Here is a 245,686-nt window from a genome sequence, read left to right on the forward strand (position 1 = left end):
AGAGAAATGGGCTGGTGTCCTGTTGTGTGGTGAAATCCTGTTAATATATATATATATATATATATATATATATATATATATACATATATATATATATATATATATATATATATATATATATATATATATAATGATGATTAAAAATAATAATAATAAAATAACTAAAAAGAACAAAACATTTTTTTTCCTGTGGTGAGGTAAATATGTCTATTTACATATAGCTATCACTGCTAATGTCCCTGCCTCTGAAGAGAACCTTAAAGTAATGGAAAATATGTTAAAGCTAAATGTTGTTTCATAGAATTTAAAAAGAAAACAAAGAAATAAAACCATGGTAGACTATAGATAAGCGGAAGAGGATGGAAGAATGGATATAGCAATAACAAAAGGCCAAAAGATTAGTTAGATTAGAAAAATAGCTGCTATTTACACATGTCAGGGGTAGCAGAGGGTCTAACGGTGCTTTATATAGCAACTTAATGGTTTGAAAATCATTTCCCCCAGGTAAGAGACACCCTCAGACTCCTTTGCGAGTTAAATCTTGCAAACTCCATTTTTGTCGCTTGTAACGAATGATGAAACCACAGCCTCTCTGTCAGAATGAATAACTGAACAGCTCTTAAAGATTCATGAGGCCGAACAAGAATAGATGAACAAATTAGCCTGTTTTTTTTTTTTAACAGTGTCTTTGACAGGGTCTGCAGCCATTTTGGCTCTGGTGGTGTTGAGAACAGGATGTTGCCTTCGTGGATATCTCTTCTCCCTCAGCCCTTCCTTCTGTGTTTCCATCCCCCGGTACTTCTCAGTGCAAACTTAGGTTTAGATGACAGTGAGAATGTGCGTAGCGATTGTGGATGGTGTTATTGTGTAAACATCGATTTCAAATTGTAAGCGTAGATGAAGGTGTGTTTTCATTTTTTGACCTTCTTCTCCTTCTTCCCTCTTTACCGTCCTCGTGGCCCCCTCTCCCGTCCCCCGCCCCCGTCTTCTTTCTTCATCTCCTCGTTGTCCCTGTTCACAGTATTAGGCTGGAATATGGTTGTGCGGTAGTAGACACGTGTTCACTGTGACTGGTGAGTAAGTGTTGTTGTCTTATGATGTGTTGCTCCTCGTGATACCATCAAACACGGAGCAGTGATTAGATCATTGGAGACAAAAGATGAAAGGAAGGGGTGACCCAGGTTCCCTGAAAATCAAAACAAACAAACAAAATAACAAAAAAAAACACTGGTTCTCATTTTTCACACACCCATTCCTTAAAATAAAAATGTCTGGAACTTTTCCCTCTCTGCACAGTGCCACTCTGGGATCTTTCTCTGCATGTGAAACTCTGTGAACTGTACTGTACGTACTTTCTCTTGATGATATCTTGACACAATTTAACTTGCAAATGCAGAAAAGAGGTTGGGTTGTTGCAGAGCCGTGACTAAACGCCTATACGCTCGCTTTCTGCCTACTGAGGTACACTGAGTCATCTTGACAAGGAGGTAGTCCATTCATTAAAAACCTGACACCTCCAGCTGATCGGGGTTGGAACGAAGCACTTGTGTCTATTCAAGCTCCAAAAGCTTGCTTCAAGCTAGATGCTGTTAAAAAAAATGTCCTGCATCTTAAATTTCCTAGCAGAGGTTTGCTTTCAAAGGTTTTATTGGTATGCTAAACTGATTAAAAAAAAGACACTTCTCCAAAAAAAAAATCCTCAGCAGCTCTCCTCAAAAAGGCTGCAGCACACAACACAGCTTTGCAGCTGAGCCGCTGCCTGCCTGACTCTGACTGACAGACTCTCTGTGTTTGTAGATACCAGTGGAGGCGAGCTTGATTCATCTCCTCTGCCACGATTCTTGAGAAAGTAGGCTGAGATATCCCCCGCTCCCTCCGCTGGTTTGTCCTTGCCTGCGGTTGGTACACCGTAGTCTAGACGTCCCATTTACAGCAGGAGCAGAAGCAACCTCACCGTTAGCGTACCTTCCACTGAGGAAACTCTTCAAAGACCCACAACAAAACAAGACGAAAAAAACCCTTTGGACACACACCACAGTCGTGGCGTCAAGCCTGAATTATTCATATTTGGGTTTTTTGGTGTGTGTCCCATTGTTTCCATTCCATTAGCACACTGAGGGAAGCTTTCCTTTAAACGCTTTAAGCGGTTTTCTTACAATTTTGGCCACAACAACATCAAAAGAACCATATTAGTCGTATCTTCAGGACTACATTTCTACATTTTTGTCTCCTGTCATTTCTGATTCCATGTTAGCTCTAAATAAATCCATCTCTTGCTCCGCGTCCTACAGCTGCTGGTTTTGATTGGATTAGACTTGAGATTTATCAGAGCTGAGACGAGCAGTAATAGGATGACAGAGGAGCGAGCCTGGCTTGATTGGGTGATTACTTGGCTTATTAGTCCCATTTCCATAACGGGCCTCTCAGACAGAGTGTCATGCAAATAGACTTTTAGCTGTTTAACAGCATCAGTGTCAGACAGAGATATGACCTGTGATGAGTTTCTCAGGCAAAGAGGCGGTGATGCAAACAATCGCTGTCGCCTGATATAAGTGAGCATGCTGCAGAGCTTTGCTGAAACACTTTAGAGCACCTCAGACAGACAAATGCTTCATCTTAACCTTGACCAGACCCCCACCCACCCCCCAACAGACACACACACACAAACAAAATCACCTCCATTTCCTTCTGTGTGACAATACTGACCCCCAGTGGTCACTGTGAGTATAGGAAACAAATCCTGATGACTGTTGTACCAAAGCAACAGCTCGGGGTCTCAAGCAGGTAAGCGAGAAAATTGACTGTTAGCTTCATAAGTCAGTGCTTCACTGATTTCCTTATAGCCATAGCGTGACCCCTGTCTTGGCACTGGGTGTGTTTCTGCCTGCAGTGGGAGCAGGAGAGGCCTCCATCTCATCAAAAAGCAAACTGCTCTAAGTCTGGAGATTACACACTTAAACCCCCACCACCAGTCTCACCAAACCCTCCCCCCAGAAAACTTCACAGCATTATTCTTTCTCTGTATATGATTAAGTGCTGCTCAGCAAATGATCGGCTACTCTCTAGAGAAGAAAAAAAAAACAAGTTTCTTTCTTGTGGTCTTAGCAGATTAAATCTATGCATGCCTTTTATATACAGTGATTGGTCTTGCCAAACTCTCACCTACACTTGTACAGATAGCCATGGGTGCCATCGTTGCTGGCCATGGGACTGGCTGAAACGACTAACGTGTGTTTTAATCTGGTACAAGTTAAAGCCAGGGGGCAAAGAGTCACCGGCATTCACGAATATATATATAAAGAAGCATTTGTTTACTTGGGATGATTGTACTTTTACACATATCTATCTTCAAACAGATGATCTGCTCTGATGTGTAAGCTGTTGATAAAGCTATTGATATTCCAAGCAGGGTGGTGGGACTGATCAATCATGCTGTGTGGGGACAGGATTGTTAATGGCATACTTTCATTGATCTATCTTGAATCTTGTCACTCTCTCAAAGTCTCTCTGGAGTAGGAGGAGGCATACAGAGCTCTCATAGACCTGGTTGGCACTCATTCCTAGGTTTCTACACCTCTTTTTTGTTGTTGTAATGATTTCCTCTTAAAACGAGATGGTGCCAGCTTTTATGCTTTTTTTTTCCAGGTCTGGGGTAATAAAACGCTCTGTTGCCTCTCCCACTCTTTAGAGGAAGCTTTCATTTGGTATAGCTCTGCATTTCTTGGTGCGCTCTGATTCAATACAAACAGGTAAAATAATACTGATACTTAAGGTATCTATCTATCTATCTATCTATCTATCTATCTATCTATCTATCTATCTATCTATCTATCTATCTATCTATCTATCTATCAGCCTGGCACTGACCTCGTTGAGTATCTCAGAACATTTTCCATCCATCACTCTTTGATATTTGTTCCTCTTTCGCGTGATTGTCGCTGACCGCTGAAACCTAGGAATGGGTGCCGAGAGCTCCAACTAAATGCAGAGCCAACGTAAAAACAGCAGCTTATCAGGTCGAATGGCGTTAAAACGATCAATCATTAATGTCAAAGAGACTGTTATACAATCAATACCAAACCTGGACTCTGATCCTCTCCGGCTTCTTGAGCGTCTGAGTGTACGTGAATATTTCTAGCATGTAAATTTTGTGCCATAGCAAGTGGATCCTTGGAGAAGAAGAACAGGAACTGTACATATTAGATCTATTAGCCATATCATGTCATCCAATCTGTAGACCTCCTTGCCATGTCTGACAGAGGAAAATGACTGTTGAACTGTAAATAGTGTAGGTATAGTAAAATAGGATTTATCGGCTGTTTCTTCTCTCCGGGGATCGCCCATGTTTTGCTCAGTCCCATGGCTGCTTGGTCTCAAAGGGAAGGATAAGACAATAATGTATTTGTCTATAGAACACATATGACTTCTTTTTTAATTTAAATGTATGTTTTATATACCGTCTGTCTTGTAAATGAGCTCCTTTTTCGTCATAAAAGCATGATGTGACTCGACTGAATCCTGTGTGCCTCCCTGTTTTGTGTGTGTCACATTAGAGTCTGAGGCTCGTCAGAGTGATTCTATAGCGAGGGTTAGAATTCATATCAGCCAAAAATGTGAAGAAAACAGTGTTATTTTTACTAAGCAAGCAAGTTATCTCCAAAACACACCCGAGTAGTGTTCAAAATCCTTTAACTGTCAAGCTGAAGCTCTGACAATTTTTGAAATATTTAAATAAAATGAACATTTAATATCTGGTTACAGAGAATCTTAGTCGTAGAAGACGTGAATGACGCATTCATTTTGGAGGTTTTGAAAATATGAAGTTTGGGCTTGATGATGGATTTCTGAGAGCTGATATCAACTGAATTTAGAGGGTTTTATAACATTATATACTATTCCCCCCTCTAGAAATCTACCTTATCAATTTTATTGCAGTTTAGCCAACAGTTATAAGATTGATCACACAAAAATCACAGGTTGTTTTAGGAGAAAAATTAAAGAATAAAGACGTTTTCATTTTCTGTGTTTCTATAAACACGGAGTATGAATGTAATGATTTAAAGGAGCACTTTGCAGTTGTGGATCAGATTGTGCAAATGTCAGCAGGAAGCCACCTCATTAAACCACTGAATCATATCAAAATGAGCCATGTTTCATGAAATAATTGCTTTGTTGATATATTGCTGAAGATAATACAGATGGAACACAAATGCTCCTTTAATCAGGTAGTGAAGTTTACTGTAATTATTCACTCAGTGTAATATAAATGCTGTACCTAGACTATGAACTACAGTTTAGATCAGCTACATTAATCCTTTCTAAAAGTATCCAGTGAATTACTATGAAATTATAATTTTTAAAGGTTTTATAATAGGTGATGTATTATTTTTAATGAAAAACACTAAATGTAGGAATAAAGTATGACAACAGTCATACTATTCCCTGATAACCTGTCAGCTGTGTTCCAGGTAACATGGTTGGCATTTCTTTCATTTTGATCCCTTGTGCTAATTCCTATGTGCTAATGGTCTTAATCAACTCACATTTAAATAAAAAGTCTCTACATTTCTGTCAAACTAACATCTAAAGCAAGTACACAACATGTTGGTGTCACAGTTGATGAGCAGTGAACCCTCTCTCTCTGTGGATGCAGTCACACTGAAGAAATGTCAAAGAAGAGAAGAAGAAACTCAACACACTGTATTTTAAATTTGCTCCACATAAGGGGCTGAAATCATTTGATGCTTATGTGACTTTGAGGCAAACCATTGCTGAGTAATAGACATTACAGAAATTTCTTGGTCACGAAGAAAGTGAATAATCCACATTTTCATTGTTCATATACAATGACAGTAAAAGGCTATTCTATTCTATTCTATTCTATTCTAAAACAATGTTTTCATGTTTTAATGGTTATTTTTGAACAAATAATAATGAAAATAATACACAAAAAACATGCATCTGAATAATAATTATGAGTAGTAAAACATGACATTTAGCAAATTGAACCACGCAAAAAAGCTAATACTAATTCGAGTGTAGTGTATTGTAATGATGGAACCCTTTTTTATTTTTATTTATTTAATTTTTTTATTAAAAGTTGATCATAGCTTGAAATTGATATTTCAAAAAGATATATTGTGGACTCTAATTATAGAATGGCCCAGTAATACACAAGCTTATGTCACCACGTTGAACCAAACATTACACGTTTGTAGATCTTCAGAACTACAATTAAGTCCATATGTTTTTGAACAGTCATTGTTATTTTTACTCTGTACACCACCAGAGAGGATTTCAATTGAAACCAAGATGTGATTGAAGTGCAGACTTTTAGCTTTAATTTAAGAGCTTTACCTAAAGTACCGTAGTAAATGAGTTACAGCCATTTCTATTTTCAGTTCCCAATTTTCAGAAGTTCAAAATTATCTTGACAATTGATGATAGTTAGGCCTGTTATCCTATTATTTCATGATTAATTAAGGCTTTCAAACATCTGGTTTAAAGGGCTCAAAGAGACGTCTGTACAAGTGAAGAAGGCCATCATCAGACTATCAAACCAAAAACCTTTTGGAGAGAAAGCAAAACCTTTAGAAGCAGCCAAATCAACAATGTGATTCATTCTTTAAAAGAAAGAACGCACTGACCAGCTTGGCTCAGAGGATAACTAACATGTATGACGGCATGGTTAAAATCAACTTCACAATATCTAACCAAGTAAAGAGCTCTCTGGAGAAGGTAGTAGTATCTATAGTTAGTCTACAATTAAGAGACACCTTCACAAAAATTTAGAGCGAGGTCCAAACCACTGGTTACACACAAGAACGAGAAGGAGGAAACACAACATCTGGTAATGTCCATGGTTTCAGGACTTCAGTCATTGTAAAAATGTTCATTGGTTTGTCCGGCTACTTTTGAGCAGCTGAAAATAGGAGACTAAACATGAATAGAAATTCCTATAGTTTAATAATAACAATTATAAGTCGTGAAAGCAAAGTTTTGTTAAAGCCTTCGAGTTAAAGCTGAAACTGTGCACTTCAGTCACATCTCGACTGTTTAATTTAAAAACCACTGTATGACACATGGAGGTAAAATTACAAAGCATGTCTGATTGTGCAGTTGTACGTTAGGTTTGTGAGCATTAATGTGACACTCTGACAGCCAAAGGCTTCTCTCAAGATTTAGCACCACAGCTCCAGGAACACTCAAACATAAGGTGTTATTAATTCTGGAGACCTAATGTGTTTTAGATTGAACAAATAAATTACACACACTTAAAAAAGCAATTATGTAAATACCCACAACCAATGAGTAAAATAATAACTTTCCAAAATTAACCAGGTTCATTCTCAGAAATTAAACAATTATCCAGGAGACCTTTTTTTTTTTTAGAAAAAAAGTGTTTATGTTGTACTTTTTTTAAAAGTCTTTGTTGATAAAAGACCGCAGAGCTACTTATTATAATTAGTCTGTACTTACCCTTGTTAACAAAGATCAGTGTTGGGCAAGTTACTTTGAAAAAGTAATTAATTATAGTTACTAGTTACTTCTTCAAAAAAGTAACTGAGTTAGTAACTGAGTTACAAGATTCTAAAAGTAATTAATAACTTGAAAAGTAACTATTGCTTTACTTTTTAAAAAAAAGAAAAGAAAGAAAGAAAGGTTCAACCCTCTGGGGTCCAGGGTATAATTGGCCATTTTTGACTACTTTTGATGTTTCCTCTACATTTCACCTTTAAAAACTATTTACTTTGTTTGGTATCATTCTTTTCAGCACAACCTCACGTGTCAGCTGTTCTGCATTCAATAAGATGCCACACAAATTATTTGTGCCACTCCAAAAAAATTATTTCTATCCACTATAAAGGAGAACATCACAGCCTGATACCTGCAGGTCTGACAGCAGCAGGTGTATCACTCCTGTTTCTACCTGGAGACAGCAGTCGCCTCATTGTTCTGACACAGAACACAAAACTATCCACAACACTACACACTACACTAACTACATAAGACAACACATTCACTACACACCCCAAACACGCTAAACGTCACAAATATCTCACATCTCAAAACTCGCTCTCTCTCTTTCTGCTGTCTTTATCTCTCTCTCTCTCTCTCTCTCTCTCTCTCTCTCTCTCTCTCTCTCTCTCGCTGTCACTCCTAAAACTTCCTCCACTTCCTAAACAACCAAATATCATGTTGCCATATAATTTTTTGATTGGTCAACATGGTGCATTTTTCTACCAAAACGAACAGGCTGTTTTTTGTTTTGTTTCGTTTGTTTTTAATTTTTTGGTCATAAGCAGAGAGCGTTTGCTAGCGCTGTCCTTAGACAGCAAACATGAGGAAACTATTGAGGAAAAACACAATTTAAAAACTGGTATATCTCACCCTTTTGCTTTGTCATCTTAAAGTGGTCGTGTGATTGGCTAACGACGACTACTTTATTCTTCCTCAGTCAAACAGCAGCACTCATGCGATTGCTTTGCCCCCTAGTTCCAGGTGTTGTGCCAAAAAGTGATCTTCAGGCAGAAAGTGATTGCCGTCCGCAGGCGTGAGCAGCTGCTTAAAGCTGTAGCGCCCAGATTACGGTAAACTGAAGACAGCTTCAACCGTCTGTTTGTTAAAAAATAGTAACGCGACCACTATGGGCGCCGTTTGTAAACTGAAACATGCCGAAATTAACAGCAACATTTTTCCACATTTAGCTCTAAATCTTACAAAAACATGTTTTTTCGAGTCATTTTTTACAACATTTAGTAAAATATTTGTAACTTTTCATATTTAAAACAGGATTTTAAATGTTAAATCTAAATGCTAAATGTTAAATCTAAATGTTAAATGTTAAATCTAAATGCTAAATGTTAAATGTAAATATTATATTTAAATGTAAATGTTAAATGTTAAATGTAAATATTATATTTAAATGTATATGTTAAATGTTAAATGTAAATATTATATATAAATCTAAATGTTAAATGTTAAATCTAAATATTATATATAAATCTAAATGTTAAATGTTAAATCTAAATATTATATATAAATCTAAATGTTAAATGTTAAATCTAAATGTTATATATAAATCTAAATGTTAAATGTTAAATCTAAATGTTATATATAAATCTAAATGTTAAATGTTAAATCTAAATATTATATATAAATCTAAATGTTAAATGTTAAATCTAAATGTTATATATAAATCTAAATGTTAAATGTTAAATCTAAATGTTATATATAAATCTAAATGTTAAATGTTAAATCTAAATGTTATATATAAATCTAAATGTTAAATGTTAAATCTAAATGTTATATATAAATCTAAATGTTAAATGTTAAATCTAAATGTTACGGGAAACTAAATATTTAGCTAATATGCAAATTTATTGTACGGGTCAACGGAAATACCAAAATAAAAGCTTCAAGAAAACCTCCCGCGCTAAAGTGTGCAGGTGTTGTGCCAAAGTAGTTACCCCCGTCAAAAATTGTTTCCCCATTCACGGGAGCGCGCAAAGTAGGAGGAGCCACTTGCCCAGCTCCGTTCTGTACGCTACTTGTCACTGATCTGCAGTCGACGCGATAAAGAGTAAAAGCTGGAAAACAGCAGACTCGATGAATTTAATATTAGTTTCGTGATATTGTAATGTGCCGTGTGGAAGACAGTTTACCTTATAATGTACACTGAAATAATAACTTTGTCTAGAAAACGACTTTGATACTATAATACTGTAAAACCAGATGCGATCATGGAAACACGTCGCTCTCCAGTGAATTTACACTCGGTTTACACTTTGTAGCGAAGCTATCACGAATGAGTTTATTTGCAAAATCAATCTCAGTATAACCAATAAGTACAGTAAATTTGGAGAAGATGTCTTATTCACAGCAAAAGTTATGGAGGGATACAGATTTTATCAGGCTGTGTGGCATCGGCTGCCAAAATGTGTGCCCCCCCCCATCTGTAATCCATATTGCCTTTGCCATCACAAAGGGTATATTTGCCAAATAAGTCACAGTATAACCAATAAGTACAGTAACTTTGGAGAAGATGTCTCATTCACAGCAAAAGTTATGGAGGGATACAGATTTTATCAGGCTGTGTGGCATCGGCTGCCAAAATGTGTGCCCCCCCCCCATCTGTAATCCATATTGCCTTTGCCATCACAGAGGGTATATTTGCCAAATAAGTCACAGTATAACCAATAAGTACAGTAACTTTGGAGACCATGTCTCATTCACAGCAAAAGTTATGGAGGGATACAGATTTTATCAGGCTGTTTGGCATCGGCTGCCAAAATGTGTGCCCCCCCCCCCCCCCCCCCAATCTATGATGATGCACATTGGCAGAGTTTTTCTTTGTAAATAAATAAAATTTAAAACAACATTTAAATATATATATTTATCGTCTTTGTAAGTAACAGGGCTTTTCAAAAGTTGGCAAGTTAGTTTTGGCCAACCTTTCGTAGGCCTACTCGACTCCGACATTGTCAAATTTTTCCAAAATCTCCGGTCACGTGGGTTTTCCTAATCAATTATGCAAATTAGCTCACATTGTGCGCACGAACCGAAAACCAGAGTGCCTCTGAGCTAACTAAAAGATTACTTTACAATTTGTTTTCGAAAATAACAAACACCACAAGAGGATGGAACCAGACGAGTACAAGATTTTGGTTGCATATAAACTGAAAGGCGAGTATCCAGCGCTTTTCACGAAGAAAGAGAAATTTCTTCTCCGAAGAAAAGCTGCTATTTACGACATTGAAGGTAATAACTGCAACTTTGTAGCGTTTATAAATGTCATCAATACATATATATTAATACATATACAATGGCATAATGTGTAGTCTTAATTTGCACTAACCGATTTAATTAGCTTGACCTTTCTTTGACCTAGTTAACCCCGGTTAATAGGCACATGTGCGTTTATTAAAGTAAAAGTTTTAAGGTTTGCTATTAAGTAGACAGCGTTAACTAAGAACTGTTTTTGTCCTTTTATAGCTTAACTACAATATATTACGTCGTAATTACTTTTGGAGTGGTATGTGCCACACCCACACAGCAAATCCAGCATGTCCAAATTAACACTGTCGGATTTGATTTCAACACTATTAAAGTGTCTATATGGGTCCACACCAGAGAGTGTTAATTTAACTCTTTTTGGAGAGTTGGTACGTTAACTCTGATTTAGTGTTAAACACCAAATCTGTCTGGAGTTGATAATTTAACACTTGGTGTTAAGAGTTTATATATTAACTCTCAAAGAGTATTTTAGTTTAACTACGTAAGAGTTATCTTCTAATTCATTCTAAAAAGCGGGAATTTTACTGTTCTGAACTTCTAGAAATTTCTTTTGGAAATAAACATTTACTAAAAAGATGCAATGGTTTTTGAAAAACATTTATTCTGAACTGTGCACCACAATTTCAAAACATTTTCTGAAAGATGTAACAGTGTACATGTTCTCACTTTCATTAGAATTTTGTTTATCAAAAGGTCTGACATGGTAAATGCAAATAACAGCATTCTCAACACTTATTTCTTCAATACAATATGCATGTCCTTCATTCATCACTTTGTGGAACTTCAACGCACTTCTGCTCTCCCCCATATTCCATCTTCACAAGCATATCCTGTGCGGAGATCGAATAAAAATTAGTTGACACTAATTAATGGCACAAATAATCCAGTAAACAATTGCAGCACAGTAAAAAAAAAGGAATCCTCTTTGAGCCATTACTTGTGTAAAGTATTTTCCCAAAAGACAAGGACACAGGCACCAGGTAATACTGAACTAAATGTAAAACCTCAACCTTTTTCATTTTTACCTAAACCGTGTGCACAAAACTCTGGAGGGATCTAAATGCTAACGTAGAACCCAGTCAGGACGTCAGCTACTGCTGTTTGCTCGTTTTTTTTTTTTTATGGGCGATCGTTTTCAGGCTTCAAGTAGCACCATTATACCAACATTTCACATTCTACACATTGTTTTAGGTGTATTTGACCAAAGGTTTGACTGAAAATTCACATGCAAGCTTTTTTTCAAGGCTGTGGTATTTGCCCGCAAACAATACCTTTCAGCTAGCTAAAACAGAATGTTATGCTATCACCGAGCAACATGGCTAATGCCTTTCACACAGCTTTGTCTCAACTCCAAAGAGCCACAGAAGTAAAAGCTAATAATAATTGAAACAATCTTTGAAAAAATGACTTACCAAGCATGGCAAACAACTCAAATATGTAGAGCAAAATGTTCTGAAACGGCTTCACTTCAGCTTCGATTGGAGTCGTGCTGGGGGCGGAGTCTGTGAATTTACTCTGTTGGTGTCATAGCCCCTCTAGGAGTTCAGAGTTAAGAGGTCAAGAGTTAATGTTTCCATTTTAACACCTCCAGATTTGACAGAGAAACACTCATTTTTAACACTCGATTTTAACTACTATCATTTTACACCTCAGAGTTACATTAAAAGAATGTGACTCTACTTAGAGTAAAATTAACTCTACTTTTGCAAGGAGACTATTAACACCAAAAAATTTAACACTTTTGAATTTGCTGTGCATTTACGCAGGTGTACCCACTGTTATGTCTTTATGTCTTTAAATTACATATGTGGAAAATTACTGACAGCAGGAAATTTGGAATTAAACTACTTCGAATTGATATTTGTATTAAAAATAAATCCATGATATCTGAAGGCCATTAGTCATAATTACTTTACACACCCATCACTTTTTTTAGTATCAGTAATACAGTCTTGTGTGTGGCATAATCTTTTTGGTTTCTGAAGTAGTCATACTGTCATAAATATAGAGAACCAGTCCAATAGTCACCCCCAAATTATATCACATAAATAATTGATTCATTACATTCAAGATGTATTGTCATGACTTTTACCACATATAGACCTGTCGTGGTTTAAACAGCTATAATAAACTTTTCTATTTTCTTGTTTATGTTTAGGGGAGCAGCTGTTTTACTGGCGCTACAAAGGCACAGACAAAACCATAAAGACAACGGTAGTCTGTGGGGCTGATGAGGCAAACACAATTTTTTCAGATTTTCATGCCAGTCCTACTGGGGCCCATTGCGGGCAAACAAAAACAAGAGAAGCCATTTCAAAGCGGTTCTACTGGCCAGGGATGTCAGTCGACATCAATAATTGGGTGGGTACTCCAAAACAAACTCTATGTAATTCGACTACAGCTAAATTATTTTAAGAGGAACACAGCAATGTTTCTGTATCTCTCAAAATAAGTTATGTAAACCTTGATCATCAACTATTGTGTTTGTTATTGAATTGCTTTTATTTTTGATTAGGTTTCACAGTGCGCACTTTGCCAGGCAAGTGCTGCAACAATTAAAAAACCAGCAGAATACATTCCGATAAAGGTTAGTCATCGACCATAGCAAATAATCACATTTAATCACACAATGTTTTCATTGCTTAGAAACCTACTGATTATATACTTGAAAAAATTATAACAGTAGACTAGCATTCTGTGTAATTTCAGTATTATTAACTTAACTATGATTTTCTTTTTAAGGTCTCTCAGCCATTTGAACTGGTTGGGATGGACCTCATTGGAAAACTTACTGAAACCAACAATGGACATCAATACATATGTGTTTTTATTGATTATTTTACAAAATGGCCACAAGCATACCCTTTAAAGTCAAAATCAGCCGGGGAAGTGACAAACTGTCTCATAAAATTCGTCCACCAGTTCGAAGCCCCGAAAAGGATTCTTACTGACCAAGGCAAAGAATTTGTCAATTCTGTAAGTACTTTAGTCTTTGGCAAAAATATGTGAACTCATATTTGAATAATTTTTTGAAAATGGTTAATTTTCTGGTCTTTATAGATCTGTTGTTGAAATATTAGTATGACAGCTGTTTATTTAAATTCTTATTGTAATGTGCTTATAGCCAGTGTATATAACTTTATTTTGCAGCTCAACAAAAGGGTTTGTGGACTGTTAAAAATTAAAAGAAGCCTCTGCTCCCCCTATCACCCTCAAACGAATGGGCTGGTGGAGAAAATGAATGGCACCATCCAGAGGTAAATTCTTGGAGTACATGTTATACATTTATGGGGGTTCCCTTCAAACAAAACATTAATGCATGACATTAAACTATTAAAAACTGTAAATGATCTTTCATATGAATGTCTTCTATGTGCTTTCATTGTCAGAGCCCTGTGTAAAGTCATTGGCAACCAACCACAAATGTGGGATGAGTACCTGGATGCTGTAATGTTTGGACTCAGAACTAAAAAACAAGTGACCACCAAATACTCGCCTTACTACCTAATGTTCGGCAGAGAGGCTCGCTATCCTTCCGAAATCCCAGAAGAGTTCATGGTATGTCTTTTTGTCTGTGACAAACTACACGGAAATCCCACACAATGAAACTTTTTTAGTTTTTGAGGCGCAGGCAGATCAGTTTCAATGGATGCTATGTCACCGCCATAAAAGGACAACAACACTGAATATTTCTATGGATTGTTCCACCCCTCAATAACAGTTTTCTTCATGTCCAATCAATCCCAGGATACACTGAAGCTTTGCCAGAAATACATTGTGTCTTAAAACCTTACCAAAGACACTTAATGTAAATTTTCACTGTATTTCTCAGTTCTTTTATGTATTATCTGTGTATCTTACACAAATTATAGTAATGATAGACATGTCTTTTGATTCAAAGGTTGATGAGACTGTGGAAGACATTGTGGGGCAGGAGGAGGTGTCGGAAGACATTCAAAAGCATCAAAAACTGTTGGAACTGGTGAAGGACAACGTGGTCAAAGCTCAGGAAAAAACAAAGGGCAAAATAAAAATGATGAAGAGAGATGTCGTCTTCAAAGTTGGTGACAAAGTTTTAAGAGCTAACATAAGAAGCCAGCAGAGGAAAGGGGGGAAACTTGAAGCAAACTTTTTAGGCCCTTACATTATTACAGCAATCCAAGGTAAAAGTGCAGATCTTCAGGATTCCAATGGGACAATCATTCCAAAAGTAAATATTGACCAACTAAAGTTAAGCAAAGACAGCATGCCAAGAGTGCCACACCGGGGTTTAAAGAAAACAGCAGCCACATTACTAACAGCACAACCAGGTCAAGCAGCACCAGCATCTGCTCTAGCTTCACAGGCTACAGCAGCACCAGTGGCGGTAGCACCAGCACCTCCTCCTAGAGCTACACAGGCTACAGCACCAATGGCATCACTTACATCACTACCAGTTCAAACTAAACATCCATTTCCAGTTCCACAAGGTATACCAATAACGGTATCAGAACCAGAGTCAGGAGCAACAGCACAGAAAGACAACGAACCACCAGAACCAGCCACAAGTGCTACAGCACCAGAACACGCTACAGCTCTACAAACCGAATCCAAAACAGCAGCCGACCCAGCCTCAAAGACCATAACAGCAGACCAGGCCTCACAGACCACAACAGCAGACCCAGCCTCACAGGCCACAGCTCCAAATGCTACAACCACACAAGCCTCAGCTCCACAGATTACAGCCCAGCAATCTACAGCACAAACCATAGAACCAACAGTTGCAGAGAAATGTAAATAAATATAATATTTTTTTATTTTTTAAAAAAGGACTTTTGTTCCTATGACAGTGTTTGTTTCATTACTCTGTAGATCATGGCATAGGAAATTTTACACCTTTTAAAAGATTTTGTTAGGTATATTTCCTAACAGAATATTTAAATTTAACAATATGTTAATGCTTTAAAAAAACATTCATGGGGCAAAACATTATAGAAAACTTGTAAAAGGATGTAAGCCACATGTGTAAAATTACACAAATGAAAAAGTGAGTCCTTCAAAACTGTGAATCTTTCTTTTGTTGTTGTGTAACCCAGAATGTTCATGATTGATATTGTACATCTGATGTACACTAAGAGTGAAAAGTTTGGACACACCTTCATTTTAATGTTGCTTCTTAATTTCCTTGTCTATTTTGTAGATTCATTGTTGATTAGAACTCGAGGCATCAAAACTATGAATGGACACATATGGAGCACTAACCCTAACACAAATGATGTAGTAAACCAAAAAGTATGAAAGAATCAAAAATATATTTTATATATTAGATTCTTCAAATTAGCCACCCTTTGCTTTGATCACTGCTTTGCACACTCTAGGCCTTCTGTCAGTGAGCTTCATGGGGTAGTCACCTAAGATGATTGTCACTGCATGAAAAGCATGAACACACAGAAAAACACTGAATGGGAAGGTGTGTCCCAAATTTTGACTAGTAGTGTATGTTCTTCATTTTCTTCTTTTCCAAAATTGCTGTCATATATGCTGCTAGTGACATAGAATGCCCACTACAAGAAGTATATTAATGTTGTGATGATGACTGCCTGCCAGCAACAGTTCGAAAGATCAAATACTCTTTAAGACGCTGCTTTTAACAGCCCAAAAATTGACACTCTATTTTACAGATAATAAAACTAGTTTTGGAGGAGAAAAATAACATTTTTCCAGAAAAGGTTATGTAATAGTAAAGGCCACAGGTGCAAGCCTTGAGCCTGAGTATTTTAAAATATAGTCATGTAGCTGCAACTAAACATAATTTTAAAAAATTGTTGTAATAGGTGTTTTTGCTGGAAAAAGATATGATAGGGGGCAAGAGCATTTCTTTTGCTATGTATTTAAATTTCTTTTCTTTTATTAATATGAATTTATTTAAATTTCTTTGTAGAACATTGTAAGTGTAACTTTACCCCCAAATAAAAGCAAATTTAAGTTCTCCTTTTTTTTTTACAAAATACAATGTTAAACCATGTGCCCATTTTATCAGCGTCTTAAAAGTATTTACCCTGAAACACGTCTTTTGTCAGACAACTACATAAGAAATTATGCATTTGAAATTTTGATTTACATTTAGTCCTGCTGACTTATCTCTTTTTCTCATTACTTTTTGTAGATATAATGGATGCCTGGGCTGGAAAGAGTCCTCACATTCTACTCTCCAGAATTGGTGCTTACAAATTATTCTACTGGGATATCCAACAAATTGGTCCAGACATGGAGTTGGAAAGTGAGGTACATTGATCTTTACTGACAACAATGCAACTATCAGTGTTTTATTCATTGACAACAGTTAACAAATGTTTACATTTTGTATTCGCAGTCTATTAATGCATATCTTGAGATCATGGTGAGACAATGCAATCGTCATAATTCAGCAAAAGCAGCATTCATTGATTCATTTTCAATGACTGCCATTTGGAAGAGAAAAGCTCCAAGACTCAAGGTAGGTATCTCTAGAAAGAATCTTGTGTGTATTGTTTAAGTACCTCTGATCATATCCACATCCAGATTTAGATTGGATAACAGCTTATGCTGAAAGAATAAATTGAGACTGGGGTTAGTAGATGTGGATAGTTTATCAGACTTGACAGTTCTCTTTTGTTCTCTGCTTGTCTGGTTTCCTCCTCTTTTTGTACACACTCCAATCAATGCTTGATTTGAAATTTTCAAACATTTGGGCTAATATCTCTTTTGAAATCATCAACACTGCTTCATCTCTTTAATAGGTACCTTTTTATTATCAAGTGATTCTTACGTCACTGTTAAAGAGGCTTAAGAAAGCATTAAACATTATTCTGCAGATGGTAAAAGGATCGCATTGAAAATGATTGAAAATGAACTCCATGTCCAAAAAAAATCCTTAGAAAGACCTTTATTAGTCTTGGAGGAAGTAATGTGCAAAACCACTTATAAAAAATATAAGATAGTCCAGCTTCTTGCACAGGTTAAAGAAATGAGGGGTGAATCATGGCTTTCGCACAGTACTTTATAAGTGGATGATATATAATATATCATAAATTGCTTTAATAAAAAAGGACTCTAAACAACATGTTATTGCATTTCTTTCTGAAGTGAATATTTTTATTGTTTTGTTTCAATTTAAGATCAAACCCATGGAGCATGAAGTCATTCTGGGAATTGTAAATGAACATCATCACTGGACATTAGTGGTAAAAAAATAATTGCATTTACAATATTCATCAAATCAGTTTTATAAGACAAATGCATGGCATGCAGATAATCTTAACTCTTGAATTATTACATGTAATTCTCCACATAATTTTACTGTAGGTCATTTACCCACAAGAAAAGAAGTCACTGTATCTTGATCCACTTGGAGAAACTAAACAAGGTATCCAAAATTGTTTGGAATCAACAAGGTAAGGATAAATGTTGAAATTTATTTTGACCCTTTATTAAACGCTTTGTTGCTGTTGTTATTTATGTGTTTATTATGACAATTATAAGTATGATGTCAATCAAAAAAAATTGGCACTCAAAATTAAAAAAATAGCAGCAACAGGTTTGAATTTTTGTGTTGGCCTTCTGATATTGTGGTGTTATGGGTTAATTTTGCCTTTAAAGAGAAGTCTCCCCATGTTTCAATGTTTATTTGAGGACCTGATGTCTGTATGAGATGATGTTTTTACATTAGAAAATATAGCATGGGGAGAATAATGTTTAGTAGTTGCATAAAGTGTTGCGGAGGTTTAGCACTAAAACATCAGACAAATGTCTAAAATAATTTCACATAGGTTATACATGTGTGAATTTCATCTTTGCTCCTCCTCCACATCTCTTCAAAGTGTACTGTGTAAGTGATTGATTTCTATATCATGGGCGGAAACGGGAAAAAAAGCAGAAGTAATTGTCCACGGAAATGCGTTGTAGACTTTTAAAAAGTAATGATTTTAACAAAACATGTGGTCAGTTCTTAACTTGATGTTCAACAGACACTTAAGCTCTCCATACTGTTCACCTTCTTGTGTCACCAAAATTTTAAAACATGTTATTTGTTTTTATTGTACTTGTCTTTCAGGGCATTCATGCGAAAAAAAAGGATGCAACGTCTCAAGATGGACTTGTGACACAGTCAAACACCCAAAACAAGTGGACGCTACCTCATGTGGAGTCTTTGCATTGAAAGTACGAGTCTTAACCGTAATACATACATATATACGAGAATATTGGAAATGTTGTGTTGTAATAAATGTTAATGACAGGAAAAGGAATATAAGATAATTACACAATAAAAGAAAGAAATTGATTCACAGGAAACAAATTACTATAAAATAACATTTACGATATTAGCCTATTTAGTCATCTTCGAATCTCTTTTTCAGTTTGCTGAAAAGATCTTGCGAAAAGAGTCAATAGACTTTCTGTCTACAAAAAAGGCCATAAACACACACAGGCTGCAAATTGCCACCACTCTTCTCCTAGAGACAGGTAACTCATTTTCCACCATTCAGTGTTCTCACATCATGAATATTTTCATCATGATGGCTGTAGAAACAAACCATATAGTTGTTTGAATGAAGTAATAAGTGCAGTAGGTAGTATACTCTATGTGCTATTTTTTCACTTTTTAAAACAGATGACTTGACAAACATCTGTCATTTCTGCGGGGAAGAAGAGCATGAAACTGACAACAAATGGGTAATGACATCAAGAAAGACTGCTAAATGTTATGATCAATTCCCATAAATGAAATTTTAACATTGGGATTTGTAATTATTTATTTTTTTACAGATTCAGTGTGAGATGTGTTTGCGGTGGTTCCACCAGCTCTGCGTGAAAAGCCCACCACCAGAAGATGTGTTTATTTGTCTCGCTTGTACATAGTTGACACTAAAGGTCCACAGCTAGTGTTCTTATGGCACACATTGTCGAGAACACATATCTACATATATAGATGTAGATGTTAAATTAAAAAGTCTAAAAAACCAAATGGTCTCCAAAGTTACTGTAGTTATTAGTTATACTGTTATTTATTTTGCAAATAAACTCTTTCGTGATAGCAACGCCAAGGTGCATTATTGATGGGGGGGGCACACATTTTGGCAGCCGATGCCAAACAGCCTGATAAAATCTGTATCCCTCCATAACTTTTGCTGTGAATGAGACATGGTCTCCAAAGTTACTGTACTTATTGGTTATACTGTGACATATTTGGCAAATATACCCTTTGTGATGGCAAAGGCAATATGGATTACAGATGGGGGGGGCACACATTTTGGCAGCCGATGCCACACAGCCTGATAAAATCTGTATCCCTCCATAACTTTTGCTGTGAATGAGACATCTTCTCCAAAGTTACTGTACTTATTGGTTATACTGTGACCTATTTGGCAAATATACCCTCTGTGATGGCAAAGGCAATATGGATTACAGATGGGGGGGGCACACATTTTGGCAGCCGATGCCATACAGCCTGATAAAATCTGTATCCCTCCATAACTTTTGCTGTGAATGAGACATGGTCTCCAAAGTTACTGTACTTATTGGTTATACTGTGACTTATTTGGCAAATATACCCTTTGTGATGGCAAAGGCAATATGGATTACAGATGGGGGGGCACACATTTTGGCAGCCGATGCCACACAGCCTGATAAAATCTGTATCCCTCCATAACTTTTGCTGTGAATAAGACATCTTCTCCAAATTTACTGTACTTATTGGTTATACTGAGATTGATTTTGCAAATAAACTCATTCGTGATAGCTTCGCTACAAAGTGTAAACCGAGTGTAAATTCACTGGAGAGCGACGTGTTTCCATGATCGCATCTGGTTTTACAGTATTATAGTATCAAAGTCGTTTTCTAGACAAAGTATTCCCAGCAGGTTATTTCAGTGTACATTATAAGGTAAACTGTCTTCCACACGGCACATTACAATATCACGAAACTAATATTAAATTCATCGAGTCTGCTGTTTTCCAGCTTTTACTCTTTATCGCGTCGACTGCAGATCAGTGACAAGTAGCGTACAGAACGGAGCTGGGCAAGTGGCTCCTCCTACTTTGCGCGCTCCCGTGAATGGGGAAACAATTTTTGACGGGGGTAACTACTTTGGCACAACACCTGCACACTTTAGCGCGGGAGGTTTTCTTGAAGCTTTTATTTTGGTATTTCCGTTGACCCGTACAATAAATTTGCATATTAGCTAAATATTTAGTTTCCCGTAACATTTAGATTTAACATTTAACATTTAGATTTATATATAACATTTAGATTTAACATTTAACATTTAGATTTATATATAACATTTAGATTTAACATTTAACATTTAGATTTATATATAACATTTAGATTTAACATTTAACATTTAGATTTATATATAACATTTAGATTTAACATTTAACATTTAGATTTATATATAATATTTAGATTTAACATTTAACATTTAGATTTATATATAACATTTAGATTTAACATTTAACATTTAGATTTATATATAACATTTAGATTTAACATTTAACATTTAGATTTATATATAACATTTAGATTTAACATTTAACATTTAGATTTATATATAATATTTAGATTTAACATTTAACATTTAGATTTATATATAATATTTAGATTTAACATTTAACATTTAGATTTATATATAATATTTACATTTAACATTTAACATATACATTTAAATATAATATTTACATTTAACATTTAACATTTACATTTAAATATAATATTTACATTTAACATTTAGCATTTAGATTTAACATTTAACATTTAGATTTAACATTTAGCATTTAGATTTAACATTTAAAATCCTGTTTTAAATATGAAAAGTTACAAATATTTTACTAAATGTTGTAAAAAATGACTCGAAAAAACATGTTTTTGTAAGATTTAGAGCTAAATGTGGAAAAATGTTGCTGTTAATTTCGGCATGTTTCAGTTTACAAACGGCGCCCCATAGACCACACCGCATTTTCTTGTTAGTAACGCCGTTGTAACGATAGGAATAGTAATTAGTTAGATTACTCGTTACTGAAAAAAGTAACGCCATTAGTAACTTGTAACTCAGTTACTTGTAATGCCGTTATTCCCATCATTGACAAAGATTCAGAAAAACATCACCTTCTGTTTTTTTTTTTTTTTTTTATTTATGTACATTTACTTATTTGGATGGGCTCAGTCTAGATTTTCCACAAGAAAAACTCAATTTTGAATCATGTGCAGTGAAGCAAATCTTAGCTTTGATGTGATATCATCATCGGGTAGTTTATTTTAAGGATGGATGACTCAACTTCTGGAGACCTGAAACTGAGCACGGATGGAAACAAACCCTTATTCTATATATGCACTGTTAGCTTTAATTTTTTTTAAATATTTATCTTATAATATTTATCTTGGACTTTATACAAGTTTAAATATTTTAGATGTCAGCATGTTTAAATTAATTTAGAAAATCAATACAACAAAGTCAGGGAGTTCTTCCTCCAGCTGCTGCCTTTAGGGGTCGCCAGAGACAATCATCTTCCTCTAATGTCCTTTTTCACTACATCCATGGACTTCCTCTGAGGACTTCCTCTTGTCCTCCTGCCTAGCAGCTCCACACTGAACATCCTTTGTCCAGTATATCCACTATCCTTCTTCTGCACATGTTCAAACCATCTCAGCCTTGCCTCTAATTTTGTCCCCAAACCTTCTGATATACTCATTTCTAATCTTCTCCATCGCTCCCAACGGCTTTAACTCTGCCATCTCCAGCTCCATCTCCAGTTTTTGTGGGCACTTTTTAAACTTACCTGTTTACATTTAAATCCTTATTTACTATAAGTGTAAAAAATAAATAAACAAAGGGGGTGATGGTTGAACTCTGGAGAATAAGAATTTAGAGATATTTGACCTGAGTAGAGAGAAGCTGTAAATTGAGGACCCTCCTGGTTTCTGATCAAACATTTTCTAACAAACACGACCATTCTTGAGCCACCAGGTGGCAGCAGAGTACCACAGTAGATAGTAAAAAGCATCACACAAAAGTAGAAAATCAGTCATCCAATTGCTTCGTTCTTTATTTGTTTTCGTCAAAACACACAATTTACCAACACTGGTTTTCACCTTGTGTATTATTTGCTCGAGTTATTACTTGATTCTTCCTCCAAAAACTGAAGGCAGACCCACATGACTGACACCACCCTTACTGTATCACTGAGATCAGGATCAGAGGAAAGGCTCTCTGCTTGATGGTCGCATGCATCTGTGCACATGTGTGCAGGCATTTGATCAACATCTTCGATTAGATGTCCACTTAACAAGTCAGATCCCCACCACTAGCTCCCTCATTGCCGGGGGAGGGTCCAAGGTGCCTCGACCCCCACCGTAAAGGTCACTCTGCAGAGGTTAAAGGTGATCATGCACACACACACACACACACAAGGAATGAAAGTATCACTCCCCCTCTGCTCCCATCTCTCTTGTGCAGTCAGTTTCTCTGCCCTCCTCCATCGCTCTCTTTCTCTCTCCCTTCATCTTTCCTCTTTTTTTTGTCTCCGTTCTATTTGAAATTGATTGTCTCTACCATCACAAAGACACTTGGCTCTGATTGATTGATTGGTAAGGGAAGAGGGAGAGAACATCGACACTGGGGCTTCAAGATCTCTAAGGTCTGACTGAAGGAAAAAGCAAATGACGCCATTTTAAAACACTGGAAGGAAGCGTATTTCAGCTGCCTGGCTGTCCATTTGTTTCAGCTTCGACTGTTTCCTAAAGCAGACAAACAGCCAGGGTGATCAAATTTAGATTAAATGCAGAAAAATAAAGCAGAGAAACTCCACACTCACACTCGCGGCTGTGGTATGAAACGAAGATATATAGAGATGGAAGTGCAGGGACTACTGGACACAAAGGGAAAGGTTACAACAACAGGGGGAAACACACAGTAATGAATCTCAAAGACATACAAATATACATATTTTATACAAATACACAAACAGCACATAAAACACACAAGGGTAAAAGAATGTACTTGAAAACCAAAACCCAGCTTTTTTTGTTTGTTTGTCTTTCGTTTGTTTCCCCCCCAGTTTCTCCCCCTTACCTCCACCTGTGGAGGAACAGATCATCCCGCAGGTTATATACACTAATATAGGATCCATGCATAAAAAGAATCGCTCGTCCCACTCCTAAATGACAGAGGTGCTTTGGTTCGTTCTTTTTGTTTTAATATGTGAATCACTTCAACACACATAGGAAACAATTTTCAAACACAAACGAACAAAAAGAAAATGATGCAAAACAGAAATCATTCTGTCTTTGATGTGTTGTTATTTGTTGATTTCTTCTTTTCTTTTGCTGCATGTGTATTGTGTCATTGCCTCTTTATTTATCCCTTATGCACTTTTCTACACCCATGTCATGCCCCTTCTTTCAGTCTAAAAAAAGGACTCGGTTCAAATCTGCACACAATTTAAAAGAAACAAATAAAAAACTGGAAAGCTGTCAAACCAAAAACCAGTTTAAGCTCCACACTTTGTTTCATAGAAATTATAAATAAAACCCCCCAAACAATCATTTTGTTGTGACTTTAATGTCACGCTCATTGCTAAACATTGTCCTTATTGTTTCACTACATTAAATTTTACAGTCAAGATTTGAGGTATATCAAGATGAACTGTCTACACATGCCTGCCTTGTTGTAATGCTACCCTGGAAAGAGGGACCAGCGAAGAGGGGGGAGCGGGGGAGGATCACCAATGTGCATCATGTGTCGACAGCAGATGGAAGGTTTCTTTTATATATATTTTTTTGGTTTCTGTTTTTTTTTTTCTGTTTTCAGACCAGTTAAATTGAAATGGTGGCCATCGAGAGACAGGAAAGAGCAGGAGTGAAGGGCTTTGTAAACAGCTAAATACACACACACACACACACACACACGCCGACTCTCGGATTACAAATGACACAAAAATATCTCTGGGAGGAGTGTGTGTGCGTGTGTGTATCGTGAAAAGAGGACTTGGTGAGATGATACGATCTCGTCGGTGTGTAAAAAAAAAACGGAATGGCAAGCGATGGTTTCCCCTCACCGTGTGAAAAGAAGTGCCGAGAGTCCGAAAAAGTGGCCCTTTAAGATCACAAGGACCCCTCCAGTGCTGCACCCCCTTCACCCAGTGTGTCCCCCCTACTCCCCCTCATTTAAACATGTGTGTGCATATTTGTGTGTGATCAGAGCAGTCCATCCCCTGGTTGAAGGAAAAAGGCACTCAACTCTTCCCACATAACAAACAGGCTGTGTTTGCTATGCAGCACGACTGCTCCGTGGAAGTGCGTGCATCCAAATCTGCATCTGTCTGCAACTCTGCATGTGTGTGTGTGTGTGTGTGTGTGTGTGTGTGTGTGTGTGTGTGTGTGTGTGTGTGTGTGTGTGTGTGTACATCCCAGGTCCAGTGTGAACACAGCAGGTGTGGATTATCTTTGGTATTTACGGCTGGGTCACTGTCTGGTTATTTTCTGTGAGGTAGCCACACACACACATATTTCCCTCACTAACACTCTGCTTTGGGTTTTAACTTTTTTTTTAAAAAAAATGCAGTTTTCCTCCGTCTAGACTCCAAAGTCATTCCCAAATAACAACAACCTGTTTCCGTGCACTACACCTCCCAGTTTATGGGTTTATGGAGGAATGTCCCTTGCTACCTTCCAGTCTCATGACGGGCCTCTGATGCTCCCGCCTCCCCTGCTTCACCCTTCCTCCTCCTGTCTGTGTCTCCTCCCTTATATGATTATCTCCCGCTAGAAGATGCTACACAACAAGTGGCTTTGCCCACACACACACACATACACACACAGAAAAAAATGTTATAAAAAGACACAAAAAAATCTGGCAATTCATATGGTGACAAAAGAAAACAATCAGCAGAGGAATGCCGTGACTGTCCATTTCAAAGAGGTCAAAGTTTAAAGATCAAGGAAGAGGTCCTTCACATCCACGCAGTCCGTTTGTTCCATCAAACAGGTATTCACAAATATGCACAGTTTGTCTCTGTTTGGTATCCCTTCCTCGTCTGTGCATAGGATCAGTCCATGACATGATGATTTGTCTGTTTTGATTCTGTTTCATTTTTTTTTTTAAGTTCTTACATTTTGTCAACAAGGTGCTTCTTTATATATTGTTTCAGCACGACATAGCACAATAGTCACGAGAAAGAAACCATGTGTCTATGGTACTATTATTACCCGCATCAATTAGTTGGGGAGGGGGAAAAGAAAATGAAAGAAAGACACATATCAAGAGAGTAGATCAATTGAGAATAGATAAGACAGAGAGAACGAGAGATGAAATTAAAGATTATTTACAGACATTTCCATTGTGTTTCATGTGGATCACATCAATGTTTTTCTTTTCTTGTCTTTTTTTAATTTTTTTTTCTGAGGTATGAAATAGGCAAACATGCCGTATAGTGCTCACAATTTGTAGGTGTGTAATGACACAGACCAGACACTGCAGGGCACACTGGGGGTGGGGGAGGGGGGACTAAGTGGGCTGCGTCTGTTCTCTGATTATCATAAAGAGGCAAACATCATTGGCACTCAGGATCCTATATTGTGACATTTGACCTCTGTGTTTGGCCGCTAGAACAGAATGCACCCACCTTCCCTCACTCCCTTCACTCGAGGACAACAGCTTTTTTTTTATGTGTGGCATGTCATCCCTGTTTGATTGTTCTTCTTTTTGTAACCTGAAAATAACCTTTCAAGTGACTATGCAGTCTGTGGCCGTGCAGCCACTCAGTGTATATAAAGAAGCAAACATTCAGCATGTGTGTCATTGGATGTTTGGATGAGTGTGTTTGAACCATTTCTCCTCCTGTTTGGTTCTCTGGGTGTTCAATCTGCAGCTGTGTGAGGAGCAACGCCAGCGCGCTGAGAACAGGTTGGCGTGTGGTTAGACTGGGCAGCAGATGGCGCTGTTACTCCGACGTGCAGCGGGCTGAGTGGCTGCAGAGGAATAGTCATAATAATAATCATAATAATAATAATACACCCCCACTGTGGGCGATGTGAACGTTACGCACAGGTAGCGGACGACCTGCGGAGATCGTTTCACATATACGTCACACATAAACGCATCTCTCAATCAGTCTCAGCGTGGCACTGAAACGCGGGTGTAGCTGATCGCAGGCCTACAGATACACCTGCTGCATGATTATTTGTGAAGACCTCTCCAGGCCGGCTGTCTTTAAAGCTACTTGTTTCCTGACGCAAAACCCTCTCTCTCTTTCTCTCTTTTCCATGTTTCCACGCACACCCACAGCGCGGTTAGTATAAATGGATGCTCTTTGGTTTTTCAGGATGATTTTTTTTTCCTGACGGCTACATGTGGTTGTTGGATCTTTGGTTTCAAGAGTCACATTTTGAAAATGCATGTTAGCCCCTAAGAGTGGCATTCGGGTCAAAAGATAACACCGAGAAGGTCTGATCCATCTGCACAGAGTCCTCGGTACTCTGAACAAATGGATCAGTTGAGTGGTCTGAAGCCACAGCGCTCGGTAGCTCTGCAGTGACGGAGAGTCTTAGCGGAAAGGAACCCTCCATTCTCTCTACATCCGTCCTGCAGACGTCAGGCCTTGGAGAAGGAAACAGCAGAGGAGGTACCGGGTTGGATTGGTGAGGCGCCGTTATTGTTGTTGTTGTTGTTGTTGTTGTTGCTGCTGCTGTTTCCGTGGGATGTGTGCACGTGGCCGTGCGCCCCGAGACTGTGATCCTCTGCGTCCCAGCGCTCTGGACATCGGCGGCGTGAGTTCATGAAGAAGTTGGAGACGGTGGAGAGCTCCAGGCCCAGCTGCTGGGAGATGGTGAGCTGCATCTCCTTGGAGGGCCGGCGGTTCTCTCTGAAGATGGCTACCAAGGTGCGACGCTGCAGGTCGGTGAAGACCAGTCGCTGCTTCTTTGGCACCTGGTTCCGCTCCCGTCCTCGGTCCTCCTCCTTGCGTTTACATGCTGGAGAGAAGAAGGAGACGGATAAAGGGAGGAAGGGAGAGAAGAATAACATGTTATATATGTGTCACATATAGTGGAGCACAAAATACATATGATACAGATAATTTATACATTTAACATAATACTCAGGGAACAAAAATTTCCAAAAAAAATAGCAACAAAAAGCAGAGTGTAGAACCAAAAAGTTTAAAAGTGGTTATTTATGATCATGTTTCAGTGTGATGATGAAGTCCTGATGCTTAAGCGGAATGTGTTTAGGCCTGTATCACGATCCCTAATTGGCTATTTGAAAAGGGCACATTATGGGAACAGATTACTCTGTGTGTGTGAAACAGGAGCATGCGCAAGCTACAAAAGAAAGAATGAGAAGCAGGAAGACATAAGGAGAGGAGCAGATCGAATTTAAATGTTTAAAATGTGATTGAGTCTATACTACGGGCTGCCTTCTGAGTGAGAAGATATTAAACTATATTAAAATAATATCTAAACCTCACATGTTTCTGTTTCAGGTGGGGTTATCCTGATATCAATGACAGAGTTTTTGTAGATTTCCAAACTAATGTTCCGCATTTAAAATCCAATATTATTGCTATTTAGGTTGCCAAACACGCTCTAAGTGTTGAGATTGATTTCCGAACAGGTCTAGTTTTGTCCATTTAAATCACAAATTTAGCCAGGGTGAAACTTGTTAACAGCGGCCTTATCTTTAAGCTGTGCCGTGTTTTTCCCTGTTCAAGTCAAATTTGAGACTTGGTTAATTAAGCGGGGTTTTTCTTGCACCATTTATATTAATAACAGGACTGAAAATGAGCACTCAGATCTCTTACTGTTCCTGAATGCTACACTACATATTCTCGTTGGTTACTACCTGCTGCTGCAGCAGAACATAACATGAACAGTAAGACTCAGAGGAGTAAACATCTTGCTCACTGAAGTATCTCTAGACGTTTATTTCAAATGTGTGGTGACATGAGATAAACCGTCAGGCTCCGAGGAGAGGAGGAGAGGAAATATGTCTAAAACCTGTGCAGGCCTGAGTTATAACTCACCTGCATGCGGATTTGAAGTATGTATGTATGTAAACAATTTGGCTTGATTTGTGACTAATCTAGAAATAACGCGGTTATGGTGAATAGAGTAGTGTGATCGTGGATGTGTGTGTGCCTTGCTGAAACTGGTGGAGATGTGAAATGCTGACAAAGAAGCGGTCTGCCGTGCCTGGATGCACCGTCAGTAGGCTCGGCTCTGGCTGTGGAGACTGGAGGGAGTCTGTTCTGTTCTGCTGCCCTAAAAAGCTGCAATGATCGATTTTCCGCGGTTTTCTCCCGAACACGTGGTCCAGTAATCAGGGCTCCCTTCCCCACCCGATCGATCCCTATCGATCCGCGAGAACTCGGTAGTGTGTATGTGCGCACGCGCGTGTGTGTGTGTGTATTGGGGGGACGCGCGCTCGGGCTGGGGATTGTAGCTCGCGAACGCGCCTTGTGACAGACAGATGAGAAGAAATTGTTAATCTTTGGAAGAACAAAGAAAATGTGGCAGTCATCCAGTCTGGGTGCTTTTGAATTGGGGGGGGGGGGGGGGTCTCAGATAGGTCACTGATTACATAGTTTTTAGGCCATATAAAGTGTGTGCGCGTGCACGAGATTGAGTTTGGGGATGTACCTTAAAAAGCGCCAAGGAATGATCACTGATATCTACACCAGTGCCAGTGCTGGATGATTGTCAGTGTGTGTGTGTGTGTGTGTGTGTGTGTGTGTGTGTGTGTGTGTGTGTGTGTGTGTGTGTGTGCAGGGAAAGAATGAGAAGAAGGAAAGGTGGGGGTGGGGGCAGAAGATAAATAAGACTGGCTGCAGTGTGGAGGTGGTGGTGTATGCAAATGATTGATGACTTTACAGCAGGTTTAGACAACAGCAGTAAACAGATTTGACTGTGAGGTGGGGATCAATATAAATGTGCACATGTGTATGCATGCATGCGCGCGTGCACGTGTGCGAATGGTCATTGTTCACGCTTTGTTACTGCAAGCAAAGCACAATTACCAAGATATTTTTCCTCAGCTGAATGTAGGTTATGTGCTCGTCCCTGCATTGTATCCTCCATCCCTCCTCTCGACTTCCTCAACTCTTTTCCTCTTGTTGTTTTTCTCAATTGTTTTAATTTGCCCCCGGATTGATAGCCCCCATATTGATTGATCCGCACTTCAGAACCATTTCATGGAACGTTTATTCAATTGGTTCAGGCCCAGCCATGCCAGAATCTCCTGAAGGCTCTCTAAGTGCTGTCTCAAACCAAACTCAATACTCCCTAATGTAATGACTGAATGCTAGTGCTAATATAGTGATAATTTAATATGTAATGCCTGTTTTCGAACAACTTGTGCTACCGGCCATTTTACAATGCCAACACCACTCTGGGTCTCCTCCATCAGCTCAGATGCTGCTCTGCAGCACAGAGGCCTGTGTGCAGTGCCTGCAAAACACATCTGCCGAGGAGTTAGCACTAGGCCTGGGCCCGCAATGGTCAGTGCATATCTCAGATAATCAATCAATTTCAAATGAGACTCCTTGAACGTCCCTCGCCGCGGTAAGAAACACAGGACCACAGGGAAGGAAAAGTGGGGGCTACTCATTAAAGCGACCTCTCTTGAGACAAGAACCAAACTGTTATTGGTTATCTTTAGTGTGTCTCATTACTAAATGGGCTTTTCTGAAGAGACAAGCAGTCTCAAGTGGCAGTTGCGCATGTCATCTCTTTCATATGTCCCTGGTGTCAGCGGTGCCAAAGGTATCAGGGCAACCGCCACTTTGTTTAATCTCAACCGCTTACTGATCCAGAGATGAACTCGCTGGCCGTTCGGTGTGTTAAGCTGCACTTGTGTCTCGTTTAAGAGCACCTCGGCTTTATGACTGTGGCTGTCGGTGGCTGCTGTCTCTGCTTTCCCTTTCAGTGTGTGTGAATGTGCGCAAGTGGGCAGTAAGTGTGCACACATGCGCGAACCTACACGTTTCAACACTCTGCTTAGAATAACATAAATAAATCGCCAATTATCCGATTAAAATTGATTGGACTGATATACACTCATTCTGTTTTGTTTCTAAACTTTAACTGCTTGACTTTAGAGGTCCCACACCTGTCACGCACACCACTCGTGACTGGCTCCCGTAGTTCCTGATCCTGTGTTAAAATGAGATTTAAGGCATGCATCTGGAAACTTTTTTTGCCAAAAACTCTGCACAGTAAAGGTCAATTGGAAACAACAAGAGGTAAAACACATTTTAGGTAGTCGTGTGTGAAAGCAGTCGATTAGAGATATTTGGTGTTGTTTTGTTTTGTTTTGTTTGTTTGTTTGTTTGTTTGTTTATACCAGGAAACGAATAGAGTTTTCGTGTGAAGACTCTCTAGCTGGTGTGCATTGAAATGTTTAGTGTACAGGAGGAAACATGAGATCCTTCGATCTCATCAGCTTTATGTCCTCAAGCCTCGAGAGATGAAAGCCAATAAGTGGACGTGAGTTACAATTAAAAGATCATCTCTGGCCTGTGTTTCCTTTGATTTGGGAAAATGAAAATGCACAAGGCAACTCGTTTAATGTTACAGGAGAGTATTATGTGTCTTACCTCTGTGTGTGTGTGTGTGTGTGTGTGTGTGTGTGTGTGTGTGTGTGTGTGTGTGTGTGTGTGTGTGTGTGTGTGTGTGTGTGTGTGTGTGCAGGTGGGGCGTGAGGGGCAGACGGTGAACTAACCGCACCGTGCTGCTGCTAGTCGACGCCTGGACGGACGGATGAGATCGGGCTTTGTGTGCGGTGAGACGGGCCCTCTCCCGCCCTGGACGGACTACTGCAGGCGAGAAACAGTTTGGTGTCAATCACTCTCTGTCACACCTCCTCAGATGTACGGTTATTGATTATATTGATCAACCTATAGGCCTATTCATTGCATTGCAGGGAAGTAAAGCGCCCGAATGACCCCTGCTCCCACCACAACACTGCGCAAGGCTGAAACCAAACCGCCTCTTCGTCCTTTAAAACGGGCTACCCTCGATTGATTAGGATTGGCTTATTTGAAAGCTGTCGTTTATTTCTCAACTAAAGCCCGTGTTGTCCTGTTGAGACTAGTGATCGGCAGCTTTACAGAGTATTAGATCCTGTCTCGTAGTCCATAAAAGTCATGTAAGCCCTGTAAACCAAGTTTTGCGCCTCTTCGTTTTTCTAAGATTTGTGTTTTTATTTTAAAAACGTAAAAACTAAACGCAGCATTCTCTCCACGGAGCACAAGCCTCAATCAAATATTTCGACAGTTTTTTGAGACCCTGAACACGGCGAATAAAGGAGAACAAAACGAATAAATCTTTGTAAACTAAGCTACAAAGAAGCCGCTGGGAAATGTTCCCGAAACACTTAGAAAGACTTACAATCAAGCCGTTGTTTAATCTAGTAGAACTTTATTTCTTCGATGATGACTGATTCATTTGTAAACTTTATATTCAAGCTTTAAATATTGGGCCTTCAAAGTGATCTCTCTGTTTCTTTTTTCCTGTGTGTTTTTTTAAGTTATTATCGCGAAAGTTTAATATAATCTCAGCCTTTGATGTAATAAAAACAAAGAAAAAAAACTGCACAACGTGCCTCTGATTTAGTAAGCAGTGTCCCGTCTGTAACAAACATGCAATAATATCGAACACAAACACACAAACACAAACTAACCAAAAAATATTTTTCAAGCACTTAAAAATACCTCGTGTACTGTAACTTATGAATGATATTATTATCTGGTCCCTATAAACAAGGACTATTTCTCTTCCCGGCCGTTTGGCTTAATGAACAAATTTTCTGCTCAGATTAAAGGGAAATTCTAGATAACGATAAAATGAGTTCTGGCTTACACATATCTCCGAGACAAACGCTCTCTGACACACAGAACATCTGCAGGGACTCTAAAGTCAAGTCAGTTTAATTTGTGATAACTTTTAAGAAAGAGCTTAAAAAGATTAAAAGGTCGGAGCTGAAAAGCTGTAATTCAGTCCTGACTAATGCAGTTTTATTGGTTGGGTGTTTGCACCTTTAACACCGAAATGCTGCTGTGAGGGATTAGAAGGAGCTGTCCTTTCAGCACCACCAGGCCTTTTACAAACTGCCATGAGCAACATAAGGTTTAACAAAACAAGGTGCTGCAAATGGATAATTAAGAAACTACTAACAGATGTTTATTTATGTGTTTATTATTTAACACAAGTCCTGATTTCTACTCTAAAGAAGGTAAATTTGATATATTTCAACCACATATCCTCCTTATGGGCATCAGTTCTTAAACAAAATGCATCACCTTCTTATTACCACACATCTTTTTTCTATGTATTCTGCAACCAGCTCATTTTTATTACTTGTATGCGAATTAAAATATTTGGCTAGAGGTTGTTTTAAATGTTTATGAAGCTATATAGAGCTTCTTTTTGTGTTGTACTGTATTGCCAATCTAAGTCGCAGCACATTAAGCTGCAGTCATACAGTGTGTCAAAATATTTGACACCACTGTGCCAGGAATGGCTATTCAAAATGAGTTCCGTCTGTTACAGAGAGAGCAGGGATGAATTAAGGCTGGGAGGCAAAGACTCTGCTCTGCTCTGCTGGTACAGAGCCAGAAGAGAAGGAAGGGGGGAGGCATAGAGGGAAGGAGAGAGAGAGAGAGAGAATATGAGAGAGCCGAAGAGAGCAGAAGAGAGGAAATCAATACCGATTCAGAGCGAGTCAGATAAGCCTGAACAATGTATAGTGCAGACGCACTCTATAACCCAGTCTTACACACACACACGTGTGCATGTGGAAGCATTTGCACAGACATACGCGCATGCATGTGTGCACACGCACTCAATGAAATGTGCTTGCAGGCCTTCCATAAAGATGCATTACAAACCCCATAAAGCATAGCAACCTTTAAAATCAAATGACATCACAACCTTGGATTGCTTTGAGGATTCGCTGACTTAAACAGAAAGCACTTACTCTGTCTCGGCAGGCAGCTGGATGCTCTGGTGCCCTTTGTCTACTGTAAGACCCTCCTAGGCTGTGATCTCTTTGTGTTTGTCTTTAGATATCAGCCTTCAAGCCCTGATTTCACTTGTTACAAATCTACAGTCGTGTTTCTTTTCTAGCTTCATAAATATCTGATTCGAGTTCTCAGCAGTGGGAGTCTACAGCATCCTTGTTGGTGTCAGAACTGTGCTATTGATGTTTCACAGGATGTTTAGGGTGTAAACAGCATTTTTGAAAACCACTTACACACCCTGTGCTGTGGGGTTTAGGCAGGAAGACTGCTGTGTGGTCCTCAGCTGTTAACCACAGATTTGACTTTGCTTACCTAGAAGATGCTGTTACAAGTGCTAACACAACCGCTGTCTGCCTCTCTCTTTCTTCCCCATCTCGCCTCCGTCTCTCTTAAACTTATCAATTATTAAGGTCGGTATTGATCCTTTCACTACCCTGCCTCTATCTGGCTGTTCACACAAAGCCCAAACCTGCCTGCCCTTACTCAATCAATGGCATCTCCCAGCTCCTGCAGCCCTTTTTTCCACATGTCAGTTTTGCTTTTCTTGCTTCTGCACTTAAACCAAGTTGACTGAAGTTTTGTCCATTCCAGTTTTTCCCATTTGGATTCCTCAGAAAATATGAGAAACAGAATACCGACATTAATCTCTCATGGCACGAGTAAGTTTGATGGGCATTAAGAGATGGCTCTGGTAAGAGGTAAGATGATAGAAAATGGCTCAGTGCATTGTTTGACTAGCTCTCATTTATCCTTTCCTCCACTGAGCGTTTTGTTTTTTGTTTTGTTTTGTTCTGTGGCGCCGAGCTCCTCGAGCCAAACAACCTGCCCGTCTGCCTGTTGCCAGGTTAACCACTGAAAGATTAGTGATATTATTGTCATGTGCTGCAGAGAAGAAGAGAGGAGAGAGAGAAACACAGAAGGAGAGCACCAGGGAGTGGGAGAGAAGGGGGTTGGGAAGGGGAAACGGCCTTATTGATCTCCTATGTGCAAAGCCAGGCAAACACTGAAAGGACAGAGCAACACTATTAATGACACTCAAAGCCTCAGCTTCTAATCCTCATCTATCTATCTATCTATCTATCTATCTATCTATCTATCTATCTATCTATCTATCTATCTATCTATCTATCTATCTATCTATCTATCTATCTATCTATCTATCTATCTATCTATTGTGCCCATTTTTCCTTATTGGATTGCATTATCTTGGCATTTCACTGATACAGTGAAATCTTATTGGTTTGGACAGCTATTCCTTTCAGTAGCACCATCTCATAACAAATATGTCATTTTAAAGGGGGGAAAGGGAAACATTTCCTATTTGTTTTGTTAGTTTTTGTGGCTTTCAGCTTCACAAACTCTATATTCTCTACATTTTCTTGTTTGTACTTGTCCACGTTATCAATCCCCGCCCCAGTTTACAATCAATATTTCATCAGAACAGTTTGTGCAGCTCAAGGTTGCTTTGAAATAGATCTGGTGATCACATCTATGGGCTGCAGTAGTATTTTTCACATATTTCATTTTTTAAAATAAATATTTAGGTCTACATGTTTAATTTTCTGAATGGACACCGGGTTGGAGTGTTAGTGATTCAAAGTTTGAAGTTTTAAAACACTGAAAATCACAGTTTCATTTTGCTGTCCTGAGTTAAAAAAATTTTTAAAGCGAACCCTGTATCATACCTGCCCCTGTTCTAAATGTAAAGCTCGTGCTACATGGCACTAAATGAAAAGCGGGAGAGATCTTGCGGTTATTGTGTCTTTCAGCTCCGATACGGGCATCGATCGGTGTGCCACATTTAAAAGGGAGAGTGGGAACTGGCGTATTGATCAGGCAGCCTGGGGTCACCCCGCTATTCTCGCGCGCAACTGGTTGGCCCCACCGAAGCGCGCGCGCGTGCGCACGCACAAACACAAGCTCGTAAAACAGGCGTCTTGGGAGGACAACTATTTCGAGGTTTTATTGTGAATCAATTGCGATTTGCTGTGTGTAGATCAAAAACTACAGGCCTGCAAATTTAGTTTACAACAGCAAGTGTGGTGGACGCAAATGTGCTCCAAGTAGTCGCTATCAGGCGATATAGTGGGATGCAAAGGTTTGGGTAACCTTGTTAATAGTCATTATTTTCCTGTATAAATCGTTGGTTGTTACAATAAAAAATGTCAGTTAAAAATATCATATAGGAGACACACACAGTGATATTTGAGAAGTGAAATGAAGCTTATTGGATTTACAGAAAGTGTGCAATAATTGTTTAAACAAAATCAGGCAGGTGCATAAATTTGGGCACTGTTATCATTTTATTGATTCCAAAACCTTTAGAACTAATTATTGGAACTCAAATTGGCTCGGTAAGCTCAGTGACCCCTGACCTACATACACAGGTGAATCCAATAATGAGAAAGAGTATTTAAGGGGGTCAATTGTAAGTTTCCCTCCTCTTTTAAATTTCTCTGAAGAGTAGCAACATGGGGGTCTCAAAACAACTCTCAAATGACCTGAAGTCAAAGATTGTTCACCATCATTGTTTAGGGGAAGGATACAGAAAGCTGTCTCAGAGATTTAAGCTGTCTGTTTCCACAGTTAGGAACATATTGAGAAAATGGAAGACCACAGGCTCAGTTCAAGTTAAGGCTCGAAGTGGCAGACGAACAAAAATCTCAGACAGACAGAAGCGACGAATGGTGAGAAGAGTCAGAGTCAACCCACAGACCAGCACCAAAGACCTACAACATCATCTTGCAGCAGATGGAGTCACTGTTCAACCATTCGGTGCACTTTACACAAGGAGATGCTGTATGCGAGAGTGATGCAGAGGAAGCCTTTTCTCCGCCCACAGCACAAACAGAGCTGCTTGAGGTTTGCTAAAACACATTTGGACAAGCCAGCTTCATTCTGGAATAAGGTGCTGTGGACTGATGAAACTAAAATTGAGTTATTTGGGCATAACAAGGGGCGTTATGCATGGAGGAAAAAGAACACAGCATTCCAAGAAAAACACCTGCTACCTACAGTAAAATATGGTGGTTCCATCATGCTGTGGGGCTGCGTGGCCAGTGCAGGGACTGGGAATCTTGTCAAAGTTGAGGGACACATGGATTCCACTCAATGTCCAGGAATCAGTGACAAAGCTGAAGCTGCGCCGTGCTGGATCTTTCAACAAGACAACGGCCCGAAACACTGCTCAAAATCCACTAAGGCATTCATGCAGAGGAACAAGTACAACGTTCTGGAACGGCCATCTCAGTCCCCAGACCTGAATATTATTGAAATCTGTGGTGTGAGTTAAAGAGAGCTGTCCATGCTCGGAAGCCATCAAACCTGAATGAACTAGAGATGTTTTGTAAAGAGGAATGGTCCAAAATACCTTCAACCACAATCCAGACTCTCATTGGAACCTACAGGAAGCGTTTAGAGGCTGTAATTTCTGCAAAAGGCGGATCTACTAAATATTGATTTCATTTCTTTTTTTGTGGTGCCGAAATTTATGCACTTGCCTGATTTTATTTAAACAATTATTGCACACTTTCTGTAAATCCAATAAACTTCATTTCACTTCTCAAATATCACTGTGTGTGTCTCCTATATGATATTTTTAACTGACATTTTTTATTGTAACAACCAACGATTTATACAGGAAAATAACGGCGATTAACAAGGTTGCCCAAACTTTTGCATCCCACTGTAACTATTCCTAGAGATCCGAGGGAAACACAAATAGATTTGTTCGCTGTCTTTACACAAATCATATTCGCTTCCGGTTGAAGGAATTGCGGGTATGGCTAATTACGTTGATGAAGCTGCTGTGCCTCTGCGCACCTTTGCTGGCTGAACTGTCCGTGGTGCTGAATCCTTCTATTTTATTTGAGAGGCGACGGTGGAAGACTGAACGCTTTTTATGTGAAGCAATAATGCTGAAGGGATTGTATATTACCTGCTAGCCTGAGAGCAGACATCCGCTGAAACTCGGGCTCCTGCAGCCACTTCCACATCCTTCTGAAGGTCTCCCGTCCTGACTTGAGCTTACTCCAAGGTTTGGGGTTCCGTAGCAGGTCCGAGAGGGTGCCCTGCGACCGGCTTAAGATCCTCTGGGCGAATATGGCCTGCGGGATGGAGTAGCGCTTCAACTCTGCTGTTATTCTCTGTGCCACCTCCTTAGTGTTGATCTCCTCGGCCTGAATGCCTGACCCTGATACTCCTTGGCTGGGTCCATGGCCGTGTCTCTCCCGGTCCCCCAGCATTACTGCACCGTTTGCTTGCGAGTGAAGGTGACCGTGCGGGTGATGATGCATGCCGCTGATGTTGGAGATCATGCCGTGGCCATGTCCCCCTAAACTCCTGGCCAGATGCTCTTGGTCACTTCGGGACAGCATGGATGCGTGGGTCTCGAAGCCTGACACCGGAGAAAGCATCTTGGGGTCGGCGGGGAGGTGCGCGCTGGGCCCGTAGGCTGAGAGCGGCTGCTGGGAGTTGTGCAGAGAGCCCAGCCCGCTGGAAAGCGGGGACAGCGAGCCGTGGCCCATACCGGACACGGACATTTCTTTAGAGTAGTGACTGTACAGATTGCCCATGGAGGTAAGACCACGGTGGTCGTCCCGCATCAGTGTGAAGCTCCCACTCACGTTCCCGGCCGAGAGTCGTTGGTGGGCGGCAGCATGGTGGTGTGAATGCGGGTGGTGAAACTTGTCCGCCACTGTGGATATCGGAGGTAGATGCTGCAGGGGGGTTAGAGTTGTGTATGTGTTGCTAAGGCTCATCCCGGTTTCGCACATGCTGATGGACGGGTGCAGGTGTCCGGACAACGCGGACGGGTCTGTCCGGTAGTCTCCCCCAGACCCCTCCAGAAGCGAGGGCATGCCGGAGACCATGGCCGACCGCGCGCCGGGAGCGTGCGAGACCAGATTCCGGGGAGTAGAGCTGGGGGACGGCGATGGCCGAGCATGCGGAGAGTTCATGAGGTCTCCCGCCTGGGAGTGTGACGAGACGCTGTGAAGGTTCTCCATGGTGAGCTCCATGGCTGAAAGCATATATGTTCCCTTGTCCCACCCTCCCACCGTCTCCCCCTGTCTCTCCCTCTCACCGCTCTCTCACTCTCACTCAAACACACGCACGCTTTCTTACCCTCTAGCCCTACCGGAGCAATAAAAATACCAACCCGTTAGAATGCCAATCCATTGATAACAATTATCCGACCAGTCCGGTGAGGCGAGGACGAGTTCTGTTCTGTCTGAAGCAGACACGGGACCGAGCGCCTCAGCGGCGTCGTGGCGTTCATGTGGCTAGGAGCTCTCCAGGGCTGTATCTCATCTCTGGTCCAACAGCGCTTCCACTAAGAGCAGGCTGAGCCTCGTACCAGAGAGCTGGGAGCGCGCATCTGTGTATTTCAAATATTGGGCGGACACGAGCAGAGTCCTCCTCGCGGTCTACCTGTCCGAGTTTAAAACACAACGAGTCTAAATACAAAAAAATTTGAAAACAAAAAAACAAAATATCCGAGTTTTATCTGAGTCTGCATGATTATAGTTTGCAGAAGATTTAAAAATCCCCCATAGAGCAGAACAACCTTTGTCATTTGATAGCGCGTGCATGTGCGCCTTCACCTGTGTGCGCGTGGCAGACAGTCAGGACAGGTGAGGTCCAGTGACACGAAATTTGTGTAAAATACAGTTGGTATCTGTTTATGGACGCGGGAGTTCCTAACAGATAAACTTTGTTTTCCCACGGACTGTATGGTTTTGCATTTATGCGCTTAGTGATAAACCTGATCGAAGTATTGATTGACAGAGATTAATGACGTGGCACAGGCCGGTTAGGGTGGTGGAGGGGGCGAGTGAAGGAGGTCACAAAGTTAGGATCGCAACGTTGCAGACCAATAAGAGAAGAGCTTGCTCGTTTGTTCACCAAAGTTCAGCAAATTGGGATTTTCACCTCAGTGACGGATGCGCAAAATGATGAGATTATTTTTATTCCCAAATCGTTCGTCAAGATTTTACAAATTAAAAATTAAATAAATAAATAAATGACAGTTTAGGTAAATGACGGGAACATTTTAACAGGTAAATAAATTTACAGAACCGATCAGAGCACAGCTTCTTGACTTTTGATCGCGTCTTAATTTTATATGAAATTAGTGATTTGAAGCAATTGAAAGTGAAGCTGTAATGTCTTTATTGAACATAATAATAAGAATAAGAACAAGAACAAGAACAAGAAGGAGAAGGAGAAGAAGAATTGTACACTCATCTTTGCAGACATATATTTATTATTATTTGTCCCTAATTGGACACTCGGACAGTTTCTCGGTGCCGGTGACTGATGTTTATACCATCCGCTTCATTCAGCTCCGACCGATATGCAGATGCTGCCCGTCTGTGATGCAGATGCTGCCCGTCTGTGTGTGTGTGTGTGTGTGTGTGTGTGTGTGTGTGTGTGTGTGTGTGTGTGTGTGTGTGTGTGTGTGTGTGTGTGTGTAGGATGTTGTAGCTGTATATTCCTGGATTTTTCAGCCAGGTATATTGTATTCAGTGCAGTTTTGATAAACGCAGTGTGGATCTGAGAAAAGTCGCGGTTCCTGTTACATATACAGGGAACCCATTATAACAGAGCAGTAATAAATGTAGCACAACACAGGAAATGATTAGAACCAAATTAAATGTTTCATATGTAGCTTCTGGATGAAAAGAATCTGCTTTCTACAGTTCATCAGCAGAAAAAAAATACATGGTTATAATAATACACAGTGCAGATATTTATCAAAGAAAGACTGACTAGCAAAACCAAAAATTTCAGTTTTAATCTTGTGCCAGATTTGTGTTTATTTATTTATTTATTTATTCATTTATAGTTTTTCGAGGCCAACGTGTTTGTATTATAATATTTTATGTATTTGTTTTGTTTTATTTTAGACAGAGAGAAGTGAAGAAACCACAAACCCACGAAAGAAAGACGTGAGAAAGACATCAGCAGTTTTAGGCCTCATCCATCTGTACTGCGGTTAATTTATTACAGAACATAAAATAGATTTTTTTTAAAGGCAGTGTGAATGAAGTCAGCCAAAGTACCAAATTAGGCAAGATACAGAATTTTAAAAATAAATAAATATTATTATTATTATTATTTTACCTTATAACCATTTCTGAAGACATTTATGATGAAAATTTATATTTTTTGTGACTGCATGCTGAACTTTGCTTGTTTTTCGATTATTTTTTATTCAACGTGGAGCTTTATTTACAGGCCTAAAAATAGGAATTGTGGGCTATATTGTAAATATTTCACACCTTGGAACTGTTCGAAAGTAAAATACTTATATGTGATAAGAAAAGCGGACACACACACACACACACACACTTGTTTTATTAGCAGAGGTGTGCTTTGCCCTCTGTGGCTAAGCTGTTTTTTTGTTTTGTTTTGTTTTGTTTTTTTTTTGTTTTGTTTTTATTTATATTTGCAGATGTATTTTTATCAATCAATAATACTGATTGCTATTGGCAAATAATACTTTTTTAGATATAACTATAATATAGAAGGACTTTTTTTTAATTAAAATTAAATCTTCCATTCCAACGAGTCTTTCTGGATTCACCGTGGTTAAGGCCCCCCCCCCCCCCCCCCCAAGATGATATTGATCTCATCGCTCTATATATCGATCATCGATCATTTCAGCCTCCATCGGTGCTGTTTCCTAAACACTGAGGCATTTGTTTGAGATCGTTTCAGCGGTGACCTGTAGCGTGTGAATGTTTGACAACAGAAAAATGCTGAAAAATAAATGTCAGCTGTTTGTTTTCTGTTCAAGACAACAGCAAAAAATAAATAAAACATAAAACATAAACTCAGCGCGGTTAATAATAATATCCGCCTTGGCCTTTAATTTGGATTCTTGCATTGACGAGGTCCACAAGCAAGAGTTTTTATTCCGTTTTTATTGTTTCATTCGTTGTCGGTATGTGGTACCAAGCCGGAGCTAAACGATCGCAACACATTACACCACACTTTTACGCGCGCGTGTGTGATTGCCAGTGTTGGATGATTGTCAGTGTGTGTGTGTGTGTGTGTGTGTGTGTGTGTGTGTGTGTGTGTGTGTGTGTAGGATGTTGTAGCTGTATATTCCTGGATTTTTCAGCCAGGTATATTGTATTCAGTGCAGTTTTGATAAACGCAGTGTGGATCTGAGAAAAGTCGCGGTTCCTGTTACATGTACAGGGAACCCATTATAACAGAGCAGTAATAAATGTAGCACAACACAGGAAATGATTAGAACCAAATTAAATGTTTCATATGTAGCTTCTGGATGAAAAGAATCTGCTTTCTACAGTTCATCAGCAGAAAAAAATACATGGTTATAATAATACACAGTGCAGATATTTATCAAAGAAAGACTGACTAGCAAAACCAAAAATGTCCTCAGGCGCATCATTGGTTACCCCGCAGCCTATTTATTGGCAAACACAATAATGGCTTCAGAAACTTTGCTGTATGGTTATCAAAACATGTTAAATTAACTGCATTCTGTGCAAATCTATACTTATTGATTGTAATTTTGTTTCTGTGAGATATGCAATCCACAGCCAAAAATCTAAGCCGTCCACGTGAGGCAGAAACACGAAAGTTTACAAAAAAATATACAAATTTGAAACGAGGTTTTCAGCGTTTTTTAGCTGGTGTGTTGTCAGGAACTGGTGAACGTGCAGCATCCTGTTGGATAAATCCAGCACAGACATTTCACACTCACAGTTGGGGAGCAATAAAGTAAAAGAGTGCATGAAAGAGTGTATATAACGAAGGATTAAATGATATATATAAACATTTAAATTTATCATTTAATTCTTTGTTACTTTTTAAGTAAATGCGTTTTAATTTTCAAATATTGAGTCAGTCAGTGTCACAGTATATCTTTTTAAAATTCACATAATGAGAAATGCTTTGATAAATTTTTTTAACTTTCTTTGCTATCAGAAGAAACCTCTCTCAGTTTTTCTTACAACATGTGAGACATTGTGAAATTAGCATGATGTTGAAAACCTTGTTTGGAGTGAGGAAAATAAATGTAATCTCCAGTGCTCTGGTTTAAACCTGATATGAAACACTTTATAGATTCATTAAGCGGCGTCTGGGTTTTGCCTGTAACAGTTATATTGCTGTAGTCTGCATATTTTCTAAAGCCCGCTTCTGTCTATAGATAAATTAATTTAATTCGTCTTTGGGTGAGGGAACAATAAAGCCTAAAGACTGAAACTCTGTAGCCTCACTATAGAAATATGTTGGCCTTTTTTTAAATGCAATACGACAGAGAAAAAAATGGAATCATTTAAATATAAGATCCTCATACTTCTGTAGTGTTTGTAAAACAATTAAAAAAACAAACATAAGACTTAAAGTGCATGTTTGCTTTTGCATGTTTTGGTGCTGTTAAGGACTGTGAAGGATCTTAATGGTTAAAGAAAATTAATTTTAATACTGAAATACAGAATACATATTTTAACTCTATATTTTAAATCAAGGATAAACTCCCTGCTTGAGATCCTGAGACCCCACTTTCTCTTTTATTTCTAACTCTCTTTTTTTCAGAATTTCCCAACACAGTAATGGCGACATTTTCATCAATCACATTTCTTTATCAAGTGAAAATGCACAGGAGTACAACTTCTCTAGCATCCATATCCTCACAGGCACCGGTTGCTAAGTAACAGAAGGAGAGATGTATTGAGATTGAGATAGAATAGTCAATCAATTCTCCTGTGAGGGCTGTGTGTGTGTGTGTGTGTGTGTGTGTGTGTGTGTGTGTGTGTGTGTGTGTGTGTGTGTGTGTGTGTGTGTGTGTGTGTGTGTGTGTGTGTGAGAACGCCTGCTGCTGCAGTTTGTTGCAGCCTTTAAGAAAAACACTGAGAACAAATGTGTGTTTTCACAGCTCAGAAGTGATGCAAAAGTATTTGAAATGTCTCTTTATTGTAAATAATGTAATCTTCCTAATGGATCACAAATGCTAGGAGAGACCACACTTGTCATTTTTAATCCACGAATATAATGAGAGCGACATCTTCAACCGCTTTATATCCAGAGGTCAAAGGTCACCTCAGCTCTCCTCCAGGGATTTGATCAGTTTTTCATCTGCCATTAGAGGCTTTTGGGGAAAAGTCTTATCTTCACCACACAGAAGTGAAGCAACAGCTTGTTAGGCAAACGTGCCACTGGAAAAACCTTGTGGCGCCCAAAAGGGGCGGATTGGACTTCATTTGTTTCTCCCAAATCAAAGAGCTCCACCAAGAAGAGAAATAAATAAAACATTCCTGACCTCGGCAGACTTTGTTTGTCCTGAAACCAATGAAACAGAACAAGACGCAACACATGACATGGAAATCAGGTGTTTGTGTTTTTTTAATTGTGTGTTTGTGGAGCTTTCTACGGATTAGGTGTGCTGATTTTAATACATGGTGAAACAAATAAGGGACTTGATGCTTAGAAAGGAAAATACTTTAAAGGTTCTGCAATCTCTGCAGCCAGAACCTAGTGAGTGCGGTCTGTGCCTGGGAAGATGACATGGAAAATGCACACGATTTTTTTGCCAAAGGCACCAAAAGGATTAACCCAAGAACTTCCTGTTTTATAAATTTGGGCTATAACCAAAACAACAGGAAAGTGAGGATGTAAACCTCTTTTGTGAGCCACCTTCATGCCTGCTTCCCTCAGGTCTCCTCCAGCAGGAGGCGAAGAAATATGCCGGTTTCATACACTCCATCGATTTTCCCCTCGAACAAAGACAGACAGGGAGAAAGAGAGAGAGCGATGGAAGCGGTGAGCGGAGAGCAGAGTGAAAGAAATGAAAGATAGATGAAGAGCGTTTACCTCGATGGTAAATTTTCTTGTTTCGTCTGCCCGGTGGAATATATCTGGCAATTACTGGCAACTAGAGAAGGAGATGTGAGGATGTAGCTCTATTATTGGGCTAAATTCAAGGTTCTGTGTGCGTACTTCTGATGGGAACATACTCATCAAGCCGATGTCGAGCTCCAAACGTTGAAAAAGCACAGTTTAATGTGAGAGTGAGTGTGACACAGGGCAACACAAACACAGAGCAACAGGAAAGACGGCGAAGAGAAGTTGGGGGGTTGGGGGGGGAGTTGGGCTGGTGTTAAGGTGATTAGTCTGGTGGGTTGGCGATAGAGAGAGTTGATCAATAACCTATCGATCGCCCATTGCAAGTGTCAGGGGGGTAGTGGGAAAGAGAAGGAGGGTGAGAGAAAGGATAGGGAGGGAGTCAGCCCTGGCTTGACTTTTAAAAATCCTTTACTCCGCTGATGACAAATAACCCATTAGACTGCAGGAGAGCTGGAAAATGTGAAAATCCCCCCCTGCTGCACATACACACACACATACATACACACACACACACACACGTGCACCTGCTTTGCCCCAATGTTGCAAATATTTCTCGGTTTCAAATAAGCGTGCTACAGACCGTTTTTCAACAAAGCCTGCGTGGAAAGGAAAAATCATTTCTGTAAGTAGTGTGGAGGAACTATTGAGCTCAGTGCAGAAAAGTTACTTAGCAGACCATTACTTCAAAGAATTCCTCAAGGCTGAAATATTCACTGGAGCACGGAGCACTCGATACCCACCCTAAAACCTTTTCAAATGTTCTGCAATAAGTCTGTTAGAAATGGGTGACAAATTTGAATGCGACCGAAAGCAGTGCAGAAACAGAGTGGGCTGTTTGCGCTCAGATTTTTCTTTAAAGTGAGCAGTGAGTTTTGAGTTGCAAAATTATGTAAAAATGAATGTGTGTTTTATCGGTGTGTGTCTTGTTTGTAGCTTTGGGGAGATAAATGAAATGAGGTCTTGTTAAAATAATGAGAGGTGCTGAGAAACGGTCTCTTGGGCGTCCCCTTTGAGCCAAGAACAGCGTTAATTAGTCTTAAAAAATGAACACAGAGAGAAATTTATTTTTCAAAAACTATTAGGACCGGGCTAATGAACCCATTTGACAGTGAAGGATGATACTGCATCCCTGTTTTTTACGCTCAAGTAAATGGACTGGTTCTTCTATATCTTATTTTCTACTCTTTTTAGGCAAAACATGATTTATTCCCTTCCCTCAATTAGATCTAACATTCACATCACTTGGGGTTCAGTATCTTGCCCAAGGATACTTTGGCATGCAGACTGGAGCAGCCAGGGATCGAACCACCAACTACCTCCTGAGCTACAGCCACCGTGTATGTGTCATGTATCATGTATGTGTGTCACCAAGAAAGGGGTCACGGTGTTACAAGGTTTGTTGCTCCCTGGTGTGGTCCAGCCCTACAGGATGGGGTCAGAGGTGAAGAGTCTCTGAGTACTTGGAAAAATCAGAGTATAAAGGACGGCAGCGGAGGACTGAATGGTTATTGAATAAGCCATTATTTTTTATTATCCACCGGAAGTCTTTCATGATGGGTTAAAGGGTCCGAGATTGTTATCAGGATTTGGTGTGTGTGCATGACGTGTGTGCACGGAAAGAAAAAAACAACAGCTCTTTTCTCATCATGGCTCTCAGTTGTAAAACACTTTCTCTTTGCAGAGGCTTGGAGTTCTGATGGCAGACAGACAATGATGGATTCTCCTCGCGCTAGGCCTCAGTTCTCAAACAGCCATTATCATTACGGACCCTGCTGACTGCAGGGCTCATTTGGACAAACGGAGGGAGCTGTTGATATTTGAGGGAAGCCACGTGTAAGAGTGATGAGGAATACATAGCCTCTTTGCCCAGTTCCCTCTTTCTCATGCACACTCTTCTCTCTCTCATCCTTTTTCCAGCTTTCATTTGCCCTATTTTTTCCCGTTTTACTTCCCCTGCCTCTCTTTCTCTTGCTCTCTCCTTCCTGTGTCCTTGTCTCCTCTGTGTACCCCCCCCCCCCCCCCCCACACACACACACACACACACACACAAACGTGTACGCTGCCCTCTAAGACTGCCCTGCCCCCACACAGTGTCTCTCTCAAATTAATGTGAAGATATTGACAAGTGATGGGCTTAGAAGGTATAGATCATCAGGAGGGAGAGGAAAAGAGAGACGAGACCAAGCTGAACTGCTCCTTACTAAATGAGGGCTTTCCCTGTTGCTACCCAGCAGCTTAAGTCTGTAAGTGGTGGCTGCAGAAGTGCAGCAGTTAATCAGGTGTTTCTCATACTCGGTCTTCAAGAAAGCGTGATGGGTGGAGGCGAGAGGTAAAACAATGACTTTTTCAGGCTTACATACACAAAGTATAAAATAAAAGCCAGGCACATAAATATGTGTCACACTTGCACACTACTCTGTGCAAACTGGATAAAGCTGCTAACAATAAGCAGAGGACCACTTGGTCAATATGCCAGTTACCCAGATGAAGGTAAGGAAAGGGCAAATCATAGCCAATCAGTGAAGAGCTTTCACTGTCCTCTAGCAAGAGCTGACCCCCTGACCCTATTTGATGACCCTCAGGCCAAAGGTCAACACTCCAGGGGTCAGAGGGCATCGCCATAGACTGGCCAGAGAGGCACTGTCATGGCAACAGCACTGCCTAAAGAATGGTAAGGTGTGGCCAGCATGTGGATTGGAAGATGGGGATGTGATGGTACCTGATTTGTTACTAACTTAAATTTGAGGGGTTTTCCGTTTTATTGTTGTGTACATAAAATACATTTTATACCTCTGCTCTGGTACCTATGGAAATTTGTTAACCTGGGTTCTTTTCTGATGTCACGGCTCTCATGTCTTTGATTTGTCAGCGGTTTAACCGCTTCACTCATTTCCCTCATTCAAATGTGTGTTTGAAACTCAAGGGGAGTAAATAGACAAATTAATCAAATGTGTACACAAGAACTTCTTTCTTCCCCAATAAGTCATCTAAGTCATCCAAAGTCTGGTAAGATTAACGTTGTGACCCTTTACAAGGAGCCTGAACTTTAGCTTTAGAACAAGTGAATTGCCCCTTGTTACTAAACCCTAAGTAATAAGTGAGGTCAGTTTTTTCAATGCTTAAATCCTTCATATTTTAAATAAATTATTCCAGTTTACATAACTGGTATTTTGTATTGGACACAGCATTTACATACGCAAAAAAAGATTCTTTCCTCATGAAGTAAAAATTTTGAATAAAATGTAACTGGACTATATAGAAATCAATAGGGAAGGAAATATATAAATTAATACAATTCAAGGAAATATTCATGGTGTACCAATCGCATCATTTTCATTATACTAAAATCCATTAAATTCAAATACATTGTTCTTCTGTAACAAAATCACATAGAAAATGTTATATGTAATTAAATTACTATAAGTCAACAATATATATTTTAAGTGCATTTTTGGACTTCTGTGTTTCATATAAAGCCTGTTCTGGATGTTTATTTCATTCTGTTGCTTCTGTTAATCACCTGTTTTAAGAGCCGGTGTACCTTTTGTACCGGAATCCATGCTGGGTTGCACCATCTTGTGGTGGTTGTGCGCACAGCTCCTGTGGTATTGCTGCTTCTATTAAACTTAGCTGCTAGTATATCAAGTACAATTGTGTTAGTCCATTAATTCACTTATGGACTTTTAAGTTGGTTGCCAACATAGAGATGTACTTGTCTGGTTCCAGTGTAATATTAAATGAGCAAATGGTAAACTTATCATTACTCAATAGTCCACGTTTTTGTCTGGGTTCAACCTCACCTCATGGTACAAACAGCATGAAATAGAAAAACTGAGGGGTAAAGTTTTTCTATTGACCTTTCCTGCTCAGCAATACTCAGTTGAGTAAGCCTATTTGTAGGCTGTGTAACTCTGTAGAGGTGTAACATGTGGACTAAAGTGAAAGTAAATTAAAGTGAACAAAGGATATTCAAAAGTCCTGTCCCTAATTGTACACTGTAGCGCTGTCAAAGTAACTGCTGTTTACTGCTAACAGGCATGTTTCCAGTAGCGCAGAGGCATTGAAAAGAGAGAGGTTGGTATGAGAATTTGCCCTGAGAGCACAAGAGCTACAAAACTTTCAAAGAGAAATTGGGCAATGCTATTAGCAGTTACAGGCCTGCTGCAGCCGATCCCTCATCTCCCTACTTGAACCTTCACTCAGGTTATTCAGGTACAGTCAAGAAGGACAGCACATCACCTTGCTCTTTCTTTCCATGTGTGTGTAGGAATATACATTACTGTGTGTACAGCTACATAGGTAATGCATATTCAGTTCAATTAAGTTCTGTTTTATTTATATAGAACCAAATCACAACAAAAGTTGCCTCAAGGTGCTATACACTGTAAGCTACACACCCAACAATAATACAAAGAAAACAGAGAAAAACGCGATGACCAAGCCCTTAGGCGACAGTGGGAACGAAAAAGTCAGTTTTAGCAGAAAGAAACGTGCCACTTGTAATTTCATTGTACCTGTGACAACGACAATAATGACATTCTGATTCTGATTCCAGCAGAACCAGGCTCAGGGAGGGGCGGCCATCTGCTACCACCGGATGGGGGTGAGTAGGATAAAGGAGCCTCTGTGGAAGAGAGCCAGAGATTAATAATAACAAATAATTAAGCAGCCTACTCCTATTGCAGCATAACTAAGGGAGGATTCAGGGTCACCTGATCCAGCCCTAACTATATGCTTTAGAAAAAAAGAAAGTTTTAAACCTAATCTTGAAAGTAGAGATAATGTCTGTCTCCTGAATCCAAAGCTGGTTCCACAGAAGGGGCCAATAAAGAGACGTTAATATACAAGAAATAAGCTCTCTTTTTCTAGTATCTGTCAATATTCTCGCTGCAGCATTTTAGATGAATTCAATTTTCAGGGAGTTTTCAGGACATCTTGATAATAACGAATTACAGTCCAGCCTAGAGGTATTAAATGCATGAACTAGTTTTTTAGCGTCACTCTGAGATAGGATTTTTCTAATTTTACAGATATTGCGCAAATGGTAGTCCTATTTGTTCAATATGTGCATTAAAGGACATATCCTGGTCAAAAATAACTCCAAGATTCCTATCAGTGTTTCTGGAGGCCAGATTAATGCCATCCAGAATGGACATCTGTCTAGAAACCGCATTTCTAAGATTTTTAGGTCTTTATGTCTTTAAGACATTCCTGCAGTTTAACTAACTTGTGTGTGTTATCTGGCTTGATCCACAGATAGTCATATGAGCAACAACAATAACATAAAATGTACATTTAAAAAAAGTTAAATTAACATAAAATAATTAGATTTTTTTTTTAAATAAAAGTTATGGCGCTGTTTATAAAAATTAGTAATTATGTAATTAAATAAAAGGCAGTGACAAACAAAAATAAACAAACAAAAAAAACGTGTTTAGTCTGGATTTATACGAACTGAGATTTGGAGAGCTGGTGTTTGATGCACGGAGCAGGAAAACTGAGAACAGAGTGTTTCTCTGCGTTCACAGTCAGTGTTTATGGTTTCTAACCCTGCGGCAGCATGTGGGAAGAGAAGTTCCTGGCAATCATACATTTTATTCCGACGTTGATGTGAACGCTTGTTATGACTAACTAGGCTTGGTATTAACATTGACAACTAACAGATTCGTTTATAAGACAGCTGTCCGAAATCCCGATTGATCATCGAGCATTCAGCGAGCAGGGAGTTATCAGTATGTGTAAGGGAAAGAAGTAGTCTAGTGGCAGATGGTATCCTTACATAAGCCAAATACGCTTGTGCAAGCGTTAAAAGCTGCCCTTGCAGTTTTACCAGGAAGGAAAAGTGTGCTTTGTGGGATGAAAGGTTCAAAAGCAATTCAATGACTGAAGAGTACAGTTACAGTCTGCAGGTGTCTGCTTTTCTTTTTTCTTTTTCTTTCTTTCTTTCTTTTTCATTTCTAACACGTCTATGCACGGCGTGTCTGGTTTGACATGTTGCATAAGGTATCTTAAAGCAACTCTCTAGAAACAGTTCGCTTGCGCTCCTCCAGGTTTTTTGCGAGCATGTCAAATGGAAATATCAGAGACTTTGACGAAATCACGTCTTTTCTGGGCGACTACGGGCTCTTTCAAATTCTCGTTATGGTTCTGCTCAGTGTAAGTACAATGCCCGCAGGATACATGGGTGTAATTGTGGTTTTTGTTTCGGATACACCCGAACATTATTGCAGAAGCCCAAACAGCTCCTCGCGCAACGGCACAGAGTGGGAACAGGAGAATGGTTTCCATGACCGGGGCAGCTGGATGGGACCGGGCAGCTGCTCTCGATACAAGCTCAATGAAAACTGGACAGAAAAAGCAGCCGGCTTCAATGACACAGAACAGTGTTTGGACGGCTGGGTTTTCAGCACTGACAAATACACCACCACCATCGTTTCTGAGGTTCAGTACTGCCTAAATGATCACTGACAGTCAGCCTGTAGTACACGAATTGTTTCGTATGGCTGTGACATTAAAAGACTTCGAGAGCTAAAACATGTAAAAATTGCTTCATGTATTCGAAATAAACTCACTTTATTCTATTATTTTTGTCTGAACGTAACCCGAATAACCATATTCTCTCCTTTTAACTGAAGTGGGATCTTGTGTGCGACAATGCATGGAAAGTCCCTTTCTCCACCTCTTTCTTCTTTGTGGGGGCACTTATTGGATCTTTTATTAGTGGACATCTATCAGACCGGTAAGTCTGTCATATAAAAATATGTAATCAGCCTTTGTTTAAAAAACGTTAAGATAAGGAGGCTGAAAGATATCGTGGCTTTAACAAGTAGCCTTTGTCTTCTTTTTTTTCACGAGGAAAGGTTAAAAAAGTTTTTTTTTCTTACCTGGGTGAATTGAAAAAAAAAATCATAAAAAGCTTTTGATATATGATTGCTAAAGTGACCTACAAATAAAACTAGTTGCTTTAAAGTTTTAGGAGGAGAGTTAAATTGTTTTCAGAACAGATAAGTCATGTAAAAATATTTAATACTGCAGTCTGAAAGATGGAGGAGTGTGGCTCAAAGAGGCTCCTAAATTTAGGTCTGTGTATTAAATGTGCATGTTCTTTTGTGTGAGTATGTATTTCCTGGCTGAAAACTATCAAGAGTGTATTTAGAACTCTGCAGGTTTGAGGTTGAAGCCTGCAGAGCTGTTTTCATGTCATCTGAGGCTTGTGTTTGTTTCCAGTTTGGATTCTATGATCCGCTTGTCTCAGCAAGTTGTTTGGTAAACGGATCAAAGATCTGGAAGCAGATATTCAGTCTAAATATCCAGGTAGTGGGCAACAGAGCAACATAGTGTACGCACTACTGTGGTAGAAGGGAATCTTTTTCTTAGTTCATAACAAGCAGGCAAAGCTACAAGTAAAGATTGTCTCTTTCACTTTTAGTTATTGGTATTTGGGTTGTTTTTTTTATTTTAAATTTTTTTTTATATATATATATTTACATATGTATTATTTGATGAGCTGAAACCAAACAATTTTTAGCAGTGGTGCTGACAGAAAACAATTAAAACCCATACCATCTGAGAGAATCAAAAAAATAGAGAGAAGTAAAACTGATAACCAGCCCAAACTCACTATGATACTGTTATGTTTTCATGACATTACATCTTTACATCTCTGTATTCCCTATTTCTGCATAACTTTTCTTACAGATTTGGTAGAAAGCCAGTATTTTTTTTCACTATGATCCTACAAACAGTCACCGCTTTGATCCAGGTCACCTCCGTCAGCTGGGTCATGTTCACTATCCTCAACTGTCTAAGAGGACTTGGCCAAATTTCCAATTTCATTGCATCACTCGTACTCGGTAAGGCAGCCCATTTGCTCCTATCACACTTCAAGAAGTCTCGGCATGTATTCTCCAGGGCTGAAACAAAGTGTAGCACAGAGCCATGCTTCTGTTCCTCAGCGTGGCGGTGGTTCAAAACCCATTGAAAGGTTGTGCTGTACCAATTCATTTTGGGTCTTAAAAACCTGGTTGTATTGTGTTGAGGCAGTTTAAAGAAGCATTAATCACTATTTCTTGTCTTTTTGTTAAACATATCACATTTACCTAACACAGAGGAGACACACGTTTCTAGTAGGGTTACATCATCCAGCGTAAAAAAAAAAAAATTGTGCCAAACACGTTGATCCTTCCGCTGTGGTGACATTTTATAAATAAAAGGTCAGCCAATAGAAGCTTTCATGTGAACGAGCAGAATTAAAGTCTACATAAAAGTTTCTTTAACCCCGAGAGGTCTAATCAGCATCTGTGGTGATCCTAACCATAATTTATTATATTATTTAATTTCTTCTGACTATGATTGCCGACTCCTGTTTGTCTGAACAAAGCTGTATTTTTCAGCTCCAGAGGTATCTCCATGAAATCAGATAAAGTGCCTCAAGCATTGAAGGAGCATCCTTTTGATCTAAGGCTGTGCTCCTTGAAAGAAAGGCGTTTTGGCTTTTTGTAGCTTACTTTTCATCTCCAAGGCTCTAGGCTAAAGTAAAATACTCCTTTAAGCCATTGTCTCAGAAAACCAATCCTCTCATGTTTCCTTTCATTAAAGCCCAATCCTTCATCTTTGTCTTGTCCAGGTTCTGAAATGCTGAGTAAGTCTGCCAGGGTGACCTACATTCTGCTGGGACACAGTCTTGGGTTTGGCTTTGGTTATGCCTTATTGCCCCTCTTTGCTTACTTCATACGTGGCTGGAGGATGCTGCTGGTTGCTGCTGCCCTCCCAGGCTTCCTATTTATTCCAGCGTGGTGGTAAATCTAATGGATGATGATTCATGTAACCAGTGCACAGAGAATTTTATTAGGACTTTGTGCACCCCTGCATTTCAGTGCATTAATCCGATATTAGCAATGCAATTTTAGAGAAACATGTCAGTATTCGGGTTTTAGCATTCAGTTAAAGGTTGCGTAAAAAATCTGAATGGGGAAAGATTTTACCATGATATTATTGTAAGTGCTATTGGCTGTTTTTAAAAAAAAAAAAAAAAAAAAAAAAACATAACATAAGAGTCTCTTGGGTTAACTCTAATAAAACATATATAATATTGTGGTCTGATGAAAATGACCAGAGCAGCTGGAGCTGATACAATGACATAGCTAACTCACATAACTGCTGTTTATATTTGTGGTGTTCACGACATGCCCAGCCTTGTCAATAAGTAGCTATAGGTTCCTGTTAAACAAAACTGGAAAACTGAGTCCACAGTTACTTGTTAAACTCAATTTCCATGTGATGCTGCATGTGGATGTCTCATAACAGCAACTTTGCTTCTTGTTATGAAAAGTATAAAACATATTCACATACATTATAGAAATATTTGATCAGCGAGTGGAGACCAACAGACGTGTTACAGCAGGCAACATCAAAATTTGTGCATGTACTATTTGGTTTCACTGTGAAAGTAACTCTGGAACGTTTGATGAATGCAGAGTTAGAACAGAAGTTAGTCAATGCCTGCAAGATAATGTTTTTGTTTAGTCAGATACATTACATGTACATATTCTGTCACTCAGCGTAAGGAATTAGAATATTTTTTATTTATCCTTCAATCTAACCAGCCAAGCTAAACGAATCTATTTTTTTTGGTTTTATTTGTCTTTGTGTTAATATATAACATAAAAAACTGTTCAAGGGCAAGTTGCATCAAAGCAAACCAGAAGATTTCTGAAATAATGCCCTTTAGGCAGGCAAGGCCAAATTAGGGAAATTTGAAAATAACCTATCAGCACAAACATGTCACGCCAACTGTCAGGCACGGTGGTGGAGGGTGGTGATTTGAGTTTGTTTTGCAGCCACAGGATTTGGGCACCTTGCAATCACTAGGCCGACCATGAACACCTCTGTATACCAAAGTATTGTTAAGTCAGATGTGAGGCCAGCTGTCGGACAAATAAAGCTTCATCCAAATTGTGTCATGTAACAGGACAATGATTGAAGCCACAGCAGCAAATCTGCGACAGAATGGCTGAAAAACAAAAGAATCAAGGTGTTGCCATGGCCCAGTCAAAGTCCAGATCTCACCCTGACTGAAATGCTGTGGCAAAACCTTAAAAGAGCAAATAAACGAATGCCCACAAACTGCAATGAACTGAAGCAACATTGTAAAAAAGAGTGGGTCAAAGTTCCTTCACAGCGATATGAGAGACCCATAAAGTCATGCAGAAAACTTTTACTTCAAGTTATTGCTGCTAAAGGTGGTTCTACAAGCTACTGAATCACAGGTTGTACGTAGTTTTCCAAAGGACTGCTTAGAGTCAAAACCAGTGAAAAATATCTTTTTGACAGGAGTGTATATATACTGGAGGAGTGTCCACCACACAGACAGAGAGAGAGAAAACAACAACGGACCCAACCCAGTACAGGATCTAAATAAACAGGAATAATGAAATAAAACAGATTAATGAACTTAATTAATGAACCTCAGAATTGTTCCTCATATATACTCTGACATGTAGATTTAGTTACATCTGGTATCACACAGTATATCAAATCCGTACATTACTGAACTGGCGTTACTGAAAACTGTTATGCTGTCAAATCCACTGAGGGTTTTGCTGAGTGATGCAATAAGTCTTTCGTTTTCTTTTAGAAACCAGAATGGCACACACATAAAACAAAGTCCAGCCTCACTATCCTTTTTACGAGCGCATGAAACTAATTTCTCAAAAGCAAAGTTCACTCACGATCAGTTCAGACAAGATAACACTGTTGTCAGTCAGCCTGGACGACATTTGGGTGACAGTTGTGATAGATAACACGTGTTTTCACTGAATCTGGAAAAATCTTGTTTTGAGGTGCATGTTTTGCTACACGCTTTTCACTGCTCTTGTGTGTGCAGCTTGATTCCTGAGTCGCCTCGTTGGCTTTTGCAGAAAGGTCGAGTGGAGGAGGCTGAGCTTGTCATACGTAAGGCTGCCCAGTGGAACAGAGTCCCCGCCCCTGAGGTCATATTCAGAGCTGGGGATTGCTTGGAGCTCATGGTACCATTTTTTTTTTTTTATTTCCTTGAGCTATGAAAGCCATTGTGCTCCAGTATAAAATATAACTTAAATTGTAGAAATCACACAATACTTTTCCACCATGCAATCTGAAATTATTATATATTCAGTGTGGACAGACGACTTTGCTCTATAATGTTCTGTTTCTTTCTGTGTCTAATTCAGCAAAATAAAGATGAAGAAGAGCAGACATACACTTACATGGACTTGATGCGCACCCATAACATAAGGAACATAACAATTTTAGGTGTTTTCATATGGTAATGGGCTTTCCGGAAACATACAGTAATGCCAGATATTGTGTTGCATGTTTTAGTAGCAATAATTATGCTGTCTAATGTAAAACAAACTTGTATTGCTGAGTCTTGATTATGCTTTTTTTGCAGGATGTCTGTGGCCATGGTCTACTATGGGCTCTCTCTCAATAGCAGCAACCTGCATGGAAACATCTACCTCAACTGCTTCATTTCTGCAGCCATTGACATTGTTGTGTATGTAGCCACCTGGCTTCTGATTGATAGGGCTCCACGGCCCACTTTACTCTTCACCACGCTGATGTTCTGCGGTATCATGCTTCTGGTTATAAAGCTGGTTCCTGAAGGTATGTGTACAATATTAGCAGTGCCAGGAATTAACTAGAACACTCGGTAGATTAGCACTTTGTTTAAACTTTTTCTAATCACTGCCTTTTTCTTTCCAGACATGCCCATCATGGTCCAGGTGTTGGCTTTGGTGGGAAAGACTGGTGTATCTGCTGCTTACTGCTTTATCTACGTGTTTTTCACTGAGCTGATGCCCACTGTGGTCAGAAACATGGGCTTGGGGATCTGCGCCACAGCTGGACGAATAGGAGCTATCATATGTCCTTATTTACTTTACATGGGTAAGTGTGCTTTCTTTTTGTTTTTCGGTCAGAGAGCTTAGGGGAGGTGCATGGGCATCAAAGCTGAAGCAACAATATCCATGTTCGGGGCTAATCTGGCATTTTAGTATTTCAGTTAGTGTTTCACTTTGATAACAGGGGCAGTGGTTAGCATTGCTGGCTCACAGCGAGAAGAGTTATATCCATGTTAGGGCGTTTCTGTGTGGAGTCGGTACATTTTCCTCATGTGTGGGTAGTCTGGCTCCTTCGTACAGTCTATAGACATGTGTGGGGTTAGGCTAACTAGATGTGAAGCATCTATGGTTGTCTGTCTCACCCTATGATAATTAAGTCTCCCAGCAACCCTAAAACGGATAAGCAGAAGAAACTGGATGGATGGACTTTGATTGGACAGCCTAACATTGCATCCTGGTTTGATCATGATTTCTGTAATAGGTTTGCAGTTCATGAGCCTGAGTGAAGGAAGCCGTGACAACAGAATTGACCTTAATGTGTAAAATCAACAGAGGCCACTTTCAAATGACAAAGTCCACTTTAGGATTGACGGTTTAATAAATAACACTATACATGCAGTTATTATCAGAGGCCTCATCCTCATTTCTACTGTGACCTAGAGTTGTCATGTGTGATTTAAGTGGTTTGATTAAGGAAGTCTGTTTTCCACCTCTCTTGAAATTATTTTTAGTTGGTTACAATTTTGTATATTCATTTCCCCAATGGTTTTCTCATCTTCTCTGGACTCTGTATATCTTTTTATTTCTGAAATACATCTTGGTAACCTGACCTCCTTCCATTATTGTGTACAAGAGAATGTGCTAACACCATTTTTCCCTTTTTCCGTTTTGTTTTTTTGTTGCCAGTATATTGCGTTATTGATCTGGTTTTAAATGTATTTGTAAATGTTGTAATATAATTCTTAATGCTTGTGTATTGTGCACATCTTCATGATGTGGAAATCCTTTTAACAGTGAAAAGATCTCTCATCTTTCCATTTTAAATGCCTTTTATTTTTCTTGCAGGTCTATACAGCAAGATCCTTCCCTACATCATTTTTGGCACAGCCAGTATTATGGCTGCTGCCGTTAGCATGTTGTTGCCAGACACCAGAAACAGCAAACTCCCTGACCTTCTCATCCAGACCAAACACATCAGACGGTATGCTGTTGATGGACGTACCGAGTTCAGATTTCCCTTTTATTTTAATGGCGTAATGTTTGTGGATGGGAGTACACTATAACCATGACCTGAAATTAAAGGATCCGGCTTTTGATAATAAGTCTGTTACTAATGTATTTGTATTATGCAGTATATATAAACACACTGGCTCGCATCAGAAAAATTTTAATTAAAAGGAGCAAAAATTCTTCAGAGCCAACTGAATCGCAGCATTTTTTTTGTGTGTGTGTATTTTAGCCATTCTTATTTATCTGTTCATTCTGCCTTCGTTTCTCTTTATATCTTTAAGCTTCTCCTGCTGTTCAAAGGAAGCTCTTTCAACCCGACCTGATGCAACTGAAGGCTTCAAAGAAGTGAACTAGAGTGCCATCTACTGAAAGGAAATCACACAGCAAGTGTGGAAGGACCACATGCATTTGAAGATGAACTACATGTATCGTTAGCTTTAAGATGTGTCTGTAGGACTGTGAGAGGTTAATCTGAAGAAAGTTAACTGAGCTTCTTTGTTCTTGTCATGCAGAATTAGTGATATACTTAAATTCCTGGGTTTACACTTTCTCCATCCAGAGTCTTAAATGGTGCTTTTGTTTTTGGCCTACTTGATTGTTCGTCTGTTTGTTTTTCAGAATGTATTTTTATGCACTCTTGTATTTACAACATTTATTAAAATAAACTGCATCTCACAATGATGTAGACAAAAAATAAATTGTGTAGATGGTTTTGAAATAGATTTTCCTAATTTGATAAGTCTTCATGTCTGTCCAGTTTTTGCTGATTTAGAAAAACACCCCTCATTTCATTATATTGTGCTAGGAAAATCAGATTTATTGAAACGTGTGTAAAAATACATTCGGAATACAAAAATAGTTTGCACAATTCTAAAGAGCCTGAAAGTGGTACCACCCTTATTTTTCAGTATGTCCTGAACTCTTTTAAGCTTTCTTAGGAATAGTTCTCCAGGGTTCTTGAACAATATTCAAGCTCTTCTTTTTTGTTTGTTGGCTGTATTTTGTTCTGTTCCCAGTGCTGTGGTCCAGATTCTGATGAGGAAAATCCATCACTTCCAGTGTTCCACTAAAGACATGATTTTCAGATTGTGTTCATTTGTTTCTTCAATTGTTTTTCTCTGAAGAACACACTGCACACCATGCTGACATGCTGTGTTTGAGCTAATAGCTCTTACAATGTGTAGACACTACACTGGTTTCAAAGTGCTTTTTTTTGCTTCCATAATTCATAGGTCAGTGTTAAATGGCTTAATACCATAAAACAGATACATAGTCTTCTGAAAATGGTCAGGTACAACAACTTGGCCAAACCTGTGTGAAAAATCAACCAATGTCCAAAGAAAAAACAGAGGGTCTTTCGAAAGTCTGGAGAATTATTGCCCATGATAACTTAAAAAAATAACAAAAAATAAATAAATACAAGAAAGGCTGGCAGCGTGGAAGGATGAAATAAAGAAATGAAGGCTGGCTTGAGACCTTCGCACGGTAATGTACATTGGTAATCCGAGAAAGAAGCGCAGTCACAATAGAAAGTCTCAGGCCTCCGTTTTGTGCTTCAGGTGAATGGATGAATTGTTAGCCAATCAAACAGGCAGCTTGGAAGGCTATAGATCCGAAAGACTTTCAAGCAGTACCATCAGCTTCACGATTATTTATTTATATAAATAAATATTTGAAAACCCTGCATTCCGGATAGTGTTCTAAAGAAATAAGTGTTATTAGTGCCTTCAAAGATAGATCCATATGTCTTTGAAGGCAGGTTAACAAATATAATGAACTTTAAATCTTTTGTTTTTTTATTATTTTACAATATTTTTTACAACTTTGTTATTTCCCATTTTACAAAACAAAAGGCCCTCACAGCATGTATTCGCTAAAGTCCTTTGTACAAAAGGTTGCACGTTTTAAAAAATGTAATGTAAATACACAAGTAGAGCGATAAAATAAAATACGTTTTTTAAAAATCGAATTAAATTTAAATGATCAAATAACGAGACTAATTTACGGGTTTTGTTTAATTATTTTTATTTTTCCTTTTTTACTAAAGAGTTTCATTTCATTCGGCCATCTGTTTACGTATGCTTTGGTATCTGTTGGAAGCATTAAGTATCTATATAAGTCAGCGTTCATACCGTCGATGGTTCATACTGCTGCTCGCGCAGCTGTCTAAAATATCGCGAGATTGCTACTCTGGACTACTTAAGGCTCAGTCTTGACTGCACCGCGCCCCCGTGATCGTCCCTGCTGAAGACACTAGACCCCGGTGTCTACAGCAATAACACACCTACCCCGCTGAAAGAAGATATTGGGATAAAACAGCCAGTTAAGCTAATGTTTCTAACTTAAACAAAGGGGGAAGTCACCGGAAGAAAAGTGAACAAACATCCGCTTGCTTTCGACTCGCGTGAAATGTGCGGCTGTCACGCAACAGCTAGCAGATGAAGTTAGTTAGATAGCTAGCTAACGTGTATGTGCTGATAGTTATGGCTTTAGCTTTGAAAATCTTTTTTTTGCCTTTACGTTGTAGCTAGTTAATCCTCGATTAATTGGACATTTACATTTTGGTGCAAGTGCGGTGACCATTATGCTAGTTGTCGTGCTACGTCTACTCATCTAACACTAACCTAGCTAGCTAAGACTGGTGTTATATTACCGTATTTGTATTCATAATTTGATGTGTCGCTCTTGTAGTAAATTAGATTTAAGCTGAGTCACAGGTTAAGCCGGCGTTGATTTGAAGACACAAATTAAGTAAGTTTAGCCAGGTTAACTGTCCTACCTGGTAACAGCTAAACAGAAAACGTCAAGTAGATAGCATCTAGTCTACAAGACAGTGTTTGTCTATTATCTAACCTCCCAAAGTTGCACGTGCTAATCACAGGCCCCTTACCTTGTCAGCAATTTCTAAATCATATAGATTACAGGATCTTATCATCTGTAGCTGTAGAGGAAAGTGTCACTCAGTCCAAGTTCATATTTTACCCTCAAATAAACATGGCTCCTAAAAAGAGACCAGTGCCCTTAAACATTGCTCCTGCTAGTGATGGATTATCCACCTCCATGAATACAGAGATTACATCTGAGTAAGTTGACCTGCTGAGTTAAAATTTTGCAGTTGTTTGAAAATATGTTATTCTAAACTGTCTCTTAATTTTATCAGGGCCAATTTAGAAGCGCTGAAGAAAATACTGGAGGAGCTGGACCTGGATGAACAACAAAAGAAAAGATTAGAAGCTTTCCTTACCCAGAAGGCCAAGGTTGGCGAGCTGAAAGATGATGACTTCCATCGTATCTGTGAGCTGGGTGCAGGCAACGGAGGAGTGGTCAACAAGGAGTGCCACAAACCTTCAGGCATAATCATGGCCAGAAAAGTGAGCTTTTGCAATTATAAAACAAAAAGCTGCTGGGTCTTTTATACTTGAGTTGATCTTTCTGGTATTAGTGTTCACCCTTTGATACCCATTTAATATAACACCTTTCTTCTGTGTTTAGCTCATACATTTAGAAATAAAACCTGCAATAAGAAACCAGATCATCAGAGAGCTTCAGGTACTACACGAGTGTAATTCTCCCTACATTGTGGGTTTCTATGGAGCTTTTTACAGCGATGGAGAAATCAGCATCTGCATGGAACACATGGTAAGAATTAAAAAAAATTGTATTCCAGTAGTGTTTTGATCCCAACAAAGATATCATCTTTTCTCTTATCTGTTGCTGAAGATTTATAGAGAGGACAACTGGATTAAAGTGTTTTTTACCCAAACAATCAAATGATGTTGTCTAAAATCCCTATCCATTTTGCCCAATGTCTTTGTAATTGAATTAATCTGGTGGGTGTGGGTGTGTGTATATGCGTGTATGCATATGCAGCAGTAATTTGTTGGAAGTGGGTTAATGAGGTACACAAACTGTGTTAATTCTTTACAGTATTCACAAAAAGGATAGAATAATCTAGCCAGTCACTGGCTACATTAGTCGCCTTGAGTTCTTCTTTGCACCTGACAGTGCCTTCTTCCTTGTCCCAAGATATACACTCTCCATCTGATATACTTGTTCCTAATCCTGCCAATTCTTGCCAGTCTCAATGTACATCTCAGTTCAATCTTCAATTGAATTCCACCTCATTTTCATCATCAGCCCCTTACAGACGCAGGTCTGTTATTACTTTTGCGTAACTGTTTTTAAGAATCAATCTGTTGGCATTTTCATTTACTTTCTGAATAGGGTCTTTCTGAATAAGGTCTTCAGGCTGCCTTCTGTTATTTTAGCACTCGTATCATAAGTTGCTGTAATCTCTCTGGTGTAGGATGGTGGCTCTCTGGACCAGGTGATGAAAGAAGCAAAGCGGATTCCTGAAGAGATTCTGGGCAAAGTCAGCATTGCTGTAAGTATATTATTTTTTGCTGTCATGTTCTAATGTGGTAGTAAGTGGTAGACATTAATGAAACAATGTAGTGTTTTAATTTAATTAATTGAGGTGTTTAAAAACAAACAAACAACCAAACAATCACGTTCTGTCATAGTTATGTTATGATTTGTATTGAGATTAGGATCAAAATAACCATACTTGCTTTGCACAAGTGCATCTAAACACTTGTCACTCTTAGGCTACGTTCACACTGCAGGCGAAAGTGCATCAAATCCAATTTTTTTTGACCCTATGCGACCCATATCCGATCATGGTATGACAGTGTGAATGGCGCAAATCCGATATTTTCAAATCCGATCTGGGTCACTTTCGTATGTGGTACTGAATCCGATACATATCTGATGTTTTAGAAAGTGACTGCTGTTTGAACGGTCAAGTCGCATTAACTCCGCCTTTTACGTCACCGACACAAGACTGAAGCCAATTATCAGCGCCAGAGAAGACATCGCGAACGCTTCCTGGCCATCCAGTGTAGATGTCAGTGAAACTGTTGGGAAGACAACGTAAACATTTTATTTGTACTGTATAATCTGCAGATTCTGACAGAAATCTGCAACTATCCTTTGAAGCGCCGCTCCTCTCTTAAACAGCAATAAGGATCATTATTAGGTTATTTACATTATTATGTAAATAACAAAATAACTTAAAGCAAAAATTGGGAAACGTGAAGTCCGAAGTCTTTATATTAAGGGCCATCAGTCAAACAATACTGTTGCTCTGGGTCTAAACAGAGCGCGTTGTGTGTGACATCTTCTTTTGCGCATGCGGGCCGCTTTGAGCGTTCACAGTAGAGCGCGTTTGCTGTCGCATTTTATTTGTAGCGTGAACGAGCAGACAAAAAAATTGGATTTGATCAAAAAATCGGAATTGAGCATTAAGACCTGCAGTGTGAACGTAGCCTTAGTTCAGGATGAGTTCTGTCATATTGTTTTCTGTAGCATCAAGCCTGTTTAGCGTCATTGACTTCCTTAATTTTTCTCCGCTTTGAAACAGGTTTTGAGAGGCCTTGCCTACCTAAGAGAAAAACATCAAATCATGCATAGAGGTATCAGCATTTTCATTAAGTTTATGATTGTATCTTGAATAAATGAGTTTCATCTGCAAGTAGGATGTGGAGCAGTTTCTATTCACAGCCTAGTTTGCTCTCAAGTGGGCCAGATTAGTAAAAGAACTGCATAATAACATCTTACTATAACGATCATTGTGTGCGTGTATGTTTGTTCCCAACTCCTTCTAGACCTCGTTCATTATTAAAATAAATTAAACTTGCTATATACATTTTTTGGAACTAAACTATAGGGTTTTACTCTTTTTGACTGAAACAAGTTGTTGGGATAGTAATATTTTCCATACAGATTCATTTGGGTATTAAAACTTTCATCATTTTTCCCAGAAAAGCAGTGTGGCTTGTTGAAAAAAAATGAGGATATTTATGATTTTACTACAACTTTGACACTTTGCAAAGCCATCCAGAGAAGGGCTGGACCATATCATACCATTCACGGTAATACCGGTGTAATGTTGGGCAACGATAAGAAAATGAAATATCGCGATAGAATATGGGTAAAACGCGCATGCGCAGTGCCTTTGTTTTCATACGCACATGGCGGCGATGGAGAATGAGAAGGGCGAAAGCCAATCGTTGAATGAAACGGATGAACCAGAATTGGTTTGTAAAAATGCTGCAACTTCAGTGGTGGAACTGGTTTGGCTTTCGTCCGTCAGATACAGAACAAAACACTATTTTCGGTAGAGCATGCTAGCTTTCCGTCGTTATTACCGTGTTTTTTGGAAAATACGGCACACTTAAAATCAATCCTTTGATTTTTCTGAAAATCGACAGATCCCCTTATAATCCCGTGTGCCTTATGTATGAATTCTGGTTGTTTTTACTGACCTCGAAACGATTTTATGTGGTACACGGCGCTCGAAAATCTATCAAATGTTTTAGTACGACTTTGCTAAGCCACGAACCCGCACCGCTTGATGGATTGTCGGACCATTACGGCTATCGTAGGCAGGCGCCTCGCAGAGTGATACGTACTGTGCTTCAACATAATAGAGATTGACAGACCACGTGACTTTCGCGCATTGCATGCCGGGAACTCGTGGCAAAACAATCCAAGTACCTGCATCAAATGCAAGCATTTGCAGCACCGCAAAACGTTCATTCTTCGGTTCCAATAAATTCTTGCTTTTTCTTTGCCCCCCAAAAAGGTATGTACAAAACGAAGGAGAACAATGCCGGTCCGTACAAAGACAGACTTGATGAAAAGTCAAAGAAAAGATACGAGGAAAAAAATCAAACCAGTGAAAGGGTCAGACCCTTACGAGCACACAGAGGGACAAAATACGTTAGCGTGCTGCCCAACTTTCACCACGCTCATATTTATAATCATACGGTTCTTGGAGTGAGTGCATACACTCATGAAGTTTAGTAACTTCAGGTCACTGCAACAAGCCCAGGTACAGTTTACCGCCGGATGGGTACAGGACCTTGAAATGCACCGTGTAGAACGAAAGACCATCGTACGTATCATAAGTTTACCAGTCTCACAAATCGTCTTCATAAATACACATTCGTTAACCGTTTATTAATAGGACCTTTGAGCTCAATGGTAATTAATTAGTAGTGGAAATAATTTCTGGTAGCATTACAGAAATGTAGCAGTGACAATAATATTGTATGCTGTAATCGTACTGGGCAATTAGTGATACAAAACTGTTTTACCCTGTGAATAAAAGTATATGTTTTTGTCAGTGTACCATGGTAATAACAGAAGCGAAACACAATATTGTGTCAGGACAATTTACTATTTATGCACAATAAACAAAGGAGCATAGCGCGACAATTTCTGTTCAACGCCAGACTTGCTTGTAACCTATATCACCAATTATGTTAAGAAAAATGACGCATTAACTACAACAGCAGACTGACCTTTGTGGAAATGCTTGGAGCAGACTAACCTGTGAGCTGGAGTGTTCTGGGACGTTATATTTTGTCTTTGAATGGCTGCAATCCAGTCGCCTCTTTGTTACTTCGGAAACATGGCTCGAACAATTTCTCTTCAACGATGTAATCTGATAACAACCGATCTCTTTACTCGTCGGCTTCCCGTGGCTGTCATGCGACCGGCTATTGCAGTTAATAACACAACAGCTTCTTGCCATTTTTTGTGTTTCTTTTTATTGCTGTATAACTGATTTCAATTGAAAGCCTGCGTGCGCTAGTACCTCTTGCCACGAGTTCCCAGAATTCTTTGCGATTTTACCCCTGAGTGACGTCACATTTTCAATCTCTATATTACCGTATTGTTTGTGTATAACTTCTTTTTACGTTTTGTGGATATTATACATGGTTATGCTGAGGATATGTCGGCCAATTCCCACTGGAAATGCCTTTTGGTTAAACTGTCAGCAAGGAATTTGCATTTGCACTGTAAAATTTTTATATAACTTTAATGCACTTAAAAAACAGCTGCTTGTTGAAGTGAAAATACATTGATGAGCTTTTTATGCACTAATAAAGTTGTGGAGTTGTAAAGTATTTTGTCTAGTGTCAAATATATCGTGAGTTATATCGTTATCGCAAATTTTCAAATGTATATCATGATGAATATTTTCGGTCATATCGCCCTGCTCTAATCCAGAGGATCTTAGTGCATCCTTTGGTGGGCTGATTCTGGGCCTCAGGCTGTTTGACATCCATAGTATAGAGATTCAGTTGGATAACATTTTCATGTAATTTTATAAGTAATAAAATGTCCTTTTTATCTCAGATGTGAAACCCTCAAACATCCTGGTAAACTCACGCGGGGAGATCAAGCTGTGTGACTTTGGTGTGAGCGGGCAGCTCATAGACTCAATGGCCAATTCCTTTGTTGGAACAAGATCCTACATGTCGGTATGTTTGGGTCTGTTTATGAAACCTGTGGACAAGTTTGTTTCGCATCAATGTTCATGTAATGTGAGAATCTTTTTAACTCATTTTAGGTCGGTAACTTGAATAACAGGATTCTTTTGTGCTAATTTTGATGAAGAGATTTATCCACTGATACATATTTAACTTGAGATTAATGCTTCAGCTGTTTGAACAGTGTTCAACAGTTCCATATTACTATAATAAAGAACTGATGATTGTTTTGTGTGTTGTTTATGTTTGATGTCTAGCCTGAGAGATTGCAGGGGACTCATTACTCTGTGCAGTCTGATGTGTGGAGTATGGGCTTGTCCCTTGTAGAGCTGTCAGTTGGACGCTTTCCCATCCCCCCTCCAGATGCTAAGGAGCTGGAGGCCATATTTGGACGACCGATCTTGGATGATACACAGGGACAGACCCACAGCACATCCCCTAGACCCAAACCTCCGGGTAGACCTGTTAGTGGTAAGCTACACTATCATCTGTGTGTGTTTCAGGTGGCTGGCTGAAAGTGCAGTAGGCAAACCTTGCATGCAGACTGCTCCAAGTTTCCACATGAGAAATCACGTAACTTGCTGATATCAGTGAATTAGACACTCTGATTTATGAACCTGTCAGCTCCGTGATTGCTCGATGCCCCAAAGGAATGTTTGCCATGTTTTTAATTGAAGGTTTTTTTCTGATTGAGTTCTCACTTGTTTTTTTTTAACTGACTTCCCCAGGCCACGGTCCGGTAATGGCTATCTTTGAACTACTAGACTACATTGTCAATGAGGTAAGATTATAAGAAGTTATCCAAAGCAGCATTTATTGTCAACCACGTAAAATCACGAATGAGTCACTTTCTGCTGTTTATACTACAACATTTTCTTTTAACTTTCAGCCACCGCCTAAACTACCCCATGGAGTATTCACCCCTGATTTTCAGGATTTTGTGACCAAGTGGTAGGACATTTTAAAACTCAACATATTGCTCACCTTTCCTCACTTACACATGTTAAGCGTCAAGTAGCATGACAAGTAATAGTGACATAACATTGGATTACATGTTTACTAACTTGATGGATTATCTTGATCTTCTTTGTGTCCAGTCTCATCAAAAATCCAGCAGACAGGGCTGACTTAAAAATGTTAATGGTAAGTGTCAGTTTGACTTTAAGTTCCCTATTTTTTTTAAACAGATTATCACAAAGTGAAATATGTGACAGGCCTAAATCACTGTCATTTTTATAGTAAAAAACTTCTCAACTAAACCGGCAGTGCTGTTTAACTTGATAGCAACTATATATTTAGTCAGCTGAGTTAGTGTGTTGTTAATATTTGTGCTTTTTCAGAACCACACGTTTATCAAGCGGTCTGAAGCAGAGGAGGTGGATTTCGCTGGGTGGCTTTGTAAAACAATGGGACTGAACCAACCCAGCACTCCCACGCGCACTGCAGATTGAGCTATGTATATTCACTCAGACATTATGTAAAAACATGAAGACACTGCTGCTTAAAACTGTACATTCAGATATACTGTATACACCTTGTGTGACACATCCTCCCTCAGGTGGATCCGTAAAAGCTTCATCTTCAAATCAGCTCTATGATATTTTATCACATAATTCACATCCCAGGATAGATATTTAAAAAAAACACACACAAATGATTGTTGGAAGTGTTGACAGCATAGAGTATTAGAGATTTATTCGGTTCAGGATTTTGACTCATTAAGACAGCAGATCGTACATATACTGTATAGAATTGTAAAAGACTTGCTTGAAAAGGTTCATAAAACAGAACAAAAGAAATAACCAATATTTGTAATTTCATCCCCAGCCCCCCTAAATCCAATGCAGTTTTCCAGCTTTCTTGTCTGAAATTTTCTGAAGTGCTCTGAGGCTTACGCTGTTTTCACACATGCACTGGAAAATGTTGAAAGAATCCAGTGTGGATACTGACCCAGTTACTCTGTATGGTCTCCCTTGCATGCGGCTCCACTGGGTAATGTCCAATTAAGGGCTGCAGTGCATGTTTGAAAACAGCATTACAGTACAAGTATGCCAATCCCAGTTATTACAATCATGGCTAGGCTTTGTGTGTCTACAGAAAAATATACTTATGAGTTTCTTTATATGTCTGTTATGCAAATACACTGAGAAATGTAAGGATTAGCTTATTTTACTGAACAGGTTGCGCGCATCTGAGATGTTTCTGAAGTTTCTTGCTTTTCTTAACATGGGAGATTTCTACTAATTTTGAGATGTCTTGAGGTGAAGCACAATGTTTCATGCTTTACAGCATGACCCTCATGTCAAAGCCAAAAATAATAAAAAAGTGTTTTTACAAACGTTAAAAATAGTCTGTTCTCTGTTGCCTCTCCGTTATAGGGTTATGTTTTGTTTTTAAAGTTAAACATCTCTGAATTTTCCTTCTGCAGGTTTCGTATGTTTAGTAAAAGACTTCCTTTGCAAATCCTGGAAATTCAGCCCTGGGCAGATTCTACTTTTAAGAAGGCTGCTTTTATCCCTTGAATGAACTCCATCATGGCTCAATGGGCATTGTCAGCTTAAACAAATTATCATTTTTTTTGTATACCCTCTAATGTAAACAACAGGATGTGGATTGGCCATGTGCATCCTGCGTTAGGGCATTTTGACTTTGTGTCCTGTCACCACCAGTTTAAAAACATAGTTTGGGGTAAATTCTTCAGAAACTTGATAAATCACAATGCTTTGGAGATGAATAAATGGTATGCACTGTGACTTCCAAGCATGATGGCTTCATTTACTGAAATATCACATCTGTCTTACACTTGTTTTACCAGAAGGGGGAAGCATATTGGGTGCATAGAACTGAGGACCTCCTGAACAAATACTAAAAAATAAAGTATAAGATATAGTAGTCTTCATATCTAAATATATCTGGGCTGAGAGATGCATTGTGAGGGCACTTCTGCTACCAAGTTAACGTTTGCATAATTGAATAAAGCTTAAGCTTGATATTGACCTGAGCCACTACCAGGTGAAGAAGGAAAAAAAATCCCCCCTTCCTTCCCTCTTATTTTGCATGGACAATGAAAACCTATCTAGTGTTGATTAAGCGCCTTCTCTTAATTGGGTGTCAACTTGCAGGATTAAAATGTAAGACACTGAGGTGTGGGAACGATACAGTGTTGCAGTATGCGGGGTGGCTAAGTGTTGACGGGAGGGGGACTAATGCAGCATAAAAACAGCAAAATCTGCAGTCATTAATATGCAAATATGCAAATGAGAGGGTAATTAAGCTTGGGCGTTTGTCAGTGGCTCTTTGATTGCTAATGAATTCCAATCTGCAAGAAAGGGGGAGGGGATGATGAGCTAAAAATTAGGAAAAAGAACAGGATGACATTGTGCTCCTCTCTCTTTCTTACAAAAATAAGGAAACGAGTGCAGCATGAAGGCTTACCAAACATTGCAATGTTTTTTTAGCTTGCGTCAGATACTAAAAAGGCCGTTGCAGTTGAAAACATGAAAGATACCTCTCACTAGAAATGCTGGCGCTAAAAATCAGTTTCAGCACGAGCAAACATCTCAGAAAAATGGGGAGGGGAGCGTGTGCCAACGACAATTAACCATTCACGCCGTCGGTGAGCAGTCAGCATGGCAGGCTTGAGCCACCGCAGGAAGGTAGAATGATTTCTGCTCATTAAGAGTGATGGGGCTGACCCCTGTTGAGAGATGCTCAGGTATCTTGGTGGGAGATGTGCACTGCCAGCATGGTGTGTGTCACAAACAGTGTTATTTTGGCAAATGGGGACCTGCAGTTCACACACAAGCGCACACACACATTCACACACACTGCTGTTATTGCTGTTTCAGTGGTCCCCTGACACTTGTACGTCTTCCTCTCTGTGGCATGTGAAATGAGAGGACGTATACGTGAAATAAAAACAAATTAGAAGAGAATAATAGTGTAAGACAGCTGCTCAAAAGGTGTAATTCTTCATCAAAATACTACCACTTTATATATTTCAGTTGGCTACAGCTATGATGCTGTGTCACACAAAAAAATCCCACTAAAAATCTGGATGAATCTTCTGTCAGTGAATCTAATCAGCAGTGTGATGTTCGGTTTTTGTTTTTGTTTTTTTGTGTGTGTGTCTTACTAAATACTTTCCCAAATTCTTGAAACAGGATTACAAGTACAAGAGCTCAAACTAATCTATTTGAAATGGTGTGTTAGCAGCTGATCAGAGTTTTGCTCTGTTTGCTGCATGAAAGACTGTGTTTGTGTGTGTGTTAGGAGAGGGGGGGCTGTATTTTTTACAGGAAACAGGAAACCAGAAGTCATAACAGGATGCCCCAGGTTTTGATACTGTACCTGATGCGTGGGTGGCTGCATGGGGGTAACCCATTTACAAAGCCTTTAGAGCCTGTGACTAGAAGAAGAAGAAAGGGCCCAGGAAAGAGTAGGTGGTAAGGAGGGTATACGCTTTGGGGTTAGGAAAATGGAGTTCCACTCTAAATATAGCCCTTTTTTTCTTTCTTGCACCATACCGTACAACTTTAACGTCGCATTTCCTCAATTCCCTTTGTCCTACTTCTAAAAAGGCAACAGACCAAAGAACGTTTGATGTTTGGCACAGAGCAGCGATACGATCACTTCCATGCGAATACGTGCACCAACTTTCCCCAGGTGTATTGTAGGAGCTTTGCACTGAATCTGTGACATAAAACTGGTTTTGTCACAATGAGGTTGATGTGCTCACACTGACTGAGCGCTCACGCTGCAAAAAAAGCTAGAACTGGGTTTATGCCCTTTCTGCATTTACCCATCTAAGTGCATGTGTCTTTAACAAAGCAGTTCTGAGCGTGGATGGTCATTTCCTTTGGGCAAGTAAACAATTTGGTTGTAATTTTTGGGGGATTTTTTGCAACACTGAAAAGAAATATTAGGTCTACTGAAAACCTCATGTTGCCTTGACTGTGTATTTAAAAGACAGCAACATAACCAGTCCCATGGATAATCACATACAGGTGTGTGCTTGAGTTGCATGCGTGCAGGGCATGGTGTGTGTGTGTGTGTGTGTGTGTGTGTGTGTGTGTGTGAGAGAGAGAGAGACCACAAAGTGGATGGATGAGTTTTCTCGTAAAGGCCAGCACAGATGTTTCTTGGGTTTTTTTTTTTTAATTTCCCCCTCAAACCGGTTGAGGTTTTCTCTAGAAAGTCGCAAAACAAGTTGTGTTTACATACCCACCAAGGTACAACTGATGAAAAACACCAGCCAGGCTATTTTAGTGAGTTAGACACTGGCCCATGCTATCAACTTGTAATTTCTGTTTGACAAAAGGAAGTAGCCATGCCATTCCTTTTCCCCTGCAACTTCTGAACTCGACATGCAGGAACATTTTAGTTAGTTTGTTTTTTTTATATATCACTGAAAATTAAGTAAAACTATCGTACCTTAAAAAAATTTCAATATTCTCATAGGTATCATAAGGTAATCTGTATACAGATTACTGTACATATGCACGTGCTTTTTCTCACTTCCTGCGCTATAACACCTTTACCCAAACTGACGTTGACAATGCTATTTTATATTTAATATTTTCACACATATGTGATAAGTGCAATTAATTAATGGAAAGGTCACCCCGCAGTTTAGCGTCTTAGGCCACGAATTCAAACAGCATGGCCAATTAAGACAAACTTTATTATATTCTCACCCATGTTTACCTTTAGAGAGGATGGACTCCCTCAACTGTTTGACACTTGGGATCATTTTTCGTAGCTCGGGCGCTATTTGAGAACAAAATTAAAATGCAGGGAAGCCCATAGGCAAAATGAGACAGCCCCTGAAGTCGATATTGAAACATATTTGGACGGCCCACATGCCAATCAAAATTTCCTCGCATCCTATTGGTCCTCCCCCCGATATTATCGTTCCATCTTCTGCTCGTCTAGTCTGTTAGGCTTTCCGCTGTCCCCATCCGCCAGTACACATAGACCCCCTCCAAATTGGTACTCAGATCCTTTTCTGTTTCGTTCGCAGCTACGAAAAGGTGACATTTTGCGGTGTGTACAACCAACGCTGCATCAGTACACAACAACGCTACTGAAGCGTGCTTGGCTCGATTTTTTTTCCCTTTTTAGCTGAAATCGGACACCGCTGATGTTATAGCGTCAGTGTCCTCCCGCAGGCTGCGCTGCGGAGTGATATTCCATTGGAACCGACAATGTGGAGGGTGTTAAAATGTCTACTTGGAAAATGAAATGGTTACAGTTTCTTTAACACTGAAGAAACCGAGTAACACAAGAGTTATGGTTCGTGGGACACACTTGTGTTCAGCTTCGTGACAAAAAAGACAGCGAGTCGAGGCGACAGAGGAGCGCTTCATATTCTCTTTCCTCATCTTCATCAAGCCACAGTCCGGACCACGGGGAAAGGATCCTATCCCTAACTTTGTTTTTTTTTTCCTCCTCTTTTTGTACTCCAGCCGCTAATTTCTCTGTGTTGGATGTCACATTGTTAAATTCAGGTAAATGCGTGCTAATATACATTCATAACAAGCAAATGCATTTCAAACAGAAGTGGTTCCTCACGTTGTTAGCGGAGTAATAACCAAGTTTTTAGCGCATCGTTGAAGTTGTGCTGTGAGTGCCACAGCCGGGAAAAGCGGGGTCCTTGTTTTTTTCGGCCCGAGCGAACTTGCACTGTTATTAGTAAGTGCCAGGGGCTTGTGTGGGCTGAAAAAGACTTCTTTGTTCACTTCAACGAGCTATAACGTTAACGCACATTAGCATATGACCAGACTGAGTGAGCTCCTCCGGGATTTTGTTGTCTGTACTGGTAGTGTGAGGTGTTTATGGACGCGAACATTCGCCGTGAAGCGTTAACGCAGACAGGCGGTGTTGGCTGCTTTTCTCTACTTGTGGGAAATGCTAAACATTTCCAGCGCTTAGTGAAATGAATTTTATACATTTATTTTAAGTTTTATTAATTTATCCAGGGGCACGTTTATAAACCACAAAATTACGTATGTAAAAATACCCCAGTAAAAAAAAAAAAAGTATTACTTGGGTATTATTCATCCCCCCTTCAGCCTCTCAACCGTTAACCACAGCAAAGAAGCAGCGATAAGGTCGCCAAACGCTTTAGTTTCTCTTCCCCACTTATTTTTTAACCCCCCGATATTATTTTATAGCGTTTTTACATTACTTATTGTGTTATTTAAGTTTCTACCATTCATCTGAAACTTTATGAAAGAGGGGGGGGCGAGTCTTTGTGTGCATCAGTGTCTCATTCTGCTGCTCGACGTCAGGGCAGGCAACAGGTTTTTAAGTCCTTTTAAACGGCCCGCAGGATTTTTAACCGAGCGATGAGCCGCCGATGGCTCTCTTGTGAAGCCAGGTTTCACCACTTGCATTGCTATTTCTGCCGTAAAACTTTTTTTCTTGACACCTAAATGGGCAGGCCAAAGGTGGGGGTGCTCAAGACAAGCGTATGCAACTTCCATTTGTTAGGAGGGGCTGAGCACTTATCCCCCATTTTGACCTCAGCTCACTGAGAGAAAATGCTAGATTATATACTGTCAACGCATTGTTCCTGAACCATCAGTTTCTCCCTACTGGTAAGTCATAATGCTGTTGTGTCAGTATTTATCCGGCCTTTCACCATTGTTAGATTTAGTGTGCGCGTCTTGACTTCGGGGTAAAGTAGGTTTTATTGGCTTTATTGTTAATATCTATTGTTGACAAAGTACTAGGGTAACTCGCAGTATTTCCAAGTCTGCTGTAATGGATATGACAGTGGTATTCAAATTACTGATATTTTAATGGGTTGGGCAGTGCAGTTGTAGTTGCCATGCATAACTAAAATTAACTGGCTTTCCCCCTTTCTGGTGTATAGTGTTTAGAATAAAAGCCAATCTTCAGTCGTGGCATTGAAATGTTTTTGTTGGGTTTTTTTTGAAAAAAGATCAATCATAATGAAAAATATATTACAAATTATATTAAAGGCCGGCAAGTGTACATCCCACCCTAGCCTTATTGTTGTTGTTGTTGTTGTTGTTTTTTGTTGCTAATTTTAGTATTTACTTATCCTGTTGCTGTCTTCACTCAGTGCACTATGAAAATAACCAAAACATACAGGTTTATTGCTAAATAAAAGAAACGAAAAACATTTTGAGGCACACCAAGGAGGTCTGGGCATCTCTCTGAAGGAAAATCATCAGTACTGTGATTAAAATATAGATATGTATTTTTAATTTTAATAACTTAAAAAAAATTAGGTTTATTTTTTATAATCCAGGGGAAGGAAAAACAACAGAAAAATGCATTTTCTGTTAAGTAAGGTGGTATCAACTTTAGATGAACACCATTGGCGATTATGTGCCTAGTCACCCCCCACGGCCCATTTTAAACCAGGAAAAACCCTGACATGTAACACTCCCAGTAGATTGTAGACATAAGGACAGCCTCCCAGTGGTTGTCATTTGAAAATTCCTGAAGTTTATTCAGTATTACACTGTGCAGATATTTCAGTGTTCTGTTTGCAGTATGTACTTTTCACATAACCTGTTATTAGTGTTGGCAAATAAGGACCCAAAATTCTACTGTTGCTGGGTCTAATAAATTAATTACCTGCTCTTTTAATTTTACAAAATATCTTCAGGTTGCTTTTAGGTACAAATGGGTACGTTGGTACAAAATATTTTAAAGTGGCAAGTTTTAAAACTTGAAAATGTCTTTATGTCAGTCATATTGCCGCCAATCGTTTTTAAAGATTGCTAAAGGCTGGTTATTTGTGTTTGTTGTAGCCATACTTTACTTTTGCTTACCGCTAATGATCTCTGAGTCGACTCTGAATTTAATCGACATCTCTGACGCAAAATCAAGATGTGATTTCCTCCAGGTGGCATTTCTTCTTCTTCTATTTTTCTTTCTTCTTTTTGTTTGTGACTTTGTCCACAGTGTGTAGAAATGAGTCTTCTCAAGGTGTTTTCCCCACTCAGACTGCATTTGCTTTGATATAGGCTGGTACTGTTTAGGACTCCAAAATAGTGTGTTACCACTTTGTAAATTTTAGTGAAAACAAAACTTAAAACATGTTGGGTTTTGAGGTTGGAGGGAGGAGTTTGAGTTTAGTGCCTGACTGACAACAAGTGCAGTGTGGCCTGTGGCCAACCATGGTCACTCATGTTAGATGTGGCCTACCAAGTTAAGATTTTCATAACTTGGTCAGTATCTCGCCTGCTTTATGGCATTTGAATGGTAAAAATATAGAGCAGAGGAATTTGCAGCTTATGTATATCTACCGTTGCACTATGCTGTTTAATTGACTTCCCTCGGTGCTTTTACGATGCCTGCATTACTACAGTGTGAGAAATCTATTTCATATGGACATTGTAGTGCAGATCCATATATCTGAATTTTTGTAATGTTATTTTATTTTTTTAGAGAGAGAAAAAGAGGTTTTGATCAGCCTCAGCCATTTTTACACACACACACACACACACACACACACACACACACACACACACACACACACACACACACACACACACACACACACACACACACATCATTTCTGCTGATTGAGATTACATTTTATTTAAAATCCTAAAATTTTTTTTTGTGTCTGTATGTCTCAGCTTTTTAATTGGGGAATAACATGTCATCCTTACCATTAGGAGTGATGAATGGCACGGTGAAAATGACACCGTATTTATACAGGTGAACGAGCTAAATGATCAAATTTCCTGGAAATCTGAGCTGAGTGTAATAAGCAGTAAATATGTTTGTCTGGTTACTATATTCATATAAGTAACGTTTTTATAATTTGACCATTTCGCCTCCATTTTTGGATTAGATATATTGCAGAAGGCACCAGTTGTCAGAACAGTTAACCATCTAACAAAGAGGCAAAATAAACTTACACGCTCCTTACCTTTGCTTGTAGTCGCTTGCTGAGACTGAAAAGCCCAAGTGAAGAGCAGCAGCAGAGAATGGCTGCAGTGGAAACAGACAAGGAGCTCAGCGACTTGCTGGATTTTACCGCGGTAAGATTTCTCCAGAGATTGCTTGAACTTGTTGAGTGAGCATCTCATACAATTCATCATATTCTCACAGATGGCAGATTTTAACTTTCATAACAGATTTTGAACACTTGTCAAGTAGATTGAAGTATGTATGGCATTCATGTTTGAGCAGGAATTGAAGGACTGCAGCGGGTACATGAGAAGGTTTTATATGAGACTCTTGTTGTCTGTTTAATTTGTGGTGTTAGTCAGGCAAAGCTGCATTGTGGAGATTGCTTTATGCCTGTCATACCTGCTGGTTAAACAGGATAAGATAAAGGATAGGGTAGTATAAATTATTACCTAACTATCCTTCCCACAAATGAGGAGGGAAAGTCTTACACTGAAATCCAGTGGTTTGTTTACAGTGTCGTTCCTCTCTTTCAGATGTTTGAGCTTCCAGTTTCAAATGGCAAAAACCGGCCAACAACTCTCAACAGCCCTAAATTTGGAGGTTCAGGTAAGAAAGAAATCTTTTAGACATTTGTTTTATCTCTGAGCCTTATGTTTCAGGTCAAATTTCCTTTAAAGACATAATGATATAAATGCCAATACTGAACAACCGATACCCTTCTCATCTTTTCTCTCAGCTAAAGGTAGTGAGAAATATTGGGGTTTTTTTTGTTATTATCTGAACCAGTGAGGGGCTTTTTCCAGTTTCAGTATCTGACCTTCGCACACTCTTTGTGTTTTGAATTAAAATAGAATAGGAGACAGTTCCTTCTCACCTTTGCTTCTTATAAACGGTTTTTCGATCAGACTTTTTGAGAGAACTTCAGGAACAATTGTCATCTTATTTTACATTATGCAGAACAAGCATCATCTTCCTTACACTTCCTCATCCTCACCTTCTCAGCTGTTGCCATTCAATCACGTAAGGGCAAAGGCAGAGGGTGGGGGTGGTGGAAGCAGCCCAATTAATCTCCTGTGCTTACTCTGTGAAAAAGTGTATTCCCTTGTCCTACAATCTTGCACCCTACTTTTTTTCTCCACATTTTCACTTAGATCTATTATCTGTCCCAATCAGCAACCCCACCAGGCGGACACTTGCAGTCAACATTAAGGCGCATGTGTTGCTTGCAGTGTAAAAAAAGAGCCTCAGAGATGCCTATGACATTGCTTTGAACATTTATCTGTATGTGTATTTCCTACAGTAGGCCTGCCTGGGTTATACTTCATCAAGTTGATTGATAAGGAACAGCAGTTGTCATTCAGTATGAGTGGGCAAACAATCAGTGTCATAGATGGAGCTAAGGCAGTTGTTAACTTGTGGGCCAGAACTAAAGAGGAGATATAACTGGATTCATTTTCATTACACCCTGACATTAGTTTGTTTTTACTTTTGCTTTGCTTCACTCTTAAAAGCCTAGCAAAACCAGCGTATCTACAAGGTTGCACATCAGTGTTGGCTTAAAAGCAGATACAGCAAGGTGACAAACTTTAGCAATTTAAAGACAAGATTTCAAGTTGATCATAGTGATTCTTGGCATGACAAACAGGGTTAACTCAATATCCTTTGCTTACACTGGTTGAACTTGTGAGACGCTATCAAAGGGTTACTGATGTATATTTGGGGCACAGTGTTATGTTCTTTCTGCTGTTAAATCATGTATGATCTATACTGTTCTTTGAATTAGAAAATGTTAGGTAGTTAGCTTAGTGTGGCATCAAATTTAGAAGAAAGAGGGAAACATTGTTCCAAAGTTTAAAAGTACACCTTTGAAAGCTTAAAAATTTGATCAAATCTTGTCAGTCTAAGAGAAGTGTGACTTCTGGAGAAGGTGTGTGTGTGTGTGTGTGTGTGTGTGTGTGTGTGTTTTTATTATTTTTTTTCTTCTTCTTTGTACGAGGAAATGACTTCCTGAAGTCGTGTCATGTCAGTGATGTTACGAGGTCTGCCACCATCAGCCTAGCCACAGAGACCTATACTAAACCGACCATGTTTCTGCAACAGGCCAAAATACTGTTGCGCAGATTGATTGTTTTCTCTAATCAGGAAATGAGACACATTCTTTGTTGTTGTTTGTGTATCTCAGTGTGTTAAAAGATCCTTGCATTTCATTTTTAGAATGAAAGCTTTGTTTCCTACATTGTTTTCTTTCTTTTTTTTAATGTAGTACTAAATTGTACTGTTTTCTGACTTTTGGGGATTAGGGATGGGTACCGAAACCTAGTAGTAAACAGGCAGCAGTGCTAAACAATTAAGACCTTAATACTGACAAATGTCAGTTTTCTTTTCTGTACTGGAGAAATCATGTCATATGCTATTCCTAATTCAGAAGAAAGCTGTTCTGCGCAAAGAGCAGTGGCAGCACTGGGTACCAAACACACAAGTTCAGCAAGTACCACGTTCAGTGGGGGACATGAACAGTCTATGGAAACATGGTCTAAATGCATCACATGAGGAATGCATGGTTTTCATCTGCCTGGCTCTTTGTTCATCTCTCAGTGACCCATGCATGTAGTGTTTGGTTTCATGGTTTAATGATTAACAGCAGGCAGCTGATTGGGTGTTTCTGAATTCGGTCTGATATAATCATGTCATCACTTGTCATTCTGATAGTCACGGTTTCGTTTTCAGAGCACTTAGAGCTTAAGCAGATTCAGTGATAAGATCCATGATTTGTACAGTTGAGATAAGAAAATAAAACTCCAAAACAAAAAAGGTACTGTTAAAACACTCGGCCAATAAGCAGTATCATTAGTAGTAGTGCTGTTTAAAACCTAACAGTACAACTAAATATGATTTCTTTTGCAACCCAGCTTACCTTTCACTCGTTTTTTTTCTCAGTGTACTTTCATTTTTTTGGTTGCTGGAAACTGAGAATCCTAAAATATATTTTTAAACTTTGGAGAGAAATGCAGAAGAGAAGGAGGTAAAAAAAAATTTGCATGAAATGTTTCATTTTTCAAACGTGTTCGTGATTCTCAGATACTGAAAGTCACAAGTTAAATCCATCCATCTGCCAGTACATTTTCTTACCCACTTAACCAACTTGGAGGCTGTTCCAGGTGCCACAGGGTGGGAAGCAGATTTGATCTTTAACATTTTAATCCCTGGCACATATTGCTGTTAAAATTGTTTAAAAAACCCCAAAACATCACCTGGTTTCAGGTCCTGGTTTAATGTAAAGTTTTAATGTAAAAGCACTATATGGTAGTAGGATAGGGTGGATTGTGTTGTGTTTGAGAGGTTGTCGGTAACTCACAGCTTAAAAACAGTCAGAGCTTTGCTATTGTACATTGTTCAGTATTTCATTAACAGTGTTCACTCTCTTGAGATTTATCTGACATCATGCTTTGTGTCTGTGTGACTCACTTTGCAGAGGGAAGGAAGAAGTTGTGTAGACAAATGGCGCACTCAGTTATAGGTGCCTGGGGCAGTGTTCCTGTAAAAACGAAGACATGTCTGCAAGTTTGGTCAATGTATGTGCCTGGGTTTTGCTCATGAAGCCTATGACTCAGGCTGGCTGTCTGTTTCCAGTGTCTTTCTTCCTGTGTAATTATAGACTAGCCATGCTTAAAGGGGCGTTGCATGCTGGGAGGAGAAGTGCATTGGGGTTCTCCAGAGACTTTGTCTGATGTTACTCACCCTTCTCTTCGTTTTCTCTTTCCAGTTGTGGTAATTTGTCTGAATAGCGCGCTACTCATTATTTTCTCACGAGTGTAGCACTTCAAATGGCGTTAGCGGAAATGTGGTCTGTAGAGAGCTATATAATTTTGTCCTTTTTTAAATTTTTTTTTTATTTAATTCGTAGCCACACAATTGCTCAAAATCCTGTGGATGTTTATGTATGATGAGGTTTCTTGCAGTGTTGGCAGTTTGATCATTTTTATCTGTTAAAGCACTCTAAATTTTCCTATAGAGCTGGATGAGCATAATTTCCGAAAAGGAGGATGTAGATGAGTAACACATTACAAAAAAATGATTTGTCAGAAACATGAAGGCCCTGTTGGAGGTAGTGAGGAGGAGAATAGAAATACATCCAGTATGTGCTTTTGTCAGAGAGAGGGTCACATTCTGTGGTTTTGACAGATTTAAACAGGGTTATGACTGTTGAATTCCTTTAAATATAGAGTAAGTACACATATTTATCTGTCCATATGAAATGACACAAGAATCCTGCATGAAAACAAGATGATATACTTTTGAGAAAATGACCAGACATCACAGTTTTTCTGAATCAGATTAATTTCATTCATTTTTATTGCATTGATAGTAAGATTCTTTTGAAATGGTAGTAGTTCAGAAAGGGTAGGTTCTGTTATAACGATCTAATAAGTAATGTCACTATTTTAATTACTTCATCAAAGCAGTGCAACAGATTTGATTACTTTTTAAATAACTTTTCTAAAATGTTTAATTGTGGGACTGATTCTGGTTTTTAGTAAGTTATATTAACTTACATAATTAAATTATGTAATGCCCTGTAAATATCAGGTCACAAACCTTTTACTTACTATATAGTGGCAAAAATCAGGACAGGTGTGTGTTTTGCATAATATGCTGAGGTTGGAGAAAACCATTGGGAAGCAGCAGCGTAGCAAGAACAAAAATCAAGCTGTTTTGAAAAGGTAACATTTCTTCTTCTTCTTTTCTTTTCTAATAAAAAAGGTGCATTTATATAAGTTTTAATTTATTAATTGATTTTTTTCATTGATTTTTTTTTTTTTTTTTTACTTTTGACTCTTGCTGTTAAATTTGCTTTTACCATCAATTACAACATGAGTTAATCCCAGTAAGTGCCTTGAAGAAGGACAGCTACCTTATACAGGTCTTCTAAAATGACAGGATTTCTAGATGTTTCTGCAAATCAGACCCCATGAGAGGTTTTAGTTTTCTTGCTAGAAGGTCTTCTAGCACAGTCTAAATCACAGGTTCTCCACATGGATTTTGTTGAACATATGGTCACATGATCCTAAATGTTTGTGGGGTTTTGTTTTGTTTTTGCTGCAGAGATGTGTAGAAATATTAGTATGTACGTTACATAGAGAGAGTGTGAAATGAGCGTTGCCTCCTGTTTAGTTGCAGCATTTATGGACAAACATGGCAACAGTGACAGTGTAAATGAATACTTTCAAAAGCACAGCACTAATTAACCTCACCCGTCACAACGCGGTGGGGTTGATTAGAGCCTTAACAATAACAAAAACATGAAATATACATCGAGTTAAATTGGATATCAAAGTTTGATGAAAGTGTAAACAAATTAAAAAGAACATAACGATATGAGAGAGTTCATTACAGCAGCTAAAAGTTAAACACAACTTATAACCATGTAGCTTAATTAAAACACAGTTGATGAAATACAATTTGACAAAGCAAATGTAAAATGTCAACTTGCACAAATAGCTGAATAAGTGGCTGAGTATATTCACAGTCCAGGAAATCTGTTTTCAAAATCAGTTCGCAGCTGTTCTTTGTCTGCCAAGCAGTTTTTGGGTTAACAAAATAAGCTGAACCTCTGAGTTACACAGTGGGTCCAGTGAATTTTATTTAAATTGTGTCACTATCAATCACTCTTTTGCCTAAATTAGTAAGAGTAGGAAAGCATGGACAACACATTAAAGTAGTTTTGTTTTTTTGTTTTTTGTTAAAGCAATGCGGCGGTGTGGAAAAACAGACCACTTGGTAAATAATACCATCGATTTAAAAAAAAAAAGATTGTAGATTTACCATTACAAATCAGGTTTCTCTATCTTCTACGTTGCTATTTCTATTCCTGTCGAAGAAGAGAAGGTGCCACATATTAATGTCCTGCTAATTAGCGAGATAGTTGTGTTATGGTGCGTGATTCTGAATGTGCAGTATTCATGTCGATCGGTCAAATAAAGCAGCTGAAATACTCCACTGCTCTGTAAACCCACATTTCATTCTAATATGCTAAATCCGTGAAGTGGAAATTTGATTCTTTAAATAGTTGGTGTATTTATTTCATTTTTTAAAAATATTTTCAGAAATGCACTTGTTATCCATAACAGTGTAAAATAGAAAACACTGAATTGAAGCCTTTTCTTCTCTCTATTGTGGGCACTGATGATTTACAGCAATAGTAATTATTTTACACATTTTCTTTATCATCTTTGATTGACATGAAGAGTGACAGCCAGCCATAGAGAGGGGACAAGACATTTTCTCCTTCATCTCCTATTCTGCTGCTGCTGTTTATATAGATCACAGTTGTCACAGCAATCTAGCAGCTCTCGGCAAAGTGGACCCATCACTCTGCCGTACTGCTGATCCTGTCATGATTCTAGCCCCCCTCTCCCCCCCTCCACTTTTTAATTAGACAACAAAACAAAAATATGAATATTCATAGACCTGTGCTTCATTAATATGCACAATTATGCAAATCAGTACGCAATTAAGCTTCAGCTTCCCCCCCAGAGATGCCGTGTTGCGGTACGAGAGGAGATTGAGAGCAAGGGGACAGGCAGGAATTTCTGCTTCACCAATCCTTAAAATCACCCCTTTCAAACACATTCACCTCTTTGAACGCTGAGGCGCTCCGGCCAGGGATGACTTGTGCAATTTGTGCGAGATTGAGACCTTGAGTCTGTGTTAAGACGAAGGTGTAGGCCAAGTGTGTGAGAATAGATGAGCTATGAATGACTGTTGCCATGGAAAATGTAAAAGAGTGGAGTGGGAGAATGAAGAATGTTGAGGATGATTCTGGGAGCCTCACACTGGGTGTTAATTATTCAAACTTCCTACAGCTCATATCCACGCTATGTGACAGCACTGTCACTATGCTGTCTCTGTGTGAGCTGCGAAGTGAAGCTCCTCGGTGGAGGTTACTTCGAGCTGCCTGAAAAACTTGTATCAAAGCAAGTTCGCCAAGTTAGACATTTCTTTGCAAAGTGACACTGTAAACCTGTGACAAGAATTTAGTGGCTAATGGCTAACCCAGTGCTTTGTCTTGCAGGTATAGATGAGAGGAATGGGTCCAGTCCCTGGGGAACAGGGGAACAAAACAGTCCATCTTTCAACCAGGGAAGGGTATGGCTCATTTTCACTTATTGCATTAAGAAAAAAAAAAAAACCCTTAATGTTACAGCCCAGGTTCCTGCCATTCTCAATAATGTGAACAGCCTAAATTAATTTAATTTAAACGATGTCAGAACTGATCTGTAAAGTCCAGCATGGTGTTGCATATTAATTCTGAAGCTTTTTATGACTTTTTTTCACACCTTATAAAAGGTCAGTACAACAGTACTGGAGTGCTCTACAGTGCTGTAGAACTGTATTCAGGGTTTCTAGCATTGAAGTTGTTAAGCTTGAGGGTAGCAGTAGACTCATAAGCTGCATCAGCTTTTATCTGAGATTGAAAAAATAAACAAAAATTCTCAAATCTTTAGGCCCAGCAAGGGGTCTTTCTTAGGCCCATGAGCTGGGAGCTTGAAATACTTTCGCAGAATACTCTACTTTTATCTGCAGGAGTTTATTTTCTTACATGGTAGCTTTGGTCTTTATTTATTTGTGTTTCTATTCCTAATACCTTTTGTTTTCTTTCCCTCAGGGTTATGGAGAAGAAGGCCTTTACAGTGAACAAGAGGCCATGGCTTCTGCTCCCATATTTGAATCAGGGATCGTTGGTAAGGACTTGTTAACTAAACTGAATAAGGCACATTGTCCATTTTACAAACCAAAGAGAGTCGGGGAAGTGTGAGGCAAATGTTGATGAAGATTATAATCGTACTTAATTATGGAAGAACACTGACTGAAAAACACAAGTCTATATGAATGGGTAGTGTGACTGAATCAGAATGAGGAGTTGTTTGGGGGACAGAGCAGCTATTCTTAGGTTGGACACTAACATATCAGTTTAAGGCAAAAGGTTTTTAATGGATGAAGTGTGAGTAGGGTAGTGGGGAGGATGTGGAGGAAGGGTTTGTTTGTGTGCAGTTTGTGTGTTCAGTGTGGGAGGGGTGCGGAGTGTAAAGGGCACCCATGCACAAACAAGGCTGTCCCTTGGGATTACATTGGCCTATAGCTCCCCTCTGTTAACTGGCAAAGGAGGGGGGTGTTTGTGAGCACAATTGCCCCAGAAGCATTTATAATGGGCCAATTTGTCTTTTTTCTTTTTGCTGTCCGCGGCCATAAATACCGCAAGTCTTCATATATACTCACATAATGGGAGGTACCCAAATAGAGAAAAGGGGATAGACAGTTTGTAATTTAACATAAAAATACCCTCTACATTTTTAGAACCTTAACCTGATTTCATGTAATTTCCCCTCAACAGGGAAGGCAGAACAAGGACCATACTCGTCACTTGGAATGCAGGTAAATAAATTTGAATGGTGCTTCATCCCCATTCGCTGAAGCTTCTTTTCACAAATTTTGACTCTTGGTCAGTTTTCTTACTTTCTTTTTAATTTACGTCTCATATTTTGCACTCTGTAGCCGGGCTTCATGACCAGTGAGATACCCATACCCAGTCCTGATGCCCTCTCTCCATCTGGCACAAAGCCAAACTCTCAGTTTTATCCCTCCTATACAGGGAGCAACCCTCGCAGGAGACCCTCACAGGACCCCATAGGTAAGGGTGCAAATTATTATTTCAGGCAGGGTGTTGAACACTTAGAAACCGAATCTTCTGTCACATTTATCGTCTTGTTCTGATCTATTTTAAGGTTGTGTGTACAATCACTTCTCCTGTTGAGGTTTTTAAAAAGTGTCTGAAAAATCTCACTTCTTCTTAGTGAGAGAAAATGAAAATCCTGAGCTCCCAGGGAAGAAAATTGGTCAATAACATCACCTTCATTATCTTTAGATTAGACATTAATGAGCAGTAACAAATGCAGATTGATGGATCAATTCGGCAGGAAGAATCTTTGATTGTATAGTTACTGGTACAATAAGGTCTTTTTGTGTAAGCTGGCTGATATGATTTCCCCTCCTGTCTGCCTCCCCACAGAATCGCAGGCAAAAAAGATCAGGAAGGTGCCCCCTGGCCTGCCCTCCTCTGTGAGTACTTCATCCATACTTCAGCCCCATACTGTATCTTGCATTCACTCCATGCGAGCCCAGGTTTTAATGCTTTACGCCCTTTTTCACATTCCATTTGGCATCTGAAGCCGCTCCTTGGCTTGCAGAGCAGTGTAAAAGCTGCAGTACAGGACTTCCAGCTCTTACAGCTGCGCATCTGCACCACCAAGTAAAAAAGGAATCGGGAAAAAGCCACTCATTCACCCAGTCCCTCATTTGCAGTATGTATTTATAGTGTGTTGTATTTGTAGGCCCTTTACTTTATGACCACATTTCTTTCCCGCTGCCAAGTATACTCGTTAGATCACAGAAGAGAATTCATACTGGGGTTTGATGCTTCTTACTCCTCATTTTTTTCCCTCCCACTCTCCCTCTCTGGGCACCCTATTTCCTCATTTTCTCTACCCTCCACCCCACCCCACGCCAGCTCTCTCTCTCCTTCCCCCTCCACCGCCATCACCCGCAAACAACAGCCCTCCCCTTTCTTTCTCCCTCCCTCCCTCCCCCTTCCCTCTATCCCAGCTGCCAGAGAAGTTGGCCGCCATCCAGGATACGGCAGATGGTTCAGTAATTAGGAGTGCATCTCTCCGTTCCCTCTTCTCCTCTCCCCACTTTTTTCTCTCCCTTTTCTCTGTGTAATCAAATTATAGAAGAAAACTTCAGTCCATTTGGATTTGAGACTTTCAGACACAGTTTGATACTTGAATTTACAAAGAATGGCCTTGATTGAGAAAGTTTAGGTGCCATCATAAACGTACCAAATCCAGCTAAAGCTTCCATTATATGGTCACATCGTCCCATCCTGTCTGTAAACTATTCTCAGCATGTTTCTGTTTAACAGGTTAATATGTAAAAATGGTGGACAGGGCCCATAAAAGTGCTGGCATGATTCATTCAGTACACACTACCGCTCTGTGCTCATGCCTGTAAAAATGTTGTAATCCTCTGTTTATTCAATTTAAGTAGTAAAACCAGATAGAAAATAATAGATTCTAACCTTGGATTGAACCCATACTTTTAAGGGCTGTAATCAGGTACCTACTGCATATGTTATTTTAGTTTTGATGTTTCAAATACCCCAGAAGCAGTTATTTTTAAGAACATAGTTTTGCTTATCTACAGAATTATGTTCAGAGAATTTTCCAGATGAAGTTTGAGCAAACCCACTTGTGTGTTTTAAGTGTTTTAAGACAAATGTAAATTAAGTTACTGCATGCCATGCTTGCAACAAGTCATCATATAATTTAGCAGTTACTTAGCCTTATCACACTGAGCATTCAAGGACTGAGCTGTTTTTGTTTTGTTTTTGTTTTTTTTGGTAGGTTTATACATCAGCCTCAGGGGAGGATTTTAACAGAGACAATGCTTGCTACACAGGCTCCAAGACAGGAAACGTCTACCCACCACCATTCTTCATGCAAGGTCAGTTGAAACAACATGTTTTGAAATCCCCCCCCCCCCCCCTTTTTTTTTCTTTGTGTTGAGTTGAAAAGTTCAGCCTGACTTAAACACTTTCATAAGGTTTTTGTGAACTGAGAGGTGAATCGCTCACCTATGTAGAAAACAAATATCCTTTATTTTCCTTCATAGCTTTTACAGCAGAAATTAGTTGTCTGTAGATGCTGTCACTGTATGCCAGTAAACACGCTGTGGTGCCGGGGTGTTGAATGGTGCATCACGGTTGAATGAAGTGATCACAGTAATGTGACATGTCTCATATGTAGCCTTCATTGTCCTTTTATCTCTTGTGGCTGGTTTTCTCTCGGCCTTCTTGCTTCCCCCCCCCCCCCCCCCCCCCCCCCCCCCCCCCCACACACTCTGCTGGATGTCCCCTGACAGAAGGCCTCCACCCGCCCTCCGACCCATGGGGCTCTGCCGGGTCGATGGTTCAGCCTGGTTATTCTGCCATGCTGGGCAACTCCCCCCATCTGAGCCAGCATGGTCCCTTTACTGCCATCATCCCCCAAGACAGACTGGTAAGCTCTGCAGTCACACTTAGGTTTGTTGATGAGGTCAACAACACACATTAAGACAAATGCATCATTAGGAGCTTCTGTCTGCTTTTCTTTTTAAATGGTTTTGTGTGTTTGCTTTCAAGAAACGGCAGCCACTGCCCCTCTCTCCTCAAAATTACCCCCTGCATGCCAGTGAAGTGAGCGGGGCTCATCCTTCTGGCTTCCACTCTGGCTCCAGCAGCTTTGGAGTCCCCAGCCACACCCCCCCCATCACTGGCAGCGAAACCATTATGGGTAAATCCTTTAATGTGTGCTCCTTTATTTTATTTTATTTTTGAAAAATGCTGGTGTTGTCCTAATTTAAATTATCTGCTATCCTAATTGATGATTATTACTCCGCCCCCTCCCCCCCCCCCCCCCCCCCCCCTCCATTTAGCAAATCGGGGTGCGATACCCGGAAGTTCAGGTGATGAGATTGGAAAAGCTTTGGCATCTGTAAGTAACAATATATTATAATCACATAGTTTTAAATATTAAACATGATTGCTCTGTTTCATAATACATATAAATTGTTATATTGCATTTCATTAAATTAAAAAAATAAAAAAAATTCTGTGTCCAGATCTATCCTTCAGACCCAAACAGCAACGCTTTCCCTCCGTCCCCTTCAACCCCCTCTGGCTCTCCTCAGGCTTTATCAGGTAAGTCAGTGACTGTAGTCCTTTAATCCTGAGGCCTCAAGGTCAGCTGGGCCTCAGCTGGCTGTTTTGTAGCTTTGTTTGTTCAAACCATGTATTTGTTCTTTCCTGTGCTACTCCGCAAGGCCATGATACATACTTTGAAAAACCTGTTGTTTTCACTATGGCGATGCATGAACAGTTTAAAGTGACAGTGCAGCTCCATCTGTTGGGTTAACATGGAAGTAATGCATGTTGTTCAAGCCTTTAATTTTGTGTAAAAAGGGATGTTAACTTTCTTATGTTAAGTTAAGCCATGAACTGTTTCAGTGCCATCAATAGATTCCAATACTTCTCATTTCTTACATTACATGGAAAACTAAAAAGCTACCTTGGATATATCTTGTGACCTGCTGGACCTTTTTAATGTGGAGTACTGTTGATTACCAGTTCAAGTTAGAAACATAGATGGGAGTAATCTTAGTTCATGAACTTTTGCCATGTGTCATTGAGTTCATGAAGGCCTTTTTCTTGCATTGGCACTGTACAAACATAGAACTGAGATAAGTTTGGCATCCAAGATTATCTTGACATTTAGGTCATCAGATTTGGCTGCACGTTGGTAGTAAGGAATGGTTCAGTTATTCACCAAGCACTTAACACTACTTTTTTCATATTTTTTTAAACCCTTGCTGTAAATGCAGGTGTTTCTGCCACAAACAGGGATATTTTCTCTAGACGTACTGTAACTGGGGTGATATAACTACCCCATTCACAGCTTAACCTTCACTTGATCTTTCTCACACACATACACCAGCCAAATATAGCTTATGAGAGAGGAAGGGAAAATACCGTAAAAATAAAAAGAGGGTGGGTCGCTTCCTTATTTGTATATGCGTTCAGTCCATGCATGAGCTCATCACCACCTAATTCATCAACACTTCTGTTGAATTAAGAAACAAAGTAATAAAAGTGATGCGTATTAGATTATATTGGACAGAGAAATTTCTTTGAAAATTTTAATAAGTTTATACTCAATATCATTCCATATCTATTGTATCTATATCTTCACATTTACTTGATGTCTCTTTCACATTACAGCAGTTTCACGTGTTGAGTTTCAGAAAATTACAGCCCGGTTTTTCTCAGTTTCTCAGCAGTTGATGGTTGGCCACACATGACAATGAACATGATTGGTCCACTTACAGTGAAGGCAGTGAGTCTGTGTTACCTTATTCACTAGAAATGTCTGCATTTCTTTTTGAATTTTGGCCATTTAAACATACATTGCACTTAAATGACTAATAATAACCATGGTGAACTGCGATCTGTTAATGGCCATTACACTTAAGAGACGATATTACACATGAGCCATGTTGTTAAAATTAACAACTGTTTGAACAGTGAGTTCAGATCGTGCTTGTTGTTTGTTCAGCAGTCTGACGTTATGGAGGCGGAAAAAGGTGGGGATGGTGGCTTTTGCATTCCTAGTGGGTAGCAGTTCATGTTATGGATCAATGTTTTAGCTAATAGTGCTTTTTGGGACTAGTTGTCAAATTAAACTATGTAACTTGCAAATTGGTTCTACAGTATAGATGTGAGTATAATGCAATAAAATGTAAACATCAAATGAGTTACAATTGCATTTACATTAGACAAGTAAAAAATTTCCTCTTGGGAATAACCCAAAACAACTTTAGTGGGCAAAAATGAAAAATCTAACAACAAAAGTAGTTTAAGTGGCACACAACCTAACATATGAAATGCAATCTTAAGTATGCATGTTATTTCCACTTGGCCACTGTCACATGAAAGTGACGTTAACAGAACTTCAATTTTGGACCTATGGGTCTGTTCCTTTCTGCATGTCTGCGTCAAGGCTCGTTGTGGAGAACAAATACTAGAATATTTAAAAGCCTGATTAACGACATTCACCGTGATGATAAACACAGTTGGAGAAGGTAAAGAAGATGCTAAACAAGTTGACTTTGATAATTTAGCTTTGAGTCACTAAACACGTGCTAAACAAAATCAAACGTATGTATTGTGCAAAAATCTCTGTATATGATGCTTTGCATCTAGGTTGTTGAAGCATCTTGCGAACTTGCCACAGTTATACTGCAGATTTAAGCTGCGTCTTCAGTCGCATACTGGCTCAGTGGTGTTGAAATCGGGGCTGTGTAGGGGCGTATCAGGACTTCCTGTTCTTGTAGTTGAAGGTGGTATTTTTAATTTTTTTAATTTTTTATTTTTTTACTCTCATTCAACGTTGTTGCGCATTGAACTCGGGAAAGATCAGCGTTAACCTTCGACTGAAAGGCCAAAGCTACAAGGAATGTGTTCAATGCGTCACTGCTTTTTTCTCTTTTCTTTTTTTTTTTTGTCCTGTTTTCAGGAGTATACGAACATATTTCCTAATGTTAACAGAAAAGAGAACATAACCATCTAAGACAGGATAAAACTTTAGCATGACGACACGACTGTTTGCACAGTGATGCAAAATGTTTTCTCTACATATGAATATCTCTAAAGGTAAACCTAATAGGCCTTTATGCAAGACAAGCATAACATGTAGCTAAACATTGTATGGAGGCTGTTACTCGTTACTCACTTTAAAGTACCCCAGGTGCATCAATAATAAGAGAGAAAACTTCCCGCTGACAACTACAAATTGTAGGGCTTTTTTTTCTGAATAAACTTGTGATCTTTGTTTCTCAGGCTCTGCATCCCAGTGGACTCGATCTTCTGGTCAGGCCACACCTTCACCTAACTTTGATGGGGGAATTCAGTCTATGGTGAGTAGGTTTTTCACTCTTGATTTTTATTAGAGATTAGAGTTGTACAACCCTTTATGCCTCGTCTTGCCTCATCATTCCACTGTTCTTCTTTCTCTGTTGCAGAGTAAAATGGGGGACCACCTGGATGAAGCCATCAATGTTCTTCAGCGTCACGCCAGCGGGCCAGGGCTTGCTGAAATTCATGGCCTGCTGCAGTCGGGCTTAGGGTTACCGCCAGGCTTGTTGGTTACCGCTGGCAGTGCAGCTGGACTTCCCAGTCGCCTGCAGGGAATGGTGAGATTCATGAATAGTGTGAAAGAAAAGCTGAAGAAATTTAATATTTTAGTTTAATTCCAAAGTACATAGCGAAAGTGGTATGCCCATTTTTGCTACTGTTATGCCAGTATTAAGATTAATTTCTGTTTCAAGGTGTCTGGTCACCACGAGGACTCTGCTAGTCTGCCATCTAGTGGGGGACTTTTGCATGGGCACCATGGCTCTGCATCTGTGCCACCACTCTCTCAGCATGAAGGCTTTACAGGTGCGACTTTCTTTTCATGGTGTCTTCCTGTTTTGTACAGCATGTCTTCTAATACTACACCTCTTTTTGACTGTGTATTGTTTCTTTCATTGTTTTATAAAAATATTGTTCCTCAGTAACCTTTGTTTCTGGACTGTGTGTAGGGCTACCTGGTAACATAAATCGCCCCACTGCTGGTATCAAACAAGAGCTGAAGGACGACGATGAGAACTGCTCCATGACAGACAAGTCGGAAGATGAGAAAAAAGAAATGAAGAACCGCTCTCGAACAAGGTGCACAGAGTCTTAAACCTTATTTTATTAATGCATGTAATCCTGTTTGTTAAATCTTAGTCTGTATTGTAAATTTGACAGGGACTCAGTCTAGTTGTTACTTACTGGTAAAGCTTTTTAGCTTTAGCGATGGTGTCTTATATCAGATGTACAACAAGTGAACTGTACCCATACTGTTGTTTCCTACCTCCTCCTCTACCATGACTCCTCACTAGTCTGGATGAGGAGGATGACGATGAAGATCTACCAGTGGAGATTAAGGCTGAGCGGGAGAAAGTGCGGAGGTTGGCAAACAACGCCCGCGAACGGCTACGTGTGCGGGACATCAACGAGGCTTTTAAGGAGCTGGGCCGCATGTGTCAGCTCCATCTGAACAATGAGAAACCACAAACCAAACTGATCATACTGCAACAGGCTGTTAACATTATACTCAACCTGGAGCAGCAAGTTCGAGGTCAGTGGGTGTCCAAGGAGGAAGGAAGTGGAGGGGAAGGGCATCTTTACAAAATAAAACATCCATATGGCTTCACTTTCCAGCTTCATGTCCTACTATTCTAATATTAAAGCCATCTTGTTGGGATGGTTGTTACTCCATCCACAGTCTTAAACATACCGACTGGTTTTAAACGTTAGTCTTTATGCACCATTTCCTAAAATAGCCAATAAGAAAGGACATGTGAGTAGTAAGTCAAGCTGTCTGGTTGTTTTTAAGACAAGCCCATTCTCCAATAAATCGTAAAAGTTTAATTTTCCTGTAATACACACAGGACTGCTGTGTGTTCTGCAAAGCCTCAAAGCTAGTTGCTTGTTTCAGCGAAAGTGCTTACATGTCTGTCTGCTTCATTTTTGGACAACATTAACAACTTTTGTCTGCTCTTTTTTTGTTTTTGTTTTTTTGCTATTGTCTCATTATGCTTTTATTCACCTATTAAGTTATTTCAGCATTTTAATGTCTTTAATCTCACACAGTGTCCTTTATAGCATGCAAGCAGGGCTCTGTGCTGTGTATTAACCCGCCTTTGTAGCACTGTTTTTGTGCGTGTGTTGCTCTTTCAAGCATTTGAGTCTCTAGCTTTGCTTTACTGTTTAAAATAAAAAGGAATCGTTTCGCCAGTCATTCTCCCATCCCCTTTTATTTTCTTTACAGATGCCAACCGCGACCTATTCTTCCTCTCATTCCGATAAATACATCTCCAGCTGCTGATGTATTTAACATGACACCTTCAGTGTATCTCATTGTGTGTTTCTTCTGTGTCTTTCTGCGTAATGCATTTCGGCACAGGGTGTTGCTTCCTCTCTCTCCTTTTCTGTCTCACTTGCCATAACTTCTCTCATTCTGCTGGACAGTCACAATAATCCCCTCAACTTCCACCCTGGACCCAAATGACCGAAAGCTTTTTTTGGTGATTAGGTACCCTAAAAACACCCTAAAAACTAATGATGCTGGTCAGCTGTAGCATTTTGATCCAGTTCGGGCTTGAAGCCCCTGAGTGTTGAGTCTTCAACCTAAAAACTTAAGTGATTTTAACTCAAGCAGATTTATGTGCCCATGCGCACACACTCCTGCAGTACAGCTCCGCTGAGATCTTCATTGGACGTTTAATTGGTCTCTTTGTGGGAGTTTGCAGTCAGTGCGAAGGTCAATTTTTTCCTGGTAACAGGAAATTAGCTTTAATTTTTTTTAAAAGCAGTCTAACTGGAATTTTAGTGAGACCACCTTGCCTAGGTTCAGTGAGGGTTGTGATTTGGGTTTGTTAACCAGCCCTTCCAACCCCCCACCTGTCCTCCCAGCTGCAGCCTTGTCTCGGTGACCGATGAGAACCTGACTGCTGAGGAGAAGGACCAGAGGGAGCGTGAGCGCCGCCTTGCTAACAACGCTAGGGAGAGAGTGCGTGTTCGTGACATAAACGAAGCCTTCAGAGAGCTGGGCAGGATGTGTCAGGTCCACCTGCAGAGCGACAAGGCCCAGACCAAGTTGGTCATCCTGCAACAGGCTGTCCAGGTCATACTGGGTCTGGAGAAGCAGGTGCGAGGTAGGTCAGCCAATTCAGAACAATCTGATTCCAACAGGCAGCCAGCCATCTCTCAAACATAGCTGGACATCAGTCGCTAGGTAGTCACCCAAAAGACATTCTCTTCTGTTCCTGCTGAAAGTGTAAATTGCAGTTTTCTCTTTGCCTTTATCGCATGCGTGTTGTTTTTTGTTTTTGTTTTAAAGTGGGGGGGGAGAAAGGGAGAGCATCTGAGGAAGTAAATCCCTGCTTTTCTGCCAGACACCTGCAGCTTCTGCCATACTTTCCATTCTCACGTCTTGCTTTTCTCTTTTATATCCCTCTTCTGTAATAAACCATTTGTATGTTCATAATTCTGCTGTGTATGATCTGTAAGGATTTCTCTAAGCTTAACAAGTCCAGTTTTGTGTGTTTTTAATGAATACATCTTTTTTAAATTTTTGTTCAAGAGCGTAATTTGAACCCAAAGGCTGCCTGCCTCAAGAGGAGAGAGGAGGAGAAAGTGTCCTGTGTGGACCCCCAGATGCAGCTTAGTGGGGGTCACCCAGCTGTAGGAGGAGATGGACACAACTCTGTGAGCCATATGTAACTCTTAGGTGAGTTTGCAGACTACGTGGATGTCAAACTCATTTTACACTGTGGCCCACATACAGCTGACTTATTTGATGTGGACTGGACCGACAAAACTCCACTTTCTGTTAGTGGAAAGAAGTTTAACTACACATTCAATCCCTGAGATGTCTTAACATAAGAATAATCTGTCAGCATGACTGTTTGGGCATAAATTATAAGAGGGACATGTGTAGAAATGTGTGGCTCACTTGCTTAACGTGTCCTATAATTATAATACAGAATCTCCAAAAGTTGAATCTGTTCATCTGGACGTAGCGTTTTGTGGGAGAAACGTTTGGTCGCTCATCCAAGTGACTTCTTCAGGAGACTGAAGAAGAAAACGCTACGTCCAGATGAACAGATTCAACTTTTGGAGATTTACTTTCCTGGATGATTGAGAATGCATCAAGACATATAAAGCAGAATCTTTGTAAATTCACAGAATTGGGGAAAAAAGGAACTTCTTTGTTATTTAGTTGTGTATCTGTTACTTAATTACTTTGATATGGTATGAATGGCCATGGTGGAGGTCTTTATCCACAGGAAAAGATGTAAAACTTGTAAAAATACATTTTTAAGTCCAAACATCTATGGCTTTCTTTATAAATATCCAAAGCCATCCAGTGGGCCAGTTTGGAGTCTTTACCAGGCTCATTTTGTCCCCCAAACCTTATGTTTGACACCCCTGACCTACAGTGAGAACATCTTGTTCTTCCGTCTTATGTGTTGTTTGTTTTCGGTGCTTATTTCAATTTGTAGAAGAAGCAATTTTTTTTTCTTCTTTTTCCTTCTAGTTCCTGTCGATTGTACAGCCCTAAGAACAAGAAGCCTTAATATTTCATAGTCATGGATCTCAGCGTGTTAATCGACTGTTGGAAAACACACGCACACACCTCATTACTGACGAAGCAGGTGGCCACATTCCTGACGATGAATCCAAGAATAACAAGCACACTGATACAAAAAGCGAAGAAGAAAGATTTATTGATCTCCACACAGAAACGCGTTGAACTGAGGGCACTGGTTTAAAGAGAGTGGAAACTGGACATAAGGACATTCTTATGATCATCGTAGTTTTGTAAGACATTTAAAAAATTTCTTTATGCTTTGGGAGCAAAACTTGTTTGGATCAAATGAAGCGTTTGGATCAATTGCTCATGAGAGCAAAGTTAGGATTTGTATTGATGGATCATTATCGCCATTCCCATCAGAAAAAAGGAGGTCTTACATTCTTCACAAGAAAAAAGGGTGGATTTATCTGTTTAATTACACCAGAAGTGGGCTTTATGCATAGTGTTGATGAAAATAATAAATATTCTCTTGACTGAATTGAAGAGGCAGCTTACACCTGCCAGTGGAAGCTGACTGCTCTTTTTGCCATGCTGGTAATCCGGGCTGTATTTCCTACATTTATTAAAGCGGCTGAGAAGGCGTCGCACACTCGCACTGGGTTCATGTTTACTCTTTAAGTGTGGAGCCGACCTGAAAGTCCTACACATCTGTTACTGTCACTGCCATGCAAGTGGAATGGAAAGACGAGAAGAGACAAACACATGACTGTGCAGAACCCACAGTGCTGTTGAATCAAACATGCACACCGACACGCCAACCCCTGTCCGCCCGTGAGGACTTGAGCATCCTTCTCAGTTTCAGCCGCATCAGCCTGCCAGCATCCAATCGTATATAAAGATGCTGTTACAGCACGTAAACCTTACTTAACACAAGTCTCAGAACAGTTTGTGTTGTGGTATATTACATTTTGCTAGAAGACAGAAATAACTGAGTATTTAAAGGGATCATGAGTGTTACTGCCACCTTTTGGAGAATTTATTGCCACTGACTGACTTGTTTTGGTTGCTCGGTGTTTGGTGTTTTGTTTTTTCCCCCTCTCCTTCTGAACAATTGCAGAGCCTGTTATAAGGATCTTCCTTTTGTAGAACTGATTTGTCATTGTTGTTTTTTTACTCTGTATGATAGTTGTAAGAGTTTTGTTTGTATCATTTAAAATGTTTTTGTTTGTTTAAATTGTTTTGAGTGTAAGATGACCCCGTTTAGATTCCAGGAACAAAGTGAGGTGTTTGCTTTAGTGCCAGATGTGGGGGGTAAAAAAAAGATTAGAAATGGCTGCAACATCACATGTTGTGACTCTAATTTTTTATTTATTTATTTTTTTTAACTCTTTGAACACAAAAACCTGTCAGGCCGTTTGTAGTTTGATTGTTCTGCTGTTTGACAGTTTCTCTTAAAATGAAATTTAATGGGTTTTTTCTTTAGCTTACCCCCTTCTTCTGCTTCCCCTGATGTCAGACTCTTTGATGAGCCTGTTGATTAGTTTCTGAGGAAGGTGCAGAAGCGGAGGTCTGCACAATCTGCAACAAAATTTGCTGTTTCATATTAATATGAAGCATAAAAAAATAAAAAAGGGTGGCCCTGGTCATTTTCCTTACCATGGGAGTTTTGATATTGGTTTCTCACCAGTGCCTGAATATGTCTCTGCTACACGGTGGATAATGTTGCATTTAAGGATTTGTAGGTTATACCTTTTTTCCCCCCCTTAAATAATAGAGATGTATAAAAGCATATGCACTTCAGCAAAACCGGTCAGTGTCTCAAACACCTAAATGAAGAGTCACTCTCTGTGACCAGCTTCTGTGTGTGTGTGTGTGTATGTCTCATGAGATGTAAGATGACTTATGTGGTCTACAACTTTGATGCTGAAAACTGTACTTCTTGTCTTTTGTGTTCAGAATTTTACTTATGATTTTGTTCTGAACTGGCATGTGCATTGATACATATGTACAGCTGTATGATATGTCCTTATCAGCTTTATCATTGCAAGCTGATACTGATTTGTAACAGTATTTGTCATTATTTCACAAAGTTGGCCTGTGGAGAAGCCCCCAAATATCATTTTCTTTGCCACTCACTCTGGTCTTTTTCCCTCCACAATAACGTGTGTGTGTGTGTGTGTGTGTGTGTTTGTGATGTGGTTTATTGCTACTGAACACTTTGATTTCTTTACATGAAAGATGCAGTAAATCTGTATCAAACACATGCACCTGACCCTTTCTGCCCACCACAACAGCTGACCTGCTATAGATCTGTCTTCACTCATGTTTGAGGACAACATCTATGTAGGCTATGTCCTCAAAGTGCCTCCAGTTTCCTATTTTTTTATATATAAAGTAGATATTGAGAACTGTTGTGTATATAACAGTAATGTAGCAATAAATGTGCCATTTTTATTAACAAAACCTTCCCCTTTTTAGTGTCTTGGTTTTTGAATATACTGCATTACCTGGGTGAATCAGGATCTGTTTGATCTACTCAAATGTTTTCCAGCCATGTTTAAAGATGTAAAAAAAAATTATCTGCTGCATTTTTATACATCTTTATAAAAATCTGTTATGTCAGCTATCATTTCTGCACTTTAACATTCAGTTTATCTGCTCACACAGTTTTAAAATCAGCACATTTTCTGTCATTACAAATCCTGAATCTGTGACTGCCTGAGACGCCCACACGAACCTTCATTCTTAATGTCTCTGCAGTGCAGGCGTGTATGTGTACAGTTGGGTCCAGAATTTGTTGGATAAAGAAAATTTTTTGCAGTTTTGCTTCTGTGCACCAAAATATTTAATATAATATTTAATTTTAAATGCAATGATAGCTCAAGTCCTGATTTTCAGCTGGGCTGAAGGGCTTTAATAAAACATTTGCATTAATTGTTTAGGAGTTGGAGTGCCCAATTTTAAGAGCCTCCATATTAACTGGACAACACAAAACTCGTAATGTAAGTTGTCAGGTTTTTAATGCTTGGAGTTGGTGAATATCTGCCTGAAGTCGAGTACAAATAGGCTTCACCAAATGCTGTTTCCTCCATTCCTCCAGACACTGTTAGTACTTATTTGTTGGACTCTGACTTCTGTTTAGTCCTCAGTAACTGAAACGGATGCACTGTTGGGTTGAGGTCAAGTGACTGACTTGGCCATTGCTTTTGTAGTTTCCTTTTGGGTCATTATCTGTTTGCACTGCCCAATTAGTTTTGCAGCAATCTTTACAGTGAGTACACTTTATAATTCATCCTGCTGCTTCTATCAGCAGTCACATCATCAGTAAACACCAGTGACCCAGTATCACTGGCAACCATAGATGCCATGATGGTGCCTCCACCATTTGGGACAGATCGTGTGGTACACGTTAAACTTGGTTTCATCTTCAGTTGTCTTCTGTGGTCTTGCAGGGTTTTTTTAGTGTTGCTGAACTGACCCAGTGCATTTCTTCTTTTAAAGAACCTAATTGCTGATTTTACGTCTCCTGTTAGATTTATTTTGTTCTTTCAGTCTAATGATGGCCTCCTTCACTTCCACTGACATGTCTGTGGCCCTCGTGTTTAAAACGACAGTGAAAATCTATTGAATGCAAATTTAAATAATGCAGATTATGCAAATTTAACACTTAGAATCGGTTTCAGATATCACATCTGCATCGTTTGTTGTGAAATAAGGGAACAGGCCTCACCCACCCATGAAACTGCTCATCAGCCAATTTCCCCATTACTTTTTAACCTCTGTAAATGGGGACTTTGTATACAAATGGCTGTAATTCTTAAACTTTATATTGATTTATTGATTATTATATTGATTTTTTTTTTATTTAAAATATACTGTGGTGACAAAAAAAATTGTCTGTTCAACAAAGTATGGCCCTAACTGAATACAGCGTACATTTTATTTTTGAACTGGAAAAATCAAACCAGTCTGAGAACCAGATCTGAGCACACACGTTTTGTTTTCTTTGGCCCCCACACAGAGCCAGGTAAGTCTCCATATGTGCTTCACATTTGCAAGTAATACCCCCATACTTCACTAAAAACCTTACACCTTAAACTAATGAATTCAAAAAAATCTTATATACACACGCTTCTCATCTGTGAAATTTGAAAACTTTTTTTTTTTTTTTTTTTTTTTTTGGCCTGTCCCGTTTGGCTCTTTTTGCCATCAGAATTGTTGTCTAAAGGCAAAGAAAGATGCCCAACGGATTTACTTTACCAAATTGACCATCCCAGCCTTGCCGTAATGGTCCATTTGATTCACCTTTTATTGTTTATTTTATTTTCACTTGCTGAATACGGGACAGACTTGACTGGGGGAAAGAAGGGGAGAAAGAAAGAGGGAAAGAGAAACAGCTGAGAAGAGGGACGGGGGAGAAGGGCAAAAGACAAAAACCAACAGAATGAGCAGAGAGAAAAAAATGCATAGGCCTATATCAATCACCTGGATCACCTGCTGAGAAAGAAAAAAGAAAACAAGCAGAAGAGAACAAGAGTAATAGAATAAACAACATCACAATGATATATGGGAATATGACAGTAAATACTAAATATTAAACATTATTGTGCAGCACATAAGATCAACAGAACACAGTGTGCTTTGAGGTAGGAGCCAAAAAGGGTGTAGTTTGTGGGTGTGATCACCCGTGTGTACACCTGTGAGCATGGACGCGCTTGTTTTTTTCAAAAGGTTCCTTCCAGTGGCGTGTCCAGCAGGGTGGCCTGGGGGGGGGGGGGCACAGGCCACCCCCCCAACCAGACTGGCCACCCCAGGTGCCACCCCAAAGGCAAAACAATAAAATTCAATCAAATATCCGATTATGTTTTCACGGTGAAGCTCAGATATCCGAGTGTAAGTGAATGCAGCATCGGCTTCTGCGCTATGTGCATCACGTTAGCAAAGGTAGGAGAGCCAAGCACGAAAGACAGCACTGCAGGAAACAATTTTTCGGTGAAAGAAAATGAGGAGAGAATAAATGTCCCGGTAAGTAATATTAAGTTTGTTGAGTTTAGTAAACTTCGGTGAAATTAGAATACCAAAGAAAAAATAACACTTAAAGAATTATTGCAGCCGTGGAATATTTCAGACAGTATGCTACTGAGGGGAGCTAACATAAGAGTTATGAGTTATAAGATATAATCTAAGTCGTAACATTGCTGTATGGAGCTGCAGATTTGGTTGCAGGTTAACATAGCTGGACTGGCCATCGGGCATATGCCCGGTGACTTATTTATTTATTTTTTTGTAATGGCATGAGGTGGTGGATTGGCCAGATGCAGGTCGATGTGTAAAAATAACTCAGTTGTTTGGTGGTGGCTATGGCGGGGCTTCCACAGAGGCCAGCAGGTGGATGAGGGAAGGGGAGGCAGGAGCAGAGACCCGAGGCAGCCGCCAGTCCGAGTGTCAGGTGAACTGAACTTCATGTAAGAAGTTATGACCTGCAGTCTATCTGGGTCAGATATAAACCAAGTTTAGGTGCAGTTTATTTTCGTTGTGCTGACTTTTTACCCTCAGTTGCAATAACTCGTACTGCGTTCTAGCCAGCTTGACAGAGTTTTTATACAGCTGGGTGGGTGCTATGATGTTACTGATCCATCCATTCGCTTCCGCTTATCCTTTTCAGGGGCGCGGGAGCCTATCCCAGCTGTCATAGGGCGAAAGGCGGGGTACACCCTGGACAGGTCGCCAGTCTGTCACAGAGCCAACACACAGGGACAGACAACCATTCACACTCACATTCACACCTAGTGACAATTTGGATTATTCAATTAACCTATCCCCACAAGTTGCATGTCTTTGGACGGTGGGAGGAAGCCGGAGTACCCGAGAGAACCCACGCAAACACGGGGAGAACATGCAAACTCCACACAGAAAGACCCCGGCCTGATGGTGGAATTGAACTCAGGACCTTCTTGCTGCGCGGCAACAGTGCTAACCACTGTGCCACCGTGCTGATGTTACAGATAGTGAACTTTATTTTATTCACAAGGTTGGTTAGTAGAGTTGCCAACGGCTCCTTAAAAAATGGAATGGTCCCTCATTCAGAGAAAATATTACACGTTTCATATTGAGCTGAGAAGAGACGCAGTTTGTCCCGTACTTTCGCTATAATGAAAAAAAGACACAAAGCTGGAGTTATTCTATCGTTACGCTGCACAGCTGCCTCTTCTTCTCTCATTCTCTCCCCTGCCTCTCCTGTTGCTACTTCAATCATGAAACTGATCAATGATCAGCTGATCGGCTTTTCTCTCTTGTTTATTTATCGTCCACTTTGCGCCAGAAAGAGGAAACCAGCAGATGTCGCGCTAAACAACAGCAGCACGTTTAAGCTTGATCAGCTGTTCTTAGTAGAAATTAATATTAAATAAATTCTATCAGCTGATGTTTGCTGGAGCCACAGCTGTAAAGCTGCTGGTCATGATGTCGGTTTGGATATGTGGTGAGAGGGAAACATGAAGATGAAACCAGGAGATGTCCTTACTGAATCATCAGAGCTGTGATGGAGAAACAGGTTTACCTTTTAGTTCACATGAACGAGTTGAAGGGAAGTTATGAGCTGTTTCTGAGAGACAAATAACACCAGGAGCCTTTTTTATGTAGCTGACAGCTGGTAACTGTGCAGGGGCAGATCTAGGAAAGTTTTACCAGGGGGCCAGGTAGGGCATTAACAGGGAGAGGGGGGCACAAAGAAATACTTTTCTTTCTTACTCTCATTTAAAATATCTAGCTTTTATTAAATAATTATCTAAATCTTACAACCAAAGTTTTTATCTGATGTAAAATGTATAGAAATCATACATATACCAACAAGACTGTACATCACTGTCACAACAGCATTTGTTTTCATTCAGTCTTTATGGCTTTAATACCTGGTGGGCCGGTCTCTAGTCAAAATGCCCGATTTTCTGTCCCAGTCCAGCCCTGCAGGTTAATACTGGTAGTGTCACCATGCCAGCTGACTGGATTTCATCATCAGCCAGTGTTGTTCTTGATCAATATTACCAAAGTTTACCATAAGGCAGCATAGCAAGTATTTACTTGCTTTCAGGTTTTATTCAAATGTTAGTCTTTTCATTTGTTTCCCCACTTTTTTCCTGTTTCAAAATCACCAGTTTGTGAGAAGATTATCTTCTTTTTTTAATAGGCACAAAGTTTTGCATTGGCATTGGCTAAATTTCAATTGTTTGTTACAAATGTTCGTATTTTAATATTCAAAAATGTTTTTGCCCAAAACATATGTGCACTATATGTCAGTAAAAATACTGACATATCTCCTTGAATGCTGAGTAAACACTGACAAAGCACTGATTGTATCTCTTGTACTTTATCAACGCAGTATCTAAAAACTTTGCACCATAGTGGTTAAAATCTCATTCTAATAAGAGTTAAAAGCGCATTCAGTTATTAGGTTTACAGGGTTATTGAATTATGGTTAACGGTTGGTAGAAATTTTTTTTAAACATTATCTGCCAATTACATCTGCCACCCTTCTCCAAATCTGTGCCCCTACCTGGCCCCCCCAACAAAAATTTTCTAGACACGCCACTGGTTCCTTCATGTAATGATCTGCTAGAGGGTGTGGGGGGGTCACAGCCCCCGTCCTCCAGGGCATGAAGCAGGTATGGAGGAGATCAAAACTCCAGACATCCAGAGGCCCCCAGAACACAGGAGACCAAGGAAGACCAACAGAGGGGCAGCCGCGCCACTGTCCTAGAAAGAACTGAGGAGAGTCCCAGATGAGGGCTCACTCAGCAGCCGCGGAGCAGAAGCCAGGGGGAGTTGCAGTGACGCGCCCGTGAGCTCCGCCGGCAGCCAGCCGTGCCTGAGTGACCGAGCCCCAGGCCGAGAGGCCGGGGGCACCCCACCTCCGAAGTGGCCCGAGCGAGCCCCAGGCTCCAGGCCCCGATAAGCGGCCGCCAAGGAGTTTGAAAATTTGAAAACATTTAAAAGCACAGTAACACCTGAAACCAGATGCAGTACTTTTTTCTCAGTCCACTACGGTGCAGACATGCGCTGTCAGCTGTGTCCATAAAATCCGCCACTGTCCTCTCAAAAATTACACGGCAACTTGTGACAGAAGTCAAGAAAAACAATACAGGTGCTATGCTGGATTGCTGCCTTGCCCCTGATTTTTTCTGTGCAACTTGGTACAATGCACGATTTAAAAAAACAAAAACAAATAAAAAACAACACTTTTCGTTGCAAGCGCCATATAAAAAAGTCAAAAATGATTTTGTAATCGAAACGGGACTCATTTCATGAAACATTACGATGTTTTATAGATTTGCCACATAAAATCGTTACTATTTTTTTAGGTGCTTTACAAGCGCGTCAAAAAATGTCTGTCTTTAATTATTAAAGGCTTTTATTTCTTAAGTAAGCGGAAGTACCTCTTGCGCTTGCGCACTAGGCTGCCGAGAAACTGGGAAGTGCTTCCAATCTTTTAAAGTGGCACGTCCTGCGTAAGGATCACAAAATTCAGCCAAAATGATCGGTAAAGTAATCGGTCAGAAATATGTGGCCATTGCCAAGTCATGGTAAGAAGTTTTTACGTCGCGCCTGTGAGAAAAAGCGGAAAGAAATCGGACCTGTGCTTAAAAGAACCTCGATGTGTCCTTAGCTAGCATTAGCCGTTAGCACAACTGAGGTCATAGTCGTAGGGACATACTGACTTTAGACTGTCTGTTGAAGATGTTATGATTTTTATGTATTAAAGCGAGTGTGAGCTATCTTTTCGTTATTAACTCTGCCTGTTCACAGAGGAGATTGGGAATCGCTTTTTTAAATACATCGAGCCAACAAATTAAACCATGTGATCTCGGGCGAAGGTTTTTAATGTTCTTAATAAATCTGCCGCAAAGGCTGCATTAAACTTTATCCCAACTGGATTAAGGTACAGGATCCCCTCTCCTAAACAGATAAAAGTAAAATGCTCTGGCATATTTTACCAAACAGAAGCAGGTGCAACAGATTTATTTGGGGGGGGGGGTTAGTTACTTACATCATTTTCCAGCATGTTTATAGCTTCAGCAGATAAAAAGGCATCAACCCTTTTGTCTTCTTCTAATAACCGAAACCACTAAAATGAATATTTGGTTTTACCCAATAAAAATGTATTTCTCTCTTCAGTTTCATCAATCGATGCTGAAATTAATAGAAACACAACGGACAAATTTTCACTGTCTTCTCTCCACAGGCTCCCAACTATGGCAGTATGGGGAACAACTGGAGGTGTAGCCCTAGTGTACGTCACAGACTGGCGTTTGGTTTTGGATTATGTCCCCTATATCAACGGCAAATTCAAGAACGATGACTAACATGTGTCAGGTTAGTCCAAAGAATGGCAGCGTGAAACAGTCATTCGGGAGATTATCATGCACCGTTGAATAATAAATAATCATTTAACAAGCAGGAACCACATCCTAAGTTGGACTGACAGAGCTTAACAGAATAACAGGTGGCGTAAAGGTAGATCTAGGCTTGAGACTTCAGTGAGGACCAGGCATCCCCCGAGTCAGTGATGATAGTTCCAAAGACTTTACAAATTGTAGTGAATATATAATTGGTTTGTTAGCGATGACCAGTGGCCCATAAACCAACGGGGAGTCCTTTATGTGAAGTTGACATAGCTGCATGAAAATGAGAACAAACAGCTTATCATGAAGCATATAAAGTGATAGAACATAAAGGGTGTGGGTGTGTGTGGGGGGTTGACCCACTCCTGAAATTCAGAGAAGTTCTGTCTAATTCTGCAACGTAATATGCAGCTTGTTGCAAAAATAACTGATCAGGCTACTCAGTACCAGTTTTACTTTTATGTTGACTTTAAACTTGTTTGAACAGGCAAGAATCACATTTCTCATGTGTGGCATTGTGTAACACTAAATGTTTTCAGCTATCTCTAACAGCACACGTGCGTGATGCTCAAAACAAACACATTCAGAAATATTTTGTTTTTTAATAATTATTCTTAACATCTTTTGGGATAATTCAAACTGCTCAAGTCTAGCTTTGGTTTTCAGTAAATTTTCTTGACATTGTGGATGTCCAGTCTACAGAGGGATGTATGTGACTTTAAAGAAAACAAGTCCCAGTACCACAGTCACGGGTTTGTTGGGGCCAAAAGTCGAGTCTTTCAGCATACTTAGGTCTTCAAGCGAACAATTTTGAGTCAAGTGAAACACAGACTCATTTCTTCCAATGCATACAGACCAATCATGAGTACTCACTCCCCAAAATCAAATTGTGAGCCAAGAAAAACCTACAATATTACATGTTTGTTGGGCATAGATATATATGTTTTTCCTGTTTACTGACCCAGCACACAGGCTGTCTATATAATGGTAACAGTCATGCCTCAATCCAGAGGTAAAAGCATCACTGGGTGGAGTATTAGCCCCCCGTTTCCCAAATAGATTCTTTATTAAGTATTGCCTGAACCGCATGACTCAACCGAACAGGATGGGACACTACATTAATATCAAAAACAAACAAGCAGACATACTGTGATTTCCGAAACAAATGTCCGGAGTCGGAGCTGAGATTGAAAAGTCTTCAACTGATGGGAAGGAAACAATGAAGCGGTTTGTCATGATGAGCTCTGTAAGTGCTTGTCGTAATAATGTGAAGATTGAAAATGTGATTACTAAATGTGAGATGTCATCTGACACAAAGCTGCCAGGCGATCTTTTGGTTTCATTTATTTCTCAGTTACAAAGCAGACATTCAGAAAGGCAATGAACAAATTCAGGAGCTCATTATGCTCAGTCACTGGAAAACCCTAGTCATAAAAAGACTTTCTGGTCTGATCAAATTAAAGGGCTTTAGCATGAATTGTGCCCTGGAAAAACAGGGGCACATTTCATCAGCTTGCTAAAAGAAAGTATTGACAATTGTGGCGACATACTCATTGATATATTTTATTTTTCTTTCCAGTTTGTTTTTGTATGTGATTTTTGTTTTTGTCATATTGTATCTTGTTGTCCTTAAAGGTTTGGTTGCTTTAACATAGTAATCTGCAGATGTTTGGGATAAATAAATTAATAACTTAAATGAAACTGGACAGTTCAGAGAGGACACAAGACCAGAATTAAGGAAAGTGGCCTGTTTGAGACTGTATTAGGCAGCTTCTAATGAAAAGACTGTGACCACTGGAAATTTAAAACTCATAGGCATTAACTTTGAATTGGTTCATTCAGTTGATGTTGATTCAATTTAGAATGATGGTTTCAAACGAGAAAAAAATTACAGTTAATAAACAAAAATGCTTTAATATTCCATTAAGTTTTTCTTTTCCGCTTGCCCTCAGCATCCAGCTTTGATAATTTCTTGAACACATTATAACACATGTACCTTCCTCCTCCTCAGGTCAGCGCTGTTTTTTCTTTTTACACAAGGACCTACAGAGAGACCACACACTGCTGCAGCCAGGACCTTCCACTGCATGGCAGGCCACCAGAGACCATCATTCTCACCCTCCAGCTCATTCAGCATTGAACTGTTGACTACCAACGTCCAATGAAATGATCCTTGGGTTTGGCTTTTCAGCGTTCTTCTGCCAGTAAAAATATGAACAGACGAAGAGGAAAACAGTAACGATTTAAACGTGCATTTGGTTTCTTTCCCTGTTCAGATTAAGGACGTGTATTTATTGTAATCATCTGTGGTCTGTGGGTCAAATTTGATTCTTGATTTTTGTGAGAAGTAAAGTATCTGTGATTTCTCCTATATTATGGCTGTTTATGGATTTATTTAATTTGCTTGTGTTCCTGCTGAAGGTAAATGTGCATGAAGCAAATTTAAAAACAGCCTCTCTTACTCATCCTCATAACTGGTCACAATGAAAAGTACTGACAGTTTCACTCTTTTGTTAAAAAGCTATAAAATATCAAGGCACTTAATATTTTTATTAACAGCTGGGTAATTTTTAGAAAGCTTTTTTTTTTAAACTTTTTCCATCTCCTTTTACAAAACGTGGTGTAGTAGAAAATACTGGTCCTACACATTAATACATTTTCAATTCTATACAAAGTGAATAGAAAATGTATTAATGTGTAGGTAACAGTTTAACAATTAAACAAAATAAATAAAGTCCGTTAAACTTGGATTTTAATCTAGCTGGCCTACCTGTTACAGCATCAAACTAGTGCAATTGCATTATTGTATTGTGTCATTAGACTTTAAATACAGACCGTTTATCCAGAAATATCCAGTTCACAATAACTAAAAACAAATATCATTTTACAATTAAGTAACATATTTTCCCATAAATGCAGTTTTGAGTACAATTATGAACACGATGAAAACGTTACAGTGTCAAAACTCTGTCATAGTTACTTTCCGCCTATGACACAGCCCACGTGAGACCTGCGCGAGCTTTACTTTCGGACTACTTTACAGCGTGTGACGCATAAGTTACTAATACGGCGGAGTGATCTGTACTCGAGATCTGCAAGATCTCGAGCTGAGACGGACAGCTAGCAGACAAAATTCATGCCTGTGGTAATATTAATAAGGTAGTGAAGTTTTTGTCGTTTATTAGCAAAAATTAGGGGCAGAAATATTGAGACAGCCGGGACCATGGAAAGAAAAAGGTAGGACTTTGTCATGTTTAACCGAGTGAGTTATTGTAATAACGAGGAAATGCACGCACGCCTGCATACATCCGTGGGGCACTTTAGAAACGCTCATCAGTAAATGAATCGATCTGGGGAGGTTTAATTAATTTATTTGCAGCATTACTTTTGTAGCTAAAAGTTGGCTTTAAAGCGGGTGGAGTTCGTTTGGTTTAAAATACTGCAGCTTCAAGCAACAATTGACACGCTATTTGCTACGACTTTGACGTCCCGGTGCTGCTAGCTTGATTAGCTAGCTAAGTTTCATTGTTTACACACGCTTGACTTGCAGTGCGCAGGCCCGTCACAGCTACAGCAGCACGAGCGATCCAAACTTCACGTGGGGCTCACCATGAGTACGCTTCAGACACGCTTCAGTTAGAGACGGTCAAACAAAAACAACCACGTGGATATTATGAGCTACTGCTGGTCAGACCGCTTTTAACCACAGGGTGGGCTACAGAGGTGCCTGAATGACGTCTCTCGACTTGTTGTCAGCACACCTGTTGGGGTCCCGTGCTCGACAAGTTATTTTATAATATTTCTTTGAAAATATCTTTTTATGTCATTGTGTATTTGGAGTTATAGGCTATATGAGTCTACGTTATTGTGCCTACTCAGTGTTTACTTAATTTAAATTGCAACACATCTGTTTTGTTAGATGTGTTGCAATTTCTGATTCCCTTTTGATTCCCTTTTGGCCAGGCCTCTTGAGAAGGTTGTACAAAACCCTTAAGTACTTTCTGGATCAAAATGGCTCGATGTCATTCATGAGAGATTTCATGAGGAATTTAGAACAGTTTAAATATCAGTAGTCAATTTTTGACAGATGGTCACTAATATCTGACAAATCGTTTCACTTTCTTTTAGTGTAAAGGAGTGTAAATGCACATTTAACAAATCATTCATTTGTACTCCGATCATGATTACACAGTTGTCTTCAGAAAAATAAGTGCAAGTTTAACAGTGCCAATGTAGTAAGTCAAATGAAGCTAAATGCACAGCTGCGTTTATGCCCACCTTCACAATTTTCATGCTAACAAAAAAACAAAACACATCTACTGGGGTGGCCCCAGATACCATTTCGAAGCGTGGCTCTGTCAAAAAGTTTATTCAAAAAAGTAACTGAGAGTGTCTGTGGAGTACTAAACTCTTGGACATCCCAGTTAAAAATAGTGGAATGAACCCAATGACCCGCCTGAGTTAAATGCAATTTTTTGTTCTAACTTTGTTTCTACACAGTGTTCAAATGTGATTATAAAAACAGCTGTGTTGATGCAGAAGAACTGTGTATTCAGACTTTTTTTCCTTTGATCAGGAATCAGTTAGTAATGGGCAAGCGCCTGTTTTTATTCTTGTATATAATGAAGTCTTTATTGTATTATGGATACAGTAGAATTCATTGAGTGTTTTTTATCTGACTTATTAATATTATTTCCTATTTAATTGAGCTGCTTTTGTGGATTTATTTTTTTATTTTTTTACACCGACTTTAATTTTGACATGTTTTATTTATCTAACTATTTTACTTTATTTAAGCTGTTTTGTTATATGTTGGGTTTAATGTTTGGGCTGCTCTCACACAGGACTTTCTGAGCTTGTGGGATAAATATTCAAGTACTTGTTGTTTTATCTTAAAGAATTGTACCTGCTATAAGCAGAACTGATGTATCTGAAATACTGTTGATCCCTGGTGGATGCTTGTTTTGATGGTTTTTCTGTTTTTCTTTCTAGTCTACCTGTTAAGCGTATTCTCAACAAGCCGCAGATATTCCGCGGCAGCCCTCACACTGATGTGAATGCTGGCCACTCCCGGGGCGAACAGTCACTCCTGATCAAGGGGCAGCGCAGCAGGCACAACCATCTCTATGACATCAGCCATCAAATAAGGGTAAGACAGTTTGGTCTCTGGTGTTTATGAGGCTTAAAAATGTATACCTGTAAGTTTAAGTTGTGCTTCTTCATATTTAGTTTAACTGCATACATCTGTCCAAAAAACAGAACAACAACTAAACCCTTTGATTCTATTTGCATATGCCATATAAAAATGTCATTTTTTGGAAGAAAAAGTTTTCTTAAATGCAAAAATATATAAATAATCTCAAGTACAGTCAAATAAAATAAGATGCATATGCAGCACATCAGTTTCATGCTGTTGGAATCATGTTAAACTGCATTGTCCCTTTTTAAATAAATAAATAAGAAAAAAATATATTAAGCTAAACTAAATAAAAATTTACTATTACTCTGTCTTCCTTGAAGGCTTTCTGACGTTAATAGGAGGCTGTAAGGCATCAGCAAGTTGTATAGTTTAACCAGTTTGGTATCAGTTCAGCTGCATATTTTAATAAAACTTCTGGAGGCTTACTGCAGATTTTTTGCTGTATATAATAACGGTGGAGGATGGAGCAGCTACAAACTTCGCTTTTCTTCAATTCAATTCAATTCAATTCAATTTTATTTATATAGCGCCAAATCACAACAAAAGTCGCCTCAAGGCGCTTCATAGATACAGAGAAAAACCCAACAATCATATGACCCCCTATGAGCAAGCACTTTGGCGACAGTGGGAAGGAAAAACTCCCTTTTAACAGGAAGAAACCTCCGGCAGAACCAGGCTCAGGGAGGGGCGGGGCCATCTGCTGCGACCGGTTGGGGTGAGAGAAGGAAGACAGGATGAAAGACATGCTGTGGAAGAGAGACAGAGGTTAATAACAGATATGATTCAATGCAGAGAGGTCTATTAATACATAGTGAGTGAGAAAGGTGACTGGAAAGGAAAAACTCAATGCATCATGGGAATCCCCCGGCAGCCTACATCTATTGCAGCATAACAAAGGGAGGATTCAGGGTCACCTGGTCCAGCCCTAACTATATGCTTTAGAAAAAAGGAAAGTTTTAAGCCTAATCTTAAAAGTAGAGATAGTGTCTGTCTCCCGAATCCAAACTGGAAGCTGGTTCCACAGAAGAGGGGCCTGAAAACTGGAGGCTCTCCCTCCCATTCTACTTTTAAATACTCTAGGAACAACAAGTAGGCCTGCAGAGCGAGAGCGGAGCGCTCTAATAGGGTGATATGGTACTACAAGGTCATTAAGATAAGATGGGGCCTGATTATTTAAGACCTTGTATGTGAGGAGCAGGATTTTGAATTCAATTCTGGATTTAACAGGAAGCCAATGAAGGGAAGCCAAAACAGGAGAAATATGCTCTCTCTTTCTAGTCCCTGTCAGGACTCTTGCTGCAGCATTTTGGATTAGCTGAAGGCTTTTCAGTGAGTTTTTTGGACATCCTGATAATAATGAATTACAGTAGTCCAGCCTGGAAGTAATAAATGCATGAACTAGTTTTTCAGCGTCACTCTGAGACAGGATATTTCTAATTTTAGAGATGTTGCGCAAATGGAAGAAAGCAGTCTTACATATTTGTTTAATATGTGCGTTGAAGGACATGTCCTGGTCAAAAATGACTCCAAGGTTCCTCACCGCGTTACTGGAGGCCAAGGTAATGCCATCCAGAGTAAGAATCTGATTAGATACCATATTTCTAAGATTTTCAGGGCCGAGTACAATAACCTCAGTTTTATCTGAATTAAGAAGCAGAAAGTTAGCGGCCATCCAGGTCTTTATGTCTTTAAGACATTCCTGCAGTTTAACTAATTGGTGTGTGTTATCTGGCTTCATGGACAGATAGAGCTGGGTGTCATCTGCATAGCAGTGAAAATGTATGCTATGTCTTCTAATGATACTGCCTAAGGGAAGCATGTATAATGTAAACAGAATTGGTCCTAGCACTGAACCCTGTGGAACTCCATAATTAACCTCAGTGTGTGAAGAGGACTCTCCATTTACATGCACGAATTGGAGTCTATTAGATAGATATGATACAAACCACTGCAGCGCAGTACTTGTAATACCTACAGCATGTTCTAATCGCTCTAATAGGATATTATGATCAACAGTATCGAACGCTGCACTGAGGTCTAGCAGGACAAGCACAGAGATGAGTCCACTGTCAGAGGCCATAAGAAGATCATTTGTAACCTTCACTGAAGCTGTTTCTGTGCTGTGATGAGCTCTGAAACCTGACTGAAACTCTTCAAATAAACCATTCCTCTGCAGATGATCTGTTAGCTGTTTGACAACTACTCTTTCAAGGATTTTTGATATGAAAGGAAGGTTGGAGATTGGCCTATAATTAGCTAAGACTGCTGGGTCTAGAGATGGCTTTTTGAGTAAAGGTTTAACTACAGCCAGCTTGAAGGCCTGTGGTACATAGCCGATTATTAGAGATAGGTTGATCATATTTAAGATCGAAGAATTAATTAATGGCAGGACTTCTTTGAGCAGTTTTGTAGGAATGGGGTCTAAAAGACACGTTGATGGTTTGGAGGAAGTAATTATTGAAGTTAACTCAGAAAGATCAATTGGAGAAAAAGAGTCTAACTTAATATCAATGGTACTAAGAGTAGCTGTAGATAATATTACATCTGTGGGATGATTATTGGTAATTTTTTCTCTAATGATAAAAATTTTATTTGTGAAGAAGTTCATGAAGTCATTACTAGTTAACGTTAAAGGGATGGTTGGCTCAAAAGAGCTCTGACTTTTTGTCAGCCTGGCTACAGTGCTGAAGAGAAACCTAGGGTTGTTCTTATTTTCTTCAATCAGTGATGAATAGTAAGATGTTCTGGCTTTGCGGAGGGCTTTCTTATAAAGCAGCAAACTATTTCTCCAGGCTAAATGATGATCCTCTAGATTTGTGACACGCCATTTCCTCTCCAGATTACGAGTCATCTGCTTTAGGGTACGTGTTTCAGAATTATACCACGGAGTCAGGTACTTCTGATTTGAGGCCTTAGTTTTCACAGGAGCTACAGTATCCAGAGTCGTACGTAGTGAGGAGGTGAAATTATTAACAAGATAATCGACCTCTGTTGGGGTAGCGTTCAGATAGCTGCTTTGCTCTGTGTTGGTACAGGGCATTGAAGATGATAACAGTGGGTGGATTATATTCTTAAACTTAGTTACAGTGCTTTCAGAAAGACATCTACTTTGATAAAGTCTACTCTTCACCGCTGTGTAATCAATTATTGTAAAAGTAAATGTTATCAGGAAATGATCAGACAGGAGAGGGTTTTCAGGAAACACTGTTAAATGTTCAGGTTCGATGCCATATGTTAAAACAAGATCTAGGGTGTGATTAAAGTGGTGGGTGGGTTCTTTTACATTTTGAGAGAAACCAATTGAGTCTAATAACAGATTAAATGCCATGTTGAGGCTGTCATTTTTAGCATCTACATGGATGTTAAAATCACCCACAATAATTATTTTATCTGAGCTCAGAACTAAATTAGATATAAAGTCTGAGAAATCAGACAGAAACTCTGTGTAAGGCCCAGGTGGACGATAGATGATAACAAGTAAGACTGGTTTCTGAGTTTCACAGCTGGGGTGGACAATGTTAAGCATCAGGCTTTCAAATGAATTAAAAGTCTGTCTTGGTCTTCACATCAAGTTTGTTGATCAGGTTCTTTGATGAAGGACTCCCGCTAGCTTTTTCCCACTAAAGGTTTAATGGTGATTACAGGAACAGCGCTCCTCTTTTGAACGCTGGAAACATGTTTTCTTTCAGTCAACCTGAGCTCACCGTCTCCGTAACAGCTTGGCTTCTTCGCTCTCCACGTTGTTTAAACAGACTCCGACTCCTCGTTAAAGTGTGCCAGCACTTTAACGTCATCACTGCTGCTGTTGTTTTATCAGTGCTTACGTTTAAAAACTGGGGTCGGTGTCTAATGTTGTCAAACTTTTTATTCATACGCTGCTGCTGAGTACGTTTCTATTGCAGGACTGTTTAGTCGCAAATGTGGGTGAAACGCTCATGTTTCCATAGTGACATAGTCATGCATTAAAAGAAGTATCGAAGTAACAAATTTGTGTTGAGAATTTTTTATAATCAAAGCTAGAATTTTTATTCTTTGTGGCTAAAATAAGAGTAATTTCAGTCCTGAATTATTAGCTCCAAGTCTGATTTTTGCCACTTCATTTGAGTGTTTGTCATAAACATCATAACCAAAAGCACAGCTCATCAGGCTGTACACTGATCACACTGTCTGCCTGAGGCCTTTTAGCAAACTGTGGTTAAAATTTCATGACCGTCACAGGAACCTCTCTGTCATGAAGCCATCACAGATGAATTGCAGTAAAAACAGACTTGAGTCTGACGTGCTCACTTGTTCGCTTTAACCTACGTAAGGAAGTTTTTCTCTCGTGAATTCCTAACCTGAAATATCCAATTTGCACATGATTTTTGGATGGTAGATTATTACCTCTTGACATTTGAAACCTGTCGTTATTTCATAGTTGCTATAGAGTGCATTGTGTCCTTCACCAGTAAACCTCCCCCAGAGATGAGGTTTTATGATTGACCGTTGACTGTACAAGTGGTAAATGTTGTAAAATTAACATCATTACAGCCTTTTATGTCTGCTGTTAAGCTGAAGGATAGGTGTTTTCCTTGTAGCTATTTACTGCATTTTTGTTTTCATGCCACATTGTGTCATAGTAGTCATTCCATTGCCTTGTAATGTTTTTATAGCCTCTTCACAATTAAATATGGGATGCAGCAGCCACTGCTATACAAGACTGACAGCAGTAAAAATAAAGCAGTAGGATAACTGTTGGCTTTAAAAGTGGCTCTTTTTAAGTGTCATTAAAAAACAAATCTGTTCATATAGTAGAAAACTAACTTACAGTTCTCTCTTAAAGGCTAAGCCTGATTTAAACACAACGCTGCCAGTTCGACAGACAGCTTCCATCTTCAAACAGCCAGTGACCAAAGTAACAAATCACCCCAACAACAAGGTGAAGACGGACCCCCAGAAGGCTGTGGAACAACCAAAACAAGTAAGTCAGAAGCAGAAAAGGTGTGTCAAGTGTTTGTTTGTTTTCTAATGGTAATTTAATTTTGTGTGTGTGTGTGTGTGTGTGTGTGTGTGTGTGAGTGACTGACTGACTGACTGACTGACTGACTGACTGAGATGTTCAGTTTTGGAAACACTGTGCCTAAAATACACAAAAGGTATCTTCCTTTTTGCTTCACTCTTTAGCTGTTCTGGGAGAGGAAGTTGAGCGGATTAAATGCATTCGATATAGCAGAAGAGCTGGTCAAAACGATGGATCTCCCCAAAGGCTTGCAGGGTGAGGTTAACCTTTAAAACTTATCCGTCACATATAATTCAAACAGAAATAATTCTACCAGGTTGACCCATACCACCTGATTTTCTCTTCTTAGGGGTGGGGCCTGCATGTTCAGACAAAACGCTGCTCTCTGCGATCGCCAGCGCCCTGCACACCAGCCCGGCGCCCATCACGGGACAGCTCACTGCTGCGGTGGAGAAAAATCCAGGAGTCTGGCTCAACACTGCGCAGCCTCTCTGCAAAGCCTTTGTAGTGACTGATGATGATATTAGGTGAGATACTTTCATATTTAACACAAAGGAGCTCTGATTTTCTAACTGTAATACTAAGTGATATTATTCATGCATAGGAAACTGATGAAGGCTTGAGTCTGCTGCTGGTGGCTTCTTCTGTGAAGGGTGTCAAATGTAAATCAAGTGCACTCTAAAAGTGCATTTCAACATGTTCCACCACTACCAAGCAGTGAGGTGGTGTTTCTTTTTTCTTGTTGGGCACATGCTGCTGTTTTCAACAATCAATGGCTTGACTGTCAGTGACTGTTTTCTGTTCTCATGTAGCGTACGCCACCACAGTGACAGGTTCTCACAAAACTCTACATGATGAGCTTCAGTTTTGGAATCATTTGGATTTTTCTTTTAAAGGAAAAACTCCTAATGCTAAGGCTCCGGTTGCCCAGGTAACCCTCTAATGTTGGGGTTGCTGAGGCACTCTGTTTAGGGTAAAATCATGTAATCAATTTATTCTTGGAGCGGTCTAGAAACCAAAACTGACCACCATGTATTGACAAATGCACAGTACTCTTCACACTCATAGGTTGTTGCATCCATCACTCACCTCGAAATTTAGAGAGGTTTATCCTGCAACCCGCCCAGTTTGCGTCACTACAGGGGGTTTCTTTTGTTTGTCATCTTTTTTGACTACTGCTTGTAGTTGTTTGCTGAATGTCCCAGACTTTCTGTGGTCGTTACAAATCACTTCCTGTGTGGAGATGGCTTTAAGGTGTATATTGTCAAAAGGCAAAGGCTTGTGACCAGTTTAAAGTAAGAAATAAAATGAAAAAGGGCCTTAAAGCCTCAGACAACATTATCATTATTATTATTTAATCAGGAAGTGAAACTTCAGATTAAGAATCTCTTGTTTCTGTGAAGAACGCATCATTAACCCGGGGAGCTGAGCTCTTGGAGGGAAAAACTCCATACAAGGGGCCCTTGCTGGGTTCACACACTGGACTCCAATAGTAAAACCATTAAATAGGCTTTAAAATTGCATAGTAATGTCACTGAGGACATCAATATCTTGTCTGAAAAAGCTTTGTCAGAGCTGTCAACGGACAAATGCAACTGGTCTTGGTATTCACATTTAGTATAAGCTGGTAGCCGGTCACTTGACCTGTGAGCGCAGACGTTTTCTATTCCAGTGACACAAGAATACAGCTTTAAATTCAGGCTCAACATATAGTGAATCAGCACTTTGTACCTATTTACTGAAGCTCCAGCTAGTATGCTATAGCTGATGATAAAAAACTTGTGCACTGCCAAAACCAGCGCACTTTATTTTTATTGCAGGAAAGTAGATGTTTGACTCTCGGAGCGTTCTGAACCAAGGACATTTCATACTGAGAAACAAGTGTTACACACTGAAAACTTGGGACAGTTGTATCACAAGTCACCATTATTATTTTGCTATTTGACCTTCAGTTCAGGCACATTATTATATAAATGTTAGAAAAACAAACTAAATTCACTGTGTTCAAAAGTTCAATCTTGAGATTTACTTTGTGTTCTGCTTCTCTTTTATGGCTTTGTAATGAGTCATACTTTGCATTTATACTCTTATACCAAATTGAACTATGGTGTCTTTTTATGGGTCACTGGTGAGAACAGCAAATCAGCCTCAGTCCATTTAGCGAAAAGCAAGATAAAATGCAGATATGTGGTTTTTCTTTTTCTTTTTTTTTGGAAACGTGACCACTAACCATGTGACGTTAACTTATCTATCATTTTGGAAGTGTGACAATCATGGTCACAATGTATGATCAAGTGACTAAGGACCCAGTCACACAGGCCTTGAGACCAGTCTGTGACCACCTGGCAACCACTTGTCACTAGGAGAAAATGTGTGTTACTCAGCCAGCAGGCAGAAAGCTCCCTGTCCTTGGTCTCGAGTGATGTGTGTATGACCTCAGGTGAGAAACAAGAATAGAGAACAGGGCTATTTCTTTGTATATTTAATGGGAACCTGTTATTCTGACTTTTATTCTTGGACTCTGCTAAAATAGATTTGCATAACTTGAGTGCATGAGTCAGCTGTTTTACCTCTTCTTCCCTGAAGGCCACCCTCACTTTATGCCACCTGTCTGCTGATTGGCTGCCCCTCAATCGCATACGGTTTGAAGAGCACGGCTCTGAAGCTGCTGTGTTCAGACATAAATGTGTTTCTGAGATCGTATCAAAGATTTGCCCTGTTATTGAGTGTGCATACATACATACATACAATCCTCCTTCACCAGTGACATTAATTTCCCAAAACATGTTAGCATTTTTAGTTATTGTAATGATGTGCAAAGTTTTCTAGACTGAAGTGCTCATATTAAAATTTAGAGCACACGTTTCCATGTATAAGTCATAAAAACAGACTCAATCTCCACAGAGGAGATGCACATTTCTTCTGTGTTCATGTGTTGGATGTATCATCTACAGTTATCAAGCTTCATGTCTCTGGGAATTGAATGTATTTATTTTTTTATTGCTTATTTTGGGTCTGAAAATGAAATGATTTTCTGGAGTGAGCAAAAATAAATAAATAAAAATCAGCCTCCCTCTAAGGTCACGTGGTGGGCTGAGGTGTAGTGTGCGGCTCTTTGGTGGACATCAAATGATTTGCACTTTTCCTTCCCTGAAACTTTTTTCAAGTCGTGAAAGACGTTATGTCATTAATGTAATTATGTGTTCTTGTCTGTGCCCCTCAGGAAGCAGGAGGACCTGGTGCAGAATGTGAGGAGGCGGCTCGAAGAAGCCCTTATGGCTGATATGCTGGCTCATATAAAAGACACCGCTGCAGATGTAGAAGCAGAGGTGAAGGGTGAGCAGGTGGAGAAGGAGGAGTTATAGCCAAGGTACACAGAAAGGCAGTAATCACTACAGTATGGCTGAATTTCTCATGGTTAATTGCATTTAATATGACCTACAGTATATTCCTAAACAAGTAACTCTCCTCTATCTCTCCCACAGACTTGTTTGAGACATTTGCTGGTAAAGTCTTTTCAATGCTCGAATTAACGGCTCCATGAAGGTTTGTATGCAGTTAAACTGAAGCAGACTTTATATGCAGACATTCTGCAGATTTTTTTTCCTAACCTAAACAAAGACTGTGGTCTTTAATTTTTTTGTTTTTTAAACATATGACCTTATAATCCTGTAAGGGTGCTCTGAGTTTTCATTTTTACCTCTACTAAAGTCCGGCAGCTGGTTATGGTGCTCTACACAATGCAGTGTTATGTTTAGTTAACAGCTGTTTAAGCTCAGTGTTGAAAACGCAAACCTTTATGTACACGACTGATCTGTGTGTGTGTTACATTTTAATTGGTTTTAAGAAGTGTTTTTATTTCCTGCTATTGCTTTTTATGTTTTACTGACACTGTAAGTTAGCATGTCATGTTTGAAAGCATAGAAATGCAGCAGTATTTTTACATGCCTCTGGATGGTGATGATTACAGTTTCACGGTTCAAACTTCTTCTTTTTTTTGGTCACAATAATTTGAGTTTACATAGCTTTGAACATGAAGCCATGGTATTTGTATTTTCACTATTCTTTGAACAACTACTATTGCATTTCAGTAAAAGGTGCGTTCCCTCGGATCATACAAACACACTGCTGATGTACTGTTTTCTGTCAAATAAAGGCATTTTTCTTATGTGTCCTTTTGTATGTTTGTTTGTAATTAGTGTCTGTTAAAGTGATACCTACAAAAAACGAACTTTAATGTCCCCACAGGACAAATTTTATTAAACCGTATCCATCCAGGTCATAGGAGAGCAGTGTAAGCAAAGACACCCACACCACCCATCCCCAGCCACCACCTCCAGCTCTTCAGAGGGGATAGCAAGCCATCCAGGGGATACAATCCCTCTAGCATATATCCTTCTCCCACCTCACCTAGGAGGCATGCTGGTCAAATGCTAACCACCTCAGCTGGCTCTACTCTGAGTCCTTCCTGTATAACCTTTCAGATAGACCATGAACCAAAAGACAGCCTAACATTCGGAAATAGTTTCTTTATATCGATGAAGAAAGGGAGGGGGGTAATAAATTAGTATATTCCTTTTGTCTGTGTTGGCAGTGGAGGGATCTCTACACCCATGTAACCCTTCATTCTTAAATAAGATAAATCAGTCAGCATTAGTAATAAATTTCATCTTTGTGCCTCTGACTAAAGGTATACAAGGAAGCATGCCGATGTGGGTTTTTTTTAAACATGTATGCGCTTATATAAAAATAACTTCAATCGAAACCCCTAGAACAACCCTGTGGCGCGTTTATGAGTTTGGTTATTTTTTTAAACAAATATCTTAGAAAGTAACTACTAGTGCATGAGCATCGCTCAGTGATGCTGTTGGACCACCCCAAACACCTCATTGGTAGCCATGATGAACACACCCAACCGTGGTCACATTTTTCTAAACGTATATCAGTGCCTTAATAGTTACGCTACAAAAACCTCCACGGAAGAGGAGAGTGAAATAGTGCTCTGACAGACCCGGCGGGGGTGACAGTAGCCCAGACTGCTGTGCGTTGATGCTCTCCCCTTGCTTCATGTGGCCTTTGAACTCATTGTTGTGTCGCGGGTGACGTCAGTGCCGTGTGCGGGAGACGGAGCGGCGTGCGCCTGGCGAGACAAAGGCGGCGGACCGACCGGGGTCAGGCAGGCAAGAGCAGCAACAGAAAGCCGAGAATCACTGTTTTTTTTTTTTTTAACTAAAAGATAACCGCTAACCTTGGACTTCAGTTGAGCTCTCCCTGACGCTGGGAGAAATGAAGAGGCAGTGACACTCCTGTGGAAATCTCCTGGAGGAGGAAAAACAACTGTGCCCTCTTTTCGGTTTTAAACGTTTTTTTCTTCTTCTCCTCAAACGCCCCCCTTTCGGTTTGCTAGTTAGCCGAACCGCTAGCTCCTAGCGCTGCACAGCACAGGTCTCCTCCTTCAGTCTGCTCCACGTCTTTCCCTAAAGAACTGGGCTACGAGTGAAGAGAGGACTTCATCGACAAAACGTAGATAAGGTAAGTTCTCGTGGTTTCCGCACGTATTTAATTTTAAAAAATAACACGGCAGTCTGTGAATGTGAACACAAGTTCGACTGTCAGAACAGAGCTAAAGCAGCTAACCGCGGCGCTCTCAAACAAAGAGGTCGACAACGTGACTGAGTGCCGACTGTGTGGAGCTAGCCTGCTAGCTTTTGATTCTTGGAGCTAACAACAGCTCATTTATCTGTTTATTGTTTTTAAATTTACGTTTAAATTCGGACAGCACACACCGGACCGGCTGGAGTCGGCACCGAAAAGGCTCGGGAATATACTGTGTGTGGTTGTGAGGACGGGCAAAACAGTCAACCTCCTGGATGAGCTCAGTTGTCAGACAAACAGCAACAACAGACAAAGCAAAGGCGCTCAAATCAATACTGTTAATGCGCGTTGTTATTGTTGGGTGATCTGAGGCTCCTCGGTGCTCTGTTACACTCGTATTTTGTGTGTTTTAATAGAAGACATGGAAAAACCTTTTATTTTTATTGTTGTTTTCTTTGAATTTCAGTAGAGGGTGAGCGGACTCCCAACAAAACAGGCATCCGTGATCTGATGTGAGATCCACGGAGAGACTATGCCTAGCCCTTTATTTCACCCCGAGATTATGGACCACGACGTGGTGATCAGCAGCCAACACAACGGGGTCGGTCTGTCCAGGGAGACGGATCAGGAGTCCCGGGAGGAGGACCACCAAGAGGCGCTCCGCTTCGCCCTGGACCAGCTGTCACTGATGGCCATGGAGAAGGTGGACTGTGGGGGCGGCGGAAGCAGCGGGCTTGTGGACAGCCTGGATGGGACCCAGGGTCCGGGACCCGAGAATTGCAACGGTGTGAGTGGAGGGGGGTTCGTGGATCTACAAATGCTGGACCATCCCAGCGGGTCTCGGGACTCTCCGACGTCCTGCTCTCCATCCCCGGAGTACTATGGCTCAGGGGGGTACCACATGGCCGGCTCCCATGCCATGCTCCACGGGGAACCAAACTCCGTCCTCTGCAGCAGGAAAAGAAGTGTCAACATGACCGAGTGTGTTCCCGTCCCCAGCTCCGAGCATGTGGCTGAGATAGTGGGCAGACAAGGTAAGGCTGTGCCGTTGAGCAGCTTGTTCTTTGTTTGGGTGACTGCCTGGTGAGCTGGGTCTGTGAATTTCAGCTGTCTGAGCTTGATGTTGTGGTCGGGCTGCACTTCCCTCTCCTGCTCTTCAGTGGCAGCATAATGCGGATACTCCACTGAAATGAAATGCCGCTGTAGTATTTGTGATTTTTGTTTGTTTTGTTTTTTTAAATCAGCAATTAGACAATGCTCTGACAGAGGGTGAGGGAGTGAGCGTGGCTGAGTGGGAAGGGAGGGGGAGGGGAGGGAGAGGGTCAGACAAAGCGGCAGATTGTCGGGAGTCTGGACATGTCTAGCAGCCTGCACCAAACAAAGGAAATATCGCGAAATGTGTAGATTTTCTTCGTACCGCAGATCACAGGCGGCACTGAACTCACACCTTCACCTCATACATGCGTTTGTTATATTTGCTCCTCAGAGCAGATGTGAGGCTGAAACGGGGCAGCAGCAGACGCACAAACACGGGACTGGGCGGTGTTACGCCCTGCACCCAGCTCAGTCTGCCGCTGCTGCTGCTTGCCGCTACGTTTATACTCGAGATGATTTCTTTAATTATGATTTCTATTCGGATGTGTCCTACACTTTAAATTTAGTCAAGCCGTGGGTTTGTTTTTCCCGTTGCGCTCGCGCTAACGTTACAGCATTGTTCTCTTTGTTTGAAAAAGCCATGCTTTCTGCTTCCCAGAATGACATCACGCTCCGTGCGTCCTATTGGCCGCCGAGAATGAAGCGTCCGCATTTAAAGACACAGAGCGCAGTGTGGATGCTGCTGCTGGGAGGAGGCATGCAGTGCAGCACTGATTTAATGTGGAGAGCTTCATGAAGACCTGCTGGCTTTACTGCCTGTTTCATAAAATGATCAGCACTACCTCAGTTTGAGCTGATGATAAAGGAATGGCTGATTATTTTTCATTTATGCTGTAGTTGTCGGTAAATTAGGTGCACTTTGTGTAGTTTGGTGGCTCTCTGACTGTGGAGCATACACCACTGTTGTGGGGTGTGGATTATGTCAGGAAAATGCTTCTCATTTTTACTGAAGTGTGTTTTTTGGCTTCTGATGCCAGAGTAAGTCTGAATTTATACTAATATAATCATGTTGTAGAAATGCTACTTTCAGCTCCTTCCTTTTTCACAAAGGGTCACCACAGCGGGCAGATATGCATATTTGATGTGGTAGACCTTTACACAGTTTACCCTTCCTGACACAACTTCAAAAGGATTTGTGTCTCCTCCTGGGACCGAACAGAGGAAATTACTTTATTTATCCTTGCGACAGACTGGCAATCTGTCCAGGTTGTACCCTGCCTCTCACCCTGTGGTAGCTGGGACAAGCTCCAGTCCCTCCACGACCCAATAAGGATAAGCGGAAAAGAATGGATAGATGGATATTTTATGGCAAATGTGTAAATTACTACACCAAAGTGCCAGGCGTATGTTACAAAAATATTTTTGATGTCAGGCTTTGAAATTTAGGCTAAAATTTGTGCTCTGCCTAATATAGCCCATTCATATTAGTGAGAGCAACTGAATTTTTGAAACTTTACAAAGTGAAGCATTCATAATTGTCAGCAAAATCAGATCAACTAATAAAACAAACAAAAAAAAACATTGCAGTTGATTGTGTGCTTCTGAATCTTCCAGGTTGTAAGATCAAGGCCCTGCGTGCCAAAACAAACACCTACATAAAGACTCCGGTGCGAGGCGAGGACCCTGTGTTCATCGTGACGGGACGCAGGGAGGATGTGGAGATGGCCAAGCGTGAAATTGTGTCTGCAGCAGAGCACTTCTCTATGATCAGGGCGTCCCGCTGCAAAGCTGGAGGGGGTGGAGGAGGCGGCTCCCTTCCCGGACCACCAAACCTACCTGGACAGACCACTATACAGGTGCAGTAGCCCTGCTGTGGTGCTGGGGTCATGTTTTTGCTTTTTGTCTTGTTTTGCTTGAAAATCAGCTAAAATATCCTTTTATTTTATCCCTGATCCAGGTTAGAGTGCCGTACAGAGTAGTCGGTTTAGTTGTTGGACCAAAAGGGGCAACAATCAAGCGCATCCAGCAGCAGACTCACACCTACATCGTGACACCGAGTCGAGAAAAAGACCCCGTGTTCGAGGTGACTGGGATGCCAGAGAACGTGGACAGAGCGAGAGAGGAGATCGAGACTCACATCACCCTGAGAACTGGAACCTTTGTAGACCTCCAGGGAGACAATGACTTCCACACTAATGGCACTGATGTCAGTCTTGAAGGCCTTGGTTCCCTGAGTGGGGGACTGGGAGCGACTTTGTGGTCCAGGGCAACTAGCCACCATTCTGCCCCCCCTCCTCCTCCAACATCCCCACCTTCTGCTCTTTCCATGTCCGTACACCACTCGTCCGGCAGGAAGATGTCCTCATCGGTTCCCTATCACACGCACAATGGCGGGATGAGCGCAGACAGCTTCAGCACCGCCCGGAAGGCCACTGAGGGAGGCAGTCCCACTAGCCCTTTTAGCACAGGCTCCAGCAGCGCTGGGGGATTCACTTTTGGGGGCGATTCCACCCCAGGACTGCCTTCGTCAGACGAGCTGGGCTTCGAGTTCAGTGCTTCCAACATCTGGGCGCCTTTCGTCAACAGCGGATCGGGCAATAAGACGGGCAGCTCCTCTCAGCAGCAGCCTCTGCGTCGCAATAGCAGCGGCGTCAGCGCCGGCGCCATCACTCCACGATTGTCCCCGACTCTGCCTCAGGACACAGGCGTGGTCCCCCCTCTGGATCACCCACTTGCCCGTCGTGCTCAAAGCGACCCCCTCAGCACTCTCTCCTGGCTGCAGTCTGGCAACGCAGGCGGCGGCTCCTTCTCCGGAGCATCGAGCTCCAGCTCCGGCGGCTCATCGACCGGTTACTCCTCCTGCTCGGCCTCCTCCCTCCCCGGTGGGTCGCCTACCGACTCAGAGGGAGGCGGCAGCGGCGTGGGTCTCACCTCTGGGATTTTGAGCCGACTGAAAGGCAGCTCTGGCTCTGGGGTTGCGGCTCTGGTTGGAGTCAGCCCCGGGGTCAACAGGGACTGCTTCGTGTGTTTCGAGAGCGAGGTGACGGCAGCCCTGGTGCCCTGCGGCCACAACTTGTTCTGCATGGAGTGCGCTGGGCAGATCTGCCAATCAACAGAGCCAGAATGCCCCGTCTGTCACACTCCTACCACACAGTGCATCCGCATCTTCTCGTAATGTCCCGGGCAAAGGGAGGGGTGGTGGGGTAAAATGTGGGATGGGAGGGGAACGGTCCCAAGTGGGGCACCAGCTGCGGCAGAGACAATGGAAGGAGTCACAATAATAACCTTCACACACATGATGGACCATAATAAATGCATTAATAGAGATGACGATACTATAAGGATGCTGATTTATTGCTGGTAACTGTCGATAAATGATGATGATAATAATTAATAGTGACTTATTTTCAGAGTGAAGTTAATTGAAACTGGTCTGTAGACAGTTGGAGCTCAGCCAGTCTCTTGGTGTTGAACTTAACGGAAGGAAACTAGTGTCTTATCTCTCTTCAGGCCTTCTTTTTGACCCAGAGCGGCCCTTGCGGCTGCCTGCTGGTCTGTCTCAACATTTCTTCATTCTGGCTTCTTCTTCAGATCTCTGCCTGCTCTCTCTCTCTCGCTCTCTATCTGTCTCACAGCCTTTCTTTTTGACACTTTTATACTTAACAGATATTTTTCAATGAAGCTGTCGACGAGGCCTGCACTTTTCTACTCCCTAATTTTACTGTTCTCAACAGGGCACCGCCCGTTTCCAACAAATCCCTTTGTCCTTTGCTCTCACTCATGCTGTTGTGGCACGAAGTGGCAAGGTTCCTCTTTTTTTTCTGTAAGTTTGGGACTTTTCTCTCTGTTTTTATTTTAAAGATCGCTGTGTTGTCAGGCACCTAGAAGAACAATAAACCCAAGGGACCTCTTAAGGATCAATTCCAGTTTCTCTTTGCCACAAAAGAATAGCCATCAGTAAGTAAGCCAAATGAATGTTATTAATAGACATCTCTTGAGTGAATTCATGTTGGATGAGTCTGCCCCACATTTCAAATGTGGCTGTCGCATTGATTCACATTAATTTTCCTTTAATAGGTGAGAAACGTACCATACGTGAAGTAATGTGTTTGAGGTCAGGTCTCTGTGTTTGGGCAGCCTGACAATCCCTTTACACCCCTCTGTCTCTGCGATATGCGAGTATGAGTGTGTGTGCGAGAGAACAACGCCCACTCATGCTGTTCGTCGCACCGCCGAGAGTAGGTCTGCTCCCTGTCCCGTTCTTCTTTGCTGCACACTCGGTCTTGAAGGAAAGCGACGCTGTGATCCATCCACACTACTGTAGTTGTCCTCCCACGTCTGTTACGCCCAGAGCCGCCGGTTTCTGGTGTTTTCTACTAGTTTTTGACTCTTGACTGTCAAGTGTGTGGCTGACAGACAATATTTTGAACACTAGGATAAGATGGGGCTTTTCTGATGTCACACAAGAATGTGTTGTCCAGTTAAGGTTAAGGAGAGAGGCCTCCTGCTGCTCCTCCTACACTAAACAATTACAAGGGGCCTCCATTGAACCTTTTCTTCATGCACTGTAAGGCCCGGCCCCTCTAAACTAAAAGCGAAAAAGAAACAGCTCTTACTGTTTTTGTTAGGTCTTCCACCTGTCTCTCACAGCGAAGCTGTACGGCACACTCTGACGTCACTGTTGTCCCCATACAGCGCTGTACTCCTGGCAAAATGTAGTGCACTATGTGGCTGGTTGATTGGGGTCTGTCATGTGTTTCATAGCATTACTGAGTAACTCCAGTGAGGCGGGTACATCCTGTTTTTAAGTTGGGTTTTTTTTTTCTGTTAGTGTTTTGATTTCATTGAGTTTGCAGTAACTGCCTCCTGTAGTCTTTATACTATGTGTATGATTTTTTATTTTTTTTTCCAACGTCTGTGTGACGTTACACGGTTGCAGGTTTTTTGTTTTGTTTTTCCCTCTCTCTTCTCCCTGACACGTGTGGATTCAGCTCGTAGAACGAGACAAAGCCATGACAGCTGAATTTTAAAGAAAAGAAGAAAAAGAAAAAGACGTACCTAATTTACAAGGGCTTCCTCTGAACGCACAGACACACGATCACATTTTCAGGCTCACACGGTAGGAAGAATCAACTTATCCTTTATGGCAGCTAGTAGCTAGGTCATCCAGGGCTTCCAGACACTCGTCGTGTTCAAATCCCAGCAGCTGCAGAATGTTGTGCTTCTTTTTAGTTATTCTGTTTGTTGCTTTTTTCTTTCTTTCTTTCTTTTTTTGGGAGGGGGGGGTCTTTTGTGTGTCGGGGTGTGTGTGTGTGTAATTGCCCTACACAGTCATCACATGCAGATCCTGTTGGTGTGTATGGCGCTGCATCAGGGTGTCTCACAGATCAGGACGAGTTGCAGGGTTTAAATGTCAAGGAATTAAAGGTAACTCTTGAGTAAATATGTGGGCTGATTTTGCTGTGCTTTGGTGCTGTAGCCTGGATGATGATGATGATGATGTTTAACTTATTTTTGTCTGTTTCCTACGCGCGTGACGAGGCTGTCCTGGTTGAGCAGCAGCAGCAGCAGCGCACCAATTGGTGCGCAGATGAGCTCGTGGTGCTTCTAGTGCAACTCCCTGCACAAACGCAGGAGAAATAAGTGGGTAAAGGGAGGCCGTTTTGTTCTCAGATCAACTTCTCCAATGCACTGTAGACCCAATGACCCTGTTCTCATTCTCGCCCTCACCCCTCCCCCTCTAAATGCCCACCCGGCCCCGTGGGGCTGGAGCGTGTTCCTCAGAGCAAACACGGGGCTGCGAGCGCGTCTATATGAGCCATTCTGTGATGACTGATGCGAGTCTGAGGCCCAACTTAAAGCTCTTACTTTCAACTGTCTGAGGTGACGCGTTAAACAATAAAATGTGTTGTGATTTCCAGATGGGTTCAGCGTAGATCCTGCTGTTGCACCAGGATGTTTGTGGCCGTTGAGAGAATGTTAGGGTTGATGTACAGTAGTTTAATTGTTAAAAGGTACTTTTTTTTTTTTCTTTTTTTTTTTTTTTTTTCCTTAACAAGACGTCTCCCCCTTCCCCCACTTCCTTCCTAAAGGTTTGAAAACAGGGTTTCCTGAGGCATGCTAGCCAGTGACCTCTGACCTTTTTTGTGATTAGAGGTGGGGGGAATGCAAAGAGAGCCACGCCAGTACGGGGTGCCAGACTCCCCTCGAACCTCTGCTCTCCTCTATTTTTGCTTTAATTCTTTTTGTATGCAGAACCAAAATGTAAAACGTCAGCAAACTAGGTTTCAGGCCTAACCTGTGTGTATGTATATACCCTGGATACAATCATCGGGATCTTGTTTTTCAAAGCAAAACAACTTAATTGAAGATGAACGTAGTTTCTAAAAAAAACATGTGTTATTATTTGTAAGTTAACCATCTGCATGTCTTCGAGCCTTCTGGCATTAGCTAATAATTTTTAAGATACAAAAAAAACAAAAATACAAAAAAACAAAAAACTTTTTACACATTTTATTTTTTACAATTTATTTGCTTACCTAAATATCCCAGACAATAATGTGACCCTTTTATTACTTCAAATTTATTTTTGTTTTCCATTTTGTTTTCTTTTTTTTTCATTTTCCTTATTTCCTGTGTACTACATATAGGCGATTTATAACAAAATGAGAAAATTATTGAAGAAATTTTAAAATTGAAATATATTTTATTTGAAAGTTTATGGACCTTTTAACCGTGAGCCGGGAAAAATTGTATAATCGTATAATTTGAGCTGACTTGACGGTTATGAGAAATGTATCAAGAGTTTTATTTTTTATGCTTCTTTAATAAAGTCTTGTTTTGTTTTTGTTTTATTTTTGTTTCATTTTTTTACTGGAAAATAAGAACTTGTCTGTGTGCTGTGTCTTTATTGTCAGTGGAAATGTGCACAAGATTGCAGCAGCCGCATCTTCCGACCACATGGTGGCAGTAGAGATGCACCTGCAGAGGAGTAAACCATAATGACGTGAAAAGTGTAGCTCGGGAGTGTTTGCTTGTAAATGTGACAACAAGACAAAGTTATTCATTTAGGAACAGGTTTTTCCAGCATGTACTGTGAACTTGAAGATTGTGTGTCAACAGTATGAATCCAAACTGCTCAACTTTAAATACAGTCCCACTGTTTTCACTCAAACGTCACTCTTAAGTTGCAGCATTTAATGTACTTTAGGCTCAGTCTGAGCGTTAAGAGATATCAAGGACTTATACAGCTGTTGGGAGGAGTGAGTAGGATAAGAGGAGGCAGTTTGCTTTTTTTTGCTGCTTCAGTTTTATGTCAAAATGTACAACTCTGAGAAAAACGTGATTCGATGGAAGCTAGACGTCTCAAGAAGTTGGGAACTAAAAAGCGACAGCTGAAGAAACATTTAATGAACATTTAATTACGGCAGGGCGGTAAAATGGCTGAGTATAAAAACGGCGGCAGAGTTTTAAAAATGTGGAATAATTTTAAAGTAATGTTCTTGAAAGTAGAATTGTGAATACTTCTGTCATCATCTGCAGTACAAAAGATTCAGAGAATCTGTGCGCTCGCCTGAAAATTGATACTGGATGTCCGTGATCTTCCGGTCCTGACGCGTCACTGCATTAAAAACAGGCGTGATTCCGTCATGGACGTCAATGCACCTTGGGGGGTGAGGGGGTGGGTACAGGAACACTTCCATCCACCAGAAACGCTGCTGTTTTCTCTGAGCCAAAAATAACCAGAGAAAAAGTGAGAAACTGCTCTGTGGTCAGATCATTCAAAGTTCCTGCAGGATAAAGAGGAGAGAGACCATCCACTTGGTTTACAAGTCTGCATCTATGATGGTAATAAGGTGCATCGGTGCCTGTGGAGTTGCACATTTGGAAAGGCTGAACGGTGTATATATAAGTAATAGAAGAGCATATGCTTCGTCCAGATGATGTCTTTCCGGCTCTTGAATCTTTCACTGAGACGATGCTAACATGCGTGCTTCACAGCAGAAGCGTTCACATGATGAACTGACCCGCACCAGCCCAGACTGTTCACCAACATTTGGCACATGAAATGAAAAATAAGACAAAGAAGACTCGGGACTTGTTTTTTAATGCTCCTCTCACCCGAATTCCATCAAAACCATTTTTACTTCTGTCAGTCACAACTGAAGAGTGATGATCACTCACTTTCCTGAATACTGTCCAGCACTGCATCAGTGTTTTCAATCAAATTACCTTTTTCAAATATGTATGAAGGAGCAAATAGAAAAATACACTGTCAGAGATTTACTTGCAAAAAACAGAAGTACATACTTTCCGTCTTGTGTCACAACTGCTCATCCAAGGATGCCCTGCTGCTCTGAGATTTGGTGAATGTGGAGGACATCTGTGTGCAGTCTGTGCAAAATGTAGCTGCAGTTACTTGTTTTTAGCTTACAGGAGTGGCCACCACTGTGGTCTTTTGCTGCCATAATCTGCTTTCAGAAATGCTCTTCTGCATACCTTGGTTATTTGAGTCACTGCTGCCGTCATATCAGCTCAGAGTAGTCTGACCATTCTCCTCTGACATCATCAAGGTATTTTCACCCAGAGAACCAGAGAATTTTGTCATTTCAGACCATTCCCTGTAAACCCTGGAGATGGCTGTGTGGGAAAATCCCAGGAGATCAGCAGTTTGTGAAATACTCAGACCAACAACCATGCAGCTTTCACTCACCTTTCTTCCTGATGCTCAGTTTGAACTTCAGCGTGCACATCTGCATGCCTCAATGCTTTGAATTACTGACCTGTGACTGTTTGAGTGGATAGTTGCATTAAAGAGCAGTTGAACAGGCGTACATAATAGAGTGGCCTCTGAATGTATGTAGGCTGACATGTGATATAAATGCTGTTTCAGGACCAAAAAGCGTGCACTTCACCGAAAGGGAAACCCATGCATTTAAATCTGAAGCCTGAACATGCGCAGACTCTTCAAATGGTTTTGTTTTGAACTGATCACATAAGTGTTTATTTGATGCTTTGCAAGACACAGGCTGATAACAGCTGTGCGGGGTTGTTGTGGTGGAGGTAAACAGAAGAGAGGGCACGGTTTTGAGTGCCGGCTTTCATTTTTCAGAAGATGTTTGTTTTTAAAGGTGCGGTTTTAATTCCCTTCAGTTTGTGTTTAGATTTCTGAGACGCTGTTTCTGGAAATCTGTTTAAACATTTGGCAAAATTGTAACAGGAAGTGTTGAGGCTGTGGAGGGTCTTAGAAAAATGCATACACTATCGGTCTTAGAGCCGCAAATCGACCACGCCCAAAAAAGTGCTATAAAAAATTTATATATTAATATTTTTTTCCACTTTAAATTAGCCAATCTTTTAGACCTACTTCTCCTTGAAATATTCATGTCAAGTTTTAATTACATTTCGCGGATTTTAACCCTTTATATCCCGGTTTCGTCACATGAGCGCACTGCTTTTTTTGCCCCAAAAAACAAAAAACTTGAATATTTTCCAAAAAAAACATTTGAGGTAATATTCAATTGTTATTATAATTAGGCCTTTAGATGGACTAAAGATTGGCACCAAGAGTCATTTCGATCGCCTTTTATTTTTTTTCCAGGAGCGCATTTCATAAAATGCACACTATCGACCACGCCCAAAAAGTGCTATAAAAAATTTATATATTAATATTTTATTCCACTTTAAATTAGCCAATCTTTTAGACCTACTTCTCCTTGAAATATTCATGTCAAGTTTTAATTACATTTCCGGATTTTAACCCTTTATATCCCGGTTTTGTCACATGAGCGCACTGCTTTTTTTGCCCCAAAAACATAAAACATAAAACATAAAATATTTTCCAAAAAAAACATTTGAAGTAATATTTTATTGTTATTATAATTAGGCCTTTAGATGGACAAAAGATTGGCACGAACATTAATTTCGATCCGGTTTTAATTTTTTTTCCAGAAGCCAAAAATGTCCCCAGGCGGCGCTGCTGCTCCTGCTCCCCCGGGGAGGAGTGCCTCTGCCGGGGGTGTGTTTCGCGCAGCGCCGGAGCATATGGTTCGGTTCCCGTGTCTGCAGCACACACTTCCGCTACCACGTGAAAACAAATACGTCATTTCCTGTTGATTAAAAAAAATTAATGCACCCTTAAACGATCCTAAGGTCAGAAAATGGTCCGGAACGAGCAGCGGGCCAAGCTGCTGCTGTACGCGGGAAATTAGTCTGCCTTTTCCGGGTATCTGTCTCGAGCAGGCCGCTGGAGAACATGTGTATGTTCCGCAGGCGTCACATGTGGAGCAAGGGCGCCACCTGGTGGACAAATAAAAAAATTACAACTCTAAGGCCAGTACTGCAAGCGGAAGCGGAAGCATTACCGATCACGATCGATTTGACCGTAATTTTTTTGCCGTGAAAAATAGCGTTTATAATGGGTTTCAATGGGGCACAAATCGACCACTAGGTCCGATAGCGTAAGTTTATCGCTAGCTTAGCCACTGAAGCTAATTTCCGGAAGTCATACTGAAATTTTAACAGTAAATGTGACCGAACTTTTTTTTGCAGACTTTCGCTATATTCCATTCAACACTGTGCAAATGGCATGTAATCGAAATTTGAAAAAGCCACAAATCGACCCTAAGACTCTCCAGGGGTTTTAACAAAAAGGCAGCCTTGGACATTAAATATCTGAATTATAGACTCAGAAAACCAATAACAGCAGTATGGCATCAAGTCACATGAACACTTTTATATTTAACAGAAGGTTAAATTGCAAATATCTTAATGTATGACAACTAAACCTTCCAGATTCTCAGATATGGAAACTTGTCTCACACTGGGGTCAATGGACTGTTAAAGCACACATTTTATAGAGCAAATATCTTATTATTTGATATCATCCTTGTTAAATATAACATAAATGAAAATACTCATCTGTTACAACCCTTGTTAACTTTGGGATAAAACACCACAGTTATTTCTTCCTGACCACTTATCTGGTTTAGGGCTGACAGATGATCAGTGGAAACAGGAAGCACCTTATGTTTTTGTTTTGATTTTTAATAAATTTGCAATTATTTCAAGCTAGCGTTTTGTTTTTGTTTTGTTTTTAAATTTGTCATTGTGGAGTATTATGTGCAGAATTTTGAGGTGAAAATAAACCTAATCCATACTGGAATAAAGCTGCAATGCAACGAAATGTGGAACAAATGAAGTGCTGTGAATACCTCTCTGCTGAATCACACTTGTTATTAATCTCTCTCTCTTCCACAGCATGTCTTTATCCTGTCTTCCTTCTCTCACCCCAACCGGTCGCAGCAGATGGCCCCGCCCCTCCCTGAGCCTTGTTCTGCCGGAGGTTTCTTCCTGGGAGAAAAGGGAGTTTTTCCTTCCCACTGTTGCTGAAGTGTTTGCTCATAGGGGGTCATATGATTGTTGGGTTTTTTCCTCTATATGCATTATTGTAGGGTCTACCTTACAATATAAAGCGCCTTGAGGCAACTGTTGTTGTGATTTGGCGCTGTATAAATAAAATAAAATTGAATTGAATTTTCTGGTTGGCCAACTTAAATCACCAGTCACTCTAAACATGCATGTCCTTGGACTGTGGGAGGAAGAGGAGTAGCCGTGCAGACACAAGAAGAACATGCAAACTCTTGGACCTTGTCGCTATGAGGTGACAGTGCTAACAACTGTGCTGCCCACAATATACTCATCTCTGGGCTTAGAGTACAACATGTATAAAGCCTAAGACTGAAATGATCACCTGTCTTTCCTCACTCTTCACAGCGGAGAGGCAGCTGAAACTTGATCCCCTCTTTTGCTCCATATAGAGGTCAGAGGTCACACACAGAACAGAGAAGCCAGTTGATGTGTTCAAAGACTCACACTAGAAACTTGGATTAGGTCTCACTTGCATCCCAAAGTAAGAATAAAAATGACTGTTTCTGCTTCGACTCAGAGGCAGTGATGCGATTCTCAGAGAGACGGTTGGGTTGTGACACAAATGTCCTTTTAATAGGAAGCAGATCACAATCAGGCTGCATTCCAGTTCCACTTCATCCTCATTAAAGAACAATCGATAATGATAAGAAACAAATTAGAAACATCCTCGGTAGAAAATAATTCTCTCATGCGAGTTCTGTGTTCACTACATTCGTATTGGTTACAGATGACGTATTCACAAGCCTTTTGGAAACAACAGATAACACAGATGAGCTGTCGTTACATAGCTTTGAAAGTAAAAACAGGGAAGGAGGAGAAAAAACCCCCAAAACAAAACAGCAAGTAACATCAAAGAGACACGTGCTGGCACAATAAAGTTTCCCATCATGCAACTGGAGTTGATTCTATTCACAGGGCGCCATTGTTGGTCTCCGCGGAGGTGTGTCAGCGTGCATGCATGCATGTGTGTCATCTTACATGTGCCCTTTTGTGCTTGAGCAGAGGTCTGTGTGTGTGTGTGTGTGTCATCAGTGCATATGTGTGGTGGTGTCTGTATACGTGTACACACATACAGACGTGAACCAGGCAGCCAATGAGCCTCGGGCCGGGTCATCACTTATTTATTGTTGCTTTTTTTTTCAGCTACAACCTGACATGTCAAGTTTTTGTCTTGAGCTCTGGGGTTACCAACGGCAACCCCCCAAAAAAGTTTAACTGTGTTTAAAGGAGCACTCCGCTGATTTGTGTGCAGGTAAAAACAAACAAAAGAGAGGGGAAAAAGGTAGTGCTTGGAGATGTTGTCCATATATTCTTCTTCCTCGGGGACTGCATTACCCACGATCCAGTCTGGGTTAGTTATTTGTTTTTCAGTTATCTCCCCCCTCTGCAGAGCTTTAAGCCACAAGCAGACAGGACTAAGCAGGACTGACTCTCCCACCCCTCCCTCTTTTTAAATAAGCAAACGCTCAAATCCTGTGCAACAGTAAAAATCAGTGGAGTTCCCCTTTTAATGTTGGGCAACAACAGCAAAATCAAGCACGATCAAGTGCAATTTAATGGCCTAAATCAGAGGCATGATTTGGTCTCCCCAAGAAAGACGTGCTTTTAGGGTTGAACTATCCCGACGATCGGAGAAAGAAGGCTCTGCTGAGAGTGAATAACATTCAGACGATTAGTTTTTGGTAGCTTTTGAACAGTTAAGCGAAGACAACATGTGACAGGGCCAGCAGTGACGCCCGGGTTAAAACAGAAACCTACCCGGCGTCACTGACATCACTCAGTTTTACACAGAGACTACAAGACGAGCCGGATGGCGACCGCGAACGCTTGCTCACCTTTTCACATGACTAAAAGTGACACTTGTACACCATAAATGCTTGGCGGTGACTCTGATGGCTTCATTCTTTGAATAAAAAAAAAAGAAAAAAGAAAAACATGAGCTCTGCTTCGTGCAAATTTGGTCCTACTGAAGGCAAAGCAGTAATTCAAAAGCAAAACACGTTCCTTCTTTCTTATCCAAAACGTGTGAGAAAGAGATTACACACTTCCAACAGGAATGGGAACTTTATGAGTCCACAAATAAAATATTTCAGTGAGTTACAAAAACCACGTGATCATAACTTTCCCATTCCTTTCATGCAGAGTGTGCAGTTGGTGCTTCTGTTAGTTATTGACAGCGCATACGTTTTGGGTGTGTAGGTACAATGTATTGCTCACAATCTCACAGCCCATTTTGCAGGTGTGACTATCAGCCCACACAGGCACACACACACACACACACACACACACACACACACACTCTCACAAACACACACCCCTTCACGCATACATTAACAAAAAGCGTATTCACCAGCTTTGTTGGTGAAACAAACCACTATTGCCTTGAACAGATGTGTTCAGATGCGTGTGCAGGCGATCGGGAGGAAAGTGTTCCACCGAGCGGTTGTTCGGCACCACGTGTCCTTTTTATTTGTTTCGAGTTCCTCCACGGTGACACTTCAAGGTTTAAATGGCAGAACAAGCAGGCGGGCAACAGAAGCACGGACAGCATGAGTTAGTGCATGAAGTGACATCCCAGTCCACCCATCCTGTAGCCCTTTTTTTTTAAAATTAATGTGCACTCTTCAGGGGGGAGGGGAAGGTAAGACGTCGGGGCATTGCTCCGTTTTGTCGTGACGTGAAGCAACAAGAAACATTTTAAAAACTGCACATTGTGTGTGGCCGCGGCTTTTGCCCCTAACGGCACGTCACACGTCACGGCACGTCATGGATCCACTGGTGGTGTGTCTTCATGTCACATTTTATAAAAACCTTACTGTACCGGGGTTAAATGCACCATGCTCACACAGACAACATATCGGAGGCACCCATCTTTAACACGGGAGTGGGAACGGTATAATCACAGTGTTCCTGGGGGTCAACATGCAGGAGATTACATTACAGGACTAGCAGTGATGTTGACCTTGGATGTCAGATGATCCAGGGTCAGTGTTGTGTTTTTTGTTTGTTTGTTTGTCTGTTTTTGAGGGGAAGGAGGGCTGATCTTAGATCTGTGTCTGAACTCCAAATTACACAATATGTTACATCGTGGGAAGCCTACAAAGAGCAAAACAACGAGGGTCAGGGAGACGGACTGGAAGAACGACACACAGTCAGGCAGGCAAGCAGACGGACGGACAGGCTGACGGAGCATAGCTATGGCGAGGAGCAAAGTGCAAAGTGGTCATTCTCAACCTATTCACATGGACTTGTTGTGGATGCAGTGAGCGTTATCTCACATCTAAATGCGCGGCGTATAAAAGGCGTAGTGTGGCAGGAACGAGTGAGTGAGGGATGGGGATGTGAGGCTTCAGTGGAGAGTTTTTGGGGGAAATGACTAATGAGATTCATATAAACATATTCCTGCTTGTTTGCATTGATAACATTGCGATGTAAATGTTGCATAATGTAAGCGAGATATGTACAACTGAGCATTTTTATGTGTGTGCTTGTGTATTGCACGTGGTTGTCTAACTATGCAGGTGTGAGTAGTATGTGTGCGTAACACTTTGCCGGTCAGGTACGTCTCTGTGCACACGTGCTCTCTCGCTCTCCTCTCCCTCCCCTCAGCTGCGGCCCTCTTCGGCCGAACGCTGGTCTGACTTGAGTTTGACGAATTCTTTCGCCACGTCGTCGTTGTTGCGCTGAGAGAGGATGCGCAACACCGTCAGGCCCGTCTCGTCCATGTGGACGCGTCTGCCCAGCGGCATCCAGCAGGTGACGCTGCCCTTGTTGGCTATGTCCTTCACCTGCAGCACAGCCATGCCCACGGTGCGGTCCTCCCTGGCGAAGCAGTAGTCCTTCACGCACACTTGCAGCTCGTAGCTCTCCGGCCCGACCTCAGTGCCCAGTGAGCTGGAATGAGACAGAAAACACACGATAAAGGTCAGCTTGTCTCTTCTGGATCAGCTGGTGCTGCAAATCAGACTGAGTGGACACTCACTACTGGAAGCTCTCATTGAACTTTGGCGACCAGCTGTTGTTCTTGGACTTGGTGGCAAATTTCCTCTTCTTGTCACTCAGGTGAGGGCCGATGATGTAGACTTCGACGAAAGGCCTGAAGCCCTGTGCTTTCCATTTCAGGTCATTAGCAGCGATCACTGGACACAGAAAGCCAGGGTAGGTAACATGAGTAATAAATCCATAACAAACTTTCAGCATGATTAAATTGGTCTGAGAGGAATTTAAGGCTCCTGTGGGTCTGCTTTCAGACTTTATAAAATACAGAAGACCAGATCAGCAGTGGAAAATACAACCAAAGAGTCCAGTGACTTTAGTCCTTTCTAAGGACCTCTCCTCGTGCACCTCTGGACTGCTTATAGAGCAGCCATTATTCTCATATTGCTATTATACAAATTCTGTTTACACTCTGTTTGCTGTGGACCTCAGTGAGAGGAAACATCAGCTTCTGTGTCAATGATCATCACAGTGATGAGAGCCGATTCTCTGGCTAGGACCCTGGGACCAAACAGCAGACTTCAAAGTCCACTCTGTCTAAATCTGAAGGCGACACGTCAGGAGCATGCTTGTTTTTTTTTTTTGCTTTGTTTGTTTGTTTTTTAACTCATCGGCTTTTGCACTGAGAATTCGTCCCATAGGGTCAGACTGTTGACTGTAATGTGCATTCTGTGGAAGTGGTGAGAGCATGAGAGGCGAGACTGAGTAGAATAAAATCACATTTGGCTTTTGCTTTGTTTTGTATACAGCAGTGCATTTTACGCTGTGGGCCACATACAGGCCACTTTGATGGTAAATGGGCCGGTTCCCCTTTGTGTTAGTGTAAACAAGTTTAACCACACAGCCCTGAGACATCTTGATTTAAGAAAAAGAAGTACAGTTTCAAGAGTTCTATGTGTTTCTTTTTTCTACATGACACAGAAATGTTGCTGTAATGAATGAAAGCATGCATCTATCAGCATGACTCTTCAGGCTAAATTTGTAAAAAACAGATGTGTAAAACTGCCCAATTAAGCAGAAAGATTTGCCCTTTATTTTCAAACACTTACTGTCTGTAGCAGGTAGTAAAAAAAAACCAGGTACTTTTAAGCCATTTAATTGTTTATCTATTACTTATTTACTTTACTTGATCAGTACCCAAATCTGTACAAATTGTGAAAATACAGTTAAAAGTTCCAAATGTATGGCCTCCATATTTTCCAAAGCTATCCAGTGAGTCACACTGGAGTCTTTGCCTGGCCGATTCTGGCCCCTAGACCTTATGTTTGACACCCTTCTTTGAGCAGCTTCCACCTGAAAGAGCAGGGTTTGAATTCTGCCATGATGCAGATGGCTGTACTAGTCTGGTGGGAGGGGCTGTTTGTTTTTCGGCCTTCTTCACATTTCTGCCGACTGAACAGCTTTAAGTGAAAAAATAAAAGAAGGTGACAGAAGACACAACCGCAAAAGCTGCTCTGCTATTTTTACCTTTCACACTGATCTTGTGTTCTCCATTAGGCTGGGGTAAAATGTCCACATTCATGACCCCCTCACCGACTGCATCCACTCCAGACGCTGCAAAGACACGCTCTGTTAGTGGATGACAGGCAACTGTGCCCCTACTTTATCTTTCCATGGCTGTGAACTTGTGTTTTCTGCAGACCCTGATGTAGCACAGTTGAGATGTATGACTTCAAGAATTGTAATGTATCAGCAGACTGTGAACTATATTTAAACATGCAGATGTTACACACAAACGTGCGCATGCAGGCAGGAGTTCTCTGAGATAATCTGGTGGCCGGGTAAAGCGGCTTTTGTGCGAGCTGTAATGCAAAGAAAATGGCAAACTCTAATGCAGTGAGAAATCTTAATTTGTTAAAGAGACTACAAACTCTGAACTGAAAAGAAAAAAGTAGATTAATATGAAAGGAAACTAAAACAGACTGGACAAACACTGCTTTTAGTTAACTACCACTGCTGTCTTAAATATCATGTTTCTGTGTCTCATGCAGCAGGCAGGGTATGCATACTGTTATGTAGCAGGCTACATCTTTCATAACTGGGCATGTACTTTAATCAATTAAAGAGCAAAAAAAAAGAAGAGGGAGCAGAGTGAGATCTGAGCTGTGCCCAAAGCGAACACTGCTCGCAGTCAGGTTATCTTGGGTTCCTGACAGTTTGATCACAAATGTATCTGAGCAGAAGCTTGAGTGCTGCAGGTTTGCCCTGGGGGACATGCAGACGTTACATAACACTGCAGACTTGTACCTTTTTCTGGTGGTGTGTCTTCGTTCGCTGTGTACCTGATCCCTTTTCCTCCATGGACTGAGGGGAAATGAAAGGAAGTTAGTATTAAAAGAACAAGCTCACACTAGTACATCTGCACATGAATATCATTTTCCAACCCAACAGTTTATAGAAGAAGGCTGATGTGTCTGACACCTAAAGGATTAGGTATCCCTCAGCAAGGTGTCCAGAAACATGTCTCTGACCTACAAACCATCTTCAGGCTTTTAAACTTATATACTTTGTATCTAAAACAAGCAAAGGCAAAGAGTATTTTGCAGTTTTCCTACCATAACTCACTCAACCAGTGAATTAAGCATTTTCTGTACTGTAAGCAAGTCATTCTTTTTAATCCCATAATCCTGTTTAATTCCATAAACCACAGTAACAAAGAATAAGCAGCTGAGCGCTTTGAGAACATCTGAAAGCTTATTTGTGTGAAATTGTTTGAAGCTACCTTGTGACCGTGTGTGTGTGTGACTCAGATTGAAGTCGTACCCTGAGCGTTCTGCGAGAGGACAAACTTCCTGATGAGTTTATCTGTGGCCTGCGTGTACAGAGACAGGGCGTAGCGCAGAGACTGCAGATCCGGACTCTTTTCCAGAAACGTTTTCTTCAGGCCCACACCGCCGGCGTGGAAGTATTGCTGTGTAACAGATGTGACATGACACGCTTATTGAGGATAACCGAATGGCAGATAGACGGCAGACACAGCGAGCTCTAAGCAGAGCGTGTAATGTGAGCGAGTGCGACTAAACTGCCTTGTAGCGTGCATCAGGGTTGTCAGTATGCAAGCAATGAAGAAGTAATTTAAAGATCTCTAAATGTGCGCCAAACCTGGCAGATGCAACAGTGATTAAGAGTCACATTTAAGGTGGGTTGATTAAGAATGGAGAATACTTCTTTTTTCTATTGATTTAAAGAGAAGTCTCATGTATGATCACAGTGTCCATAGTAAGTAGGGAGATTCTATAATATGTGCTGCCTAAAAAACATGTGATCACCTCCTCATACCTTAATGGTGTCCAGCGCTAGCTCTATTACTGCACACTGCTTAGGAGTCAGAGCCTTGGCCTCCTCTCGGCCCATGTGTTCCTGCAGGACAGGGAGAGAGGAGTCATTCTGTACTGCTGACATTCAATAAACGCAATTTTTTAGACATGTTCTTGTTCCACTCATCTATTTTTAATCACCTTCAGCTTTGAAAGCTGTCCCAACTCCTTTGCAGCATTGAAGATCATCTGAGTTCCCTGTCGAGGAGAGACACAAAGACCAGGTGGCGCAGAGTGAGTGGATAAAAGAAACAAGTGGAGTTTTCTGAGATGTGCCAGTGAGGAAGATTTGCAAGGTGACAGGTGAGCAAACTCCAAGTTTTATGCTGGTTTATGCACTTTAGTAACGTTGATTTGAGTGAAAATTACCTTCTAAACAAACAAAGCAAAAAGGTTACGTCTTTGGAAAGTTCTCAACAGCAAGGAGGATTATAGTTTAAGTGCTTAAGTGTGCAGTCAGCAGTACTGCAGGGACTCATTGTCACGTAACGCTGCCTCTGGTGCACTGTGCTGCCATCTGAACTGAGTTTTTGAACTGATGCACTGTATCCACATAGAAAAAAGTGACAAAGGCTATGAAGAGTGAAGTTAAGATCCCTGTTTAAAAAAGAAGAGTGTTTCTTCATGCTTAAAAAGGCTGCACATATACTTACAATCACCTATGAAAGGATGAACAAGAAAAATGGCAGGATAGATGTGTTAATGTACAAATCCAGGGTAACGCAGCAAACCAAAACACTAAAGAGGAAAAGGGTGAAAATATCCGGGGGGCGGCTGTCTTGTTTTTTAAACACGTACCGTCTGGTCAGTAAGGGTCGGAAGCACGATTGTTTTTTCCATCGTGTTCATCACCAGCTTCCACAGCTCCTTTAGCACTCTCTTCAGGACCGTTTTCTCACAGATCTTAGCAAACAGTGATAAGCTAAAACACAAAGAACACAGAATCTCTTAACACACACTATAACAGCTTAAAACATGATTTCAGTCATGGGTGTAATTTTTTTTATTCATTTTGATCATCAGATACAGCCACAGGGAAAAAATAGACATGACCCTTGTTTGAGGCTTTTGGCTAGGGCTTTTCAAAATAAAAGTATCTATTTGGTTTTTTTGTTAGCGGTGGCATTGTTGGACTGGGAGCAAAACTTTATTTGGTTTCATGGCAATCCTTTTTTTTTCTATAAAATGCTTATTGTGCAAAATATTGGAATTTTTCATAGCAAAAGCAGCAACTGAAAATGTGGCCATTTAAAAAAAAAAAAAAATCAATAAAAAGCATTTTTTTCCCGTTTTTCTAGGTAAGGTCAAGAAATCTCAACATTTGATCCCAACTCTTGAGACAAATTTAAGTTGTTTTTTTAAACTTTATTGATGGTCCATGGAGAGACACTTACTTGCTGTCCAGGAAGTCCATGATGGGTTGCAGGACATTGTCAGCTTCCTGCACTACACTGCCGTTTGCTGGGACAGTCTGACCTTTGACCTGGGCTAGGATGTCCCCCATTTGCCTCACGTTATCCTCGATCTGCGGCTGGAAACTATATCATCGTGTGGAAATATTCAAATGAAATGGACTCAAAAAATTATTCTTTGCCCCCACGAACATGATAGAATAATTTTGAATAAAATCTAACTGAAAAAAAGAAAATCAAAAGATTATTTATTCAGATTATTAATCATTAAGGAAAATATACTTGGTATAAACCGAGTGTATACCAGCCAAGTACAGTTGATTTGACTATTTTCCATAAAATTTAACATTTTGTACTTATGTAACAAGATTACATGAAAGATTTAAATGTAATTGAATTACTTAAAATCAGCTTTTTTGGGCCACAAATATTTTTCTAAGTGTGTGTTAAAGCTACTGTGGTTTCAGGGTGACAAACAGACGCACACACCTGACAGCAAAGATGCGGCTGAGGTCATCCATGACGCTATTCAGTTTGTTCTGCAGCTCCTTCAGGAAGTCGCTGGCCTCCACATTGAGCTGGAAGAAGACAGATGTGTTGAGTGCAACAGCCGGGTCACATGAGAACAACCAAAATGAAAACAGCCCGTTTGGAAACTCACATCTTTGCCTCCCATGGCCTCAAACATCTTCTCCAGCTGAACTCTGAGCTGCTGGATGTTATTGATTATGATACATGGCTGACGGGAGAAGGAGAAAAATCATTACACACACTTTTGTCTCTTTCACCCCCCTCTCTCCATCCCCATCCTCTGTCTGCTCCTGGCTTTTTATTGTGATCAATCAAGGTTAGGCCTCAACCTTTTTATTGCCTTGTCTGTGAAAGCACTCTTTTGATGCAGGGTAGCAGAAGCAAGAGTTTTCAGTAATTAGTGCACCTCCGGGGCCTCCTAGTCTCTCTGGGAGTGCAGCCCACGTTTCCCCAACCTTATATCACATTCAGCTAATTACACAGTTCTAATTCACTTTGAGAGCTGCAACCTGGGCACAGCTATTACACTGAGGAACAGTTTATTATGTTCAAATTAATCAACTTGACCATTTACACCAATCAGTGTAGAACATAAAATGCAGTTCGAGCTCCACAGTTTTTCCACGCTTACCACTTTCTCTTTCTTGACATGATTTGGAAAGTCCTTTGCTATGATGTCAGCATAAGACAGCAGGACATTGCCAATCGTCTAAAAAATAAAATAGTAATAGTTAGACATATATGACAGCGGGGAAACACTCTGTGAGAGATTTAGTCGGTGAAAGTCACCTTGGCAAATCTCTTCATGTAGTTTCCAACGATCTGAGGGTCAGGACACTCCAGTTTACGGATGATTTCAAAGCTCTGATTGAGCTGAGAGAACACGTCCACCACTGAGCAGGAGAACAGAGCGTGCTCTGACGTTACCTGGAACTGTTGATCAACAAGAAAGAGCAGGAGAAGTATTAGAAGCAAGCGGTACATCACATTGACCTGAGCACTGACATTAACACAGACAGGGCTCGAATCCCCTGATGGCCACCAACGGGAGAAATTCACATCTGGAACAATGGAGCTGACCCTGAGGTCAGCTTCCTGTGACGGCATTTTAAAAAAGTTCTTCTAAAATCTTTTGGATCAGGGTGATCAAGGCGATCAGAGGGCCATGATGGGAAACAAGTCCCTCATTAACAGCCCGGCCATTAGCCAAGAAGTGAATAATGTTATGGTAAGCGCCGGAGCCTGGGGATCGTTTTTTTTGCTGACACAGGAAAGCAGAAGCCGCCTCTGGTGACAGTAATTGGACCCAAAAGATCCCCGACATATGAGCTGGGAGACTCTTCAGCTGCTTTGTATCGACTTTTTGGTGTGAGCCAGACTGAGAGTGTGAGATGCTTCATGGTACATGTGTGTGTGTGTGTGTGTGTGTGTGTGTGTGTGTATGTGTGCACTAACTGGTGCAGTGAGGCATTTTTTCACTTTGGTATTGAGTCAGTATCGAGCCATTATTGACTCCCTTGAGGCATTCAACCCTTTCGTCTTAGTTTGGGATGCACTGAGTCGGAGAGATGATGAGAAATTCCAGAATTTGCATGAAAATTGCATGAATACATTTTTCGGGGGAATTTGCCTTCAGGTGATGGGCCTCATTTAAGTTTTCACTATGTATTCAGCTGCTGTCTCAACAGAATGTGATTGTTCAACATTTTCCTCCATAATTTTGTAGTTCCAAAAAAGTTTAACTATTCCTTAAAATGCGAAATAAGGCAAGCATAAAACTGCATCTCATAATGTTTGACATTGTGGGTGTAATCTTATGAAGTTTTATACATATGTCAGTATTTAAAACAGATACATATGAGGATTTAACAACAGCAACACCTGAAAATCTGATAATACATAACCTAAGATCATGTCTGAAAAGAGTTACCCCATCTTTTTTGTCCCTCTCGAGGGCCCCGTGGAGAAAATCTCTGGACACCTCCTCATTCTCGTCCAACCACATGATGACAAATGGCTCAAACCAGCTGCACAACACAGAATGACAAAGGGCAACATAAATCTTTATGCCACGGTGGTAAATGTTTCAGGAAAAGCATGCGGTGCTATAGAAAAATACTCACGCTGGATATTCAGGTACGTGCTTCTGGAAAGTGGTAAGTTCTTTGCAGTACTCATTATAGAGCCACTTCACCTTGAAGTGCAAATTCATATAATCTGCACTTTTGCACAGGCGTTGCTTCTCATGCTCTGAATATCAAAGTGGAAGAACAGGTGAGGAAAATTACACGCAAAAATTCCAAAATAAAAAAAGCCCATCACTCCCATCTCATCACCCTGAACACTTACCCTCCATAGCGTACTTCATATCTTGTGCAAACATGTTCCACATGACTTCAGCGCTGATCTTGCCCACATTGAGTTCCTGGGGAAACCTGAAGGAGACATCACAGTGCTCAGGACTAAATCCAGCTCCATATTCAGTAATGGTGCTGTATTATTTAACAAGACAGCCCAGGCTCTTTCTTGTGTAACTCCATCAGTGCTTTCACAGCATGTTTTCAGCTGCCAGCAGAGAGAAATCCACCACAGAGAGAATATGAAATTATCAAGATACTATTATTCTCAGTTTTCTTCCTCCAAAAAAAGCTATGAGTTTATTTAAATTTGTACTAAAATATTAAAAATACACAACCAGCAAAGCTGCAGGAGTTATTTTATGAACATAAACTAAGGGACTGCTGCAAGCACAGTTACATAATACAGTTGATACTGTTTGATTTCCTAGACATTGTGCCCTCTTTGGATTTTGTGCTGAAAGGATGCTATTTGTGTCTCATAACAACTTCTGTTTCCCTTTTTGTTCCTTTTTTGTTCCATCACACCCACCACCCATTAAATAATAAAGCCTTTCATAGACTAGTCAGTCCTTACAAGAATCTTTGGACTCAGACGAAAAGAATTAATCGAATCAATTGAGGAGATTACGAATGCTATAGATCAGAAACAGTATGCAGCTGGAGTATTTCTGGATCTCAAGAAAGCATTCGACACAATCAATCATGACATATTAATTAATAAACTGGAACGGTATGGGATTAGGGGGGTTGTACTGCAATGGGTGAAAAATTATTTAAGTGACCGGAAACAATTTGTGAAGCTGGGTGTCCATTCCTCATCATGCTTGGACATTGCTTGTGGTGTTCCACAAGGCTCTGTACTGGGTCCAAAATTATTTATTATTTATATAAATGATATTTGTAAGGCATCTGATATATTAAAATTAGTATTATTTGCAGATGACACAAATATTTTTTGTTCTGGGGGGAATCTAAAGGAGCTGCTGGATACAATTACTTCAGAAATATGCAAAATTAAAAAATGGTTTAACAGGAACAAACTATCGCTAAATCTAAGTAAAACTAAAATTATCTTATTTGGGAATTCCCTTAGAAATGCACAAGTGCAGATTCATGTAGATGGTGTGGAAATTGAAAGAGTACTTGAACATAAGTTTCTTGGTGTGATTATAGATGATAAATTAAACTGGAAGTCTCATATAAATCATATACATAACAAAATTTCAAGAAGTGTCTCAATCTTGAGTAAAGTAAAACACATTCTGGACCACAAATCACTCCACATTCTCTATTGTTCCCTGATTGCACCGTATTTGAATTACTGTGCAGAGGTTTGGGGCAATACTTACAAATGTTCGCTATCATCAATCTTTATATTACAAAAAAGGGCCATAAGGATAATCCATAAAACTGGTTACAGAGATCATACAAATCCACTATTCTTAAAATCAAAAATTCTAAAATTCACAGATCTGGTTCATTTTCTCACAGCACAAATTATATATAAAGCAATAAATAACCTGCTTCCTGACAATATTCTAAAAATGTTTTCTAAAAGGGAACGGGGATACAATTTGAGGGGGGAATTAAATTTAAAACATCCTCGTATCCGTACAACATTAAAAAGTTTTTGCATCTCTGTGTGTGGAGTGAAGCTGTGGAACAGACTAAGTAAAGATATGAAGCAATGTCCAAGCATGGCGCAGTTTAAAAAGCGGTTTAAGGATATGGTTTTTACAGGGTGCAGGGAGGAAGTAGAGATTTGATAGGGTGTTCTTGTCTAATATTTTCATGTGTGTGCGCATGCACGGGTTTGTTGGTATGGGTATATATGTATGTGTATATGTATGTATGTATATATATGTATGTGTATATGTATGTGTATATGTATGTATGTATATATATGTATGCATGTATATGTGTATATATATATATATATATATATATATGTATGTGTGTGTATGTATGTGTGTATATGTATATATATATATTAAATATATATAAAATTGTAGGTTGTGTATCCTTCAGGTGTTAATGGGGTTATTGAAAATGTGTATATGTGCGTATGTGTGTATATACATAGGTATGGATAGATAGAAACATATATGTGTATATATTAAAAAAAAAAAAAAAAAAAAATTACACATAACATATAATGTAATTACAAGGAGGTATTTCTGTAGTCTATTGATACTAGATAGTGGAAAAGGGGTGGGATTAAATAAGCTCATGCTTCTTCCTGCTCCTTTTTGAACATGGACGTTATTTGGAGTTGTGGTTGCTCGTTTTCCTTTTGTTTGCTTTGTTCATTTGTCTCTTTTAATTCTATTTTTTTTTTATATACTTTTTCAACATGTTCAAAATAAAGATTCAATCAATCAATCAATCAATTATGCATCGTGTAGACTGCCTTTCATAGACTAGCCTTGATATTTCAGCATTGCCTGTGTATAATAACTACGTAGAGTCAGACAAATCTTATAAGCACACACTCACTGATTAAGGCAAGGAGTGTACGAGTTTTTGTCCTCCTCTATGATGGACACAATAAGGGTGATGAGTTTCGACCAGAAGTCCAGGTTCTTGACGCTGGGACCCTGCTCATCTGGAGGGACAGCTTTTGACTGAAATGAGAAAGGTTTCTTTCACTGTAAAGGCCCTAAAACTGCAACAGCAGCATCTGTACACAAAAACAGAGGCACACTCACAGGGTCTGTCTGATATTCCCTGTTGTAGAGGTCATGGCAGTTGTTGAAAATGTATTCGTAGGTGGAGTTGAGACAGGCTTTTACACAATCCTTAACCACCTGACTTGCCCTTGGGGGACTCTGCAGCTCCTGGACCTGAAAACAAATATTAAAGAGCATATTGCTGAACTGAAAAGACCTCAAAGCATTTACCAGGCACACACAGCGTCATCAGGAGGGTTTTCTCACTGGGAATTTAACCGTAAACTCACTGAGCTGCATAAATGGCACCCGTGTACAGTAGCAGCCACACAAAAATGATCACACGCACACATATTACAGTGCTTCATGCTAATAGCTTAAGTTGGGTTATGTAGGGTTATGCTGATGAGGCTGATTCTCAGTTTGTGCCACAGGCTGCTTCTAGAAAGTACTGACATTTTTCTAATGTGTTTAGAAGGAAAAAAAGAGAAAAGAAGAAAGAAAAGAAAAGAAAATTCTTACCTTCATCCTAAAAAAAGTGATACTAGTCAAAAGGTCAACAGTAGACTTGAGGTCTTGCAGTCTTTCGGGACTGCTGGCAGGGAAGTTATTCTGAAAACGCAAACAGAACTAATTAAAAAATATAACTTATATAATGTTATATATAATATTATGTCGAAGTAGCTTAAAAGCATGCTATTTCTTATTTAAACGATGCATGCACTCAGAAAATCAGGAGCAAGAGACTGACAAACAGGGACACTTGTGATACTATGTAAGCTGCGTGTAATTAAGAATGAAATTGTTTAGCACATTTTCTAAAAGAAATAAGAGAAGTAATTACCCGATACATGGACAAGTCAATTCTCAGGGAGTTGTGCAGCTGATCCAGCAGTTTGACAAACCTCTCCTTCTACAAAGGAAAAGATGCAGAAAAAAAATGAAAGAACGTAACACGACTGGAGGATTATTTGCAACCATTTGACTAAACAAAGTTAAGATGGATCTGATGACATTCAGCTCATTACAAGTTTAACAAAGTAGGCAGCGACACATTTAACGTCCTTTTTTAGGGTGTTTATTTCTCATAGGATTTTAAAATTATCATATAATTCCTCTTACACTATACACTCACTGGCCACTTTGTTAGGTACACCTGTTCAATTGCCTGTTAACCCAAATATCTAATCAGCCAATACTACTGGGATTTTCCCACACAACCATCTCCAGGGTGTACAGAGAATGGTATAAAAGCAGTTTTCCGGATGAAAACACCTTACTGATCCCAGAAGTTGGAGGGGAATGAGCAGCCCGCTTTGAGTTGATAGGAAGGCCACAGTGACTCAAATAAACAAATGTTCCACAGAAAAGCATGTCTGAAAACACAACATGTTGAGCCTCGAAGCAGATGGGCTGCGGCAGCAGAAGATCACATCGGGTGGCTCTCCTGTCAGCTACGAACAGGAAACTGAAACTACAGTTCACACAAACTCACCAAAATTGGACAATCAGAGGCTGAAAAAACACTGTCTGGTCTGATGAGACCTTATTTCTGCTGCAACATTCAGATGGTAGTGTCAGAATTTGGTGTAAACAACATGAAAGCATGGATCCAACCTGCCTTTATCAACGGTTCGGGCTGTTGGTGGAGGTGTAATGGTGTGGGTGACATTCTCTTGGTACACTCTGGCGTCCTCCTGCCAACTGAATTTCATTTAAACACCACAGCCTATCCAAGTACTGTTGCTCAGCATAACTATCCTTTTCTAACTGCGCACCGTGTCGCAAAGCTCAGATCATCTCAAACTGGTTTCTTAACATGATAATGAGTTCTCTGCACTCAGATGGCTTCCACAGTCAACAGATAGCATCATTATTATGTATGGACCAAAATCTCTGAGGAATGTTGCCAGTACACTGCTGAATTTGTGCCATGACAAATTAAAGCAGTTCCGAAGGCAGAACGATATCAAAACTGGTGCTAGCAAGGTGTACCTAATAAATTGTCCCATGTGCGTATAGTCACATATAAGAAAGGACAAACTCTTTCAGGGACTCACTCCAAAGTTTGATGCAGCAAATCTGTCTGAGGCTGAAACATTGTTGGAGGACTGGGTAGTGTGGGCGTAGTAAGCATTGATGTTGGCAAGTAGTGTGCTCATCACGGCTGGCACTCCTGGGCACATGTACTTCGATGACAAGCAGGCAAAGTGGCTGTGGGGTGGATGTGGCAAAAAGGCAAAGATTTAGTACATTTACTTCTCATCTCATATTCCTGCATTGCACGGTAAGAAAATACACTGTGTGGTCAAGATTTAGATGCACTGTGTGCTTCATGAAACCATTTATTAGCACGTCAGCACTTCACGTTTCAAACATTTACATTTGGCTCTCGTGGATCTGTTTGGGATACTAACGTCATGGCCTGGTAGATGGACTCCACTCCGTATCTCATGGCAAACTCATCAACGATCTCCTGAGCCGTTTCATCAAAGTACACCTTCCAGGCATCATCTCCTTTGGCGTCAGGAATCTTTACCACACCGCCGTTTTGCTCCTCAGTTGTGTACTGGAACAAATGCTGAACACATACAAAGAGGAAGTAAGGGCAATTTTATGTACTAAGCTATAAAAATGTTTACATTATCACTGGCAGTTAAATAGCAATTAGCAGGATAAAATGATAGTATTAGACCTAAATGTGCCCATTTATGTCTGTGTAAACTGACTGGATCTGATATAATAAATAATTAAAATATTCCAAAAAGACCTCCTAAGACCTGAACTCTTCCACGGCATGCATTTTTAATTTCTCTTTGATATTTGGTCATATTGGGGCCCAATGAATGTAAAAACAAAGAATTACCAGATTTTTTTTTTAACCTTATTTTTGTTTTTAAGAAAAATAAGAGCCACATATGAGGATATTCGTTTAAAATTTTGATAGAACAGTAGCAGTATAATGTCCTCGTAAGTGGATATCAGGCCCTTGTAGAGCAAAATTGAGTATTTTGGTCTAAATAACCCAAAATGTGATGTCTGCATATGTGGACGCCAGGTCCTAGGAGGTTAAAGGATTTCCACCACATGTTTGTGCAGACTGACCTCATGCAGACAGGTGTACTGGACATGGTAAGGAGCCACCGTCTCCTCTCCTTTGATCTCCACACTTATGTGCATCCGAATTGCTCCAGACACAGCAGACTTATCTGTTCTCTTGTCTGTCACGAGAAAGCAAGAAATGTCCCCTTAGTTGGCTAAAATTTCTCCTATCTACAACAGACAAGCACTTCAATTATCTGTTATTTCTTACTGACTTGTTGATCTTCTCATTCATCTCTAACACACTATCCCCTTTTCAGCCTCTTCTCCTGTCCCACAAAAACTCACCTAGGTTGTACCAGACGTCCATCTCCCCGCTCAGAGTGCGGACTTCGATGATGGTTTGACCCAGGAAGTCATCGCTCTCACGTTTGAACCTCTGTTTCACACGAGACTTGATGTCATCGTCTTCATCCCACACACGGACCTTGATGCGGTCAGATGAGTTGTGGCATTCACTGGATGAAGAAGGGGGACAAACGGGTGGAAAACATAAAAAGTTGACAACTGTAATACAGAAAGGGTGGGGGAAATTAGTCCAAATAAACTACAACTACTGCGTGGGCCTTAGACATAAAAACAAACCATAAAAATTTAATTTTCAACAACTTTTAATAAGATATCATTTGCATTTGAAACTTTTATGATAGGCTTTCTAGTGAACTCACAAGTGGAAGCTCTCTTCCCACACAGGGTTGAGGTTACCATAGATGGTCTTTGTCCTCTTCTTGGTTTTTCCAACTTGAACAGTTACATAAGGGTCGCTGGAGCCTGTTTTGTCTTTAGCCTGAAGGCCCTGGGCACACGCCACTGAGCAAGAGGCGAGAGACAAAGGTAAATGTATAAAAACATCTTTTCAACTCTCTTACAAAAGAAAGAAAAAGAGAAAACAGCTTCTGAAAATAAAAATCAAACTTGCATCTATGGGCTTTACATTTCCAAACATGTATCCTTCAACAATTATTTCAGGTAAATATATAAATGTATATTCAATTGTACCTGTGATGCTGATTTTAGCTGACCATTTGGAGGTCCCATCAAGCACACTTTGCTTGATCTGTTTCATTTGCATGCCATGCGTTGCTTTGTCGAGGGCAAACACTTCCTGGATTAGCTCAAAGATCTCTGGCTTATTCCTCTCTCTGATCTTCATGCGATCCTTTAGGACCATGATGATGTTCTGGGTCCGGTCCTCTGCGCCATGCTTGGAGCTCTTCTCTGCAGCTCCTGAATAGACAGGAAAAAAAATGAATGAAGGGATGCACAACGAATAGCTGATAGTGGGAATATGTTGGGAAGGGAATATATCTGAGTCACTGCAATATATTTCCTTAAAACTGGGCACCAAGTTAAGATAGCATCAGATCAATTTAGAAAGACATTTCTTGGCCAGGAGTCAAACCCCTAAATTCCCTCAAACAATGACAGAGACTGACTCCACTTAACCATTGATCTACTCGGGGAAAAACAAGATAGTCAAGTAACTGTAAAAAGATCAACAAATGTTTCCAGGATCAAGATCTTATAAGAATCTTTGGACTCAGAAGAAATGAATTATGCATCGCCTAGACTGACTCTAAGATGAGGATGGGAACTGGATAAGTCACTCTTTGTGAAACTAAATTAGACAAAGCAGTATGGATGCAAAGCCTATGGGGAGAAGGGAGAGCGAAAAAGGGCAGGGGTATGACAGCACATTACTCAGGAGATAAATTGGAAAGGAAGAGGGAGGAGAATGTGAGAGTGGACAGAGGACAAGAATAATGGGATGTCAATCGGGCAGAAGGATACACAGGAGGAGCTAAAACAGTTTGGGTGTGTGCAGATGCGCAATAGAAAGATGTGTATGTTTTATGCCTGTCCGCACGAGTGCCAAAATCTGTGTGGCCTTACTCTGCAGACAGTCGGCATTCAGCAGATCCTGGCACTTTTCGTGGCATTTGACACCGCACTCTGAGCAGCGCATGCCTTGACGTGCGATGCCCCAGAGTAGTCCCTCACATTCATAGCAATAGGTGGGAGTGGTGGCTGTCCACACCTCAAAGTTGTGTGGTGTAGTGGAGGAGATGGGGTAGATCAGAGCCTGCAGGGTCTTTTTATAAACATGAATCTTCTGCAAGTGCCACACAGAAAAGAAACATATGTTTAAGTCCAGCTATTTATTAAATTCTGAAGGTCCTGAAAAAAAAACTGACAAAGAAACATGTGGAGGAAAACCCACCAGCTCCTCATTGCCGAGAGTAGTGGAGGCCATGGCTGAGGTGATTCCAGCTTTACGTGAATTCTGCACCAGAGACTGAGGAGGAGACGGCAAACAAAAAAAATGTTTTCAAGTGTGGAGCAACTGCATAGATCCTAATATCTGATTTCTTTGATGAATAAAATACACTTACCATCGCCTAAAGATATCAGGCAATGATTAAACACAGGAGCAGAGTGGAAGGAGACAAAAACAGATGTGAGCAAAGTTAGGGATATTAAAACAGTGAGCTATCAGAATCTAAATGATCTGTGTGTGTACAAGTATGTTTCCTGAACTCTTATTTACTGCTATGCAGCATTTATCAGCAAACAAAGCACAGCAATCAAACTGGCTACAGGTGGAGTAAATTTACTTTTGATTATAAAAACAGGTGAACTAGAAAAGTAGAAGTTCAATCACGCATAAGGTAAGAGGAAGAAAAACTAACTACAACGCAAAATAAAAGACAGTAAATCAATGACAGAGGAAAGATCGTAGACAGAAATCAATTGTGTCTACACAAAAAGGATTCTTAGTGTGGGGTTTATTACATGTGTGTGTCCGCGTGTTTGTGCACGTGTGTGTGTTAATGTTCTCACCAGATCTCTGACTAGAGGAATGGCTTTTCTCTTGCGAAGGTCGGGCATGCTGTCAATACTGTATAGTGCACCTCCCATTCTGTAAGTTGAACAATAAACAGTAAAATATTTATGCATATACTCATCAGTATTTATATTTTTATAATCAAAATGCTTTACTATAAACTTGAGATTTGGAACAAAGAGGGTGATGGATTTATCTCAGTCCTTTTTAATGCTCAGTCAAGGACTTCTCAAGGACTTGATTGGGGAGTTTAATTACAGCGGCTGCTTTGTATAAAATAGTGGGCATGACACTCCACACACCTAGCATTAACTGCTGGGTTTCTATTTGGCTAACGTAGCATTTCTTCAGCATGAAGCTTCAGTTGAGCTCTGACGTCTCCCTCATCTACAAACGACCTGCCAGCCAAGTCGGGGCACCCCAGAGCTGTTCAGTGCTGACTGGCTTAATGCCACAAGCTGAACGAGCCTCGATAAAACAGAACGAAACATTTCTGGGCTAAAAAAAAAGGATTGTCAAGCTAAAACACTAAAGGATTCTTTCACCAATGAACTGAGGATAACTTTAATTGTACTTGAGGTGCATACTTCCCAAGTAATTAAATGGAATTTTAATGTACTTTACTTGAAATGACAAAATAATTACCTACAAATACTTAAAGGGTAAATTTACTAGAATAACAGGGCTAACACATCAGGAAACAAAGAAACAATTATATTGTGAGTACATTTAAGTAGTGTGTAAGAAAATTTACAGGAAAAGAGATAAATTATTCTGTTAGTAATTTTTATTACTGCATAAATTTTTGGTAATTTTGTGGAAAAATAAACAATATTTGCCAATGTACTGTACATTTCAGGGTTCAGACAGTGTTAATGTTATGGAGTGGCTTCACTTTAATGTCTAGGTATTTCAAAGGAAAGGAAACAGTTATTACCTGTAAAAAGTTATATAATATTTCAAATTTCTCATGTACTTTGTAAAATTGCTGATATATTATTTGACCTAACTGAAACACTGTCTGATGTAATGTCATGTAAGAGAACATAAACGACTCACCCTCCTTTACCAAACCACAGCGAGTTGGACGTCTCTCCTCGAGCCTGAGAGAGAAAGAGGAGGAATGTCAAAGAAGAAAAAAGACATCTGAAGTTTGTCCCTACAGGGTTTTCTTTTCCTTTAATATGCTGCATGAATACAGCTGCATCACCATAATGAAAGTTATCTGATTATGAAAGTGCTCAATTAAACTCTTCACATTTAAACCCCATCCCATTTTGAATTATTGTATCACTGTTTGAAGGAGGGCGGGTCAGAGAAATTACAGAGTTAGTGTGCTCTTTGTACAGCTGTGAAACAAAGATAATGGCGTTTACAAAGGCATTTACTCTATAGGCAGCAGAATTTAGAACCAAAAGAACCACTTAGTCAGTAAATTACTATGGATTATGGAGCTATGCAAAGTACTCTTATTTATGTAAACGTTCAATTCAAAGGTGTTTCTGGAAAGCCAATTAATTTATGTCACATATGTAAACTGCTCAGCTCTTGAAAGATACAACTAAAAAAGGTCAAATTGTTGTGAAAAATGAATGAACGAAGCGAAGGTGTCTGTTTATATAGATATGCAGCAGGACGCATTTCCTTCTGTCTTTCAAGCAACACGTTCAGGCTGTACCTACCTGTCAGCATGCTCCAATGATGGCCGAGCAAAGTGCATGTGAGTGTCACTATGGCAATGACATGAAACTGGAAAGAAAACAAAGCGGGTTGGCACAAACAAACAAAAAAAAATCAAAATAAAGAGAGGGGAAGGAAGCCAAATGTACAAAAACATAATGCAACACACATCAAAATAAACATTGAAGCAAGTGATTATTTCTCTGCACAACTGAATTCAAACGCAATGAACAGCAACATAATATATAAATAAAATATGCAAGTGAAAACCGACCAAGCAAAACTTAATGTATCTGGCTAGGCCATGCAGTTCTTGTCAAGCAGTGGTGTGGAGCTGCACCCAGGCTAAAATATGAAGTTTGCTCCCTGCCAAGTATTTTTATTTTTAAGGAAGCCAAAAAGGTATCAATTATAGAATATGAAACACATTAAGTCTGCATAAAACACTATCAAAACAGAACTCAAGAAGTTAGTGTATGTACCCTGCCTCTGCACATAAATAATGGATAGCGCATACATATTTCAGAGACCTGGTAGACACTTTAGAGTCCCTGGAACTGAGGTGTATTTTTGATATCACTGGGTGGAGCTGAATCAGGCACACAGCTCAGTTGAGTGGACTGTTGCAGTGAGGCTGGAAGGGTGTGGCTCGGTCAGAGCTGAGACTGGGAGTAAATGGTGCACTTACCTCCCGGAGTTGTTCTAAGACCTTGTTGTAGAGTCTGTGCCAGTTCTCTTTGGCTCTAACTGCTGGATCAACTGGCTCTTTGGGCTCCTCTGTTACTGGAGGACTAAAAGAAAAAACAACAACATTTTTTTACTTTTTTCAGCTGAAGAAAAGTTGTTTTCAGCTGAAAAGATCTTTGTGAAAACAACTTTTCAGCTCTGATTTTTTTTTTGTTGATTCAGTGAATTGATCTTATTTCCATTCAACCTTCAATCCTACCTCTCAGGTGGCATCTCTTTTTCCTCATCTGGGGTCACGGGTCTGCTTTCTTCAAAATTCTCCTCTTTCTGCTCAATGGGAATCATCTCTTCATTCTGTGCGGGAGGGGTTCTGGCCTCCTTCTCCAGCATTGTTTCCTGCTCTAGCCATGGTTCCTCCTCAACCATGGGAGCCTGGTCTTCAAATGACATTGACTGGGTCGCCAGATCATTGAGATTAGATGGGGTTTGCTCAGATGAAGGGCCCATTGCTTTGGAAGGGGGCTGGGATGCAGCAGGGGCTGAGTTAGCCAAAGTGGCTGGGTGAGATGGAGGGACAGAGTTAGCTGCAGCAGAATGGTTTTGCTGAGATACAGCTGAAGGTGAAGGGTGAGACTGAGCTGGCTGGGCTGTGGGGACAGAAGACAGGAAACTGGAAGCCAATCCTGTGACAGCAGCTGTTAGAGGTTTGGCCATGGAGAAGAAGGACGTGGCAGAAGGAGCTGGCTGCGGCTGGGGTTGTGTTTGGGTCTGGGGTTGTTTGGGCGGTTGGGCTGTTTGTTGACCAGAAGGGGACTGTGTTGTTGGTGCCATACCAGCAGAATGAGCCTGGTTGGACTGGTTAGAGGGTTGAGCAGGAGGCTGCTGTTGGTGCAGGGAGTTTTGCTTCTCTAGAGGGGGCCTGGAGTTGGGTACATCAAGTGCTGGAGGGGCAGTTGAGGTTGGAGTGGGAGTGAAGGGAGGTTCCATGTCCTCACTGAGGGTCCCATCCAAATTGTACAAATCCTCATCATCATACATCATCTCCTCATCCTCATAGAGGCCTTCCTCTTCTCCTTCATATAACAGTCCTCCGTCATCCTCCTCATACAGAGCAGCCTCTTCTCCTCCATCTTTGCTGTAGCCACCTTCATCGCTGTACGCCCCCTGAGTCTCATCAGGGTCCCAGTCTGGAGAGCCTTTACTATAGCTAACGGAGGAGTGACAGGAATGGTAGGAGTCATTCTCATCGTAAAGGTCCCTCTCCCCGTACTCACCACCGTAGTCTTCCTCGCTCAGCTGACTGCTGCACCGGCTGAGCTCTGCAGATGATGCATAGCTCCCAGTGGGACTGGAGGGAGGAGAAGAGAAGAGAAGAGAAGAGAAGAGAAGAGAAGAGAAGAGAAGAGAAGAGAAGAGAAGAGAAGAGAAGAGAAGAGAAGAGAAGAGAAGAGAAGAGAAAAATATAAAAATGCAAGACAGCATTGCCTGGAGAGTACCCAAGGTACTAAGAAAAGGTTGACAGTTTTATAATAAACATACATACACTATAATTTATGCTATTATTACATGTATATTAGTGAGTATCTAGGCATATGTAGAATAAATGGTTTACCATCCCTCTATGAACTATTATCTTAAAAATGCTTATAGAGCACTATATTAGAGCCCTTTATGGCTGATACACTGCTAGACAGCTCAACAAAATACCTTTTCTACATGTCTTGAGGCCGCCTGAAATAATGCTGATGGCTAATCAATGAAAAGCACCAGGGATACAAGAGTACCAGACAAGTAGCAAGAAATAGAGCAGAACAGAAAGGTATGAGGCCCCGAGAAAGCTGACCAAGGAAAAATGAAAAAAGCATCAAGAAATGCAACAAATGGGGAAAACTTATTCATGCTATTTGATGAATGGGGTTATTAAAAACAAAATAGAGGCACAGAGAAGAAAAAGGATGAATGAGGGAGAGGCAGACGGTGAAGAGAGGAGGGATGGTGAGCACGGTGACAAAACAAAAGTGCAGAGAGGGAGCGAGTGCAGAGAGCTGAGAGGAAGAGATGAAGAAGGATGTGCGGGGATGTGAGGAGGTTGCCCTGTCCAATACACTCACAGAGACAGCTAATCTTATGTGCAGTATTGACCATGAGATTGCCACCTGAATAATTCATAAAGCAGAGTGTGGATGAATGTATATTTTCATTCTAACTCTGTGGAAGATATGTAAATGTTGAGAGGTCTAACAGTGTTGTAAACAACTCTGAAACAGATGCAGCTTTTTGTCTGAAAAAACCAATGAAAGGCTTGCATGTGCACCAAAGACACTGAACATTTTCATTAACTGTACTGAGTCATTAACAGGACTTTCTGACTTGTCACAGCAGGAAAAACACAGGCGGACATGAATTAATGAATGATTCATGAATGATTCATGGCTGATTTCCACTTAGGTGCCAGGTATTGTTCATGCAGGCCATTATCATATTGTCGTGGCTTATTGAGGCACCTGGAAAAATACTTTTTTTTTTAATATCCCCTGTGTCTTTTCTTACTATAGAAGATCAAAACGTCTGCGACAAAATTGGTTATAGCTGAACTAAACATCACATCTAATCTGCCAGCCATGGTACTGTTGGGACAGACACGCCTACACCAAAGCAGAAACACACCTGACAGTCCTCTGATGGTGGTAGTCGAGGTCATGGCTGTTGCCAGAGCGAGGGTAAGAGAAGCTTCTGGAGTTGCGGTGCTGGTGGCTGATAGGATACTGGTGGACAGAGGCGTTGGGTTGGGATGTGCTGTAGTAGGGAGGGGGGATGCTGTTACTGGTTTCACTGCGGTAGTCGCTGTCTCTGTCGTCCACAGCACTATCTGGGTCTTCATCTACAGAGGAGCACACACATTCATAGCAAGAAAAAAAAAAACTTCACAATTTGCTATAGCCGGAAGAAGAAATTCAGAATAATTTACCATGAAAATAATGACACCGTCATGTGGTATAGAGATAAGAGGCTCTAATCAGCACTAAACCAATTTTTTACACTATGGTAATTACAGATAATAAAGATGAGCCGCTGAACCCCAGCTACACCCATAAACTGCAGGCCATTCAAAGTGAAGTGAAACATGAAGCACACGACGAATATCAGCATGTTCCCTCTCACCCTCCCGTCCGAATGTAAATCTATGCCGCTTGCTGAGGGGACGCTTTACTTTTCTGTGGTGTCCATAGATTGGATTAGATTAAAAATCCCAGAGGGAAGTGATGACCGACTTGAACAGTGCTGAAGCAGTCGAAAGAGAAACCAGCTATCTATTAATCATTCATCATTATCCATCATCTTTTGCACTCTGAAAGCCACTGATGGAGGCAGCCGCTGCACCGCTCGCACCTTCATCTTCATCCGCCTGGGCATGTAAAAACACTAATTAAAGGCATCAAACTTCATGTCCCCCACGTGTGCCCCCCGTCTCTCTCTCTCTTTGCCTGTTTCTCCCCTCTCCATCAGCTCAGCATCCATCATCACACCCCACTCCCTGCTTTTTCCTTTTTTTAAAATCTGAGTGAAGAGAGATGAATCGCTGCAGTTGTGTGGGTGAGTCTGAAAGGCACTTATATAACACCATCTGCTAATCACAGTGAGAGAGAAAGCGATAGTCAGGAAGGAAGCGAGACAAAGGAGACTTTTTGTGTAGATTTGAATGTCCGGACAATGAGATGCTGATTTTTTTTTTTCTTTCAATCACTGTATAAAATAAATAAATAAAATAGTAACTAATGTTAAAAGTTTAGTTCATCGAAATTACTTGAAATAATATGTAAACTTTGTCATTGAAGTCATTTTTGTTTACCAGCATGGCCGTAAACAAAGGTCTGTTTATTACCTGCAGTAACAAGTAACACTGCTACTGGAAGTAGATATTTGTTTGTACTGCTGTGACTACCACATATGGAATTTAATATAGCCTCACAGCTTTCAGAGGTGGCTGAAATCACAATCACTCCAACACAGTTCACCCTATATACAACTACACGAAAACGACCTCAAATTGAAGCTCAAAGTCAGCGCTCCATTGATCATATTGCTTGATTTCAAATCTAATGATGGATTGCAGAGTCAAAGCAATTTAGAAAGTGTGAGTGTATGTACACTTACTTTGTTGGTCTCCCCACAGACTCCAGTTACCTGCAGGGAAACAGGAGGATGTCAGTATTGATTATGAATTATACCGGTGTTAAAACGTAAACATGATTCCGTGCCATTAAACACTTCAAATTTCCAAGATGGAGGTGGTGAATGGAAAGCCTTTCCAGACAGCTGGCTCAGCAAGCCTTGCAGACGGAGTTAATGGTCGAAACAGAGGATTCTGGAGGAGCTCGCCTCTGGATATCTAACGCTATCGATCTCTTTACAGTGCAGATATCCGGGCCCTTTTCCCCATCTTATGCTCAACAACCCTCGTGTGGTTATATGCACCATGCACATGCTGATCTTAAACTAATTACATCTCTGAAGCTAGACACATAATTCTCCTGTTAAGCACAAACTGATTTGTAAAAACAGCGACGGGTTACTTACAGCACTGGGTTCCTGGCACACGCAGAGGGCGTTCCTGTTCCTCCTGGTATGAATACTGGAGCCGAGACCGTGAGGATAATTGAAAAATAATGAAACAGAAGTGGAGAAAATGTTGGATTTCATCTCGTAAACTGAAAAATATTCCCCCAATTAATCATGTTGGCTTGTTCCTAAAAAGTACGGATGTGCCGTAGGGATATTAAATCAAACTGGGTAACAGCTTACATCTTGGTCCCTCATGGCATTGAGCTGCTCCAGTTTTTTGGCCCAGTACCGTGCTTCATCCTCTGGGATATCTGCAAACAACCAGTGAGAAAGGCTCACTTACAAACACAGCAAAAACAGAGCTTCTCCTAAATAAGCACTTAAAATAGTTTTTCACAGGACTGTCTGCATAAGAACTGTTTTGTTCTATGTCACAAATGAAAGGCGACCCAAATGAAGACAAAGTATTGTATAACAAGCCATCCGTAAATATTATTGAGATTGGAAACTTTGGTCTAACTAGGATACAGTGACATTGAAAATTGCCCTCCTCCACTTACAGGTCTAAAGCCAAGTACCTATAAATAGGTCAGGTCCACAAACTGTGGAGTCAGGTGTGCAATATTGACTACAGGAAGGGGAAACAGCATGAAAATGACACCTAATCAATGCTAAGTGGAACACAGCTTGATCACCGAGAAAAGAAGAGCACAAACACTGCCCTCCATGACACACATCTGCACACGACGTCCTCTCAAACATAGAATTGAAAAGTAGGTCAGCTTAATTAATCAGTCAGAAATTATTGGTCCTCATTTATCACTGTTTGCTGTGAAAATGTACCAACAGACATAATTTATTTGCTCCATATCCCCCCGGTTGCCAACAGGATTGATGACTTCCTGTAATTTCAAATTCTCATTTTTTTCCCACCAACTGACAGTTTCTGGTTTTGATGTGAATATTGATTTCTCACCTAGAGGCAGTTCGAAGCGCGTATCGAGTAAAACCAGGTGGAGGGTGGGATCTTTGGTGCCACAGATCTCATTATCAGCCATGATGACCTGAGAGTCCAGCGTGAGCCACTCCCCTGGACCTTCCTGCATTACACAAACATAAAACTGAGTGAAGAGTCCTCAACCACCACTTGACAGCTATTTCTAAAGTTGTGATCGTGGTTAGTGTCAAACCTCATTGGACTGCCGGATGCTGTGAAGTGGAATCCACACAGTGCCAACCATGGTGTCCCAGATTAATCCTTTGTTCCACACCTCTACTGTCAGACCCAGGTCTAGGCGGTTAATTTCACTGTGAAGACAAAGAAAATTCAAGTCCAAAATCCAGACAAAGAGTTTGACTATTGCATGCGTCTATAGACTTTAAGAGTATTAAAGAGACTAATGCTGTACTATTTCATTAGGAACATATGATTAGCTTATAAAATGCAAAACATTGTAACAGATTAAAAAAAAACCTGTGTTAGTAGATTAAATGGCACAGTTGTGTAACTATAAATTAGGACACTTTCACATTGTTTCACATATCAGTGTCAAATAAAATATTTTTCCTGCGTAACCACTTTTTTAAAGGTATGCCTGATATACTTGAGCATCACACAGATGCTGCTGATTTGCCAGCTGCACACAGATGATGTAAATCTCCTGTTCCACCATATCCCAAAGGTGAAGAGAGACCTAGTGACTGTGCAGGTCACTGAAGGACAGTGAACTCACTGTCATGTTCAAGAAACCAGTTTGAGATGATTTGAGTTTTACAACATTGTGTGTTATCCTGCTGGAAGCAGCCATCAGAGGATGGGTATACAATGCTCAGTTGGTACTAACGGACCCAAAACTGTGCTAATAAAATATGCCCCACACCATTGCGCTACTATCATGAGCCTAAACTGAAATTGAGACTATTACAGCACAAGGCAACATTTTTCCAATTTTCTGTTGTCGGGTTTTGACGAGCTTGTGTGAATCAGCTTTTTTCTTTTTAGGATCATTCTCTGCAAACCCTATAGATGCTTGTGTGGGAAAATCCCAGTAGATCAGCAGTTTGTGAAATAGTCACACCAGCCCTTCTGACACCAACAGACCACTTTCATGCCACTTTCACACTTTCAAAGTCTCTTAAGTCACCTTTCTCACCCATTCTCGTGCTCAGTTTGAACATCAGCAGGTCATATTGATCATGTCTACATGCCTCAGTGTATTGAGTTACTGCCATGTGATGGGCTGATTCAATATTTGTGTCAATAAGCAGTTCAGCAGGTGTACTGAATAAAGCAGCCAGTGAGTGTAGGTCTACAATTTATACTTACTATAAGTCTATTTTGCCATGAACACTTAAGAATTTTTAAATTCTAGTGTACTGGATGACTTTTGCTTTGTTTTACATGTAGTTTTACTTAAGTAATGAATCTGAATACTTTCCCCACATTAAACAAACACAAGTAATTACTTTTGGGCTCCGCTATGACAAATTTAAAACATGTTCCTTTGGGATGTAAGCATGAACCATAAAACATTTACAAGACAGCAGGACAGAAAAAAAGAGTGAGAGTGAGGCATAAAAAGGGGGAGGGAGGGTAAGAATGTGATGAAGGCAGTGGAGGAGGTGATTGTATCGCATGCCTGGAGGGAGAAATCGGGAACTTTAATTAAGAAATGGAGGGAGTGGATTTCCCATCTCGGTGGTGACTCCTTTTAAGAAAAGTGCCTGTTTGATTCATGGTGGTGACTGAGGGGGCACAGTCATTTAAAGACGGTTTGAGTGGGGGCATGAGGCGCTCTCTGCAGCCCAAACATTACATAACGCAGCTTCACTGATGCAACCCCAGCACACCACTCAACGCCTCCGACCATCATACAGATGCACAGGACGCCGCAGTAATCCTGCCTGCTGCATCCCACATGCTAAGTGATTCTCACCATTTATCACCCATATGCTGCCACTCTGTCAGTACCACACTGGATCACTCTATATGAAAAATACTCAGTGTTGTGTAATATTTTATTGGCTGAAACCACCAATTACATCCTAAGTAAAATAAGACAAAACAAACTAATTTTAAAGTGAATAAAGATTGTTAAAGCAAGCTGTGAATATGAGGGGTGCTGGGGTGACTATAAAATACAGAGAGGATGAGGAGGAGAGGCTGAAAAAATGAATAACAAGGATTTGTGTTTAGAGGAAATGACAGAGAAGAGGAGAGGAGAGAGGGGCTGGGAAGGAGCCAAGGTTGAGAATAAGGATGAGATGGGCAGAAGTATCGAGGGAGAGCAGATGAAAAAGAGCATGAGGCAGTTGTAGGCAGAGAGGAAGAGATATTTGAAACAATACAGGGATAAAGGGCACTTGGGATGGACTGAAAAACTGGAGAGGGCCGGAGAAAAGCTGAGATTAAAAAAGAAAAACATCATGAAAGCACTCAAGTAGCTGGAGTTGAGAGTGTGATGGGAGGATGGAAAGAGAATGCAGTTAGAGAGAGGAGAGTACAGAAGGAGAAAGAGAGGAAGCTTTGTCAGAAGATGACAAAGGACTCACAACATGAAGTCTTGCTCCCAGCTGGGCAGGTTGCCCCTGACAGCGATGGTTGTGCTCTTCACATTTTGTACTTTTAGAGTCACGTAAGTGTTGAACTTCTCTGTTGAGGAGAAAGGGAAGAAGAAATAGGTGTTTTAAAATGGAAAACAATAAGGTAGTCTCCCTCTCTTCAACTGTATTCCTACACAATAACAGATTTCCTGTCCCTCTATTCTTTGACTTTACAATGTGTGCTCAGTCTTTTTAAAGACTTATATCTCTGCCCCTGCACCTCATGTTACTTCCAGGATCCCAGGTCTTACCTTGGGGTCCATCCAGCTTGGCTTTCTTCACTGTGAAAACACAGAGAGGGACACAGTGACACACAGGAACACCATCTGTTGCCATGCTAATGTGTCTTCTGTTTTTAGCTTTTGCACTGAAATCGGACAACACGGGGATGCTTGCGATGCACAAGAAATGACAGTGTGAGTTTTAGTAAAACACACATAACATGAAATCACAACAAATTACTGCATAAATTAATCGCATTATTAGATTAAGAAAAAAATAGCCTCGCATACTTTCCAATCAGATGGAATTGGTGACGACTGCACAGCAAACATCCACATTTTACACAAATAGCTCAAGTCTTGACTCAGGGAAGCTAAATTTTAATGATCCAGACTTGAACTCGGTGCTTATAAGTTCCAGCCGAGTTGGCAATGAAAAACACGGGTGTCCTGCTGAGTTTCATCAGTGTGGGATACAGAAACGGCAAATACAACGCATCTACATGCTAATACACGGACGGGATAGAGCTCAGATGTCAGTCTCATTTTAGTTCATGGGTTAGAGCAGTAACACTACAGCATATTAACCCATAAAATGCATCCTATTAATTTCAGTTCCTTTTAGTCTGAGAAAGAACACATGCAGAAAACACTTAATGAGCTTTCCAATTACACAACAATGAGCAGCCTCAGACAAATGATATTCTATCAATTTTTTAAATACATTTAGTAAGTCATTTTTAATTCCTTTCCCATTTAGTTTTACTTTGTTGTTTTTATTTTCACTACTTTTCTGCTCTAAGAATTTTACTTCAGCCTAAAAGGCAGTGCTTTTGTTGCTGAGCTGCAACTCTACAGAATCTGATGCGACAGAAATCAAGCACGACGGTGTTGCTTCTGAGTCAAGTTAAATCAGTAAGGTGTGTTCACTAAAAACACTGTGTTGCCCAATGATAGCTGTGGCTCAGGAGACAGAGCGGGTCGTCTACTAATCAGAAGGATGGTGGTTCTATGCCCAGCTTCTCTAGTCTGCACGTCCAAATACCCTTGGGCAAAATACTGAACCACAAGCTACCCCTGGTGCATCAATTGGAGTGTGAGTGTTAGGTAAAATGGGCTTGTATATGGTCCTGATACAGGGACTTGCAGGGTGGAAAGGGTTAAACTGAAACCCAAACTAGAATTTTATTAATTGTGTTTATTCAATTTTATTAATTCCCCAGTAGCAGACACAGTGCACATATAAAGCAAGTGATTTAATTATGAAGTCCTTAACATAATGCAGGAGCTCAGTTATATGGCTTGATTGTGGTTTATTGTACGAGCTTTCAAAGGGAACATTTCCACCTTCACCACGTGTGATTTTTCAGTATACAGTTAAAGCCCAGGCTCTCCTCTCTCTCTCTCTCTCTCTCTCTCTGCAGCACCTTTTTACCAGCCCTGACGTAACGCCCATACATTTTTAATGCTCCACTACCCACTCGCTCTCCTCCATGCAGATCCCCACACTACATGTGTGTGCACATGTTAATAAAACGCCTCGCTAGATTATGCAACCAGATCTTTAAAACAAAAACTATTTTAACACCAATTCACAAATTACTTCACAATACTCTCCACAGGCTTGTCCACACAGAAACCAACCACCATAAAATAAAAACTGCTCTGAGTCAGCAGAGCACTTTCATTTATTTATTTTTTTTGTATGTTTCTATTTCTCGCTTCTTTCGTGCCGCACACAAAAACTCAAGTGGCACGCTGTTACATCAGCAGGTGTGTACGCTTGCTCGCACACACCTGCAGCAATGAGAGTAATGTTAAGATCCACCACCATTCTTATTGCTAAACACAAATAAATATCCAAACAATGGGTTATCATATTTGCAATAACATTGATTTTTTTTTTGTTTTGCCCTGACACTCTGCTTCCTTTTGATGTCTGTAAAAGACAACCGAAAATGAAATTTTTGATTCAATGTTACATCTTCACATTGTTTGGGAAGACCCCATCAGAGCCTGCCTCCTGCTGTGTTTTAATGTCAACACTAACACGGCCCTGGAAAAGCAGCAGTATGTAAAAGAAGGATCAATAAAAAGTGAATTGGAGTTTCAGTGGCAGAAAGCTAAAGCTTAATGATAGCATGCAATCATAAATCTCTCTGACAGTGAGCGTTATGATGAGAAATACTCTGCAAACAACATTTCATCACAGCTGCACGCCAACTCAGCTGTCACCACAATAAATACATTTTTTATTTATTTATTTATTTATTTTTTGGTATGTATCTCTGATATGCCAGCAGTTTTCATCATGTGAGCTGAGTTCAGCCATCCAGTGACAGAAACGAGGGATGACATGACTCAGACAGACAGTGCTTTATACTGAAGCATCACATATACATGAGATCTGCAGCAGCCCCTGCAGTTGCTGATAGTGTCAGTCCCTGATTTAGTGTCCAAATCGAGAGGACAGGGAGAATAAGTGGACTTCAGAGTACAGTATGTGGGCTATCTGCTGGAAAAGAAGCCAAGTTTTTCAGAGTTAATCTGTATCAGTGTCTGAATTCTGCTTGGTCGGCAGATGCGCCAAAGAAATGCTGCCTATTTGAGAGGCATGAAGTACTGTGGAGGCCAGAAATAGCTCCAGTCAGGTAAGCATGAATGATGTAAGCGGAATAGAAAAAGGGCCCGCTGCCAAGTCTCGTAGACTACAACACTGACAGCCGCAGCCAGTGTTTATGAATGAATAACGCTCAGCGTCTTAATGACACTTGGGACTGACTCAGAGCAGGAACACTCAGTGGGTGGACCCGGTGGGACAAGATGTGGTGGGCTGGCATCCATAATGGGCCTGCCATATCAAAGGTGACTTCACGAACCACTTAACTTCTCTTTTGTCTTTATGCTGCCACTAACACACATTTGACAGCTGCCTAGAGCTCACCTACACTGTATGTCTACACTACAGCCCAACCCTTGATCTGTTTTAGAGGCTGTATTAGTCACAGCTTTAGAGAATTGATATAAAAGTCAATAGTCAAGTAAAAATTACAAATATTCAGTAGTGCACTTGTGCATGTAGGCTCATCTAGGCTTTCTTTAAACGTCACCTTTAAGTTATGTAAAAAGGAGAAAGCAGGTACCCATTAAATTATTATGGAATGACTTTAAACTGAAAGCTTCAGTTTCATTTCATGTTTCATGGCATCTTAAAGACCAGAGCAATGTAGATGAATAATTACAAGACACTGAGAGCCCTGGCTGGAACTTTCTTAGAGGACAACTTGCTATTCAACACCAATTTTGCTTAAATTCCATCTATTGACTACAGTTTTTAAACAGTTTTGGGTTTTTTGAGGTGGCAAGTTTTTGCTGATTCAGCCCCAATCTATCATCAAATTATGCCAAAAACGCACTTGAGAACAACCGCGTGTCTCGCTGTAAAATCTCCCCCCGCCTCTCTCATCCTCTCCTCGTGTGCGTTCACCGCGCCCTGGATGTGAAGCTGGAGGTTCCAGCTTATGAGCAATCACAGCAGATGCTTATTCATCGCGCGGAGAGGCAACAGTATCAGCATCAGGTGCTTTCGGGGAGTCTGGTGGGAGGAGGTGACGCATCGCTTGAGGGAAAACGCGCAGAAGTGACGCGCACCTCCAGACTACAGCCAGTATTCCCTCACGGTGAACGGAGGAGGAGGAGGCGAGGGGTGCGGCAGCGGCAGGGGCTTTTCCTCGTCCTCCTCCTCCTCCTCCTCTTTGGACTGCCCACGCATGAATGAATGAAGTGGATGACACACACGGAGGCTTACACCGGGCAACCGCAACAGTGCGAGCCGGGAGAAGATGCAGCGGTTCTCCCCGGGCTTACAGAAAGTCAAAGAGCCCGTTCATGCTTTCTACTACAAACAGTCACAACTGCTCTTTTTTCATGTCAGACACACGTGAGCACAGACAGCGCTGAACAAACACACACGGTGCTGCTGAAAGTATCCCAGTGGTGTTCCCCACGCAATAAACGGGCTGTTTCTGCTCTGAGATTTAATGACTATTCAGCACAATAGCTCGGGACACACACACGCATACACATACACACTTTTGCTGGGAGCTGATAGCCCGCAGGCTCTGTCAGACAGCTGGTGCAGTTAGTGATACTTCAATAACATGAAACAGGCAGGCTTTCACGGCCTCTTTCATTTCCCCTCTTACCTCCCACACACAGCAGGGACATCTCTGGTAGCGGTGTTGAGCGTCCCCGGCTGTCCTCTACTCAGACTCCGTGATTTGTTTGGTCAGTCAGTCCGTTTAAAAAAAATAAAAATAAAAAAGCCCCGTTAAAAACCGTCACCGTAAAAGGTAACGGAAACAAATCAGCACCATCTCGGAAGCGTGTCGTCTCCTCCTCTGCGGGGCTGTTGCTCTTTTGGCAGGACAAGAAAGACACACAGAAGTAAATTCCTCGCCCCCCCCTCCTCTGCATTGCCTCAGCTCTCCTCCGCCGCCGCTGCTCCTCCTGCGCGCACAGCCATCTTGTTTCAGCAGCAGCACCCTCCGCGCGAGGACAGCTCCCCCGCGCCGTGCCGCCCTGACGTCACGGGTGATGAGTAGCAGCCAGAAGGGGAGGCGGGAAGGTGGGGTAATTAATAATATCGTTTTGGCTGATGTAATGTACTCAATGAACAATATGGCGACCAGGAATTTCCATTCACTGCTTCAGAGAGAAAGTTGTCCAGTATTTTTCTCAGTTCACATCCAAGGCTGGATCAGGTGGTAACATCAACATCAGGTGGCGCTTTCATTTAGCAAGTTAGCATCCGTGGTCTTTTTTTCTTCTTCTTCTTTTTAAGTCATGCATATGGAAAATACACCCAGTGATGAAGTAAATAATCTAATCCCATCCAATAGCACTTAACCCTTTAACTTAGCCCTCTTTTCGGTGTGTTGATAGGGGTTTCACAGCAGATCCACTATCATGTTCAGAAATCAGTCTGAAAATAGAGTTTTACTGTATAACTGTCAGTTAGTGCAGCCCCCAAAAAGCATCACTCCAGTATCCGCTGAAAATATTCAGGAGGTCATCCACTTGTCCACAGAACTTCGTACCCTCATGGTAAAAAAAGAAAGTGCACCCTATCCAACCTAAGCTTTTACACATCAGGAAGTACTAAAAAATTATCTAGTCTGTAAGTTAGCTAAATACTACCTGAGATGATCAACAATAACATCAATATTTAAAGAAAGAAGAAGCAGGTTGTGAGAATCTATGCACACTGTAAATATCAACACTACACCGAGTTCTTTTGATTCCTCAGAGGCATCCGATGGAAGACAAAACACTGCTCAGTAGACCATTTAACACTTTATTACTCTTTCACATTACTTCTAGAAGGGAGATGCGTCCTGCATGACACGCTGCCGTGGATCTCAAAATGCTGGTGTGCCCCTAACAGTTTTATTACAGAAGCTACTACTATTATACTACCATTCTAGTCTAAACAACAGTGTCTCAGTAACTTTCCACTAGAGATGGTCCCCTCTTATCTACATTTTCCAAGGCAAGTGTGAGTGAGAGTCTGCAGCTTTCTACTCCCCAAGGACACATGGTCTCATGCCTTTATTTTTCAGGGCTGCGTCCACTTAATACTACACTATATAACTTTATAACACTTATTATTAATAAAAAGCATACCATTATTGAGGCACAGCAAATTATTTAATTCCAACAACATAGAAGCCTCATAGAAGCCTTTTAGAAGCAATAACTTGGAGTAATCATTGTCTGTATGACTCTATCAGTCTCTCCCATCCTTGTGGAGGAAACTTGGCCCACTCTTCTTTACGGCGTTGTTGCGGTTCGTTGACGTTTGCAGGAATTTGATAGTGCTCTTAACATCCCACTGCAGGTTTTCAGTCAGGTTGAGGTCTGGATTTTGACTGAGCCATTACAAAATGTTTTTTATTTTCAGCCATTCTATTGTAGATTTGCTGCTGTGCCTCCCTGGGATCACATTCCTGGTCCAGTTTAAGCCAAGCTTTCGCTGTCAGACAGATGGCCTAACATTTGACTCTAGAATACTTTGGTGTACAGAGGAGTTCACGGTCAACTCAATGACTACAAGGTGCCCAGGTCCTGTTGATGCAAGACAAGACTAAATCATCAACCCTCCGCCACTGTCAAAGAGCCCAACACCAAACCAGTACATGGTTCCTGTGGTCCTGTGGTTTGTTCAGATGCAACTCTTTCAAAAGCGTTTTGTTATTACTGCAAGCATAGGTCAACATCCAAAGCATCTGTTCTAACATTCCCACGAAGTCTTTCTACAGTTTCAGGACTATTCAGGTACAGTGTCGTACTCTTTGACTAGAGTTTCATTAGTCCACCCCTGTGCATCCATGAGAACAAGCCCAGCACACATTCAAGCACATTCAAATTTGTAAATGTGTGTTATAGGTGGATAAAGCACTACAACATTGGCTATAATCTCTTTTTTTGTTTTGTTTTTTGCCAGACCGACAAAGAAAGTGTCACAATGGAGATGGAGACAGAAAAAAGGGCTTTGCTGTGGAATAGGCGCTATCAAACATGCATCTCAGGGGTTTGTCAAAGGATGACAAGCAAGGCAGATGGTAAAAGTGGTGAAATGCAAAGACTGCAAAACATAGACTCAGTTGAGTCACACTAAGAAACAGTAAGATGAAATATAGACAGTGCCAAGTGACAGCTAATGTGTGCAAGAGTATATACATGAAATAGTTAAAGGTGATAAAAAATGTTGTGGTCTGAACAGCTGCTCATGAAGCAAATATCCAAAAAAGCGATTATCATCATTATTTTGAGTCTTGTGAAAATTAATTATTATTGGTGCACATGCACGTGATATAAAATCTGTCAGGTTAAAAAGACATATAAGTGGATCCATATTACAAAATATAAACTCTGGCTGCCTTTTGTTCCTTTCTCTTTCATCATGATCCCACACTGCTTCAATAGTGTTGACGTCTGACTCTGGGGAGGCCAGTCAATGACTGATAGTGTTCTATTGTGTGTTTTTCTTTATCCAGGTATGCGTTCACTGTGTTGTCGGTGTGTTTGAGATCACTTTCATACGAGCTTGAAGGATAAACCGCCCGCAGGGGCGTGCTGGGTGTTAAGTTTTATATATATATATATATATATATATATATATATATATATATATATACTGTATATATATATATACAGTATATATATATATATACTGTATATATATATATATATACTGTATATATATATATATATATAAATATAAATATATATATATATATATATATATATATATATATATATATATATATATATATATATATATACTGTATATATATATATACAGTATATATATATATAAATATAAATATATATATATATATATATATATATATATATATATATATATATATAAATTGTTTTTAAGCCTGCCACGTCTTCTTTTGTCTTTTCTCCTCCACTTGCCCTATATCTTCAGTTTTTTTAAGGACACACTGTACACCGTGCTCAGATATGCCAAGGTTTCAGCTAATAGCTCTTTTGGAATTACCTAATCACTGCAAAAATTCTATTTTATGCCTGTCAAACTGTGTTATCTTTTGCCTTGTTTGCAGATTCATTCAACATTCAGCATTCTTTTGAAAATGGCCAGGTATAAGAAAGTCTGGCCGCTTGGAAGCAAAATATAAAGAAATAAGGTGTGGCTCAAGGATTTTGCACACTACTGTCTGTTGGCTTGTTTAGAAATAAATTGCTTGGGCAGCTACGATATTAACTTACAAAATATTCCACATTCTTCTCACAAGTATAGTATAATATTGTTTTCTCTCAGATCATTTTCTGTACTACTTTTAGTTGCATGGTTGTGCACTGTTTTGTTTCTTGTATCACGCTTGAGTGTAAAAAGCCTTTAACGCCTTTTCCCATTGTTCTCCACTGCTGATTACTGAATAAATAGCTTTTAATCAAGTGTGGGGTGGGGGTTTAAAGAGGTATTACGCAAACAATAAAAATACCCACTGGTGCAGATTATAGCTTGCAATACTTGTGATAAACGCTAGGGGGTAGCAAAAAGCAGATGTGACTGTTGAGCCTGCTAGAAATAAATAAACAGAGGAAGTGTGTTGTTTACGCCTACTCTGGGTTCAAGATGGCTACTGGAGACAACAGCGGCAGGCCTCCTTGCCTCAGTTTCTCTGGTCCGGGTCCTTTGGGAAACAGCCAACCCAGCAACAGTGTTTTCTCCATGCCCGCATCCAACGGCGGAGGGGTCGGTGCAGCTGGGGGGCCGCAGGGAGCCGCGAGGCGGCCCAACCCGCAGCTTGGGCCTGGAGGGGGAGACGGCAACGGTGTTTCGACCGGAACTCAACCGACTGCGCAGAACTCCCTGCAGCAGCCCGTTGCGGCAGGTGCTGCGGCAGCCGGAGCAATGGCCTCTCCGGCGTCCAACATGGCAAGCACCGCGGCGTCAAACGCCTCTCCGGCGGCGGCACCGACGGCCACTCCGGCGGCCGCCTCCGTGCTGGTGTACCGAGAGCCAGTGTACAACTGGCAGGCAACGAAGAGCACCGTGAAAGAGAGGTTCGCTTTCCTCTTCAACAACGAGGTGCTCAGTGACGTTCATTTTTTAGTGGGCAAGGGGATGGGAGTTCAAAGGATACCGGCACACAGGTAAGAGGATTAAGTGGGGGGGAAGAGGCTCTGCAAGCAGCTCTGCAAGCGACTTTATCCCTGCCTCTGTCTCTGCTGCTGTCAGGTTCGTTCTGGCTGTGGGCAGCGCAGTGTTTGATGCCATGTTCAACGGGGGAATGGCGACCACGTCAACGGAGATCGAGCTCCCAGATGTGGAACCAGCTGCCTTTCTGGCCTTGCTAAAGTAAGGAGCCGAGCGTCTTTAACACGACGCTCACCTTAAAGTGGGCGTGGTTTTATACCGATCAGTCACAACATTAAAACCCATGACAGGGATGTGCACCTGACAATGGTACCTGTGAGGTATTGGGATATGTTAGGCTATGGGGGACGGTCAGCACCTGATTGTGGCTTCTTGGAAAGAACAGAAAGTAAGGACATTTGTGTTTGTTTGATTTCTTTCTTTGTCTTATACCGTTGGGGAGCCTTCTTATTTCCCTTTAAGTGGTGCCACGATTGTAAGTTGTGAAAATGCATTTGTGGATTGCAGTGATGGAAAACTTGCCAAATCTGGTCTGGGGCTGAACTCTATCCTCCAAGATGACCGCACTTGCTCCCACAGAGTGGGGTTTATCAGAGACTGCCTCCAGAATTTGGAAGTAAAGAGGATTGAATGGCCGGCCTGCAGCCCTGATCTCAACCCCACTGAACCCTTGTGGGATCAGCCTGGACATGCTGTTCATGCCAGAGTGACCAGCACAACTGCACTGGCTGATATTCACACTCTCACCTCTGCTGCTCAACCCACAAAAGCATCTTCCTTACAAATGTGGAAATAAACAGGCTTTTTTGTGTTTAGTTGATAACTTTGTGTTTAGTTGATAACTTAATTGTTGTAACAATGGTATAAGGATTTTGCCAAGAAGCATTGTTACAACAATTAAGTTATCAACTAAACACAAATTTCCTTACTTTTTTTGCTAAGTTTAGAAAAGTGGGTCGGAGCATCTCCAGCAGGCCTTGGCAGAACTGGGAACCCATAAGATTAAGCAGTGAGTTAGTGACAGGGTCATGAATAACCAAAGGCTCAAGGGGGAGCAAAAACACATAAATCTAAAAATTGCTGTAGTTGCTGGTTATGATAGATTGGTTCATTGCAGCTCATTGAATACTGGTCATAGTGGCCGTGCAGACTCCTGCCCACTGACAATAGCTTAAAGCAGGCATCAGAACTGCATCAGTGGAGGAATGTGACCTCAGTCAATAAACGTGTTGAGGTTAGAAGAAGGTAAGCTAGCAGGTGCAGTGAGCCAGAGCTGTTTGGTGGCAAGATATTGGCCAGGTGCTGTTAATGTTGTGTCTGATCTGCTGCTATTCATAATCGTAATTGAATATTAGGGCATATACACATGCACAGTAACTGTAATGCAATAACATGTGTAATCTGCCATCTTCCTGCAGGTTTCTCTACTCTGATGAAGTCCAGATCGGGCCTGAGACGGTGATGACCACACTCTATACGGCAAAGAAGTATGCAGTTCCAGCCCTGGAGGCTCACTGTGTGGAGTTCCTGAAGAAGAACCTCAGAGCAGACAATGCTTTCATGCTGCTGACACAGGTATGCCTTTGAAAAATGGCTCCACCTTTTGGCTTTTGAGTGCGATACTGTATTTTCAGCATTCCTGTGCAGAGCATGTGTTAACGATTTAGTCCATCTTATTGAACTTCAAGTTACACATGTCTAAGCATAAACTACGCTACAACCCTTTGCAGATTGCAGCTGTCATCTTAAACCTTTAACTTATCTGTGTATTCAAAATAATTTGTAATTTCAGGCACGGTTGTTTGATGAGCCACAGCTTGCAAGCCTCTGCTTGGAAAATATTGACAAGAACACTGGAGACGCGCTTGCCGCTGAAGGCTTCACAGACATAGATCTGGGTAATTTGTCTTTGTTATTGTGAGCGCCATTGTGTCCAAGTTTTGTATTTCAGAGTAACAGTGTAATATTTTTTTGTCATCCTTTTCTTCTCTAGACACACTGGTGGCAGTTTTGGAGAGAGATACTCTGGGAGTGAGGGAGGTGCGTTTGTTTAGTGCTGCAGTTCGTTGGGCCGAGGCCGAGGCGCACAGGCAGCAGTTGCAGCCAACGCCCGAAAACAAGCGTAAAGTCCTGGGAAAAGCTCTCACACTCATCCGGTTCCCTCTCATGACCATCGAAGAGTTTGCTGCAGGTGGATGGGAACATTTTTAATCAGTTTTTTAAGAAGCATTTCCCTCTCCTATAAACACACACTGTGATTTAGTCTTTGATGTGTGTCCTCGGGTTGCATCCCTTTCCCTCCAGGTCCAGCACAGTCCAGTATCCTGACTGACCGGGAGGTGGTGAGTCTCTTCCTGCACTTCACAGTCAACCCGAAGCCACACGTAGATTTCATTGACCGCCCTCGCTGCTGCCTCCGCGGAAAGGAGTGCAGCATCACACGTTTTGGTCAGGTGGAGAGCCGCTGGGGCTACAGCGGCACAAGTGACCGCATACGGTGAGTCAGGAGCGTTTTTAAAACCATAACTATAGATTCTGTCTTTTTACGAAAAACGTAAAATATGAAAATATGGCGTCGTGTATAAATATGACAAGTAATTCAATAAAAGGTTAATAAGGTGAATGAGTGAAAGTATTAAAAATACTATTAAAGTATTTTTCAAAATACAAAATCAGTCAAGACTACATAATTTAAAAAAAAAGACTTTTTAAAAAATTACTTTTTCCATCCACTGCCATTAACTCAACATCCTCATTGACAGTATAATCAAATTCACCATGTTCTTTGAAAAAAATGATAAGAAGTTTATTGAAATGAGGCCTGGATGTAACTAATAATACTAACAGTGGTCGTACGGCCTCAGTTTGATGAGCTTTTTCTATAATCACATGCAGTACTGGCTAGAAAACTAAAGAAGGAACATGTTTATATTCTATATATTTGTTTTGTTTTGTTTTTTTGTTATTCACAGGTTCTCTGTAAACAGAAGGATATTCGTGGTTGGTTTTGGGCTATATGGCTCAATACACGGACCCACAGATTATCAAGTCAACATACAGGTATGGTCTTTAAAACCTTTCTCTCTAAACATATTCTTGTTGGTTTTCCTCCTTAGTGTGAATATGATAATCGCAGTTGCGTATGGCCCAAAAAATCTGCACCCTTTAGAGACCCTTTGGAAAAAGAGGAACCCTTGAACTGGTTCAAAAGGAACCCCAGGGTAGTTTTTGGTGGTGATAATGTGATCAAACCTCAATCCAACCCAACTACCTGGTGTACCCTGCAAGTTCAGCTAGATGCCTTCTTGTAGCCTGGGATGCTTTATATTCTGGGATGCAGCACAGTGCACAAACTGTAGCAGCTAGCCAGAGAATGAACTGAGGCCTCACTTGGAGTTGGAGACTTTTATCCATTGGTTCAGAGCACATCATCTTCTTCCCATGTTTATTTTTGTTAATTGCATCTCAGGCAATAAGTAGACCGAACAGTCTCACGTGGTTTGTAATGATGCATTTTGGTCCGCTTGGAGTTTTCTCTTCGGGAAAAGAAATCACACCATTTGGTAAAAACTGCAAAGTCCTCATCAACTGATTCATAGCACAGTAAACAAGCAGTTATTGTGAAAAGCTTTTCTGTCTGGTTGTAATGGAGGTGGTATATGCATTTTCCAGATCATTCACACAGACAGTAACACAGTGCTGGGGCAGAACGACACAGGCTTCAGCTGTGATGGCTCAGCAAACACCTTCAGAGTCATGTTCAAAGAGCCAGTGGAGATCCTACCCAATGTCAACTACACTGCCTGTGCCACACTCAAGGTATGTAATGTCAAAAACATTTAATACTTGAAGCAGGAAAGCATAAGTACTGCACTGTTCAGCATATTTTTCTAATTTGTTTAATTTTTTACATTTTGACCAGGACATGTCCTTCACTGTACGTATATAACAAATATGTAGGACTGCTTTCCTGCATTTGCTCAGTATGGCATTTATTACTTTTAGGCTGGACAACTGCAATTCATTACTATCAGGCTGTCCTAGAAACTCCTTGAAAAGTCTTCAGTGGTTGATCCAAAATGCTGCAACCAGACTGCTGACACGGACTAGAAAGAGAAAGCGTATTTTTCCCATACAATCTTCTATTCATTGGCTCTTCACACCATATAATTAGGGCTGACCCTGAATCATTTAATCATTAGTTATTATCAATGTCTGGCTCTCTCTCTCCTTTGGTGTTTTTTCCTCTCTTTCCCTCCCATCACCCCCAACCAGTCATGGCAGATGGCTGCCCCTCCCTGAGCCTGGTTTCTTCCTGTTAAAGGGGAGTTTTTTCCTTCCCGTTGTTGCCAGGTGCTTGCTCATAGGGAGTTGTTTGATTGTTGGGCTTTTCTTTATTCCCTGTTGTTGTGATTTGGCACTATATGTGAATAAAACTGAGTTTAATTTTCTGTCTTACAGGGTCCAGACTCTCATTATGGCACTAAGGGAATGCGAAAGGTAACTCACGAGTCGTCATCCACTGGCACAAAGACATGTTTCACCTTCTGCTACGCAGCAGGCAACAACAATGGAACCTCCGTAGAGGACGGACAGATTCCCGAGGTCATCTTCTACACATAGTCACCTCAGACATTGCAACAATCTTCCATCAAATGTGACAACCGTGACACCAGCGAGCGCAGGGCCGCACCTCAGCAGCTGTACTGGGGACTAATCTGTCAGACTTCATACTGCTCCCTCCATATCGCGCACAACTGTTGGCAACATGGGAAGGCAAACAACCTGGAAGCGTTGTAGGTCACTACATGGGTCAAAGCTTGTCATTTGAGATGTCTTTCTCCTTCTCAGTGGCTTTCCTTTATCCCATTGTGTTATATTGACACCAGCCTCTGAAATTGACTGGAACTGACTCCACTTAGAAACAAGAGGGAAGGAGAAGCCTCTCAGATTATTCACAGTATCAGTGTCACTGCTGTGGATTGATAAAGGCTTAAACTGTATGATTCCTCTTTCTGTGCTCCACAGCATTAACACAGAGGAGAGTCTCAACTGTATGAATGTACAGTTTATCAGATTTGCCAAGAAAAGATCCTCATCACTGTTTAGTACAGACTAGAATCCCACATTAGCTGTAACTTCCACATACTGACAGACCTCATAGGCTTTATGAAATCTTGGTAAATTTGAACCAAACTTCATGTTAATCTTAACAATATGGTTAGGGGTAAGAATGATTACTTTTTGGGTTTCTACATACAGTACAATCTGTGATTTCTTGTGTCCTTGCTTGGTAGTTGCCTATATCCAAGATAACCTTGCACTTCTTGGCCTTGCATATGTTAATTTGGTTGTTGTATGGATGCACACTAACTCTTCAGATATGTTTCTTTTATGCTTTGTTTTAAAAAGTGTGGGTGGAACAGCTTTCCCGTCTCTGTATGGAAGTGAGAGGGTTGTATATTAAAGTGGCATTTATTAACATTATATATGTAACTTGAATTGCGCATTGATTAAAGAGTGAAGAAAAAACAATTATCGTCCTTGTATTTTGTCTGCAAAATGGAGAGAACTGGAGAAAATCTTCACCCACAGTGTAAAATATTTGACTCCCCTAGTCTGAAGGAAATAATGTTCACCTGCAACCACAGACAGAACATATATCATCCTCTTAACTACCAGACCTCACTTACTGAAGTCAAATTCAAAGTAAGCAGAGAAAGGAGAAAAAAAAAGTTAGGGGTAAAAAGAAAAAAGTTTTGCTCACTATCTGATAATCATCTGAGTTTTATTAGATCATTGTTTTTGTCAAATTTACATTTAAGACCAAATACATTTTGTTTTCTGGTTTAATCCTAAAGAAATGTTTTTTTTATATATATATATATATATATATATATATATAAAAATAAATAAAAGCAGGAAATAGAGAGAAAATCTGAGAAGCAGCAGAAAAAACCCTCTAGAGCAAAAACAACATTTTAGGAGTCACATTTTCATCATGAGTTGTTTTTATTCATTACATCCACTGAACAAACGTCCATTCCAGTGCGTTTCACTTCTATAACACTTTTATTGTGATTGCCACGCTTTAATCTGGCCATGATCCATATAAATATGCATTATTGCAGCAGTATCACAGTGCACTGTACAGGCCCAACCCGGCAGATACGTAGAAGGAGAAGGGGGACGATGTGAAGGAATAGAAGAAACAAGGAATTGATAATACAGCTGCTTTGATCCAATTGCTCCCCCAAACCCTTGCCCTAGGCACTTGGTGTACTGTAGCTGTGAAATGAAAAAAAGCATCGCTGCTTCCACTAGCCTACAATGGAAGCTTAAGCTTTGTTTCTGCTCCGCGCTCAAAGATGAAACAATTGGTGCGATGTACCTTTAAGCCTGTGCAAAGATTTGAAAGTGCCCACGGGGTAGGGTTTAGAGAATGATTTGGTATTTTCTAATCCGGGGTGAGTGGTTACAATTTGTCCAAGTAGTTGTCGAGGGCAGGTATGCCCTCTTTCAGACCTTTGCGTTTCCTAATTTCAGCGACAACTTGGCAGGGCCTGCTGGCAGGGTCGCTGGGGTCTCCCTGGAGAATCTGCCAGTGATCAAATACGCACTGGGGGAAGGCCTGGCCTCCAGTGTTACTGCGCAGGTCAGCTGTGAACCCTGGAGGTCAGAAAAACAGATAAAAGCATTATTTCAAATAGAATAGCTTCATATACAAAGACAGCAACTCTGTCAGCTGAAACTAAGTTGCTGGATATGCCCTTTACATTTGTCTTAAACATGTTTGTTGAGACATTTACCAAGTTTACCAAGCATGTTTAAGATACCAGACTGAGATGATTTGAAGATGGGTGAGGTGGCCGTAAAGGGATGGACATGGTCAGCAACAATACTCAGGAAGGCTGCGGTGTTTAAATAATACTAAGTTGGTACTAAGGCATCCAAGGTGTGCCAAGAAAATATTCCTCACACCATTACACTATCATCACCACCTCTTCTGCTACTGTAGCCCAGCTGATGTGTTGTGCATTCAGAGATGCTTTTCTGCATATCTTGGCTGTAATGAGTGGTTATTTAAGTTGCCTAACTGGATGTTTTATCTTTTTCACACCATTCTCTGTAAACTCTACAAACGCTTATGCAGGAAAATCCCAGTAGATCAGCAGCTTGTGGTTCCATCTGGACCGAACAACCATGCCACAGTCAAAATCACCTAAATCACCTTTCTTCCTTATTCTGATGCTCAGTTCGAACTTCAGCAGGTTTCTTGACCATGTCTACAAGCCTGAGGATAAGACGCTGCCATGCAACTGATCAGTTGATTCGACAGTTGTGTTGATAAGCTGTTAAACGGTGAGCCCGATAAAAAGGCACGTGAGTGTATATCTTCACAAACATTTCAGAGATCCACTTTAGCTTTTAGACCTCTCCAGTCCCTCTTTTACCTAAGCCCTCCTTTCCAGCTGAGAGTTAAAACCCACCACAAAAGACTGCAAGCAGTATCGACTGAAACTCACCAAAGGATTCGTTGACTGGCAGGTAGGCTTTCACCACAAACATGGGCGTGCCCATCACTTGGGATTCCTCAAAGACATGACCTCGTTTCCTGTTCAACACGCCATAGATCCCACCGACAACCTGCTCTGGGCACTGCATGGACAAGAGGCACGGCCACAGATAGTTACTAAAGTTACTAAAATGTTTTTCCTTTCAGAATATAGAAGAGCTCCAAAAAATTACAAGCCTGTGTTCAAGCAATGTCCAGGCGCCCACTCTAGTCCAAACACCAACCTGAATCTCCACAAGATAAACCGGCTCCATGAGCCGAGGCTGAGCAGTGAGCTGGCAGGCGTACAGGACCCTGCGAGCTGTGGGAATAATTTGTCCTCCCCCGCGATGAATGGCGTCTGCGTGCAGTGTCACATCATGAATGTCAAAGCGAATTGCGCGCATGTTCTCCTCACACAGTGCACCCTGCAGGGCGAGGACAGAGACAGGAGTGTGTGAACGCAAGGTTATAAATAGCTAGCTGTTTTACAGTCCAATAAGAATTTAAAATGCAACACGAGTATGAATTAATTAGCTGCCCACCTCCTTAGTTGCCCACTGGAAACCAGCCACTACGCTGTCCTTGATCTCATTGAGGTATTGAACCCCTTTTGTCATGTCTATCAGCAGGTTGGGCCCGGTTCCATCTGGACCGAAGCACCAGATCTTCCTGGCTTCTGTCACCTCCCACTCATACTTGTCAGCAAGGTAACGTGCACGGGCTTTGAGCTCCTGCCGAGCAGTGACATCCCCTTTCTCGATATCTTCAGCCAGGCCGTCAGGGAACGGACGGGACTTCATGAAGAGACGATTGTGCTTGTTGGGGGACTTGGACAGACACAGCTGGTCGGATTCTTCCGTCACCGTCTCTCTGTAAGACACCACTGGGTCGGATTTCTACAAAGAGGTAAAGAATTGGTCAGGATTGATGGTATGAGCAATACTTCAAAAATATGGGAATAAAATGTATATATATTTTTTATTTTATCTAATTCTAGCCCCACATAATCAGTAAGGCTATGTAAAGCTCTTATGTTTAGCATTTGAAAGCTACTTGTCCTAATTGAGTGGATGTCAAACTGTGCACAAGCAGAGGAAAAATATTAAATGAAATTAGCAAATAAATATGATTGATGTCTGCAATCACAAGTTTTATTGTGATTAAAAGTGAACCTGGATTATATGTAGTCTCAAGAATGAGAGAGAAAGAAAAGGCAAAATTAAATCAGTCCTAAGGGGTTGAAAAACAAAGCTCGTGCAGAAGTAGCAAAAACTGCAGTTCCTCTAGTCACCACTTGAGGCTGGCTCCAACATCTAGCCAATCCCCTTAGACCAGGGGTAGGCAACTCCAGGCCTTGAGTGCCGGTGCCGAGGAGGTTTTAGATGTGTCCATGATCCATCACAGCTGATTTAAAGGGCTAAATGACTCCTCAGCATTTCTTGAAGTTCTCCAGAGGCCTGGTAATGAACTAATCATTTGATTCAGGTGTGTTAACTGAGGGTGCGATCTAAAACCTGCAGGACACCGGCACTCAAGGCCTGGAGTTGCCTACCCCTGCCTTAGACTAACATGTTAAAATGGTCAACTTTACTGCATTAAAAAGCACATTTATAGCCTGGTTCAAAAAACGGTTCTGGCCTTTATGAAGAGTTACCCCACTTATAACAACTCTGAGTGGGGTGATTATTTTTCTTTAATAACTCATCTACCCTAATAATTGATTTGATAGGCAGCTGGAGCCAGTCAGAGTCCACTAGGCCTCATCCACTACTTCAAGTCATTAAAGTGGACCTCTTCTTTTTAATGGGTTACCTGATTAATATTATTGCTTGCTGTGTGGTACAGACCACCCATCTATTTAAACACAACAGTTTAAATTGTATTCAGGTTTATAGTTCGGATTGTCTGTCGTGAGGCTGCTTTTCATATATGTGACGTAAACAAATCAGTACTTGTAATAGCTATTAATATTAACCTTGCATCAGTGACCTGTCTTGCACCTTGCCAGTAAACCTCTACTCCTTTGCTCACCTTCAGTGGAATGCAGGCGTGGTCCTCCTCCAAGTCCTTCAGGCAGATCTCCAGGTGAAGCTCTCCTGCTCCAGCGATAATGTGCTCCCCGGACTCTTCGATGATGCACTGCACCATGGGGTCTGACTTAGCCAGACGCTTCAAGCCCTCCACTAGCTTGGGCAAGTCAGCAGGATTCTTGGCCTCCACGGCCACTCGGACAACAGGGCTCACGCTGAACTTCATCACTCTCATGTTGTGGGCCTGAAGATGGAATCGATGAGTGATAAGACTAGATTCTTTTAAGGTTTGTTTTATCAGGAAGCCACACCAAATAATGACTCCGTGTTAATAGCTATTGATTCATTTGTCATGCCTCGGTTTTTAAACTAGAGCACACTCTGTGTAGATACAGAACAAAGGGAAAGTGACACGCTACCTGTTCAAAGGTGGTAATAGTTCCAGTCTTAACCAGGAACTGGTCTACTCCAACAAGACCCACGATGTTGCCACAGGGAACATCTTCAATAGGCTCCACATAGCGACCCATCATCAAAATAGTCCTAGATTGACGTGGTGATAAAATAAGAAGGATATAAAAAAAAGAAGAAAGGGGAGTCACACATTCTGAGCTTTTCCTACTATCTTGGACCTGTACTGTGTACAGTTTGTAGATAAACATGCCCACCTCTGGATGGGTTTGATGTAGAGGTCTTCCTTCTTGCCAGGGGTGAAGTTTGGCCCCATGATGCGCACCTTCAGCCCTGTGGACACGCAGCCAGAAAACACACGGCCGAAGGCATAGAAACGACCCTTGTCACTGGTTGGGACCATCTTGGAAATATACATCATCAGTGGGGCCTTAGGATCACAGTTCTTAATACCTGAGAAGAGAGTTTCGAAGTTGTGAATTTACCACAGTCAAAATAAACAGTGATAATTCTTCTAAAGCTACTTAATAATAATACAAATACTTTTAATTGAATTGAGTCACGTGAAGGTGTTCTACTGACCCATGGCAGCCTCGTCATCTCCGGGCCCTTCGTAGAGCAGCTCACAGCGGTATTTCTGCGCAGTGACGGGGGAGGGCAGGTGGATGGTAATCATCTGGAGCAGGGCCTCTCCGGCAGGGAGCCAGCGTCGCATTACAGCCTTCAGCAGGGGCTTCCCCTCCTTCTCTTTGTCCTCTGAGTCAAGTTTGACGTCCAGCTTTTCAATTAGCTTGGCTGTCTCTTCTTTTTTGAAATTCATGATGGCATCAAACACCTAAGAGGTCAATGAGAAAAAGGACAAAAAAAAAAAAAATTAGGGCATTAATCAAAGGCAGTGACTTTTCAGACTCTACTTAAAGTCTAATCATCTTAGTTTGGATCCAGTCACAGTCTGGATCTGAAATGTCTGAAATTTAAGAGCTTTAAATCACCTTTTAACAATGTTAGAAACATAAAAAATACACAATTTGCTGAAATAAAGCATCTTTAGTACATTCACCTTAAAGATGGGATCCAAAACAAGCTGGCAGAAAGTTCGAGGTAATTTCTGACCATCGGGGCCGGTGGCGGTCTTACTGAATTTTCCAGCACTTGGATCGAAATATCTGGAAAATGCAATGAAATTATTATATAAAAATATGTTGCCTGAATATCACTTGCTGCCCACTGTCTTGTATTAATGCTTAAATTTTAAAGAACCACTAAACACCACCTGAACATTGACACAGAAAAAGGGGTGTGGTCCATGTACAAGCATCCTTCTTAACACATGCAGCACCTCTGATGTACCACACTGTAACCAGAGAGGGCACTGTACGTGCACTCGTGTTCACCTTTCTCCCCACAGTTTCTTCATCATGTCCTCCACTTTCTTGCACCTCTCTGCTGGTCCCAGCTGTGCAACTCCTTTAGCAGCAAACTTAGCCACATACATCTCAGCGAACTGCTTCAAGGTGAAAGCCCATCCGTGGAGGCCCGAGCCAAAGCCAACTGTTCCAATAACAGGGTCAATCTGAGGAATAAATGATAGCATTCATTGTAACTACCCATATATTGAAAGTTTTAGAAGGTATTTTACCAGCGTAAGTATGTATTCACCATAATGTTCCCCATGGGTCCACCCTCATCCTCTCCATAGGTGGAGATAATGACGTTAACGTTCTCCACAATACGCTGGAAGGTCTGATAGAGCTCATCTGGCTCCAGCTGCAGCTCAAGCAGGGCCCGGTCCATCTTGTTCATCATGAGAACCGGCTTTATGCGCTCAGCGATGGCCTGACGCAGTACGGTCTCGGTTTGCACGCACACACCTGTCAGTGGAAACAAACAGGTAAGCCTCAGTGCGTACGAGTGTGTATGTGAGTGACAGGACGAGTGTTTTATGTCTAATTACCTGAGACACAGTCCACCACAACCAGGGCTCCATCAGTTACTCTAAGGGCAGCGGTGACCTCAGAAGAGAAATCAACGTGACCCGGGGAATCGATCAGGTTGATGAGGAAGCCGTTTCCGTCTTTGCTCTGCTTGATAAACGCCAAGTCGTTCTCTCCAAGCTCATAATACATGGAGATGGCCCTGAAAGAGAGTGAGAGAACATAGAAAAACCTTGAGATGTGTTAACTCTGCACTGATAAATTTAACGATTTATGTAAATAAATCTCAAAAACTGCACTCACACGGATGAGTCAGACCATCCTCTAATAAAAGAGACAGCAAAGACTTTCAGCTGCTACTAAGTGTCCTGACTGCATAGATTTGAATTAATATTTGGTGATCTCTGCTGGTGCATTTATTATATACAAACATCCATGTGTAAATCTCTAAAACAGTGTTTTTTAACACCTCTCTAAATTTGGAACAGAGAAACAATTCTGCAAGTCAAATATGGTACTTAACGTGTGTCGATAAAGTATAACACCACGAGCAACTTACAAATAAAACAAGTGCTGTGATTATGAACCAATCAAGTATGAGATGCATGTTCCAATTAAATACACAGCACTGCCCGCCGCCTTTAGAAACGATGTGTACCTTGAGGTTAAAATACATAACACAATTTCATAACAATAATGAACTCAGTATGGCACAAATATTTCTTATTTTGGTAATGTACTTACTATAGCCCTTCTTTTTATCGGACATATATGCCCTACAAACACAACCAAACAGGGAGATCTGACAGCTGAAGGCCAAGTACGTCTTCTTTTTGAGTCAAGGTCTTAGTATGATTGATGAGTTATTATGTGTACCCAATATTTCCTGCCAAAGATAGAACAGTATTGATCGCTTCCAATCAGTATATTTGTCTATGACACAGACTATATATAAGGGATGGCCACACTTGCCAGTCGCAACCTGAAATACTCTTTACGTGCTTTATTATTTATTATCCTCAAAGTCAGATAATAATTTTAAAAAAGGAAGATCAAACTGTATAAAATAAGACTTGTGTTTAGAGAACGAGGCCACAAAGTCATCAGGTAAATGTTTCCTGAAGCAGCATTGTCATTTTCTTTTACACTTCTTCACAATCAAACATCTTTTGGAACCAAAGAAGTCGCCCCCTGCTGGCCATTAGAAAGAATGCTGAATTTTAGCTTCACATTTGAGAACCCTAAGCAACACCCATGTCTCTCCTCTGCATTTTTACTCATTGATTAAAGTTTGAGTGTGATGTCAGCGTATAGAAATATCAAAATCAAACCCACACAGATCTGATCAGGCAGATGACGAGAATTTGGGAGGTTGAACGCGTAATAAAAATATTTAAATTAACCAGTACTGTTAGGATAAATTATGAATAGTTCCTGCTACAAACACAAAGCACATACGTAGATTTGATGGTGATGCAGCGCTCCTGCTCGTCTTTGCGTGTGTCTGTGAAGCGGGTTTCTCCGGCACGGGACGATGCAATGATCCCCGCTTTGGATACCAGCGAGTCGGTCAGCGTGGACTTCCCATGATCCACGTGTGCGATCACGGACATGTTTCTGATGTTGGACTTTTTGTCCATGATGGCACGGATCTGATCCACCGTGAAGTTCACCTGGAGGGAGGGTTGGAGATTTAGAAGGGGAGGGGAGCAGGGTGGCTACAGTCATCCATTTCCAACTAGCACAGGCTCATTTTATTCATCATATGCATCTATTTCTGTCCACTACCAGCTCTCCCCAGCCGCTCCGAGAAGAGTTATAAAAAGAAAGACATGTTTGAAACTGAACCCAGGAAGAAGGAGAGTGGACACCGCTTAAAGACTTTACCTCCTGATTTCCAGAATTACTGAGTCACCATTCACCATGTGGCAACTGAGTGGGGGTGAACGCAATGTACCACAATTGCAAGAAAACACGGTCTCTTGATTTTAGACCTTAAACTAAATCTACAGAAAGAGTGTTAACCACTAAGTTTGCTATTTAATGTGTAATATATGAAGAGGGCAGTCCTCTAAGATGACAAGATGACAGTTTGTCTAGCAGTGGGTTGTTAAGACTATATAAAACCATCCCCATAATCCTCTGTAAATAAAAAATATGAAGAAAACAAGGTCCAGTGTCCCTCAAAGCTTTCCTAGCAGAACAAATGTATTCATCAATTCAGAAATATCACACTGGATATATAAATGAACACAACCAAAGACTCTTTTGGTGAAATAATTCATTTTTACATCACCCACTGCTGCAAAACACTCAGATGAAATGCGGTGCAGCTCTCTGAGTGTGACGTAGTGCAGCCTGCCTATATGTAATAACACGTTTCCATCGCTTCTTAAATAAAAAGCAATGACGCAATCTCTTCTAATCAAATGAAAATCTACATTTCCCCCCCACACACAAACAGAGCTGATGACATTTACATTAGACATGCCATGGCCATGTGCGTTCCCTCTGTGGGCAGCTGTATTAACGTGATATTTCTGCGGTCATGCCAGAGCAGCGTGATATTAAAGGCTTTGCAGTGGACGTCACAGTGAGAGCTGAGCGGCCCGTGCACTGGAGGCCACAGCCCTGCGTTATCGGCCGGCTGTTGCGCATGTTATAACGGCGCACAAACAGAGCCCTTATCCGATCACATAACACCACCGGGCATCGGCATCCATTTCACGGACCTGACGGGATCCGGTGCGGCTGCAGTCGGAGCCTACAACTCATAACGGTTGTTGGGTGCAGCATTTGACAGCGTGTTTTCCCTCGCTGCTACAAATACATTAAAGGCATCATCTATACATTTAAGGCTCTAGTTTCACTCACCATGTTGTCTGCAGGTCGTGGGTCTTTATGTGCGACGGGTTATTGCCGTAGTCGCTGCCTCTGAGGACAGGCAGTCCCGGTGGTGACAGGAGAGGCGCTGCTGCTGCTGCTGATGATGCGGCTGCCGTGTAGCGGTGTCCGGTCAGTGACTGCAGCTGCAGGGGGCGCTGCAGCTCAGCAGCCCGTCACATATCACATGTCCGTGGCGCTTTGCCATGTTATCCTAATACGTCCATGCTGAGTGCGTGTGCGCGTGTGAGTGCCCGGCTGTGTTTGTGAGTGCGTGAGAGTAAGAAGGGCGCACTTCTGTTGACTTAACCATGTATGTTTGTGCCTCCAGCTGCCACAAAAGATCCAAAACTTAAGAACAAGTACTTTTGTACAGTTGATATTTACATTGTTAGAAAGTAACATAATCGAACCAAAATGCACTAAAGTCAAAAGATAAAGTGGTTTGGCAACAGAGATGACCACTTTCTAAAGGAGGTAATACCAACTGAAGCTTTATTCAGTGATTAGTTTCTATGGCTTCAGCTATACAGACAGACAAACCTTTATTGTAATCCAGTCTATACACAAACAGTGTATAGACGCGAAGACACGTTTCCTGTGCAAACGGTGCGGTAAGGTCCATATAAAGGATACAGAATTAATTAAACATAAATATGGATATCAGTATAAATATATACTGCACATTAGATTTCTTTGCGTTAAAGCTTTAACTCAACATTAAAAAAGAGCTTCATTCGAATCACGCATTTCTGTGGTATAGCATTTGATAACATAAATCCAGATTTTATAGAATTTGTATTGCTATTTGCTGTGTTTTGAGTAAATACTAAATATTTTGTGTATGGTTTTGGAATATCGTTGACACATTGATTGCATTTGAGACTTACCACACTACCACACCTATATATTGTTTTTGGACTTAAAAACTTTTATTTATTTGTTAATTTATGTATGTATTTATTAACAAAAAATACATTTATTTCTTTGTACACACACAAAAAACAAAATTCAATTCAATTCAATTTGTTACAGTGTGTACTGGCCTAATTGTAATCGTAAACATATGAAAATTCCGCAGGATTTCACTGTCAGTGCATCTGTTTAACCACACCGTCTGGTTCACTTCTCTTTAGCCCACCTAAGGAGCCAACGATGCATTAGAAAGCATGTATTACTGTTGGTTGTTTGCTTGTATTTCTCCGTATCTTAGCGTGCAGCTGCTTCTGGGCGTGTCAGTGAATGACGTTTAGCAGCACTTGGAGGTGCGATGCATGCTAGAGCCAATTTCACAGGAAAGCCTTATCCGCAGCAAAAACTGAATGTTTCCTTCCTTTTTTCCCCATGCTCCGCCTCTTCCCCCCCAAACATTTTGATGTACACCTCCGCCTCTGAAATATCGATCCCCGTGGAATAAAGCAGGCCACTGCTAGACAGGGCGCCGTAGCAGTCCTCCACCAGCTGAGGGCAGAGCAGGACAAAACATGTTTGGGAGGTGCCAAGATATGTGGAATGGGACACTGAAATGAAAACTGAGTAATGTAAAGAACACATTTAATCAATCTGGTGCAATAATAAGTAGCTCTGCCACTGAAACAATCCCTCCCCCTGTGATAACAATTGTTGGGGAGGGGGTATCTTTCTTATTAAACCAGTGGACTGTGCTCTACATGTCCAGAAAGGAAATAACTGAAAAATACATTATTCGTGGGTTTCCCATAATAAGCACATAATGGGCTCTCATGAGAGCAGATGATTATTATCTCTAAAGAAAGCTTTACTCATGAATTTCAGATGAAGATAAAACCACAAAGCAAACGATGCTGCAAGACGATTTCTTTTTTCAATGTTTATTTTTAGTTTTGAGCTTGCATTTATCATTTCTGCTCATAGTCTCTAAATGTAGAAAATCTTTTGTTAAAACTCCCTAAAATACATATCATTAGAAAGTTCTACTTTTTGTCTTCAGAGCACTATAAGAAGCAAAACAAATTTAAATTTAGTGAGCAACAATAAAAGATCTACACAGCTCCAAAGATTATTCATTGTATAATGCCCTTTTTAACACAAGGGAGTCCAGATATTAAAGTTTGTGGTGACTAAACAAGAACCAGTGGTTTCCATGGTCAGTGCAGCTGATAAAGCTGATATTACTGCAATATCACTGCGCAGTGTGTCACGTTTCCTCCAGCAGGGCTGACCTACTAAAACAGCAACGTTCACAGCAGAAAGAGCGTGCTGTCTGCAGTCGCATAGGCAGTGGTGTGCAGATTACTTCATCTGAAAAACGGTGTCTTTCATCTAATCATCAGATTTATGCAAAAGCTACAGAGGTAGTTTTCATAAACTCAGTGAAGTAGTCTTAAAATTGCAAAAGAGTGGAGGACGATATCTTGATTGGCCTTTTAGCAGGAGTCTCTCTGAAGCTTTCGGTGTAGGACGCTGACTGCCACAGTGCAGCTTAAAGTGGAGCATGTCTGGCTTTTTTTTTCTTTCTTTTTTTTGTCAAACTCCAAACGGTGGGAAATATATTCCCTTTACTAGTCACAGGAGGATTTTACACATTAAGGGAACTGATTTCCAAACTTGGCAGTAGAAAAATGAATAGATAACATTAAATTTAAGAAATAACAAAAACTATCGATGTTATGATATCATATTTTTAAATGTAATACAGTTTTTTCTGAATGCTTAAACCCTAACTGTGATTCCTGTAGCACAATCTCTAAAACTATTCAGACTTATAGCAAAACCACTCACTGAGTTTGCAAAACTAAAAGCACAAAAACTGCTTTGCACTCAGTTTGCAATTTTGTAACACACACTTTGCAAAACTGTAGGCACAATTCACTGCACAACACTCAATTACCAAATTTCCAACACACTCCTAGCAAAAGTATACACATGTATGGCTATCATTAACACTAATTTGCCAACTGTCTGGCACACTTTCACATGTGAAAACTTTTTTAGATAATTCGTTCACTTTGCAGTCAGCCTAAGCACTATAATACAGGTAAGCTGTGTGTGCGGAGTACAATGGAGGGAGCAGAAAGAGTGAGAAGTAGAGGAGGCCGAGGAAGAGGACGTGGAGGTGAAGAAGTAGGATGAAGAGGACGACAAGGACAAGGAGGAGCAAGAGGAAGACGAGGAAGGGGGAGAGGAAGATGAGGAGGGGGGAGAGGAAGGGTAGGAAGAGTAAGAAATAGAATTGCTGATGACATCAGAGCTACAATAGTGGACCATGTAATCAACCGTGGAATGACACTGAGGGTAGCTGGCCAACGGGTCCAGCCTAACTCGAGCCGCTACACTGTAGCAAGTACCATAAGGACATCTTGAAATGAGAATCGGTTAGTACAGTCACTTCGCACAAAGATTTGTAGCACTGCCATATGCCAATGAGAAACACACCAATACCATTGATGTAAAAATACTGAAATTGTTACTTTACAGAATTGCTAGATGACCAGATGCTGGGGCAGAGGAAGCATGTTCACTGCAGACCAAGTAACCCATAGAGTCATTATGGCGATTGCAAATAATCCTATACTTGGAAATGAACACTTGTGTTTGTTTTGATGTGTTTGAATAAACACCAGTACTTGAAGTTTGGATCCCTCTATGCTTATGGATCTATGACAGAAGTATGAGCTCAAACTGACATAGCCTACCTTGTGCACAGAGAAAGCAAAAGCCAGATGTGTTTTGTATTCATACCATCAGTGTGTAGTTGGCGCATTGTGTGCTTAGTAGATGATGGCTTGTGTGTACTGTTTGATACGGAAACACCATTTTTACGAAGGTGTGAAGAGTTAATCCAGCTGTGTTTGCTTTTGCAAGAGAACTACAATGTTTTGATTATTGGGTGACAGGTTTTCTTATTTGTGTGAAGAGTTTTGCAAAATTAGCCAATAGTTACAAAAAATGTGCTTAAGCAATCAGAAAAAACTGTAATAAACTTATAAACTGATAGAATCCACATGATGTGCCTGCGGATACTGAATTTAGATTTAAAATGAACATTTGGGGTTGTTACCTGAAGATCTTTAGGGAAATCAGAAAGCCAACGAAAAAAAATCTTACATGATTGAAAACAATTCCCAGTTGCATGTGGGCATTCGCTGCAAGTGTAGCGCTGAAGAAGCCAATTACATGACACTTGTAGCTGTGAGAGTGAGGAGAAAGCTGTGGATTATCTCATACTAGTGGCACACATGATGGGAAATTTCAAAAAGCAGACGCTGAGCTGGTACTCCGTTGTAGCTGTAGCTGAAGGCTGTGTTTAATCTTTGTCTCCTAATTGCAGAGTTTATGATTTTACCAATAACGTACAGTCAGCTCCACTAGAGACAGCGGACAAGCGTGTTTCTCCTGTTTGCACACACTAACAATTTCCCAGCTGTAGATATAGAACGATTTTGCTCACATTAGAGCAATTACTGAGCTTCAGATAAGAGCTAATGAAAATGCACTTTGTGGCTGGTTAAATGACCTTGATGTAAGCTTCAAACATGTTTTCAGCCCGTGACTTCACACCCATGGACCTGAAGAAGGCATTTCTTTGATCACTGCAGTAGCTGTGTATTTTTTATATGATTCTTTTGCTCTCCACACATCTTATTGAACACTTTCTTGCCAGGGAATAGGGTGAGCTGTGAGACCATTTCTGTGGAGCTGCAGTCATTGGTACCTGTGCAGGTCATTTCACTGGAAGAGAACTGACCGCATAAAAGTGATTTCATGGTATATTTCATTTTAAAACACCCTAAGGTGTCCAATAGATGTTCTTTTCCTTCACCCTAACCAACCTGCTCTCACATGGAGATATCTGAATATGCATTCACATTGTGATCTAATATGCAATAACAGTTACGTGTACTGAGCAGCAACTTATTCCTGGTATCTAGAGATGTGCTCAAAATGCCCCGGTTAGATAATCACTGCACTCAAAGTACTTTGATACTCTCTAATCTCCAGTTAGAACAACAATAAAGATAGCAGCGCTCTGCTGCCATTTAATTAGGCGTATTCATGAATATGTTGATTTTAAAGCAACTAATATACTTAAGAAGCAAGTCTTTGAAAAACTAAAGTATAGCGGTCATAATGGATTTGTACGGTGGCTTCACTGTGAGCGTTATTTTCTTAAGTAAGAAAGAGTCTAACACAGCAGAATATGCTAATACACCATCCATTTCCATTAGTCTCACCAGAGTGTATTTAAATAACCTTTTTTGGCCTTATACAACAGGGGCTTTTTGACATTTGAATTGTATTTTAGGTCTGGAAATCCAACCTAGCCTGTAAAACAAGCGTCTCCACCAAGCCTGGGAATCAGACACCTCAGAGAATTTGATTTATTCACATTATGCATGCCTGACAAACAAAAGATAAGAAAGATTTGCGTCCTTTCTGCCGTGCCACAGTTTCACTTTCGTTCTTCCCATAAAGTCCCTCTTCACTCTGACTTTTGAACAGCTTAGTAAAGGTAACAAAAAAACATAAATTCAGAACCCAAAGAAAATATCTGGCATCTCTGTCTGCTTCGAGCCATCTGATGAAGGCAAAAATGTCATATAAAATTATGTGAAGAGAAAGGAAAATGGCTTTGAATCATTTGAGCTACCAGGCTGTGTTCCCTCAAAGGTGTAGCGATGCTTTGAAGTTGATATGGCAATAGGAGGATTGAGCTGATGGTGTTCATTCTTAAAAGAATGCTGACTATTGATTGTGCTTATTCTGCTTTTAGACGGGTGTAATACTAAGTAGCTCTGCCACTGAAACAACTGATAACAATGAGATAATCTCTGCCAATGTGCATGTTCCCCTTGTGTAATTGCTGGAAGAACACATTATGTAATATCTTTTGCTTCATGGGGCGTGCTAGCATGAAACAGATGCTGTTAATTATGACAGCAAAGATAAGGAACGGATAACGATGTTTTGCATTAGGAAAGCAAAAAAAAAAGTCATTGATCAGCTTTCTAAAGAGCTGTAACTTGAGGAGCAAGTGTCTATTTGAAAGACACAAAGAAAATAAATACTTCATTTAGAAGGATGCATGTTTTTTTCTCATGTCGATCCACCTTGATTGATCCATCCCTTCACAGTAGCTTCAGCTGAACTCTTTGTTGTTGTAAACAGTTTGCTGACAAAAACCCCCAAAACATTAAGGTAATTATCAGTTTGTTTGCTGCCAGCGACTGAAAGAAACTGTCCAGAACAATCGCATTCTCTTTCTTGATGCTTTGACAACAAGCTTCACTGAAAGGTCTTTGCAGCTGTTTGCTGAAATGTTATTTTTCTCAAACCACTGAAAAACTGTAATTGTTGAGCCACTTTTTAAAAAAGAGTAGCTTGGACACATCTGCTGTTATAGATTAAAATAACCTTTGTAGATAGCAATTATATTTAATCTCAGTTTGGTTTTTGGTTTTTTAACCGTCCCACTTAAAGTTCGGTTTGGGGTGGGGGGCCGGTCATAATGGAGAAAACCAAGCACGGTGGTGGAGGGGTGATGATTTGGGCTTGTTTTAAAGCCACGGCATCTGGGCACCTTGCGGTCAATGAATCAACTGCAAACTCCTCTGTGTACCAAAATATTCTAGACTCAAATGTGAAGCCATCTGTCTCAGATAAATCTTGGCAAGCACAGCAGCAAATTTACAACAATCTACAATGAAAACAATGAAGTATTACTATGGCCCAGTCAAAGTCCAGACCCTAACCTGACTGAAACACTACACTTAAGATAGTTGTGCATAAACAGGTGCCCATAAAGTCCGCCACAGTGATGTGAGAGACTGATAAAGTCATAAAAAAAGTTATTGCTTCTACAAGTAGATCTACAAGCTACTGAATCATTGGATCATGTGAAACGTTTATTTTTCATGATACTGTATCTTCTGGAAACTTGTTTCTGTAATTTTGGATCTAAGTGGACCAACAAGAATTTGGGGGTTCCCTGCTGCTCACTCATTGTTCTCTTCTATTTGCACATTGAGCCCTTCACTGGGCTTCATTATGTGAAATATTACCAAGACTATCATTAGTAACTCTTGGACTGTCTTAAAATCATTTTAGATGTGCCAGAACTGTCTCCAGCTAAACGACAGCTAACTGAAAGATAGTTCTCATCTCAGTTTCTGGCTTTGATGACCAAAGACCAAGCACAAAATCTCAGTGTAATCCTGACTTTTATTGACTTTTACCTTTTAATTAAATTAGTTCAAGTCCTTATTCAACCTTAAAGCCATAAGAAGAATCAGGAAGAAGTCCCATAGAAGGGGAGCATTTTTTCTTTTCCTTCGATTTCCATCCAGAAACCTCCCAGACAGCTTCAGCTCTGCTTCAAATCAGATCTTTGCGCTGGCTTTCAGTGTCAGTGAATAGAGTTTGAAGTACAGCTGCCCTTTTTGTTAATCCCTCAGTGGCTTAGAAGCACATCCTGACTTTCTTTTACTAACTCTCTCTAATTTTCAAATAATCAAATAGACAGTTTCTAACCCTTGAATTCAGATTAAACCCTTTCGTGTGTGTTTCCACTGCCTTGTGGATTCCTTAGTGATGAGCAGAGAGAGGAGTATTGAACTTTTGTTGGGCTTAGTCCAAACTGGTGCAAATTAAAAGTCAGTCTTTCCACTTTCTGTGTTTGAAAGCAATAAATTGGGCTTTAAATTTAGCTTGTCCAATTTAAAAAAAATAAAAAAAGAATTTGACAGCATACACCAACTGCTGATTTATGACCTCAAAGGTCACAATTATTAACAATTAAGTAATCTCCCTTCTTGTCTCTGCTGGCTGACTAACAGTGGATTGGACAGTGATCAGCTGGGTTGGGGAATGCTGTTGTGTGATATGGCATTTCAACTTTGTCCCTGAAGGCTGACTCAGACGCTTCTCCTTCACGCTAAAGGCACAAGGAACGTACCAATCTGGCTGTGTGCTGCATTTGTATGCCTGAAGGAGACTTTCGCTGAAATTCCACCAGCTGCTTTAATGTCAGAATTATGACACTGACTACAGACAAGGTAAGATCACTGGGTGCAGTTGATGCTTTTTGTGTAAGAGAGTGATTCAGCATGAGTGCGTGTCAAGAAAGCGTCGCTTTAAAAAAGGCGAACGTGAATGCAAGTTTGTCAGAGACAAGTGAAGTGTGAGATTGAGCGAGTTTTTGACACCCAGGTGAAATTGGGTAATACTGTGAAAAACGTTTTATCTTTTGAAAAACTGAGAAACACTTCAATTTCAGAACCATCACTGTTTGTTTCAGGTGTACGATGGGATGGACATCATTGACCTTCTGCTCAAAAACACAGGTGAATCCACCAGTTGCCACAGCAACCAAACGTGGACCAGCTCAACTAATGATGTAAGTGTGCTGCTCATTATGCACAGTTTGTCAAGTCAAGTCAAGTCAAGTTTATTTATAGAGCACATTTAAAAACAACCAAGGCTGACCAAAGTGCTGTACAGTAAATACAGATAAAAATACAATAGAACACAATTTCGTAATAACACCTCGCTGATAAAAATAAAATAAAAATATATAAAACAAATAAATTAAACCTTTCTAAAAGCCAATGAAAAGAGGTGAGTTTTAAGAGCGGTTTTAAAAGTTTCTAGGCTTTTGGAGAGTCTGACGTGAGGAGGTAAACTGTTCCACAGTCTGGGTGCAGCCACAGCAAACGCCCTCTCTCCCTTTGTCTTTAATTTATACCTGGGAACATCTAAAAGCATCAGGTCGGCTGACCTCAAAGATCTCCTGGGGCGATAAGTACTAAGGAGTTCTGACAGGTAAGAAGGTGCAGTGCCATTTAAAACCTTAAAAGCCAGCAATAAGATTTTAAAATCAATCCTAAAGGCAACTGGGAGCCAGTGGAGAGAGCAGAGAACCGGAGTGATGTGTTCTCTTTTTTTTGAACCGGTCAACAGGCGAGCGGCAGCGTTCTGCACCAGTTGAAGGCGATGTAGACAGGAACGATCTAGGCCAGCATAGAGGGAATTGCAGTAGTCTAGCCGTGACGTAATAAAAGCTAGGGTTACTAAGACAGCAGCACAACCAGAGTCAACAGTTAAAAGCAAATCATTAAAAACTCTCAGAAGGGCGGTTTCTGTGCTATGCCGAGCTCTAAAACCAGACTGGAACTTCTCATAGAGATTGTTATTGTCAAGAAATAGCTGGAGCTGCGTGAGGGCGGCTCGTTCCAGTACTTTAGACAGAAAAGGGAGGTTGGAAATGGGCCTATAGTTAGAGAGTAGGGATGGATCTAGATTAGGCTTTTTAAGGAGAGGTTGAACAACAGCGTGCTTGAAGGGTGTTGGAAAACAACCAGAACTGAGGCAGGCATTGATCAGGACCAGAAGGAAAGGTCCGACTGAGTCCAGAACCTGCTTCAGAAGCCGAGAGGGGATAGCATCGGTGGAACAGTTGGTAGTCTTAACCTTGCAGACTATTTCATGCAGCTGAGAGAGAGAGAGATTGGTTCGAACTGATTAAAGGCAGAATGGCACAAAGACAAAACACAGGGATTGGAAGGTGAAGATGGAATGACAGACTGCAGGGAGGAAATCTTGTTTACAAAGAACTTTAGAAAGTCATTACAGAGGGTGGCAGAAGGTGTGAGTTTGCTCCTAAACCGAATCACTCAGGGGAAAACATAATCACGGCCACAAATTCATCTCATCATGAGAACCTGAGTGCTGAGTTTAAACTGTATTCTGGGGTGTGCCTGATTGTATTGCGGCAAGTGTTGCAAATAGCAGGAACCAAAGGAAACAGAGAGAGAGAGCGAATTGAAAGCCTGGTGTGTTTATGCTTCTGTGTCTGCTTGTATGTGTGATTACTATTATCTATGATCTAGATTCATTCTGCCAATCAAGCCATAATGTAATTATGTATGCATACTCTCTTCAGACACTGAGCACTAAGCAAAGTGATCCTGATGATTTCTTGGAGTTCCTGCTGCATGGGAGCGACGACTCCTCTGTGCCAGCATCACCCCTGTGGTCTCCCTGCACCAGTGACAGTGGCATCACCGAGGACCCCCTGACAGATCCCACAAACAGCCCTCACACAGCCTCCTGCACAGCCTCCACTCCCTGTGATATTCAGGCTTTCACGCAGTCTTCGTGTCTCGTGAATCAGACAGTGGCAAATGAAAAAAAGCCAGATGTTGTTATCGATCTCGGTAAGACAACATTTAAATAGCAAAGGGTTAACCGGCTTGCTTTTTTATACAGGCCAGAAACATGTACTGAATTGGAACCTGTAAAGCAGTAGTTTGTTTTAACAGTGAGCGCAAATGTGAGGTTGAGACGCGTAAAGAACAAAGTAACCAGGGCACAGGACTACCAGATGAAAAAGGGGAAGCTTTTGACATTGTGAGATCTCTCATTTTGTGCTTTCTGTAGTGGGATAATGGGGGCTTTTGACTGAGCCTCTGATGGCGGACCTTTCAAAGAGCCACTTGTTTGTTTTTTCCCATTTTTGAACATCTTTAAAGATAAACGGTTGTGATTGTTGCCATGCATAAACTGTTTTGTGAGGGCAGCTATTTTGAAGATTGGTTCATTTCACTGTGCAGTTTTTTGACCCACCACTAGTGCCAGAAATATCTGAAAATACATTTCATTTAAAAAAACCCACATACATCACCTTCTAATTACAACAAAAGGTTTTAAAACACAAGCAAATACATCCACAAGGTCATAATTATGAGGAAAGGAAAGTAATCTTTTCGGGCTGTAATTTCTTTAACTCTTTACATACCTGCTTAATTACTCATCAGCATCACAATTACAGTGGACAGCTGTTTTATTTGTCTGTACTGGACTTCATCAGTGAATGAGTGAATAAATTCATCATTTACTTGGATTTATATAGTATATATTGTCTGTTAGGTTAAAGGTCAGTGTTCTTTTAATTCATTACAGGGAACAATTGTTGTAACACTGGTCTTGTGCTTGTAAGACTATATTACAAAGTCCCTTTCAGCAGCTGCTCGAAGCTTTGTAACAGCTATTACCGTGAAGGTTAAATCCATTGTGCATTTGAAAGGTAGCGACAACTACACAAACCGCCATAAACTGCAGCCTTTAACTCGCCACAGAACCAGTGTGGGTGTAATTCAAATGTGTGAATTTATATCCACGAGGGAAGCGTTACTGGTTTAAATGCTCCTGCCAGAAAAGATCAGCAGATAAGACCAGAGTGTTCCTGATGATTCGAAATGGCTGTGGAGTGTTGACATATCAATATTAATGCAACCCACACAATTTAACATTAGTGTTTCCCAGTGTTTACAGTTTTCCACATTTGCTTTGACACATTTCTTGAAACCTTTCACACACATTATTTCTTTTTTCCAAGCTGTTAACACAAAACCTAGACACAATACTCAAAGTCAAACTACTATTCATAAAACCTCTGACTCTTGTAAACAATCGTATCGAAATAGTTTCGACTGTGCTTTCAGGTCACACTCAAATCCCGCAACAATAAGAGCACTAACGAGCCTTCATTGAGCAACACATCAAAAAAATGGAAAACACAACATCAGGGTGTGGACTTTAACCCTCCTGCCATCCTTTAAAAAACTCACACCCATCACCCTAGGGACCATTCTCAGCCACGCCATAAAAAGACCATATATCCATATTTTATTCCACTTTAAATTAGCCAACCTTGTAAAACTACTTCTCCCTGAAATATTCATGTAAAGTTTTAATTATATTTTCATTGTTTTAACCCTTCAAATCCCAGTGTTATTACATGAGCGCCCTGTGTTATAAGCCCCAAAAACCAAAAAACGAAACTAAATATTTCCACAAAAAACCAGTTGAAGTAATATGTGATTGTCATTATAAGTAGGCCTTTAGATGGACCAAAGATTGGCACCAACATACATTTTGACCTGCCATTATTTTTTTTGCATTTTTTTTGCAATTTAAAAATTAAAACTTCAAGGCCCTGAGTCTTCATTGACATCCAAGAAAAGAAGAAAAAATAAAATCATATGATGATAATTTGGGGTTGAAAAATAGCATTTATAATGGAAGTCAATGGGCAGAAAATGGTCCCCAGGGTGATGGGTGTGGGGATTTCTGCTGCTCAGCCATTTTAGGCTGATTTAAGGAATTCACACTGGAATATTAACATTGACAGGTAAAAACTATCCTGTGGCAAGTTTGGTTATATTCCACTGAACACAGTGGAAATGGCAGCCATTTAACACATAGCAGTGGCACAAAAAGGTCCCAAGAAGGCAGGAAGGTTAAAAATAGTTTGAATAATCAGAATAAAATAGAACAGAAAATCAAAATGCAAAAAACTGAACGAAATAGAGTACAAGAAAACAGATCATTACAAAAATAATTACTGTTAATAAGAATCTTAATGGAAAACAGGCACAGTCAGTGATTTTCTGAGGTTATTTAATAGGAAAAACTGTACTGTGCTGATGCTGTACTCATAGTATCTACCTAATAATACACAGGAGCAGGTCTGCAATTTATAATCCTATGATCTAGGTATGATCTATCTATGTATCAAAGAGGCGTAGGCTTTCGAGTGCCATGGAGGGACATTTAACTTTGTGCCTGCACCTTCAGTCTGAAGATATTAAAGATCATACCTATATTTTATCATTGGAGAAGGTGCCCCCCTCAACAATTAGCGAAAACATCTGGATAAAATGTCATCCTTTCCTTCTTATCTCAAGCCTTACCTCCTGAACTGAAGTCACATGAAAACATATGCACAAATTTATTTATTCCTGATATTGTCGCAATTACAGTCAGTAGATTAGACATGTGACCCTCCAGTCTGGGACGGCTGACAGAAAACAACAAAAACGGTTTGTAAATTAACATTATGGCAGCTAATTTCTTAAAATTCAAACCTTCACTCTGATAAACAGCTTGATTACATTCTCACATTGTATGTGAGTTTATTCACTAAGCATCCAAGTCCAACAATGTTACATCAACTTTAAAGAAAGTTTCACTCATGCTGGCAAACACCAGCTAACAGCAGCAAAAACAACAGGCTAAGGCTTAAGCATATCCTCAGCAACTCACCTCATCTCATATCATCCATCAGAACTGACCTTCGCTAACTCATCAACTTATATCGAACTCTCACAAACGTCCACAGCCCACTTCAAAGTAAATAGATGTGGACGCCTCTCACCCGTCATTGGCAGCTGAGGTAAACAGTGGGCTGACAGCCTTCACACGAATAAAGAAATTGAGCAGACAATAGTAGATACACACTGGCTGGCTGTGGCGATTATGGAGTACAGTCTAAATTTAATGTCTTTGATCTCTCTTAGCTGGCTAAAACATTTTTCTCATATTGCAGCAACTGTAGCCCGGATTATGCATTTGAATCGAGATGGGAAGAAAACAAAACTCAGTTGACTGAAATTTACTGACATCTAGAGGTGAAAATGTTTATTTACTGTAACTTTAAATTAAAACAGAAACAAGCAAAACAATCCTTTTTAAAGGAGCCCACAGAGAGCTAAACAAAGCTGGAGTGGGAGAATATTCCATATTCTAGGTGCCACAGACTGAAATGCTCTGTCAGTCCTGAGTCTTGTACAAGGAACAACCATTATATTCAGAGCCTACAACTGAAGACTACGATTAGGAGTGTGTTTACAGTTTTTTCTGAATGCTTAAACCCTAACTGTGATTCCTGTAGCACAATCTCTAAAACTATTCAGACTTATAGCAAAACCACTCACTGAGTTTGCAAAACTAAAAGCACAAAAACTGCTTTGCACTCAGTTTGCAATTTTGTAACACACACTTTGCAAAACTGTAGGCACAATTCACTGCACAACACTCAATTACCAAATTTCCAACACACTCCTAGCAAAAGTATACACATGTATGACTATCATTAACACTAATTTGCCAACTGTCTGGCACACTTTCACATGTGAAAACTTTTTTAGATAATTCGTTCACTTTGCAATCTGCCTAAGCACTATAATACAGGTAAGCTGTGTGTGCGGAGTACAATGGAGGGAGCAGAAAGAGTGAGAAGAAGAGGAGGCCGAGGAAGAGGACGTGGAGGTGAAGAAGTAGGATGAAGAGGACGACAAGGACAAGGAGGACCAAGAGGAAAATGAGGAGGGGGGAGAGGAAAATGAGGAGGGGGGAGAGGAAGGGTAGGAAGAGTAAGAAATAGAATTACTGATGACATCAGAGCTACAATAGTGGACCATGTAATCAACCGTGGAATGACCCTGAGGGTAGCTGGCCAACGGGTCCAGCCTAACTCGAGCCGCTACACTGTAGCAAGTACCATAAGGACATCTTGAAATGAGAATCGGTTAGTACAGTCACTTCGCACAAAGATTTGTAGCACTGCCATATGCCAATGAGAAACACACCAATACCATTGATGTAAAAATACTGAAATTGTTACTTTACAGAATTGCTAGATGACCAGATGCTGGGGGCAGAGGAAGCATGTTCACTGCAGACCAAGTAACCCATATAGTCATTATGGCGATTGCAAATAATCCTATACTTGGAAATGAACACTTGTGTTTGTTTTGATGTGTTTGAATAAACACCAGTACTTGAAGTTTGGATCCCTCTATGCTTATGGATCTATGACAGAAGTATGAGCTCAAACTGACATAGCCTACCTTGTGCACAGAGAAAGCAAAAGCCAGATGTGTTTTGTATTCATACCATCAGTGTGCAGTTGGCGCATTGTGTGCTTAGTAGATGATGGCTTGTGTGTACTGTTTGATACGGAAACACCACTTTTACGAAGGTGTGAAGAGTTAATCTAGCTGTGTTTGCTTTTGCAAGAGAACTACAATGTTTTGATGATTGGGTGACAGGTTTTCTTATTTGTGTGAAGAGTTTTGCAAAATTAGCCAATGGTTACAAAAAATGTGCTTAAGCAATCAGAAAAAACTGTAATAAGAAGCAGACATAAATTATCTAGAGCCTGTCCATTCAGTACTCTATTAGTAACTTTAAGAATATAAAAACATCATAGAATCTACTGAATTTACTATGTAAAGCACATATATCTGTAATACTTTAATACATGTAAACATTTACTTTCGGAAAAAATGGAAAGTTCTGATGCTATTTTCTATTTTTGTTTTTCAAATTGACTTTCTGTGAACAAGAACATGGCCTATCGCAATCATCTGAAATTGCTGTTTTCCTCTTCCCTGCTGTTTTCCTCTTCCCTGCTGTTTTCCTCTTCTTACAAATGCTTGTACACTTTTGTGCACTATGAACTGGCATCTGTGTGTTAACAAGAGCGAACAATTTCAAGTTGTATTTAGGAAACGAAACACAATGCGCTGTAGTTGTGCTTTCCAAATGAGCACTAAGAGCAATTTATGTATAACTAGCTGGAAATTAAGAGAGTGAGTCTTTCAGTAAATGGAGTTGGGACACTGTGTATTTGTTTTAAAAGTGGCATATCAGGTTTGATTAATTGTGAAAAGCTGACAATATAGAAATCACACGTTCTTCAGCCTATAGGTTAACTGGCTACCTTAAAACTTTCTCACAATTTTTTTATATAATTACAAGACAATGTCCTGATGTCACTAATATTAAAGTAACGATACATACTCCAAATCAAGCCAATATTTTGTGTGACCAAGTTTTCAAGGTACTTGGCTGGTTGCTTGCTTCAGGTGGCTTTTGTAGATTTTGGCTATCTCGACATCTTTAGTCTCTCCCAGACTGACTCCATGAGACAAGAGCTTGATGGGGACTGTGCCATCTGGTGCATAATTGGTGCAGGCATGATCAGTCTCCTCCCTGGTGGTGCCACAGGATGGACAGGAATCCAAGTGTCTAAAATGCCTAAAAACCTGTGCAGCATTGTGTGTTTGCAAAGTGTTTTTAAAGCACAGAAAGATGCTGCAATGACTGACGTTTTGTGGTGGGTTTTGTTTGAACTGCAAATACAAGCAATTTTGTAAACCATGACATGTGGTGTACTGTTTTTTCTGCTTTAATATGCAGGCTGTGAGTCTGGCAGCATAGAGGAGGATATCGGAATTTCATACTACCTCACCACAAACCAAAATCCTTTGCAACCACCCAGCCATTCTCTCACCGTGAAGGACCTGCTGTTATCCAACCTGGGAGACAAAGTAAGAAGGGTTTCATAATTGTGTTGAAACTTAAAATATGTGTGGTGTCCTGTCCAACTCTGACTGAAAGAGAATTTTACTATCTGCCTGTGCCTTCTTGGGGAAAGCTGCAAATAGAGTAACTTTAAGTGAAATGAATTCTGTCCATCTGGTTCACAGGCGCAGCGAACCCCCCAGCATTCCTTGCGGGAGCTTGTACTTAATGAGGATGAGAAGAAGCTTCTGGCTAAAGAAGGGGTAAACTTGCCCAGCAGACTGCCTCTATCCAAGGTACATGAGCAATATACACATGTATGTAGGGCAAATGTCTCTGCACAAGCATGCTCCAAACACATCCACAAACACACACTCGTGATCTAAATCTGTATCCCCAGTTACACAAAGTCAGCCAGATATGATGCCCCCCCTACCCCACCCACCCTTCCCCACCACCCACCCAGACACACACACACACACACACACACACACACACACACACACACACACACACACACACACACTCTCTCTCTCTCTCAACCTAGTTTCATCTCACATACCTTTTTCTTTATTCTCTCTTGTCCTGGTCTCCCATGTGTTTCATCTCCCTGACAAGTTTGAAGAGAGAGTTTTGAAAAAGATCCGGCGGAAAATCCGCAACAAGCGCTCAGCTCAGGAAAGTCGGAAGAAGAAAAGGGAATATGTCGATAGCCTGGAAGAAAGGTATGACATTATCTCTGCACCGACTTAGGAAACATTCTTTTAATCATCTGCTTTGGATTTTTTTTATGTTTTTCAGTGATTCAGTGAGTGTTTTGTTGTTCATTAAGTAAAGCACACTTCCAGTTTCCTGGTATTTGTCAAATAGTTCCCTGAAAAAAAAAATCCTCACAGGAAGCTCAAAAAAAAACAATTGTATAACAACCTCAAACAACACTAGTGAGGTGTTTTGAATTAAAAAGAAGAAGAAGGAGAGCTGTGCAGCAGTAGTTGTCATTGCCTCCAGCAAAACCAATTAATTACAGAAACTTATTCAAGAGAAAAATTATATAGTGCCAAAATTGATAAAAGAAATACAACCCATTAAAATTCAGTTCCAGTGAAGCAGCCCAAAATGAAAGACATAAACCTTGTTTGTTTTTTTTATTTATTCACTAATAAAGATCTGGATACACAAAGAAATACCATTTTCAAGAGATTGCTGCAAAAGAGAATTTCTTTTTCATTGGAGGAATATTTAGATAAAAACAAAAAACAAACTTGTACATAAGCATTACTATCTATAATGCCAACGGCACTTCAGTAAGAACAAACACACGAAAAGATGATGTTTTAATAATGCAGAGAATAATATATATTCATACTCCTGCTGTGGAAAAAAAAGAAAGTGAGCCTTCTCTCAGTTCTAAGGTTATATATCAGGGTATAATAAAAAAATATGATCTAGTCTTTACGTGGTCTTAAATTTAGGTAAATTTAATCTGAGAAGGACAACAACATTCTCACATTAAACTGTGTTGTGACAAAAAACTAAACCAAGATCCAGAAACAGTCCTGTGAGAAACTAAGCACACCCAGTGATTCAGTAGCTTGTAGAAATACCTTTAGCAGCAATACCATCAAGTAACTGTTTCCTGTATGACTTCATTAGTCTCTGCCATCATTGTGAAGGAACTTTACCCCACTCTTCTTTACAGTGTTGCTTCTTAAATTCATCCACAGATCTTTTAAGGTCTCACCACAACATTTCAACAGGTCAAGGTCTGGACTTTGACTGGACCATTGCAGCACCTTGATTCTTTTCCTCCCTTCTTTTTGGGATCATAGTCCTGTTGTTGGACCCAGTTTTGCCCAAGCTTTAGCTGTCAGATAGATGGCTTCACATTTGACTCAAGAATACTTTGGGATACAGAGAAGTTCATGGTTACCTCAATGACTACAAGGTGCCCAGGACCCGTGGCTGTAAAACAAGCCCAAATCATCACCCCCACCACCGTGCTTGACAGTTGGTGGGGGTTGTTTGTGCTGATACGCTGTGTTTGGCTTTCTCCAAACTTGGCACCGTCCATTATGACCAAAACACCTCAATTTTTGTCTAATCCTTCTAAAGGACATTGTTCCAGAAGTTTTGTAGGGTTTTTTTTTTTTAGATGAAACCCTTCTAAACAAGCCACACTTGTTCAGCCTTTTTCTAATTGTACTGTCATGAGTTTTAACATTTAACATGCTCACTGAAGGCTGTAGAGTCTGAAATGTAGCGCTTAGATTTTTTAAAAAGTTTTTGTAAGGATTGGATGGTCTGACTGAGGTGAATTTTCTGGGATGTCCATTCCTGGGGAGATTGGCATCTGTTGCTTTCCACTTGTGAATAATCTTTTTCACTGTAGAATGAAAACATTTTCTGAGTGGCCTGATAACCCCAATTGCTTTTCTAAGATCGTTGCTGATATCTTTCCTGCTTGGATTTGTGATAATGCTCCAGACCTGCAAACTAGCAAAACGTCTTGACGACCTGTTAATCAAGTGCATTTCATTAGCAGCGGCTAATTTTTAATGCTCTTTGCACTTTGACTTAGTTTTTATTGACATAGTGTAATATGTCACGGTTTGCAGTTTATCTGAGGTTGTATATACTCATTTTAAGACTTCTTAGAGATCTTAATATTGTTTATGAGAAAAAAAATCGGTGTTCAGTAAGGTCAAAGACCTGAAAGTTTCTACATTCATTGAACATTGTAAAGAAACTCAGAATACCCACCATACTGTGATAACTGCTCCACTGTGGGGCACCAAAACACTTACGGTCGATCTGGACCACTTTCTCATTGTGCATACACGCAAATTCACAGATGTAGTCAGGAGAGAGAGTGGATTAAACATGATGCCACAACCCAGAACAGCAAGCAGGTTTTTGCGTCAGTCTTCCTCCTCCTCTACCTCGAGGCTGCTCGGAATCAGCCTCACCACACAGCCAGCAAGCCTTTGTCACCAAATTTATTAATCCCACCTGCCTCCCACATGCTGGCGCTTCAACCACATCACACCTCCACAAACAGCGCTGCGTGGTCGAGCATGTAATTTGACTCGCTTCAAAGAAACGCAATGCAGCAATATTCCCCAAATTCCTTTGTTTGTCAAATCCCCCTAGGTTTATCATTCATCAGCTTCTCTTGGGGGTATTTTTAGAACTTGTTTCACTCTGATGTGGTTCTTAAGACTGACTCCCTTGCACTGCTGGACTATTTTAAAACCTGCCATTACTGATCTGTGTCAGAATAAAAGAGTCGATTGAGAGTGAATGGAGGTGTTTTGGACCACGGGTGTAGCGGGTGGGATAAAGCCAATACACAGTTTGAGCTTTAAAAATGGCCAAACACAAATGTACTGTCACTTTAGTAAATATTTGAAATGTGAAAATTGTCTGCGTGTTTTGCGTACTAATGAAAATGTCTTACTGATGTAACACAGGAGGTTTATATATCTAATTACATGCTATCAACATCTCAATCAAGCTTGAGCTCTGCTGCCTCCTGATAACAAAAGTTTCATGGCAGAGTGAGATTGTCTCTCCCAGAGTCAGCATTCGTTGATAATTAAACCAGATTCAAGCAGAGCGTATCAACAGGGTGTCATTATCAGTCGAAGGCATAATGGACTCACAGTGACTGAACCAAACAAGAGAGACACCAGAAGAAGAAAGGGGGTGGAGTCCCTGGATGACAGAATGGGGTTTGCGATAACAGTCAGCAGGCTGATATTGGCAGAGAGAGAAATGGAGGGCAGGCGAGGCAACATCATAAAACGATATTTTTTTAATACGATTCTGCCCTCATTCTCCTCCTCCTCTTTCTGTAGGATGTCTGCATGTGGTGCTCACAACCTCGAGTTGCAGAGAAAGATCCAGCAGCTGGAGGAGACCAACAAGTGAGTCCTTAAGTGAGGCAACAAAAGTTTAACCTGATGATTATTGGCATTAGATGCCTGGACAACTCAGTGTTTTGTATAATGATGGAGAGCTTAAAGTCCAGAAAATACAGTAAAGAACATAACACACCTGATTAGCTTTACCTGTGACAACATCCAGGACTTGCTTTTGAAAGTTGCAATGAAAAGCAAAGAGTTACCATGACTACAGCCCAGTGCACTACATTTCAGCATATGGTCTGGAAAGGTCCAAGTCTCTGAAGCTTTGGAAGCTATATCCTGGCTCAGGCACAGTCAGGGCACAGCTTCAGAGCTCTGGCATGATCGAATGGTCACTGTTAGATTTTAGAGAATGGCTATTTTAGCTCTGCAGCAATTGCTCCTGTAAAAATAGCACCACAGATGTCTCGGTTTTTCAATTTATTTCCCTGTTTCAGTTATTTAGCTACTGTGTTTTCATTAGTGGGATTATGTCTGGTAGTATTTAGTATTTTGTTGATAGCCTAAACCACTTCATCTCAAGACTATGACACCACAAGGCCTGTTTCATGGAGCCTAAATCCAGAAATATAGGATGACAGAAAAAATGAAGATTGACCATATATAGTCAGAACATCCGGGTGTCGTACATTTAACAATGGCCAGGCTGAGGAGGTGCAGCCATATGAAAACACGGCATAATTGCAAACCCTCACATTTGTTTCCCATCAAAGTCCCTACCGGTTGAACAGATAAGGCAGCAGGATTAATCAAACCTGGACGCGGGGCTTGTACAGAGCTAGCTGCACAAAATAAATCTCCACGACATCTTTTGTGACAGTCACGGCTGAAAATGGCCAAACCGTTCTGCCTGTTAAAGATTCAGGACTGAAGAGCCTGAGAGTAAAATTACCAGCATACAAAGTGCATACCATTCCAAATCTTCACACAGCTTTTCCAACTTTTCTTTTCACTCGGCAATTTCACTGTCCTGATTTTTTTATTCTTTTTTCCCTGACGCTGGCAGACTGCTGCTTGTAAAAACAAAATGTGTGAAGGCTCCACACACACACACACTCTTCCTTCAATTTGTCCTTCTCTCTCTCTCTCTCTCTCTTTTTTGCGAGAGTGATCACAGATGCTGGAAATGATGAGACCCCTTATGTGAAACTTTTGCACAGCCTCTTTCATCTTTCTGTCTGGATTTGTGTTGCAGTGCTCTGCTGAAGCAGCTAAGCCGGCTACAGGCTCTCCTTCCTAATGGCCCCAGCAAAACAAGACAGAAAGCAACCTGCATCCTGGTGAGATAGAGCATTATGTAATTTTTGAGGCAGTCATAATTGTAACAAAGAAATACAGTAAACATTAAAAGTTCATAAGCACATCAAGGCGTGCGAGTGTTTGTACCGGCAGGACTGCGGCTGTGAATGCTTTGAATATTTAAATGAGTCAGAGAAGCACCGGTTGTGCAAAATGTTATGTAGTTGTGTGCGTAATAACCTACTCAGTTTCTTCTTTCTGATCTGTGTTTTCTATGCTTGACCTCTTTTTGTCCATCTGTCTGTATTTACATCCAGGTCTTGCTCCTCTCCTTCTCTCTGCTGATTTCTTCAAATCTTCGACCAGACCCTTACAGCCGGCTCAGTCAGGCAGACTATGCAGAGACCAAAGGTCCGTAGCCATCATGCATGGCCAATCTTGCTTTCTTTTTTTCTTTTTCGTCCATGCACACTCACTCATGCACACACACTCACTCTTCTCAACCGCATCTCTGTCTCTCAGTGCCGTCCCGCTCCCTGCAGTCGATGGATGATGCCCGAGACATCCCTCCTCCTCCACCTCCTTCTCTTCCTCTTCCTCTCCTCTGTGTTACTAGGGGTTTTGAAGCCCTGCGCAATCTGACAGAGAAGATTAGGCCCTGGACAGATCTCCCCAAAGCAGACGTCCCCTTCTCTCGTCATCAAGATCACAGGCACAAGGACCTTCACTGATTTATTCTAACAAGAAAGACGTGGCGCAGGGGTGCGAGTTTGGATGCGAGTGCAGCCCCCAACAGGGTAGTTTAAAAGCTTCTCTGCATCTGCTTTTCACTACAGAGGCTGGGTGAGAGGCTGCTCCAGCACATAAACATCCATTTGAAAGGTGTTTCAGGAATGCACTTTCGCAAAGGCCAGTAAAGAGGTCATTGACGTGGATGTAATCATTTTTCATTTTGCTCTGAATAAAAAGCCTTTAAGCACCTGCTGGATCATGTATGCTGGATCATACCTGTGCAGCTGATGCCTGTTAAATACAAACACATTAAATACACATGCACGCTCACTACTGTGATTTATTATTTTCTTTGAATATATACCATGATCTGTGGTGCATTCAGTAGGAGCTCTGCGCAGTAATTTAATGATGCATTTGCATTTTTCACTGTGTGTGTGTGTGTGTGTGTGTGTGTGTGTGTGTGTGTGTGTGTGTGTGTGTGTGTGTGTGTGTGTGTGTGTGTGTGTGTGTGTGTGTGTGTGTGCGCGCGCTGAGGCTTAGACAGTTAAATCTTTGAGACAGGTTGCTACTGGCAGGATCAGCCGGGTGTGAATTCACATTTTCTCCAGTGAATTTTGGACCCGTCTGAAAGTTTTGTTGTTGTTTTGTTTCCTTCCTCCAGCGATACCATGTGTCCTGTGTCGAGGAAAACCGATTTGCAAAAATAATGAGACAATATTTTGAAAACAAAAATGACAAATATGACTCAATGAGCAAATAAAAGCTTCAGGTTCACAGCCAGCTGTCAAAACACCAGAGGAAGGTGGGTTTCAGTTTCATATCATTATTTTTGAGAAAGAAAAATATCGCTTACTGTAATTGTGGAAATGTAACTAAAGACTGTTTACAGATCGACGTTAAGTGCCTTTTTCTGGTGAGATGAAATGAGATAAGCAGCTTAAATGTTCTACAGCTGCAAACCTGGAACAATTTAATCTGAAAATACAATAGTAGTAGATTTTAAGTCAGGAGTAACAACTGGCTGTTGGAAAGGAAAAGAGAAACAAATTGAACTGTGATTATTTTTAAATGATGAGTATGTTATGGATTATGTTCACATAAAGAAGGCACAGAGGACTCTGTAAGTGTTGTTGATGTAAAAGTTTCTAACAGAAGGATCTGAGAGCAACTTGAGGTGGGATACCTTGGCTACCTGATCTACCCCATTGTACTGTAGTACTTACACAGCATTGTTCAGTACTGTGTGGGGGATGAGCTGTTTTATAGCCTGGGCCATAGTGCAGTACCTCTATCAGAAGGTTTTTTGTTTTTTTTTTGTTCTTAACTATGAAATCTGTCTCTGTAGGTGAGCATGAAACATCTTGACAAATTTGTAATTAATTATACAATAAATGCAATTTTGAAGCAGAAAAACAACCCCCCCAAAAAAAGCATCAATGAAAAATAGTACAATGTACCATTTTACAATAAATAATTTTTCCGTATTCATTTTTATGGATGTTTTTTTTCCATATTTTTTAACCAGTCATTGAATTTTACCAATTACAGTTTAGCAATATATCCATAAACTTCCATTTAAAAAAAGAACATATACAAAAAACATATATAATATCACTATAATTTCTCCACAGCACTTTATACTTTCAATCAAATATCTGCAAAATTGATGCCCATCACACTCAGCTGCAGTTTTCTGCCTCATATACTTACACAATACTTTTAAAAGAAACACTGTTGGCATTTCCGTCAAAGCACAGCTGTGCACTCAAATCTGCTTTCAACTCTAATTTGAATACTTCTTTTTGGTTTATATTTTTACACAGTTGATATTTTTTTTTGTCTTTGTCGGTGGAGCTGCGTCGTGGAAATGTGGCTTTATCATCTCACTGTTTTTTTTAATCTCCTGGCAGCCGTGCATCGAGCCTTTCTCCCTGAGAGATCTCGCTGAGCAGAGAATGTGGAATAACCGAAATAAATAAATAAATATTTCTGCAAACCAAGCTCAAAACTACGGGCTCACTATACGCACACAGCGGCTAGGAGTCGGAAATGAATAATTGATGAGGCAGGTTAGGCAGTGTGTTGTAATGATAGAGTTAAAGATGTAGGTGGAAATTCAATCAGGATCTCAGAGCTGAGCAGAGGTGCTGCTACCCGAGGGAGAAAAGAGGTTGCAGGAGGAGAAGATTGCTCAGATAATTTTAGAAGGTTAGGCTGTCCGGATGGGGCTTCATGAACATCTGAGCATAGCTGCAGAATAATTAACCTGCACTCACAAACATGAGCACATAATTCTGACTTAATGATGACAAACATGAAAGCAGATGAGGCTGATTTTGCTCAGCAGCCTGAGCTCCTTCACCCTTTTCAGTGAGTTTGTTCAGTGTCTTTTCTTTAATTCTTATCTCTGCACAACCTTACATACATTTACTGTTTAAACATTAACTGGCTAAATTCTTGGGGCATTTAATATATATTTGATTTTTCTCTCCTTTGAACTAAATTTAATTTAAATTTATTAGCATTTCTTCCACTGCCATCATATTCTTTGCATTGCAGCAGCTCTGAGGACGGCATTTAGAGCGTGAATTCAAATCATCTTCTCCACCAAAGAATGACATTGACGAAACGCCCTCGATCAGGCCAAGAATTTGTATTTGAATAACTGCATGTATTACTAAAGAAGAGCTCATTTTTATAACCGTGTCTGGGCACAAATTTACATTGTAATACAGTCAGTGTAAAGTATTTTCACCTTCATCAGACAGAAATATTCACCCTTACACATTATCCCTACCAGTGTTGGTCAAGTTACTTGAAAAAAGTAATCAGTAACTAATTACTGATTACTTCCCCCAAAAAGTAATCCCGTTACTTTACTGATTACTTATTTTCAAAAGTAATTAATTACTTAGTTACTTTTAAAAAACACGATTTACAACCTGAATAGGTGATAAAGCGATAGATCTTTCAGCCCAATTCTACTTTTTCTACATAATCCATCATACAAAATGTAATCAAATGGAAAAGTCTCTTTTTTTTAACTTGTTTTATTAGTTTTAATCTTTTAACTTCATGCATCAAGCAAAAATTTAATTATATGCAACATTCTCTGACTGGAAGAAATTTGTTTAATATTTAAACCTATTTTCTGCACATTCCAGCACATAATTATTTTTTTGTGTGTGTTTACACTCACTCTTTCAAATAGATGCAAGTAAAACACAGCAGAAAATAAATAACATCAAAGACTCAGCGGTCCTTTTGCTCTATTTTCACCTGTAAAGCAGGAGTAGGGTAGACGGAGGTGTGCTCTGGTGCAGGTGTGCCGCAGCGGTCAGTGGAAGGATACGGCAGCTTCTCTGTGAATTTCCCATTACATGGTAGCACACTCGGTGCTTGTTTAGGGTTTTTTTTTTCGCTGTAAAAAGAAGTTTTCTTCCCACACACAACGGACACTAATGTTTTTGTCACTTTTTATGGAATCAAACTCAAAATAAGGTCAGTGCTTCCACGCTTTAAACGCTGCACACTCATACTCTCTCCCACAATCGATATATGATCCACTGTTGATCTGCACACAGCTGTTGTCATGAACGTCACACTCACTTACGTCACTGTCATGAGACATTCTTGCAAAAAAAATCACGGTTTTAGTAACGCAGTAACGCAGCATTCCTACAGGAAAGTAACGGTAATCTAATTACCGTTTTTGCAATAGTAATCCCTTACTTTACTCGTTACTTGAAAAAAGTAATCAGATTACAGTCTGCCCATCTCTGATCCCTACACACACAAACCAAAGTTTGCCTCAGCTTTACTTGCACTTATTTGGACTATAGTCGAAAACACAAAAGCCCAACAGAGTCAGAATCTCCCCATCCATTTATTTTTAAATGAAAGCTGAATTTTTAAGCATCTTCGAAAGCCTCAGCAGAATGACAACAAGCGGCTTCACGAGGGAGATTTGGTGGGTCAGACTTCAACCACATCTGCATTTCTTTCCATGTTAGCAGTGTACAAAATATGATTTATTAACATCTGAATTCGTGATTAACTGCTTGTGAAAACAGGAAAAGAAACCAAAAGGAAAGGATACACTTTCTTCCAAATGTCCCAGCTGCTCTTATATTTGCCCCCTTTTACTAAGTTTTAGGAACAAGGATCAATTATTTAATACCACTTGGAGCAAACTGGTTGAGGTTAAGATGTTGAGATCTCTTCTTTTTAAAGTTACAGACTGTTTTAATATGAAGGTGCTGGAGAAAATGTTTGCTGCACTATGTCTTTTCAAACGCACTCAGTTTAGATCCCAGCGACACACTGTGCGAATACCAACAGTGACCTATAAGACATGCAAATCGCAAGTGCACACACACACATGCACGCACACAGCTCTTCCACTAACAGCATCAAAAATACTGAAAGCTTTCTGATTTTCTAATGTTGAAATGAACACTGAAAAACCCTTGAAGGCAAGAAAATCTATAAAAATATGATCAATTTATCTTTAAAAATTAAAGTTAAATCTGGATTACATCAAAAAAGGGTGGGTGCGGGGGTATATGAATGAAGCTCAGCCAAGAGTACTGACATCTGAAACTTGGTTAGTGGGGCATCTGCTTTAATAACGACAATAATATATCAACACTGGGGAGTCCGTGTGTGCACCGACAGAGCGCCATCATGCGGTGAAACGAGAAGCTGGGCGAGTATAAAAGCCTCCAGTGCGAGGATGCTGACAGAAGAGGCAACTGCTTCATGTCAGACTTCGACCTGAACGCGCCAAAGTAGGTGGATGCGGATTAATCAGCTCTTTCTTTTGTTTTTTCAATATCTCAGACATTTCCGACTGGAAACCACAAACAAACAAAAGATTCAAGCAAAAGAAGAAGAAGAAGAAACGCGCATTTTGGAGCTCTGATCTCTTTTAATACTGAATGCATGAGGAGAAAGAGATGGGGATTTTTGAAGCCGCACCTGCGCACCTGCGATCTCGAAGTTATCCCGGTGGAAGAAGTGGATAGTTTTGCGAAGTAGCTCGCCCTCTTTTCCCTTCCCCGCCTGCAGCCGAGTCATGCAGGTCGACAACAGCAGCTCCTCTGGAGCTCTGACAGGGCTGTGCGGAGGGGAAGAGGATGAGCGCAAAATCTCCGAACTGGTCAGCCCTACGGGTGCAGCCTCCTCTTTTAACCTCTCATTAAACTGCTGGCTTCACATACTCTCTCAGGAGTCCTCGTTGGATCTGCACGGAGACAGCGCCAATCTGGCAGTAGGTTTGCTTACCTTCTTGTTTGTTTGTTTTTTGTTTTTTTTCTACAAGTCCAGTTGGATCAGATTAATAAAAAATGAAACGGTAATTGTGCATGAATCTTGGAGATAATGTTGTTTCTTTATTCTGACATTAAAGGTTATACCATTTTTTTAAACAAGTCCCACATCTTCAGAATATGTTTCAGCTTAAAATATCTTACCATTTATTATTGCAGCACTCTGTAGCATAACCTGTATATAAAAGATGACACTGCCACCATGCCACTCATTGGTTTGGTAAGTCTGGAGCCCAATGTTTTCACAAAGTGTCATCTGAGCTTTTTGAAAGGACACCCACCCTAAAGAATAATCTGCTTTGTCATCTTTTTGGACTTGAAATAATTATAAAATAAATATTATTTGCATATAGTGATCTTAAAACTAGCATTTGAGACAAAAAATAGACTCAATAGAAAAGCTTTGCCGAGGGTGTGACTTTCCCCCCATAGACCAGGCATTAGAACATTAGAAAGAATGCAGGTTGAATACACTTCCACGTTTTTTACTCCCAGAAGCTTTAAATTATCAGGTTGGAAAAGTCTCAGATTTTTGTTTTCAGTTATGTTTACTGAAAACACCCTTCAAGCACAAAACATGTATGTGTGTGTGTGTGTGTGTGTGACAGGTACGAGTTGTCATTGCCCTGGTTTATCTGGTTGTATGTGTTCTGGGGCTCGTGGGTAACCTCCTGGCACTCTTCTTGCTTCACTCCCGTCGCCGTGGATACCACCACTCCTCCATTGACTGCTTTGTGATGAGCTTGGCTCTCACAGACCTCCAGTTCGTCCTCACCTTGCCCTTCTGGGCCGTGGACACGCTGCTGGACTTCCGCTGGCCCTTTGGGCAGGTCATGTGCAAGATCGTGAGCTCGGTCACCACCATGAACATGTACGCCAGTGTCTTCTTTCTCACCGCCATGAGCGTGACACGCTACCGCTCCCTGGTTACTGCTCTGAAGATGGAGAGCCCAAGGAGCGCCACCGCTCGGGCCAAGTGGGCCAGCTCAGCCATTTGGGTGGTGTCTCTGGTGGCCACACTGCCTCATGCTTTCTACTCCACCACTGTCCAGGTTTGTTGAATCAGTACTCAACAACTAGTCTGCCTACAGTGCATGCTCTGTGTTTTGGATAAGGATCCTCTGATCTCCCTATTTATGTTTCCAGGTTTCTGCAGATGACGAGCTCTGCTTGGTTCGCTTCTCTGACTCCGACTCCGGTCACTGGGACCCCCAAGTCCTGCTGGGACTCTATCAAACACAGAAGGTCCTTCTGGGTTTTGTGGTTCCCCTTATTATCATCTCTGTGTGCTACCTCCTCCTGCTGAGGTTTATCCTGAGCCGGCGCATTGTGTGCAGCATGGTAACCGGGAGTGCCACCGAGAAATCTGAGTGTGAGAGAGGCCGCCACCGCCGCCGATCCAAAGTGACCCGCTCCGTCACTATCGTAGTTCTCTCCTTTTTCATCTGCTGGCTGCCCAACCAGGCCCTCACCTTGTGGGGGGTGCTGATCAAATTTGACTTGGTGCCCTTCAGCAAAGCCTTCTACAACACCCAGGCCTATGCGTTCCCCCTGACTGTGTGCCTGGCTCATGCTAACAGCTGTCTGAACCCAGTGCTTTACTGCCTGATCAGAAAAGAGTACAGAACTGGCCTAAAGGAGCTTCTCCTGAGAATTTCTCATGCAGTGCAGCATGTTTTCTCTCTGTCCCTGAGGGGAAGGAGAGTGGAGGAAGCACCGCCCAGCATGGTTATGATACATAAAGACATTAATATGTGATTTATTCAGAGCAAGAGAATAGCCTGACATTTTTGCAAACACAGTTAAATGTATTTTGATTGTGTGTGCTTCAGGGGTGCTGGAAGGTGAATTTGGTCACTTTCTGTGCTAAACCAGTCTAGCTGTTTCCATCTCTCCCCAGTCTTTGTGCTAAGCTAGGCTAAATGGCCGCTGATTGTAGCCTCATAAATAGAAAGCACATCATCTAAATGTTAGCAAGAAAGCCACTACGAATATTCTGCCAAATGTTGAATGTTTGCTTTGTAATTCAACTCTGTATGCCATATTTCTTTGGTGTCATGCGTGACATATTAAAAGAAGAAATAAAGTGTTTAAGTAAGGCATAAGGCCACTCTGTTCAAGCAGGAGCTTTGTCATTGATTCTCAAAGTCTCTGGAACATAATCATGAGTACCAACTAATAAATCAGTCTAAAATCTGAGTCAAACAGAGACTTGTTAAGCAAATCTTGCAGCAAATTCTGCAACAGCAAAGATTGTAGAAGTATCATTTTTACGGGAAAAAAGGTCTTTAAAACTTTTATGAGCCAAAGTTAGTAAGCCTTTTAACCATTTTAAATAGGTTTCATACTGGTAATTCTATATATGTAGTTCCTGTGCACTGGTAACCATTCAAATTTGAGTTAATTAACTTAGGCTTTAAAAATTATTTCATAATCTTTCTTTGGAGTTGTCTGCTTGAGTCCTTGAACCTGACCATTTTCAGAGGAGTGTTTTTTTGTTTTCTTTAAGCCACTTAACACTGACCTGTGAATCACTCGAGTTTAAAACACATCTAACTCAAGGAATAAATCAATGGTGTGTCTACACCTAACAGACAATTAGCAAAGAACTAGTTTAAATTGTATCTTTAGCACTTTGTTACTAGCATCCTGTTGCAAAAACACATCATGTGTTCCCATTTCTTCAGCTGAAGCAAATAAGATATTCTTAAGAAAGGAAAGCAGCGAGGGAAGGCTGAGGTATGCCAAATTACACAACAAGTGCAACAGGTCTTATGGGGTGATGAATTAATTAATTTAGCCTGTGCTTTCTAATAACTCCCCCCGAAGTGTGTCCAGAGGTGCTTCAAGGTTACAGAGTAGTTAGGCTTGCTTCTCTGAGAGCTTTGGTTGAAATCTAGTGACTGGAAAATTCACAGTGCATGACTCACATCATTTTCATATTCATCTGCAATTTTGGTGGGGCCCTGTCAACCTTGAAGATAGCATAACCTTGTTTAACAAAAGAATAAAGGTGTATAATCCTTACTGGCTGCAAGTGGGAGCAGTGGGCCAAATTGCCCCCCATAGCATCACAGAGCCAACCAGTTCCTTTTACTGCAGGAGTGAAGGGCTCATGTCTTTCCTCTAATGCAGCACCCGTGTGTATGTTTTATTTTTGTTATGCACTTCTGTGAAAAAAACTATTTGCAAAAATACTACAAGAGACTTTGGGCGTTATGTCCATTGTTAAACTGTTCAATCAGCCTGTGGCCTGTTTCTTTTTCACTGCTGTTTGATGTTTGAATAGATGATCTGCAAAATGATTTGTTTGTAATTTGCGTCTTAATTCCCCACAGAGACCATTATGAGGACTTGTTACAGTTTCATCAGGATTAACGTGTGAAATATTTTCTTGTGTTATTGCTGCTAATTAATCCACCGCGCAGGAATCTGCCGGAGAAACTCGTCTCCAGGACATTTTGGCATTCACATTCAATGTTTGATGCTCGCCTCTGTGTCTGATTTCCTGTCCTGCTGTGAATTGTTTTGTGAATACACGTGTGTGCTGTGACATTAAATAAAACAGGAGAACAAGAGTTTGGTGACATCTCGGGAAAGTTAATCTCTCCTGCGGCATCACGAAGACAAGGTAAACGAGTCAGCCACACAAAGGCTCTTGCACGTTTTTGCCCTTTAGCAACCTTTAAATTTTGAACGGAAAACTATCTTCAGCCACTCGCAGACAGTTCCTGACATACAAATACCACACACACACACATACACATGAGCTCCACCACACCGTTTTCATTGTGCGCCACTGTGGTTGTAATTATTTCCCAGCCCTGCTTCTTACATCAATAATTACTTGCCTGATTCATTCAGCAGGCTCTCTGTGAGCTATGATGTTGCTGTCGGGTCACCAAGGGAGCCTGCATCTTCCAGCTGAGAACAGCAACAATCACAAGTGCTATCTACTCGAGATCCTTACTCAGACTATGCACTGTTATTAAGCACAAAAAAGTCTTCTGTTATTTGAAAGGCTCCTTTAGAAGAACTCACTTCACAACTCACCGAGAGCAAAACAACAGCCACAGCAGCTACAGTTCATCCACTCAGACCCTGGTGGGATTTTCTATTTCAGAGCCAGTTCACAGAAAAACATCTAAAACAACAGGGTACAAAGCACGCGTGCTCGGCTATTCATCTTCAAGTGCTGTACGGAGAGGAATTTCACAGTCCTGCTGATGAAAACCACTCGAGGAAGTGTCATCCGTAAGTGTCCACATATGGCCTTCTTGGATTACTGATTTATAACAAGTGACAAGTTTATTTCCCAGGTGGACACAAACATTAACACAGCTTATGTGCTGCAGAAGAAAGCTACAAGGATCGTAACACCATCAGATATGAAGCGAGCAGCATGCTTAAAAAAAAAGAGGATTTAGATAATGTCAAAAGAATAATGTGAAAAGTAGAAAATAATGGACTCCATAGCTGGATTCAGTGGTTGTTTGAAATCACAGAGACACAGTTTGAGCTCAGAGGAACCATAATGCTTAAAAATGCAAACGTAAGGACAAATATTAATCATAGATTTATATGTGTTGCATGGGAAACAGATTTCACCATCAATTTTTCAGAAATCTAAAGCTGATGTTAACTTAACCTGAAAATGTGTTCATCAACTTTTTATCATCATCATGATGAAGAATCTGATCCTGCTGAACGCTCCAGTTTCAAGGTCAAGTGCAGTACAGTGTAAAAGTCTTGAGCCACCTGATTTCTTTGTACTTCCAGACTTACTTAATTCTTTAAAGTGGTCTTGAGTAATAATTCTCCAAACTTTCCGAAGAGCTTTCAAAGCTGTTCCCATTTCTTTTCTCTGACGGGCATAAAATAATATTTTTGCGCCAACAAGGTGACTCCCAAAGACCATGGCACCATGGTGTGCACCGTATCCTTAAAACATTGGAGGAAATTGGACAAGACGAGGACAAAAGAAGAACTTGAAGATAGACTTCATCTACAGCAGATGATCAGTATCTGAAAGTCACCTCCTTAACAAATAGGGGGGGAAATCCAGCAAAGACCTGACACAGCACTGGAGAGACTCATCTGATGGAGATCTTGTCAAAATTAATGTAATTATGAATGCAGAAAAGCCTCCTCAGATTTTCATCAGTCTTGTAATACCATCTGGAAAGCTATGACTGGCAACAGCTTCAAAACACACACACAAAAGTGCAACATCAGTAATGGATTGGCTTCCCCAGATCCCGGAACATTAGAACTGTGCAAACTCTGTTTTTGCTTTATAAACTGTATTTCCAGGCATGTTTGCGTATATTCAAATAAATTGCTGCACATACTTCTCATGGGTGGCCCAAGACTTTTGCACAGTACCGTATATCTCACACAGTCAACCTCAGGGGACACGCAGTGGCCTTCTAGAGCTTTCAACCTCATGTCACAGGTATCACCATGTTTGAAAGTCCAGCTTCTAATCATGGTCCTCATCATGGAGAGATTTCATCACTGAAAGCTTTTGAAACACCATTAAGTGGAAACATTTCTTAAGTATCAGTTGTGGAGCTTGTTTACCTGTAAAAATTCTTAATTAATAACGTTATCTGATACATTATATCTACATGACCTTCAAAATCCTTCAACTAGAACATTTTATTCGTATCCAGGAATGATTCTCAAAAGAAATGGTGACTAACTGCCCAACAGAAGGCCACAAACATGGTTGGTTTACATGTTTTTCTCTTTTTCATGTCAATTCACCATCTGTTTATTTAACTCGTGCAGATTTTTTTGAAACTGATTTCACTAAATTCTGATCAGCCTCACTGTAAAAAAAAAGAAGAAGTACGTTTTTAATTTGTTACAGTTTGCTGGACAAAGACACATCTGTACATCACCACAATCACCTGATTTTAAATCCGACAAATGAATATATAACCTTTCAAATTTAACTCAAGGAGTTTTACAAAGAAAATTGCGTTAACATTTTAGAAATTACAGTTATTTTTATACAGAGCTCTCCATTTTCAGAGGCTTAAAAACAGTTGGAGAATTGGCTGATGAGCAGTTTCATGACCCGGTGAAGCCATGACAAAGAATTTGTATAGTTTTTCACTGTAATTCTAAATGTGAGGACCAAAGAGATGACAGTGCAAGTGAAGTTCATCATTAGGTTGAAAAACCCCAATAACATTTTCAGACAAACAGCAGAAACTTTTTGAGTGACCAAATCAACAGTGTGGTTCATCCTGAAAAAGGAGAAATGCACTGGTCAGCTGATCAGAGCTTCACCGTGCAAAAGGATAATGACCAAAAACAAACTGCAAAAGCAATCAAAGAGTTTCTCAAAGCAATGGGATATTTCTCAATGGCCAAGCCGAGATCTCAGTCCAACAGAGTGACGTTTTCAGTTCCTGAAGAGGCAGAGAGAGACTCACAAACAAGCAAACTGAAAGTCTGGCAGGCAGAGAATCTCAAGGGAGGAAACAGAGCATTTGGTGACTTCCATGGATTTTAAATTTCAGAAAGTCATTGACTGCAAATTATTTTTCATCTAAGTATTAAAAACAATCCTTACGTTTAAAATTATCTTAGTTTATCTAGTTAATGCTAAGCCTCTGAAAATGGAGAACTGCAAATAAAAATGTCTGTAATTCCTGAACATTCAATTCCAAATTTGTGTTAAGCTCCTTGAATTAAAGATGAAAGTCTGCACTTCAATCACATCTTGATTGTTTGATGTAAACCCCACTGCAGTGGTGCACACAGGCAAAACTTCACAAACAGCTCGGGATTATGTTTGCACTGATTATTTAGCAATCTAATCTTCAGTGTTATTCTCTGTCTGCGAAAGCATCATCTGTAATAGCACTTTTAAGACCATAGTTATCTCCACCAATGTGCCGCTTTATGGGCCATGACGGTAAATTAAATTTGCAGTTATCTTTGATATTATGCGAGGAACACTGTGTTCCAGCGTAAGCAGGAAAAAACAAGAACAGCCCTCTCAGGGGAGTGATCCTCCAGGAGCCGTAATAACAAATCCGGATGCAGCAGTGAGAGACGTGACTCAATTATTTTATAATTAAAAGGCGACTTCCTAAAATGGTTTTCAACAAAGTCCTTTTCCTCTGTCTCCCACACAAGTGTCTGAAATTGTTTATGAAATAATGACATCAAATAAATCCAATGTGAGGATAAAAGGGTCATCAAGCCTTTAATTGGTGCCAACTGCAACTTCAATCAGGACACAGAACAAAAAAAAAATCTCCACTGATGGACTGAAACATCAATTTAGTGCCTTATAAAATTCCCTATCCTTTTTCAGTTTGGCATAAGATAAATGTTTTTGTGAATTCATGGATAAATGCCTCCAACTGAGAAAAAGTTGATTAATTTCTTCATCGGAGAGGATGCCATGATGCAGAAAGAGGGAAGCTGGGCCTGAAAATGGATAAAAGGAAGCTTTATGACGCATGACGGTACGTTATCAGGCTTTGTCAACAGATAAAGCTTCTGATAAACTCGTGACTGTTGAGGCTCTGATGAAATAACATATTTGCAGTAGTGAAACCTGTCTAAGCACATCCTGCTCAAAGTCAGCGGTACTTCAGGCTTTAAAGAATTTCCAGTGTCTCAATCACATTTAGTTTCTGTCTTTCTTGATGTCATTCTCAGTAACAATGGTTACAGCTTCTCCGTTCTTCCTCTGAGACTCACCTGAGCTCGGTTATACTGAACGTGGAGCTTCTCTAAAGCAGCTGCAGACTCTGGTTCCACGATTTGCTCGCCTGCTTTTGTGTGACAAGCACAAGAGAGCATGAACTCCCTGACTGTATATATATTTTTGAAAGTCTGTAGCAGGGTTTTCTGACTTTTGCTGTCATTATTGGTTGCTCTCACTTTCCTTAAAAGCACTTTCCCAGTAACTACCAGTGAAATGCTTCCTCACAGCATGAAGCTACCACCCCTGATGGTGTGCCTGCTCTCTTCTAAATGAAGCACTTTGAATTACAATGGAAAAGTGTTCTTCAGACTTCATTATATCAACATTTTTAATGTGGTATTTTGCTGCCTTTGCCCTGGGTACAAATCGTCACATCAGGGCTCCGATTCTCTGACCAGCATCCCTGTCGCTGAAATCAAGAGGATGAAAAGCTGCTGCTGAAAAAAAAACAACTTTCCACTTCCTACCAAACACCAAGGAAACTCTTCACAAGTTTTTTCCTGTTTTGAAGATAACTTCCTGTGTCCCTTCTGTCAGGTCTAACACACCTTCGAAAAGAGGTATCATCATGAAGTTCTGGGAATCCATAAATCAGACTCCACCTAGCTGAGCTCATCTAAGCAAGATCTGTTATTCCTGGTTTAGAAACGCAGGTTTTATTGAACATTAGACCACTTCAACTTGAGTGAAACCAAACTGTCAAGCAAGGTGTGGCTACAAGGTGGATTTGGGTAAATTTAAGTTTTATTGGATTGTATTACTGCCTCTCAGAATATTCCTATGCAAACCAGTGAAGTTCCTGACAAACTAAAAAACGTGTGATTAAATTCAGTCCCTTCATGGTTTCAACGTTTTGATTTTTAAGTGGAATCCTGGACCTTTTTGAATGCTTCTCGTTTGCTTTGGTTAAAAAGCTTTTTTAATGTATTTTTTTGCGCTTTGAACTATAAAAATTAAATTTCACTTTCACAGCAAAAAAGGATATTGATTTCATGACACAGGTTACACATGCTCACTAAATTGGACAATGAAAAATTGGAGAAATGTTGCCTGTTGCACTGGTCTCTTAAACATGAGTGAGTTTACTATACCTTGTTGAATCTAAGCCACAGGCAGTTCTGAAGGTAAAAAGAGGTCATGTGGACATCTCTCGAGTAGACATGATTAAAACACATTTAAATAGAGGTAGACAGTAAAGGCATTAGGTGTGTCTAATGATCCGTTCACATTCAGGCAGTTTAAGTATATGCCATTGTGTCTGCAGCTGTTGTGTTTTTAGCTTTAACATTTGTTGCTTCTGTGTGTGTCAGATCAAGTGCCTTAATGGACTGAAACAGCCAAGCAGCCACGCGTCTGCCGCAGTAATTATCTACCTTTGCAAACACCTTTGACCCATTACACAAAATGGATATTCTGGCTTCATAAAATAGAGAAGGTAAGTGCAATCCAGATGCAGCACCAATTTGACTTAGGTGGGGGTGGGAAAAAAAACCAGATGTTCTTCTCTCCTTTCGTCACTGAGGTCATTTCTGCCATAGACCTTATAACAGCATTCATTCATAAAGCAGCGATACACAATTAGAGAGAATCTGAACATTACTAAAGTGTTGAAATGTTGACCTCAGAGGTGTAAAATCACAGCAAACACAATTAGTCACACACTATCCCAGCACAGCACAGCTTAGTCCAGGTTCTCTCAAATGCTGATCTCCACTAAGCAACACTGTATACAGATTGTTCCACAGATTTTTTGGTGTTTATTGTCAAAACATATACAAACTGTATGAAACAAACAAACAAACTGAGAGCACAGTACTTTTATCCTGAGTTATAAATATTTTCCTAAAAATATACAGCATGATTATGAATCAAAACTGAAATTTCCCTCAACTCAAAGTAGATACTTGTTATTCATATTTTCTAAATGCTTGCTTGCTTTCTCCTTTTCATTATCTACTGAACTAAAGAGTCTTTAGAGACAAGGTCTCCAGGGATGAGATCTGGAGCACATGGATATGAATAAAGCTTTAATATGGTGCAGCTATCTTACAAACCTGATTAAAACTATATTTGTCATGAAGTGTTCCAGATCTCATCTCATTATCCCACCTGCAACAGCCCTGCTCTCCAACTAAAGCAAAACACCTTGTTGCCCGAGATGCCCCATACTGTGGCAGGAGGAACTTTTACATCCTCTCTATAACTCAAGAGTTCGTTCAGGCTCGAGCTGCATCAGTTTCACATCGCCGCTTAACATGACAGCAAGGGGAGTGTCAGAAATCTCTGATTAAAAAACCCACTACAGCACTAGAAAAGTCTTTGTTCCAGATGAGAAGAAGCTCTGACCTCCGTGAAACAGCTCAAATCACCTTCGGCTGTGAGGTTCTGTTGTGGACGGGTTTGTGGCGTGCTTTTCAGAAAGAGCACCTGAGGCTATTTCTCTTCATTTATCTCCACTGGGAGGTCCGCTCTCTCCCTCTTTACTGAAACTGTCTCCTCCTTAACGCTTCCATCGTCCGTTAGCTGTGAAGCTTCTCTTTTCCTCTCCTCCTTAACAAAGTTCTTTTCCACCTTTTCCTTCGCAGTAACTCCACGCGGTGGTTTGACATCGGCGGTGGTCTCAGTGGTAGCTGTGGAGCTCTCGCAGACAGTTGGTCCATCCCACTTTGGGATTTCCAGTCCCAGCAGCTCCATCAGCTGTTTCATGACGTCGTCCACATAACCATGGATACGCAGGTGTGCATGCTTGTCCTGCACTCACAGAAAATTGCAGCCGTTGAGGTAATGGTTGATAATAATCAGTGTTTTTTCCAGCATTTACACAAATCACTCAACACTTCAAAGGTAAATAATTACACGTGCATGCGTTTGTATGTGTTGGTGTTGCATACATGACACTCACGTGTTTGGTCGGCTGCAGGTTGACAATAACCAGTTTGCCACCCTTGCGCTTGGTGAGGAGTGGGAGGTCTCCACTGGGTTTGATCTGCAGGGACGTGCCCAGAGTCAGAGCCAGGTCCGCTCGTCTAAAGAGGACGACGCCACACACAAACCAGTTCTTCATCATTCGTACATAATTGATGCAATCTATATATCCAATAGATTATCTTACAGTGTTAAATTGCATTATTCATTTATTTAGGTGTCATTTCTTGCAGTGGCACCACCTGACTTTTACTTTATACTCTCCCTGTGCCGGGGCTAATTCTCTCCAACTACTCCAGATTCCTCCCACAGTCCACAGACATGCAAGTTAGTGGGGTTAGGTTACTGGTGATTCTAAATGGGCCATAAGTGTGAATACGAGTGTGAATAGTTGTCTGTATCTCCGTGTCAGCCTTGCAAACTGTCCAGGGTGTACCCCAGCTCGCAGCTGGGATAGGCTCCAGCTGTCCCGCAACCCCGAATTGGATAACCAGAAGAAGACGGATGGCTGAAAACCGCTCCACAGTTTTTTACTTTAAATTTATTATCATTTGAACAGCATTTTTAGTCGTCCAAATCTGTTCATTCACAGGCAGCTAAGGCACCTGACATTGTTAAAGAATATATATTTGAATGCAATGAAAATCTATTCAATTAAAAATAAGTTTTATAGAATAAACTCCACAATGTCATAAAATGAATGAACAGAAACTATACACCTCGATAAAATGTCACGTCTTTGGCCCGTGTATATATACGTTTGTATCTGTCAGTAAAAAGGCAGTTAAAGCTCATTTATCCTGGCTGAAACTGAATGAATGGCAAGGTCAGCTTCAAGGCACTTTCTATGTCAGCCAGTCAAGGTACAGCGCGTGAGTTACTCTTCAGACTACAGCTTTTGCAATTTGATTCTATAACATACTTGTGCTGTTTGTTGTTATAAATAGCAAATTAGCTTCTGCGTTATGGTACGAAAAATGTCTTCTTTTTTTTTTTAAAGCCACACTGAGCGTTTCCAGTGAGCGTTCACTATGAATTCTAATCAGTTTGTTCTAACTTTGAAGAAATCCGCTCAAGGCTGTCAAGAGATATTGTGTTCATATGTGAGAAGCAGTCCAAACCAAACACACAGTCCCTCCCTCTGGCCTCGGCTGTTACAGTCACAAAGGCAAAAATGGCAAACAAATAAATAAAACAGATACTAAAACAGATACTTAGTGTATGCAGCTCCAATCCTAAACCACAAATAAAATAAACACAACTAAAGCCAGAAATCAAATTTCAGTATATACAGTCTGATCACACGCAACACTTCCAGCTGTGCAATGAACACATGCTGAACTCCTGCACTGTGCTGTCCCCTGCTCGCTTGAGCTCAGACAAATTTGGTCGTTTTCATCTTCAAACCGGTGCAACGGACGGATTCCCAGGTCTGCGCCCGGACAAATCCACTGCATGACCTGCAGCTAAACCTCACATTGATTACAGCTCGGTAATTTTTCACCTTTTTCCGCTGCCATGAACACATAATTCAGAGTTCAATGGTCAGAGCTCCAAATCTCCCCTTTGTACTTTAGTTAGTAATAATACATCCATTACAAACGGCGCATCAAGGTGACACATAAGCAATAAGAGGGTTTTTTTGTTGCAGAGGGAAAGAATGCAAATGTTCACACTCCAGAGGAAAATGGGGACATCAAAGCGCACTGCAATGCATATATAATCCCTAAAAAGGTTTTCAAATAAGGTCTTCTTTGCATGTCAGGATCAATAGCAGAGCCACAGAAGGCTAAAGCAAATCAAACAGTTTCCACATTTTTCAGTTCACAGGATGTGTTTGAACTACTGCTTTCGCTTTATATTGAGAAAAAAAACCCAGACATGTCAGAGGAACTCTGACAGAAAAGAGCATACATTTTCTGTTTCCGCCTTATCAAAGCAGATGGTTAAACAAAGAACATCTACAATATAAAGTAAAAAAAGGAGTTCAAACTACTGCACCTCTCACCTGCTTGCGTCATCTGCTTTGTTCAGGTCTCTGTCAGGAAGAGCATCCTCCCAGTCAAGTATAGTGCTGATCAGCTTCCCTCTTTAGTATTAAGGAAACACAAAGGAAATAATAAATCAACAATGACTCACTTTTCGAGTCTTTAAAATGCACAAGCCTACGCATGTGTCACCTGCACGCTCTGAGCCCCCTGGATCGTACCACCTCACAGTAGCGTCCTGTCGGTTTCAGGCCCATCACACCGATCACCTTTTCTCGGACGTACTGCCTGGAAAACCAACAAGAATTCCATTTAATTCTCAGTGCGTCCACAGCAGCTTTACATGAATTACAAGAAAGAAGATCAAGCTGCTCCCAAGGCATCAAAGCAAGGTCTAATTTTACACAAAGCCTGACACTCAGTGGCTACTTCAAACCACACGTCTTTTAGACCTAAACGGTGGACTTTCCAAAAAGGTTCTCTAAAGATTTCAGAGCATTTGGAGATAGTGAGTGTGGATTAAGCTGCTGCGGTCCTGCTCTTTCCAGATTCATTTCACATTAGGATCCCTTACGTGTGCAGGGGGAACCACTCCTTACATTTACGTCTTTGAGTGTTGCCAGTTTTTGTTTTTACCTGCTGGAAGTGGAAACCAGCATGGGGTTTCTACTGCTGCGGGGCATCTGCTTCAGGGCTCTTCTGAGCAACTATCTGTGTACTTATGGAACTCCTCTGAATACATAAAGAGGAATACTACCACGGCATGTTTTGATCAACACATTACCCATGTAGATTGTGTGCAAATTCCAGGAGGGAGATGGTAGAAAGTCCATTGTGACCGTAGGAAATGTAAGGTGCAGGACTCCTTGGATACGTGCATTCTTAAGCAGTAAACATAAACAGATCCTCTTATTTGCATGCTTTACGCACTATGTGGCAGCCTTGTGCTTTGCTGCTGGTACTGCCAAACAAGCGCCTAATGAAATGTGAATTCAATGTAAGACAAGCTGTTTTTATCAAAATGTAACTTTTTGTGTTTGTGTGCATGCACATACCTGCCACACTTCTCACACTCCTCCACAAACATGTTCCCATGAAGCTCTGATAACAAATCCCTGACAGAGAGAGGCAGATGATATTCGTGTTATTCACCGTCGCCAACGCAGATATAACTTTTTGGTGCCAGAACTGAAACTAAATAACCACCAATGTTATAAAATACTTTTTAAAGTAGGTTCGTTAACTGAGGTTTCACTGCCTCTACACCCATATGAACCTGAGCGACATCCTGGCTTCAACTCTTCCGGGAAGGCTTTCCACGAGGTTTAAGAGTGCTTATGGAAATTTTTTGGCATTTTTCCTAAAGTGCATTTGTGAGGTCAGACACTGATGTTGGAAGAGAAGGCCTGGCTTGCAGTCTCCGCTCTAATTCATCCAAGGGTGTCCTATTGGTTTGACGTCAGGACTCTGTGTAGGTGGGTCAAATTTTTCCACACCAAACTCGCTCATGTGGGCACCCCCCACACCATGATGCATGCTGGGTGCTGTTTTTTTATACACCTGTGGCAATGGATTAAATGATTTGAATGGCTGAGTAAATGCTTCTGCCAATATAGTGTAATAAAAACCTGTGAATATTTCAGCCAAATACCACCGATTCATGGCCTGTTACCGTACATAACATCCAACAAAGGCTATTTCGACCCAGGAAAAACCCTGTAATGTGAGGACACTACAGCTCAACTTTTTCTCTATCCTTCTTTTCAACTTGGACTCTTATAAATATTCTGAGCACTCATATTAGTTTCTGAGCATCACCTGGCACCTGTGCCGATTAGGCCCAACTGGTTTCCTTCGCCAGCTTAATTATTTCCTCAGAGAACCACCGCTACGCTTCCTGGTCTCATTTAAAAAACCTGACCGAGGGTGGAGGAAGGCTTAGAAAAAAACCCCGAAAAAACCCCCCCGGCTTCCAGGGAAAGCAACCCCTCCAATATGCATAAAGGCTGGATGTATGTGCTGAATTAAAAATAGGACTCCTGGCCTTGGGTTAGTCCAACATGGCTGTGTAACCCAGACTCAGACCAAACATTTTCCATTGCACTGAAAATTATTTCAAGATATTCACCGCAGCTGTTATCACACAGCAGCAGCTTCAAAATTTACACAATGAGTCACATGTGGGAATGAATTGATATGATTGGGGGAAAACAACAGTAATGTGGTTGCTGCATGCATTTCATAAACAAGTCAGGCTGAAAGCTAAAGAGCTACTTTACACCTCCTCCATTCATTCTGCTTCAGCTCCAAAGCATTCATCGTGAAAGTTAGTGATATTCTTAAGATCTGACATATACTGTATAGTCGCATATAGAGAATAGCAATGTCTCTACGATTTAAATTACCTGGGGAAGCCTGATCGCACATGCAGGCCATCCACATTCTGGCTGATGAGATATTTGAGGTACCCTGCCCTCTGCAGTCCCAGGAGAGCCATGTGAGTGAAGCTTGGGCGAGCATCTTCAAATGTAGTATCAAAATGAGGTGACTCACCCTTTTCTTCAAGAGTCCACACACCCTTGGGACCCCTGAAAGAAAATAAAGATTAGAGAGGAAAACTTTTGTTGACTATGTGGATGATGTTCAATGTGAAATTGTTCCGTTTCTGCTCCTGTGATTATCTGTCAGTTGTGGATGTCTGAATGGTTGGATGAACACAGTGGTACACTCGCTGCTGGAGCTGTCTAACACCGTGACAGTTGCCAAGTTACTCTGAGGGCATGCAACTTATCATTAAGCATCAGACGATAGAGCGCATCCTACAAATCCAAAAATACAACCACATGTCTCATCTTTTGCTCTCAGCTTGGACTTTAAAAACCCCGTCTTTCAGCCGACCGGCTCAAAGCCTCATCGGCAGTGAGGGAGTGATGCGTGCATCGCATACAACACCCTAATCACCCCGTGAACGATGCTGCGCGACATTAGTCTGTGAAGCTGTTACATTTACGTATTAAGGTGTCAGTAACAGTAACTTAATGAGCTGAATTTCTTCTGATCTGGAGTACGTGTGTTTATGTGTGTCTGAGCAGCAGAGGGAACACAGTTTGCATTTGTGAGCTTTATGTGTATGTTTTAATCTTGGCTCTAATGATAAACCCTCCAAGGTCAACTCCACCTGGCTGACAGGCGAAGCAATGAAATATTAATTTGCCTTCACATCCGAGTATTTATGCGTTTGTGTGAATTCACATAATCTATAGTACAACTGAATGACTACAATGAAGACCTCTATCCGCTCCACATCTCTGCATTCGGGAGGCAAACATTTGCCACAGTACCAAAGACAATCTAAGTAGACAATAGAAGTATTTTCCATTATATTTTCAGTGCGTGTTACACAGTGCTAGACCTTATGTGAAGTAAGCAAGCACCACCCTCCTCTGCTCAAATCACGGTACTACAAGAGAAACAGGAGAATAAGCCGAGAGGTGCTTGTTACATCTCCCAAAATACCAAAAAAGATATCAGAAATGCTCAGCTCACAGTGAATAGATTGATTCTTATATAGCGCTTTCTATTCTCCCAACATGCCTCATTTACACAAGCACTTTTTTCCCCTTATGCTTAAGCGCTTACTTACATTGGAGACCAATTTGGGGTTAGGATCTTGCCAAAGAATATTTGGCATGCAGACTGGAGCGGCCAGGGATCGAACCACCAACCTACTAATTGGTAGATGACCTTCTCTATCTCCTGACCTCTCCGACTTTCAAGAACAAGGTTCAAAGACAATCAAATATTGTCGTAGTCCTGACTTAATTGGACTCAACACAGGAAACCTCACCCGGCCCAGACATGGAAGGGATTGACAGCTTGATAGCTATTTCTGGATCCTGTGGGTGGTGGTGCATGGCTGTTCTTAGTTGGTGGAGCTCATGACTGCACAACACAGCTTTTCTGCACACAGTAACAATTTCTGTAGCTATGATATTTGATGATGCTAATATGTGCTAATCATAAGAGAACAATTAAACAAATTAAAAACAAACAAACAATCAGAATCATTCATTTGTGCTGCCTATTAAATTTCATGACTTCACTCTTTAAGGTCAATTAAAGCATAAAATTTCCATCTGAAAAATATTCAGTGACAAAACCGTGAAGCAACACTGGCCAACTTCGGGCTCAAAGGATAAAACACACTTGGAAGATTTTATCATTAAGCAACAGTGAGGTTTTACTGCCAGTTTTAATCACTGCTGATCAAAACTCTAAATTAACAGCATTATAATAATCGGAATGAATCGGTAACACTGACTTTTTTTAAACTGATAAAATTTCTTAACTGCAACTCAGATTTCATAAAATCAAAACAATCAGATGCTACATATATTTTAATTAACAACTAGGCGGCATCTTCTGTGGATACTGCATCTATCACAATGGCATAGATTCACAGTAGAAGAGTCTTGGTGGAAAAACATCTGAAAAACATCTGGTGCATCATTAAAATCAAAGCATGTGACTGCAAATTTTTTGATTTGCTCTGCTGCCATTAAATTCAAAATTAGCTAATATTTTACGCGAAGTAGTAAAATGTCTGAATTTAAACACTTTAACTGTTTCCTTTTCTGTTGTGAAAAAAATGTGGGTTTATGAGATTTGCAAATAATTAGACTGTGTTTTTAATTCACATTTTACTCAGTGTCCCAACTGTATCATCTGCCAAGGTGATGATGGTGATGATTTTGACCTGCTGTAAGAAAAGAACTTCCCAAATCTGAGATAAATTAAGTATGTCTTGTGTTTTCTTTTCTTAAGATTTGGGCTCCAGAAAACAAACATAATATTTGTTTTTGTTGGAACTGTATTTCCTTCTTTGCACTTCTAAAAGAAAATGTAACTTGGCCTAGAGGTGCACAATCTATGCAAAAAACTGCACGTCAACATAAAAAAACAACAACAAAAAAACACTTTTGTTCTTGTCTCACCTGAAGTCGGGGATACCTGCCGAGGTGCTGATCCCAGCTCCCGAGTGGACAACCAAGTACTGAGATTCTTTAATCAGCTGAGCTAGAGTTTCCACCTTGGCCTTCAGCTCCTCAGGATTATCAAAGTGCTGCAGCAGAAGAGAAAAACGCGACTTCAAGAGCTGACCGAGAGCCACATTCAAATCAAATTACAATGAATAAGTCTGTTTGACAAAAGGTACAAGCACACAGCTGTAACACAGTTTATTACAGCTCAGCACTGATTTAAAAGAAACACTGACAGTTTTGAAGTACTGGTATTTGTGACTCCTCTAACCCCCTCCCCTTGTAGCTTTCAGATCTATACGTGTGTGCTGAAGATAGTATCAGTATACGATCTGTGCACTTCCTAATAAAATACGTATAACTAATGTGATATTACTCGTGGATTATTATCCGATGCTTGGAGACAAACAGAAGCTCTTCGTGTTACTTTCGGATGTTGCCGTTTTTAAAGACCAAGCTCTCCAAACGTACTATGCGACAAACGTCCGCGGCTAACCTGCTAGCTACCTGCTCTTAAAGCTTCAATTACCTCAGGAAGTCCGCAGACACCTTTGTTTGCGTACGGCGTGAGTCCAGCTGCATAATTCACAGACATGGCTGCAGACGGTAGTGTACTTTTGTTTTTTTTCTTTAATAAAATTAGTCGTGTTTTGTCCGGGCGGCGAAAATTTACCAAGCGATAGTTACGATGACGACATCAAAAAGCGACTGGGTGATGCTGCATTCAAGGACTTTGGGAAATTAAGACTTCACCTCTGTGTTCAGAAGACGTTCCACATTGAACCTCCAAGTTGTTACATATATACCAACGGATGCTAAAGGTCTCTTAATAAATTAAAGTTAATAAACAAAATGATGGATATCTTAAGAAATAAACAAATTTTTTGTAATAAATTATCTTGAGTTAACATTATTATTTGAAAATCATTTTAATAGCACTACATTGTGAATGAAGACTGTTTTATAGATACAATTCCCCGTCACTTTATTAGGCGCGCCACAGAGCTCCTTAATGGAAAGATCTAAGCAGCCAATTATATGGCAGTAGCTCAGTCCATTTATTTGTGCAGACATGGTCAAGACAACCTCCTGAAGTTCATACTGAGGATCAGAATGAGAAAGAAAAGTGATTTAGGGACTCTGAACGTAACAGTTGTTGGTTCTAGATGAGCTGGTCCTGGGATTTTACCCCACAACCATCTCTACAGTTTATAGAGTATAGTCAGAAAAAGAGAAAATATCAAGTGAGGCAACAGTAACTAACTTTAAAAAAAAAAAAAAAAAAAAAAAAAAAAGCAATGTGAATGCAGAAAATGTGAAGATTTTGCCTGAAATGCTTAAAAATATTTGAAATATTCAAAGCAGTTTCTGATTGGTGTCAGCTTGTGTGCCTGCTTGTTTCTATACCACTCAGTCTGCTTATATCACTGTGTTTTACAGTCATGTCTAAATCTGCTGAGTTTGATTCCCACCAATCAGGCGAATAGATGAAAGTTACAAAAAAGAAAAGCATAAGCATACGTCTCCAGAAAAAGTTTTGGTACTATAACTGTTTCTGTAGCACAAAGTACGCAGAAGTGCACAAAATAAGAATAACATAATAAACTAGAAATAAATAAAAATATATCTTCACATTGAGAGCTGCTGCACACAGCTTGTGAAGCAAACTGTGCAGTTTATTGTGAAATCAGTGGATAATAATGGAAATAACATGACAGTCAGACCCACATGCTCCAACATGAAACCTGTAAATGGTAAATGGCCTGTATTTGTATAGCGCTTTACTAGTCCCTAAGGACCCCAAAGTGCTTTACACGTTCAGTAATCCACCCATTCACACACATTCACACACTGGTGATGGCAAGCTACATTGTAGCCACAGCCACCCTGGGGCGCACTGACAGAGGAGAGGTTGCCGGACACTGGCGCCACTGGGCCCTCTGACCACCACCAAGAGTCTTGCCCAAGGACACAACAACCGAGACTGTCCAAGCCGGGGCTCGAACCAGCAACCTTCTGATTACAAGGTGAACTCCCAACTCTTGAGCCACAATCGCCCCAATTATGTATTAAGGAATCAAGAAGAAAAAGCAGCCTTTACCTTATAGTAACCTTTTTTACAAATAGCTATGCAGCTTTGCTAATAATAAAACCAAAATATCAAAAATTCTTAAAATACAAAAAGTAACCCGCTTAAATGCAGGCATACAAATCAAGTGAAACAGAAGAAAAAGCTCTGTGGGTCTTTTTTTCTTCCAAATAAATCTTTATTTTTTCAGTTTTTAAATAGCTGAAAAATAAAAAAAAATACACAGGTGAATAAAACAACATAGTAATCATTCATACAGCTATATGTGCATATCTGTCACGGTTCCTGTTAAAGATGCAAACCAACACTGAAGACCACCGAAAGAGGAAAATAGTTACTTTTTCTCAATTGTTGTGTCACATGTAATTCATTATCCTGAGAAATTCAGTATGACTTCCCAATTTAATTAAAACAATCAATATTGCTGATGAAAAGGTTCACACAGAGCACACCCACACACACACAGAAGAAAAAGAAAAAAGTCCAATCTCAACTAAGACAGAATAGCAATGGAAGAATAAAACATGATGGTCTTGTTCACTTCCGAGGACTGGCAGGAGAAAAAAAGAAAAAAGAAAAAAGAAAAGAAAAGAAAGAACCTTGTTGAGAAGTGTGGGATCATAGATTATGAGACAATACCTACAATTGTTTCTGTCAATCAAACCTAATAATCTCGTCATCACATAACTCATTCTCAAGCAAAAAACAAAAAAAACAAAACACAGGCATAACATCTATCTGAAGAAAACAGTAAAATGAAAACAAGCTTGCAAGAGAGAACACAAAGAGCAAACAGAGTGCGACAAACAGTTACCAAATGTTTTGGGCTTTCTTTAAAACACACTTCTTTTGGTCTTTGGGTCAAGTGGGGCCCATCAGCGAGTGACCTCCCCCGAGGAGAAATGCAATTCTGATCAATAATTAGCTCCGCCCCAACAACTCCCTGGTGATCATCCTACACAACTCTTAATCTGAACTACTTCAAATAACACAACCCTACACTTAAAATGACAGGAGAAATACATCCAACAGTAACCAGAAGAAAACACGGCAAAGATCAACTTCATGTTAGGAAAAAAAACAGAAAAAAAAAGTTCACGTGAGGATTTGACCTTCCGATTGAGCCAGCCGGTCCTCCGGGCAGAGAGTCCTTGTTGTTGAAGTCTTTGTCATCACACGGATCATGACGTAGATAAACGGTCCACCAGTAAAAGAGACAAAAAGCTTTGAAAAGAAGTTCCGGCATGCACAGGAACTTTGAAAACATCGTCATGTGACAATTAAGGTCTTGTCCTATCAAAGCGGATCAGACTGTGACACTTGGAGAGGGGAGAAAAAAGACAAACAAACCCAAAAACAAAACAAAAAACAGAATATTTGCAGCACAGCAAACGTGCTGTTTGAAGTCCTCAATCTTCTGTTCATCACTGTGACCAACTAGCAGTGAGCAATAACCAGTTACAATTAGGGAAAGAAAGATATGCAAAAGACAGGCTGAGAAATGTTTGGAAGTGTTTGCACCAGTGCAAATGTTGCTATTGTTGACAGTTGGGTTTTTTGTTTGTTTTTTTAACCCCACAACACCTTACACTATACATGGGACTGAGAAACTCGGCAGGGTATGTGAGAGTTATGTTTTTTTATTTTCTTTAAAGTAAGGATTTAGGTGATGATAAAAACTGAAGAAACTGGTGACTTTTGTGCTAGTGCAAATCTTACCAGGTCAGAGCCTTCCTCAGCAAGGCATCAATTTCAACCTCCAAGACGCATTCAGAGGCGAGAGGAAAAAAGCTCTGTGTTGGTTTAGAGGAGGGAAGCTTCCAATCTTTCTTGGTTGTAAACCTAGAATATCTGGCAACCCGGGCAGAGAGAGGAAGGGTAGCACACGTCAGCTAAGATCGGGGTGCCGGAAAAAAGCGTGTCAGGACTCCTCATTGCCTGAGTCGTCTTCGTCATAGCAACAGTCGCCATCCTCGCCTTCCACGTCGTCTTCGTCGTAGCAATAGTCATAGAAGAGGTCGGAGCCTTCGTCGGGGGCTGGGGCGCGTGTGCGGACGCAGTACTCCGCCAGCGTAGTGGGCACTTTCACGCCATCGCGCTCAGCTTCAGCCTTGGTAGCCAACACTTGTTTTCTGAGGGGAGATCGAGTGGCGTCATTACAAACAGCTGGAGATTTACTATCATTTTCTGTCTTTCCATAAAAGATCAAAGAAATCTGAAGAAAAGTTCCCACCTTATCCGCCAACAGTCAGCTGATCTTTTGCTACATGAATGAAGCTGTGCAAAATTTTACCTTTATGCTATCAATATTTTACAAGTACAGAGTCCACACACCCACAACAGTCATCTGGTTAGGTTGCCTCCGAGGTACTTCCCTCTGGAGGTTTTTTTTTGGAGTGAACTCCAGCTTTGAACATTCAAGATTTTTATTTTCTGAACACATTTATTCCCAGAAGAATGGCGGTTCACCAAGTTTTAATAATGCACTGGACAGTTTTAGCTGTTTCAACAATCACTACATCTGTATTTCTCTGCTTGATGCAAGGCATTAGTTTGACCCTCTGAATCAGTAAAATCTTCTCTACAACTACAGGATACATCTGACATGAAATGACTTTTGTTTTGCACAGCGAGTGAGTTTACACCATTTCTTTTAACTGTGAATCATGCAAACTGTTTACCTGATGATCTCCACATACTCCCGGTCTTTGCCTTTGCTGTCTCTCCATTTGCGGTACATGACAGACGCGTCCACATTGGCAGGAGAAAAGGTGTTGGGTTCATTCAGCAGTGAGATCACACTCAGCAGAATGGTCCTGGAAGCAAACACAAAGGTGGCAGTCAGCGTGGCATCTACTGCAGGACACGAACACACAAGTTATGGGAATTAAAACAAAAAGAAAAAAAAAAAAAAGGAACTAATTTCTACTTTCTCCCTTATGTTAATTTTTTAAAACACATTTTATTTTAGAATTGGGTGAATTTAGAAATTTGGATAAAGAGTCTCCAATTATGGATATAATGCTAATTATTCTGGCAGATAGATTATTTTAAACTTTTCAAAAATGCTGTAAATGACAGTGAGGTAACTTGCACTGGATAAAACAATGAGCAACTAGAACACTGGACTGTTTTGATTAAAACAGACCTCTCTACGCCTTTGTAAATCTTATTAAAACAAGGTTGAGGAGGATTGTTGTCCTAAGACAGGGATCAGCAATCTTTAACACCAAAAGAGCCATTTGGACCCGGTTTCCACGCAAAAGAAAACACTGGGAGCCACAAATACTTTTTGACATCTAAAATGAAGATAACACTGTATATATTGTTTTTTACCTTTATACTTTGTGTGAACAACTAAGGTGTGTTGCTTATGAAATCCATGAAGTGCTACAGCAAAAACTAAATTTTATTTATGTAATTAACACATTTTGAACTCTTAAAGAAATATAACAAAAGGAAAGACACCCAGCTGAACTAAAATGATCCATGTAGCAAACAAAATCTGTAAGCCACCACCCTTATATCGCCTTTGGGTTTTTTGAGCCTTGACCTGACTTTTAAAAAAAATTATTGGGAAAAAAAAAGCACTATGTTGCTAAAAAAAAAGAAAGAAATAGATATTTACAATATTCTGCCTAAATATGTATTTTACCTGGTTAATGTGTGTGGCGGGGCGTGGTCTGCAGCGCCGCTGCAGGGGAGGCGGACGCACCTGAGCGGCACCCGCAATCACGCCTCGCCGATTTAACGTCTGTGCTCTCTATGCTGTTGTTGGTGTGTGTCGAACTGTGAGCTGAAAAGCTGCAGCCATCTGTGTGCGTACAGCAACCATGTGTGAAAAGTGGTCAATAAAGAGATGCTGAAAAGCATGTTCATGCAAACATCGTCAGGTCTGTCGTGGTATGTTTACAATGGGACTTCTGCTCCTGAACCTCTGTGCACAGCGTCTGCAAATCGGGGCTGTACGAAGTCACTTTCATCTTTACGCAAGACTGTAAGCTGTCATCTGTGAGGCGTGAGCGGAGTTTGTTTTAACTTAGTTCACGGTGGAGAACAGCTGCTGACATAATGTGGATCCGAAGATCCATAATTGGCCTATCTGGGGTTGAAAGTCTCGATAAATGCACGGCGTTTCTGCGGGTATACCGGCTTCCGCGAGTGTGACGCTTATTTTGAGCGATGAAGAAATAATAGAATATAATTTTATTTTTATATTTCAATATCACAATAATCTAACAATTTAGAACTACACGTTAAAAAAAAAAAAAAAAAAAAAAACTAACATAAATAAAATACACTTCAGCCAAATACTTCAAATTTATTTTCCCAAACCACGCAGTGCCGCACTATAAGGACTAAAGAACCGCATGTGGCTCCGGAGCCGCAGGTTGCCGACCCCTGTCCGAAGACAACAACGTAAAACAACACTAAGATTGTCACTGAATGTTCAGCATGTTCAGAAATGGTGACTTTTGTATTTTTGTGTAATAACTTGTGCTCTGAAAGCAATGCATGATAATGTACTTCTACTATAATAAAACAGTATAAAGGAGGATATCTTCCTCTTCCTACTGAATGATAATGCCTCCATACTGCAAAAAACAACAGGCGACTCAAACTGCTTTAACTAGCAAGGTGTATAATACATTGAATGCCCACATATGGATTCAGTTTCTAGATACAAGTAAAAAGAAGCCAATGAAGATGAATGTCATGTGATAAGACTCTGACTCAGGTAAATTATTGAAGTGGCTGACACAGAACAAAGACGGGAGGTACCCAAGAAAGGAGAGACATGAGAGATAATGAGGGAGTGCTAACCGGACGTTCTGGGTGGGATTCCATCTCTCTGAAGGCAGCTCTCCGCTCTGTGGGTCGTCCACTGGAGGGTGCAGTATAGAAATACACACATCTCCATTCTAAAAGACACAGAGGGGAAAGAAAGCTCCTTCAAATGTGATTAAGTCAAGTTTTAGTTATAGAGCACTTTTTTAAAAAACAAGAATCTGATAAAGTCCTGTATAAAAATACTAAACACACCACACAAAATATAAATAATAAAAAAAAAAAAAAAAAAAAAAAAGCCAATCCCCCGCTACGGAGAGATTATGGAGATTGACTACCTGATGTTTTCAGCTGGGTTGAACACCTTAAGGTTGCTGGCAGTCAATTAACTGCCAGCAACCTTAAGGGAACATGTGTCAGCAGCTCAGATATGTATGGTGGCGCTGATCCATTAAAGGCTTCAAAAACAAACAAACACATTTTTTTAATGGGTCTAATGGGCCCCATGATGCAAGTGGTATTTGATCATATGAATCATGAGGCAAGCCTAGGACAGCTGCTCCCATCACAAACAGCAGTGGGAGGGCATTCAAGTATGTCAAGTTGTTACCTCATAGATGTTGGGGTGCCACATCTTGGTGAGGAAGCGGAAAGCCGGAGGGGAGTAAGGGTAGTCTAGAGGAAACTTGATTCGAGCCTAGGACAAAAAGAGACCTTTGGGGCTTGAATTGTGTGGCAATCTTTATTCATTCAGTAAAGCCTGTGAATTGTATTACATTAAGTGAAGTAATCACACCACTTTGGCTTTCTTACCTTAAAATATCCCCCTTCATAGTGAGTGTTTGGTGGTCCAAAAATGGCCACTTCCCAGTTGTATAAATCAGCCTCGTCCACCAGTGTTATTTTGAATCCCTCCACGGGCTCCTCCTGAAGGCTCTTCAGTTCCAGCATGAGTGCTTTCTGTGAACTGGCTACATGAGGGGCGTCGGGTTGCGCCATAATGTTGTTGTTGGTGGTGGTCTGGGTGGCTGTCGGGATATTCTGGAGTGAACAGCGGACAGTTTCCTTCTGTTCACGCGAACACGGCAAAGTTAGCCTAATAAGCCAAGCAGCCTACCCTGAAAACAACAACAGTACCGAGACAATAAAACAGGCCAAACGTGTCAGGCTGTGCTCGAGCCAAACAAAGGTGGCGTTGATCTGTCCCCGAAACAGAGAAATTATTTACCAATGTCAACACTCAGAGAAATCTGCAACTGACCAACCATTGTGTCAGACCCGCGCCTCCAGCTTTAGCTGATCTACCTGGCAGAACAGCCGCGGATATAAGCCGTAAATCTACTGATAGCTGTAGGCTAATGGGAGCTAGCTAACAAGCCCTACCTCACCAACCAGATCGAACCGATCCTAGCACGGCGCGAATACTTCCTAACCGCATACAAGAGCCAGGCTAGGACAGAAAACACACCTATATACCCAAACCCATGAATTCTTTACGGCAACAGCCGGAAAATATAGCTCATACGGCCATAAGAGAAGACAGGATAGAGAAGAATGTTGCTGAAAGGAGTCCCCTTTCCTCTACAAACAGGCAATGGCGCCCTGTGATATGCGGGATTTGTAGTCCAATTTCCACCTGTCAACATTATTTTTCCCCTTTAGAGCAGCAAAGAAGGCGTGCCGTGACGCATTCAAATGTCTTATTACATAAGTTTATATAAAATTAAATTTACCCAGAAAAAATAATAGCTTTTAGAGCAATAATTCTTTAACATTTTATTTGAGAGGGAATTTAGGGAACTGCATTTGCCACTTTCTGACGTCACAAAAACGCCAAATATTGTTCGTGCTTCTGAGCTGTTTTCACCCTGAAATTATTTCAACACACTGACGGTTCTCAGTTGTATTCAGATGGTACTCCGAGGAGGGGTGCGGATTTCATAAATCAACAGTTAATAAACAGCGGGCCATTTGTTTCTAGTTTATTTTTCTCAAGGTTCTCGTGACGTAAATAATACGCGCCATTTCACAGAAAGCCCCTTCGAGGGGGGCTTTTTGCTGCCCCGTTAACTAGTTAAATATGTAACGGTTTTATTTTATTTTATTTTTAATATGACCTAAAAATGTGAAATATTGACATTATTTGCTTTTTAATCGTTCCAGTGCCGTTTAACCAGGTACGAACAGAATATGTCTTAAAAAGGCCCATTTGTTACATCTTATTTATGCGACAAACTGGTGTTGGGACCCCCTATTGAGAGAAAGTTCGCAATGAGTTCCAAGTCTCGACGTCGGGCTCGCTCCAAGTCCAGAAGTCGGAGCCGAGATCGGCCGAACAAGTCTAGAGGAAACAAGTCTAGATCCCCAGATGAGAGGAGAGACCACAGTCGGTCTGCCGACGGGAAAACGGCCGCTCGTGGTAGGGGAAGATCCTGCAGTCAGGACTCCAGCGATGGCTCTACGGCCCGACGTCGGCCTCAGCACAGGGGCCGCTCTGGTTCCAGCAGCGGCTCGGAGAGCGACCGGAGGCGAGAGAGTCAGAGGAACAGGTCGAAGGGTCGGTCATCAAGGTAATCGCTTTGCGAAGCGGAGTTGGCTGCTTACTTGGGATTTTATATATTATGATGGTAGTAGCAGGCCTCATTTGAACACATCGAGTGACTCCGTAAACGTAACGTTTTTCTGTCCGAATTGCGACAGCGAAAGGACATCAACAAAAACTATTCTTTTTGGGGGGAATTCCAGGAATCAGCATGCATCTATGCTTTTGCTTAGGCGCTAAATATAATTTGATGTTGACTTGCAGAACTGAGCAAGGCCTTACATTTAAAAAAGGAAGAAAAAAGATGTGTCTGTTGTTTTATTATTTGAAGAACTCATACCACCAGTGCGTGTGGCGCAGTATTGCTTACTGCAACATGCCTGTGAGACCTTCGTAGATATTCTGTCTATCCATCAATCAATCATCCGAAGGTTGTAGTGGCAGCAGGCTAAGCAGGGTATTCCAGACACCCATCTCCCAAGCAACACTTTCCAGTCCTTGCTGGGAGATACTGAGGCATTTCCAGGCAAAGTGAGATGTATAATCTCTTCAGTGGGTTCTGGGTCTAGCTCGGGGTCCCCTCCCCAAGGAGAAGGCATCTTATTACCGTAGATCACCAGGGTTTTTTTTCCCCCAATATCAGCTTTTTAAAAATGTATTGCCGGAATTAAATTTAAATTAACCCTTCTTTTTTGAAAAGCAAATTGCATTTCTGAATTGAATCTTTTGTTGTTCTGTATGGTTTTTAATTGGATGTAGGTAGGGTTTAAATCATTGTACAGCATAAGGTTTGTTGTCACTGCATAAAATATACATAAAAGAGATGTGTGCACAGTATATTGCTGTATCGATGTTTGTCCCATCCTTGGTTGAGTGCCAGGCTGCTGCACAGTAATCCAATCAACTGATAGCAATGCTGATGTTCAGTGACGTTAGTGTTAGTCTTTATGTGAATGAAAAGACCTTCTGTAGATATAATCCCTATATCAACTTGTTATGGTAACTCCATTGCATGTAATAATAATAATAATAATAATAATAATAATAATAATAATAATAATAATAAATATGTTTTTAACTGTATTCAACGGGACCTCAGAGTTTCCTGTTATGTGGTTTTTCTGTAGTTAATATTGTATTCCTGCATTTACTGTATTAAATCACACTTTCTGTCTCAGTCCTGATTCAGATAATACAAAAATGAGGAGGAGAAAGGAACAGGAGAGTCATAGAACAACATCCCGAGAGAGGAGAAAGGGAAGATCCCAGTCCAGTTCTGACTCCCATGATGGAAGCGGCGACAGAGAAAGGAGAAGAAGAAGGAGTCCTGAGAGAGGGAGTCCACCGAGAGACAGACAGAGGAGGGAGTGGGACAGAGAGAAAGAGAGGTACAAGAACAGTGGCAGAGACAGCGACAAAAGTCGAGAGCGAAGGAAGAAAAGTGAAGACAGGGAGCGCGGGAGGAGTAACAGAAGCCAAGAGAAGTCTGACCGGGGCAGAGGCAAGCAGCGCTTCAGTTCGAGTGAGTCATCTGAGAGCTCAGAGTCTGATTGCGAGAGAGGCGCACTCAAGGAAAAGGAGGAGAGGAACAAACAGAAGGAGATGATGAAAGCTCTTGAGACACCAGAGGAGAAGAGGGCCAGAAGGTTGGCAAAGAAGGAAGCAAAGGAGAAGAAAAGGAGAGAGAAGATGGGCTGGAGTGAGGAGTACCTGGGATACACCAATGCAGACAATCCTTTTGGGGACAACAACTTATTGGGGACATTTAAATGGCAAAAGGTGAGTTCCTGACTGCAAAAGTTTGGATATTTGCCTGTCATAACCTGCTTTTGAGACCTTGTATCCCATCCACGGTTCTTTTTGCTTCCTCAGGCGTTGGATAAGAAAGGTATCGGTCATCTCGGAGAGAAAGAGCTCAAAGAAAGGAACAAGTGTATTCAGGAGGAGAACCGTAGAGAGCTGCAGAAGGTAAGAACTGTGGGATAAAAATCTTCCACATTAGTGCTCACACAGTGCCTGACTTTTTATACAAATGCTTAAAAAAAGGATGGAATTTCACTTCCCAGGCAAAACATGGAGGATCAGTTTTAAGTTTAGAGATTGGGAGCGACATATTTATACACCAACTTTATGTTGATGTAGGTGAAGCAGCTGCGTCTGGAGCGGGAGCGAGAGAAGGCCATGAGAGAGCAGGAGCTGGAAATGCTGCAGAGAGAGAAAGAGGCAGAATATTTCAAGACCTGGGCTGAACAGGAAGACAACTTCCATCTGCATCAGGCCAAACTAAGGTTAGTGTGGCTCTTACTCCACTATGATTGGATCAGTTTGTTTAAACCTCCACCTTCTACATCTGTTTATCTAATTAACCCTGCTTCACACCCTTGTTCTTTGTCTCTGCAGGTCTAAGATTAGAATCCGTGACGGCCGCGCGAAGCCGATCGACCTTTTGGCGAAGTACATCAGTGCAGAAGATGATGATTTGGCAGTGGAAATGCACGAACCATACACGTTCCTCAATGGGCTCACGGTCACTGACATGGACGACTTGCTAGAGGACATAAAGGTTTGTAGATGTGCTTAAATAAAGTGTAAAAGTTCTGTTTATGAAAGGACTGATTTTAATACAGTGTTTCATAATATGCCCATACAGATACAATATTAAAAACCCAGCTCAATTTGTTGTGTCAAGTTTAGACTGTATGTAAAACATAACATTACTCACTATGTTATGAGCTACTGCTATGAAATCTCATGTTATAGTACTGTGCAAAATTCTTAAACTATCCCGTTTCTTTATATTTTGCTTCCTGATGTTAGATGTTATTGACATTTTTTAAGTGCTCTTGAACAATAGTTCTCCTGGCTTCCTGAAGGCTCTTCTTTGATCACTGGCATCTATTTTGCTTATTTTCAGTCCAGTCCTTGTACCTGACCTTTCTCAGAGGAATCGTTGTTTGTTAAGCCACCATGAATCATTCGAGCATAAAAAGAGACCTTACCTTACGCAAGGGATGGATCTGTGCCATGTTTATCATCGACAGACAACTTGGCAAATAACCAATTTGAAATTGAATCTTCAGGCACTTTGTTACTCCACAGCATATTTCTTTACTTCAGTCAAGAACTGTCTCAGTGGAAGGGTGGCTGGAAGGAAGGAAGAAAGGGAAACAGGGAGGAGCGGGTTAGGTATACCAAATTACACAAGAGCTGGACTGAATCTGTTCAAAAGGTCTTGTAAAGTAATGAATCCAAATTTGAAGTTTTTCATTCAAATTGTCATTAACATGTACAGAGGAGGTCTAAAACTCAGTGTCCACAACATTCTGTAAAACATGGTGGGCTCGCTGTCATAGTTTGGGGCTGCTTTTCAACCAGTGGTGTTGGACAGGAAGTCAGAATTGACGGAATTATCAACACAGGAAAAGAAAATGCTGGAAGGCATCTGATTGGCAACGGCTTCATGACAGTGATCCCAAACACACTATCAATTGGCCTTCCCAGTTTAACATTATTGAAGCAGTGTGGGATCATCTTGATAGAGAATTGAACAAAAGGCAGCAAATATCCAAAGAAGGACTTTGAATTTCCTTCAAGAAGCCTCGAGAACTATTCCTGGAGACTACTTATTACAAGTCTTATTATTATGTATTATAAGAAAGCTGTCTAAGAGAGTTGGTCATACAAAATACTGACTTTCAAGCTTGCTGGAATTGTATATTTTTTGCCTTTTATATACTGAATTTCTATGTACGTTTGCACCAATCTTCCATTTCTAATAATGTCATTAATGATATAAAGATAAGGGGTGGGTCAAGACTTCTGCACAGCACTGTAGATAATATTATGTCCTAACTTGAATATTGACTTTTACTTTGTAAAATACCTGAGCACAGATTAGTGTAAGTATCCACACAGCAGATGGTGTTAATTGGTAATTGCTTTAAAATTCTCCATTTGTCAGAATCACTTCAAACATGGTGGCGAAGTCCAATTCAGGGACTCAGATTAGCTGACCTCATGCTTAGCAGGCTACCACCTAGTATGGCCACCTAGGAAGCGACCATCTCTCACACTTCAAGTCTTAATAATATAAATGTCACAGAATAAAGGAGGCAAATCAGCTGTAGGTTGTTTAGTGTAAATCTATATTTATACATATTTACTGTAAA

General features: G+C 40.6%; 16 protein-coding genes and 3 long non-coding RNA genes across 32 annotated transcripts in view; 13 read left to right on the forward strand and 6 right to left on the reverse strand.

The window, feature by feature from the left end:
* Positions 1-11,378: 11,378 nt before the first annotated feature.
* On the reverse strand, positions 11,379-12,543 carry LOC146687861 (uncharacterized). Its single transcript, XR_014916454.1, has 2 exons — positions 12,210-12,543; positions 11,379-11,627 (listed from the first exon to the last, which is right to left on the reverse strand). It is a non-coding gene; the product is annotated as an uncharacterized LOC146687861 (long non-coding RNA).
* Positions 12,544-12,858: 315 nt separating this feature from the next.
* Positions 12,859-14,048, forward strand: LOC146687862 (uncharacterized). 2 transcript variants are annotated; one of them, XR_014916554.1, is made up of 4 exons: positions 12,859-13,158; positions 13,313-13,384; positions 13,540-13,773; positions 13,948-14,048. It is a non-coding gene; the product is annotated as an uncharacterized LOC146687862 (long non-coding RNA). The 2 variants fall into 2 exon arrangements; XR_014916553.1 differs by lacking the exon at positions 12,859-13,158 and having other exon boundaries at positions 13,176-13,384.
* A 192-nt stretch (positions 14,049-14,240) lies between these two features.
* LOC146687863 (uncharacterized) lies at positions 14,241-15,577 on the forward strand. Its single transcript, XM_085440406.1, has 2 exons — positions 14,241-14,355; positions 14,699-15,577. The coding sequence occupies exons 1-2, from the start codon at positions 14,248-14,250 to the stop codon at positions 15,575-15,577; spliced, it is 987 nt and encodes a 328-aa protein (XP_085296532.1). The 5' UTR covers positions 14,241-14,247.
* Positions 15,578-18,758: 3,181 nt separating this feature from the next.
* LOC146687864 (uncharacterized) lies at positions 18,759-19,841 on the forward strand. 2 transcript variants are annotated; one of them, XR_014916348.1, is made up of 4 exons: positions 18,759-18,975; positions 19,173-19,278; positions 19,427-19,488; positions 19,582-19,841. It is a non-coding gene; the product is annotated as an uncharacterized LOC146687864 (long non-coding RNA). The 2 variants fall into 2 exon arrangements; XR_014916347.1 differs by having other exon boundaries at positions 19,427-19,841.
* Positions 19,842-27,401: 7,560 nt separating this feature from the next.
* On the reverse strand, positions 27,402-38,855 carry onecut3b (one cut homeobox 3b). Of its 2 annotated transcripts, XM_085438812.1 has the most exons (3): positions 37,763-38,843; positions 27,551-27,781; positions 27,402-27,466 (listed from the first exon to the last, which is right to left on the reverse strand). In XM_085438812.1, the coding sequence occupies exons 1-3, from the start codon at positions 38,841-38,843 to the stop codon at positions 27,402-27,404; spliced, it is 1,377 nt and encodes a 458-aa protein (XP_085294938.1). The 2 variants fall into 2 exon arrangements, with proteins under 2 accessions (XP_085294938.1, XP_085294937.1); XM_085438811.1 differs by having other exon boundaries at positions 27,402-27,781; positions 37,763-38,855.
* Positions 38,856-50,537: 11,682 nt separating this feature from the next.
* Positions 50,538-58,902, forward strand: LOC146687866 (organic cation/carnitine transporter 2-like). 2 transcript variants are annotated; one of them, XM_085439360.1, is made up of 11 exons: positions 50,548-50,615; positions 50,937-51,147; positions 51,342-51,445; positions 52,405-52,559; positions 53,333-53,504; positions 55,592-55,733; positions 55,917-56,011; positions 56,138-56,352; positions 56,452-56,634; positions 57,654-57,789; positions 58,100-58,902. In XM_085439360.1, the coding sequence occupies exons 2-11, from the start codon at positions 51,010-51,012 to the stop codon at positions 58,170-58,172; spliced, it is 1,413 nt and encodes a 470-aa protein (XP_085295486.1). In that variant the 5' UTR covers positions 50,548-50,615; positions 50,937-51,009; the 3' UTR covers positions 58,173-58,902. The 2 variants fall into 2 exon arrangements, with proteins under 2 accessions (XP_085295485.1, XP_085295486.1); XM_085439359.1 differs by having other exon boundaries at positions 50,538-51,147.
* A 1,104-nt stretch (positions 58,903-60,006) lies between these two features.
* map2k2b (mitogen-activated protein kinase kinase 2b) lies at positions 60,007-68,545 on the forward strand. The gene is made up of 11 exons (XM_085438833.1): positions 60,007-60,901; positions 60,979-61,189; positions 61,311-61,457; positions 62,125-62,202; positions 63,241-63,292; positions 66,027-66,151; positions 66,418-66,631; positions 66,889-66,941; positions 67,050-67,111; positions 67,258-67,303; positions 67,501-68,545. The coding sequence occupies exons 1-11, from the start codon at positions 60,813-60,815 to the stop codon at positions 67,609-67,611; spliced, it is 1,188 nt and encodes a 395-aa protein (XP_085294959.1). The 5' UTR covers positions 60,007-60,812; the 3' UTR covers positions 67,612-68,545.
* A 3,562-nt stretch (positions 68,546-72,107) lies between these two features.
* Positions 72,108-97,307, forward strand: tcf3a (transcription factor 3a). Of its 5 annotated transcripts, XM_085439231.1 has the most exons (21): positions 72,108-72,669; positions 76,092-76,191; positions 76,597-76,669; positions 83,136-83,209; positions 83,730-83,805; positions 84,456-84,496; positions 84,617-84,752; positions 85,131-85,180; positions 86,524-86,623; positions 87,041-87,177; positions 87,300-87,450; positions 87,593-87,651; positions 87,779-87,857; positions 90,552-90,628; positions 90,734-90,904; positions 91,040-91,151; positions 91,295-91,424; positions 91,640-91,708; positions 93,222-93,457; positions 93,886-94,032; positions 94,843-97,307. In XM_085439231.1, exons 2-20 carry the CDS (start codon positions 76,138-76,140, stop codon positions 94,023-94,025), a joined length of 1,965 nt encoding a protein of 654 aa, XP_085295357.1. In that variant the 5' UTR covers positions 72,108-72,669; positions 76,092-76,137; the 3' UTR covers positions 94,026-94,032; positions 94,843-97,307. The 5 variants fall into 5 exon arrangements, with proteins under 5 accessions (XP_085295357.1, XP_085295352.1, XP_085295355.1 ...); XM_085439226.1 differs by lacking the exon at positions 91,640-91,708 and having other exon boundaries at positions 93,216-93,457; XM_085439228.1 differs by lacking the exon at positions 93,222-93,457 and having other exon boundaries at positions 72,109-72,669; positions 91,640-91,878.
* Positions 97,308-103,265: 5,958 nt separating this feature from the next.
* LOC146687869 (cytochrome b-c1 complex subunit 10-like) lies at positions 103,266-106,608 on the forward strand. 2 transcript variants are annotated; one of them, XM_085439233.1, is made up of 3 exons: positions 103,266-103,418; positions 104,078-104,208; positions 106,249-106,608. In XM_085439233.1, exons 1-2 carry the CDS (start codon positions 103,369-103,371, stop codon positions 104,196-104,198), a joined length of 171 nt encoding a protein of 56 aa, XP_085295359.1. In that variant the 5' UTR covers positions 103,266-103,368; the 3' UTR covers positions 104,199-104,208; positions 106,249-106,608. The 2 variants fall into 2 exon arrangements, with proteins under 2 accessions (XP_085295359.1, XP_085295360.1); XM_085439234.1 differs by having other exon boundaries at positions 106,278-106,608.
* A 300-nt stretch (positions 106,609-106,908) lies between these two features.
* LOC146687870 (methyl-CpG-binding domain protein 3-like) lies at positions 106,909-118,610 on the forward strand. Its single transcript, XM_085439232.1, has 7 exons — positions 106,909-107,474; positions 109,230-109,386; positions 114,260-114,397; positions 114,601-114,691; positions 114,786-114,963; positions 117,660-117,806; positions 117,922-118,610. The coding sequence occupies exons 1-6, from the start codon at positions 107,461-107,463 to the stop codon at positions 117,799-117,801; spliced, it is 720 nt and encodes a 239-aa protein (XP_085295358.1). The 5' UTR covers positions 106,909-107,460; the 3' UTR covers positions 117,802-117,806; positions 117,922-118,610.
* A 965-nt stretch (positions 118,611-119,575) lies between these two features.
* On the forward strand, positions 119,576-128,013 carry LOC146687871 (RNA-binding protein MEX3B). 2 transcript variants are annotated; one of them, XM_085439224.1, is made up of 4 exons: positions 119,576-119,968; positions 120,498-121,065; positions 122,741-122,982; positions 123,084-128,013. In XM_085439224.1, exons 2-4 carry the CDS (start codon positions 120,564-120,566, stop codon positions 124,299-124,301), a joined length of 1,962 nt encoding a protein of 653 aa, XP_085295350.1. In that variant the 5' UTR covers positions 119,576-119,968; positions 120,498-120,563; the 3' UTR covers positions 124,302-128,013. The 2 variants fall into 2 exon arrangements, with proteins under 2 accessions (XP_085295350.1, XP_085295351.1); XM_085439225.1 differs by having other exon boundaries at positions 120,501-121,065.
* A 5,089-nt stretch (positions 128,014-133,102) lies between these two features.
* Positions 133,103-168,112, reverse strand: LOC146687872 (protein unc-13 homolog A). The gene is made up of 42 exons (XM_085439507.1): positions 167,748-168,112; positions 163,573-163,602; positions 163,271-163,370; positions 160,909-161,026; positions 160,695-160,818; positions 159,959-160,029; positions 159,734-159,788; positions 159,311-159,340; positions 157,823-158,036; positions 155,415-156,503; positions 155,157-155,259; positions 153,848-153,891; positions 152,785-152,863; positions 152,337-152,342; positions 152,165-152,239; positions 151,837-152,056; positions 150,943-151,170; positions 150,612-150,753; positions 150,232-150,401; positions 149,947-150,062; positions 149,259-149,422; positions 148,902-149,055; positions 147,686-147,754; positions 147,364-147,453; positions 146,881-147,015; positions 146,669-146,796; positions 144,162-144,247; positions 143,936-144,062; positions 143,743-143,839; positions 142,602-142,745; positions 142,444-142,521; positions 141,943-142,020; positions 141,771-141,859; positions 141,264-141,407; positions 140,668-140,791; positions 140,011-140,067; positions 139,832-139,912; positions 139,316-139,463; positions 138,800-138,856; positions 138,020-138,106; positions 136,539-136,695; positions 133,103-136,450 (listed from the first exon to the last, which is right to left on the reverse strand). The coding sequence occupies exons 1-42, from the start codon at positions 167,767-167,769 to the stop codon at positions 136,162-136,164; spliced, it is 5,619 nt and encodes a 1,872-aa protein (XP_085295633.1). The 5' UTR covers positions 167,770-168,112; the 3' UTR covers positions 133,103-136,161.
* Positions 168,113-170,047: 1,935 nt separating this feature from the next.
* On the forward strand, positions 170,048-177,772 carry btbd2b (BTB (POZ) domain containing 2b). 3 transcript variants are annotated; one of them, XM_085439505.1, is made up of 11 exons: positions 170,048-170,165; positions 171,177-171,260; positions 171,713-172,233; positions 172,319-172,438; positions 173,656-173,812; positions 174,030-174,135; positions 174,231-174,428; positions 174,542-174,734; positions 175,210-175,297; positions 175,910-176,056; positions 176,699-177,772. In XM_085439505.1, exons 3-11 carry the CDS (start codon positions 171,713-171,715, stop codon positions 176,858-176,860), a joined length of 1,692 nt encoding a protein of 563 aa, XP_085295631.1. In that variant the 5' UTR covers positions 170,048-170,165; positions 171,177-171,260; the 3' UTR covers positions 176,861-177,772. The 3 variants fall into 3 exon arrangements, with proteins under 3 accessions (XP_085295631.1, XP_085295632.1, XP_085295630.1); XM_085439506.1 differs by lacking the exon at positions 170,048-170,165 and having other exon boundaries at positions 171,046-171,260; XM_085439504.1 differs by lacking the exons at positions 170,048-170,165; positions 171,177-171,260 and having other exon boundaries at positions 171,285-172,233.
* Positions 177,773-178,008: 236 nt separating this feature from the next.
* LOC146687874 (elongation factor 2b) lies at positions 178,009-187,197 on the reverse strand. The gene is made up of 14 exons (XM_085439503.1): positions 187,045-187,197; positions 185,629-185,843; positions 184,191-184,372; positions 183,896-184,107; positions 183,631-183,809; positions 183,297-183,402; positions 182,819-183,071; positions 182,494-182,689; positions 182,245-182,368; positions 181,827-182,069; positions 180,338-180,691; positions 180,038-180,220; positions 179,764-179,896; positions 178,009-178,906 (listed from the first exon to the last, which is right to left on the reverse strand). The coding sequence occupies exons 1-14, from the start codon at positions 187,045-187,047 to the stop codon at positions 178,713-178,715; spliced, it is 2,577 nt and encodes an 858-aa protein (XP_085295629.1). The 5' UTR covers positions 187,048-187,197; the 3' UTR covers positions 178,009-178,712.
* A 7,986-nt stretch (positions 187,198-195,183) lies between these two features.
* LOC146687875 (cyclic AMP-responsive element-binding protein 3-like protein 3-B) lies at positions 195,184-209,401 on the forward strand. Its single transcript, XM_085440407.1, has 10 exons — positions 195,184-195,240; positions 195,329-195,427; positions 196,973-197,246; positions 203,077-203,207; positions 203,367-203,477; positions 203,800-203,906; positions 207,039-207,107; positions 208,303-208,387; positions 208,664-208,757; positions 208,869-209,401. Exons 1-10 carry the CDS (start codon positions 195,184-195,186, stop codon positions 209,075-209,077), a joined length of 1,236 nt encoding a protein of 411 aa, XP_085296533.1. The 3' UTR covers positions 209,078-209,401.
* A 4,423-nt stretch (positions 209,402-213,824) lies between these two features.
* Positions 213,825-217,989, forward strand: LOC146687876 (relaxin-3 receptor 1-like). The gene is made up of 3 exons (XM_085439501.1): positions 213,825-214,353; positions 215,020-215,463; positions 215,558-217,989. The coding sequence occupies exons 1-3, from the start codon at positions 214,159-214,161 to the stop codon at positions 216,167-216,169; spliced, it is 1,251 nt and encodes a 416-aa protein (XP_085295627.1). The 5' UTR covers positions 213,825-214,158; the 3' UTR covers positions 216,170-217,989.
* Positions 217,990-223,857: 5,868 nt separating this feature from the next.
* sirt6 (sirtuin 6) lies at positions 223,858-232,795 on the reverse strand. The gene is made up of 8 exons (XM_085439165.1): positions 232,628-232,795; positions 232,054-232,181; positions 229,465-229,647; positions 228,115-228,174; positions 227,252-227,347; positions 227,080-227,160; positions 225,049-225,172; positions 223,858-224,897 (listed from the first exon to the last, which is right to left on the reverse strand). Exons 1-8 carry the CDS (start codon positions 232,691-232,693, stop codon positions 224,580-224,582), a joined length of 1,056 nt encoding a protein of 351 aa, XP_085295291.1. The 5' UTR covers positions 232,694-232,795; the 3' UTR covers positions 223,858-224,579.
* A 1,780-nt stretch (positions 232,796-234,575) lies between these two features.
* On the reverse strand, positions 234,576-240,617 carry LOC146687878 (ubiquitin-conjugating enzyme E2 R1-like). 2 transcript variants are annotated; one of them, XR_014916350.1, is made up of 6 exons: positions 239,789-240,617; positions 239,586-239,672; positions 239,012-239,109; positions 236,869-237,003; positions 235,907-236,319; positions 234,576-235,351 (listed from the first exon to the last, which is right to left on the reverse strand). XR_014916350.1 is itself a non-coding variant. In XM_085438858.1 (5 exons), the coding sequence occupies exons 1-5, from the start codon at positions 239,972-239,974 to the stop codon at positions 236,109-236,111; spliced, it is 717 nt and encodes a 238-aa protein (XP_085294984.1). In that variant the 5' UTR covers positions 239,975-240,617; the 3' UTR covers positions 234,576-236,108. The 2 variants fall into 2 exon arrangements, 1 of the variants encoding a protein (XP_085294984.1); XM_085438858.1 differs by having other exon boundaries at positions 234,576-236,319.
* A 426-nt stretch (positions 240,618-241,043) lies between these two features.
* The window catches only part of cactin, a 10,620-nt gene continuing 5,977 nt past the window's right edge, over positions 241,044-245,686 (forward strand). The window contains exons 1-5 of the mRNA XM_085438846.1: positions 241,044-241,545; positions 242,696-243,296; positions 243,390-243,485; positions 243,660-243,805; positions 243,918-244,080. Coding sequence (XP_085294972.1) covers positions 241,247-241,545; positions 242,696-243,296; positions 243,390-243,485; positions 243,660-243,805; positions 243,918-244,080 — 1,305 coding nt within the window. The 5' untranslated portion in view covers positions 241,044-241,246. The remainder of the gene's footprint in view (positions 241,546-242,695; positions 243,297-243,389; positions 243,486-243,659; positions 243,806-243,917; positions 244,081-245,686) is intronic.

Source organism: Copadichromis virginalis, linkage group LG18 (genome assembly GCF_057382275.1).
Source record: "Copadichromis virginalis isolate Kocher_CV1m ecotype Utaka linkage group LG18, C_Virginalis_male_GT1.1, whole genome shotgun sequence".
Classification (NCBI taxonomy): domain Eukaryota; kingdom Metazoa; phylum Chordata; class Actinopteri; order Cichliformes; family Cichlidae; genus Copadichromis; species Copadichromis virginalis.

What these genes read in the sequence shown, in the direction of transcription:
- LOC146687863 (XM_085440406.1), top strand. Translation starts at nt 14,248, where the DNA reads ATGTTTGGACTCAGAACTAAAAAACAAGTGACCACCAAATACTCGCCT. An exon ending in AAATCCCAGAAGAGTTCATG is followed by an intron (nt 14,356 to 14,698) that starts GTATGTCTTTTT and finishes TTTGATTCAAAG; the next exon opens with GTTGATGAGACTGTGGAAGA.
- onecut3b (XM_085438811.1), bottom strand. Translation starts at nt 38,855, where the DNA reads ATGCTTTCAGCCATGGAGCTCACCATGGAGAACCTTCACAGCGTCTCG. An exon ending in GTCTGCTCTCAGGCTAGCAG is followed by an intron (nt 27,782 to 37,762) that starts GTAATATACAAT and finishes TCTTCTCTCCAG; the next exon opens with CATGTAAACGCAAGGAGGAG.
- LOC146687866 (XM_085439359.1), top strand. Translation starts at nt 50,770, where the DNA reads ATGTCAAATGGAAATATCAGAGACTTTGACGAAATCACGTCTTTTCTG. An exon ending in ATTTTAGGTGTTTTCATATG is followed by an intron (nt 56,012 to 56,137) that starts GTAATGGGCTTT and finishes CTTTTTTTGCAG; the next exon opens with GATGTCTGTGGCCATGGTCT. An exon ending in TATAAAGCTGGTTCCTGAAG is followed by an intron (nt 56,353 to 56,451) that starts GTATGTGTACAA and finishes TTTTCTTTCCAG; the next exon opens with ACATGCCCATCATGGTCCAG.
- map2k2b (XM_085438833.1), top strand. Translation starts at nt 60,813, where the DNA reads ATGGCTCCTAAAAAGAGACCAGTGCCCTTAAACATTGCTCCTGCTAGT. An exon ending in GCATAATCATGGCCAGAAAA is followed by an intron (nt 61,190 to 61,310) that starts GTGAGCTTTTGC and finishes TTCTGTGTTTAG; the next exon opens with CTCATACATTTAGAAATAAA. An exon ending in CAGGATTTTGTGACCAAGTG is followed by an intron (nt 67,112 to 67,257) that starts GTAGGACATTTT and finishes CTTTGTGTCCAG; the next exon opens with TCTCATCAAAAATCCAGCAG.
- tcf3a (XM_085439231.1), top strand. Translation starts at nt 76,138, where the DNA reads ATGGCTGCAGTGGAAACAGACAAGGAGCTCAGCGACTTGCTGGATTTT. An exon ending in CATCTTTCAACCAGGGAAGG is followed by an intron (nt 83,210 to 83,729) that starts GTATGGCTCATT and finishes TCTTTCCCTCAG; the next exon opens with GGTTATGGAGAAGAAGGCCT. An exon ending in ATTTGAATCAGGGATCGTTG is followed by an intron (nt 83,806 to 84,455) that starts GTAAGGACTTGT and finishes TCCCCTCAACAG; the next exon opens with GGAAGGCAGAACAAGGACCA.
- LOC146687869 (XM_085439233.1), top strand. Translation starts at nt 103,369, where the DNA reads ATGATCGGTAAAGTAATCGGTCAGAAATATGTGGCCATTGCCAAGTCA. An exon ending in GTGGCCATTGCCAAGTCATG is followed by an intron (nt 103,419 to 104,077) that starts GTAAGAAGTTTT and finishes TTCTCTCCACAG; the next exon opens with GCTCCCAACTATGGCAGTAT.
- LOC146687870 (XM_085439232.1), top strand. An exon ending in CTGTGGAACAACCAAAACAA is followed by an intron (nt 114,398 to 114,600) that starts GTAAGTCAGAAG and finishes TTCACTCTTTAG; the next exon opens with CTGTTCTGGGAGAGGAAGTT. An exon ending in TCTCCCCAAAGGCTTGCAGG is followed by an intron (nt 114,692 to 114,785) that starts GTGAGGTTAACC and finishes TTCTCTTCTTAG; the next exon opens with GGGTGGGGCCTGCATGTTCA.
- LOC146687871 (XM_085439224.1), top strand. Translation starts at nt 120,564, where the DNA reads ATGCCTAGCCCTTTATTTCACCCCGAGATTATGGACCACGACGTGGTG. An exon ending in TGAGATAGTGGGCAGACAAG is followed by an intron (nt 121,066 to 122,740) that starts GTAAGGCTGTGC and finishes TGAATCTTCCAG; the next exon opens with GTTGTAAGATCAAGGCCCTG. An exon ending in CTGGACAGACCACTATACAG is followed by an intron (nt 122,983 to 123,083) that starts GTGCAGTAGCCC and finishes TCCCTGATCCAG; the next exon opens with GTTAGAGTGCCGTACAGAGT.
- LOC146687872 (XM_085439507.1), bottom strand. Translation starts at nt 167,769, where the DNA reads ATGTCCCTGCTGTGTGTGGGAG. An exon ending in TGGGAAGAGAGCTTCCACTT is followed by an intron (nt 150,402 to 150,611) that starts GTGAGTTCACTA and finishes TTCTTCATCCAG; the next exon opens with TGAATGCCACAACTCATCTG. An exon ending in TAGCGCTGGACACCATTAAG is followed by an intron (nt 139,464 to 139,831) that starts GTATGAGGAGGT and finishes TCTGTTACACAG; the next exon opens with CAATACTTCCACGCCGGCGG.
- btbd2b (XM_085439505.1), top strand. Translation starts at nt 171,713, where the DNA reads ATGGCTACTGGAGACAACAGCGGCAGGCCTCCTTGCCTCAGTTTCTCT. An exon ending in CAAAGGATACCGGCACACAG is followed by an intron (nt 172,234 to 172,318) that starts GTAAGAGGATTA and finishes TGCTGCTGTCAG; the next exon opens with GTTCGTTCTGGCTGTGGGCA. An exon ending in CTGCCTGTGCCACACTCAAG is followed by an intron (nt 176,057 to 176,698) that starts GTATGTAATGTC and finishes TCTGTCTTACAG; the next exon opens with GGTCCAGACTCTCATTATGG.
- LOC146687874 (XM_085439503.1), bottom strand. An exon ending in GACCCATGGGGAACATTATG is followed by an intron (nt 183,810 to 183,895) that starts GTGAATACATAC and finishes TTTATTCCTCAG; the next exon opens with ATTGACCCTGTTATTGGAAC. An exon ending in ACGCCTGCATTCCACTGAAG is followed by an intron (nt 180,692 to 181,826) that starts GTGAGCAAAGGA and finishes ACCTCTTTGTAG; the next exon opens with AAATCCGACCCAGTGGTGTC.
- LOC146687875 (XM_085440407.1), top strand. Translation starts at nt 195,184, where the DNA reads ATGCAAGTTTGTCAGAGACAAGTGAAGTGTGAGATTGAGCGAGTTTTT. An exon ending in AGCGAGTTTTTGACACCCAG is followed by an intron (nt 195,241 to 195,328) that starts GTGAAATTGGGT and finishes TGTTTGTTTCAG; the next exon opens with GTGTACGATGGGATGGACAT. An exon ending in GTCGATAGCCTGGAAGAAAG is followed by an intron (nt 203,907 to 207,038) that starts GTATGACATTAT and finishes CTCTTTCTGTAG; the next exon opens with GATGTCTGCATGTGGTGCTC.
- LOC146687876 (XM_085439501.1), top strand. Translation starts at nt 214,159, where the DNA reads ATGCAGGTCGACAACAGCAGCTCCTCTGGAGCTCTGACAGGGCTGTGC. An exon ending in GAGACAGCGCCAATCTGGCA is followed by an intron (nt 214,354 to 215,019) that starts GTAGGTTTGCTT and finishes TGTGTGTGACAG; the next exon opens with GTACGAGTTGTCATTGCCCT. An exon ending in TCTACTCCACCACTGTCCAG is followed by an intron (nt 215,464 to 215,557) that starts GTTTGTTGAATC and finishes TTATGTTTCCAG; the next exon opens with GTTTCTGCAGATGACGAGCT.
- sirt6 (XM_085439165.1), bottom strand. Translation starts at nt 232,693, where the DNA reads ATGTCTGTGAATTATGCAGCTGGACTCACGCCGTACGCAAACAAAGGT. An exon ending in GAGTGTGAGAAGTGTGGCAG is followed by an intron (nt 227,348 to 228,114) that starts GTATGTGCATGC and finishes TTGGTTTTCCAG; the next exon opens with GCAGTACGTCCGAGAAAAGG. An exon ending in AAAGCAGATGACGCAAGCAG is followed by an intron (nt 225,173 to 227,079) that starts GTGAGAGGTGCA and finishes CGTCCTCTTTAG; the next exon opens with ACGAGCGGACCTGGCTCTGA.
- LOC146687878 (XM_085438858.1), bottom strand. Translation starts at nt 239,974, where the DNA reads ATGGCGCAACCCGACGCCCCTCATGTAGCCAGTTCACAGAAAGCACTC. An exon ending in ATGAAGGGGGATATTTTAAG is followed by an intron (nt 239,673 to 239,788) that starts GTAAGAAAGCCA and finishes TTTTTGTCCTAG; the next exon opens with GCTCGAATCAAGTTTCCTCT. An exon ending in GGCACCCCAACATCTATGAG is followed by an intron (nt 239,110 to 239,585) that starts GTAACAACTTGA and finishes TGTGTCTTTTAG; the next exon opens with AATGGAGATGTGTGTATTTC.